We start from the raw sequence: 202,768 nt of genomic DNA on the forward strand, positions 1-202,768 counted from the left end.
AGAGCGTCCCCATGGTGAGGGCCAGCTCCAGGTCGGTGCAGAAGGAGCAGAGCTCCTGCATGCATGTTGTGAGCAGTGGTGTCAGTCATGGAGCTGCTGATCTGGGATGGGCGAGGACCAGAAAGTGCTCTCCATGCTGCTGTCTGCGGCTTCAGTTTTTGTCAGAAGTATTTTAACTTGAAATGATGAAACTGAAATATTTTTTGAGAGTTTCTGTTCTGTCATTGCATCAACCTCCTTTGATTTAATTCAGTGTGTTCACACTGAAGACAGCGCTGCCCATGCTCTCACACTCTCTCTTCTCATTGATCTCAGCCAGCACCTCTCTGTGTCACCAGCTCGCTTGCTGATGCTGCTGTCAGGCTGTTAGCACCGGGGGGGCTGAGAGGCCCGGGAAAGGTCCCAAACAGTGGCTCTGGTTTCAGGGACACTGGGTTCAAACCCAGACTCTGCCAGAGATTTATTCTACTTCCTTGGGTAGATATGTCACATAACTCCAGTGCCCTTCCTGAAGAGTGGGGATAATGGTGTTTCTTCACAACTGCAGGCCCCGCAGAGGCAGCTGTTTCCTCATGTGTGCACAATGCTCTGGTTTCAGTGTAGCCAGTAGGTGTTTGTGTTAATGCTGCAATAATAATTATGATTTTAAACAGGGGAGGAGGGATGAAAGGTTCAGGCCAGCTCAGGTTTTTAAGCCTGGGAGCCCAAGTGGTGGATGGATGAAGCAGCTGTGCATGGGCTGTCCTGTGTCATAGCCGGTGGCACAGCTCCCTGGTGGTGTGTGAACCCAGATGCCGGTGCAGTCCAGCCGACGGGCTTGCACCCACATCCCTGCCCGGGCCTGCACCCAGAGGCGTGGTGGTTACAGTGCCTGCAGGAGGTCTGCCCTCGCCTGCTCTTGCAAAGGACTAGTTTGAAGGGCAGGTGGAGTGGGCGGTTGCTCACCCAGCAAAAAGTTCAGAGCAGAGTGTGAGAAAGGGAAAAAAACCCCACCAAAACCATGGTGAGAATCCTCCAGAGTATGAGTGTATGAAATGCAAAGGAATTGCAGCAAGGGCTGCCTCCTGTTCAGGCTGGGGAATCACTGGTGGGGGGGGAGGGAGCACTGGGTTGCTTGGGTTTTTTTTGGTTTTAAACATTGTAACAGCAGATAAAGGTTTTAGCCCTAAAGATGATGCTGTAAGTCCCCATTTACCCCAGGAAAAGGAAGCTGAAGTAAGGGCTGCAGTTGTGGCTGCGAAAGGTCTGGCACCTGTGGCGGTGCACGGTAGGGTTTGACGGAAGGACGCCTGCAGAAGCGTGAGGCCAGGAGAAGGCTGCGCCTGCAGCCGAAGCCCCCGCGAGCATGTGCGAATCCCTGTGTGTTCCCACGGGCGGTGCACGCAGCGGTGCACCCGTGCCCGCTGCACGCAGGGCGACCTCTTCTATCGCTGAACCACGCGCGGCGTGTGCGCGGCGTCCCCAGGGAGGCCGTGCAGCTGCAAGCGCCGGGCGGACGGGAAGCGCAGTCCCCGCCTGCGGGGCCTGGGGGTCTCGGGCAGCGGCGGGGGCAGCCCAGCGGGCCCCCCGGCGGGGTCGGGGACATAGGCGCGGCGGGGCAGCCCGGGGACGGGCGGCGCCAGCTCTCCGCCTCCTCTCCGCCCAGGAAGCCGCCCCGGACGCCGGCGGCGGGGAGGGGGCTGGGGGCCGGCCGGGAAGTTTCGGCCCCCGCCGGCCCCATCCATCCTCTCCCATCCCCTCCCCATCCCGCCTGGCCGCGCCCGCTGCCCGCGCCGCGCAGGGGCGGTGGGTCGGCCGGCCGGCGCGCAGGCGGCGGGGGGCGGGCAGGGGCGGCGCTGCGGCGCCCCGGCTGGGCTCGGCGCGGCTCGGCTCGGCTCGGAGGAGCGGAGCGGCCGCGATGGGCGCCTCGGTGGTGGAGCGGCGGCGGCGGAGGCGGCGGGGGGAGCTGCTGCGGGGGCAGCTGGGCGCCCTGGCCGCCCTGGCCCTGCTCCTGGCCGGCTGCGCGGCCGGTCGCGGCGGTGAGTCTGCGCCGGGGGCCGCTCTGAGGGGCGGCGGGCAGGGCGCGGGGCCGCGACGGCGGATAGGCGCACCTGTGCAGAGGTGATCCCTCCCCGGGCGCTGGGGAAGGGGAGGCGAAGCCCGCGGGGGCTGGGGCGAGCCGAGGCTCCGCTGCCCCGGGGCCCTGTGCCGGGGCCGGAGCCCTCCCCGGGCCGGGGCGGTGTGAGCTGGGGGGTGGCGGTGGCCCCCGGGAGAGGAGAGAAACTTTGCGGGAGCGAGCTGCCGCGGGGCCGGGGCCATCGCCTGCGTGCGGCCGCAGCTGGGCAGCGCCGGCGGAGCGGGGCTCGGCGGAGCGGAGCGGGTACCTCTTGGCTCCCGCGGCCGGGGTCCCCGCGGCGCTCGGGTGGCGGCCGGGGGACGGGGCGCGCTTGTCTCCCGCGGTGGAGCCGCCCGCCGGTTTCTGCCCGCGGCCGTGGGCTGTCGATACCTGTGGGGCAGGGGGCAGCCGCGCTCCCCCTGGGGAGTGTTTTGGGGCAGTTTGAATGGGATCCCATGTGCCATTTTGAGAGGAAAAGATTTTTGGAAGAGTGACGCTCGATCTTGGGTGTTGAGCGGCCGTCTCCTGCTTCGTTTTGCAACTAGCTGTACAAAGAGGGTGATAGCAGGCAAATTATATTTTGCATTGCAAATATGTGAGAGTAAGCAGAATTTACGCAAGGCTTATTTTCCTTTAAGTGAAGGAGAGAGTACCCCTCCGTGACTTGAATTTGCTTTTTAAATAAACAGACGTGTCTTAAGGGTTTCACGGTGTCCAGCATGGTGTAAGGAATGCTCTGATGTTTAGGAAAGAGCACAAACACCAGCTAAGACTTGAACATAGTTTTTCTTATGGAATATAATAACGCTTGGGTGGGTTGTTAAGATTTGGGATTTTAATGCCCTTAAATTAATCAGATTTTCTTTTTTTATACATGTATTCTAAAAGTTACGCTTGTTTTTCATGAATATGCTGATTCTGAGAAGTAAGGCCAGGAAAGACAGACGCAAGCGTTGTTGTGAGTAAACGGGGGTGCGTGCATGTACTTAAGTATATTTAAGTCTACCCACACAGTATATGTGGACGTGTGACACTAATACCCGTCCTTCTTTTACATAAACTCCAAAGACTGCCGGTGAGAAGGTGCTTCCTCTGGTGTACTCTGCCTCTCGTGCCAGTGGAGCCAGACCTGTACTCTCTTCCCGCTTTCTGTTGGTGGGAAACGGAGCCATCTCCAGCCTGTTCTCCAGCAGAGCAGACTGCCTGCTTGCCTTTGCCACACAATAGATTGTAGATTATGTGGCAAAGGCAAATTTCAGACCTATTTTAAATGGGGCACAGAGTGCACTCTTCTCTCTGAAGGGTAGTGTGGGTTCCCATCCCGTATTTTGCTCTCCTCGAACACTGTTTTCCTGCTGATGCAGAAGGGAGCTCCATCCGCTGAGTAAAGGTGGCACAGGCTGTAAAGGTCTGTGCCACAGGTGAATTTGTCTGCACTTTGCTTGAATTGCCCAAAGTGTTCTGCAGCTGGCACTGCTAACTTTCATCAGGGCTCTCACCATTTTGCTTCAGCTTGGTAGAGTATCTCACATTGTGATCAGAGTTAGCTTAAAATTAATCCGAGAGATGAGAAATAGCATTTGGCGCAATAGACACGGCACCCTGTGCGTCCGCTGCTGCGCAGAGCCGGGAGCAACAATGAGAAGAATCGTTTCACAGGTGGAAATTTTCCACAGCGCCCACTGCATCTGCCGCCTCTTCATGGGACCTAAGTGACCAGGCTCTCTTGGGAACCTCACTTACAGCCAACAGCCCGATGCTCTCTGGAGTTTGTGTCGTGATTAGATAGGAGGTGGAAAGATGCATTTCGATTTAGTGATTTAAATATTTTTCCCATGTAAAAATGTGTGGTTTAAGATCAAACGCAAACTTTTGGCTAGACTGCAGTGCTTTTATATCAAATGGCATCTCCCTTCCCACTCCCCTGGTAGGAGGCGGCAGCCTTACCCTGTGCTCCCAGGGTAGCTTTCTCTAGCGAGGGGGTGTGGTATTCGGAGTATAGGCAGTGTTCGCGGCTGACGTGCAGCTCACCCGCATCCTTGATGCCAGAGAGACTGACGGTGTAAAGCTGGGCATAGATTTCATTGGGGTGCAGTGGAGATGCTGGAGTGATTACTGCTCCTGTAGAACCTTCGCATCGAGGTGCGATCCAGCCCAGCAACCCTAGGCTTGAATCACCTTTTTAGATGATAACGTTCTCACTTTTAATGCTGCTATTTTTCTTAGTCGGTCCCCTTCCCCTCAGCCACCGTCTCTGCCACAGCCTGGATCCAGAGGACCATGGCTGTGACCTCTGTTTGCAGAGGCATGCGAGGTGCCAAAGCCTCATTCAGTAAGTGTACTTACTTGTATCTACCCGCAAGAAATAAGCTAGAGCTCTTCCTGAAGAGGCAGGTAACCGCAGCGTTTTACTTGATAAACCGTCTGTAGTGGGCGACTCTAGAGGATAGGGCACAAGATCTGGGCGTCTGTTCTGGTGGCTCCCACTGCTTTTCTCGATGACTTAATCTCTCCATGTCTTACTTGGCTAGATCTCTAAAACGAGGCCTCCTTTTCAAGTCACTTTGAGATCTCCTGATGTTAAGTGATGTGTAATAACAAAGTGTTACAACATTATAATGTTTATGTGAAGGTCATTCCAAAGATTATTATATTCCACAAGGCTCAGGCTTTCAAAAATAGATACAGTGCAAATTAAGAAGAAATCCAAGTTTACAAAGTTGATCCGGGTGGTGAACGTACAGCTGGGGTGCCTCTTTGTCTCTTCCAGGTAGTGTAAGTCCATGGTTATGCTCTGACATCAAGGAAGTCACACTGATAAATAAGAGGTATAACCGAGATCAAACACAGCCCTGCAGACCCAAAATACAGCTTCCAACATCTGGACTGCCATATGCTTTTTGGTCTGCTGAAGGGGACTGGAGGTAAAGGAAAATTAGAGAAACATCTCATTAACTTGAACAGTATGAGTCGCTTCCAAAAGTCTACCTGACTCTGCCATCCTTGCAGAAAGAGCCAAACAAAGCATGATGTTTTCTTTTTTTTTTTTTAATTTCTCTCCCTGCCCCGCCCCCCCATCAGTCTGACTCAAATTCTCTCTTGTAAAGAGAGGAAGGAGTGGAGAGGAGGGATTCCTGCATTATATGAGACCTGATTATATGAATCTTCCAAACTGTGATGATTCAGGTTTTTCAAGGGAGGCTTCTGAATCAGACCTTTTACCAGTTTACTGTCATGGACAGCAAAAATAGCAGGGGCATCGGTCAGTGGGATTTTTCTTTTCTTCTTTCTGTGTGCCTGTGTTTTTGGCAGGATGGTAAGGAAAAGCTGGGTCTGATTCTGCAGCCCTTACTCATGGGGATGGGCACATCCAAGCAAATGGAGTTGCCTGCGTGATTCAAGCATGGAAGATTTGGGTTGCTTTTAAGTCTTGTTCTGACTTGACGGGAGTGAAGTATTCAGAATGGTGGAGCAAGGCCTGCCAGGTGCATTTTGACTAGCCCTGAGACTTACTCCAGATCCAAAGCTCAGGGTGTTTTTACAGGACTGATAGGTGCCCGGTCCTTCTTGTGGGCTGTGGGGGGGTTGAGAGCATCTGCGTCACAGTAACGCACTTACAGAAGGCCTCTAAGCGATCCTGGGTGGCATGATGGGAGATGGGGAGCAAAGATCCCAGCGTGTCCACCTTCCACCCTATTCTTGTTGGAGGAGCTCACGAGACTGGAATGAACCATGTAGGCTATTTCCTCCTGACAGCTTTGTCACGGGCCCTGCCTCAAAGGGCTTTTCCTTACAGATCTCCTTACTGCCAAAATAGCATTGAAGAACCTTGGTGTGACAGATCCTGGTCCTCTAGCTGAGAATTAAGCGAAAACTCCCTGATTTCATTTGAATGTTTTGGTTTGCGCAAACCAAGAAACCCAAACCGAACTTTAGAGGTCATGCAATGAAAGCACAAAAGCAGTTGTTTTCCTCACCTCTTCAGTGAAGCGTAATCCTAGCTTCAGTGAGAGTAATCCTAGCCCAGATGTAATGCTGTAATTGTTGGACCCCTGGATATGGGAATTTACCCTCATAAACTAGGGAGAGGCATCAGGCCAGAGCATGGTATGTGACCTCTTTGGCAGGGACCTTGTTTGGCCTTGCAGGAAATGACTTGTTCATTTATTTAGTACTTGTTCAAGGTCCCGCACCAACAGCTGACAGTGAAGTCTTCTATTGAGCAGCTTACAGCTCGGGGAGCGGCAGGGATGAGGCATGTGGCCGTGCTTGGAAGGAACATGGGGAAATGTGCTTAACTTTCAGCATCTGCTTATGGTAGTGACAGAGGAGGGCTTGTACACCTGGCTGTGAATTTGTGCTTGCTTCAGGGTCTCCTTGAAGAACTGCCTTAAAAATGTCCAAATGTCAGTACCTGCCAGTGTTTGGAGTCCGCTTAATTAAAATGTTCTGGAAGTGCCGGGATGTGTGCCAGGCTGGTCAACTTGCCAAAGTTGGGTGCCTGAGGTAAACTCAAGCACGCCACCTAAAATCACAGGATCTTGGTCCTCAGGATGTGGATGCAGGATCCTTGGGAGTTCCGGCTTCGGCAGGGCATGAAGGCAAAAGGTTGCCGGCCTCCCCAGCTGTTCATAAACAGAGCAAACGCAAGGCTGTGAGGCGGTGAATAGCAGAAAACCTCAACAGCTGTTATTTCTTTGGTGCCCATTAAGGGGAAGGTGGGCTTATGGCTCCATGTCTGTTTATGCTGATCTAACTGTAAATGCTCAGTCCTGCCCTGTCTGCTGCTTGTGGCTGCTCCTTCCCTCTTTGCTTCCTTTTGCATGGGCTCTGGCATTTTGGTGGACCTTAGCTGAGTCTTTTCAGAAAGCTAACCCAGCAGAAAACTACCCCAGCATAAATAAAGGAAGTTTTCTACCAAATTAGCACACTAAAATGACTTGGTGAAGGGTCTTAACAAGCCATGGCTGAGCAGAGAGCCCTTGGTGGTGGCCATGGTCAGAATGGCAGAGCTTATGGTAAGGTGGGCATGGTTTCTTGGTTTTGTCTAAGCCCTTTTTTAGTAGTTCCTTCCTCCTGCTAATCTTAAATGGTTCTTAAAGTTGAGAAAGCTGGCTGGTCATGCTGTCCGTTTTTGGTCAAAGATTCTCAAAAGGAAAGGCTCAGTTGGACCTGTCACAAATTCATATGGCAGGTAGTCATGTTCGTAGCCTCCTGGGAGTGAGACTATGAAAAAAAATCTGCCCCACGATGGGAGAGGGTCATTCAGGAGATCAGCAGCCAGTCCTGCAACTGGAAAACACCCCTCACCCCTGGAGCTGACCCTGCTTCTAAGTGTTAGGGCATTTTTCTCTGTTTTGTCTCTGTCCCTCTCTCTTTAAATTGATGGCAACTCTATGGTAGCTAGAAAATTTTTTTTTTTTTCCTTCTGGTTTCTGTGCCTTTGGAGTGGTTTAAGTTACCCTTTCTAGCTTTCCTATCCGCAAGGAAGCATGGAAAATTTAGTTTTCATAGAGCCTTCCCTAAGATAAGACTTGAAGAAAAGACCCAGGTCTCGTGAAACCTGTCACTGAAAACTTTGGAGTTTTGGTTTTTTGAATGAAAATCACATGGGGTTCATGGAGCATAGAGCCTGAGGGATGCATCTTGTTACTGCCATTACTTAGAAGCCAGTGCAACTTCTTCAGGCAATTTCTGCAAAAATGCAGGTTTCTTCCACAGGCACAGTGATCATCTGCTGCGCTGTCGTGGGAGCTGCATCTTGCTGTCACAGGGCTGTGCTTTGCCACCTGTTCTGAGGCACACCGCTTTTTACAGCCAGCAGCCAGGCAGTTGAGTTGCAGTGGTGCATTTTTGCAAAAAAAAGGGTGTTTGCTTTTTCCAGCCTTGTCTTCCATGCCCTTCTCTAGACCAGTCTTTAAGCATCAGATTTTAGAAAGCACTGGGGATTTTCAAAAGCTTTGTTCTGCTCTAGGTTTTACCTTTAATATCACCACGAGTCAAGTCAGACCAATGCCAGGAGCCGTTGGTAACCCCATCCTAATTTTTTTCCGCTGCTGTGGCTTTATGGGAAGAAGCAGTGGGCATGCCCAGGTATGGGCAGGATGTTTATAGTCCTGTCACTTTAATCGTCATGTCCTGTAGACATGCTCTCAGAAGAGTAAGGTTACACAGTGAGTAAATCTTTGTGGCTGGTCTGCAGCAAAGCTGCATTACTCACAGCATCAAAGGGAAATACTGTGAAAATGAAAGCAGAAAATGTGTGTAATTTGCAGCTCATGAATGGATTCTTGCCTGACCCTAAAGGGATGAAGGTGTTTTACATCTGCCTCTCCATGGAATTGTTGCTGGACTGTCAGACTCTCCTCCAGCTCTGAACAGCCTGTCTTTGCATTATTTACTGCCAAGGGCATCCTGATTTGGGATTTTGCAGTTAGCTACTTGAAACCCCTAAGGGGCAGTTCCATCTCCCTTTGTCTTGTTGCCCAGCAAAGTTTACGTTATCTTTTCTTGCATTGTCTTCCACAGAAGGTCAAGTCTCCACAGCAGTTGGAAAAGTGCCTGTTCAGGCGAGACTTAGATCTGATTCTGTCAGCTTGGAAATTGATAGCAATGGAGCTGCCTTGATATGGAGATGGACGTGGGATGAGCCCACTATACCTGGGGATTTTGGAGGGTGTTGAGGCCTCCATCGCTTCGGCAATGGAGCCAACTACATCAAAGGAGCATCTGTACCTCTGTAAGACGTTAAATTCATGCAGTCAATGTGTTCGTACCATAGCATGGCTGTATTTCAGCTTAACGCTCAGATTTAAAAATAAAACAGATACTATCTCTAGATGCTAAGCTTTTCTTTAGGAGTGGGCTGAGAAAACTCTGGAAATGAGGGGATTTCTCTGTGTGTTTGATTGTTGGGGGTTAAGGAAGGACAAGGAGGGAAGGGGAGCAGGACGGGATGTTGCATCCAGCAACAAGGGCTGATCAATAGAAGCCCACAGTAACTGGAGACAACCCCAGGCTGGATTAAAAGCTGAAGCTTGATGTGGACTGAAGATGTTTAAGCTGAATTTTTTTCGGTGGTATCCCTGAGACTAGGAGCACTGCACAAGGGCTCCAGGGAGAAGTCCTGGGTCTTGTTCTTCTGAAAAAAGGGAGGCATTGAAGAGGAGTCCAGATGTGGTATCCAGGGAGAAGGCTGTGTGGGACAGTACTTGCTGGGACTTTATTTGCCTTTTATGGACTTTTTTGGCTAACAGGAACTGGTGAAGAGGTGGGATTGAATGTCATCTGCCTGTAAGCCTTGCCTGTGGGAAGCGGATAGTCCCCGAGTCCTGTCTGGGACCTGGAAACTGCCTGCAGGCCCAGGGGGGAGCAGGAGCATGTCTTCTGTCATACCTTCTGTTCCATGCCGTCCTCTCGCTCAGCTCTGCAGGCTGCCTTTGGCAGGGCAGGTCGTGGATGCTGTGTCGGTGGATGTGAGCGTGTGCGTGGAGAAGGGGGTATACCTTTCACAAAGGAAGAACGCTCTTGTGCACAAGGGAGCGTGAAAACTCGTTTGGAGGCACAGATTTTGTTGTTTTGAAACATTCCTTTGCTGAGCTGTGAGCCGAGCAGCTGTGCTAAGTGGCTGAGATTCACAATCTGGTCTGACCTTTCTATACCTCCAGTAGTGTGTACAGTACTTTGGCTGACAGCCATGTTTGTGTGTCCATAGGCAGTTAGGCCATGATCCAAGGGGCAAGTGCTTGACTTGCAGCGTGTGAAGTAATGCGATTGACTTCAAGTGGGCTCGTGCGTGTACAAGGTTAACCAGATCCTTCCTCACTCAAGCCGTTCCTCAGTCCGCAGCCTTTTCAGAGGAAATGAGACAAGTAAGCAAGTCCTCAAATTATAAAGTAGGGAAACTGAGATATGAGAGGAGTTTGCGGGACTTTCCCAGCACAGGAATGACAGAGCCCCAGGTGGAGTGCAGATCTGCAGATGGGTTTATGCATCAGTCCACAGTGTACTGACATGTCCTGACAGATCAACCCCGGGAAGTCTCTTGTGGCCCCACGGTGGCTGAGGGGTAAAAAGCGCACAGCCAGGGTGTTCTCTGTAAGCGCAGTATATCTCATCTGTTGCAGTGGTGGAAGAGGAAAAGGAGAAAGATGTGTTTGGATGGTGCTGAGCGTGCTCTTCTAAAGAAAACTTTGGTATGCCAAGGCTCGTCCTCAGTGTTGGCTCCTACAGCAGGTATCACCTATCAAATGAGAACTGCAAACAAATTTTAATAGCTCAATTAGGAAAGAGCCTGCTAAAGTCTAGGAAAAGAATCCTTTTGATATGCAAGCCAAAAACATGCTAACTGAACTACAAACAACTGAAGGGTCTGCTATTAAAATAATTCTCATTCAGAGATAGTCAGCTGTTTTTTTTCCCTAAGATGGCCAGAACATCCTGTAAAGTAAAGCAGGAGGAGAAACGAGCCTTACATGGACATTCCTTTCTCCTCTGAGAAGATCTGCCCTCCAATTCTCAGTGCACCTCTTCGCGATAGTTAATTTGTATTTTGTTGCTAGCTCACAGGGAGAATGGGACAGAAAGAAACTCTCTTAAATGAACATTGCACGCGCTGAGACAGCGCAACAGTTCATTTTAGGGGAAACAACATAAGCCATGTCAATTGACGTTACAGACAGTGACATGTACTAAAAGGCTCATAGCATTTGATTTCTGTTGTTAAAAAAGAGTAGGTATGTATGATGTGCAACTCCACAGGGTGGTGGCAAGTAGAAAAGAGTTAAAAGTGTTAAATTTCTTGGTTTTGTGCTCAGTAAGTGCCATGCAATACAGGAGCTGGTGGGGATTCTGGCCACGATCCTAGTTGATATACACGTTCTGCTCCCTTCTTTGCAGAAGGGTGCTGTGCTGCTGCTGCAGGGCTCGGGACAGAGGATGCTGTAAAGCCCTGTGGACAACAGCCTTAACCAAACTGCACAGCGAGAAGAGATCTCATTGATGGGGTGGCATAAAGTCCTCCCGAGGATGTAGGCTGCTGGGCAGCTTGGTGGACCGGTCCCTTGGTGTAACCAACGTACGGTACCATGGTTAAGATCTTTTGACTGAGCACAGGTTTTGCGTCTCGGGTCCACGTGAGCAGAGACCATCCTGCCACAATATTGAGTGTACTGGCTAGTGCTGGGGTTCTCGCAAGCCCTGTTGTGAAAACTGAGCTAAAAAGACCCTTGTCCCAACGAGCTTCCTTCCAACCCAGTGAACTGTCATATATAGCTTGCTTGTTCATGATACACTTGTTCAACAGGTTACATCAGTTGTGCTCACGGCAAGGTGTTGCTTGCTGTGGACTCCTCCTCAGAAAGCAGTATCGTTGGAGGAGAGGGAGAAGGAGAAGAGGTAATACTTAAAAAAAAAAAACAAAACCCTTAAGTTAATTTTACTGCTGACTGCTGACAAAGTAAAATAAATTATGAGTTTCATGTTCTTTGGATTTATTCCTGCACTAAATCAGAAGAGGCAACAAATCAAGCTTGTTCAGAAGTGGAGGAGTTTTCCAAGAACATAACTGAGTAATGTAAAAGCCTCTTGAGTAAAAAATGATCCAAAGAGAGGTTGCAGGAGTGCTGTCTTGGTGTTGCTTGCTGCTGGGAGGCAGTCAGTATGTTTCAGGGGGAAGGCCTGTGGACCTGGGAGACCTCAGGAGCCATTGCCGCATGGGCTATAGCTGGTGTTGTACCTCCTGCTGGAGTTAAGCCTGCAGAGACAGAGCTGATGCTGCGTCCAGGGTGAGGGAGACCTGTAAGAGGACTTACTCGAGAGGTACTTTCCTAAAGATTTATCCTGGGAATGAGTGGCCGTGTGCCTGACGGGTGACATGCCTGAGTGCTGCCTTCCAGGGTGTCCGTGCCACACACCGGAACCGAGTTGTGGGCAGCCTATGGCCTGGTGGTGTCCCCTGAAGCGACACGACCTCCTGGTATCCCTTCCTCTCCCAAATTTCCTGGCTGTCAGGTGTTTGGTCAGATAAAATACATTCCTCGTGGGTCACAGCACCCTGGGCTGCTTGGTGTCAAATGAGACCAAGGAGGAGCTGCAGGTGCCACTGCACCCGAAGAGATGGGAGCCACATGTGGCTACGTGGCTGGCAGGGCAGGCCTCGCCAGCCCGGGCCCTGCCCCACCGTACAAGCAGGGGCCCAGGTCGTGGTGGGGAGGACAGCTGGAGGTCAGGCTGGGCCGCAGGCACAGATCGGGACCTGGTGTGGTGAGGGTGGGCAGGGCCAGGGACAGCCCAGCAGTGGTGCAGCAGGTCTGAGGGTCACACTGGTGTATGTTACCCATGGACATAAATCAACCTTAATGTGGGAAACTTTCCCCTGCTTCTGCTACAGAAGAAAGTCTTTCACAGACAGAGTAGTTTCTTGCTAGGATGGATCTTGATGAAGGAATTGGTCTTTTTTCGTCTTTATTTAGATCCTGTCTAGAGTTTCCCAGTCTTGGGAGCTTCCTGTGATGAAAAGCACACGATCTGGTGACTCCCAGGCCCCTCCTGAAATCCAGCCTTCCTGCAGGAGGGTGTCAGGTGTTCATCTTCTTGGTGTGATGAAGAAGCACTCCAACATGCCACTGGTGATGAAAGCAAGTTGAGAGAGAAATTCAAGAAGATTTTGGAAAGATAATGAAACTTAAAAGGAGAAGAATGAAAAGAAGTATCAGTCACCACCCGTTACTGTGTGCTAAAGTTAAAATCCCTAGGGATTTTGCATCAGCTAATGCATAACAGACTGTAAAATGAAACGACAGCATTGGTGGTTTTGTTTTTAAAGCCTTGATCATAAGGCTATTTCTTAAAAAATACCAAAGGCTTTTCATTTCATTTTAGTGAAAAACATGTCTTTTCCAAGGGAAGCACAAGTTTTGTTAGTCCCACTACTTGTCACTTACATGCACATTTCCAAAGCATCTCACGAGCAGGACTATGTGCCGGTTGGCAGTGCTGTTTGGATAAGGAGGCTGAGGACCGGAGGACTGTAGGACTGGCGTCTCAAATTGTTTAAATTGACTTTGGTGGCATGGTGCCAGCTGACACCAGCTGAGAATCTGGACAGAACAACTTATCCAAGGTCACCTCACAGGCTAATAGCAGAGCAGTGAATTAAACCCGGGTCTGCAGAGTCTCACTTCAGGGTAAATAAAGAATGCATACCGCTTCTTGGAGGGTCCTGCCGTTCTTAAAGCCTTATAAAGAAAGGACAGCATCAAGCACTTGATTCTGGTATGATGTGGAGTACTACCCTTTTGTGCCAGGAGCTCTGGTTAAAAATAGAAACATTTTTTTTCCTATAGTATTATTTATTTCCTTAAAATACTTGGGAAAGTTCCAGTTTGGGATTTTACTAGAAAGATGCCCTTCCTCTGTGTGAGTGAGGGACTGAGTTGAGCTGGGCCAGGCTCATTTCTCGGAGGAGAAGGGCTGAGGTGCTGCTGCGCTGCTCATGACTGGTACCTGTTTGGGCTTGTGTCTGCCTTTGTGTCTGTCTTTTTCAGCAGGTAGGGAAACATTCCCCAGGTGAAAAGATTAAGAGCGTAGTGAGCAGTTTGGACGGGGAGTGCATTCACATCATCTGCCTGTAGGGACAGTCTGCCTTTTCAGTGATCTGCAAAGGAGTCTCTACAAACTTCAGTCAAGGCTTATTACAGAACCCCCCCTTCGAAATGTTTCAGAAGGTTGATATGCTAATGTTACCCTGACAGTACATTTAAGGGCCAGTCTAAAATCCATTGAAGCCAATGATAGTTTTCTCTATTGATTTCAAGGGTGACAAAGATCCTATTCTTTGAGTCCTTGCTTGGTTTTGGAATAGGGAATTAAATTCTGTTCAAGGATGGGCATGACATGTTTCTTCTTCTCTGCTTTCCATGTCTTGAATACTGAGATGGCATCATAGACCACTATCTTCCTTGTGCTGTTTTCTCTGGGGGGGGAAAGGGGAAGATCAGAAAAGACAGGGCTGTTCTAGCTTTGGCCATCTGGAGTTATTCCTTAAGGTCTGTTTGGTCAGGCTTGCATCAGTGGTTTGCAGCACTCTTCTACACCATCGCACCATTTCCCTCTCCCTCCCTTGCTCAGAGGCTCCCTATGTGAAGCAGATGTTTACAGGTCCATGCTGGACTTGTACCACTCTCAGATCCCTTACAGCATCTGACTTGGGATGCCCGCTGTGCCCCTGAGGCAGAGCAGAAGGAGCCTGTTCCCAGCTCAGGCACTGCACCCCTGGGGAATTAGGAAAGTGGTCTACTGAGTTGTGTGCCTTGGTTCAAGAGCTGACCCATGTGCTCAGCATCAGAGAACTTGTGATCGCTGTGTTTGACCAGAAGACAAACTCTGAAGTGTGAGATTTCCCAGTGTGGATGCTAAACATACAAGTTAGTTCTGGAAAGCTAGTGAAGTTGCGCAAAGTATGAGTATTAATGATGATTTTGGGTTTTTTCCTGTACATTACCAGGGCTCTTCAGAAGAGAGCCGAAACTAGTGTTTCCAAAATTACGGAGCATGTTTCCTACACGAGCTGAAATGTGGGAATTTATGAGGTGCTTCCTCATTGTGTCTAGAGATTCTTTTCTTTATCTCTGCCCTCCCCCCCCCCCCAGCTTTTTTCCCCCCCTCTTTCCCCCCAACCCTTGAAAAGTTTTTTCAATAACCATCATGATGGTATGGATGTGGGAGAGAGAATAGGAGGACTGCATTAAAATGCAGGGTCTGCCTGCAGAGATGCACAAGGCTGAACGGCCTGGTTCTTGCTGGAGGGAGTCCCGCAGCTCATTTCCTCATGTGGGACTGTGAAAAGTGACCCTAATGGTACAAAGCAGAATCAAACAAGCAGGACACTAGCTGTGTTCTCCCTGCCCTGATACATGGCTGTTACAGTGCACGCATCCTCCCCAGGAGCAGCTGGGAGCTGGCACGCAGTGCTAAGATGAGCTTGGGCTTTACAGCCAAATTTGTTTGCAGGACTGAAGGACTAGCTCTCAGCTGGAGGAGGAGGAAAGGACAAGGTACAACCTGAGATAGCTCAGTGGTGACACCTGTTGACTGGGAAAATGGCTGTGCCGGTGATCTGAGGTTAGGAGGACCGTGGGAGGCAGGAAAAACAAAGGTATTTTAGTGTGATAAGCCTTGGGTTGTATCATCAGTGTGAAAGAGAATAGAGGAGGCAGCGTCTAGTGGTGCAGTTTTAGTAGAAGAACCTGTCGTGGGAGAGAAGCTGCAGCAGGACACGTCTTACTTTTTCCAGACAGACAAAGCTGGCAATTTTACTGTGGCTGATTAAAATGCACCTGTCTCCAGTTCTGTGATTCCCACGGCTGGTGGGCTTTGTCCCTCTCTTTCCTGATTACCAGATTTATTTCTAGATATGTTTACTTACTTCTAATAAATATAAGAAAGAGATGTCCTGGGGCTTCTATATATATTTGTCTGTAATTAAGGTAGGATTAATTGCTTAAAATTGTTTTTAAGGGCCTGTTATGAGATCAGCAGATAGGAGCATGGGATAAAATGCATAATGAATACATTATGTTATAAATAATGGACACAGCCAGTGCACAGGCATCCCTGAAAGGTAATAGCTCTTTCAATATTTAATTAAGTGGGTACCATAGGGAAAACACTCTATGTCACTAAGGTAATTTTCAGCCTGGGTTAGTGACACATAGATCAGTCTGAATGAGGGCAGAAACCTGCATGCGGCTGGGACCCTTGGTAGGCACAGTTCATGGTAATTGTAGGGAAATGTTTGTTGGCTGGAGAACTGGTGAGAAGGGATAATGTTGAGCATTGATAGAGAGGAAGTGCTGATGGTACCTGGAAGATCTGTTGGAACTAGTGCTTTGCTCATTTTCTTAAGAAAGAGTTGCTAATCTAGCAGCATAGGAAGCCTTGTTCTTCTGTCCACTTTGTAGAAGAACCGGGCTTTCCAAGAGGACACGTGATGGATGTTCTCTCCTGCTCTTGGAGCCCATTTGCCTGTGGCTAGCTTGTCGTGGCAGCTCCAGACCAGATCCACTTCCTGGCCAGTGGCAGAGAATAGAGTTGAGTGGTCCCATGAGCACCCTGAAACATCTAAAACGTTGTGTGTGGGGCGCAAGCCTTCACAGCCTTTCTTGAGCTCCTCGTCGTGGTTCCTTCTGTGGCTCTTGCTATCCGGTGTTAATTTTAGCCCCATGCACTGGGAACGAAAGAGATGCATTAGTGCAGGGAATTCAGTTTTGTAGGGAAGAAGGCACAGCATCAATTGTGAGGCCAGCGGCTGCCCTTCAGCATGTTCTTATCTGTGATAAAAGTTGAGTCTCATGCGTTTTCTGAACAGATACAGAAAAAGGGGAAGTATTGCCCATTTGCAAGGCCTGAATTCACACCTGTGCCCCAAATTGCTCATTTCACATGTCCCATCTCCTCCATGCTCTCATTTCATTATGTTTTATCCCCTGTTCTTACACTAGCTTCACTGCAATTTCACCTGTGCCAGTGTAGCAGGTAGTTAAATGAGATGCCTTAGCGCAAGGCCTGGGAGATTTGTAAGGGTTGCAAAAGTCCAGCCTGCCCTCCTATGTATCTCTCCAGGTCTCTCGGTGGGGTTTCCTGCTTTGTATTTCCTTGTCTGCCTATCGGTGAGTTTTCCTGAATTTCACAGCACGTAAAGAGTGCTTTTAGAGAGCAAATCCAGATACAGTATTGTACAGTAGAGTTAAATATCAGAGATGATGTATTCTCTGGGGCTGAGACCTGGTCTCCATGTTGCAAAGTGCCTAGCATGTTTTCAGCACTGTGGAAGCAGTAAGTAATAATGATTAAACAAATAACAGTTACAGATTTATGTAGTGTTGTTGCAGGGAAACACAAGGGGAAAAGAGTTGTAAGGCAAAGGGAAGGGAAAAACATGTTTTTAACTGGAAAAACATGTTTGTGTTGAAATCATAGAATCATTAAGGTTGGAAAAGACCTCTAAGATCATCGAGTCCAACTGTCAACCCAACACCACCATGCCCGCTAAACCATGTCCCTAAGCGCCTCATCTACACGTCTTTTATTCCTCCAGGGATGGGGACTCAACCACTTCCCTGGGCAGCCTGGTCCAATGTTTAACCACTCTTTCAGTAAAGACATTTTTCCTCACGTCCAATCTAAACCTCCCCGGCACAACTTGAGGCCATTTCCTCTCGTCCTATTGCTAGTTCCTTGGGAGAAGAGACCGACCCCCCACCTCGCTACAACCTCCTTTCAGGTGGTTGTAGAGAGCGATGAGGTCTCCCCTCAGCCTCCTTTTCTCCAGGCTAAACAACCCCAGTTCCCTCAGCCGCTCCTCATCAGACTTGTTCTCCAGACCCTTCACCAGCCTCGTTGCCCTTCTCTGGACATGCTCTAACACCTCGACGTCCTTCTTGTAGTGAGGGGCCCAAAACCGAACACAGTATTCGAGGTGCGGCCTCACCAGTGCCGAGTACAGGGGCACAATCACTTCCCTACTCCTGCTGGCCACACTATTGCTGATACAGGCCAGGATGCCATTGGCCTTCTTGGCCGCCTGGGCACACTGCCGGCTCATGTTCAGCCGGCTGTCGACCAGCACCCCCAGGTCCTTTTCTGACAGGCAGCTTTCCAGCCACTCTTCCCCAAGCCTGTAGCGCTGCATGGGGTTGTTGTGGCCGAAGTGCAGGACCCGGCACTTGGCCTTGTTGAACCTCATACAGTTGGCCTGGGCCCATCGATCCAGCCTGTCCAGGTCCCTCTGCAGAGCCTTCCTACCCTCGAGCAGATCAACACTCCCGCCCAAATCGGACACAAAAGCTCCCTTTTCCCTCTTGCTCGTTTATTTTTTGCAAGATCTATTTTTTTTTTCTTTATCTTTTGTGGAGAAAAGCATGAACCTCCCCCCCCCTCCCCTTCTGCTCTTTTGTGATGGCTCCCCTATCATCAGGGCATTCTGGTGTTCAGATACCAGACTGGGAGCCAGGGCTTATGACAGTCTTTTTTTTCTTTTTTTTTTTTTTTTCTTTCTTTCCTGAAAGGGGTGGCTTATTTTTAGTGCTTGCAACACCCAGCTCACCAGAGGAACACAGCAGGCCTGTTCCATCTATCATCCACAGGAGGGTCACGTTCACTGAGGGAACAGGATCTGCTCTTGCTCTTTGTGCGTTTCTCTGATCTGTTCCATTTCTGGCTGTTTGTTCCTTCTCTGCGGCCCCTGTGAGCCGAGGCAGCCCAAGGGCCGTTTCCTTCAGGGCAGCCAGCTCCAGGCTTCCAGCTTCTTCAGCTTTGCTGCTGTGGTGCAGAGGCTAAAGGAGTGACTCTGAGCTTGGCTGGGCGTGCGTGGCATAGGCTCTGGTGGGAGCTGGCACAGAGGTGTGAGAAAGCCATGGAGGAGTCGATTCTGCACAGATTCTGCCCTTCCTCATCTGAGGAATTCACCTTGCCATGCTGTGGGTGGATTTACACCCTTAAGACTTGTATCCTGAGCTGTTTGTTGTCTGTTCAGGTAGCAGCAATTGCCAGAGAAGCTCCTTGTTGCTTGGACGCGGCAGAGAGAGGGCACGTCTTTCTGGGGTGCAGGGCTGCCCAGCTGCTGCGTGCGCGGAGGCTGAGCCACCCCATCCATCTCCACAGGGAGCTCATCTCCAGAGCCTGGAGACCGGCACTGCCTGCGGCACCGACAGTGCTGGTTGGGGTTCGCGTGCGTTCGGCCACGGACCCTGCAGAGACTGCCGCCCTCCGGTACCTTCTCGGGAGATGCCACTTCTGGATGCAGGGTCCTTTCTGCAGGAGTTCCCCTCCAGCCTTGGCCCGCTGCCTGTCCCACTGATCTTTGGGTGGGCGAAGCAGGTGCAAACAGCAGGCCCTCGGCTTGCAGGGTAAATTCAATGCTGATTGTGCAGGCAAAGCTGCAAGGGTGACACTTTCAATATATTTTAGAATTTAACTGAGAAAAAGTCATGGTTTCTTTTTTTTCTTTTTTTTGGGGGGCACAGGGGAAGAGCTGCTATATTTCTTTTCCCAGCATGTCTTTATGATATTTTCAGACTAGATTTAATTCTGCGGATTTATATTTAGCTAGAAGTGTAAAAGAGGACAAACCAAACCAAAATAAAATGCTTTATTCCAGGTTGACTGAAACATTCCATCTGACCCAAAACTGTCTTTCCTCCCACCATGTCCACTCAGAATTAGAAGAGAAGTACATAAATATGGGGGAAGGAGCAGTGAATGTTCAGCTCCTAAACAAAACAAACCCAGTCAAACCCCAAATATTTGGCCCTGTCACATGGGTTTGGAATACAACTCATTTTTCACTGCTTTTTAAAAGGTGTCTCCTCCAGAGAATTACACTCTTACTGCAACACATTACCCAAGCCTTCCAAGAAACAAGGATCTGTTTGATAACAACGAGGATCTCAATTACTGCTTTTTCAGCCATGTAAGGTCTTGATTTCCAGGTTCAAGCAGCCACAGGATCTTGGAACTGTGTAAAAAGTAGCACTGTTACTGATGGAAAATAAATTTTAGGTTCTTTTTAATTCATTGTTGCTAATTTTTTCCTTGCTGTCTACCACAAAGAAAGAAAATCGTGATGCGTGAGTTTGATACGGTAGCCTGGGATGACCTGGGTGACTTGTGGTGCAACCACTTATAACACACTCTTAATGCTGCCCTTTGTTTCTTTGCTTCTGCTCTGAAGTCAGAGGGACCTTTTCTGTTGGTTTCACTGCTCCATCCAAAGCCCATGTTTTGGACAGTGGCATGGGGAGATTTTGAACAGCGCTTTTGGATTGCCAGGAGCTGGGAGGCTTGGTAAATTGAGTTGAGGATGTTGCTGACATAAGAAGGGAGCTCAGAGAGTCTTGGTGAAATGCAGAAAAAGGAAAGAGCAAGGAGTCTGAATGTACTTTAGGATTGCCTAGCGTCCCTTGCAGGGAGTGAGGCAAGGAGCATGGCTGAGAGGGGATGCTTGGGAAGGAGCTTGGATCAGGGAGAGGAGCTGCCCTGAGGACGTGTTAGGGAGGGGGGATTTATTGCCCATCTTCCTTTTATGCCTCTGAAAACTTCCTCTCTATTTATTAGGGGGGAAAAATGTGCTGGCATCTACAGCAGGTTAATGCAGAGCATGCTGTTTTATCTACCCCTGAAATTCACCTCTACATCAGCCACAGAAGCAGTGGGAGGCAAAAGCAGAGTTTGCTGGCCGGTATTGGGAGATTGTCCCATTTTTGGAACATCACAGGGCAGAAGAAACGAGCAACAGCTCTGTCAGGAAAGATGTACCTTGCCAGGGCGCAGTGGAAATCACGCCTGGCAGTCAGCAGCTGCCAAGCAGCAGAGATAATATCAACAGTGTCCAGACCTTCCATTTGTAACAGGTGAAATGTTAATGAAATGAGAGTGCCAGTGGAAGAGTTAAGATACCCCTGAGAAATGAAAGTAGAGATTCAGGCTAAAAATACTGAGTTCTATTGTATAGATCAGTGGGAAACTGTCACCTTGAGTATCGTGTGTGGTTTAAGCAGGGGCATAGAAGAACGTTCAAGGAAAAACTATGAAAATTATTAGAGGCATGAAAGGATTATCATAAGAAGAAAAACATTGTTTAGTTTAGAGAGGAGTTGAATCACAGGAGGCATGATAGGGAGATTTAAAAAGTGGTATTTTTTACCAGGTGCTAAACTGTTATGTGTAAAGCAAGAAGAAGGGAATGGTCAATTTAATGGTCAAGCTGATAGGAATAATAAAGAAAACATAAATTTCTGCACAGACTGGTAATGAACAATCAAGGAAGCCTGGAATAATCGCATATCCAATGACAATTTTTGGCACAAGACAGCGAACAGGAAATTTCATCTTCAGTTAACTAAGCCTGAAACCAACACTGTTCAGGATGGTGGAGAAGCGCATGCAGAAATCCATGGGTTCTCGTGGAGTCTGTGCACTACCTAAAAGATGATTTATACCTTATGGTTGGCCTGAGGCAGAGGTGTTTTGCTGACCTGGAGAACTAGTAGACCTAAAAAGAGCTAGCTTTTTAATGGTTAGGTTTTTTTAAAAAACCCTCCTGTTTATTTGTGAATAAAAACCTGTATCAAAATGCCTGTTTTACAAGAATATAAAATGTCACAGAGCTCATAAATTTAGAGAAAAAACAATCTTCTTCCATACTTTCTTGTTAATGAAAGAGACTTTTTCAGCTAATTTCTCCTCTGCTTTCCTTGAGGAAAAAATGCTATTGCTTTTGGCTTTATCTATAACTTTTGGAGAAGTGAAAAGACGGGTAAAATGGGAACACATGCAGTCTGTATAAATAGTTACTTAAAATCAGTTTTGGGGAGACTTCTCAATTTTTGAAGCAAGCGAAAAAGGAGAAGTGTGCTCAAGGTTAAAGCATCCTCTCTGTGACTAGCGGAGCTGCTGATACTCCAGTACCTTTGGTAATTGGGGCGCATGATTACCACGGCGGGGGCTCCAGGGCTGACACAGTAACTAACACACTGCCAGCACGTCACTCCTTCACCTCTGACGGACCTTCTTGTGCAGTGAGCCCCGGTCCTCGCCACTTCTACAGCAGTGACGCGGGGTGCTCTGCTTAGGGGGAAGAAAAAGGAAACTGCTTTATTGCCATTTAACTGGTGAGCATGAGAGAACGCTTGAGTCCTTAACAGTAAAACTCTTAGTTTGCATCACGCAGCATCTAGATTTCAGTCTGTCCTCCCGATACGGCAATGCCTTCCTAAGCTGTGCTGCATATGCTGTGATGCATTTAGGTATTGCATCTGCCTCGTGCTAAGAGTTGTACGAATGTGTAGGGAGAAACAGGCCTTGTGCAGAGCTGAAGCAGGCAGAGGATGAAATTGGTGACAGAGCGAGTGTTTGGTTAAGGTCACAGCAAGTTTGTGGCAGAGTGGGAATTAAAACTTCAGTCTCTTAAATCATTGCCTCACGCTCTGGCTACAGGCTCCAGTTTGTGTGTGGTTTACCTTTGCTTTGCCCAGCCCAGGAGGGGAGTTTTGATGGTATTTCTCTTTAAATGCTGCAGCGAGCAGTAGAAGATTTCATCGCTTGCAAAGATATTTTTCTGTCCTCTGAGCTTTGCTGCGTAAAGCGCTGCAGGTAACATCAGAGCTACAGGTGCTGCCCAGCACCCCCACCCACTGGATGCTCCGGGCGGAGGGCATTTGCACGTTGCTCCTCGTTCCCAGGTGCCTCTGCAGACGTCAGTGTGGTGACCCCAGCCTCTGGCTGGGCAGGACCACCACCTGAAGTGACTGAAAGCTTGATGAGCGATCACTGCCGTAAGTGGGTTTCTACAAAGCACAGCCTGACCTTAAAGTTTTCTTTGTCTTCAGGGTGTGAGCAGAGGAAGACTCAAGCAGAATGCATGTGGAAATTTCACTTTCAGATGGTAGGTAGCTTTTCAGAGTTAAAATAAGCCCAAAGTAATGTTTTTTACTGTTCTTCCATGTTGTGCTGTGACCTTCAGAGCGTGCTCTGCCTTCCCAACCAGCAGCTGGGTTGTGTTTGGAGCTTTGCTCCCAGCTGTTGCTCGTGAGTGCCTGTGTTGGCTGGGAGGGGCAGAAGCTTCTTGGGGCCCTTGGTGGGGTCGTCTGCTCTTTGCTGGGAGAGGGCTGGTGAGCCTCTGCCTGGAGGTGTGCAGGAGTCTGGCTCTGTGGGGAGGGCCGGGAGCCAAGATGGTAGGTGCACAGGAGTGCGGAGGCTGTGTTGTTCTCAGGTGGGTACCTGGTCTTCTGCCTCGCTTCTCTGAGGGTGCACATGAGGGAAGATGGGTACAGAGGCAGTATTTTGTGATACCGCATGGTGTGTTTGAGGTTGGGACAGGTTTCTGGGCTCGGAGAGTCAGCCTCTCTGATGGCTCTGAAGGGGTCTTCAAACTGTCAGAGAGGAGGATCGGTTTGGACAAAGACTATCTGTGTGGTCACTGCTGGTGGGAGAACAGAACTTGTACTTCATCCCTCCAGGCCTGTGATCCTCCTCTAAGACCAGGCTGGATCTTTAATCGAGGTTGCATTTACTTCTGTAGCAGAGAGCGAGAAGCATTTGGGATATAATTGTGTCTGGGGGTTTTGTGCAGGCTGCTTTTTTTTTTTTTTCTACTGGTGGTCACATAGAAAAATTGTAATAAATGGGGCAGAAAGATACTGGGGAGGGGCGTGTGGTGAGAATTTAGACCTTGTTTCTGGCCCTTTTTGGCTGTGCAGGAGCTTAGATTCAGGCGTTGCTGCCTTGCCTGTTAGCAGAAAGGTGAAGTCATGGGAGGTGGTGGTGGTGTCTCCCCTGGAGCTCCTCAGCCCTGCCTCAACAAATAATGAAGGCAGAGAAAGCCGGGGGGCGACTTCACGGGGAAGTGATGGATACTTTGCCTCTGCTCTGGTTAAAACCTCATGACCTCTCCCAGAGGAGCAACTTCCATGGGAAAATCTTCCCTGGCGGGTGGAGCCCATCTTGGGCAATGGGGAGAGCTGCAGCAGTGTTCTTGCCCCACCTTACCTGGGGAGGGGTTGAACCTGCCTCTCCCCTGTCCCTGCCACATCTTCTGGTTGTGGGGCCACGTGGCATCAGTGCTACTCTCTTCTTGTTGTTGTGGGGTTTTTTGGTGGTTTTTTTGTGGCTGGCACTTGAGTCACTGCGTAGTGATAAAACTGAAAAATCAGAAGTGCTTCATTTGACCAAAATTGTTTTTTCTGCCCCACCTTTACAGAATTTCCATGGAAGTGGGAGAAAGCTCAGGGACAGAGGTACAAGACTGCAGAAGGCTGTTGGTGGCAGATGGGAGTTTGTATGGAGGAGCTGGTAGGAAAGCAGGCTGTGGGAGGGGTGTGAAGGGGAGGAGGCGGCAGCAGCTCGGCTGGGAAGGTCTGGGAGCTGTGCTGTGCACCAGTACCGGCTGGGCAGTAAGGTAAGAAGTGCTGGTAGGCTGCAGAGTCAGTCCCCTGGAGAAGGCGTGAGGCATCTAGGGTGAATATTGTCGCAAAGGTCTGGCTGAGCTTAATGGCTGTTGGCTGGAGAGCGAGTCTTGAGAAATGAATTACAAGAGCTGGGATAGAAGAAATCCTGCAACTCTTCATCTGCCACTTTTTCCATGGGGATTTGCAAAAGTGGCAAGGAGAGGAGGCTGTGGGCATGGGGCTAGGTGCTGCTCAGTGGCAGGGAATTGATCTGGGTTTTCCATCCAGCTGTGTCTCCTGTTGTGTGTTCTGCCTCACCTGGCTGACATCCTGGGGCAGGTCCCCTCCCAGTATCGCTGGCTTGTGTCTCTCACCTTGGTATCTTCCATCGGGGGGTGAAAATGGGCAAGTCCTCATTCCTGTGCTGCACCAGCTTAATACCGGTCTTGCCAAGGGTCTGAAAATACTTCTGTAAGTGACCTCTGCAGACACTTTCCCCTGCCTTCTCCTGGTGCTGGTAGGTGCCTGGTTTGTGAGCAGGCTGTACTTTTGCCCCAACACGTGGACTCATTTGCTCCGTGACCCCTCACAGTGTTCAGGGCTGCACCTCGCCAGGGTGTGCGTATGTCTGTTGGATCCTAATGCGGTAGGACTCCTGTTGTAGACTTAAGTGTCATTTCACACCTTTTCCAACAAGCTGAGGGTTTCCTAAAGCATTGATTGGCTTATGGAGCGTGCTTGTGTTCCCAAATCAGTTGGGTGCTCTGACGAGTCATGCTCACCATTAAAATACTTCTGTAGTGCCTGATTGCTCCAGGACCTTCAGGTCACCTCTCTCATTACTGTTTGCAGGTCTGCAGGGTCTCTTCCTTAGCTGCTGCCTTGATCTTGATGGCAGATCTCAGGGCTGGGCAGCATGTGGAGGCAGAGGCTGGGCATTGTGGGAGTGGAGAGCTGCTGGTACCTGGTTCTGCCACTCCTCCCACAGTGCTGCTCGCTGGCCTGCCTGCTGTCTTCCTCAAGCAAGCTGCTCCTCCGCTCTGCACCTGCGTCATCTTGTGCCCTGCCATCTAATTAGGTTTGGAGGCCTTTGGTGCAGGGACCCTCTCCTGTTTATTAAGTGCCTGTAACTTTGCTCTGGCCTCTGTGCCCTACTTGTGTTAAACAAGTATGAACAACGGTGGTGGCTTGGCCAACACATTTCCCTACCCTTCTGCCCCTTTTCATCTAGATCGGTGCATCTGGAAATACAGCTTTGGAATCAGATGTAAGGAACAGGCTGCTCTTCAAAGCCAGATGTAGGCTTTTGTTTTTTCCCCCCTGAGGTTGCTCTATTTATGGTCTTTGCTGCTGATGATTCTGAAAGGACAGCATCTCCCAAATCAGCCTACAAAGAAAGATAATCCATTTATGAAATGCTTATTCAATCCTGAGCTCAGATTACGCTGTGACAATCTGCGGCAGATCTGATTGCGCTAGGAGAAACCTGTGTACGGGGGCTGACCAGATGCTTACCTGCAGGTCTGGGGGCCGGCAGCCGTGGGGGCAGCCGGACAGAGATGGGGAAGGGCAGCTCTGGAGCAATGCTACAGTTATTTTAGCTGAGTCTTGCTCTGCTGAGAGGATTTGCCTGGTCTGTCTTGTAACCACACCACTGCTCCCCACTTCTGCTGCTAGCTTAACGTGGGAGCTTGTGCTTGGTTGTTCCAGCTTTTTTCTTCCCCAGAAATATTTTCCTGTTTTATTCACTGTAGGAAAATTACAGGGAGAGGGAGATAATTCAGCTAGTTGGAAGGGGTGTGTGTGAAACCAACCCTCCAAAACCCGAAACCGCCACCATCAAAACAATAGATAAAAGGGACAGACAAGGGAGGAGGGAGGGCAAGCATATTTCAGAAAAGCTGTGCTGTTTTTGGCTTCGGCCAGCAGGATCTAGCAGTTTGCATAGAAAGTAGTTTATTGTCAGCAAGAGCCGAGGATACCTGCCAGCTCTGTGAAGCCGTTAGCAGCAATGCATTATGCTTGTGAAAGGCCATGGTGACAGATCCGTCGCCTTGGCTGGGCCAGCCTCTGGCCTGTCAGCTCTTCGCTGCTCCAGCTTGCTGCTCGCGAGCACCTTTCATCTTCATTGCGTTTCTGTGCTTCAGCGGTATTGGGCCAAGTCCTCCACTGCTGTAAATCAGCTTCTGCACTGAAGTTCAAGGAGTTATTCCAGTTTCCCCCAGCTGAACATCATGCCTGGACGTTTTTTAATCCTCCCGTATTAATTTGAAGTTGTCTTGTCCACTGACTCAACCACAGTTTGGATGAGAAGGGCTGCGATACACTTGTGTTGAGTTACCGCCGTACACCAGGAGAGCTTTCCATGACCTTTCCTTAGCAAACCTCAAGACCCTGATTTATCCACTCATCTTCCTCTTAACCTTTTTTTGTCATTTTCCAATAATTAGAGGTGGTTTTGGAGGCTTGGCTGAAATGACCTTGTCACTTCATGGCCAGGTTCATGAAATGACCTTCTGATCTCAGTGATATGGACGTGGGGGGTGTTTCTTTTTTAATCAGCTGCCTGGAGAGAAAGATGCTAATAAGTCTCTCCCTCATGTGGTGGCATACACTTAGAGGAGAGGCTGTATGTATGCATTAAATACTTGGCCTCATGGTTAGTGTGAGCTTGCTGTATTTGCTAGTCGTGCACTTGGACAGTGCAGCATGTCGGGCAGGGGCTGCCTGCGTACGGTGCCGTGCAGAGTGGTGTCCCCTCCCGTCTAAAGCCACTCAGTGCTACTGGACCAGAAATAATGAACAATCCTAATGAAGGGGGCAATTGCGCTCATTTTTATCACAATAAAAAGATTAAAAAGGGTTTTCTTCATCTGTGTAGGTGTGTTAAGTAAACCTGTGTGGAAATAGTCTTTGCTGGGGAGCCACATGCCTGAGCGTAAGACAGGTAACGTCACATCAGTGTAAAATCGTTGTCTCCCCTGACCTGTATCCCTCCTTCCAGAGGTGATTTTGGGTGTTCTTGTCTCATTCAGTTGTCGAAGGTGTGTTGGCTAGCCACGCGAAGGCCCCCCGGCACTGTCTGTCCCACAGGAGCACAGGTGGACCCCAAGCTCCACACCGGGTTGCTTTGTCCCCACTACAGATTTGACGTCTGCTCTGAGGTCCTGCCGCATTTCTGGCTTGTTGGGGTTCCTTTGCCTTGATGCTGAAAATAAATGCAGTCCTCTGAGATCAGTGTGCAATTGGGGAACATTGGGATGTCATATGGCATTATAAAGTAGTATTCTTCATGCTGAAAAGTGCAGATCAGGATGTGTTTAGCTGTGTTTCTGCAGTGCTGTAAGTTGCAAACTCCAGCCAGAGCCATCTGGAATAGCGTAAGGAGCTCTTGAGTTCCCACGTGGAGATCTGGGTCACAAACACAGCGTTTTCAGAAGTTCTAAGCAATTTGATCAGTTCTTCTTTCCACTCTATTTCATTTTCCTGATCATAAGTAGAACGGATCATCAATCTTGCTAGAGAGCCTGTTCTCACCAGACTGCTGCCCCAACTTGGCAGGGACGGGAGCTCACAGCAAACACACACTGATGTGCTCCCTGTCTTATTTGAAGAGACGTGGCCAGTGGAAATGCATCATCTGCATTGTCTTACTTGTATTATGAAATGCAGTACAGGCACAAAGACAGGGAAAAATGACTCGTATACTTACTGTCCATGGGAATATATCTGGGAGGAAGCACAAAGCTCTCCAGAACCTGGGTTCTGAGTCTGTAATGTAAAACTGGTGCTGGGTAATTGAAGTTGTGGAAAATACCTTGTGGTGACATTCAGTGCTTAGAAAAACAATTCACCCACTTTGGAATATGCTATAGTACAGAACTTCGGAAAAACTCTTTATTGTAGCAAAGTTTTTTAAAGATGTCACAGTATTATTTTATTATAAAGCCAGCAGCTAAAACATTAATAAGAAAAATGTCTAAATCTATATACTGGCCTGAACAAAATGACAATGTAGCTAATGCAAGATGTTTAGTAGTCTTTACCTCTGCTGAGGGGGGAAAAAAAAAAGGCTTTGACATAAAGGCTTTGACATGTTTCCCATTAAAAATCATCCAATTCTCAGTAACTGCACTTTCAGAAAGAAAACTGTTAACTTTCTTTCTATAACCTTTCCTACTTTTCCTTGAAAGAAGAGTTTTGCTTACTCCTTGCTGTTCTCATAGTCCCTCTGCGGAATCAGATTTTTGTTCTACATTTTGCTGGCTGTGATTTAGTGTATATTGAAATCAAAGGATGAGGCCCTTGTTTAGTGACATAAGGGCTCAGGCCCCTCAGCCTTTGCTAGCTGATGTGAAGCTTCAAGTCAGCCTAAGTTTTGCCTTAGAACAGGTGAATAAAGGATAGCAAGATACAGTCTGAAATCAGAAGCCAAAAGTGCATATTGCAAAAGATTTGTTCTCAAAGAGAATTTGTGATTGTTGCATCTGCCTTTTTGAAACTGTCCTGGGGATGTGATTGTATAATATTTATAGATAGAAAATACTTGTGCCTTTCCCACAGGCGAGCCTGAGGTGCTGATGCTCCCGCTGCGGGTATTGTGGCAACCCAAGGTGGGACCTCACTGGTGCAGATGGGAAGGGGCCATGGAAGCCAGAGCGGGTCCATCCACTTGGCCGTGGTGGTGGTGGCGGCATGCTGTTCATGCAGCCCTGTCATGGTGGGATGCTACGGCCGAGGTGATGTCCCTGGTGCGGGGTGCTGCAGCGCTTCTTGGTGGTGGTGGTGGTTCTGCCTCGTGCCAGCACCTGAAGCAGGGAGAGATGCTGCCAGGCCAAGATGGTGGTGCCCCTTGCATCCAATGGGATGGGTGAGGTCCCTGTTTTATAGGCAGCCACGTGTGAAGGGTTGAACTGCAGCTGGCAGTCGGTTTGTCTTTCTTTGAATCTGCCGAAACACGAATCCAAGTTTCTGAGTTATTTTCTGCGAGGGCTGATAGGAGTGCAGCCTGTGCCCATAGGACAGGCGTTGAGCTACCTCTGGCCATGCCGCAGGGAGGCTGGTGCCGGCAAGCAGGGAAACGTGGACCCCATTTAATTGTCATAAAATGTCCTTGTTAGCAAGGTTAAAATCTTGGTGTGTCCCTGTTTTCACAGGAAAATCCTTGGAAGGCCAAACCTTGGAAGAAAGCATCTCCTTTCATGTATAACTTCTATTTTCTATTGCTCTGTTGAGCCAAATGTGTTTTGGAGTGGAGATACCCGAGATATGATTTTTGGGGTCAGTGAGTTGCGAGTCCTGCTGTGGGACATCTGAGCCCGCTTAAACCTGGAGGTGCCAGAGGAGAGCTTTTACTGGTGTAAGTCACAGCCATCCCATCAAGTTTGGCTGTGGACAAGTTCTGCTGCTATTTACGCTGATTTGTGTGAATGCTGAATGTAGCCTTTATAAACACTTTTATTGCCAAATTAAGCTTTTCCCCTTCCAAAGTCACCTCAGATGACTTTCTTCTTCTCTACCCCTTGCTTGGAAAAGTTTGCAATCTGAGCGAGAAAGGCGTTGTGGGTGGGGAGGGAGCAGGAGAGGTTTCTGCAGGAACTTCTGGGCCGTTGCAGTCCTTGCGGGTTCTCCCTCGTGCCTTTTCTCCATGCAGCGACACACAACGAAGCATTGACTGCTTGGAGAAGAGCCTCTCTGCTTTGAAAACAGCTCGTATGTGGAACTGAAACTGCTTAGCTCAGATTACCAGAGTATGTTTATTGTTATGGGAGATGCCTGATGCTGCATTATTGCATGTGCTCATTCTGAGAAACACAGTCCACTTCTATCAGTGATGTTTGTATACGTTTAACTCACAGCTTAAGCTCTTACCCATGCTCACAGACTAAACAAACAGCAAACAGCGTTCTCTAAAGTTTGTAAAGCATAGCAAGTACAAAGTGCTTGAAGCTTCAAATGATGATATTTAGTTTACTGAGTTAAACACTTTTTGCTTAGAAAACAGAGGTGCCGTGGTTGTTCCCCCAAACATGCACACAGGCAGACTCCTGTGTGTCTTGGGAGCATTTGTCACAGTCACTGCCGTTGGCCTGGGATGCAAATTTCCAGACAGCCCCTTCCCAAGCATTGCCTCCCTGCTGGTAGCGTGACATGGGAGCTGCCCTGAGCAGACTGTGATGTGGGCAAGACAGAGAAGTCTCAGGTTGACCACCTCTTTCTCAATGGGATGAGTCAGAAAACCGAACAAAAGGGTTGGGACCTGCAGAGAACCTTTTACTGTATCCTTACGCACCCTCTGAGACATTGCCCCAAGATTTGAATCTCTGTTCCACTGCTCTTTGCTTGTGATCTTTCTCCAAAGTGCTGGACAAAACTGGGAATAGTTCAGATTTAAAGGTGGTTTTGAAGTATCAGGCATTGGATGCAGACTTCTGCTTCTGCACAGACCCCCAGCACTGTGAATTCCTTGTGTGGAGTAAAGCCTGTCTTTTCCTGGTGGCCTCAAAACACCCTAGAAGTTTGACAGACACTGCATATTCTTCCCAGTGGGCAGGACAGCCAGGCCTTGCTGCAACCTGAGCGCATGCAGGAGAAAGGCCACGGACGGTATCGGTGATATGCACTTGAGTAACTTGAGTAGCAAAGTCCTTGTGAGAGAGCCTGTGTTCTGCTTGGTGGAAAAAAGATGGATGGATGGGTGGGTGGAAATCTCTCTCAAATGCTGTTTGTTATTAGATGGGCTCAAGGTCTCTGTTGCAAGATAGCTGATTTGGTGTGTGTGCCTGCTTAAAGTGGATGCCTTGGCGGCTTAAAAAAATAAGTTTTTTTTCTTCCTCCCTTGAATCTAAAACTACATAGGATGCGTGGAACTGACACATGAGCATGTGCTTTCAGCTAATTAGACATGACATGTCCAAGGCTGACCAGCATTGTGCCAAGAATAACATGGAAATCAGCCAGCTGTTTTTGTTGACATTGCTAAAACAGTTTCACGTAGCAGCATGAAGGCAAAGCTGAAGGGGAGAGTAAAGCAAGGAGAGTCAGAAGTAATGAGACAAAGTAAGGTGGTACTTTGTAGGGTTACTTGCTGCATACTTGTACCTGAAACCACCCTGTGCCTTGCAAGTGTGCAGCTGGAACCAGTCCGTCAGCCTGGGTCACGAGGCAGCTATAGAACAATTACAGTTTGATGTGCTGTGCTGCTGATGGGAGCCGGGAGTTGGTATAATGTGTCTTCACATTTATTAAACGCAAACTGGTTTTGGTACCCAGTGAGTTGACTTTTTGGTGTGTTTCTTGCCCAGCTATCACTGCCTGCACTTGCTTCTCAATATTCACTTTTCAGTTCCTTGTGGCTTCTCCGTGGCAAAGTCCTGGTGCTGGCTACTTGTCATCCTTTGCTAGAGTTGAAGATGTGCCACTTCAGTCTCCTTATCTTATTATTCTTTGCTACTTCCTTGCCTTCCAGATGGTGATTCTTGTTTCACTGGGTTGCAGTGCCTAGGAATAGAGTTTTGGGGGTTTTCTTGGTATTCTCAACAGCAATTGTGTAGCACTGAAACTTTGAGAGTGTGCAGCTGTTTTGCAATCAGGTCTGTGTCTTGCTGGTAAAGAAACTGGTGAGCAAAAGCAATATGGCTGGTATTGGAAAATAAGAAGTCAGTAAAAGTGCACGCGCTTTGTCTTAGGAGGACAGGGCATGGTAAAGAGTACACTCAGACCCCTGGGTCTAAAATGGTTAGCTCCTGCTGGACCGGGGTTTATCCCTTTTTTCAGTTTTATATGAAGTACGTGCCCCTGATGTTTATAGACGTTTCTTAATGATTAGAAGTAGAGAGGGCTACTGAAGTGTCTTGGAGGCATGCTCTGGCTTTGGTGAGATTGTGTTGGGTGGGAATAACAGTGCAGTTGGGCTTAATAAGAACCATTTTGAGAATGAATATAGCTACACTCTCATAAAGATGTTTTCATCAGTTGTTTTGTGCTCTGTGAGCAGAACCTGAAGGAATGTAGATTTCATGTTTATAAATGAATGCTTCCTAATGCATTGAAGAGCTGCTGCCTGGCCTGCAGTGAATGTGTTCAGGAGCCTTTCCACTGATGTCATTAGACTTGGGCACAAGATATTGAAATGGATCCCTATTGACCACTTTGAAAATAACTGTTCAGATGTTTATTACAAAATGTAATTTGAAAATGGCGATTGCTCCTCTGCCTCAGTCCCCCCTCCGATGCAGTCTCCCTGCTTGTGTTTCCTGACTCAGTGTGGGTTGCTGAGCTCTGCCCTTGCAGTCCCGAGGAACCTCACGCTCCATTGGGGCAGAGCTTTCCTAACACCTGCGTAGTGTTCTATTGATTCACAAAGAAGCCTACCTAACTTTTGTGTCAAACACTGTGTTTCCAAGGCCTCATTCAGCAGCAAATTGGATTGTAATCCTAAGCAGAAATGGCGTAAATGCTGTATAAGCATGTGCAAAATTCAGCAGAGTTTTGCTGATACTTAACAGCAGTGAAATGCCTACAAAAGTAGGGGGTTTTTTTGTTGTGTGGTGGTTTGTAGGGCTTTTGTTGTTTGTTTTGGTTTTTTTAAGGCAAAACAGTGGATGGTAGTCCAATTTTAAACTGATTGAAGCTTACAACTTCTTGTGAAACCATAGATGCTCTTCTAGTATGAACCTTTGAAGTTGTGGAGGAATGAACCTGACTCCTGATGTTTTTGGGACTAACTGGGATGTGGAGTTAATGGCAGTGTACCTTTCCAGTGGGATTAGAAACACTGCTGTTTCTAACCCAAGGGATGCTGGTTTTGGCTGCTCCAAGCATTCAGGAACAGAATCAGGAGTTGCCTTTCCTGTGCAGTCTCATGTATCTGCTGCTCTTTTCCTTTAGGTTATGATGCCCTGAGTTATTCTGAGGAAAGTAATGACAAATGGAGCGGGAGACAGCTACTGCAAGCAAATGAGGAGAACACGACTGATGTCCCAGAGGATGGGGGGCAGCCATATGTCAGAAATTGCACTGAACCAGGTAGGAATGAAAGTTGCTTCCAGCTCCTTGGTCTTACAGTTGGCTTTCTTACCTCCAGATATCTGTATTGGTATCACCTTTACTGCCAAAAAACTTGTACTTACTAAATTTTAAGTCAATAAACATGCTTGTTGTTTTCCTTGTATGTGTGCACCATATAGGTATTGCAAACTCCCTCAGCAACTAGGGTTAAGAGGAGGACCTGCTGTCAGCTAGACTACAAGACAATGTTTAATATATGCTAATAGCCAAGTGCTGAGATCATAAGAAGCATGTCTTCTGTGGTTCTTGCATAAACATTGCGTGCGATTCTAGCGGTGGAATGTACATAGTGATGATGTGCTAGTAGGATTATTATCTGAGAAATTAGTAGGTAGTCATATATTTAGTACAATACTTCCACCAGCAGTGGACCCAAAGAAACCTAGTCTTCTGTCCTCCCTTGGGGAAGGACCTTAGCAGGGTCCTCCTCATCTCCTTGACTCCTGTTTTTATGAAGCTCATAGGAACTTAATGTCATTGAAACTCTGCTACTCTTATATTTTGTGGAAGTCGGTTGATGTATTCAGAAGCTTTTAGGGGAGGAGGGCACAAACACGTTGGCTGTGTTCGTATGCTTCACGTCCTCCGGGATCCACCTGCAGCCAGAATTAAGGCAGGTTGGGTAGGGGGGGTATTTAACTGTAGGAGATGAGCTGATGTGCTTTTTGAACTTGCCTTCCCTGAGCTGTTTGTGGCTTTTTGTCAATTTCTTGTACTTGTTCTGAAAGAGCCCCCCTGTATTTAGATGGGCAGTTTCCTGTCCCATAGTTAAAAGGGCGAATCACTTGCAACCCTGTACAAAAAAACTTTTCATGGATGATAGAAAAAGGAACAAGATGGGGAGTCTTCAATTTGCATCCAATCGATTGCATTGTTTTTATTTCTATCTAAACAGAAGTCGTCATAATACATCACTATTAAAAGAGAAGGCTTTATAAGTTGTTCAGTCCTTTATTTTTTTTTCTTTTCACAGCAGAGCTTGGATGTAATTTCCTCAAAGTTCAAGGGAGGGGTGGGAAAAGGTGTTTCTCCATTCTTCAGGACTTATGTAGGTTACGTGCCCCAAGAGAAATTCTGACAAATACAGTTCTTGCTGCACTTCCCTGCCTATAATTTTTCCTCCACTGTAATCCTTAATAACATTTCTGGACAGGTGGATGATTATAGTCTTTTTTAGACAGCAAAAACTAGTACAGAAATTCTTCTTATTCAATTTTTTACTTGTTTGCATATCTCCCATATAGTGCAGATCCAGTCTTAGGGCCTCACATCAGCATCTATAGTAATCTTTCCCCCACCACTCTGTGTACGTCGGCACCTGCTATCTCACAATCCTCGGCTGTTTCTGCTGCCTTGACCAAATAAAGTGGCCTATAGGAAATGTGTGGGATTTTATTTGTGGTGTGTGTGTTTTCTCCCCCTTTTCCAGAAGATAAAACAATAATTACTGAGTACATTGTATAGTGCTCAGGAGAAAGAGAAATACCTAGGTGAATTACTGGGTTTTTTTCTCTGAATTATCATGACATTACAACAGAATACATTCTGTAATAGCAAACTGATTAAAAGTACTGTAGAAAAGAAAGTAAAAGGAACAAAGTTTAGGTCCTGTGTGGTGTTTCGTGGATTTCATTTGGACCATTATCATAGTGCAAATGTAAATCGTTAATGCTAGGCTGGATGGCAGTCATAAGTGTTTGAATTGTCTTGGTTTGAATGGGAGCGGGACTCTATTGAAAAGTCTGTGGAAGTAATCTGTTGACTTCAGTGGACTGTAGGCTATGTGCAGAATACTTCAGTTCTGCTTTTCAGCAAATTAAGTGAGTAAAAGAAGAGCTGGTAGAAGTGATGCTGTAAATAGCATTGATACGTTGTCTTGTTCTGAATGATTTTTGTGCCGTATATGATAACACGACATGAGAAAGCAAAGTGTTGTTAGTTGTGCTTTGGGAAGAATTTCAGAATTTTCCATTTTCCCTGCAGCTCAGAATGATGCCAGGTTTCTGAATCCAGCACAAAATGGGCCACCAGTCATAAGTCCATACAACTTCATCCTGCTGCTCTCTTTGCTAATGCCAAGAGCGAAACAGCCATTCAGGAGATTGAAATGGGACCTGATGATGGAACTGGGCTGCTGAGGTCAATCTAGTCTAATGCAAGCTTAACCATCGTCCCAGCAGATTAGGATGTCAGGAACTTCAGCGCAGTTCGTAATGACAGCTTTTGTGTTTAGAAGTGTAGGTAGGAATAGGGCGGTTCAAATCAATGTACATCTCTGACACTAATAATTGATATTATTAAACAAAGCTGATCAAAGGCTTGATTCAACACCTTTTCAGGGCAGCACAGTCCTCCTTCTGCTGGCTGTGTTAGTGCTGGATCAGGTGCCTGAATAGTGTCTAGCTCCGAAGTGACAATAGAGACCTGAAGTAGTGCAGTAGTCAAGAAGCACGAGAGTTCACCGGGTGTGTCTGTCTTTGCCTTCTCTAAGTGCTTGCCTATACAGTGCTGCTCAAGGAAATTGAGGCAATTTGGCTAAAATTTTGATGTTGCTGAGCATAATTCACACGCGGCGCATAACCTAACCCTCGTGCATCTGCTGTTACTTGGGAATCAGCAGAGCTTAAACCTCCTTAGCATCCCCACAAGATATGCGCTTATATGCATTTGGCCTTCAGGTGCTTCTCCTTCCCTTTGGTGAGTATTGGTAGGAAAATGCTGCCTGAAAATACAATTTTTTTTTTTTCCTGCCTACTTCCAAAAATTAAATTGTATAAACACCCACAGCTAGGCAAAAGTGAGCATTTAAAAAAGCAGTTTCACCTCGTCTGTTGGGGGAGGGAAATAAAATGCCTCATTTTGAAGTGTTTTGTGTTTTTTTGCAACACTTGGCTTTTGAGGTCTGTTGGCAGTAAACACGTTTTTACATGCTAAAGGAAAGATCTTTTTTCTTTAACTGCATGTGTATTTTCAGGCTCATTTGAAAGCCTGGCATGACATTTGCAACCGCTATTTTTATTTTCTAATGGTTTACCCAGTGGGCTATCTGGTAGCATTTTATCATCAGAACTGCTCCAAATAGTGGGGGTTTTGCTCACTTTTCCTTTGAAACATACACTGTAGAAATATTAAAGGTGTGAAATGGACAGAATCCAGCCTAAAGACCTTTTTTGTAGGTTTTTTTTGTCCTTTTGTAATTTTTCACTCTGAAGCTGTTGCAATTGGAGTGATAGCATGGTCTTTTTGAGCAGTTACCTTTAAAACACACTGTTTGTTCTGTACTACGTAGCCCTGATTCACTGAACCCATGGGGATTTTTGAGCCGTATAGTACTTGGGAATAGATCTTGCAAGGCTCGATCTGGAGGATGGCTGCTTCTGTATCAGGGTAGCGAATAAGAGGCTATCTTTCTTTTTGAAAATCTGTTGAACGTAGCTGATGCAATGATGACATGGTAATCTTTCTTCTAGCTCCCTTGCCCTGTCAGTGTGGACAGAGTTAGTTAGTAGTTGCACGTATGACTTGGTTAGGGTTCAGCTCTTTGAGTGACTGGCTCTAGAAGCAGCTGCAAGCTGGTTCTCAGCTATGGATGATGTGGGCAACAAAGTGTGCTCCCCAAAAAAGGCAGGGAAAGTAGCAAGCCATGGCAAATGGATGAGATGAAATGCTAGCCTCAAAAGGGGACACCTATCTTCGCAAGGCTACTAGATTATTTCAGCTACTTGTTGCTGTGGGATCCAAGTACCTGCTGGTATGTTTTAAAATGTCAATTTAAGCCTTATTGCTATGAGTGCTGTTAATAGAAGGAAGCTGAGAAATATTTATCATTTTCTCTGCCTTGATACTGTTGTTGTATTTGATTGTGTTGAGTGCTTCTGGAGGCAGAACAACAAAACCCACTTTTTTTTTCTAAAGAGCCTCTGGTCTTGTTTCCTGTTCCCTAATTTTCCAGTCCTATAATCCTATGTGCTTAACTCATCCCTCTTGGATCCCTGGTGGCTCTTCATGGGAGTATCTGACTGTGCTGTCATGCAGCAGATGTTCTTCTGGCCTCCTCTACCATCCTCTTGTCCTTGTATCCACATGAAGGATGTGTGGAACTGGAGATGGAAAAAAATTGGACAGAGTTTATTCACAAAAAAGGGATATTGTTTAACTATAAAACACTTGTTGATTTTGGGCTAGGTTTGGTAAACAGTTTTAGCTTATACAAAAGTTGATGAGGAAAGAATGAGAAATACTTGTGTTACTTCAGACAAAGTATTGTTTAACCACCTAGTCCTGTTTAGAAATACGAGTCACCCACTGGAAGCCAACAGAAAGGCTTAAGCTGATCTAATGTTGAGCTTTGGGTCAGGTCCATGTGCTACCAAATTCAGAGCTAGGTTTGCACTAGAGAAATTCAGAGGAAACTACTTGTTAATTCAGACTTGGTTTATCAACTGTCAAGAAGGTGACAAGCTCATAGGCTGCGTTAGGATGGGACGTAATGTATGTTAGAGGCTGCTTGGTTGTGGCACGCCGAGGTCCCGGTACCACCCCTTGTTAACTCCTCACTAAACTGACATATGTTTCCGCTGACAAGCTGTCATCGTGTTCCTCCCCCGGTGTTACCGCTTCCCACGTGCTCAGTCGCTGCTCCCGCCTCGGAAAGGCTGCAAATAAAATAACAGCCCTGCTTAAGTGTGCCATTCTAAAGTCATTATCAGTAATGATAATTATCAGTAATAGCAGGAAATACGTGATTACTGCAGAAATGAAAAGACCTCCATATATTCATTTGGACCCTCAGGCACAAAAGTGTTTAATTTAAACAGCCAAAGAAGTTTTTATGCAATTATTTCTTACACTTCCTCCTGTTATTTCAAAAGCAACTTTCTCTTTTATCTGTTTTTCTCCAGTGAGTCATAGATTATGATAATGTAATTTGTAGTGCTTGGCTATGAAGTAGGTAACTCTGCCAGACTGCTTGCTTACGCTTGTTACTGTTTCTTTAGAGCCCTTTTTGCGTTGAACCGCAAACCTTAACCCAAAAAACCCAAACCACCTCATGTGAATTTGTGCTGTCTGATCTTTCCTGTTAAACATTTGCTCCCCTCTGTTTTGCGTACCCAGGCAGTGAGATTACCACAACCACTGCGGGTTTCTTGGTGAACAGCTTGGTGGGAGAGGAGTCTTGCGCTCATGCTTTGGTGCTTGTGCAGGCAGGCTGGCGTTAGCAGTGAGTGCTCTCCTGGTTGATACATCATCTCCAAAGTGGTGTTTCCTCTGTGTTAAAACAGAGCAGTGCAGTCCTCTTTCCTTGAACTCACCCTGGGGTGTGGATGTGCTGAAGCACAGCCCAAGCAGGCAGTTTTCAGCCAGAACAGTAGCAGCTGTCTCTGTGCTGAAAAGGAAACCATCTCTTCACCCTCGTGCACGCAAAGACTTATGCACGTGGTCAGCTTTAGGTGGTCTGAGTTGTCCTGGCTTGTCATGCCCAGAATGACGTCCAGAGAACACACTCAGTGCACGAGACCTGTATCTTTACCTATAAACACGTTGCTTGTGCTAGAAGAAGAGCTATAGCAGAAGAGTCCCTACCCTAAAGGCCTTCAGCCTTCCCATAGGGATGGGAATGCTGGAGAAGTTAGTGCATTTATGCAGCTGTAAAAGTCACTGAAGCAGGATGAAATTCAGGGCTTCTAATGGTCCTTGGTTTTCTCTGGGTTGTGCGTCATCTGCTTTTGGTGGATTGTCGGCATTGTATAGATAAAACTGCACAGGAGATCACGGCAGTGGCAGAAGTGCCTAGCAGATCCCAAAATTGTAGTGCAGTCTAAGATGGGCTTGTGTGCTAGAAACAAGGTATATTAAATGAAATACTCAAGCATTGAAGTATTTTAATGAGTGGAGTTGTCCTGAGATTCTAGCTCATGTTCATGCTTCCACGTGTACAACAGCACTGTCCATCAGCGCTTGGGGATATGTGTATCTGGGCGGCAGAGTCCGAGTTGTGGGACTGATACACATTCACATCGAGGCTGGGGAAGACACAGAAATTAAATGTGGATAAGATGTGCTCATCCTTTTAGTGGAGCCTTGATATTTGGGTGTGGAGGGTGATGGTGACTCCTTCATCTCCATAGGTAACATGGACTTCTCACCTCTTGGTCTTTGTACTTGGAGATACGGTGCCAGGCTTGGACTCTTTCCTTTCTGAGCATCCTTCTGCTTTTTGTATCTGTAAGATGCAGGGAGTGGTATCTTTACAAGCCTGGGTTTTGCTTTTGTGGGGTGGGCTTGTGGATGGGAAATGGGAAGACATAGAAACCAAAATTCCTCTGGAAAGGTGCTGGAAGTAGCTGCTGACAGAATGAGCAAGACTGCTCTTACTCCACCGCCACCAAGCTCAGGAAGGCCTTCTTCACAAACAGATATAACATGCTATGTGAAGAGTGATTCCCCCCCCCCCCGTCTGAACCAGAATGCAATTTAAAAAAAAAGTTGCTTTCCCTCAAGCAAAATTAATTTTTACCTAGCAAAACGGAAAGTAAAAATGTTTCTGCCTAGCAAGTTGCAAAACCTTGCTTTCACTTGTGGAAACATTATAAAAATAAATTGCTGTAAGTTTAGTAACAAAATGTCCTTGAGGAATATAAAAAAGACATTCTTCCCTCCCTCAGCCATAACAGTTTTGTGAATTTGACAGAAATTTGCTCGAACTTCTGCTCCCACACTCTGCTTCTGTCTGTTGATTGCTCTCTTCCACCCTCCCTCACAAAAAGAGAAGACTTGACAGAAGTCAGGACTGTGATTCCTGACTGTGAGTGAAGGCTGAGAGGGAAGAGGAGTGAGTAGTGCTCACCAGGCACCGGCATCTCCTGCCTGATGGGAGCGGATTGCTTATGCTCTGGTAAGGGTCATCCGTCTGCTAAGGCAGATGTCAGCAGGTACCGTAAGGCTGGGACTCGGGAGCTGGGGCTGCTCTGTGCCATGGATGCACCATTGCAGCCAGGTGTCACCTGTGTGCGCTCTGCAGGCAGACGTGGCTGTGTCCCATTCTTTCTGCCTGCCGCCCCCACCCCCACCCCCCCGCCTGCCTCTCATCTAGGTTGAAATGGTTTTGGTGCCCAGTATCGCAATGATCCAAGGAATTCCAGTTCCAAGGACTCCAGTGTACTGTCATTGACTTTTATTTTTCCGCCTTGGTGCTTTGCAAACGAGGGTTGTCATTTGTCCCACCCTGATACGGGAGTCCTGTTCCTGGGGCTTGGGGTCTGCAGTGCTAAAACAAAAGTCTCCCCACAGCAGTGTTTTCTCCTGTAGTAACAGTGCAGACCATCAGGTCTCGTGCTTTGGGAGCAGGGTGTCACAAGTGGTGCACCATCGCCTTGGAAAGCTGCTCTGTCACTCCTCATGCCAAGCAGTGCAGAAATGCTTCGTCAGCTCCAAACCTAAAGTATCAGCAAACCGTGATGTTGGGTTTAAAACCTCAGAAATAAAAATAAAAACCATGCTTGTTTCTTCCAGGTTTGTGTGCTGGAATGGAGTTGGGTTATCTTTTCCTACAGTCAGGAAGGAGAGATGTTCTCTTGATGGGAACAAGAGCTGAAGTTGTGGTGCTGTCACCTGGCCCCAAGAGCTGAGGCTTGAAGAGACAAACACCAATGCCAGCAAAGCTCTGCATCTGACACCTGCTTTTTAACTAAACATCATTTTTGACTAGGCTGCATGCCCCTACAGCCTATAATTCTGGCTGAGTGGAAAATGTGATGCAACCAGTGGGTTTGGAAGAGTTCTTCCTTGCTGAGCCTGCCTGGTTTGTTAGAAATATTGCAAATGTTTTTCCTTTTCACCTGTTTGCCATGGGCCATGCACAAATGCATTAAGTGCAGGCTGTTAGTGTTGATCTGAAAATGGGTATGCCCAGCTTGCTCACCTGTAATTATCTTTTTTTTTTTGGTTGGGATTCTTATTTGGCAGCTGGAGTGTGTTTCTGGAGCCAATTTCAGATTCAGGTGAAATTGGGTCAGCAGAGACATGTGCACACCATGTCTCTGCTACTTACAAGCCTCCCATCCTATGTTTCAGGTAGGACAGGCCTTGTTGGACACAGGGGAGAGCATGACTTGATTTTGATCACAGATGTTCTCATTAGCCTATGTCAGAGAAGTTGACCTATGAAAGTTGTAAAAAGCTGCAAGGGATGCTTAAAGATAATTTGCAGATGGTGGAAAGTATTCTGCTGCTTGGTTATTCATGCAGCTGTTTTTTTGGAGGATATTTTCCACCTATCAGGTCCTTGGAATGATTTCTCAGGCTCCAGAAGTTTTCTGCAAAGTTTTGAATAATGTCTTTCTCTTCTCTCAGTGGAGTTAGATTTATTTTTTTTGTCTTGCAATGAACTACAATGAGAATTTATTTTTCTGACTGGGAAAATGTGTAATCTTCCTGGTGAAGGTTCCAATGTCAGTGTGCCACCAAATGGGTAGCATTGGGGGGAACTTCTAGGGACCGGCAGACCCTTGAACCTGGCAGGGAAAGGTTATGCCAAGAAATGTCTTTAACAGGGAGGAGCCATTTACCATTGCAGGAGCTGGCCAAGGGAGTGGAAAATACAGCATCTCTTTTCCCCTTCGGAAGAAGGAGGGTGTCTTTCTCAATAATACTTTCCTGTCACATGGAGGACACCAGCCATGAGATGGTTGTTGGCGAGCTGCACGCAGGAGCCTTGGGAAGCCTGGTGTTCTTGTGTGTTGTGCCGATGTATTGCACGTGAATAGGCTGAGAGCTGGAGCAGTGTCCTTCCTACCCCTTCAGCGGGCAGCGCGGGGCTGAATGCTCCAGCATAACAGTGGGAACGCTTGCACTGCAGGGAGGGCACTGGCAGCCTGGCAGTGCCACTTGCATCTGGGCTGGCCGTGCACACATGTGCTACTATGGTGCTTGTTTGCTGCAGCGTCAGAACAATTATCCTCAGGCTGGGATTTGGCACTGTGAAGCTCCTAGCTCTGGAGTTGCTTTGTGACTTGGTTTTGCTGCTTTATTTATAAACATGTTCAGCTGCTCTGGAGTTGAAGCTGAGTGAAGCGTGTATTTGAATCAGCCTTGGCTGTGGCTGTGCTGTGGACTCACTGTGGGGTTTGCTTTCTGGGCTGTATTTTGCAGGGCCTTGATCTGTGGGACTGTTGGATTGTAGGATCTCTTTGAGATAAGAGGTGGTCACAAGTACTTTCTATAGGACTTTTCAGTCATCTAACGGGGCAACAGCCCAAGTGTCGCTGAGTTATGTTGGCATATAGGTGAGCAGATTCTTTAGCACCAGCCACTCCGAGGCAGGACCTGTTGTATGCTTACAACACAACTCTACCTGGACCACATGCCAACGGGGAAGCTCAGAACAATTGTTTTTTGCTGGCTACTTAAAAACTCTGAACTGATCTCCAAAATCATGTCGTTTCCTGGAAAATAGGGCCCTCTGTGCACACACAAGAGGCCAGTAGCATGCTTTTTGCTGAAATTTTGCCAGTATTCCCATGTGATTATATGCGCGACTCCAGGAGCTGAAGCTTTGGGGAGAAAAAGAATACAAGTTCTGTGATTAAAATCAAGAGGTGCCAGTGCTATTCCCAGTTTATCCTCAGTGTGTTCTCTTGCATGGATGAAACAAAAGAATTAGAAAAGGAAGGGGAGCTAAGTGGCAAAACAACAAAGTAAAACCCAAATCCCAAAACCAGCATCACCTCTATGGTTTGTAGGTAGAGGAAAGGTAGTGAACTCCAGTGAGCCCATAGTGCCCTCATGAGAAAGCTGCAGTTTATTTTTGCAGAATACATCATTGCATATGTATCAAACAGTTGTAATTAAACCACTACTTGTTCTAATAGAAAAGAATCTCATTAGACCCATTGGCTCCTGGCTTACGAGTACTCAGCCTCCAGCCTTCTGCATCGCAACGTGGCCGAGATGCACACCCGGTAGTCTGCAAAATCTCACCTACTGGGACTCATTTGCTTAATTGGTGATACTTGTGATTAGCATGTTCCTGTTGTAATTGTTGTTTCCAGTGGAAATTACTGTATTGTCATATGCTAGCTATGCAATAAGGGCCTTGCAGAGTGTCTATGAAAGGTTTGTATGTCATGCTGGGTGTTGACTGAAGAATGCCAAAGGATAATTGACTGTCGCTACCCAAGAAACATGTTAATGAGTCTTGAGAAATGATGACAAGGAAAGAAAGAAAAGGAATAGTCCTGTAGGGAACAAGGAGCAGATCTTAACCTGTACATCTGCTGCTGTCAAAGACACAGGAGGACATCACTTGAGAGCCAGTCAGAAGCGTAACCCAATTTGCATGGTAGCTCTTCCTAGTATCCCATTTATCAAGTTGGTGTTTTGCTTTAGGCTGCCAATGAGCTTTACTGACAAAACCTGAAATGGGGAATGCTGGACATGGAATTGCTGGCCGTGGCAATTTAGTAGTAATAGTGGTAGGGAGCGCACAGCTGCAGTACCCCCATAAGGTCCGCATCTGATACCTTGAAGAGGTGGTTTGGTGCAGATCAGTCCTTACTGCTTCAACCCCTTGTTACCCTTTTCATCCCTGTCCCTCCAGGTGCATGGAAGCACCCACAGCCAAGTAGACTTGCCAAAATCCAAACCTTAACCTCTTGTATTTCATAGTGTTTTGCTAACAATAGACTGCTTAGTTACTTAGTTTTTGAAGTACTGTGCAAGGGCTTAGGCTAGAGATATACGCAGCTAAAAACTATGGACCATGTAAGATAGGCTACAGCTTCTGGTCTCTTTTCTCTTTCTAGTCTTCATTTGGAGTGTAATGAAATGACCTTCCTGCAACCTGCTAGTCACCATTTAATTAAACTTGTTCCCTAGGGATTGCTAATCCGGCAGCCTTTGGCTGGTGCTAAATATTGTTTAGATGTGAAATACTGACCCTGATGCTACCAATCATGGTGAGAAAGCTTTGCTTCATACATGCTTTTACTAAAGATCCTTTCAGGCCCGTGACTCAAGCATGGCCAGTGCAGGCATTGGGATGCATCCCTGCTGGGAGGGGAGGGCTGTGCAACCACGGAGGGAGGCTTCTGGCATGTCCACGTAAACCTGGAGGAGGAAATGCGTTGCTGAACATGCGTGGGGGCTTCTGCGTGGGAGAGCGAAGGCAGGAGGGCGCTGTGTTGGCAAGCTGGTTTCTCTGCTGAAGGGATGTGGAGCCTAGATGGCCTGTGCTTGCAGGAGCAGAATCTTCTCATCTCTGTCAGAGACCAAAAATGCCCTCGTGGTCATCCCTGGACTCAAGCCTCTGGTGCCTGAGGACCTGCACACTGAAATGCTCTGCCTGCAGGTATCCTGGTCGCGGTCTGCTCTGGAGTACGCTAAGAGTTTGAAACTTGTTTTGGTGTTTATGTAGACTTGCCAAACAAATAAAAAAATAGATGTGCAGAGTGCTTATCCAACATAAAGCTGATCTTTTATCCCTGTCTTAAGTTCTTGCTTCCTTTTCAAAGACAGTGATCAGTCTGGATAAAACACAGCTTTCAAACTACGAGCTTGTGGGATTCCAGTCTTATTTGATGGAGCGGGCCGCAGTAAAAATAAATGTATTTTTAAGAAGAAAGGAAATATGAGGTGGAGCACAGCTGTTTTGCAATGGAACTCAAATATTCCTTGGAAGATCTGATGGATTGCGTTTGCACACATAACTTTGTGGGGGCCAAACACATTTTTTCAGTTACATCATCTCTAAAGGAGCTGCCTGCTTTATCTCTGGGAAAAAATGCAGGTAGCAAATACCAACATTCTTCAGCACAGAGAGGGGGAAAATATTTTCCTAAGTACATCATCAACCAGTTACTACAGTTATATAGCAAGAACCCATGTTTAGAGTAACAGCAATGGAGGGGGGGAACCCTGTGTCTCTTTTCATGATTCCCCCCCCCTCCAAAATGACTTTAAAATGCCCAGAAATTTTCTCAGTTTTGTTTTTGGGGCTTTTTTTGTTCTCTATATCTAGAGGAATGAGACTTGCTTCCTTGAACTTTTAGCAAGTTTGGGTTACTCCTTTGGTTACTGTGTGTTGTGGAAAAGGCAGCAGAGAGGTTTAAAATACTGAAGAGGGACCATTGCTTCCAAATCTTCACATTTAAAAGGTGTTAAGGAGCAAAGCAGGACTTCAGACATGAATAAATATCACATCGTACCTTTCTGAACTGGGTTTTACTTCTCCGATGCCCGAGGATGCCAGGCTGCTGTAGTGCATCGCTCTAATAATCTGAGAAGTCTTCTGTGAAGCCTGAGACCTGAATTTTGAAGAAGGAGGTGAAAAAAACCAACACCTGTTGAGTCAAACTTACTCCTTTCTCTTGGAAGAAAATGTACTTGGATTTTTATATGCTGAGCATGGAAAGCAGGACTATTGTAGGTTTTTGTGTTGGTAGCTGGGAAGAACCATTGTGGTCCTCTTGTTTGGTGATGCTGGTCAATGCCAGTGGTGGCCTCTTGTCCTGCCGGTGTGCTGCAGGCTCCCTGGGGGAAGGTGGACAGCCTTCTCACTCCCAGCCCCGCTGCCGGAGGGGGTTTGTGGAAGGGAGCAGCGGACCGAGGTGCTAGAAAGGTGTTTTCTCTTCCTGGCTCTGGCGTGGGTCTGCTGGGAGATGTGGGTCGGGTCCTTTCTGTGCCTCGGGGGCAAGACGGCACAGCTAATGCTGACTGGCAGCGTAGGGCACGGTTCGACTGCACTGATGAAAAGCACGCTGTGAGGAGTTATTACCAATTCAAAATCTGTAAACTGCAAGTGATTGTGTTCACGATACTTTTTTGGACTATCTTTCTGATCAAATCAGTGACTGATGCTTACTTAGCAGATGCAAGCTGCTTGACGCAGCGTGGCCTCAGGGCATTACTGAAGTACAAATAACGGCTTGCAGCTGTAATAAAAGTAAATGTGTACCAGATGTAGATGTTCTAGATTGGCCAGATACCAAAATAGTTTACTTTTTTTTTTACATACCTGAATTATTCTTCTGTCACGGTAAACGCAAATTGTCCACTTAAGCATTTAAAAATACATTGCTGCATTTTTGTAAAATGTTATAGTTCTCCCCAGCATCCCATTTCCACCAAGCTCCTATTTTGTGAACATACTTCCCGCAACATTTTATTATGCTGCTGGTTTCTCCCAGAGTGGGTGACAGCTGGCTTTTTAAACCATTTCAGAGCTCAGAACAGACGCAAGTTCTCACAGGGCTGCAGAAGTCTGCAAGCCATGTCTGTGCTGTAGCACAAACACAGATTTTTGAGAGGAGGACTTCTGAATAATTTAAATTATGTTTCCTGTCTCTTGACAGTAGAGATTGTTGTCCAGCTGTGGGCAAACTCTGGGCAGATCCTTAGGTGATGTAAGTCCAACAGACTCTGCTGAACTCTGCTGGCTTACATCAAGTGATGGTTTAGCCGTTGATGACACAATGTTTTCAGCATTCATTTGTGCAGGTAGGGCAGATCCAGGTCCCTTGTGCAAAACTGGAGCAAGGAGGGTTCTCTGTAGGACCACAACACGTATTCTGGGCTGCCGCATCATTTCCCCCTTCCTAAAGCAGGGGAGGGACATGGCAGCAGCATCTGCAGCTCTGGCACGTGGTGATGTCTCTGGGCTTTGCTGGCGCGGGGGTTTTGTGCGTAAGCAGCCCATCCTCTTGCTCCGTCTGTCATGAACCCAGAGCACCGAGCGGCGAGTGACTGAGGTTCAGTGCTCTTTGGCATCTCATAGATGTATTGAGCTCCTGGTTGGGCTTTTGGTGGTCTGCTCACCCCGTGTGTCTTCCAGCAGCTCCTCCAGTTTGCGGTCCCCGTGACGGTAAGGGATGGTGTGTGATTTGCAGAAATCTGTGTACTGGTCACACTTTCACACTTGTCAAAACAAACGAATACTCATAGTTGTGCACTACCATAAAACCAGCCCGTATATCAAGGCAGAGGTAGAAATTGCCAGTTTGACATTTGAGGCTTAAACAGTAAGATTAGCCTTTAATAATTAACTAATTTCATTGAAGTCCACATTGGTATGGGCCATACTGGTACTGCCTTTAGTGAACCAAATAACAGATTGTTGTTTTTTTAAAAAAGAAAATTACGTTACTGTAAATTTTTGGTGGTTAAAAGTTTTGGACTTGCGATACCAAGGAATTGGGGAATTAAGGCATTTGTCTTTGTGACCGTTGACCCCAAGCCTTGTAAAATCCACTGTCCCTGGGACAGGCTGTGTTTCCTCTTCTCATTAAAAATATTACGCATGGTTATGTATATTGAATGATAATCCTCAAGTTTGACTTTCTTTGCAGATGATATTGGTACGTCAAAGGCTTAAACCCCTCAAATTCTGGCTCAGGTTACACGGGGTTAGATATTCCAGCTCCAGCAAGACCTACAAGAGAGCATGCTTTGCCATTTCTTGTTCCAGTGACTTGTTTTTGTTCAGACAGAGTATGAAGTTTCTGATCAAAGCACATGGAGGACAGTATCCTTCCTAACCCAAATAATGGGTAGAGGTATTTTGCTCAGACTCCAGAGGAGGAAGGAAATTGACAGTGAGCGGGGTGAAGCAGGGCTGTGGGAAATGTCAGCTCTGGAGAAGTGTTTGATGGTTATAAGCCATTGAAAAGGGAGGCCTGGGATGGAAATGGAAATTCAGTCCTAGCTGTAGGAGGTTCTCTAGCTCGGGTGATTTTGTGTGAGTTTATGCTATTTTAAAGGGCAACTTCAGAGGGCATGCACTGAAATATAAAATGTTTTAAAGGATTGTCAGGTTTTGTGAGGTTCTGCATAGCTCGGAGAATTACTCCATTGGATTTGGGAAGGGTGCTGGGGGTGGGAGGCATTGCCTTTTATTTGTATGTTAAATTCAGGAACAGAAAACCTCGGTGGTCTATGATGGCAGGCTGAAATTTTGTGTCAATGTAGTTCCTATCTCATAGGCCAGGCTCTGAATTTACTTCTGCTGTGGCTCTTCCCCCATATACGTAGTGCCCCTGTGTTACTCCTGCGTGCGAATGGACGGCTTTCCATCTTTTTCAGAGGCTGTGCTGCACCTTAACTCCAAGCAACCTTCTAGCAGAGACAGAGACTTGCAGCTTTCTGACCTGGCCTGGAGGCCGGTCAAAGCTTCAAGTGCCCACTAATATTTAACCTCTAGTGAAAGACAGGGGAGTGCTTATGGAAGGAGGTGTGAGGCCCACATGAGCACCGAATGCACTCGTTGCCTCCGGTGCGCACCGAAGGGATAGAGACTCAGTGGGGATGGATGGCTGTGTGCGCTCCAGTCAGATCAGACCCCCAGTCTTCTACAAGCGTGGTTTTTATGGCCAAGGAAAGGCGTCTCGGTGTGGCAAGGTGTAGCTCTGCCAGTGTAGCTGTTTCGGCAGCAGGCGCTTCCCTGGAGAGGGGCTGTGAGCCATCCCCCGCTGGCCTGGGGAGCTGGTGCTGGCACAGCCCTGGGACCCGGCACCTGCTCTGCCGGCAGAGGTATCTCTGGGAGCGCTCCCAGATACACCTGAAAAACATTGCCGCTGCGAGATTAAAGGCTTGTCTGTGCTGAGTGGCCTTTTGTTTAACATGCGACTGCTGCCAAAGTGTGGGAAGTAGTGTTGGCGGGATTGCTTGTTTGCAAAATGTCACCAGGGATGGAAGCGCCAGTAGGTTGGAAAGGAGGCGATGGAGAGAGCTAGATCTGAGCTGAGGAGTGGGCTGTGCTTGGGCAGAGGCCTCTGGAGAGCGGCCTGGGCCAGAGCTGGCGGCCAGAGCTGCTTAAACAAGGTGTAATGCAGGAGAGAGCTGAGCACAGGGACCAGCAGCCTTGGGGGCCATTGTCCTCTGTCCGGACCAGCTCTGCTGGCGGAGGGAAGGGCCACCATCGCCATCTTGCCGGCTCTGCCCAGGGGGAGGCGTGACCACCTTAGCTGGGTTTCTGTTGAAGGGAGCCCACCAGCAAGCTTCCCACCTGCTGCTGGGCCAGGGCTGGGTGGTGGTCAGGAGCAGCTCTCCTGCCAAGACCCCTTCTGCAACTTTAGGCCTGTGAGGAGCCTTCCACAGTATAAATATATAAATTTTATCCTATTTTAAAGTCTCTTTGTGCTGCCAGAAGGGTAGAGGGAGTAAGCTTGATAATGAAGAAAGTCAGGGCAAATGGTTATAAGCACATGCTTTAAATTTTGGTGTGTCTGTGGTATTTTGCAGATTAAACATGAATGTGTAAACGAGGGCCTCAAGCCTTAATTTAAATTTCAGTGCCTTCAGGGGTGAAGGCTGATCTAACTCCAAGATCTGTCCCAGGACAAGTCTTTATTAGAGTTTCTGTTTTAAATTTGTTATTTTTGAGCTATTAATGTAAAAGAAGAAAAATAACATCTGGCCCCATGTTACAAACTGGATTTTTGTTGCTTGTTTTTAAATTCTTGCCAGTAGTAAGTATTTAAAAATCAAAGGTCCAGATTTTCCACTGATGTAAATTATTACTAGCTCCATTGACTTCATTGAGTTTACACTAGTTTTAAATGACCGAGGATCTAATACAACATCCCAAGTCAAGATTTAATACAGTCAGGATGGAGTCTTTATCATCTGTCATTTGCATTTTAAGCAGTGCATAATTGTGTAGTCTTTATACACAGACACGTGCATAAACTCACTTATGCATGCACAGAATAATGTTTTTATATATTAATGCTGAAGCAGTTTAATTTAGTGCACAGCAGTGGGTAAAATACAAGTATTTAATTAAAATGGATTTTTTTTTTTTCATGGACTGCATAAAGAATTTTCCAGATTAGATATTGGTTACCCATATGTGCAAGTTCTTCGTTATTTCCTTGCTGTCCCTGTTAGGAAACGAAGAGATGAGTTATTTTTCTTTCTTGAAGCTCAGGCAGAAGGGTGAGTGGCTCCCTTGCTGCCTGGTGCTGAGTGAGCGGGTGGTCAGGAAGAGAGCTCCCACTTTGGTCTGGGCTCTCCAGAAGGATTTGCACTCATGATGGGATCCAAGTCTTTCATGCTAGGTGTGATAAAACCACACAGAAAGAGAAATCTTCTGGGCTGCTCTTACAGCCTGAGTAGATGAGGTTTAGGGTAGGAGGTAACAGGTAAAGCAACCGATGCCCCAGGCTGGTTGAATAGCCAGGGAGAGCGGCCCTGTTGTGTTCCCTAAATCAGCACTGTTCTGCCCCAAAGCCTTGGCCGTGGCAGAGGTGATAGCTGTGATCCTTGCTAAGCGTGTTTGCAGCAGCCTGCCTACTCTGCCGCTGAAATCTTATGTGCCAAGTGCTGAAGCTCAGGTAGCCCAGCACCTCTTGTATGCTTGATGAGTTAACGTTACAAATACAGAACTAACTGTAAAAGTGGGGCATACTCTGGGCAAAAATAATAATAAAAAAGGGTGCCAGCTGCTTTGACCTTTCAAACCAGGTAAACGTCCGTGCATCCCATAGTCACCTGCTTTATTGGGGTTTTGGCTGCAGTTTGCAGCATGGAAAGCCTCTCTGCGTTTCATGTTTGCTCATCCAAAGTTAATGGGAGGTTTTCAGATTTGTTTTTATTTCCATTCCAAATTGCAGAATTTTAGGATATTGTCAAATATCCTTTAAAGGCCAAACAGTACTGGTGCTTCTCAGGAAAAAGTAGCGGTTCTGGGGGAACCGTTACCCCAGAGTGCTTCACCAGATGTCTGTCTGCTTCTCTATCGTGTCGAGCCTTGTCCTGCCCTGTGCAGGTCCTCCAGACTGATCTTGTCACTGCACTGGTGGCCAAAGTTAGCAGCCAGGCAGTGCTGCAGCTTTCTGTCCCCACCAGCAGTCTTGGGAGCAGAAGGTGTCCCGCACCTGCAGGTGTGAGGCTGGATGAGGAATCTTCCGGGAGCTTCAGAGGTTACTTGCACAGCAGTGGTTGTGCATCTCTGCTGGAGGGGTGAAATGGTTTGGAACATACCCTTTTCTTGATTTTATGTGTATATACATATGCATACATAAAGAGAGATGGGATAAAAAACAAAAACAAACGAGCAGTCATGACCAGTATATTTGTAACCAAAGACAATCCTGAGTCCGCAGCCTGATGAATACACAAGCGGTGTTAACCCAGGCTTCTGGTGATGGACAGGTGGGTGCTGATGGGCTGAATGACCACTTCTAATTAGCACTCATTAATAGTCTCAGAAGAAACTGACTGGAGAGTTAGTTTCTGTGCTGATGACTGACGTCCAGGTGACCTGAGCACTGTGATGCTCTGTCCTTCTGCAGCTTGGCAAGCTATCTGTGCCCTGGCTGAGTGACATTACCTGCTGAAGCACCCTGGTAATTACCCATCACACCAGCTTCATCTACTGAAGGGCTGTTATTAGTCATGAGTGAGAGATGCTGTCTTCCCATCACTTAACTGATGGAAGAAGAAAAGGAAAGGAGGAGGTGATAATTGTTTTGTGTTAAAACAGGGATAATTACTGCTATAGAATTCCACTAGAAAACAAAGCAGCAATTAATTTATCATCGTCACAACTTAAATGTGGATCGGCAGAGTCATGGTTCCCGCCTTCCTTTGGGCTGGGTTACGGGAGGGCAGTTGAGGAGTGAGCCTTCACCTCTGGTCGCTGGGAGCCCTGTGCTTTGCTGCCCAGTTGCATGGATGGTTCCCTTAGAAGGATGCTGTTTTGGGGTCTGTTGGGGCAGCTGCCAGCAGAACCTAAATCTGTTGCTTCATAAAACCTGGCTGCAAGTCGAGTGCCTTAGGGGACTCCTGCCTGTGTTCATGGTAAGATGAGGCCTTATCTGTGTGACACAACTGGGTCAGTATGTCTGAAGAAGGGCCCTGTCATAGGAAGAAGGGGGATGGTCAGGTTAAAGGTCCGTCTTCTGGCTACATCTGTGTCCAGTGCCACATTCCCAGGGGAAAAATGCAAGAAAAATGTGAGATGTTTTTGCCACTGGGATTTGGGCTGATGGACTGAGTGATGCTTCCCTGGTGTACTCTTGCATGTCCCAGTAATTTGCAGTGTAAGGAGTCAGTGACTGGTTTCTCTGTATGAAATAGCTCTTCATACTTTATTTTTTCTGAGAATGTGAGTGCTTTCTGAGCCCTGTGTGAGCCTTTGGCATCTGCAACCCTGTATGGCTACAGCTTCGCTGCTGAACTGTGCCTGTTGTGAGGATGTCTCTCTGACAGAGGAAAAGGGAAGGAATAAACACAGATTTGCTGTGTGGGGGCATCAGCTAGCAGAGATGGTCTCACACAGCGAGCAGGACCGCTCTCTAGAGGACGTCCTCTAGGGCAGTTGGTCGCTGCAAGGACCCTCGGTGAGGCCAGGTGCTGGATGCAGGGATGCAGCAGCATCCCTGTAGCCATAGCAACCATTAGGGACGTGGTGGTAACTGCTGGCATCCGTGGACTGATAAGCATGGAAGAGAGGTGGAAATGAGTGTGGTTTCAAGGCCAGGCAATGAACTAACCCATAGTAATCCAGGTGAACCCGGCAGACACAAGTAAGACACCATAGTGCCTGGTGGGAGTGCCCAGATGGCTGTGTTGCCAGGGTCATTTCTGGCACGCCTTGGCATGCCTCCGCCCTGGGCACTTGGGGCCAGATTGATGGACGCCCAGGACCGGGATTCTCTGACTGGGAGGAGTCCTCTCTTGTTGCTTCTTTCACAGATTTATTGAACTCCTCCTGGAAACTGCCCATGTGTGGTTCAGAAGTCCCTGTTGTGCAGGCAAGGCTGTTGGTGCTCATCTTCCCCGGTTCAGATGGGATGATGGGGGTCGGGTTTGCCTCCACTCCTCCCTGAGTGGGTAGCACACTGAAGTAAGGTCTGGAAGGCAGCGCTGGTGTCTGCAAACACTCTGGCAGCCCCCTCAAAACTGGGGGGTGGGCAAGGGATCAGCAAGGAAAGCTCAGAAGAGCAGTGGACAAGGGAGTACAAACAAATACCACCACATAAACTATGTCTTAAAGCGAGATCATTGAATACCTACTGAGCCTGAGGCTCCTGTGGGTAATGCTAAGCCTCCCCCTTTCCCCCTTCCCCGGTAACCAGGATTACAGATTTAATTAGGATCCAGGAGCTGACAAATACTTGGACTGGGCGATGGAAAGTTCCACTGAGCCACCACCACTCATGTGCTGGGGGGAAGCCGGCAATTGAGAAATCAAGCTGTTCGTGCAGCCTCCATGCTTGAACTAATTTTATGCTCCGCTTGCACTCGGGTTCCTCCTTTTGACATGTCTTTCCCCACTCCCTTTTTCTTTTTCTTTTAAAAAAAAAAAAAATCCAAACGAAGCTTTTGTTAAAAGCCAGCACATCTCCTGCTCTACAGCCACGGCATCTGTGCTGAATGCATTTGGATTGAATCACTGTCTCCTGGGAAAGACTTGCAGGGATATTTAACTTATCTTCAGTATAGAATTAATAAACAGGTTAGCATGCAGGAACATGAGAGAGGACCCAGCAATCCATAGCTGAGTTATGTGTCTGTCGTTACTAATAATCTGCCCCGCCAAGTTTCCTTGAAACTGTTCGGTGGTGTTTGGGGATTACTGGAGGAGACCTTGGTGCGCAGGCATGCACACATCCATGTTCCCAAGCACACGTGCACGCAGTATGAGTGTGTAAGTCTTGTTTCCTCTGAAGAGCAAATTGAACTGCTTTGCCCAGTAAGTGACAGTGCCAGTAAAGATGGGATTGACATTTCCCTGGCACATTTTTCCATGTAGGAAATTCCATGCTGTTTAGAGTCTATAAATCAGGATCAGATGGCCTTTTAAGGGAGTGTGCTGTCATTCGGTGTTTCCCATCCTATTTTGATTTTGCAGATCCTTGACATATTCCCAGTGGAGGTACAGACTTGCCTGCAGCAAATTCAACTAGAAAAAGACTCGCTTTGCTTTCGCTCCTTTTCCCAGCCCTATTAAAGCAGGCTGTGGTCCCACAGAGCCCTCCCCAGCCAGCAGATTACAAACCGCTGGTTGCTCAACCACTAATCGCTGAAGCACTGGTCCAACCACTGGCCCAGGACTGCCAGGTGAAGCCTGGGCATCCGTTTTGTGAGAGGTCCCCTCTGGGCACCCTGCCTATGAACTCAGTGCAAATAGGATGCTGCAAATCCCCGCTGAAACTCAGTCAAACAGAGGGGTGGTAGGGTTAAAGCAAAGTCTGTTGCCTAATTTCAGAGAGATATTTGCCAGCAGATCAGACTTAATTTACTGTCTTAATTTTCTACTCCCACAAGACTAGTGGAAGAAACACGTCCTCTGTACTTTGTCTGTAAAACTGAGAAATATGTGAACTGTTAAATGATGTTGCTGTGAGCAATTAGATGTATGGAAAACTGAAATAAATAAGAGGTTTGTGCTTGGCGCTTTGAAGGTAGTAGGCTGTATTCCTCATTAAGTTTGTTACTCTGTTGGTTACTAAGTAGGTGCTGTAAATTGCAGAAGAGGGAGGTTATATAGCATACAGTACTGTGGCATATGTATCTTCTTGGAAAGGATGGGCTGTGGGAGGCTCAGGAACAGTTCAGGTTCATGTTGCCCGTCTGACAAGCTTTACTGCATGGTAGCAAAGTCTGGGGTGCTCTGGTCTGTAAAAATGAGGTCGACTGAGATTCAGGGTAAACAGAAACTGACTGGAAGGTAGAGCTTGCTTCCTGCATGCCGATTGACTTACAGAACCTCAGATGTGATTGTCAGTGCAAATTCATCTTTATTTTTTGATATGCTTAACGGCAGGCACAGTATTACAGCCCTTGTTGTCTAAATCAGAATGCTGACACAGGCAAACAGACACATATCAGGATATTGTGTAAATGTCTGTAAACTGTTTCTGTAGGAGCAAAAATAGTTACAGAAAAGTCAAAATATCTCCCTCTGCCTTTATCTTTTTCCTTTTTTTTTTTTTTGAAAACATTTCATTGCTCTTTTGTGTAATACCATTTTGTTATCAAATTTACTTGAATTTTAAACAAAATAGATTTGCCTACTTTTTAATTTTTGGATAAAAATACTTGAAATCCTTAAAGGTTCCAGCCTTGTAGAATTTGATTTTTAATTTTTTTTTTTACCTTTGGATCATTGAAAACTGTCATTTGGCTTTTAGTCTAAGTACACTTTTCCAGTATTTGGGAATTTCAGCGAAGCAATGGGGGATATTACAACACGGCCAGTGATGCGCTGCTTGGACAGGATCCCCAGGTCCCCCAGCTCTGCCCTGTTTGCAGGTGGGGTTGCTCCAGCAGAAGACATACTAGGCTAAACGATGCTGCAGCATGTGGCACCACACACCTCGTGCACAAGGACTCTGTGTGCCTTCCCACAGGGCAGCACTGGGTGGAGGGGTCCAGTGCGGAGCATGGGCTCTGTCCATAGCAGGCACCTGCACACAAGTGAGGACTTTGTAACAGCAGTGCTAATGAAATGAGGCCAGGTGCTCCTTGCACCGTGGCGGCCGTGAACTCGAGTGCCTGCTGCGAGCGAGCTGTGCCTGCAGCTCAGTGCCAGCTTGCGGGCTCTCCCTGCCAGATGCTGCACATCCGCTCGATGGCTTCGTGTGCTGTTCTGCTTTGGGTGGAGAGCCTGCAGACCTGCGGTTTGGGGCTCTGGGCAGTTATTTAGCTGAAAGGACATGCTGTAGGCAAGCACTCACCGCCATCCTCATCTTGGTGCCGAGCAAAGGGGCTCGGAGAGGGTGCTTTGCCCAGAGCCTTGTCTGCAGAGTGCCGTTTTGCACACTGCAGCTCTTCTGCTTGCGTGTTGCGATGTAAAGGTGTCTCTGTGCAGGTGTGATCGTTCCAGGTACGCCGCAGCCTCTTCCTCAGCCTGGAAGCTGGAGTGTCCACTCGGGAGGCAGGGGAGTGAGGCCCGGGCTTTCAAAGCAGTTCACCAGCTGCAGACTCCCATCTGCAGGTTGAGGATGGCTGCAGAGAAAGCTGTGTCGTTTAAACTCTCTTCTAGGGGCTGCTGAAGCGCAGTCGCTGGGCAGGCAGTGAGTTTCTAAAGCGGGAGATGAGGATAGCTCCATCACAGTTTTTGGACAGAAATATTTTGCTTCCAACATTGGCTGCAGCTAACAACTTTGGAGAAGCATTAAATCCTGAAGCAATTAAATGTATCAGCAAAGCGGGATTTTTTTTTTTCTTTTGTGAGATACTTTGCCAGCTGTTGTTTATGGGGAAAAAAAATCTAAATCCTTTTTCTGAGAACTGTTTTTAGGTTTCTTTGTGTTTGGGGCTGATTTATACATTATGCATTAGCACGGGAAGGCAAAATATTTATTTACCAGTATGAATATTTAGAGGAAGAATAATCAGGAATCAGTGAAAAGTGTATATGGATAGTTTAGCCAGAGATCCAGAAGAATGTTACCAGTATTAGAAATGGTACAAAAATTAAATTATAAGGGAACAATAAGAGAATAAAATGGCTTTAAAAATCACTTCAGTTAAGAGTATATTTAAACCAAGTAGGTATCCCTGTGCAACAGCTGACACCTGAAGAAGACAACCTGCTTCAGTGACATACCAAAACAGCTCCGGGAAGTCAGGCTTTGTGTGGGGCACGGGTTACTCTGGTTATTCCCTCTGTGCTGCCAGCTCTGTGGTGGTAGGAGAAGTGTCGCTGCTGGAGCCAGAGTGACTCATCTCCTCCCAGTCCCCATGCGCTGGGCAGGACCACCGATTCTGGCCTGTGTTGCACCCCATTGTAGGCGGTTTTTAGCTGTGGGAGTGTGCAGAGATTGCTCTGAAGCTGTTTTTCCTGGAAGGGATATGGATGGAGCAGAAAAGTCATGGTGAGATCAGTGTTCACCTTCTCTTGCCTACGTCTGGGTCACCCCTCTGCATGCATGGCCTTGTGCTCCTCGCTGGGCTCCATGGGCAAGTGCACGAAGACATCAAAAGTCCCATCTCTTTCCTGGATTATCAGGACTAACAGCAGTTCAGTAATTCCTCTGTTGCTGGAGGAGCTGGTTTCATGGAGCCCAAAGAAAGAAGGGAAGTGTTGACTGTTTCATAACTGGGTTGACTGTAGAAGAAACTGAGCAGGAGTGACTTTTCTTTGCTTGAGTTTGCTGAATGATATTTTCTGAGATACTTCTTTTACAAAGCGCTGTTCTGAGAAATACATGGTTCTTTAGCCATTCACTTTTCTTTTTGCTTGCAGTGAAAGAATTTTGATTAGAGCTCTTGGTAAGCAGCATGTCATTGTTTTGTACGAGGCATGCCATAGGAATAATGCTGCTATAGAAGGAGGCCCCAGACTTGGAGAAGTTAATTGTATTGCTTGCTGACTGCAAAAAATTACCACCAAATGATAGTTTGAGAGCTGGGCTATCTTAGGAACAAATGGTGTGAGTGGGTTGGAGCATTGCAGAAAATAAACAATGCAGGGGAAAATAAGTCCTTATGGTTCAGAACATCAGCTTTGAAACAATGGTTGTTGAGAAGTGACTTTTCACTGGGAGCAGGTCTGTTGCTGCTCTGGCAAGCAGCTGGTATCAGCTGGCAGAGCAGGCAGCTGGATGCCTGCAGCCAGCCCCACGGTGCTGCAGTGAGGGGCTGGGGCCACATTTGCAGCAGGTGCTGGAGCAGGCAGCTTTGCTGAGCTTGCAAGGAACGAGGGCTCAACCCATGCACAGAGGCTGTTGTTTCCCAGTGAGATGAGTCATGCATGGCTAGTTATGGGAGCTCACCAGACGCTGTCATCTAAACAGCCTTGGCAACTTGGTTTTTTGTTCCTGGCCCTTAAAATACCGAGAGATACGCAGCACTGCAGTGAAACTGTAATCTACAGAGTTCCTGGTTGTTTTGCCCTGGATTTCAGAGGAGATAATATTTCACCTGAAACCACCGGTGGTTGTTTGCAAAGTTCACGTTAGCATTGGGAAAGCACTTGCAGGGAGGAGCAAGCATGGGAATTCCTCCTCCTTGCTAGGGAGGAGTGTGCACCCTGGCTTAGGAGCCTTGCCACACATTGGGAGGTAGAGGCATGCCTTCTTGAGCTGAAGCTGACTGGGAAAAGGTGATTTAGGGAGAAAATCCCAAAACACTAGCTACTGTTAAAATGGAGCTGAATAAATTTGAGGGTCACTTGCAATAGCAGGCAACAGGCTCAACTCAAGAGTTCCTGGGTACCTTGTGCTCCAAAGGCCACATGTTTTCATCACAGGCTGAAGTTTACAAAGTTTCATTGTTTAAAAAAAAAAACAATGGTGTTTCTCCACAGATGCCCAGGAAAAAAACAAACAAAACCAAAACCTCAGGACTTGGCTGGAAATCATAACATGAATTTGAATGAAATACAACTACCAGCAAGCAAACCAAGCTATGAAACCTGTAAGCAATCTTTTAATATGATGTATATTAAATAAATAAGTTGCAAACCTTCCTAAACAGAATTGCTATGGAATTGAGGGCTGACCTTTAGCAGTTGCAGAATAACACAACGTCCCCTTCCCTGGAGATGCTGCAGGAACACACGCACTAAACAGCGATAAATAAAGGATTACAGAAATTGAGATTTTTCAAGGTTTTGCAGCTCTGCTGGAGCACTGGCACCAAAAAGGCGTGGGCGCTCTGGGGGGTCAGGTTGGTGTATTTATGGAGGGGAGGAGGTGAAAGCAAAGGAGCTGTGTGTGCCCCTTTGGCAGAGCAGTTGCGTGGGGCAGACTCTCACAGGCTACCGGGTGTACGCGAGGTGGCTGCTGAAGATGTCCCTGTTGTGTTTGGTGGTGCTTGGCCGTTTCAGTTCATTTCCAGGCAGGTTGCATGAGGCAGCTGCTGTTGGCCATTTTGTCTCTGACTGTGGCTTTGCTTGTCCTGTTCTCACACTGAATGATGATAAAAATACCTGCAGAGCTGCACTTGGTCTAGCAGAGAACATGGGGGAGAAAACTAAGCAAAACCACCGTGGGCTTTTTGCCCCAGTGGAAAATAGAGAGTGTTTTTCAGTTCTTTGAGGAGGACTCAAGTGAACCATGTCTGGTCAGCAGGAAGCATACAGTCAAAAGTGGCAAGTCCAGAATCCAGAAGGGTTCGTGATTGTGCCTCTAGAAAGTGTTACTTGACCCACAGCATGTCCTGAAATAGTGATGTTTTGATAATGTTTTGGGGGTAACTAAGCTGGAACATGTGTATAACTATTGAAATAGTGAATGCCAAAAAAGGGAATCCATGCTAAGCTCAAAAATATGGATTCATCATTTAATTTGAATAAATGTTACCATTGTAATTTGGTTTTGTTGCATTGTGCTATAGGCTTTTTGGCAGGGATTTCATGGGAGGTGAGAAAACAGCAGTCTGTTTAGTAAGATGGTTCCCTCAAGCCTGTTTGAGACTATTCTCTTAGTTTTGCCAAAGTGTATGTGATGCATTCCTCAAAAATCCATTTTGGGCTCTCCATCCTCCCAGTGGAAACTGCTCTGGAGGGTAAACGCAACGTGGGACAAACCAGATCTGCACATCTCCCTGCGAAGGGTGATTAACTGTTCGTCAAGCTGCTCTGGGACAGTCTCTGCCCCCAACGCTGTTGTTTCATGCCAGGATGTTGCTCTCGCAGCTGAGCCCAGGCTCTGGCAGGAGAGGACAACAGCCAAGCCAGGCAGGTGTTGCTAGGGTGTTCCTGTTGGTGCTTGCACGTTGTCCCTGGTCAGCCCACCCGGGTCCTTTTGTTTGTGTCCCTTGACAGTCGGCGATGGAGAAGAAATGTCTCTGGGATGCTGGGGCTGATGTGGGTGTCAGCGTGGCAGTAGGGGCCGCTCGCCCTGGCCGGTAGTGTCCTCAAGCTGGAACACCCCGATCTGGCCCTGCGTGTGCAGCATTGTCCCCTGGTCCTGTCCCGCTCCCTCACTGAAGGGTCCTCAGTCGCCCCCTCTTCTGTCTGATTTTTCCTGTGCTGGTGTCATAGGACCCATTCTCACCCCTGGAAGGGGAGCGTTCGCAGTTAGCAGTCAAACAACAGTTTGCGGTTAATTGCAAAGTAATTAGTACATTGGGGCAACAGTGGGTGTCACTTTACCCGGGTGCTGAGAAGAGCAAGGCTCAGATGTCCCTGGTCCCTGTCTGTTCACCAGGGCTGCAGCAGGGAGTTGTCCCAGGGTGCTGGAGATTTGCCTCTGAAAACCAGGGTGACGAGCTACAAGTTAAATCCAGCAAGAAAGGATTTGCCCCGTCTACTTAGCTAGTCCTTGCAGTTCAAGGAGAAAAAAGTTCTGGTTATTTGTGTTTCAGTGGACATAATTTGTATGATCTACAGTAAAGTCATAATTAGATGGGGTGGTCTTTGAAATTAGGGCTGAGCTAAACACTCCCAGCGTTTTCTTACTTTTACACATGGATACCAAACCCAGACAAAATCATTTCCCATCTCTGAGCACACAAAATCGGTTTATAACCCTTACGTAAGGGTGTGTCATAAATGCTCTGGATGGAGAGGATGATTAAAAATGCAGAACCCTTAATAGGGGGAATTTCTCAATTTCTTTGAGGGAAATAAAACCACAAGGGCATTCCCTTTGCTTGGATTTTAAATTAACCCAAAGTTAAATTTGTTGCATTCATTTTAGTTCATCAGCTAGGTGAGGGTGAACTTGGGTGGAAATATGTCAGAAAATTAAGCTTTAGCCCTTAGAAAAAAAATGTAAAGCCTTACAGCTGCTGTTATGCAGGAATTAAAAGGTTGGTTAAGAGGAGGGGAAAAAAAGATTTTTAAAGCGAGTAGATTTGTTCTTTTTATTTGCTTTCAGGTTTGGGAAACATTTTCAAGCTCTTTTCTGCAACCATGAGGACTCAGGAATGTTTTTTGCTTGTTTGATTGTTTTTGTGGTTTTGGTTTTTTAACTTCTTGTGATGAAAACGGCTACAATCCTCCAGTTCTGTGAGGTGGCACAGCGCGAAGACTGCCAGGCGGTCCCGTAGGACAGGCTGGCACATGGCTCCTGCTGCTGCCTGGGATGAGAGGTGGGGATGAGGATGTGCCTCGGCACTTGGCTGAAGGGAGCGAGGACCACATGTCCCCTGAAGAGCCACACCAAGCTGTTTAAAAGCTGTTGGAGGTTAGCACCCAGTTGGTTTCGGGGCCGGCTGTCTGTGGGATTTCTGTTTGGCGTGGGAAGTCTCTTAGGTGCTGACAGCTTTTATTCTGCAGAGGCAAAGGAGCTGTGTTAGAGGCTCAACTGTCGCACCTGTAGGGCAAGATGAGGAGTGCAGGGAGCTGAAGGATGCCTAGGTGTCCTTAGCCATTTTCTCCCAGTTCACCCAAATTTCAGTGTTGGGGGTACTGTGCACTCGGCAGAGGATGCTGGGCAGTGGTAGGAGCAGTTTCCATGGTAACCTTTCAGCAGCATGACATCACCAGCACTGTCACATTTAAGCTTTTCAAGGCTTTTTGGATTTCAGGGATTACATAACTTTGGAGGGGTTAGGCTGGGGCTTGAATCTAATTAGTATTCAGGGTCTTAGTTGAATTAAATTTAAAAAAAAAAAAAAAAAAACAAAAAACAAAACCAAACTCAATCCAAAAGCGGCTGGGTTTGGCTGCAGCGGTGGTTGCAGTGTGGGGGTAGCTCTTTGGCCGGGCAGGGACCAAGCAATGGGAGAGACATGCCCTTCGAGGGAATAGCTGGGGTGGCCCCTGCGGTGGCCACCCTCCCTGGTGTGGATCCATGAGGCTGCAGTGCTTGGCCGGCACGGGGACAGTGGTGATGGGGGCTTTGCTCCGCTCCTCTCCCTGGCAAGCCTGTGCCTGGCCAGTTGTCACCCTCCTGCGGCCAGGTACAGCTTTGGCTGCTGCTGAGTCTCGGGGGACACAGGGAAGGAGCGGGGGTTGCCCGTGGGAGTTGAGGCAAGGGAGCACATTCGTTTGGAGAAAAGGGGTTGGACAAACTTCGTGCTGTTCCTGAGGTGGTGAAGATTTCTTATGGAGATCCTTTTAGGGTCAAGACACCAGATTAGCCCTAATTCAGCCATGCTGGGGGTCAGGAAGTAATTTGGATTTATGCGTATGCTTGTGTAGGTGTGTACATAGGCATTGCTGTGGTCCACTCCTCCAAAGTGATGTGTTAGCACTTCCAAGCAGCGTGTGTGCTCTTACTGCAGCCAGAAACAGCGGCAAACTGAGTCTCTAAAACATTCCTGTTGGGGCTGGGTACGTCCTATTTTGACCATAGTGTAGATGTGTAATGAACCTGGTCAGGTCCTGCTTGCTTGAAGTGCAAGCTTCAAGGCTTTCCTGGTCAACTTGGACAGGATCTGCAAGTACTTGAGCCTTACGCAAGCTGGAGCCGTGCTGGGCTGCGGGCAGCTGTGCCGGGAGCAGAGGGAGCTGCTGACACCGCGTGGGCTGTGCTGTGCTCTGGGAGCTGCGTCAGTCAGCCAGCCAGTCACACAAATTGCAGTAACAGGAGCACTTTAAATAGGTCTCTTGAAAACAATTCCATGAATTCATCCTGCTGCCTGTAGGCGCTTTGCGCAGTTTTGTGCATGGCTTTTGATTTAAGCCTTCTGACAGAAGGAAATGTTACAATAAGAAGAAAAAGCATGAAGTTTGATGTAGTCCCTTTTTCTTCTGGTCAGCATCTGTGCCAGCATCCCTAAAACAGGTACCCAGATGGCTGGTACCCAGCTGTGTCTCCTAATGATTTTTGTAACAGGGTGTTCCCATACGATTGACTCCAATTTTTACATTTATCCTGCTGGAAAATGCTGTGCATTCAGTATTTCCCAGCTGCCAGTTTATTCCTAAATCTGTTTTGGGAGTCAGTTAAGTGAAAGATATGAGTTAAAAAGGTATTAGCAACAATGTCAGTGTTTTCATCTTGTTAAGAAGTTTTTCTTACCTAGTTTGTGCTTCTGATCAAAGTGATGAGTCTACAGAAAACACCCACCTTTATAAATAATTGTGTAGCCGGAGCAAGGATCCGGCTGTCCGAGGCTATTCTGGGAGTGGTGGCGTGGCTGATGTGTGCAGCGGTTTGGGGAAAAGCAGGAAGAACCGGCACATTCTCTTTCTTGCATCTCACCAAAAACCTGGCTTAGGAGAACGCTTAAACGTTTAGAATTTTAACAGGGCTTCAGGGCATGCTTAAGTAATTGCCAAGGCTGGAGATGCTTTGAAGTGCCGAAAGTCAGGGTGAGAATTTAATGCTTTTGAGGGGAAAAGCTGGTGCATTTGCCTCCTTGCTTTTCAACCCTTGTGTTGCCTTCAGTTAATGATCTGAATACTTTAAGAACCCTTTCTAGTGTGGTTGTCAGGGGAAGAGGAGCTGATCATCCTTGCCTCTGCCTTCTGGTATAGATGATGTGCCTTACTCAGTGTGTGCGACTGGCGTGTTTCCAGCGCCTGACCCCTCCTGCTCCCCAGCCCCTCTTCTCTAGTATGTACTTGATATTTACTTTTTCACCCAGTTCGTGCATGAGCAGTTCCACGGTTCATGTCGTCTCAGGGTCTTCTCCAGCACTGACATGGATTTGCGAAAGCAAGACCTTAAATTTCAGCATCTAAAGTGCCAGATAGGCATGAAAAACAAACGGGCCAATTTTCAGATACACTGGGCACTCGGTCAGCTCCTGGGTGCTCAGCGCCCAGAGGACTGTGGTGCCTAACGAGGGTTTTAGAAACCTAATGTTATTTACCATTTTTTCACTGTTCATGCTAAGCTATGGGCAGTCAAAACTTGCACCCCCAGATACTCGGCACCACAGGTGAAAAGGAGATTTCTTTTTACCATCTGTGTAGAGCAATGGAAATGTGTCCAGGCCTGTAGTGGTGGTGATTTTGCTGTCCCGAGAGGTACCAGGTGAAGGCAAGGCAGTGATTTTCACATGTGGTTGTGGGGGTCTCGGTGGTGGAGTACTCACTTCTTTCAGAATAAGGGGGTTTGTTCTTTCTATGTTACTTCTCCTGCTAGGCTTTCCTGTCCGCCTGTGCCTCTGTGATTCCCTCTGTCCCGACAGTGGCTGGGAGGGCGCTAAGAGCGCTGTTGAAGGACTCAGTTCATCTTGTTCTGTAATTTCCAAATTGGATGACAGCTGGCTGCTGAGCCAAGGTGGTTTTTGCTTGGAGCAAAAGAAAAATCTTCATCTTGTTTCTAGCTTTCTGTAATACTTTCTTAGTAGTTGTTCGTATTCACCATTCTGCCAAATAATTTTTCTTATATGTGTACTTAAGGAAAATGCACTGTGGTTCTCTGTTAAATGCAACTTAATTTTTCCGAGATGTTTTGCAGGAGATTTTGGAATAATGCAATAACATCTAGTGAGGCGATAAACCCTAAAGATAATGCAGAGAAAGTCTTGGAAAGATGCTGAATTTGTTTTTAAACACAGTATAAGTGCTCCAAACTTGGGGTTCATGATTCAGCATTCTTCATGTTAATGATTTACAGCAATGAATGGCAAGTTAGTACTAGGTTTCTCTGGAACAAAAGATTGCCTTGGTCTGAAATGAGTGACTTATCTTGAAATCTGACTGAGTAGAGGTACAGCATGGAAATGAGGGGAAAAACTGAAGTCCAGTGTAAACCAGTATGTCAAATCCTTTGCAGGGGCTGGAAGGTTTTCTTGGGGAGTAATACACAGCTGACGGTCCTCAGCTGGCATGGCTAAATGCTTCTTGGGGGAAAGGCAGCAAAATCCAGCTGCAGCCATGGAAAAGTGATGCGGTGATCCACTTTTTGTGTGGTGCGGGATGTGCTTCAGCACATGAGGTCTGTGTGCGGGGCTGCACGAGGCTCGACCACTGCGAAGCCCCACGGTCTGAAGGAAACCTCCCCTGCCTTCTGCAGAAGGGCACTTGGCTGTCCAGGCTGTGTGTGTTTGCTCCGGAGTCACCTGCTTGCCAGGTGTGTTTGAGAGGGCTGTCTCAAGGGGACACCCCTGCCCTGCTGCCCTGGCACAGCAGGGTTTCCCCAGGCACCAGGGCATCCAGTCCCAGACTCTGCCATGGGAGCTGGGCACCTAACCCCACCTGATTCTGGAGGCTTTCACTGCATCGCTGCGTAAGACTGCTTGAAAGAGGTGTTCAGGAGCTCTCTGCTAATTTATGCTTCTCTTTATGCCACACCTAAGCAGTTTCTGACTGTCTCTGCTAGCATTTGATGGCTGCCCATCTCCCAAGAGCAGGCATAGCTGTTGCCAGCAGAAAGCAAACAGCTCGTGTCAATCTTCCTTGCAGTCTGTGGATACATGTTTGCTCGTACTTTTGCAGCCACACTCTGGAATAATACCATGGTGACTGGGACAGTTCTGTGATTTCCTGACGATGCTCAGGGAGAAGTGTGCCTACCCCACATGGTTGCTTTCTGCCCAAACCCTGCTTCTGATTTCACTCTTCTGTGTTTTTGGTGGAAAGTATTTGCTAAGATCGCCTACATCTCAGCATCTCTGCAGCAGGTGCATGACAGTCTCTTGGTATCAGTGTGCAACACTGAGACCATAAGGAACTGCTTGCTTGGCTGGAGACAGTAGGATACTAAAGACCTCTCTTGATGTAGTTTCTCCCAGCTGGATCCGTAAGCTTTTCCGCCTGCACCTGAGCTGGGCAGGTGTATCGGGGCCAGCTCTGCCTCCGAGCTGCAGAAGTGGGGCCAGTGCCTGCCAGGGCTTCTGGCAGCTGGAACAGTTGTTTCTTCTGCCCTACGGATTTTGGGTTTTTTCAACAGGAACCAGCACAGAAAGCCCTAGCAAAGCAAGCCGCTTTGTTTATACGCTTTTACGTTCACAAGCTGTTCAGCTGCATGGAGGTATGTGGCTGTGGTCTGAGCACTGGATTGTGGCTGTCCAGCAAAACCCGTCAATAAATGGGAAACCCAGCAGGGATCTCCCTTTTCCTGTAGTGGGAGTTTGGCCAAGCTTCTTGCCTTGCAGACAGGTCCTGGGACTAAACAAAATATTGGTATTCACTTAACTGGAGCATTTTCATCCATGAAAAATGGGTTGGATACCTACTTTGCATTTCCCCACGGATGTGAGTCAGAAGTGAGCTGAGGGGGATGGGCCCTGATGGTTGCTTCTCCCATCAGCATCCGCTGTGCCATGTCCTCCCACTGACTCGATGTGATGGACAGGCTTTCAGCATACCTTGGCTTCCCCCGCTGCCCTCTTCACCAGGGGAGGGAAAGGCCTCAGGGTGTGAGGCTGTTTATCTCGGCATGTGTCATGCTTCGCGCTCCTCCTCCCTACCATTGTAAAACCTTTGCGGAGACGTTGCTGAGCGCTCTTCAGATGCCGATCCTACTCATGTCAGCTCCCCGCTGTGCCCCCACCCCAGATTGCTGTCATCTTTCAGTCACTTTCTCAGAGCCCTCGTGCTTTGCTGCAGGTCTCTTGCTCCTGGCAGTGCCCATCTCTGAATGGGTCCTTCTCTTGCCTCCAGCCGTGGCCTTTGACATGGTGGGGTGTATCCGATCTCTCTTGCATTGCCATGCTGGTGTCCTTGCAGGCCTGGGAAAACCTGTTCAGAGAGGCTGTTATTGAGCCTGGTCCCTCTGTTTCCCGGACTGTTGTGTTTGTTGATGCTTTAATTAAGATTTATTATAGTGTTAGCTTTTGAAGCATGTGTCATAAACAGCTTGGTTTAAAGAGAGTTGTTACCAAAATGATTGTTGTAATAAGTACAAAAGCATTTGTCCCTTGTCAAAGAGCAATGAAGGGTAGCGTTGTAGCTTTGGGGGTTTATGGAGTGTTAACCTGAGAGAAGGTGGCTTTTAAGCTTTTTTTTTTTTTAGCAAAGCACATTTATTTGTGTACATCAAAAGACGTATCATCTGGAAGAAGAGTGTCGTACCTAGAATGATTCATAAACCAGATGGCATGTTTGTCTTTTACCTGTAATTGCGTATGAAAGACAACTGTTATTTTAAGGAAAAATTATTAACACCCCCGCCTTTTTTACTTAACTAATATCATTAGAGTCCACATATAAAATTTTGATTTGCTAAACAAGAAATTCCCACAACTGCCTCTGGGACACCCCTGTCTAGAAAGGTTGTCCATGCAGGTAACAAAAAGGCTGCAACCTTTTTTTTTCCAATAAAAGATTATGGTTACGGAAGATCAGGCTGAAAAACTTCTGCTTTTTTAAGGAGTGAAAAATGTTGCAATTGAATAATTGCATCCGCCTTGGTTTGAACATAAGGACAGGTATGTTCACCAACATAGGTGTCAGTTTTCGCCTTTCAAGGCCACCCCTTTAGGAGCCACCCTGTTGTTTAGTGCCAGCATCCTCCCATGGACCAGAGAGCTGCCAGTATTGGGGGCAGGTCTTGGCAGGGCTGGAGGCTCTGTGTGCCGGCTTGTATGTCCTCTGCTTTGTAGCACTACAGACCATGGTAAAACCAGAGCACTTGAATCAGTCTGGGTTTGTCCTGTCCGGCCTTTTCCTACTGACGGAGCTGTAGTGCAAGATGTAGTCAGGGTCTTTTTTGTTGTTGTTGTTTGGTTTCAGGGGCTGTTGGGGGTGTTAGTTGAAAATAGTTTCTTCTCTTGCAAAGAAGCTGGAGCAGAAGATGAACAGGAGCCACGTTAGCAGACCCTAAGCCTGAAGCGAGGGACCTCTTTGCGAGAGACTGATGGCAAATACTTGCTCGTCCTGCCAGGACAGGGTGGACTGGTCCTGTAGTGTCGTATGGTGCTTCTCTCTCAAACTGCCCTGAACTTCAGTGGGTGGGTGATGCCAGAAATCAGTGCTTCAGTATGGTTCACTTACAGTTTTTATCTGATCTTCTGTTTTGTTCGTATAGTCTGTCTGCTTGCCTTTACTGACATAGCAACAGTTTTTCACTCCTGACAGGAACATAAGAAGGAGTAACTTGGGAAAGAGCCAGGTGGATTTTATTATGGCCTGGACATCCTCAACAATATTGTCTGGTCTCTGGTGATTTCCCAATCCTCACAATTTTGTTAGTGATGGAGCAGAGAGAAGACAGCTTGACTTTGAGACACATGGTCTGAGCTAGTCCTTCTGGCATGCAGACATCAGTCTTGATTTTACATGTAAGCTGAACATGTTGGATAGCCAAAAGGAATAAATGTCCAATCCACAGTGTTGGCTTTTGGGCCAGCGTCCATGTCACCAAGCTTTGGGTGGTTCTGGAGGATGATTCAGCTCACCTGTTCTCTTTCCACTGAATGGCGAGCAGGGTCACCGTGCAGTGCCTTCGTGAAGTGGATGTTGTTGGATAAAATGCAGCTTGAGGTCTTAAGGACATACGAAGTAGGTGGCTTTTTACAGGAGTGGGAAAGGATGAGAGAGCAAAGGCAAAGAAATCACAGTTGAGCAGCCGTGGGATTAGGTCTTGGTGCCGTTGTCTCAGAGCTAGCATTCATCCGTGGATGCAAGCAACACGTGTGGTCAGAGTGGCTCCAGCTGGACAGTGAGGCTGAGTGTCTTGCTTTGTTGTCCAGAAAGCACGGTGAGGTCTGGAAGGCAGCTCCTCAAAATGCACCGTGTACTACTGCTATGCTTTTCTCAGAGCTGGGACTAGGACTGTCCCCACCACAATGCTTGTATCACGGTTAGCAGGTGAGGGGAGCGTACCCTAGCCAGATTGTCTGTGTGCTGCTAGCATACCAGTCATCCAAAGGTTTGTGGACATAAGGTGATTTTATGCCGTTCCTAAGCTTTGCGGTAAAGAGCAGAAAGGGAGTAGATGAATCCCACTGGTAGGATCTGCACTGCCTAACTGTGTGGCCCTAAAATTTTAGCCTCCTGCAGAAGCAGGTAGGCTGGAAACAATTTACTAGAGGAGTTCATCAAGTTTTGGGCCTTGGGAATGGTCTTTTTTCATGCATTTGTTAGTGGCTGTTGTACAGAAGTCCGAAGGCACGCAGTTGGGAGGTGTCATGAACTCGGAGGAAGACTGTGCTATTGTAAGGATGAGCCCAACAGCCTTAGCTCTGAGATGAGAGTCAAAGCACAGCTTCGGCACGGAGGGAAGCAAGTTCTAGAGCTATGTCACATGAAGCATTTCCAGCAGAGATCAGAAAGTATTTGTGCTCCAGCCCACAACTCTAGTGAGACCTTGTTAAGACTACTCTGTGCAATGGTGTCATCACACTAGAAAGAGTAATTCAGACTGGAGCAGGTAAATGGGAAAATACTGGGATCATCAGGGGACTGTGAAGGCTCAAAACAAGAAAACACCACCTTGGTCTTGTTTAGTTCAGCCTAGTAAAATAAGTGCTATTTTTAGTAGGGGTAAACACTGGTGGACAGGGTTGGCACAAAAACCAGTGGCTATAAATTGGCAATGAATAAATACAAGGTGGAAACCAGAAATTTCTAGCCCTGAGATAGGCATTCTGGAAGAGCCTCCCAGAAAGAGTTGTGAGGGAAAACCAGACTAGTCCCAAACTAGGACCGGTGAGGTCACAGCTCAAATCCAGTGATGTGCAGGGAGGCTCTGCGGGACTGGCCTCACACAGTATTGAAGACTGATGTTTGTATAGGTACCTAGAGACTAGAGCCCTGGTGTGTAGCAGCCTGTACGGACGCATTGCTAGAAGAGTCTCTGCCTCGCAAGCTGAGGGGTCTCAATGACTGTATGGATTTGCTGTCACGTTTCGTATCTGAGTTGTATGACATTCCAGGGGCAGCAGGAGAGAGCGCTGGGATCTTGGTACTTGGGTGGGAATGCATTTCTCTTCTGTTTACTGAAGTACCATAAGGCAACAAAGATGACTGCAGCTTCGAGAAACCCCCATCACTGTGTACATTGGTCACTTCCTATGCTACTTATGCTTAATCTTCAAGAAAAAACATTCTTTTCGCTTGCAGTTCAGGGTCCCGTGTGCTCACCCATGTGTTGAGTAACAGCTTGCAAATCATTATCTGATTGGCATCTAGCCATTAAACTTCCAGTGACCTGCCTGCTGATATTATTTTGTGCGCTGTGTTCTCCTGACATATCTCTGTTGAGCACTTTGTATTGTTTTCGGAATAAATATGAGGGTAAACAATAAAAACTGAAAACAACTGCCAAGGATGGAGGTGAAACATAAACTTTGTGACTGGTGTTGGAAATAGGATCTTTGGTCTGGCTGCCCTCTCTGGAAAGGGGCAGGTGCGTTTGAGCAGTGCCAAAACAAAGCACACTTGACCTTTGCCATCCCTTGATGCCAACTTAAAAGGCATTGTGTGCAGAATCCAGCTATTTTTGGTTCCTGCCCCACAGAGTGCATGCTGCAGGTGAGCATCGCAGGCTGTAAAACCATAGGTCTCCTCCAGCTCTTCGCACTGCATGGTCTTCTCCCATACTGTCCCACTGACTCGTGAACACAGATGTCTGGCATTTCCTTCAGGATTAAGGCATGAGTCACAGAAACAGAGTTTACTATGAAGTCTGTGCCATATTCATAATTAGTATATTTAGGAGGTATAGAGAGCTTCTGCAGTGGGCCAGACCGAAGATTTATTTTACCTGCTGTCCCAGCTCCAGCATAACCAATAGTTCTTCAGCAGTTGCATCCAGATTGTGGTGTTTAATAGGCACTGACAGGACCTGTCTTCCATGAATTAGTCTAATCCGCTTTTTAAATGAATTTAAACTTTTTGGTCTCCACAGTCCACTGAAGTTAAATTACAACATAATCAGTGTTAACAATCTATAAAATGCTGAATAGCAGGGAGCTCGGATGGCTTTGTGTGTCACATAGGGCATGTTAGCTATAAGACTAGCAGCTGAAATCAATGAGCAGAGGGTGAATTTTGTGGCTTATCATCCCAGCTCTGCCACCAGCCAGCTGGGTAAAACTGGGAGAACCCTTTTGCACAACTATTTTGCTCACTAAGAAAATACAAGTTGATCTTGCTGTCTGTGCAGGACCCAATGCAGTGAGGTCCAGATCTTGGGTGAAGCCTCTTGATTCTTTCCTGAGGAATGAGTATGTTGACCATGCAGCTTTTCTGTCCTCGTGGAGCATCATGGCCTGTCCTGGATGCGGGAAGGTCTACCCTTTAAAATGCAAAGCCTTAAGCGAGCAGATGTGGCTAGCTCCGAGGGAATCAAGGGTTGTTAGCAAATAACTGTAGTGTCTGGGAATTGAAAGAAAAAGGCAGATTGGTATCGCTAACTGTTTATGTGCTCCCATGGCAGATGAGGGTGGGCACAACATTACGATATAAAACTGTAAATTGCACAGTAGGCAGGAAATGACCAGAAACAGAGGTGTGATTTGTGAGTGCTTTTATATTACTGGTGTTTTTCTGGTTTTTAAGAGCTGCTGCTTTTTTGCTTTGGGTGACAGGACCTCAGCGAAGAGTTTGGGGATTCCCTCCATGGCCTGGTGTCAGGGAGTTCATTGAATGTCAGCTCATGTATTGCCTCATTAGACAGCCACAAACATTGAAATACTACTTAAATGCAAATTTTGATGTCAGGGAGTTTGGCTAGTTTTTTTTCTCCCGTTTTAAACAGATCTGTTGTTAGAGAAGTTTTAGCCAGATCTGCTCACCGAAGTCCCTGAAATGAGAATGGCTAAAACTTCATGGATCCCTTGAAAGTGTTTCCAGTCCCAGTTTAAATGAACTCATTATGTTTCAGCTTGGCAGCAATAAGAGGAACAATGGGGAAGAGGGAAAAATCTCAGAGTTAAAAGAGATTTCAAAAACACCTTAGGAAATGTTCCCAAACAACCACAGACCCTCCCTGGGGATCCTATTCGCATATTAGAGAGCTCCAACTGCATATATCAAACAGTTCAAAAAGGAAAACTTGGCCACTGCAGCTCTCGGATGGAGAGCAAGCAGGCTGCGATGGAGTGCCAGAAAGTCTCATCCAGCGCAGGAAAAGCCACCGCTGTGCTGAGCTGACCCAGTCATGAGTCAGGGAGCCTTTCAGGAAACTAATAGGAAAATGCATTAGGTGGGGATAATAATACGTTCCCCGTGTATCTTGCAAGGATATTCTGCTTTACAGATTAATGCTTTCTCTGTGGCTGTTTCAAGAATATTCTGCTTTACTGATCAATCCAGCCTTGCTATGGGAAAATAGTGTTTTCATGGCCTGTGACACAGTGTCGTAATGTACTTTGGAAAGAACATTTGCTGTGGTGTGCAATCCATGCTAGTGCAAGTTGGCATTGCTCCATCGCAGCCACCTAGAGAAACCTGCAGTGGGCCAGGAGAAAAAAATCTGGTACAATAAGGGAAAAGAGAAAACGCGTTACCTTGCACAAGTGGTGGGGGAATTGCCTGGTGGCAACTGAAACAGAAAGTGGAGGGATGGACATTTTGAAGGAAGAGCCTGTGCTTTGTATCATGCTTGACAGTATTGAGTTTTATCTCTGAAGGAGAAATGGGTTAGGATATGATTAAAGCAGCCATGGCTGTCTCGACGGACAAAACACTGACAGCTACTTTGGTGTAACCGTAGAGCACCCTTAAAGAGCAAGAACTTTTCTCCAGAAAGCTTGTGAGGAGACTTGAGTTAAAGACAGTCTGTGAAGTCAGTAATATTTTGAAACACGTGCGTTCTTGACTTCTAAAGTGGGCTGGCCTTTAATTCTGTACATTTGCAGTTTGGCATCTGTGATAGTGCTGCAGCTTGCCTTCCCTCCAGCATGTGCAAGAGCTCCAGTTAAGATTAAATCCTTGCACTGGGATATGTTCTTGCTGTGGTTTGGTTAAAAATATGGCAGGGATCTTTTTTTCAATCCAGTCAAAGCATACAAATTGGGCTGACTTTCAGTAGTTAGAGGGGGCCAAATCTTGCTCTCGGTCTCGACACCAAATTACAGTATTGACAGCAAGCCAAGGTATCGGTCCCAGATTTCTATCAAAGTAACTAAGAACTGGAATGGGGGTGTATCCTCCCTCCTTTAACTGCGTGACTTGGATTCCTTGTCCCAGGTCATCTCAAAAGGGTATGGAGCTCTGAAGCTGTGATGTTCCTAGCTTGTGTGGTCACCCTAGAGACCAGTCTTGTTTTGTCGTGTCTGACAACATCCTTACTGCTGTGGCTGCATTTGGTCCAAAGGGAGGGAACACCATTCCCAGCTACTCATTCCCCTATTCATGCCCTCCAGCAGCTGTCTGGCATAAATTACTTTTTTGCTAGATTTTTTTCAAAAACAGGTCATCTGATGAGGAGACACTCTCTGATGTCGGTACGCTGGTGGTCACCTCTTCCAGGGAGTGGTAACCTGGTCATGAGTGGCTGCAGCAAGATGTGTATTTGGGACTTCAGGCATATTAAATCCTCCCTGTTCACAGGGAGCTATTTTTGCAAGTTTCCCTGCTGGAAGCCCCAGCCCTTGTAAGACTTCAGGTTTTCTCCTTTCCCCCCGCCCTTCCACGGGCTGCATGTCTGATGAGGGTTCCTTGGGTTCCCGGTGCATCCCAGCTGCAGCTGCCAGATGGCCCGAGTGACCGCTGTAGCAGAGGTGGTGATGGAGGGCAGCCAGGACGAGCTGGTGCAAACCTGCTCCCAGCTCTGAGCGAGCAGAGAGCAAACACCTGAAGTTTGTGCAGGGCCTGCTCCAAACCCCACTGTGCAGCCAGTGGAAAAACTTCCCTTGGTTTCAGTCAGCTCTGGCCAAGCTGAATTACGTGAGGGAAATTCAAAGGCAGAGAGATGAATAAATTCAAGGCTTGGGGGGGAGGGGGGAGGCATTTAACAAAATAATTTACTTTTCCATAAAAGCAGTGTGGTTTGAGTCCCATAACATCAGGTTTTGAGGGTTTTTATTGGGGTTTGGAAGGGGTGGGGTGGTTTCTGGTATGACGCTGAGCCTGGTGGAAACATGAGAAGATACTTCGGTCTGTGAGTCTGAAATGCAAGCCTTGCCCCCTGCCCTGCCTGTGGTGCTGCCAGCTGTCTGCCCTGCCAGCAGCTGCCCGGGGTTCGCCGGCTGTGCCGTGCCTTCCCCGCTGGTACTAAGAGGTGAGGGGGCAGGATCCTGGCGACATGTGGCAACCGATGGGAATTGGGCTGTTTTGGGGGAAAGAGTGAAGTTATTTGGGACGCGCTGCCTGCCATCGCCTGCCTGCCTGCAGGCTCATAAAGGCTTGGCAGCTGGCATTGCTGCCAAGGCAAACCTGTGTGATCGCAGCCCTCCCGCTCCATCCCGGTTTGCGGGGACTCTTCTGACCTCGGCCTCCAGCCTTGAAGCTTTCAGCCTTGTGGTTTTGTCTGGTTTTGGTGTCACTGTGTGACAATAGCATGTTGGGTTGACCAGAGCTGAAAGGCAGGCTGCAGCCTGGTGCTGTGGTGCCAGCCTGCTCCCCAGGCTGATCCAGTGATGTTCGGCATGTGCGTGGGAACCCCCAAAATTAGCCATGCTGCTGGTGAGGCGGGCAGGAAGCACAGAGTGTGGAAAAGAGTGCACAGAGGGGAGGGCAAGAGGCTGCCGCTGGGAGGCACAGCCTTGCCTTTGTGCTTCAATGGCAAGAGATGCTATTGCTGGGGAAGCGAGGGAGCGTGAATTTGCTGAAAGGGCTGGACTGCCCCTGCGTTCTGCTGTGAAGTCAGCGTTTGTGGGCTCCTCGTATCAGCTCAGCAGCTTAAAAGGGTATTTGTTTAGTCTTCCCTCAGATGGCTAATAATTAGCAAATGTTAATTGGAAATTGCAGTCTAAGAAAGGAGTGTTTGTTTAAACATGGTGGTAAGAACAAGGGAACAGGAAATAAGTCTTCAAATTGTATTTCCAAGTCCGCTGTTCCTTGCTGTTGTGATGTCTGGCGAGTTGCTTAACCTCTCTGTATCTCCCTGTACTGCTCAGTAAAGTGAGAAGAATAATGCCTGTTTCATGAGGGTGCTGCATGGATTAGCCAATCCTTTGCAATACTTCTGGGAAATCTCAGTGGAAAGGAGCCTTAGAAGTGGAAGAAATTAGTATTTGTGATCCAAATACTTTGTACCTTCTTGGCCAATTCTGAATTCATGTCCTGCCTGCGATTGCTGTGTCACAGCAGTCATTTTGGAATTGGTTTTGTGAAAGAATCTGGAGGTGCACTAATCCTGGCTAACGCTGCAGCTTCAGGGGCTGCTTCCTCTCAAAATTACCCTCTCTAAAATACCACCCCCCAGGTGCAACCTTGTTTTGTGACCCCAGGTCTCCTTACTTTGCTGTATGTCCAAATTGTCGGTAGAGATGCGTTGTTCACTCTGGTCGCTGCTGTTGCATAGTGGTTTTCTATTTTGTTGTGTTAATTATATGACGTTTCTTCCCATGCTTAAATTCTTCCTCCAGCCCTGTGGTGGGGGTCAAGTCACGTACAGCAGTCGATGTTTGTTACCAAGACCATCAATGCAGTGGTCCTTTTGTCTTCTTTCCGTTATCCTGGCGTCACAGTGGGGTAACATCGTTACTGAGGGACATATTAAATATATTGAAAACCAGGTATGAAGGCAGAGCTCAAGTCTTGCTCCTTTGGCCCAGTATGGTTTCCTACACTAAGGATGGAGTTGCTGGAGCTTAAGAAGGCGACTTTCTTACTGCCAAGCATGTTTTTGAACTTTCTTCTTCTTTGCTTTAAATAGCAACATATATTGTCCTTCTGGGCACTGTTAATGGCCTGCCTTTGATCTCTGCCTAGTCACGGACCTTTCTTCAGGTGCAATAAAGTGTTGGTTTATATAGTCCCAGCCGGTAATGGCAGGACCTGGATCACGCCATTACTCGGGCAGACCTTGCTTGCGTGACGGGTGAGGGCAAATGGGACTTAGTGTGACCTGAAGGGGGCCCAGGGCTGAGAGAAACGGGGATGAACTACCCGGAGTGAGGGCAGGGAGTTGCATGGCTTACTCCAGCTGTGCTGTCTGTTGAAAGGAGATGTTTGGGTCTGTGACTGAGGAACCCTCTTGTTTTCCTGCTCAGGAGTTGCTGTACCTGCTTCCGGAGAGGACAGGAGGGTACAGTGGGATATGGCTGGGGACGGCACGGATGCAGGGCAGGACAGCAGAGCTGGCCAGCTCCTCTTCCAACGACTGCTTTTCTCTCCTGTTTTCTACTCATAACTAAAAATGCCAATAAATAAAGCAGATCTATATCTGGCCATATTTATCTTGTTCCGCAAAATAGCCAGGAGGATTTTCCTGGGTGAAGAGCTGTAGCTTTTGGTCTCATTAATATTCAGCTGCTCTTTGGTGATATTTTGCTTTGTTGAGACCTGCCTTAGAAATGTTGCTGATTCTTCTAGCAGGGTCCATAGCAGAAATACTGTAAATCTCTAGTATTAGCTGACTGACAATATCTGTGCAATATTTTACTTTTCAACCAGGCCATAAAAAACACTTTCACTTTTGCTGATTATTAGATGTTGATTGGGCATGCACCTGATTATGGGCTGTGTCACCCTGAAGAACAAAGTTCATGCCTATAATGAATCTCTCCTTTTACAGCGTTCATGGTTTCAGCTGGCACAAACCAAAGGGATTGCCAGTGATAGTAAGCAGGGCAATTGCAAGGGGCTGTGTCTGTTTCAAGGGCCTTGCTATATTTTCATTGTCATTAGGCTGTGTTTGTTTCAACAGCCTTGTTATATTTTTGTTGTTGATGTTTGTGTGCTGGTAAGGGTGTTGCTGCTCTGAAGATGGTATTCCTGATTTTGCAGTGTTTGCTTTCTTTCTCCAAAAGCTGTTACTGAAGGAATCTAGAGAGAAGATGCGAGAGCCTCCATGTGCATTGAAAAACGTAGTCTTGCATCACTAGAGAAAAGCTTTCCTGCAGATTTTGTCCCCAGTTCATTTCAATAATCATTTCTTTAACAGTCCTCTCTGTAAGTAGTTCTACGTTCATCTTGGATTATAGCAGCATGGATCCAATTCAGTCTCCTTGCTGAGGTTTCCATATTGTGTTTGCCATAAAGCATGTCTCCTTGAAGTAATGTGGTTGCTGGCAGCCGGAGACTCAGAGATGCCAATTTTAATCAAAGCCTTTCATTGCAAATGCAATTCTTAGTTTATTTGGGATGATGAGAGTTTCTCACCATGTGAACTTTCCAAAGGCAGCCCTGAGCAAAGGGGGATAGAGGTCAGGGAGTCGTGGTTGCTCCAGCTGTCCTGCATGCTGTGCGTACCCCATGGGCGGCCGGCGAGGGGCCGGTGAGTGCACGGACTGGCACCGGCTGTTTGTGCATGTCAGTGAGGCGAGTTAATCTTGGGAAAAAGGTCTTCATCTGTGCGAAGTGCTGCTTGTCTGGCCATTACCCCCATCTAGACTGAGCAGGGGCCAATTTCCGCACTGCATGCCTCTTCGGGTTGCCTGTTTTTTGGTTGGCTGGTTTGTTTGTTTTTTTCTCCTTCTCAATCTGCTGTAATGTGGGCGGCGGTGGCTGTGCAGCTGGTGGGGGGCAGCCACTGGGCAGGAGGGAGGTGGAGGGGGATGCTCACCTTTCCCAGGCCATCAGCAGAGGGAACTGGGTAGAGGGAACCGGTGTCCTGGAGCTGGGAGAACGAGGAAAGAAAGTGGCAGGACGCAAGAAGGAAATAAGAGATTATTTTTTACAATTTTATTTCCTGCCTGGATTGCAGGAAGGGCAAGGCCTGCGATGCACAGAGGGCAGCAGGGTTATGGTGTACAAAAAAGACCTGACTGCCGTCCCAGCGTGTGGGATTACACAGACTGACCTAACTTGAACATACCTCCCCCCTCACAGATGCAATGAGCTGTCTGCAGAAATGCAGGACCAAACTGTGCTGCTAGTTCATGCAGAGCATGATTTGATTAGATTAGTTTGCTAGACCCCTTCTCAGCAACTCTGATTTTGACCTTATTACCCTGTAATAATTTTTTCCTCCTGACTGATGTGAAATGATAACCAGGGGAAGGAGATCAGTTGCATTTTGAATGTCTCGTGCGTCCAGGTTTTGTGCCTTCAGCTGTAAAGGAAAGGGATGTCTAACTTTTGACCTAGGAGGGATCTGACAGAATTAGAAATGGCTCAGAGCTTGCAGGAGGAGGCATGAGAAGATGTTAATGCATGCACTAATCTCAGCCAGGCCCGATTTGTGTACTGGCACCTCAGTCTGCTTACGAAAGGGAAGAGCTGCCTCGCCGCTCACGATTCACTGCCTCTTCCTCCTGTTTGCATCCACTCTGCTCCCCTGCGAGCCGAACGGCTGATTGGACATACAGTGTTTGTTAGCTTGCTGGCTTTTTAAGCCTCTAAAAATTCCGGCTGTGTTTCTGATACATGGCAGGAGACTGCCAAGCAATGTGGTGTCATCTTCTTGTTTCCTCTTAAATGTCCCTGCGGCTCACCTATGCCACAGTGAACTCTCTTGCTGCCCCATTGTGCTTTAGGAAATTCAATTTAGCCCCAGGGATGCCGACAGCAGCACTGTATATAAAATGTTGTAGATCATTTTTTCCTTCCTTCATCAACAAAATCTGTGTGAGTCGGGACCTGTTCAGTTACTATCTTGTTCTCATCTTTGATAACATAGCTGTGCTTGGTGTATTTTGTCCTCTCCTTTCTTTGGCAGGGGTGAGAGGGGTGTAAGGTTAAAGGAAGAACCTTGGATCTGAAGCTAACCGTTATGATTACAAAGCTTACTGCTATGAAGAGTTATCTGAGCTACTTGTGACTAAGAAGGGTATGGCAGTGCTGCTAATGTATGTGTCAATATGCATGCTGTAGGTGTTCAGAAGTATGCTGCTGAAGTCGATTCAAGTCTCACCGTTGACTCCAGCGAGAGCAGAGCTGGTCCAGGAGCTGAGCATCTCACCTACCTGTAGGCACCCTTGTGTTGCACACCCTGTCTGGACCAGTCTTGCTGGCTGCCTCTGCAGGCATTGCTTCTGGGGTAGCCTGGCTGATGAGCAGAGGCTGGCTTTCAGCTACCTGCAGTTCAGTGAGATGAATCTGCTCCAAGCTCCCGAGAAACTCTCTTGCCGTTCAGTATTGCTTTTCCTTTGAAGGCATCCGGGCATTTTGGAGGATCCTGCCATAAAGCGGGTTGTTAGCATGCACAGGAGTGCCTTGCCTGGCTGTAAGCAATCCTCTTTTCCAAGACAGCTTCAGCCACAGTATTCTTCACTGTTTCATGCCCATTTCCTAGAGATCTCGGTGACAGCTGAGTGCTCAGCAACCTTGTGCCATGAAGCTTCCCAGTGTTTAGTGTTGCGTTATGCCCTCTGTCTTTTACAAACACCCAGAGTTTCCATTGCCAGCAGGACTTCCAGTTACTGCGCACACACGTCTCTGTAAGTCCTCCCCTCATAAATGACAGCCTGCAGGGAAGGCTGCCTTACACGCCTTATTCCCTGAGGGGAGATGGTCACTGGTAACAAGCATGAGGCATGCACTGGGAGACAGGCTCCTAATCCCCTCAGGCTCCCTGCCTTGGTTTTGACTTGCAACCCAGCAGAAGTAGATGCTGTGCTTGGGCTTCTGCATTGCTAAAATGACGTCTGGAAACACGCTGTCGGAGACTGCTTTGGGGTGCACGGTGTTTCTTAGCGGGTGCACCTGTGAAGTGGGAATGTTTGTGCAGGAGAGGGTGAGAGGGCCTTTGTAAGGCTGTTTGCAGATTATTCACTGCAGAAAAGTGTAACAGTTATGCAAAGGTTATGCCGCCGAGGGGTACGTGGTATTTAGCTGTGTGATTGCCACTGAAATCCGTTGCCCTTCTAGCTAAACCTCCCTGAAGCGTTTTGGAAGTGCCTAGCATTTGTTCCTCAAGCGTGACACAGAGGCATGTAGGTCAGAAGAGGAAATTAGCCTGTGCAGTCACCTCTTCGGTGCCTGTATTATTTTAGGGCTGAGGGAAGCCTCTTTCTCACACGCTGAATCACCAGAAACGACTCAAAGCATGGCTTGTTTGCTGCAGCTGTTTACGGTGTATTACCTTTAAATACCCACTCGCATCCCAAGGCCTGTTTATGTCCTCCTTCACTGGACCGCCTCAGCCGTTTCTCCTCCCTGTGCCTTTGTGAGCCAGCGTGTTGCAAGGCCTCTGGCCCCCCAGCATCCTTAGTGACACAGTGCTTCGTCTCTAGCTTGATAAAATGGAGGTAGATCCTTAGCATCCTTCTTGGCTTTGCTTTAAATGTGTTTTATCTCCTTATAGCCATTAAAACTAAAAGCCACATGTTGTGCAAGTGGATTTTCCCTGTGTTAATGCTTTCAGGAGCCCTAGTCCGCTTCTTATTACAGCATGTGCATATGTTATAAAGAAATGGAGTCGCACTTGTGGGATTCAGTGAATTTGCAATATGAAATGCTTGAAGTTCAAACACTTGCATTTTTACCATGGATCAGGAAGGTCCCAAACATAGTTTAGGAAGAGTTATTTAGGTTGCAGATTTCCAGAACGGATCGTAGGAATCAGCACTGTCCTCCACAGGGGCCTGTACAGCAGGCAACAAGGTAATGTTTTTGAAGTGCCCTCTTGTGTTTGCAAATGCTTAAGATGGAATGGATGGATTTCATGTAAATCGGGACGCAGACAACAGCCGTGGAGTTTTCGGTTTGTACATAGCCAATATTTGGGCGCAGCAGCTGAAGGTAGTTGAGACCCCTGCATGGGAGTCTTTCCTGAACCCAGCAGGGTGCAGGTGGAGGAGGTGGGCCTGTCATCCCAGAAGAGCATGCACAGCCTCCAGTGCAGGATGTGAGCTAATGGCCCTTGTTGCTGGTCTGCACAGTGTGCTTCTTGCAGTCTCTGGCACTTGCTTAATGAAAAGCAATGCGTAATGGAGATTCTTGTCGATTCACGCATCCCTTCACCAGCTCCAGCCCTGCTGAACAGCAGGCAGGCTCTGTACAAAATGTATATTTCATGTCTTGTTTCTTCGGGGATACAGCCCTTCAAACAAAGAAACTTTCCTTGAGGATGGGAATGCTGCTTTTTTGTTTTTCCATTTTGGAAGGCAGGACAGCAGAAGGGGAATAGGATGGTGAGGTGTGTGATGTTTGACATAAAAGCGGAAGGTATTAAATAAGGCTTTGATAGGAAAACATCTCTGTGATGCTGTTCTTCTATCTCCAGCTGTAGCTGTAACTCATAAGTAATGCAAGCACCACCCTGACAAGCGGACCTTTTGATGACGTAGGATTTTTCTGTAGAAAACAGAGCTGGGAGGATTGCAAGAGGAGAAATAGTTTAAAACCCCCTTACAGATTTCTGTACTGTGCCAAGGTCCCCTTCCTGCCAGCTGGCTTTTCCTTCCTCAGCTGTGTGTCTGTCTGGTGGTACCTCTGAAACAGAGGCATGTCTGGCACGTCTAAGCAGCTCTATTTCGCTCTGTACAACTTCTCCCTCTCTTTCGGGGAAATGCTGGGGATAATTGTTGAAGGGCCAGTATCACTAGTGTCGTTAAAACTGGCGGTGGACAAAGCTCTGGAGGAGCACCAGAGTGCCTTTCTGCACATGCTCGGGGAAGGAGAAGCTGGAGGAGAAAGCTTTCTTTGAACTCGTCTGCCATCATGTGAATGCTTCTCTTTTGTTGCTCCATAAACGTGGCCTCTTCGAGAGTAATGAAGTTGTAAGCATATCCTCTGAAATTGATTGAAAGCCTAGTTGGCTGTTGTAAGATATAATCCCACTTTAAAGACTCTCTCATTTAAAAACATAATCTTATTTTAAGACTCTTGGTATTACCACAGCAATGCTTCCATTTAGGGAGGAGGGGGAGGAAAAGAATATAATTGGGATAAAAAAAAAAGAGCCTAGTATCTTCATAAAACAGATGGTCCTTTCTCTAGCCACATGTAAAATAGAGTCCTGCCCATGTGGGGATTTACATGTAATTACAGCTGCCCTTGTAGTTTCCTCTTTTTTCCTTTCCTTTTTAATTTTCTCTAAAGAAGGAGGAAGCAAATTGTGTGTGTGCTGTTGTCCCTCTCAGGCATTAAAGGTCTGAAGGCCTCACAGTGTATAGAGTGCCATGACGGCATGTGTTCGTCTCCCAGGATTTCTTGTGCTCTGACTGACATTCAGACAGGAAAATGCGCTGAGTAGGAAAAACCCTGCCTGGATGTGCACAGCAGCACCTGGCCGGAACTCCACTGTGGGCTTGGAGCCTGGTGCCCAGATGTCACCGTGTCCCTGTAATGTCACCAAACTGAGCAAAAAGCCCCTTTGGTTAGGCTGTAGCCTGGGCTACAGCTGTGCTGGGAACCACTGGAGAACCACGTGTGGGAGCTCATTTACGTGGCAATCTGAAGCTGGGTCCCAGGGACCGCTTCGAAATGACCCATGTTTAGTGACTCTCACCACCTCTCCGGCCAGTCTGTCCAAGGGGCTGGTGGAGGGTCCAGGGTCGCAGGTCCCTGGTGGGGAGCTGGATGCCTCAGTGCCCCAGGACCGTGACTCCCACGTGCCCTGACGTCTGACTGAGGTTGCCACTTCCTTCTCAAGTAGTGAGCCACTGAAACGGCTATGTCCTTAGCCGTGAAGGTGCGCTGTTGAGAGGGCCAAGGAGATCTTTGGCCTCGAGCTTGGGATGGTGTTACATCAGAGGAGACTGCTAGGAGATCGGATAAGTGGGAGACCATCCTAGCATGCCAGCTTAGGATGGAGGGCTTCCAATGGGATGTACTGGAAGGACACTTTTAGGAGAAAAGGAGTACTGGCAGTTCACTGGTAGCATCGTTTGTTAAAGATGATTTTAGGTAAGTTGGATGTATTCTATCCAACAGATGTGATGAAATTCACTTTGAAACACTTAATGTACTAGTCAGTTTTATCTCTAAACGTGTCTGCAGTTATTGCGGAGAATTTGTAGAGGACAAACCATCTCTTGGGACTGGAGGAAGGCAAACACGATGGGGAGAATGAGGGTTAAGGGAGTTAAGCAGCCAGACAGCCTAACTCGTATCACTGAGGAGCTATTAGAACAAATTATTAAACAATCAATTTGTAAGATCTTAGAGGATAATAAAAACAACCAATGTAGACTTACCAAGCACACATTGTATTGTAGCAGTCTGATGTCCTTTTGGACAGGATTACTGGCCTCATGTGGATGAGGAGGGAAGAAGCAGCGCATGTGTGTCTGGATTTCCCCGCCACATGACACTCACGTAAGTGGTTTAGGGAAATACTGGAGTGGGTGCATGGCTGATTGAGAGCCAGCAGCGGAAGAGTAGTTCTCAGTGGTGTCCTGTAAACTGAAAGGCATTTCAGGGGATACCTATCCCAGGCTGCCTTGGGTTTGGTTGGGTTCAGCATTTCTCATCATCCAAGCTTTTGAATGCAGACAGTGCTTGCAAAGTTTCCAAATCATACCAAAGTTCAAAGAGCTGGACGATATCTGAGGGCAAGGTTTGGACTCAGTGACTTTGATAAACTGGGTAACTTATTTGAACATAATGAAAAACAAAAATGCAGTTACCGATAAATGAATGTGTGTGAAGGATTGTACCGAAACATCGCAGGCACAAATGCAGAATAGGAAAGAAAGCGGATGGTACCTGATTAAACAGCAGAGTAAGATCCCTACATTGTGGTGGACCACAAGCTGACCAGGGCAGCTGGTGGATGGGTGCTCCTCATAGGAGGTAAGGCGTCGGAGGCTGTGCTGATGGCTGGCGATGCCTCAGCTGGGACGTGCTGTGCAGTTTGAGCATCCCCTTGCACAGGGGGGTAGGCAGGCTGGGGGCAGCCCTGAGTGCACCGCTAGAATGAGGTGAAGGTTAGAAAACCGTAATACATAACCTAATGTTGTGGGTTTGTTCAGGCTGGAAAAAGAAAGGGACAAAGAAGAGGGGGGAGAGCAAGGAGCATGTGGGTAGGAACCACAGCAAAAGTTTCCCTGTATAAAAAGGTTCAGATGCCGATGATTTATTCTCTGTGCAGGTAGGCAAGAAAAAGCCCATTTAATTTGCAGTGGGGAGGACTGATGTTGAATGTTAGGTAAAGTGTAATGAGTGGTCCATCTGTACTGTCTGCCTTCCTCAGCCCAGTGCCTGTACAAAGCACTGCCCTTCCTTCACGTTTCCAGGAGTTAATGTCGGTGCCTGTTTGTAAGCTAAACCTTGTACAAGCCTAGGAGAGGAATTAACCGTATCCCGTGCATCCTCTAAAGCCTTGGTTTAGAAACACCTTTCATTATATGCTTAGTCCTTAAGCCTGTGAATAGTCCCAGGGTATTTATGTCCTTGAAGGTAATTACACATGTACCCCAGCACATTGCTGAATGGGGTTTAAATGTTTTCCCCTTTCTTTAATTTTTACATCCTTTGCAGCTCACGCCTTTAATAACACAATGCACATATAGCTTGTAACAAGCTCAGATAATTACACGTGTCTTGGTTCGGAGAACTTTCCAGCTCAACTGACGCATTTAGTGGCGCTCATAAGTGACGCATGTTCACTGCACCATTATTTCTTTCAGCTGCTCCCCTTTCCCTCCTGAATTTCCTAGTGTTTGGACACAAAAAAGCAGCGGTGGAAAACCCCAGCCTGTGCTGTATGCTGCACCAGCCATCTCAATGCAAACGCTTGGAACACAGGGCTTTGCAAGCTGAGTTGCTCTTGCAGTGTCAGCCTGGCACTTGTGCAGTTTTCTTTCCCTCCTTCTCTTGCTGACTGTAAATCACGGTTTACGTTGTCCTTCACTGCTAAGATGTGCAGCCTTTTGGCAGATGTGTGGCTTGCAGGACAGGTGAGTTGATGGAGCAACCTTTCAAATCCCTAACTCTGATTTCACAATCTTGCTTAGGGTTTCATTGCTGGAGTCCTACATTTTAGTCAAAGATTAATTACATGGGGGGGGGGCACACATCTAATGGGCCAGGACTTTTCTGCCCAGCCTCCTTAAGTCTGTGCCAAGGGACTCATTTATACCAGCTGAGATTCTGCCCTGTGGCTGTATCTTGTTTAGAAAGGAGGTAGGTGCCTGGAGGGAATAATACCAAAAATAAAATATTTCTATGAATGAGTATGCTGTTGCTGTCACCAGTCCTGAAAAGCTTTTCCTTGGATGCTTCAAAAATAGAAGGGAAAAGGATAAAACATTTTAAATAATGTCTCTCAAATGACAGCCATAGCTGCCAGAACGTAAAGCTACTTAGTAATGTTGTTACAATATTGTTTTGGAATGACTAAAGGTTGAACTGCAAAGGATGTAAAAATTGAAGAAAGGGGAAAACGGTGTTGAGGGAATGATTTTATTCATGAACAAGAAAGGAGTTTTTCTCTGTTTCTTTTTCAAACTTAGAAACAAGCAGGGAATCATGTCTGGCTTTCCCCAGTTTGCTAGGATGGACTTTAGAAGACTGAAGACTGTTCTTCTGACGTAATATCAATCTTTGGCAAAGTGCTTCTGTTGGTATTTTTCAGGGAGGTTGTGGAGTCTCCATCCTTGGAGAGATCCAAAACCTGAGTGGACCCAGCCCTGGGCAGCCTGCTCTGGGTGACCCTACTCGAGCAGGGGTTGGACCAGACCATCTCCCGAGGACCCTGCCAACCTCAACCCTTGTGTGGCTTTGTCGTCTTACTGAGCTGTGCACAGGCACTAAATGTAGTTTCTGAGCTACAGCTGTTTCCCACGTGTTTCTGCCGGGAGATCAATAGCAATCCTATAACGCAGTTGTTGCCCAAGTCCTTCTCACAGTCTTGACATAGTAATACCTTCTCAGGACAGTGGCTTTGGAGTAGCAGCTGGTGCCAAACCATTCTTCCCCTTACGATTTCTTCTTTTGCTACAACAGGGCAATCATGAGTTTTCCTGAATTCCGCAGATTTCCACGACTTTAAGGCCAGGCTGGCCCCGGGGGAGTGTTATCCTACATCAGTTTAGTCAAAGCTTCCTGACTTTTGTCCAAAACACTCAGTGACAGATATAGGCACACGTACACTTGCAGGGTGACAGCTGTTGATCATGTTACCTCAAAAACCCCTTTGGGAAGAACAAATTCTCAGGAATCCACTGAAATCAAACCACCTAATTTTTGTGTCCAGTTTTCTCTTGAGGTGTGAGGGAGGTGAAGGGGTTACTCCTTCCTTTCTTCTTCTTTCTGCCGTCCCAGCAGACAGCAGTGAATGCTTCTTCCATGTCAACATAGAAGGTGTATAAAAGTTTGTGTATATAAAAGATGTAAAAAATCTAAACCATCACAGAGAGGAACAGTTCTTTCACTTCTTCTATATGAAGGTAAGGCTGTATTCTGATTAAACCTTTAAGGTCAAGTCATTGCAGTAGGAGGTTGCAAGTGGGGGGTAAAAGGAGCCGCCTTTGATAAAGAAGGCAGCATCCCAATCAGCATCGTCATCTGCCACGGGACTGTAGCAGCACTCGTGATGCAATCATTACCTGCTGATTTGTCACCGTGCAGTTAGCGGGGTGATGCTGCATATTTGCAGTGGCTTCTGCCACTGAGAAGCTGGGACTTTGCAGCAGTCTTTGCCATTCTGCAACATGGCTTTGCTCTGGGGAGAGCACTCAGTAGTTGAGTAATTGGAGGAAGGTGTATTGTAAGTATGGTCTGGGACACGGTTAGTCAAGAGGAGCACCAAAGCACCGCCCCATCTCCAGGAAGCAGCACCCGGACCTTCTTAGCAGCCTTGCGTGGACACGCTCCACAAAGCTGGCATCAGCATCATCATTTGTGAACTAATAAGCGTGAGGCGTCCAGATGGCAGAAATAATGTGTGTATTATAGCAAAGCCTAATGCTAACTCCTAGTGATAATGCAATGTTCCTTGGGTATCGGTAGCAATGTTCTGTTCTAAAATGGTAATAAAGTGCGCATTTGCTTATTAGTAATGAACGTCAAGCCATTCACCATCATGGAAATATCCTATTTCCATGACTTTGATAAATAGCTACTGAAGCTCATGAATTTTTAATAGTAGTCCTATATTTAGCGGCTTTCAGTTTCTGAGAGAGATAAAAGGCTCTTCAGAGATGGAGTTCTGGAAGCGCCTTGTCTTCTGCAACTGCTGGTGCCTATTTAAAGCCAGTGTGGTCTTTCTGATGTATGAATATTATGCTGATATTGATTGATATGATTTTTATGCTGCAGATTAGGCTCTAAGCCTGCCTGTCACCATAAAGGAAAACGTGTAACTGCGGAGGAACCTGCCGTGTACTTTGCTTCATCTGCATGTGACGCTTGTTCACTTTCCCCCAGTAATCATAGTATAAAACCAAATGCACTGATTCCCCTTTATCATGAGGCTCCCCTACTTCAGACAAATAGATATCGGTCGTATTGTATGTGTATGCATGGGGGATGTATGTACCTATGTGTGCATATAGGTAAGTACATGCCTGTACATACATATATGTGTGTGTAGCCTCTGTAAGACCTTTATATAGGCACATAAATGAAACTCGTGTCAGTTTGTATTTCGGTGCCAGCCAGGAAAGCGATATGCACGCACACAGACAGAGCGAGTGCGTGCGAGATGAACACGCTCACCACAACATGACTGTCTTCTCTCCTGCCAGCTAGCGGGATTGCAGGGTCTGTGGTGCGCCTCCAGCTCAGTGTTAGCTGATCAGGGAATAAACATAGTTAACCAGTGGTAAAACCACTGGTCCTTAAGTATCTTTTTTGCGTAGAAACCAGCTAGAAAAAAAATGGAAAAGCAAAACTGAAATCTGTAACTGAAAGTCCAGAGGAAAGGGCAGCCCACTGTGACCCAGCTCTGCTGAATGTTGGAGGATAGCCCTCAGCCCTTTATCCTGCCAGGGCTACCGGGTGCTCCAAGAAAAGCTTGTGCATGGATTTTCCAAGGATCTGGACCCTGACAGCTCTCGCTTTCTGGCTCAATCCCCTAAACAGCACTGAGCTCCTCCATCAAGGATGGTCTTCTGGAAAAAATGAGAGAAAGACAGAGGAATGGCACTATATAGGTAATTAAAAAAAGAGAAAAATCTCTTCAGCTTCTCCCTGTGAAATTCAGAAGTTGAGATGTGGGGACCAAAAGCGTGCACTCTGTCTGGGCTGTGCAGGAGAGTGGGAAATTTCAGTTTCACTCATCTCAGCCCTCAGCATTCAATTTCAAAGAGGCATTGTGACAGACTTTCTGCTGGAGTCAGTTTGTAGCAGACCACTGAAGTCAATGGGAGATCCTTGGTTAGTGCTAATTGCTGGAGCGCCCTTGGTTTAGACAGGGCCGTGTTGGTTTCCATCAGTGGAGGCTCTAGCTTGCTGCATGCAGTTCTTTCTATGGTCGTCTCCAGTTTTCAGCTGGCTCAGAGTATGGTTTGCAATTGCTGGAGACCATCTGAATGTTTTCATGCTGTAACCAGCGACAACAAGCAAGCTATAAATGGTGTTCATGTGGTGAGCCCCCAGGTTTGATGGCCTGCCCCTCCCTTGGATCAGAAGGTGCTAGGGGGACTGTGGACGCGATGTCCACGTGGCTGGGCAGAGGCAGTGCTTTGTATTGTGCGGTCAGGGGCCAAAAGCGAAATGCCAGTGCTTGGCCCTGAAACAAGTCTGGTTTCATCTGCTCACCAGAAGCAAAGTAAAAGCGATGTTAAGGGCTCAGCTGGGAGGCTCTGCACATTTACTTCATCTCTATAAATGGGAGCCCTGACTGTTTTTAGAAAGTAAGTGACACATCGAGCTTCTTGGGACAGCGTGTGTATCAGTCTTCGCTGAAACGGTCATTGGCAAGCGCATGATTAATGCATATAACACTAAGTAAAATGGTGAAATCTCAGCCTGAAGTAAGGGAAGAGCTAGTGACAGGGTAATTAGCTAGATGAGAAGCCTCCCAATTGAGCCTGGACATGATGAACTTCATGGTGCAGTAGCTGAAGAATTGGATTAAATAATCTCCAAACCATTAGCACATAACACTGAGGACCTGTTGGGTGTGCAGATAATGTGAAGCATTGAAGGTCCCAGGGTACATTTGGAGGAGCAGACTGGTATTCAAAAATCCTGATAAACTGAAAAAGGGTCTGGAGAAGACACGATGACGTTTGAAGGGCACGAGTAAGCGCACTGTGCTGTGGGATAACCAGCCAGGCAGAGAGCTGACTGCGGCGCTCTCCCAGAGGGAGCTGGGGTTGTGGCTGATCACATGCTGAGTTCAAGCCAGCAACGTTGTGATGCCTTGGAAAAGGCAAACTATCATCCTGAGAAAGGAGGGATATAGCTTAGGAGAGCAGCAAAAACAATTCTCTTTTTACCATAGGTAGGGTTTATATTTTGCATAGGCAGTTTGCTCTGTCTTGAGGTGACGTCAGTCCGCTGTAGCACTGTTTTCTGTGTTACTCTCATTTGCAAAGGATCTTGCTTATTCCTGCAGGTACCCGTAAAAAAACTACCCTCAGGTGTACAAGCACAGCAAGAACATGGGGGAGCTGCACTGGTTTGTCACCTGAAAATCCCTCCCAATGTGTTTTTTCATTGAAGGCAAAGGCCACAAACTCTTATGCAGCATGCGCAGATGAGATTTTTCTCTTGGGTGCACACATGAGAATGGCTATCCGGATGAAAAGAGAATGCTTGTTCATATGTTAGTGAATGTGTTTGTGGGAATCTGGTCCTCTTCAGATAGGTTTTCGTTGGCTGATTTCAGTGGTGGTTTATTTCAGCAGTATTAGCCAATACTGGGCATGGGTTGCAAGATTGATTGTAGCAATCATCTTTTTCATTTGAGTGAATGGTACTTGTTTACATCCCCAAGAATCTCCTTTTAATGTACATTCATTAATCTATCAAAGTAAGGGATTACTCTAATTTCCCTCTTACAGATGCATTAGTTATGTATATGATTTTCACTCTGCAATCTTGGAATGGAAATTTTTTGTGTCAGTTTTATATGCAAAGAACAAAAAGATGGATGTCTGAAGTACGTAACTCAGTCTGATTTGCTAAATATATTTACTTAAAATATAAGTGCCTAAGCACTTTAAGCACCTTGCCGATTATAGTGTTGGGATGGAAAAGTGAAAGGATAGCTTTGCTTCTGTTTTGACTGGGAGGGGAAGGGAGCAGATCCTTTGTGTGTTGGGAATGTAAGCGTAAAGGAAAAATCTTAACAGGCTTTGGGGTCCTATACTTGGAAAAACAAATAATCATTCATCCCTTGCGTATTGTGTGTTGCAAGAAAGTAGCTGAAACAGAAAGAAGCAGCAGCTTTGAAAGGTGGTTGCATAAGGTGGTCTTGTACTTGGACTTTGCAAGCATGTCCTCTACAGAGGAATGGGCTCAAATGCTGGCAGAGTAGACCTGAGGCACGAGCACCGGCACATCCCAGCAGGATGGTGCCGCAGGATGGTGCCACGGGCCATGCCGAGAGACGCCTTGCCCATCTCCAGCATGGTGCTGCAGCACTAGGGGCTGCTCACACCAAGTGCTGCCTGCTGTGTCTGGCTGCGGGGACTGCCCTGCACCCAGCTGATGGTGGAGGGGGGTGGTTGTGCTTGGTGTGCTCCACAGGGCGGCAGGGATGGTGGCTCTGACAAAGTCGGGCAGCCCAGGATCCTCTTTTCTAGGCCGGTCTGCTGGTAGAAAAGACAGGCCATGTGGCCTCATTGTCCAGAATTAATCTCCAAATAATGTAAAACACTGATTACATCAAAGTAAGAAAATAGTTAATGGGATGCCTAATGTAAAATAACAAAGAGATTGTAATAGCTTTAAGCATTTAGAAACTTGAGGGAGCTTAAAGAGTATTAGAGTTGCTACACAGATGAGCCTGGACGGTTTAAACGTTGAAATTCATTTGTGGGCAACAAATCCCCGTGGTGATGGCATGTGAGTGGCAGAGCATGCGGCAGCTGTGTGGCTCAGCTCTGCTCCCCGGGGGCTGGGAGGGCAGAGGGAGCCCAGAGCAGAGCCTGGTCCCGGGGTCAGGGCGGTGGGGCTGGCCCCTCCAGAGCAGAGCCTGCTCCCAGGGCCCAGGTGATGAGGCTGGCCCCTCTGGAGCTCCCTGTAGTTGCAGCAACTCCTAGCACCGTGCTTTGTCCCGGCTCCCAGCTGAAATAAAACCACCCCCCTTGGCCTGGACAAGCACTTTGGCCAGGCTTCGCTTGGCATCCTCCCCTTGTGGGATCTCGCCATCCCCTTATGAACTCCTCCGACCTCCGGTGCTGGCCCTGCGCCACCCTTCCAGGTACAGGCACTCTCTGTCCTCTCGCTTGCAGTAGCGTTGCCATACTTTTTACCTGGCAGTACTGGCTTTGACTGACCCGAGTTGAAGCTGCCTCCTTGGAAGAGGAGAGTGTAAACAAGCGATAAGATGGAAAGAAACATTTTAAAGTTGTCCAGAGGCATTTTTGGCTGTAGGCTGTTGCTGACCCTGTCCCCTACTCGGATGCAGAAGAGGAAGGACAAGGCTGAGACTTGAGCACTCAGGGGTTTTTCTAAAGATGTCTGAACCCGTAGCAAGGAAAGAGTTGAGAGTGGTTTAATTTCTTCCTTGCTTTCTGCCTTTCCTGCTTAAACAGGAGACTGTCAGCTTTTGGTGAAGGGTGCAAGAATAAATAGGCAAAGCTGAAGCCTTCATTCCTGGGAGGTTAAATGCCAAATATCATGGCTGCTTGTTCGGTGAAGAGCTTAGAGACTAAAGTCTGAACACCTTTGAATGTTACATTGCTGCTCTGAAGTGGTGCAGATCACTTGCACCCATCTTGGGGTGAATTCTCAGGGAGTCTCTAAAAATGAGAAAATAGAGCCTCTCTAAAAATGCCATTCCTCATCTTTGAGGATGGGGCTACAAGACTGTATCTGTGGTCTTGTACTCAGCAGGCAAGCGAGACAGCTCTTCAGTTAGTCGCTTCTGCTGTTGACTTGAAGCTGATGACTTCTTGAAAGAGGGGTTAGAAACGAAGCCCAGATGAGGACCCCTGCAGGGGCAAGGTTCATCACTGATTCGAGGTGCTTTATGCAGGAGACATGGACAATTCTGTCAGGAGCCGAACAGAGCTAGTGAGTGAGGTTTTGGCTGTGTCACACTGTAAAATAAATTGGCTTAAACTGGACATTTTTCCATCATGCAACCTGTTATTAAACTTCATTATGCCCACTAGCGCAACAAACTGGAAGCGCCAAGTGTTCTGGAATTGCTCGTGCCTATGCAGACTAGTTGTGCACAAACTGGAATCGTTTTATTTAAAGCACTGCAAGCCCCTGTGTGAGCTCTTCGAAACTTCTTCAAAAATGCTACTGAGAGTTGATCCTTTTGTAAAAGTAACTAAACTGCTAGCATTTTAAAAATCAGTTTGGGACTGCACTGGGATTTGTACTACAGCTAAACCAGTGAGGGATTACAGAATTACTTTATATCAGAAGCAAAATCAGGGTGGTTGTTATTAGAAAGGACACATTGTCTTCCGTGCATCTCAAAATGTAAAATTGAAGTTGTTTCTCTTAGGTGAAGGAGAGGTCGGGGGGGGGGGGGGGGGGGGGCTGGGGCAGATGAAGCATCCTGCTTGGGGTTGTGGGAATGTCTGTCAATCACAATTGCATGCTTGAAATGTGGAGCAAGGAAATGATAACTAGGGAGTCCTGAAGGCAGGATCAATAGCAAAATGAGGAGTGTTGCTTTTGATGCCAGCTTAGGTCCCTTTGGCTTTCTCTGTGATTGCTGTCTGTGAAAAGAATAGGCTATTTGAGGCTAGTTCTAATAAAAAGTTATTTTTCCTGTTTCACAAGACACATCAGAGCGGGCATTGTCAGCTGCTGCCCTCCCCTCGATAAGGGCTCCTCTGTTGGCCATCAGTCCCGTCTGTCCCTCGAACTGGTGTCAGGGTGCGGAGCAGACCTCTGCGAAGCGGTAACAGTGGTATGAGTCTTTATGTAGGGATCCTGCTCCACAAGTTGCCATGGCTGTGGGAGAGCCAGAAGGCTGCAGGCAGCGAGTGGCTGGTTTTGGGCTAAGAAGAGTTGAACAGAGGTGCGTGTCTTGCCCCTTGCTGCCAGGGCATAGGCAAGTCCCCTAAAAGGGCCCATGAGTCCCCTGGCAGATTTCAGAGGTGATGTCTTGAGATGTACTGCCCGTTTTCTGTGCATCCGAGTCCTAGGAGCTGGCTAGTGCTGGGTGTTTGAAAGTCACCAGGAGCTGGTTTTGAGCCTAGCAAATCAGGTAGGCGCGTACTCGTCCCGCAGGAGGGGAAAGCTGCAGCCGCCCACGGTGGTGGCGGTACATTCCTTGCTTGTTTGGCAAAAAGTTGGCTCCATCTGTCTCATGTTTCAGCTATGTGCCCAAGCTTCTGCTTGTTGTGTATCCAACAACTTGTGTGCAGATTTGTGGTCGGGCAGAATGGGCTTCGTGGCACTGGGCACAGCGGTGGGTACGCTGGTGCGGGCTAACGCATATCCCATCTGTCCTGCAAGCACCATCACGTTGCTGATCCTTAGCAGGCGGATTGATTTTTCAAAATAAGTAAATAAAGGGAGGCGACAGCCCTGGTGTCTAATGACGTGAACAGATATGTCTGCAGGTAGCCTGAGCTCAATATGACCACTACATGACCAGCATCCTGTGCCTGGCAAAGCTGATGTCTGGGCTGGAAGGAGCATCTCCAGCAGAAAACATTCCCAGACCACGTGTTTAAGCTACAACTTTGACATGTTTTGGGTAAAGTCCCAAAACGTTGTTTGTTTGCAGGAGGTTTTTTGGTTTGTGCTAATCCAGGTTCCCAGCCACCCCTATAATGGGGATATGGCGGAAGCATACTGGGGGGAATTTGCTCCTCCCCTCCTTTAAACTCATGACATCCCTGCATCCAGCGCTTAGGATCTTGAGAGATGAAAAAGTCCCTCCCTTTTCTCCCCAGAATAAGAAAAGATGTGACAGCAGCATCTGTTCCTTTCCAGGTGGCTTTATGAAAGTGCTTCTTGCAAAAAATTGCCTTTTTTGGTTAGCCTACCCATCAATATGAACATAATGTAAATATTTGTTCCCCAAAATAAAGCTAATGAAAGACGGACTGTATTCTGTTCCCAATCAAAAGAAGTCCAGGAAGTCCAGAATACCTGTAATTAAGCCAGTAAGTTATTAGGAATTTCTGGCAGTTCATGTGAGGACAGGAGCTAGCCAGAGATTTGTTCTTTTCTTGCTGTGGTTTTGCGAAGAACCTTCCTCATGCCAGTTATTTCTGACCAGAGTGTGTGGCTGATAATGGATAACTTTGCACAAGTATTGCATTTGTCAAGGAAAACATCTTGATCCAAGGCCAGCTGTGCTTAGATCTGTTAAAGTTACAACTGTGGGCAATTCTGCTAATGCCTTCATGCATTTCCTTCTAGAAGCAGTAATTGCTGCTAGTGATGGGGGACAGTGTGGGGACGCAAACAAAGCAAAACAAAAACTGCAGCATGTTCAAATGAAACACAGAAATACAAAAGCTAAGGGATTGTGGAAAACAGTTGCCAGAATCTTGCTGTGACAGAAATAAGTCTTCTACTGAACAAAAGAAAATATAACCTTCTCTTTAAAGGTCACTTGCTGTTGTTATTTGACTTAAACTCTCTCTGAACCATATGCTGTTGCATATTATTTATTTCTGATTTCTTCCCCATTTTGTGTTTAGATATATTTGCTTGTTGTCCTCAGATCTCAGATGCGCCTCTGACCTTGCAAGCTATTCATTTGCATTGAGGCCAAGGCAGAACCTTTTTGACTTCACAAGCGCTCTGCTTATATATAGAGGTTTGTTCCTTCAAGGCTTTACTTTCTGTGTCTGGGGAAAGCATATGTTTCAGGGAAACCTCTTCTGGATCTGACTCGTTTTGTGTGTGTACACTTGGCGTAATGGAACAGCCACGTGATGGAGCAGGATTCAAGCCTGGAGGCACACTGCAATACAACACGCAACCAAGAGAGTCTAAAGAAAGGGGGAATGACAGAATATGGGGTGCCCAGGGTTGAGCACTTCACACGTGCCTCATTTCAAAGGAAATTCACTTAGCAATTTCTGTACAACTCTGAACATCTTAAATGTTGAACATGTGAAAATCAGATGTGCATGGAATTACAAGCAGCTAAGCCATTAGATACACTAACAAAGCCATGCATGTTTTATACGTGTGCATGTTTTACACATAGATAAAACATCACTGCAGTCTAAAATCACAAGCCTGGCCAGAGCTTCCCTTCCTAGAATTGATGCTACAAGGCAGAAATGGGGCTTCCCAGGAGATTTAATGAAGGGTGTTTGCATAGGTGGGTAGATGGGGAAGCTTGCTATGCCTGGTGTTTTCAATCAGTGATTTCTCATGAGTGTTTCCTCCAGAACAGGAAGGAGTGATGTTTGTTCTCACTTCCCATGCAAATGAGCTGCTAGCTCTGAATTTCCCATGGTGCATGTTGTTCATCATCTCATATTCCCATTCCTCCGTCTTCTCTCTCCTTCCTTTCCTCCAGCCCATACATAACTTACCATACTAAAAAAAAAAATGCAGACCTCTCCCATTTTATTCATACCATGTCTGTTTTGTCTGGCTCATCCTGCCAAGAGGCACCTGTAAACAGGTACTTGGCAAGGCTCAGCAGCTTCAGTTGTGATGTTCCCATCACTTTGCCTCTTGCCGCGATCTCTGACAGAGGAGCTGATAAGATAACAGCTATCTGTAATTGAAACGTGCATTTTGACTGGGCTGTTAGACTGTCCCGTTAGACTGTCCCATTGGTAAGGGAAGCTAATGATCAGTGACGGGAAAAGTACCTCTGGCATGGTGTAAGATGATAACCCTAACTTCATTTAACCTGCAGGTGCTGTCACCCAAAGCCCCCAAGCCCACAGGCATCTCCGCATGGCTTTGCCTGTCCATTTCTGCACGGCCAGGCTTTGCATCTCATCCGGCCGATGAGCTGTGGCCTCTGGAGGATCTGCTCTTGGTGGAGCAGAAGCAGACCCCTGCGGGCGGGGGTTGAGAAGGGAAGGGGGTTTGGGAGGCTGGTTGGGCAGAGTTGTCTTGTGTTCCTGTTGATTAAAGTACACAAATCCTTAAATGAACGCTTAAATTTATGCAGGTATTAAGGAGGGCAATTTTAGACTGATTTGATCATTGGAGAGGCGTGGGTTGTTATGGAGAGCAGAAAAAAAGCAATGACTGACAGGGCTGAGGATACTGGGGTCCTGTGGGCTTGCTTGGCTTGCAGAGGGGCTGGGGGGGGGTCTCTCCAGGGAAGGGGAGGCCAAAAAAAGACACTTGACTTTGATGGCAAGGCTCCTGATCGGTGGTGTGTGTCTGGCCCGGAGGCAGGTCTGTTTTCCATTAGGAAGCTGTGTGTTTTAAGCTGGTGAAATGACCAAAGGCTTGCAGATGTGTCATGGAAAATACCGGGGTCTTTCCCTTGTCTCTGGTTTTTGGATCTGTGATATGAAACTTTTTGTCACAATAGGCACGAGCTGGGGAGTACTGCATGCTGGATCCTGTTCAAGGCCGGTTTGGGTGCAGAGGAGAGGCGACCTTCAGTGTGTTTGAGCAGGCAGGAACGTGTTACTTCCTTGCAGTGCTGCGGCGGGCTGGCAGGGTGGATGGAAACCTCTGGTCACACTTGGCTCCCTCCCCGCTCTGGTGCTGCACGGGGCACTGGGCCAGCCAGGCTCCACGGGAGTGCGGGGAGAAAAAGTCATCGGCTCAGTGGAAGGCATGCAGCCGCTATATTTTTGTTTCAGAAAACAGCCCAGCACACTGCCCGTTCTGTGCGTATCATACATGCCAACTTAGAGAGGAAGATCAGGGAGCCACAGGGTGCCGCAGGGCAGCCGTGTGCAGTTTCGGGGTCTCTCAGATATGCACGGCTGTCTCAGCTCTGTATCGCTGCTCCCGAGCGGGCGTGAGCTCCCTGGGGCCCTGACTGCACGCTCGCACAGCTGCTGGTGGAGCCGTTCACTGGCCCAGCAGCAGTTTCCAAAAGGGGGAACAGTGGGCCGTGAACCCCCTGCAAAGGGGGACACACAACATCTCATAGCCTGGGGGCATTTCTGACCTACCAGCAAGATTTGGCAGTGTCCTCTGCTGCTTCACCCCCAGCGCTGACACCGATAAGCCCCACCGCTACCCTGTCTGCCAGCCAGGCGCTTCAGCATCCTTTGGCGGTGCTGCCGTCTGGCCTCAGTGGCATGCTGCAGCCAGGATGGATGTCTTCCAGTAAGAGCTTTTGACACAGCTGTATCTGGTCAATATCTAAAAAAAGCCCCCAGACTGAATAAATGGACCTGTGTGACAAAGAGGGTGAAGTTACGATGGGATTTATATCCTGGCAGGATCCCGCAGCACTCCCCTCTTGCCATATTTAGCTAAAGGGCTGCTTTCTGATAAGAGAACATACAACAAATCAACCAAAATGCTTTCAGAGAAGTTGTTCATGGGATGAGCAATTTGTAATGGGATGTTTCTCTGTGATTGACATCTGGTTTGAATTCCTTAGGTGGGACTCGGGGTCCTTCTGCAGCTCCTCAGCACTGCTACCAGTGTAACATGCCCCCTCATCTGCAAGGGCTGCACCTTCCCGGAGAGCTCCCAGAAAGTTAAGGTGAAAATGTTTGCTGATTGTATGCAGACCAAAGCCCTCTGCTCATGTATTCACATCTTTGTCTAAGGCTGCTCTGCTTCATGTTACATCTGCTCCAGCAGCTCTTCTTTTGTTCCATAAAGCCTAGTTTCCAAAGGCCGCTGGTAATAAAGGGGGACGTCAGGGTGGGCACACAGGGCCAGTGTCCAAGGACTGTCCTCTGAGACAGGACCGCTGCTAAGACCCATGGGGCCATGTGCTGCGGCCGGAGTCGGGGGAGCTCCTTCCCACTCCTGCAAGTCTTCACCGCAGGTATCCCCTCATCTGGCCACACGAAGCAGCGTCATTTCACCCTGCTTCCCCTCCTCCAGGAAACCCTGGGTGGCCCCACGCCTCTCTCTGCATACTCTCTCCCTTTAAAAAGTGACCCAGCACCCACCCAGCTGTGCTGTAGGGAAGATTTTGGCTGTCATCAGAGCTGGTCTGTAATAGACTTGCTGATGTTGACTTGTTGTCCTGTCGTGACAGTAATGCTCTGGGTGCATTGTTGACAACTGCTGAAAAGCCAGCCTGGAAAAATGTAAAAATGCTTTTGTTCAGTGTGTTTGCCATCAGCATCCTTTGTGCTGGGCGTAAGCACAGTGTGCAGTAACTCAAGGAAGTGGAAGTGTGCATAAGCTCATCGCTGCCTGAACATCCACCATAAATGTTTAATTTTTAGAAATTAGAAATTAATTACTGCAAAGGTACAGAGAATGCTATCTGAAGATCTATTGCTTGGTAAGAGCCGACCCTTGTAAAGCTGTCGCAAGGTATGGGACAGTGCCATTGGCTGTGGGGGGGATGCTGCATGATTTATAATGGTGTGCTGTACCCCCACGCTGTTTCAGCTGCTTGTTTTCAGCAGTTAAGTGGTGACACGAGTAAAACATTAGCAAAATGATATATCAGCATAGTTTGGCTCTCTTGAATTTTCGATCATGCCACTGTAATACAAACACCGTTTTTACTTGGCAGAAAGTAAAACAATTATATATAAAAAAAAAAAAGGTACTCCGCCCTCCCCTCAGAGAGAATTTGACTGATTGCTTTTAAAGACAACTAAAGATTTTCACAGTCCCTTGCTCTCCTGTACTGTGTGACTTAAAGCTGTTCTCATGGGGTTTGGCTGCAGGGACTGGTGTGCTGTGGAGTGCGGAGCGATCCACATCCGAGCCAGTCTCCAAGTGGTGGTAGTTGTGAAGCTGAACATATTCAGCAGTTCCTGAGCTCCCTTGCCTCCCCACATCTGCAAGCTCCCCCCGGCGGGTCGCTGGTCCGTGTGAGGGACAGACTTCAGGCATGCAGCAGTTACTCTCCTGCATATTTGGTAGGGCCTGCAGCACACTCAGAGTTGATACACTTCAGGGAATGCTGTTGGAGGTCAGGGAATTGGGCTAAGACAGCGTGCAGGCAGGTGGTGAATGTAATGTTATTGCTAACCCTGAAGCAGTCAAAAATCTCAAGCTTGAGTTTAAAATCATGAATTTGAGGATGGGGGGAAAAAGGTAACTAAGTGTTTTAAAGTATATTTTTATTTCCCTGTGTAAAAAGCTGTTGGCATTGATTTAAAAAATGTTGTCTCGGGTCACATCACAAGGTCTACTCCGCTAATATCTTTCCCTCATAGAAGACAATAGTAGAAGTCAAAGAAACCTATTGAGCAAACATGCGGGGACACTTCCTGATGCACTTTCTCTGGCTGCGCCTGTTTGCTGTATGGGGACTTCCTGAGCCACAGGAACAATCTTTGTTACTGGTCTTTGATGGACTTCTTTTCTTCCGTTGGCTTGTCAGTTTGCCTTGTGAAGCCATGGAAAATTCAGATTTTCAGCACCCTGTGATGACAAGCTGACCTGCCTGTGTGTGCTGTGGGAAGGGCTGCTGTGGCTGTGGACCTGCTTCTTGCTGGCCCCTCTCATTTATGCACCGGGAGAGCTGGTGAGCAGTTGGTCCCTTTTCTCCCTCTCCTTGCCACTCAATTTCAGAAACCCTTGCTCCACTCCGCCTTTTTCAGGTTGAAGAGGTTATCTCTATTCCAGCGTTTCATGCTCGGCAGCTTGTCCGTACTCCTGGCTGATCCTGTTGCTGCTCTCTGAGCCGTTTGCAGCTGCACTGCATCCTTCCTAAGATGGGAAGACCAGCATGACAGGCGCTGCATAAGATACAGCACCACATGTGTTTATGCAGTGGCATAATGATGTTCCCTCGAGTTCTCTGTTCCCGTTGTGGTTGTTGCTAATGATGTATTTGCTTTCCTGTTGTGAGCTGGCATGCTCTGAGCACCTCGAGCTGGGCACAGGAGCAAACGATCTGTCATCTGGGCTTAGACAAGAGCTTGCACCCAGCTGCTTGGCACAGCTACATGTCTCTGTGTTTTTCCAGCTGCAGAAGTATAGTTGTCTCTGGGACCTTTAATGACAGCTGAAGTAGCGTTGATATTGTGAGTACCAACGGTCCCTAAACGTTGGAGTTGCATATCTAAATCCTGGTTTCTGATCTAGCCCACTCATCTAATTTTTTCAGGTCATGCCTTTCTGTAGCCTTATCTTCTATCCCATGATGGGATAGAAGAATAGAAGATAGAAGAATGGGATAGAAGAATTGCAGCCCAATTCTGAAGAACTCTTTGGAAAGAAGCAGCCAAAGAGGGGCCACTGGGCAGAGTAATTATCCTGGAAAACTGTATACAAATACAGGCTGGGTCTCGCCCCACTAGGTATTCGGATGCTTTGGGATTGCAGTGCCTAGCACTGATGTGACTTACCTCTGGCCATGAAAGAATTGTGGGGACAGCGTGAGAAAATTAAGAGTTTTTAAATCTCTGACAGCTTTCTTTGCTGATAATTTATTGCCTAGGCCGAGCATCCTCAGTTCTTCCTTCTTTGAAAACTATGGCAGATTTCCCAAGGGTTTTCTTATCCCTAGAGTAGGTACGCTGGCTAGCAATATAACGACTTTTTTTTAAAAATAAGTATATGTTGCAGTTTTGAGAACTCTTGATCCAGTACAGTGTTGGGTCTTTTTTTTTAAAAAAGAATCCTTTTGGAAAGGTGGAAACATTAAATAGGAGAGGGAAAGGAGTGGCAGGGAAAAGGGTTTTGAAAGGGTAACGCTCCCTGCTGCTGTCTAGAAGAATGGTACAACAGGATCTTCTCTGCGTATCTGTCCTTGGCACAGCGTGCAAATTGCCTGGAGTAGCTTGACTGTGCAGAACAGGCAAATTTGTATTGCGCCGGCAAATCCTCTGAACAGGGTGGTAATGCGGATCATTTTGTAAGTCCGCTAAAGCCAAGGCTGAACAGGGTTCCAATTTTAATGAATCGCACACTGATTGAGAATAAAAGGACAAGAATTTATTCCAACTCATTGTATTATGACTAAAATAACTTTTCCCTGTCAAGCATGGATACAAAATTTTCCTCTAAATCTGGCAAGGGGAGCATGTACTGCGATACCCTTGTGAATGCGCTCTCGTGTGAGTGAGCAGCAGCAGGTCCGCTGCTGCTTTGTACTTGCTGGGGTTGTGCCATGGGATGCGGTAGATGCCGTACGCCCCGCTCTCGAAAGGTGTGGGCTCCCCATTCTGCACAGCAGCTGCTACCTGTCTAAACATCTGAAGTCTTGCTGTCAGGTCCTCAGCTAATGCAAAAGAGCACAACTTTTTACACCTACTGCTGATCTGCTGTTATTATTTAGCCTCCTTTACAAAGCTAATCCATACCTTGCTAATAGTCATCTAGTTCCAATTACTTCCAAATTCTAATAATCCTAATATTTACTAGTAATTTTACAAGTTGCCAGTACAAGATTGAACTGCACCCTAAAAAAAGCATTGTGTTGAGCTGCATGCTCCTGCGCTTTGTTTTCTGAGAATGTACCTCTCATTAATTGAAAACTAAAACTGAGTTGCATGTATCTGAAGGCTGGAATTCACATGTCTGCAGTAGAAATGCTGTCAGCGCTGGATGCTGCAGTGCTGCTGCAAGGGTACGGGCCTGGTCTTGGCAACTAGCATTGTACCTAATGCCCACGCAGAAAATGTCCGTGGAGGTGCTGAGTTCGTGTGAAGATCTTGCCCTCCTGCAGTTTGCAGGCCCAATACCTAAAAAGTCTGCAGGATGAGAGTGGATCAATTAGGCAGAAATCTTTAATTCATTGAGTTTAGGTTCACTGACAGGGTGGTTGTGTTTTTCCTGGTGCAGTCAAAATAAGCCTGGCAAAATCTGCCCCTCTTTTCTGTACAAAAGCTGAGGACCCTTTTAAGCAAAATAACAAACTGTATAAGCTTTTACACTAGGTAAATAGGGCAGCTGTTGTTGGAGTGGTGTTCCAGCAACACCCTTTATTTCTTCTTAGAAAGGAGCTCCTGTGTTTTGCAAAGCTCTCCTCTTATCTGTACTCATCTGCACCTGATGCATCTAATAAAAATGCAGCAGATTTCAAATTTGCATACATTATTTTATAATTGCATACATTCTGTTGTAAGCCACTAAAAGCATTTGTGTTCAGATGATGTCGTAGAGAATGCAATGATGGACACCTTAGATTTTCTCAGATAAGAAGGTGCATTTCATTACAGCACGGGGGTGGGAACCTGAACCTGAGGAAGGATTAGATGTTTCTGCTGTGCACAGAAAGGATGGCTAGGATTCCCCACCTCTGCCAGTAGTGACAAGCTTATTCTATTTTAATACTGGTTTTTTTCTGTATGCTTTTACCTTAGGTGCACCTTGGTCTCTTTGAACCTCCTAGAGACTCTTGACAAAGGGATTGGACTTTCATCGTCTCTGTCTGTTACAAATTGTCATGGTAAAATCTCCTAGGCAGCTGCAGGAGGGAGTGCAGGAGGGAGAGGGAAGCGTATGTGCGTGTGTGTGTGTTAGCAAACCATTTTGCATATTGCTAAAAACACACCTCCCCATGTTTCCTTTGCAATGTCTTACGGTCTGGTGAATGGTCAGGAACATTTCCTAAACAAAACTGTGATGCAAACATTTGGTTTTCACATTATGATATTTTGCTGAGGAAAGATGAGTCCTTTCCAGCTATTTTAACTTCATTGTCTTGCATCTTCCATAGTGTTTTGTGTTGGTTTGTTTTGATTTTTTTTTAAGACTCCTGTCTTTGTGCTGGTACCTGTCTGACTAGTTTCTTTAGGTTGCACGCATAAATGTGTTTTTGGCAGCTCTGTGCATTGTGTACTGGCACAGTACACGTGTTGGGGGTGGGAGAGTGAATGGCCTCCTGGCAGTACTAGCTCTGCTTCGGAAGAAAATAGTTACAACTCATGGCAGGTGAATCCTGATTTGTTATAAAAAGTCACAGGTATTTCTAGTTCTCATAAAAGGCCAAAACCTTCTGCTGCCTGTGCAGTTTGGGCTGGCCCCCATGCTTGGCATTTCTCTTGGGAGGTGCCGGCAGCCTCTGCTCAGCCTGCCCTCTCCAGACTTCCACGTACCCTGAGCCCCCGGGGACCGGGGCTTCCCCAGCCCGCCCCGAGGTTAGGCATGGGCAGGTCCCAGTCCCTTGGTGTGCGTGGTCCCATGTGAGCGATGTAAACCGTGAGCCGATGGTGGGTTACCACACCAGGCTTCTTGGCAAGCTGTGGTGCACAGCCCTCTGATCTGGTGCGATGCGGTGTTTCCATGGCCATATCTGTGTTTGCGACGTTGTTTCTCACATGTTCAAGGGTATTGCTGGTGTTATTTCGTTATAAGATGAATTTTAAAGGTGCCGTCTGTACTGCTCCAGTAGCTCTTACTAGTTTGTTAGGACTCGTTATAACATTTACCAATGCATAGGAATACAATTAACAGTATTAACCTGAGTCTTTGGTCAAAAGACCACTTACGTAAAAAAGAATGTTTTCCTCCTCAGATACAGTGCCTGGGTAGATCCCTTGCTTGCATTAGTAACAAAATTAAGATGTAGCTACCTTTTGCTCAGTTATTGCTTCACAGGCAGAAAAGCTATGAGACTGAGCTGTATTGTTTTTCCATTTAATCATCTATGGAATTGCTGATTAAATTCCAATTGCTGGAGCTTTATTAATGGTAATGATGTGACAGCCAGGAAAAATGCAGCTTGATTTATGTATTTATTTCCCTCCCCCAACTCAAGGCTGAATGTGTGGAACTGGCCATTAGAAGAAAGCCATTATTTTAGTTATTATTGAGCAATTCAAATCTGGAATTACTGAGAAGCACTTGGAATGCCAGAAGATCATCTTCACACTTGCTTTTCAGTTTATAACCAAAAGCCATTCCTGCAACCTAATTGGCAGACTGTCTTTAAGTGCTTTATAATCCAATTAGCATCCAGAACAGTAATAAAGCATTTGAGTAAACGGAAGTAATTTGTCTTTAAATGACTTGTAACACCGTATTTGCAACAAAGGTTATCTGACTGTATTGCATGCTCTTTTCAACTGTTATACTGATTACTTGACTTTGGAAAGAGAACTGCTAATCTAACGATAATATATTGCTCTTAATGAAGGCACATTGAACAAACTAAATTGCTGAGCTGTTTTCTGGGTTGGTATAGCGGGCCATCATCTGTCCCAGATGCTTGTTAGTGTGCCATTTCTAAGACTTTATGACTCTGTTGGACTTAAATTGGGTGATAAAGCCAAGGTGAAGTGCAAACCTCCTCTAGGTATAAGCTCATTACTTTGGAGCTGGTGCTTTTCTCTGCTGTGTAAGGAGGAAGGAAGCAAAAGCATGAATGCTTGAGCAACCAGGAGGTCATGGCTCTTCTTCCATCACCTCTCACTGCAGATTTCAAAATGTCCCTTTCTTCTCTCCTGAATGTTTAGAAAACTGCCCAAGTTAGGAAGTTGACATAATGGCCACCTAGCCCAGCATCCTGCTTCTGGAAGTAGCTGGTAGGGGATGCTTAGGGAGAAGTGTAAGCAACAGAGCATGTAAAGATCAGTAGTTCTGCCCATACGTACCCTTGCTGACTGCTCAAGACAGGGTTTACAGTGAGTGGAGTTTGCATTTAGATTACCATACTTAATATCACTGCCAGACAATCCATGGAGGATCTCCTTTTGGGCCTTTCCTACTTTGTTGCTTGTCACAGTGTCCCTGGGGAATGAAATCCACCATTTTATAACATGCTGTGTGGTAAAAGTACTTCTGCCTGTTTGCAAAATGTGCCACCTTGTAATTTCAGAAGGTGGAAGGAATTGGAGGGGGGTTACGGTCTTTAGCATGTCACCTTCTGACTATGTAGAATGCCTTCTTTTTTTCCTTTGCGTGAGCTGGGCTACAGCAAGGTGGTGTAGAGCACTGGGAGATCATGGTCATGAGAAGATCAGTGAGGTCAGAAGCGGGATCCACTTACCCTGCCAGTGGGCTGTTTTACTGAGAGAAACAGCATCTGATTTGGGCTGCTGGTTTTTTTGCCCTGCTCTACCATATCATTATTTGAAATAGTTATGTTTATGCATGAAGTTTCCTCATGGTTCAGTTCTACCAACATGCTCTTCCTGAAGCTGATTAGACCATGGACTCTGCCTGAGTCCTACAGTCTTACTGCAGAGTAAAGGTGTTTATCCTTCATTCGGAGCAATAATGGCTTTGCCTTTGAGTCTGTTGCAGGTAAAAAGCTGCTGTTGGGAACATGTACAGGCCATGCTGAGGGAGTCCTCGAATGCCATCCTTGTGTTTGTGGGCAATAGCTGTTGCCTTGCCGTGGATCCGTGGCTGAAGCCTGGCCCCCAGGCTTGGCCATTTTACACAGACTACCTGACAGCCTTTGGCTGGGCAGAGCACGAGCATGTGGGGAAGGTGGGAACTCTCACCCGTTCTCATGGCACAGGGCATGTCATGGCACCTTCACAGAAAACTTGCTTCCACCATTTCAGACACGCATCGCCCTGTTGAACCCTTGTCTTTGGGAGGACTCCAGTTTGCCTTTGCACATGGGGTTACAGCTCAGGGGCTTTGCAGTAATGCGAAGCCTTCCTGATGGAAATCTTTGCAACTCCAAAGAGTTGCACCCTTTTTTCCCCAAAATATTTGATATGTCTTTTTAAAAACCTTCTTTGCATCACTAGCACCATACATCAAATATCTTGTTCGTGTTGAGGACGTCTCTGAGGAGGCAGAGTGAAGTCTGGAGGTGGAGAAAGGATTCATTTCGATCTGAAATTTCCAAATCTGCCTCTGTCCTGCGCTGCATCCCCTTTTGGCCACTGGCTATGTAACACAGCAGGTTATCCTTGGAGCGTTTGCTGTACAGGGAAGTCTGGTATCTTGACACTGTTACTAGCTCAGTGAGGGCAGTGAGAGACACCAGGGCAGCGTAAAGAATGAAAACAGCTGAGAGGAGGTTTGCTACAAGGCCTCCACTGTGCCTGCTGTTGGGAATGACACTCAAGGGAAGTCGTTGCCCGTCTGGAGAGCGTTAGGTCCTGCCGGAGATGAGTACATGTTACCTGTGCCCTTACTGATGGGGAGGTGGTGCTGGGGGCTTGGGGGGAGGCTTTTACCCATCCATTTCAGGTACAAAACCGTAAGTCAGAAATGCTTGGTGAGAGTGACCCATCACCACCTAATCTGTACAATGCTGTTTCCCTTGAACGTTTTCAGGAGAGTGCGGTGCTGTTGCTCTCGGGATTTATCTGCCCTCCCCAAGGTATCTTTGGGTACACAACATTGTGGTTGCCACAGAAGCAAATTACACAGTAAACATTTGGGGAAAGGCTATAATTGCCAGAGGACAAGTTAAGCTAAATTAACAGGGAGGTGAAACAAAGAGCCTCTGGCATGGTAGTCATAGGACTACTGCCTGGTAGAAGGGCTCGGGCAACTTTTCGTTATGTTACTTAACAGCACACGTGGTGGTTTTGAGTAGCCGATTAAACATCTGAGCTTTCTTCCCCCCCCCCCCTTTTTTGCAGCTCTCCATGAATTCCCCAATGACATCTTCACGAACGAGAACAGGAGACATGGAGCTGTGGTCCTGCATGTCCTTTGTGTAAGTTTTGTGACTTTGCATTTCTTCTCTTATCAGTGTGGACAGGGCTCAGTGCGCTCACCACGGGCTGATGCCACCTCCTGCCCATAGGGGCTTCTGCTCTCAGTTGTGGTTGAGAGTGAGTTTCAGTAACTACACCGAGTATAACATACTTCAGTTTTACGTAAACCCCTTTTAAAAGCCCTGGTGCAGCCCGTGAGCGCAGGCGCACGCTGTCGTGAATAAACTCCTGTGAGTTACTTTACTCCAGCCAGACCAGCTTTGCTGGGGCCGTCAGGCAGCTGTGGTCCCCTGCCCTCCGTCCCCAAGCACAAGGATGCTGCAGGGTTGGCAGGTCAAGGGAGGACATTCATGTAATTGCCTTCAAAAAGAAGTGAAGTCTTATTCCTAGAAAGTTCCCCCAGAAATCCTTGTGGCACCCCTTATGACATAGCTGTAGGAAAAAGAAATTAGACAGGGTTTTCTATTTAAAAATATTATCAACTGGTTTAATTTAAAAAAAAAAAAAAAGTTTGGGTCTCCAGAATTCCCCTGAGTAGTTAAGTTTCTAATGTGAGTTTTTCTTCCTGTATATATTAAAGAAAAGATTGTAACTTCTCATTCATCAGCTGCAGGGTGTCTTGGATCCTCTTGGGAATTCTGGAGGACATCGGGCGGGCGAGGGATTTGCCTTGAAGTTTAGAAATGTGCCAAGAAGACTTTAATAGATGCTATTTTAAAGACCTTGCTAATATCAGAAATCTGTGCAATTTTGGGCTTGGAGTTTTGTGATCTCTGCCCCAAACAAGTCAGTGTAAGTGGTGTGCATGGGTAAGGCCAAAATTAAAGATACTCAAGATAAATTTATTTAAATAATCCTGGTCTGTTAGTCCACTAGACACTTAGCTAGTGTTAGAAGACCTTGCGTTCAGCAGCTGCAGTACTCTCACAGAGGGAAGCACTGTCCCTCCAAATCCGTTCCTCGACTTTTGTTAGGTAGATGAAGACAATTCTTTTCTTTTTTAATGTCGTCTTCATTTAAGAAGAACTGCCAAGTTGGTACTACTTGGGGGGAAGAGACATTCTTAAGCAGCCAAGAAAATACCTGCTCCTAATGAATGTTTAAAAGCATTTAATAATTTTTAGTCAGCTTAAATGAGCAGTCACCGTTAGCTATGTGCAATGATTCATGATTTCTTTTTAAGTATAAATTAGATTGTATTACATGTTGTAATGCAAGTGCTCTGTGTTACAATTTTATTTCGGCTAAATGGCTGCAAAAATTTGTTGAGTAACATCACTATTGACTTTGGCAAGCTCAAGGCTTCCAAGTTTCCATGGGAACACTGAGCTTTGAGATGTTTTGGAAAGCAAGCACTGGACCCGAGCTGAATTTTTAGCACCCACAAGAATACTCCCAAAAATTCATATAAACCCTCTCTCAAAGTAGTGTCATGCAGCAGCTAGTCACCCAGAGTCTCTGCAGTTGGTGGAGAGAGAGACCTTCAGAGGATCTTCAGCTCTTCTACTGTAGATACGGGGTGAACCTGCAGGTTGGGTTTCACCTGCCTGGCTCTGGTCAAATCTGCAGGTTCCCCCCATGGACTGTGAGCCACTTCTGCCCGGCGGTGGAGCAGGATTGTCTGAAGCTGCTGCAGTCCCTGTGTGCTGCACCACGGGGGTCAGTGCCGTACGTGATGGCTGTTGCGCATCCCATGGTGGTTAGCGCGGTGCTCTCTTCTGAATGCCCAAAGGCGGGGCTCGGGCTGGGCTTGAAAGAGGCGCCGGGGACGGTGCTGGTGGAACTGAGAAGTGGTCCCAAGGAATGCCGTCCTGGAGATCTGTCCGTGCATCCCAAGCAGCCTTTGGTCTGCTCTTTCCTGACTTTTGGACGCTGGATTTCATGACTTCGGGGTCCATTTCACAGCCACAGTCAGCGTGTCGTGTAGCGCCATCTGTGGGGTTTCACACCTACCTTGACATGCATCTCGGCCAGTGTGTGTTTGCATCCCAAGTGCTGATTATTTGTTTTCCTGGCAGTCAGTCCTCTGCGCCTCCAACAGTTTCTGTGTTTTGACAGGAAAAGGTCACTGATCATCTGTTAATTCAAGGAGCTATATTAACTGCTCTTAATCCATACAGAAAACGCGTAAACATCGTAACGTAGTCTTGAAAAATACTGGTAGGCTGTTGGCACCCTTGTAACTATACTGTGGGTAATACAAAAAAGTGTTATGAGAGTTGTTTAAGAAAGGGATTAACTATATGCAGTTAAATTACTCTCTACTTGAAAAACAAATAGCAGACTCCTGTGCAGCCACTCTAGGCAAAAGGTTATGATTATAGCAGCACGTTGCTACCTTGTAACCTCACATTTCTTAGATTTTAACACAAAAATTATTTTTTAAAAATCTCTTGAGTTACAGAAGTAAGTTTATAGAGACCATTAAAAATACGAGTTGCTAAAATCATTCTTAATCTCTGTCCGATTCATACCTCTGTGTTTTTCCAGGCTATTTAGAAGAGACAAGACCTGGACCGTATTTTTTCATTATTAGTAACAATGAAATCATACGGTATTCTCATACAGTTGACTACATAAACTATGAGTTGGGTTATTTTCCAGTCTACTTTAAATTAGATTTGGGTTTTGTAATTGCTCTCAAGATAGTTTATTTTTGTACAGGCTTTTTTGTCTGTTCTGAATAAGCTGAACATACTTTTAACATGTATCAAAATGGCGTTTGGAGGACTGAAATTTCAAGATGAACTGCCTACTTCAGAATAAAAAGAAAAATCTGTTTTTAATGAGAACTAGATGTAAGCATCTGCTGTCCCAACAGAAACATATCCAGTTTCTTCCCCTCTCGTAAGCAGCAAGACAGGTATCTCGGTCCATCGGTGCTCCATCATTCTCCATAGCGGTTTTATTGACCAAGAAAATTTATTGACCACGCTCCAGCTCGTGCATCCGCAAGGTGCAGGACCCAGTTGGATTCACCCTTTCTAGCACTGTGGTACTTGAGGGCGACCCCTCGGCTATCGAAGGCTGTCACAAGGTGTATGGGTCCAAGACAGCGGGCATCAGCTGAGAAGTTTCCTAGTGTCTTTCTACCCCAAGCTGCCAGTTCTGTGCTCCCCCAAGCCTCACTGTCTGTGGCTCTGGTCCAGCCCCTTGGGTGGAGTGGGAAGCAGAAGCAGCAAGGACAAATGCTTTGCCTTCTCCTATAGCAGAGTAACTGTTTGTAACCTATTGTCAAAGAGAAAACTGATACTTACAGAAAATAGGCAACTGTCAGCATTTAGCAACCTGCTGCTTTAGTCTGGGTTGAAAGGGGTTGTCATCGTATTGGGGTGAAACCAATTAGAGGTGAAACCTCTAATTCTGTTTTTTACCTTCCAGGAATACAGTTACCAAACGTGTGATCAAATTGGAGCACGCGCAGAAATGCACTTTGTGGGTAAAAAAAGATATAGACACATTGCTTCCATTGAAATTTCTTTGCCGGTTTAAGGAAACCGGACTGTAAAAGGGGCTTTGTAATGGTAGGGAGAACAATGGAGAGATGATTAGCAGGTCATCATCATGCTTCTCATGTTTATTGACCTCCCCTTAAACTGTTTTTATTCATTTCAGTAAAAACTTGTTCTTTCTCCTCTCCCCCTTTGCCCATACTTTCATGTTTATTTCTGAAAGACATCGAGGTAAAGCTGGTTTAACAGAAGCCAGAGAACCAGGGGGCAAATGCTATAAACTGGGGTCCTGGGGGAATGCAGTAGATGGCCTGTCCGGGGATTCCCAAGGCATCTTCTCCGTATTGCTTAATAAAAGTGAAAACACAAAGACCCCAGCAGATCCCACAGTGGGGCTGTGCAGAAGTACTAAACATAATATGACGCTTCATGAAGATGAAAGGAAGTCCCTAAACACTTCAAAAATCTAGGAAAAACTGGGCAGGAACAGTTTAGCAATAGTTTTAGGTCTGAGCTGAAAATACTTCAGTTCAAAGGAAAAGTGGGCCACTAAACATATTTCAGGTTTAGAGCCATAGTGTTTAATTTCCCCCTAGATACTTCTTCGGAGCTCATCAACTGAATGCTTCACTGCTATTAATTATTTTCATGTCCTCTCTGAGAAGAGGGCATGCTGCTATGGACAGTAACACCCCCACTAAGTCGCTGGTTTGGGATGTTCAGTTTGGAAGGAGCCACCAGGGTCTGGATTTTGAGAGTCTGGTGATGTTCACTGCTAAAGGATCAAGCGTACAGCCTGCAATCTGGGAGCTCCCCAGCACTTGAGCGCTTCATTTTGCAATCTTAATGTTGTTCCTGACGGTGTGCAGGTGTCTAGGCGTTCTTGTAGCATTTTACTGGTTTTTAGTTTGTTCCAGCAGATGCATACTGATGCCCGTGCAGACCCCCAGCCCTCCTGCACTCGTGGACACTGGGCGATAGGCACCCATTGCCTCTATGAGACAGGGGAGGGAAATTGCTTTGCCAAGTAATTTGTGAGGTTGTTGCTGACAGCAGAGGAAGGAGGGTATGGGTATCGCTGTGGGTTTCCTTGGAAAAGCCCAATGGGATGGGCACTGTCTTTCCTCCCTGCCCCATCGCTGCTCAGCCTTTGTCTGTCCAGCTGCAGGCTCTGCCCTGATCCCTGTGTTATGCCAGTCTTCTTGACAGTACATCGTTGGTTCCCCTTTCCCCAGCTTTCTCCAGGCAAATCTGGAATGTAGTGCCAGGACACGTTGCACTGGCGGTGTGAAGAGTCTGCGCATGTGTGTGGTCAAGGTCGAGCTCCTCCCGAGGCAGAGCTAGGGCACTGCATGCTGAGCAGGGGTGAAGGAGTGGTGTCTGCGCTTAGCAGTCCCTCGTGCTTCTCGTTTGCCATCATTCAGCGTAGCCATGGGAACGGGTTGCACCAACAGGGCACCTGCCTCCCTTGTGCAAGCCGTTCAGAAAATGTAGGTCACTCTGGATGTATCCTGTCTTTATCTATTTCTGCACCGAGTCAAAAACCAGCCGCATCTCATTTCTACAGCACAGAGCTGTCTCGTTAGGGTGATGATTTTCCAGTGCCCTGGACGTGCTTGCTTTAGCGATGCTGCACGATACAGACAGCTTGCTGCTGAGCACATCATGATACCACAGGCTGCTGCTCCAAGTAAACTTTTGGACTCTATGGGTTCCTTGTTTGGTTGGTTTGTTTTTTTAATTTCTCTTCAATAATGGAGTCTTAGATAGTTTTGTAATGCAGGTGGAATTGAGGAAAGCCTCATGCTTGGTTACAGTTGTTTCAGTGATGGCCCTTGGCTGTGCCCACTTGCCCAGGGCAGGAGGTCTGCGCGGGGAGCAGCCGGGGACAGTCACCTCTTCCTTTCCCGGCTCTCTTGGGAAGAAGGCAGGGCTGTGGGAATTGCTGGCTCCTACAGCATTTAAGCTTTCTTATGAAAAGCTTTTTGCTTTAGCTCAGTAAAGCAAGTTTTAATCCGAGTATGAAGACTGGCACAGGAAACCCAAAGGACCACTGGACAAACATGAAAAATTATCATTTATGTACTGTGCAATGGACATGTATTTCAAGTAAGATATTTAATCTGCTTTGATGCAGAGATAGCAATTACTTCTGTGATGCTTGTTTGTTAGAATCATCATTTTAAAATCAATCCTAATGTAATACTTAATCTGGTATTTATAATCCTTTTATGCAGGGCCATTATATTTTTGTAATTTTTTTTAATGTCCTTCTGGGGAGGAAGAGTGTCTTTTAAGTAGGTTGCCTGTTTATAGACTTCCATGTCTTCACTTGGAGCTGAACACAACTAAATGATGCTGGGGCTGAGACTTACTTTTTGTGTTCTGTCTATCACATTGTCCCCTGTTGCCCTTACACGTCTCACTCCAGCTCTGCCCCTAGCGCACCCACATTCCCCCAACTGCCTTTATCCCCAATGGCTGTGTTCAGGTGGAACAGGCTTCAGCAAGTGCTGCCCTGCTGCTTCCTTACCTGTGCTAAACCTGCTGCCCCCATGGTGCCTGCGAGGACAAACTTGCGTATGTTGAAGGAAGAAGCAATGGGGCTCTGTTGAATTCTCAAGTTAACTTAGATAGAAGCTGATACCACCTCATCAGCTGCAAAATGTTAAAGCCATGCTGTTTGCATTCCCCACATTTGACATACAGAACAGACTTGCTTGCCCTGATGCTGGCTGTCTTCCTTCTTTCCACATAAAATAGCCTGGACTAGTGTCTGGGTTCCATCTTTACGAGTCTGACGATGTAAAATTAAATTTTTTGGTTGTGTTCCTGCTTGCCCAAACACTAAACCTTATTTTGTGGTGTTTGTTTAAAAAACAAAAAAAAGAAAAAAAAAACCCCACCAAAAAAACCGCAAGCAACTTTGAAGGAAGTAACAGTTATTGTCCTCATGTTCACTTACCAAAGGTAGTTGCCAGTGTTTAGTTTGTGAAGGAAGCTGTTTTCTAGGCAGATACTTAAGATTTTGACACTCTATACTGTCTTGCACTCAAGCCAGTTAAATAAAATTAGAGAAGACTCCCAGCCAAAACCAGAATTGTGACAACAATGAGATCATTAAAAATAAATGCTAAAGCATATAAGTCAGTGTGGGTTCAGCATGATCTGTTCTATCAGCCTTGTGTTAAAATTTGCTGAAATCACCCAAAATAATCTTACTGACTCCAGCAGGCTTTGGCTCAGTGTTTTCAGCAGACACAGCAGCACGGTGTTGCCCGCTACCTCCAAGAGGATTAGAGAAAGTATGATGGCAGTTTTTTCACATTCACTTTTTCTACTCCTTACTCATTTCAGTCCCCCTTTTGCCTTTTCTCTTGTATCTGATCCTACAAATGCGTAAGCATGGGTGGACAAAAGAAAATTCCCTTGTCACCTTTTTGGGTTGTGGTTGCGCCCTCTAAAAATCAGAACGCAATGAAATGTAGCTTTTTGTACCTGCCTGTGGTTACCAGGACATGGATATGCCTTGCCATTCTTGTTTGCACTGGAGACAGTGCAGACCTCGCATCATTTGAATGCTCATTTAAAAACTCTCAGAAGGATTTTCCTAAACTTAAGCTGATGAACATCTTGTACCTGATGTCCATCCAGACTGATCATATTTCTGGTGAGCACCGCATACAATACAGTAACTTCACATGATCTAAAAATGGTGAGAACATACAGGAGGCAATACATGCACACGTGCGTGTGTGCCACGTGTGGAGACAGATGCTGAAGTGACCTAGTTTGGCTTTTGAGCGTGTGCTTTTTTGGTTTGTTGTCTTCTCTCTGTCCCCGTTACCTTGCCCTGCTTTGGGAGAACTTGGCTACCAAAACAGCAGCAGATTGCAGGAAGCCCAAGCAACCATATGATGCCCTGCACTCTGTGACTATAGATTATGTCAAATATAGAGGATGCGCTCAATTTATAGGGATGATGATGTGCAGATTAGTGTTCTTGAAAGGCATTACTGTGTATTTGGGAAGGGAAATGATGGCATGAACCACTGCAGGTTAATATGATTAGCAGATCAAAAAATCCGGGCTGAAGTTGGGCACCTGCTATCCATTGTATTTCAATGGGATTTGGCCACGTAACTCTCTGGGGCTTTTTCTGATCTTTCTTCCTATGATGCACAATGTCTGTGAGCCATTTGCTTCCTTTATCTCTGTTCATACAGTTATCTGTTAGTATCATGTCAGCAGCTAGTGCTCCCTCCTACAAGATCAAGGTCTCTGCTGCACCCAGCAGAGTTGTAGGCCTGGAATTTTGCTTATGTTCGTGGTCCTCTGGGCCATTTTGCAGTGTAAGAGTTTCATACAGTGTAAGTTACATTTATTCATGTTTATGAGTAGTGACAGAGGAGCACAGAAACTGTCCTAAGTGACAAATCTAGCACTGAATCTTCAAAATGGTGTCAAAATTATCCATTATGATTAAATTCCTATCTCTAATCCTGGAAAATATATACTTGAATTATTTTTGAGCTTAAAAAGTTTTCAAGGCTGAGATTTTCACAGAAACTACTGGCTTTTTGCAGCAAAGTTGTAATTAAATTCTGGCAAGTTAGAATCTGGGGTTTTGGGGGGCTGGGGGGGATTTAAACCTGTTCCTGGAAAATTAAAACAAGAACAGAAACTCAGAGGCCATTTTTATTGCTGCTTTCCCTCCAGAAAAAAATACTCTGGTCTCCTCCCATCACCCGAGCTTCAACAGTAAACTTCAAAGACAAGCAAAGCAGGAGGATCTGTTGGTGATGATAACTCTGTGCTTCGATAGGATTAAGACGCTGTTTTTCTACAAATATTGGCCACTTCTCTCAGCTCTAGTTATTCACTGGAACTACACTACTTGTAAAAATAATTCTGTAATGGTCCATGGCAGGTGTTACAAAAAGATGGAGCCATCTTTGAACTTTAAAGTAGTTTTGTCTCACTTTGGGAGTGGAAAGATGAATAATGTTGTAATGCCTGTGAGTGATACTGTGAAAAAGAAAGGGGTTTGATGCGTGCTCACCTGCTTTATTCGACCAGATGCCAAAATTACTTCTTTCTTGGGCTGTTTGCTTTCAGGCGCAGTACAGGTAGCTCTCCAGGTGAGAAGCTCTATCTTTAAAAAAAAGAAAAAAAACAACCAACTACACGCACTGAAAACCTAGCAAAATATTACGGAGATATACGTTTCCAGCGTGAGGGGGATTTACATGATCAAGTCAGACAAGGGGTGTAAACTCGTGGCAGGACGGGAATACAGATGCTACTGTGGAACTGTGATGCTTGTAAGCCAGCCCTCGGGCTGTGCTGTGCATCATGCAAACCTGGCGGTGATGCTCAGTTTGCTGTTGTGGTTAACGATACGCACTGCTCCGGAGCAGCACGTGTGTGTCCGTCTGCGGTGACCTCATGCTGCACGGTGATGTGGGGGGACATAATTTCCTCTGACGTGCAGGAGCGGTGAGCCTGCTGGCCTGAGCACAGGGTGCAGCCCCTCGCAGGGTCCTACCTTTGCCAGAGGTGGCCAGCAAACTCCCAGAGGGGGAATTGGAGAGGGAGAGCTCAGGTGTTCATCTGTCCTGCTTCACTGTGTGTAGTCTTTCATGTCCTCTCTTTTTGGACACAGCTGGTTTGGACACAGCTGCTGCAGTTCATTTTGTTCCAGGCTTATGCCCGGAGCCTCACCTCTCTTTACATGCCCAAAATTTAAGGATCTCTCTTGTGCATGCGTGCTTTCACAAGTACACAGCAATAAATAAACCTTTGCCGATACTGCAGTCTGCTGGGAACGAGATCCAAGATGGTAACAGACTCCCTCTGTGGCAGGTTTTTGGTAGCACTTGCAGACAGATTGTTTTCTAGTTCTTACGGGAATGCCAGCTGTAATAGATATGCTGCGTACCTGACACCGAGGAGTGCTGCGAGGGGTGAGTGCTGACCTGTCTTGCAGGTCTTCAGAAGTGCAGTTGTCCTCTCTTCTCTCCCACTTACCCCCACTGCATAGGACACTTGGCTTTAAAACTTTGCTACAGCACTCCAGGGGCAGCTCTCCTCTTTACAGCATGTCCTCTGGGCAACGCAGGCAGGGCTACCCTGTTTGGGTGATGCCCTTATTCCTCTGGCTCTCCGTATTTCTGGCTCTGTTCCTTTACCACATGCCTAAGTTTGTGTAAGGTGGTACAAGAGTAGCCTGGGTAGCCTCGGATATGTCTATGCCAGTAAACTAGAGCGGGCCAGGACACAGGCGCAAGCCTGGCTGTGACGGTGTGCTCTGTTAGGTAGCTGGCATGCTTTTCACCTGGTTTTCCCCTATGCCAACGAGCATTTTCCTATCCAGTGCCAGGACGTGAGTCGAGGCAGGGGATAGAGATCCTTCCCTCTGGGCAATATGAACCAGGTTACCCTCCCTGAGGAGGATGGGAGCTTAGCTGCATGGATGTAAGCCCCGCTGTGCCATTTACCTGTCGGGGCAGAGATCAGGCCCTAGCATGTTCTGTTTAATAATACAGAAATACAGATTAAATGCTTGTTGTATGAAATTGAAGAGTTGATTTGCTAGGCGTCCTTTCAAGTCTCGTGTTGGATTTCAGTCATTAGAAAGTTGTTCCTATGTGGAGTTTAGCAAGAATTATCACTGGGATCCCAGATCACGTGGCAGGGCACTTCAGTCACAGAAAACAAGCTCCTTTCCCCTTTTTCAAAACACTAGCATTTCAAAAATTACTCCTGTAGGATTTAGATTTTCACAGAATGCAATCATAAAAAAGCGTTGCGCTGTGCAACAGGGGGAAAAAAAAGGAAGGCAAAAATATTTAAGTGTGGCTTAGCAATATCCAGAGAATTAAAAAAAAAAAAAAGTAGTATGATGATGATAAAATGTTGGCAGCTTTTGATAGCTTGTAAGAACTTTTGGATAAATACTTAATGATCTTTCTATTAAATCCCACAGAGCCCCATGAATTCTTCTTGCAAGAGCTTTTTTTTTTTTTTTTTTTTTTTTTTTTTTTTTTTTAAAGCATATACCAAAACAAACCCAAGATTAGTTGGGAAGCTGCGGTTTGTTTCTGCTTTGACAATCCCCAGACTCAACATTTTCTCTTTTCTTTTGCAGGCTGTGTATATGTTTTATGCTTTGGCAATTGTCTGCGATGATTTCTTTGTCCCTTCATTGGAAAAGATTTGCGAAGTAAGTATTAGAAGATGTTAGTTAAGCTTGTGTGCTGCTTTAACAGCAGTTCTCCTTGCGTGCCTCAGAACACGATGATAGTGTATTTACTGTCTTAGAGCGTTCCCCATGCTTCTTGTTTAGTTGTTCAACACTGTGTGTGTGAGCTGACTCAGCTTTGTGTTCTCACTTGCAGGAGATGGGCTGGGAGTCTGCTCGTGGGTAAACTTGGCTGATGCTCCCTCTTAAAGCTAGCAGTCACCTCTCAGATAACAATTCCTATATACGCATCATACCACTTCTTAAAAATGGAGGCAATTTATAACACAGTGAAAAACATGTTCTCTAGATCAGTGATTCCCAAACTCAGCTCCATGCTGCAGGCTCCTTGGTGGTGCTAGCTGCAGCGCAGGTTTCCGGGTAATAAGCCCAGCAGAGCTTGTTAGCTTGTCCTGTACTCTGCTGCTCACTGCTGACGTGCTCCTGCCTCTCTGGCTGAGAAACCCTGCCCTTGAGGTAGGATCCAGCCATCGGAGACTGCAAGGGTTGGGACATTGTTCATTGTCCATGTAGGGAGCAGCGCTTTCGTTCAGTTATGGCTTCGGGCATGTCACTCAGTTCTCCTGGGATGATAACCTTTTATTTCTTGACTTTTGCATGGAAATACTGATCCATGGGGTGTTTCGGAGTTTCATATACCATAACTTAAAACTTAGAAACCTCCCAAGCATCAGGCAGGGAAAGAAAAAATGCACAAGAGTGTTTAGATGTGTTGGTATTTTAAAAACAAAACCAAAAAAACACCCAGGGGAGGGAGAGATGCCAAGCTCTCAACCGGCTGCCTGAGAGGTAGGTCCTGCCCCTGCTTGTGGTCCTGGCCCCATGGGACCCGGGGTGCTGTACCTCCCTCCTGCTCCTGCTGCCTGGCTGGTAAAGGACCTGCATGCTGCTGGTGCATTCACGTTAGGGCTTGCCGGCTCCCGGTGCAGCCAATGACAGGGAGTGCTGCCTAGCCAGAGCAGGACTGCCCTGAGCAGACCCATGCCAGAGCTGGGTTTGGTCGCTTGGACTTTGGTTAGAATTGAAGTCTTGGTTTAGGTTCAGGACGCTGCAGATGTGCACTGCGCTTGCTTCCCGGGGCTTTTCGGCTTTGCTTGTGCCCAGCGCAAGAGTTCACAGGCTGATGGCTCTCCAGGTGCTCCAGCCGTTCATGCTGTGATAGCTCCTGTTGCTTTGTGTTTGTGTGTCTTTGCAGATGTCTCTTGAAAAACACTAGGCCCTCCCCTTAGCTGATGTAAATTAACACCTCTGGTGATTTACCCCAGTAGAAATCGTGGATCTTGTACCTTGCCTTCAAAGTCATGAGTTTCATACCTTGCATTGTGTTTGTATAAGTTGTAAAGCAGTAGGGGCAGCTAGGTCAGCTGTAAAGAAGCTCTTGAACACTTCCAGCAATTGCAAGGGACTCTGTCCCTCTTTTGCTAAGGTTGGCATGCTGAAATTTTAGAAGACAAGAAGTACATTTTAGCCTAAATCAGCTCAGACAGCTACAGGGTGAACACAGACCATGTGCCCAAAGTGGCTGAGAGCTCTCTCCAGTGTCAATCTCGGGCAATGAAATCTTTGCATATAGAAAATACAGTTTGGACTTGCCAGTTAGACATCTCTCTCAGCTGGAGGAGATGCCTGGCAGTAAGTGTTGCTCATCAGGGAACGGGCTGTGCCTGTGCCGGGTGCTGGGAGGAGGTGTGGGAGACGGCAGGAGAAATCATTTGACAGCTCTGATGGAAGTTATCTCTAAACTAACTTGATATTTGTAGTTCAGTACCCTGCCAAACAAGCTTTTTTTGCATCATCATCATCAAAAAAAAAAAGTCCCCAGGAAATGCCACTATTTTGGTGCATAAGTATTAAGGTAACTGAAGGGCAACAACAAAAGGCAGGAGCTTCTGTCCTGCAAAGTTGCTGCGCTCTCTAGGGCTGAATCTAGGGAAGGCCACTGCAAGGTTCAGGATGGGGGGAAACAGAGACATTGATGTGGAAGTAGGGATGGGAGATGCTGGAGATGTAGACATGCTGAGTTATTTAACCTCCCCTCTCCCGAGCAAGGGAACTCTGCTGGGAAACATGGGTCTACAAGGCCAGCTCAGGTCACTGTAGATGAACAAAACCTGAGCTGAGTAAGCAGTGTCCAGGACAGGCTTGTATTTTGCGGTGACATGGATATGCCCATGGGCAGGCCTGCCACCCAGAGGGACACAGGTGGAGCCAGGAGATTGAGAGAGATTGTTATTTCTCTTGACTGAGCACTCATTAAATCTCATCTATGAGTGTATTTTGATTAGTGGCCTTGCTTATGGCACAGAGGTCTGATCTGGGTCTGTGGAGCGCTAGCTCCTGTTACAGCTCTGCTATGGACTCCCTGAGTGACCTTGGACAAGCTCCATTGCTTCTCTGCACCTCTGTTTCCTGCACTGGTCAGTAGAAATGCTGGTCCTTGACTGTACTTACAAATCATGGTAGGAAACACCGTGCCGGTGTTAATGGTTTCTAACTTTACCGGTGGCAAACTTAGTTATCATAAACGAGAGGCTCACAGGCTGCAGAAGTCTCTCTCCTTTTACTGTCATTAGCTTTCTATAGGTGCAGGATCTGTGCATCTCTCCACCTGCCCCAGAAGCTTGGTTATAGAGGTACAAGTGTCAGAATTATGGTGCCATTTGTTCTTCTGACAAATTCTCAGATGTGTTGGGGTTTGTGCAGACATCTGATGTCTAAAAAGCAAACACCCTCCCCCTGTGACTTTAACATAGTATTTACAAGCCCCTGGGTCCTAGAAGGCTACTTTCACTTGACCAGATCTTTACTTTTTGGTTATTTGTTGTCTTCTCAATGGTACATAACAACAACTCATGTGCTTTAATGCTTCTAAACCATTGTGTTACCCAACACCACCAATAAAATAAGATGATAATAACAACAAGTTTTATTCAATTGTGTGAAAGAGAAAACTTAGCGATAGAACACTAGATCTAGCATACTTGTATTAAGCAGTTACTGTCCAGAAGAAAGATACTGTCATTAGCTATTATCAAAATGGGCCATATAAATGGATCAGAATTTTACTATTCCTATTGCTCCTAATTGATTCTCTCCCAGAAAAGTTTTTTCTCACCCCATAGGTGACCTTTGGGGGCATTCAAGTCCTTTTATTTATGTATTTTATGCATAATTAAGCAATTCTGTAATTACATGATAGCAAAGGAGATACACATTCCTGTTTCCTGATCCAACTACTTTTGATTTTATCAGTCCAGAATGGCTTGTCTTCAAAACATCCAGCTTTTCGTGGTTTGTCCTTGATGTTAGCACTCAAGAATGCGTGGGAAAAGGCTCGGGTCACTTCGCAAAGGCCTCTGCAGCCTTTGGTAGTATCCACTCTTGCCTATTTTTCTAGGAAAGGGAAGGTTTTATCGCTGCCCGATGACAGGAGGTGCTACAACCATTGCTCACACCAACCAATACTCTCCCCACATAAAGACCCCGTGAAATGAGTAGACTGACTTGGAGACCCAGGGCTGCTTTGTGAGGGAGAAGACCACCTGCTGAGTCTTCCTCCATCACCTGATGAGAAAGGGTGTTCACTTGTTTGTGAATACACAAAAAATAATAGGGAAGAGAGAGGGAGGGGGGAGAGAGCCCCTTGCAGGAACTCACATCTAAGAGGTTGTACTGGGTATGGCAGTACATGTAATGCGCTTAGCATGCAAACAACCGTAAATGGTAATGACTTGCTGCTGACTTAAGATCTACCATCAGTAATCTGACTACCGCCTACTGTTGTATCCAGCACAAAAGAATTCAAACCTCCTGCCTGAAGGCTTTTTTGGTCTTGGAGATCAAACAATAGTTATTCTACAGTTGCTCACAGTTTAGATGCACTAATTCTAAAATAAATGCCCTTTTTCTGGCTTAGCTTCATCTAGTTTGGAAAGCGGTTGTTGAGTTAAACCAACAAGGCATTTGCACTCCCAAATGTGTGTGTTGAGATGAGAATTTGTTCCAGAACACTTGCTATGGTAGATGTTCACATTCTGTCTTAGTTCAGATGTGCTTAAAATAAAGCCCTAATTTTCATTTGTTTTCTAAAACAGCTTGTACTTGCGTTTGCCCAGCTACTCTCTGTTACTGGTGTTACAGAGTGTTTACATGACGCAACTAATGTCATATGTCAATTGCAAACATTTGTCTGCAAATAGCAGAGAATATATTTTTGCCTCCTACATAGGGTGCTGTATTTTCTGCTCTATTGTATTAACTTAATTGTCATATGCATTGCAATAAATTATCTAGGAACTGTCTTCGAGGGAACCTACTATAGCTTTAAATTAAACCATCCCCACAGAAAGTCTGGCACAGCTGGTTTCCTTGGCTGATGGTCTTTTCTTTCAAAAGACACCATCAAGTTGCAGACTGACTATTGTAGGATAACTGTGTCTGTATTTCCATAGAGAATCCTGCAGAAGAAACTGATCTTTGGGGATCTACTTCTGGTCCTATGAACTTCTTCTACAATAGTTTTCATCTTATTTAAAATCATTTTCCATAAAGCTGTGTTTCATCAGGTTCCACAAGCTTTTATAGCAGTGCAGCGATGCTGTGATCTCTTGCTTAAAAAGCATTCCCGGTGAGGGCACATCTTTTCCTTTTTCCTTGTCCCCGTAACATATGTACAAAATTTTGTTATATGTGTTTGGTCAGTGGATAGAGTTTACCTTCTCTTACGGGCCTAGGATATCCTTTGTGGGATCTTCAATCCAAATAAGGTTGGTGGGAGGATTTCTGCAATTCTTGTCTCTGTGCAAATGTACTTTGGTAACGATAAAGTTGCAGAGAAACCCTGCAGCGCTACAGAGGGAAGAGGGGAGAGGAAGGCCTCCTCCGTCCTGCCAGGCTGGGTGTGCTGCTTCAGCCAGTTCTGCTAGTGAAACGTCCCCACCGCCCTCAGCTGTCTTCCCCTTGCTCATACAGTGGCAGCCACTGACTCGCACGTGCATGAGCATGCCAGCTTTGCGTAGTAACAACTCAGCAGTTTATGGCCGTATGGCGGTGGGTGGCTTTTTTTAGCTACTCATTAAACCATGGAAGGTGCCAGCAAGGCATGTGGTCTTTAACAGCCTTGTCGCGTTTGCCGAACAGTGACTTGTGCAGATGGAGCAGTAGGAATGCAGAAAACATAAAGGAAGTAATTAGCCAAGTAAATCTTTGGAAACAGCATATGCCGATGAAGTTTTCATTAGAGTAGTGGGTCCTTTCCCTTGCATGAACCCCTGTTTTAGATAGTCCCTGGGCACTGCTAGGGGAAGGCTGTAGGAGGTAAGTATCTTTGATGGTGATCCAAGTGAAAAGGGGCAAGGAGAGGTTAAATGTCCAAGGCTGAAATGATACCAGGGAAGGCGGCTGGGGGTGAACCAAGCCTGAGCTCCAGCCCTGCCCTTTGCAGGCTAAAGTAGATGAGATAAGGTGTGTATTGTTGGGGTCATGGAAGAGACAAAGAGCTGTGACTGGTGAAACTGCCTCGCTGTTGTCCAGAGTACTGCTCTTTCCTCTGTAAAAGGTATCGCAGCCACAACCTGCCCTCTCTATAAGGAGAGGCTAACTTAAGTAGTCAATGCCTGTGATGACTTTTTCCCCTATGCTTAAACTTTATTAACATAAAACTTTATACGTATTGGCAGTTTCCCCCTTTTGGTGGACAGTTTAACGTTTCTAGATGAATTCCTTCAGCCTCTCGGTGTTGTAATCAATGACTCTGATGTGTTTTTCTGCAGCGCTTGCATCTTAGCGAAGATGTGGCTGGGGCAACTTTCATGGCAGCGGGAAGCTCTGCTCCTGAGTTGTTTACATCTGTCATAGGTAACTAACCTGCTGCTGCTTCTTGAAACCTCCGCGTTTCCCTGGCTATTTTTCAGAGTTTAAATGGGATTGCTAAGCACCTGTAACGTTCATTGTAATATCTGGCCCTTCCCTCGTGGGCACACATAGGACTAATTGTGGGGAACCCTCGCTAGATGAAGCATCTCTGAAAAAGTGCCATTGTCCCACAGCAGGGCTGCCTTGGAAGTGGTTTGATCTGACCCCATCAAACCAGGGCCAGTAGGCAGTTCACCTTAACTGTCCGTTAATCTACCTCGCTGTAGCACAGCCAAACTGCACAGCGCTGAGCTCTGCACGTGCAGCCTTCTCCCCTCCTATCTGCCCTCCTACGCTATCTGCCACGCTGTCTCTAGGATGTAGCGTGAAAGGATGCACCTCCAGCCTCCTGGGTTGGTACGCAGGCAAACTCTTTGTGTCCTCAGCTGCAGGTTCTCTGCTATGACCTCCACTCTGGTTAGTCTTCTAACACCACTTCCATCTGGGAAAGCCAGAGTGGGGAGGAGAAGAGGATTTGAAATGCTTTCTCACAGCAACAAGTTGGTCAGAGCATCACACTACCAAAGCAACTCTGATTATGGGAAGTGTGATCAAGGGATTCAGCAGTCCTTAAGCGTGTGAAACCCGGGAAACTCGTGTGGTCCTTCAACAGCCTTGAGCTAAGAGGGGACTGCAGTCAGCTGTTATAAAATGATGCTGTATGTATACTACCTGGCGCAAGGGGAAAGTGTTCTTGCGTTTCACTTATCCACGTCTCTGTTGGTAGGTGATCGTCAGAGCAGCGGTTGGGACGTTAAGGTGGGCTCTCCATCACTGAGGAGAATTATTCTCAGCTTAGATACTTTCTCTAGAAGATAATTCTATTTCGGTCACAGCTATCAGATGCAGAGCACAAATTAATTCATGCAAAGCTGCATACTCTGTAGAGAAGTCCGATTACACAAGTAAAGCCTCAAAATGTAGGAACTTAATTTGGACCAAGTTGGGGATGTACTCCAGTTAAGGATAGTGCAGTAGCAGGGTGAAAATAAAACCAGATTCAGGTAGCTTAGAGAAGCCCTAATGGTCAGATCATTATCTTGCCGTGGTGTAATCCACCAGATACTGAGTGTTACTTGGCGGGTGACTGCTTCTGTGTAACATGTTTCTGAGGAAAGGATAAAGTGGAAAAAAATATCTAAACTACGCTGGCCGGATAAATACGGTTGGAACGTTAAAAGCAAATGGTGAATTTAAACAGACTGACAGCTAGCAGGAGATGGAGTGTTATTTTTAGGCTGACTTCCTAAGGAAAGAATTTTGTGCAGTACCATGATGCATGTGTCTTGTCAGTTCGTCTCCCTCACCATTAACCTCATTGGCCAATTTTAACCAAATTTGACAGAAGAGCTCTGAAAGGAGCTTGTAACGTAGCCCCATAACTCATCCTGAGAGGCATCATTCAGTTTGCAAGTAGCTAGTGGCCAGGCAGCTCTGAATCAGCTCCAGCTCAAGCTTCTACTTGCCTGTTGAAGCCGGTAGGGATGGGGGATATGGGGAAGAGCAGAGTACTGGTGAGGGGATTTCTTATGGGAGAGTTTCCTGCAGATTTGTATCTGACCAGCTGCTCCCATGGAGCTTACTGTCTTTCATGATGTGTATTGCCATAATGTTGGATTGCAAGACCAGGAGGCTGGTGACTTAAACATGTCTAAGGTATTTGGTTTTCATTAGACAGACTATCCAGGTCCCCTCAGAAAGCAAGTTCTGCTACCTTTATTCACCCTAGTACCGTTCTCTGAAAGTTGTCCTATTAAATATAAGAAAAACTGGCAGAACTGATCCATGCCTTTAGATTCATTAATGGGGTGTGAGGTCTGCAATTTTTTGTGGAAAAATTCTGCTCTTTCCAATTTACACAGCTTGCCTTGAACTTGTTTTTCAGGTGTTTTTATCACAAAAGGAGACGTAGGCGTTGGAACCATCGTAGGCTCAGCTGTATTTAACATTCTCTGTATTATTGGCGTGTGTGGGCTTTTTGCAGGACAGGTAAGAGCATTTAATGATTCCTAACAGTTCTTGCTTCATCCTGTGCCTTGGCTATACTGTGAAATCAGCTGCCAGGTTCACAACCTTGCCACAAATTTCTCTGGCTTTGTTCTTTTTAATAGGGCCCTATGCTATTCCTCTTGTATTTTTGAAATGAAAAGCAGAACAGCGAATGTCAGCTCAGGCATTTTAAGGTGCCCAAGATATGTGGGTGGTCAAAGGAATAAAAGTTGGTTGAATTGAAAAATGCGTTGTGACGTTTGTATCTGGTTCTTAGACCAAAGGAGCCAGGAAATGTCTGTGCCTCTGGCTGATAAAAATGCACTTCGGTGAGCCGTGCAAGATGCCTCTGAAAGAATGATGACACTTCTGGAGCATCACAAAAGATGCTGCCTTTGTGCAAGATAGTTTCGGATACATGTGCTGAGCTGGCACAACGTTGTCGGTGACTGGCATGCCTTAGGAAGTTGTATAAGAAAGCTAACAGTCTTTGCTTGTAGTTTATCTCATTATTTATATCCGGAATCACAGAATGGTTTATGTGGGAAGGGACCTCTGGAGGTCTCTGATCCAAAGCCCTCACCACCCCAACCCCCCCAACTCAAAGCAGGGCTGATTTCAAAGTTGGATCAGGTTGCTCAGGACCTTGTCCAGTCAGGTTTTGAATACTTCCAAGGATGCCCCAACTTTTTTCCTCACTAACAGTAAGGCTATCCATTCCTGGTATAAGTTCTGACTGTTTTCCAGCGTGTCAAACTACTTATGACAACACAAGCTATTCATCTGAAATTAAAGTAATTAAGTTGTGAGATCTGAGCTGCTGTCTGAATTGCAGACATGATTGACTGTATAATTAAATATCTGAATCTGCATTCACCTTAGCACTTGCCAACATGCCCAGTATTTTTACGATCTCATAAAATGTTCTTTGGAATGTTACTGTGCAGATTTATTTGTAAAGAGAAGCAGGATAACATTACCAATACAGGGCAATAGGATAAATAGCTCTGGAAGAAGAACTTGCAAGAAGGGGCCTGTATAACTTGGTCAGTATGAGAAAGCATGCAGAGAGATTGGGCTTTCCTGGGAAAGTTTGTAATCCAATTCTATTTGCATTAGCAATGAACTTTTTCAGGATGAAGGTGAATGTTTTCTCTATGAGGAGGCTTCAGGAAAAGCCCACAGTGGTACTTTTTAGCCACCTAAGCTCCCATGATTTGCATGGGAACACGCAGCTGGAAGCTACACGTGCTCAATATGTTAGTGGTTCTACTGTAACTCTTGCTGTGAAAGCCCAATTGATTCAGGCCAATTTTTAAATGACCAAAGCTTTCCCAGGACATGAAGCTGTGTTCCTCAGAGGTGTTCTCCTGTAATCAGTAGGACTTTTTGCTCAGGTTGCTTTTTTCAAGCAAATGAAGATGATTAACTGTGTAGCACGATGGCAGAAGAGCTAATTCTTCTGATTTTTACTCTCCACGGTATTGATTGCATGCCTCAAACCTGCTAAAAAACTAGCTACAAATCACAGCTTTCAGTGGAAAAGGTTTGCTAGAGTTTGGGGGTTGATGGAGAATGTCAGTCTTCTTGAGAGATGTTGTGGTTTAACCTCAGCCGGCAACTAAGCACCACCCAGCTGCTCGCTCACTCCCCCCCACTGGGATGGGGGAGAGAATTGGAAGGGTAAAAGTGAGAAAACTTGTGGGTTGAGATAAAGACAGTTTAATAGGTAAAGCAAAAGCCGCGCACGCAAGCAAAGCAACACAAGGAATTCAATCACTACTTCCCATCGGCAGGCAGGTGTTCAGCCATCTCCAGGAAAGCAGGGCTCCGTCATGCGTAACGGTTACTTGGGAAGACAAACGCCATCACTCCAAACATCCCCCCCTTCCTCCTCCTTCCCCCAGCTTTACATGCTGAGCATGACGTCACATGGTGTGGGATATCCCTTTGGTCAGTTGGGGTCAGCTCTCCTGGCTGTGTCCCCTCCCAGCTTCTTGTGCACCCCCAGCCTTCTCAGTCAGTAGAGCATGGGGAGCTGAAAAGTCCTTGACTAGCGTAAGCACTACTTAACACAACAATGTTTTAGTTGTTGCTATCAACATTGTTCTCACCCTAAATCCAAAACACAGCACTGTACCAGCTACTAAGAAGGAAATTAACTCTATCCCTGCCAAAATCAGGACAAGAGACCATTTACAGGTGGGAGATGTTTGTTTCTGAAGGATATAACATAGCTGAAATGCTCTCGTAAATGCCTTCAGCCTTCCAGGTGTGGTAGCTTTCAGAAGTTCAGAGGGGGGATTGGCTGCTGTAAGTCATCCCAAGCATGGTCTGCGAGTCTCTTTCAAGCCAAGAATTGAGGGACAATCCAAAGTTGGACTGATGCGTCCCAACTTTGTTTTCCCTGACTCTGCTAGTGATTTGCGTGTGGTTTCATCAAGTCACTTAACTTCTGTTTGCTGCAGCTTAACCACAGAGGATGGGTGAGAACTGGAATGATGGACATCACTGCGTGGAATCATGATTTAAACAAGCAAATAGGAAACCTCAGTTTAAATAATTCCAATATTATAGATAAAACTTTCTTTCGGTTTGTGCTTTTCATTTTTTCCCACTCCCAACCTTTCACCAAAAAGTCATTCACTTTTACTGGTGTGATTCATCTTTTTGTTTTGTGTTAGTATTAATAGGAATTTGGTTTTATTATCAATAATTTCTCTGTAGATGCGCTAACATAGGTGCTAAATTTGGTTGGCCGTTGGATTTCAATTCTGCTGGGGACCTGGATCTCAGTTTTGAGTTGCCTTGTAATGGGCCAGGTGAGCCTTGGAGGCAGGCTGTCAGTCTAAGCTGCTTGCTGTGCTCCAGCTCAGTTTAGAGCAGGGTTTTCTCTTTTGAGCTCAGACCTGCAGAGTCAGCAGCTGGAGTCCTCTAATTTTCAGATGAGACCGGTGAGTCAATGGGCAGGGATTTACCAGCCGAACTTTGCTGTCTTGTGGGCCTCCCCCGAGGCTGCTCAGGACACAGGCCTGTTTTCTGGGACTCCTGCCCTGGAAAGCGTTGTTCGGGCATCTTGGTTCAAGGCTGGAAGGCTTACGGGTTTGTCAGGTGGGAAGAGAGAAGCAGAGAACTAAGCCTGTGCCTGTGGCAGTTTCAACCTGATGAGGCTCATGTGGCCTTCGTGTTCATGAAAACCTGTTGTTAAGTGCTCTGCGGTTGGGAGGTGGCTGCTGCAAATTGCCAGTGTGGACAAGAAGGGTTGATGCTCTGTTCCCCCTCGTGTCTGTTTTACATGTGGGATGCCTCCGGCAGGGGAGGGACAACTTCAGGATGATCACACCTCCAATTTTCACAAGGGGAATTGCGGAGGGGGTGGAGGTAATCTCACCCTGGCTTTCCTGTAACACCTGCCAGCAGTAGCAACGGTGTTCCAGCAGGAGCTTTTATGTGTTGATGAGAGCAATTTGCAGCTGCAGTTGTGGTAGCATGTTGGGATCCCGCTAGCTGGTCAGTACCCGGCAGCATGAGCTGCTGTTCGGATGCTGGGTTGCCTGGAGATGCCAGCAGTCCAGGAGGTGGATGGAGAGCAGCACAGGCAGCAGTGCTCAGTAAGCCGTAACTCTGTGGCAGGGCTGCTTCATCCCCTCCTGGGGTGCTCAGCTCGGAGCTGGGGGAGGAAATGCGTCTGTGCTGGAGATTATGGGGCAGCTGCCTCGTGGCAGAGAGCTTGGGAGTGCTGTATTGCCCACAGGTTGGGAAACCCAGAACTAAAACCTGCAGGGGACTTCTGCAGCATTTCCATAAGCACTGTTTATTTTTTCAGAACTGTTTGGTATCATGAGAAAGTCTTTTTGTTTGTGTGTTTGTTTTTTGACTGGTAAAAGGTTGGATTAAAAAATACTGACCAGCTCTTTCCAGGATATGTTTTATTTTTAAATTAGGTTGTAGTATGCATGTGCTATGTTGGATGTATTATTCTTTGGCTTAAGAAAATACTGGGTTTGGCTACATGCACCTTGTTTAAAAAAAGAAACAAGCCCACAGCCCCGAAAAGCTGGTATGCATTTACTTGAACACCAACTCTAATTATTTTTCTAAACCTTTAATGGCTGGTAAGTGCACACTTCTCAGAATAAATGAGAATAGACATCCCACTGCTGGAACTGGAGAAAGTATGATGCCCACACTTCTATATGACACTACACACCTAAAAACTGCATTAAAAGAGCATTGTTAAAGTTGAAAGTCAAACACTGAAAAGTTAGAAAATAGCAGTGTTAAGGTTCCTTGTGCAACCTTAATTTGCCCCCCTGGTGTGTATGCATTATTATACAGTCTTTAATTACAGGATCCCATGCTGGTTTCTCCACAGGGTCCCTGCCTCCCTCAGTGCGCAGAATGGACTTTGCTCACTTAATGAGCAGCTATTCATTATTTTGTTTTCTCTTCATTGTTCAGTGTGTGCCCTTCTGCCTTATTTACCAGGCTCTATTCAAGCCCTGTTCCAGAGGCAGAATTATTAATTTCTTCTTGAACTTCTGCCGATCTCATCGCTATTGTGTCTGAGCAGTTGATGAACAATTAATTAATTTTCCCCAAACCTCTGTGAGATGAAGGGATGTTTTAAAGATGGGGAAACAAAGCACAGAGAGATTAAATACAAAAGAATAACTTGTCATTTTAGGGGCCAATTAGAGCTGACACAGGCCCATTTTTTCCCCTGAATGTATAGCATCCTGTAGCATGTTCTTTGTTCAGAGGGCAGCTCCCGATGTCTCCAGATGCTGCTCGCGCTGCTCCTGCTGCTCCACCTTAACATTGCACAAGGGTTTCATTGCTGGGCTGACCTTGGTTTAAGCGGTCATCTCAATGTCCATACACCCCAGCTCTCCTTGGGAGCATTCGGCTGCTTTAGCCATATGAGTCCGTTTTCTTCTCCTAGGTCCCAGCTCATGTTCCACCTTCTGCAAGGGACACACAAAACGCCTCTGTCGTCATGAGCCCTGGCTTCATCCCTAGACCATTCTTGACCTGAATTAAGCAGGTGACTTAACTACCTCATCTCCTAACATTTAGTGCTTGCTTTTGCTAGCGTGATGATGTTCCTTCTAAGCACCCAGACGCTCCAGGTTTCTTTCCATTCAATCTGTCTCCCAGCCCTCACCTCAGCATTTCTTGAAGCTTGAGAGAAAAGCTTTCTCCAGACAGATTTTTTTTCCCCCCTGGATCATGGATCCACCCCATAGCTGTCTCTAAAGTGTCCAGCTTTCCCCCAGACCCACAGTGGTCTAGATCCTTCCCCTCTCCTCACGGGCAGTTCATGCTGGAGCGCTTGCGACACTCTGCCCTTACTCTGCCCGTGGCTAGAGGACCCCACAGTCCCTGGTTTGTAATCCCAGCAGAGTCACAGCCACCATGAGAGGCTTCCTTCTGGACGCATCTCTGAAGTCATTAAAAGGCCTATAACAAGGTTCCCTTACCCAGCACGGCAAGTCTAAAATGGGAAGCCCCCCCATGCCCGTGCACTCCCCTTGCTCCAAACACCCAGCAGGTCTCAGGCTACGCTGCATCTCGATTCGACACACTCCTACGGTGCTGGTCACCTCTGCCTTTGGAGTATGAGGCTTGGAGTGTGCTGGAAATCGGTGTTAAGAGCCATGGAGATCTTGGCCACCCTGCCTGCAGGCACCCACTCAGGTTTCCCTGGTCTGCAGCTGAGCCCTGCCTGTCTCTTGCCCTGGCTCACGTGGGAAGATGCTGCTGGGAGCTGGTGCTGTGTGAAGGGGAAAAGTGCTTAATGTTTAGCAGTCAGTCTGAAGTAGCTTGGGAGCAGGCTGCCAGAAGCCCTCAAGCAAGGCAGTAATTAGAAAAGCTTCCACTTCGTTTATTTATGTATTTAATTTTGAAATTTTAAGGAATTTATCACCTTGGTAGCTAGAGCCCAAGTCTGCAAGCAATTGCAGCCAAACTCATTTCTGCAGACTGAGCTGCTTGCAGCATGGATGTCTTAAGAGCCACACAACTTGTTTCTACCGTCTGCTATTACGCCTCACTTCAGGGTTTTCAAATAACTGTGGTAGTGTTGTAATGCTCCTGAAGAGCTGCTCTCATGCTAAAAACCAATTCATGTAGATGAAAATCAGCTTTAATGTATCGTTGTGCTCCTTTTTTCTTTGTGGCCCAGCCAGAAAAGACGAAGTTGGGCTGGAAAATGGGTTGGTTTGAATAACGTCAACAGATTGGGGAGATTAACCATGTGGCTGTTGTGCACCAGCCCAGAGCTGAAGTTGTGTGTGTTACAAACTCTAGGGAAGGATTAACAAATGCAAGCAAGCAAAATTGCTTTAAACAACCATAAAGACATTTCTGTTAGTGTTAAGTATTATAAACCCCTTGTCTCCCCTGTTTGTTTTTAAACAGTGCTGAAAATTTGAAAAACTAAGTCAGAGACACCTTTACCCATCAGACCCTTAAGAGTTGGTGGGCTTCTTACTAATTTCAAAACCAAGGTGCTTCTAGATTATATAAAAAAATATTTGTGCCATGGTTTGTTACTGAAAAGTAGAAACGTGTGTTTCAGTAGCCTGAAAGTGACTTGATTTGCTCTTCCAATTAGTGTTGATGACACTTTGTGGATCACCAGTGAGGATTCTGGACTGGAGCGATTTTTTTTTTTTTTTTTTTTTAATTTATGTCTCTTCTCACCAATATGAGCAATGAAAGCTCCTGAGGTCTTTATCCTTGGCACAGGAGGACCAGTTTTCAAAAAGTGACAATCAATGCAGGCTGCCTGTGTTTTTGATGACCAAACCAAAAGCGCCTATAAAGGCTGGATTTTCTAAACTAGCATCCACAGTCTGAAAATCAGATCTCTTTCTAAAATGTCTTAAACTGGGCCTCTGGAAGCTGAAGAAATCAACCTCTGATGTGTTTTGAAATCTCTGACCAAGGCATATTTAGAGAGGTAGATAAAGTTTACCCTTGTGGGTGGCTGAGTGCAGCCCACTTGGCTGTGGCAGTGAGTCTTAGAAGCTTTTCCTTCTTTCTTCTTGCATCTGTTGCAATATTCTGCTGATGTTTTACATGCACACACGCACCGAGGAAGGTTTGCCTTACTTCATCTAGGCAGTAGGTGCAATTTTTAAGCTGTAGATGGTTTTAGTATATGGAAATATGTTAACTGTCCTCATTCCCCAAATGCTGATGTAGTGCGGGTTGGATGTGTCTGTAGCTGTTTCCTCAGTTGTCTGTACACCTGTGACACTAATGCATATTCTTTCAATTGTACAGCTAAGTCACATAACTCAAACATTGTTTTTTTTAGCTGCTGTCTGTTTTGCTTTCTACTGGCAAAGAGAGGGTATGAGAAAGTAAGAGAATGCTGCAAGAGACGAAATGGTAGCAGATGCAGCCCTTCAAACATAAGTTCCGCAACATTTCACAGGGATGCATGCTAGATAGCAGAGAAGAAATACAGGCATGGAGTCTGCCGTCTGCGTTGTGATGTATTAGGCTTTTTCCATGATGGCAAAAAAAACCCAACTGTGTATGGGGAGATTGACCTTAGCCCAGGGTCCCCTCCAAGCCTCAGTCTCTCTGTCCTGTCTTCTCTCACTCTCATGTTTGTGCTTCACAAATTCTCCCCTCCTTCCACTGCCTTCTCGTCATCCTTGGTGGCAAGGATGTGGGATTCTCAGAAGCAGTCAATGCTTGCTTAATTCGGCTCTCATTCAAACCAGCACAAGCAGAGTTTGTTCAGTTTTGAAAATTCCCCCGTCCGGATTCTTCTCTTTTTTGCAGCTCTGCTGCTCTGTCCTGCATGTCATCCAGTCCTCCTCTGTCCTCATCCAGCACTAAACTGCAGCCTTTTGCGGTGTTGCAGAAGAGGATGAAGGATGAGAAGAGGTTAGTGAAAAGTGCTTAAGTGAAAGCAGTATAACCATGAGTTGCAAGTCACTCCAGCATTAAACAGTAATTTTCAATCTGCATAGCTTGATTTGTTAATCATCGTTTAACTGCTGTGTTTTTCGTTTGAGTTCTAGCTTCTCTATTTCACCTTTCCCCAGAACAAGACAGGCTGCTCTGGGTGGAGCAGGGGACCATGAATGCTGGATTGTCACGTCAGAGACGTTCTTGGTTTTTTAGGGGCTCTTCCAGTTATTTCTTCTGTCAGGGGGTCTAGTTGGTGGCCAGGTGTCATTCCTCAATACACTGGAGTAAAAAAGGACTGCCTTGACCATCTGACCTGCCTCCTTCCGCTCCAGTGGTATTCTTTCACCTGAGGAAATAAACTAAATTCAGAAGGCTGTCCTCTGTCCAAGTCACAGTAAACCCTTGTGTAAGCTGGGGGTGCTTCTCAGAATCATCAGCTGACGTGCGCTCAGTTTTATCTCGGTGTGAAAATATACCTAAGAAATAGGTGTTACAAATAGTGAAGAGCTGAGATGAGGAAACTGAACAGAGATTTAATAACCGGGTAGAACATTGTTTTCTGAAGAGACTGGGACTTTTGTAATCTATTTTTAACCTAGCTCTGTCATACAGTTAGCTTGCATGCGTCTTAATCTTTTAAGCTTTAATTTCACTGACAAGTAATTCAGACAAGAGTCGTTACTGACCTTTGGCTTTGTGATTGCATTCATGAGCATTTTTTTTTTTTTTCCTCCTGGATTGTGGAGGAGTTTTGGGAGGGGAGAGTTGGAATGTTGGTCTTTTTTGGGGGGGGGTTTTTTCTTCTTCGCTGGTCTGTGACCATCGGTGGAAAACATGTAAAACTGTGGAGAAGTAGTTTAAGGAGAACTTAATGACAACTGTTGAGACTGTATGCTGCTCTTGTAGTCCAGGGCACAATGGTTTTTTTGCTGGCAACATTTTCTGGTGATTGTGGGCCTGCTCTTTCACTGATAGAAGTGTGGTGCAGACTTGAAAGCAAGAGAGGGACAGAGTAATAAGCCAGACAAGGATCCAGCACTGAGACTTCCACGGAAGACAGAATTTGTCCCAGAAGTCAAGGCCATGGTCCTGAGAGGAACATAGAGCTGCTGGCATGGCCATGTGTACGTGAAACCCCATGTAGCATAAGAGCAGAAGGAGGATGCTGGAGGTGTCGTTCTTGCTGTCCTACAGAAAGTCAGGCAAACAGTAAGCAGCTTAGACTGCAGACAGGGCAGAAAGATGTCGATGGAGTTTCCAGACAGAGAGGCATCAGTAAATATAGAGATGCTGTCTAAGGGTCCTCAGAGTTGAGGGGCTGCAGCCTTTCTGTAAGCCCTAGTAAAGTCCTTGCACGCCCCCAGAATAAAGAGCGTGCTCCCAGCCGCAGGGCCAGCAGCAGAAGTTACCTGCTGCCTCGGCTCCCTTCCCTGCTGCTGTCCGGGCAGGCAGCTGAACAGGCTCCTCTGCCTCTTGCATCTTTCTTTGTGTTTTATCAGAGCAATCGAGGAGGATGTTCACCCAGTGTAAAAGCAGCAGAGTGCTCCTTTTCCCTGGAGTTTTCCTGCTGCGATGTTTCACACTGGCAGACAACAGAGCGACTCTGATAAAGCAAATTACATTCCTTTACAGCTCCCCCTTTAACACAAGTGGTGTTATCTTGGGAATCGGGGACTTGTGGATTTATAGCAAATTTGTAGCCGTTGTGTGAGCAAACATGGTTTGTGTTAACCACTCAGTCTGGTCGTTAACCAGAAAACACTGAAGGTGACTTTGTCGTGTTCTCTGTGAGTGTCACGCCTTGTCTCCACAATACTGCTACATAGCATCAACCTGTGCGTGGTGAATAAGCTCTGTCAGAGGTACCTGTTACACCATTACCCTTTTCGTCTCCTTTTGGAGAGGTCTGACAAGCTCTACAAGCATTTTGTCGTTGCTGAAGTAACTTTTGTTTCCCAGAACTAGGCCAGCAGCATGCATGAAATCAGTATTCCGGCACTGGGTGCCAGTTTAGCAAAGTGGCTAATAAATGCTTAGCTTGAAGCAGGGCTGCTTGCATCATTTCTGTCCAGTGAGGCATGCAAGCCTAGACTTTGTGGTGTCAGGGGCCTGGCATCTGCATCTAAGTCAGAATCAGAAACCGCACAGTGAGGTCAGTGAGATTGAACCTACTGATTATTTTTTTTTTTTCCCCTCATAAGGTCCTTGTTGCTGTTGTGATAGCACCTAGCAGTCTCAGTCATGGATTAAAAGTCCACAGTACTGTGCGTTATGCAAATACAGAGCCAGAACATACCTCTTGAGCCTGAAAGCTGGTGATCAGAGTGTATGACAGGAGACAACAGGAGGGACCGAGTGGGCAGACGGGAAAGCACAAGGAAACTGTGACGGAGCAGCAATGTGGATGCAGCAAGCCAGCTGCTTAACACATAATGAGTGATTTACGGACTGTGGGCACAGGAAGGGTTTGGCATTGGTGAGGTGTTTATAGGAGGCTCCTCTCAGGCCCACGGACAACATGATGGTTCTGATAGAAGACTGTCTTTTGCTTCAGGAAGATGTGATGGGGACTGGTGTAATGGGCAGATTGGATGCTAGGATTGCTGTCTGGATAGTGAATGATCCAGGACTGCTCTGGCCATCATAGAAGTTACTGTGATTTTTTTATATTAGCATTTCAGAACCTTCTTCACAGAGTTACATTCAATAGTAGGATACAAATAGGGGAGGCAATCAGAAGAGTTGAAAATGGGTTTCTGTCAGCATCAAAACAAGTCTAGTTCTTAATTGCCACTAAATACCGTCACCTTTTGAGGTCAAGTTTTCTCTGTCAAAATTCACACACAGATCAATACTGTGGACTTACCATTGGTAAGATCTTTTCTTAAATCATTTGTAGTGTAAAAGCAAGGGAAATGACAAAATCTGTTTTTATGTCTGACAAGGGCTGGCCAGTCTGAGGATCCTGGGAAATGTTTACTCTGTACACGTCTTCCTGTACCATGTCTACAGCTGTCAAATTCTGCTGCGAATCCTGCACAGAATCGCCTGCGGTCCAGGAGATGTCTGCAAATGCAGGTCTTCGGGGTCCTGCTGCCTTGGCTCTGTGGGAATCTGAGCTAAAAAGACACACTGATCTGAATAACTCATGGACGATTACGAGTACCAATTGAGCAGGGAAATATTTTTGGCTTTGTCCTGAGGTTTGGAGAGTGTCCACTGTTTCCATTCTGAGAATGTCACAGAGACGGGTTGCTGCCGCAGTAATGAAAATATCAAGAGCTGCTTAAAAAAGCAAATATTCTTGAGGAAATAATGAGAATAAACTGAGTTGGTCCGCAATGTACGAACCAGGAGCCGGAGTGACTGTTGAACTCTGCAGAGAATGGCTAACCAGTGGTAAAATTAGGGGCCTGGTAATTGGCAGGAAGCTTTCCTCCCAGTGAGTCCATTAGATTAGAGCTGCTTGGCAATTACTGGCTTAAAGAGACCTGTATTTTAAGGCCTGGATTTTTCTTGGCCTGACCCATGCTCATATTTTATGTTTCACTTAAGTTCTGTTGGGAGGGGTGTTTAGTATTGGTCAAAGCCCCGAGCAAGCCTGAATGCTATATTGCGGGACTCTGGTGTCTTTGCCGGGAGGTACTCAGTAAAGAGTGTGGTCAGGGGACCGAGCTGGATACTCGTAGTGTCCTGGGATGGTGGGACAGCTGTGACCCCAGCATGTCAACAGCAGGGAGACATCACCGTGGGGTATAGAAGGGAGCGTCTCCATCTGCTCCCTAGCGTGCAGTCCAGGACATCCTACTGTGCTGTTGGTCACAGTGCAGGAACCTTCAGCTGATGTTGACTGCCTGCCGGCTTTCCAGGAAGGCTGCACAGGCAGCAGTGGCTTTCTGTGCAGGAATCTGTCTAAAATTTCAGCTGTTGCAGAGTGGTTCAGCATGCTAGGAGGGGATGTAGGATCAGGAACTCCTGCTGTACTGTCATGAAATAGTCCCTCGTGCATTTGCCTGGTGGTTTGGCAGCCAGCCTTGCCTATCCTTCACCTGTGCAATGGGACTGTCCCAGCTGGAGCATGAGGCTGCTCCAGCCAGCATGGAGAGCTTTCCCTTTGCTGCAGTTTCTCATGCCTCTGCAGCTCTCTGACCCCAGCTCCTCATGAAACATCCAGAGATGTTTGGACCTTGCTCTCACCAATGTTTCTGTTCCCTCCGGGGACTGTAAAGTGGGAATAAGCGTGATTGACTCACAGGTTCACATCTGAGTCTGGTAGATGATCGCTGAGGGAGCAGCAAGGGGGAAAAGTATACCCTGTGATCTCTGCTGTATTTGATTTGCAGCTAATGATTATTAGCTTCTGATTGACTGATTTGCTCATTGCAGGTAGGATGTAATAGTGCCTAAAACAAGGGAAGTTTTGTGAAAATTAACTTAGAGGTCCTGATGGTCAGGCAGTTCCTCTCTTTGTAAACACTGCTAGAAGATGGCAGTAATTATCTTAAGAAATTACTTCCTGCCTTATGTCTTCATTACAATTGCTATAGGACCGATACACTTAACACCAAGAGAGAGAGAGAAAGTGGGTGCAGAATATTAAACACGCAGTTGCTATTTCCCACCTTCTGTTTGGTCATGACCTTTCAAACAGCACAGTCTGCAGCCTCTGAATCACAGACATGGCCTTTAGAGCTCCCTTTGCTGGTTTTCCTGGTGGCCAAACACTGCCAGGTGCTGCGGGCTGCCTCGCAACAGGGAGTACCTGCCTGCATCCTCGAGGGGCTGCCTCTGGAGCCGGCAGAAACAATGCCATCCTTTCTGGCAGGATTTGTCGTCTTCAGTGACAGGAAGGATTCTGTGCCAGGTTTGTGGGACATTTTACTAAGCAGGTGAAGGAGGTTTGGTTGAGATGAAATGACCTCAGAGAAGGTGTGAAATGCATTGGAAGAGTATCCCCAAAAGGCCAGTAGTGTGGAAGGATGTGGCCAGAAGTCACATGGCAGACTTCAGCCAGGAAGATGCAATTGAGACGCCAGGAAAAACGTCCCACTGACGTGAGGGCTGGGAGCCTCTGATGTTTGAGGACCGACGGGCATCCTCTGAGATCCTGCTTGGCTGATTCCGTGTCTGAATTACGGAGTGGGTCAAAGTGCCGCCAGGAGCTCACCACCCTCTAAACCGTACCAAGTCCTGGATATATGGGATTTCTAGCCCATGCCCCTTAGCTCAGGCAGAACCCCATGTTCTGTGGGAATGATGCTGGTGAAAATGAGGCCTCCAAGTACTGCTGGGCAGGCTAATGAATGGTTTGCAGCAGCAAACAAAACGGGTGGATGCTGGTAAGCTGATTAACACTAGGGCAAAAAGAAGAGCTAAACAGAGAGAAAATCTGTCAAAACAGAATTGCATGTGAACAAGGTAGGTATGAGTGAGAAATGAACACGGTGCAACAGCTCAGTAAGTGTTGCATCTATGACATTTCTGGGTCCCCCATTTCCAAAGGATTTCAGCCCTGTGCAGTCCCACATGCATTTATTCTCCGGTGCTGCTGCTGGGTAAAAAAAATCTTTTATCTCCTGTACAAGGAAGGGAGAGTGCTTAATTAACTCACCCAAGCTTAGGCCATAGGGCTGGGGGCAGAACAAGGACTGCACTGCTTCAGTGCCAGATGAACACCTCACCCTCCAGGCTAGCTCTCTTCTTTAGTATAACGTATGTGGATATGTCTCCCAGGAAACGTGCAGAGGCTCTGCAGTGGCTTCTTGCTGAAAGTCATAGGTGGATCTACAGCCTGATTTAATATAGAGATGAATACACATAAGGCAGCATCACTCTCTCGCATTAATATATGATGCTTCATTGATATCACGACTAGCGAGGATGAACAGGCAGGTGGCAGGATCCTTGTAATTACCTGAGCTGAGCAAGGGGTTCTTAAAATAATAAATGGCAAAATTAAAAGGCAGAGCCTATGCCTTGTCAAGGGAAATTGAGAAGCCCTGAGGGATCAGTCCCTGTCAGGACTGTCCCGGAGAGTGAGGGCCTTGACAGATTCACTGAAGGCAGTCAGGGATATTCGGCTTCTCAGAAGTCAGGATTTCCCAGGCTGCTGTCAAGACAGGCAGAAAGAATTTGGCTTTTCTTGCTTTTCTATACAGATTGACAGATGCTGGAGCAGCACAAAATCTGAGGGGTCTTTTTAACTTCTCTGGTTTGAGCTGCTGTCTTATGAGGGATGTTTCAGCTCGGTGCATTGGTCATGGGACAGGAGAGGGTCCTTCAAGGTGTGGACTGTCCGGAGCAGTCTGCTGTGGCCACCAGCCCAGTGATTCATCTGGCTCGCAGCCTGCTTGCAAGTTGTCCCTGGAAGCATGAGCTGACCCCTGAGGTCAACCACCGACTCTAGTCCTGGACCAGATTCCAAAGGCTCAGAGACTTGGCCTGCCATCACCCGACATGTGGGAGCAACGAATCAACTGCACATTTATCCACACACAGATGCATGCAGGGCCTAAGGAGTGGGACCAGGAGTGAGCCATGGCGTATCATGGTCCTCTGCGTGCACTGGAGGAAGCTTTGTGGCTTATCTGGTGAGGGAGATTGGGCGCTGTCAGTGTTCACTGCCTGTGAGATGTACGTGCCCAGGAAGATGCCAGAGCTCTGTTGCAGGAGAGCTGTCTGTGTGAGAGAGAGACCATCTCTGTGGCGGACAGCAGCCCTGGCTAGCTGGTGCTAGTCTTTGTAAGGATGTAAGGGCTTCAAGGAACTGCCGCAGAGGTTTGTTCTTATTCCAAAAAAGCTCCATGATTTTTAAGTGCCACCATTTATAGGAACTGTAAGAATCCCTTTATTTCTGTCTCGTTCACATACATATCTCCTTAACTGCTATGACTTTTCAGGTTTGAATGAACCTTAGACTATATTTAACCAAATAAAAGGCAGTGGAATCTATTAAATTTTACCTGAGCATAGTGAGGTAGATTTTCTTCTTATTTCTACCCAGCACTGACACAGATGACAAACTGCTCATAACTTTAATTTTGTAAATGAAGCACAGTTCTATCTTTAACATAAATGTCTGGCATACAAGGATCCGTCCTTGTAGGCACATTTTGCTGTGTCCAGTCAAGTCATTTCCCTCTCTCCCAAGTACCTGGTGGAGAAAGTGTCTCAGTCGTTTCATGGAAGATACTTTAATTTTCTGCTTGGCTTGGCTGAGCGGCTGTGACTTCAGGATGATTGGCTGGATTTGCATAAGGTCATTAAGATCCAATAACGATGTTTATTGCTAAGACATCTGCCATTTATATTCATGCAGAGCAAGTAAAATTAAACCTCAACTAATATCACTGTTATTACCAATGCAGTTAATGACAATGAAACCCATCAATAAGTGAAGATTTCACAGTGGACTGTAGGTAATTCTCTTCCTGAAACTCTTGACCCACTGGAGTGATGGTAGGGCTGTGTAAGCACAGCAGGCTCTCTTTAAATGAATGCTGATTTGGTTGTTACTGGGGTCGTGTTTGGACAGAGGGAGACTGGGATCCACACAATACTAAGCGGTATCACTACCGCATTGTGGAACTATGCATGTGTTGCATCTGGATGGGTGAACAGCAACATATGTATGCACCCTGAAGCTTCTCCCTTCCTAGTTCTCTTTAGCTGTGGCTCAGATACTTCAGCTGATGGTGTGACCTGTCTCTCTTCAGTGGGTTGCAGCAGTGCTTGGGTTTGGTTGCTGCGAGGTAAAAAACAGGGCTTTGCTGGGGACTGAATTCTGCAAACCACAAGGAAGTAAAATGCTGCTGGATTTCATCTTTCCATCGTCTTCAGGATGAGAGCTGGTACCTGAGATAGAGCCCTTTTTATTTTTGTATCATTCCAAATGCATAAGACGTATTAACTACAAACTGCTGCCAGTCTGATTTCCCTGAAAATCTGTCCCTGATCTCCACCTGAGTTCGCTACTTACTGCAACACTGGCCAACAGTTAGTCATTTATCTTACTTTGACATGAGATCCTATTACATTATCGCAGGAGTGATTTGGGGTTTTGTCAAGGATTTGCTGAATGGTAGTGCCTGGAAAACACCTTCTGGAGGGGACCCCACCAGGCTTTAAGAGCCACCCCTTGGCTCCGAGGGTAGCTCCTGCAAACCAGGAGTAGCGTGTGAGGAAGTTCCCACTGAGTGTCTTGCTGCAGCTGGTTGAAGAGGCTGACACAACACGCTGCTGGCTGGTTGTGATGTTTTAGGGTGCCTGCAAGGTATCACAGTGAGCAAGAGTTTTGTCAGTCAGCACAGACGAGCATTCAAAAACCAGATCCAAGCCTCTTTTAGGGTGGTGTAAGAGCTTCCCTAATTGCTTCTGTGCAGTCCACATCAAAGAGGGGCAGCATGAAGCCTGACCCAGATTCTCTGTTTCTAGATGCCTTTTGAGAAGCCCTTAATGAGAATTTTAAATGTATTGAATGAAAACTTGAGGGAGCAGCATCTGCTGTGAAACTACCCAGTTGCCTGCCTGCTCCTCTTATCCCCAGCCTAGCAGAGCCTGGCAGCGGTACATACTCCCTTGGCTTCCTGTCTCTGAGGAGTGGGAAAGACAGCAGCAGGGAAAAGGGGCTTGTTTTTGCTGCCTGTTTTCTTAACCTGTCTTGCAGCATTGCCAGGTAAGGCTGTCTCAGTTTACAGTCATCTTTCAGGCTGTAGCTGACCATTAAAAGGAGAAGCTGTTTCTCCAGAAAAGAGCTTTGTGGTTCTCAGTACAGCCTCATTAAAATTTTGCAGAGTAAAATTCCAGACCAGTGATTCATTTAGAAGCACCCTTGGACCCCAGAGTTGCATGGAAGGCCTACCCAAAATAGTGACCATCATCAGTCACTAAGGAACATTTGTTTGTGGTGCAGTGCTGCAAGAGATATGTTTGTATTAAAACTATGTCTAATGAATTGGAGACGTTCTACCGCTTCCCTTTAAAACTCATGAGAAACATTCATCTTTGCCCAAAAATGCATTCTGCTGAACGGCAATCTCTGTCAAGATGTAACATCAATGAACCAAACTACCCACAAGGAGTCAACAACACCGTGTGCGTGTCAGCCGCAAAGGAGATGCTTCCAGGCACTGAGCGGTGGATTCACTATCGGCGCATCTCTGTTGATCTCTGTACACTCTTAAGGCTAATGGCTGTGGTGATTGTCTTTAATCTTTTGACACCCTCACCCAAGCATTCCTGCCTCTCCACATTAACAAATTAAGTTATTAGCTCGTAATACCTGAAAATGTAGGCCTCCTGTGCCAGAGGGTAGCAGAGAAACAAGATTAGGAAGATTGCTTCCAAAGCCTAGTGTTTCCAGGCAGTGTTTGTAGCTGATCATTCAGCCCAAGAATGTCAAGCAAAGAATGGGCCATGAGAGGAGAAAAAGCCGTGGAACAATTCAGGGTGAAAAAGATCACTGAAGAATGCAGATGTGCTTAGATAACGTGCTTTCCTGGAAAGTTGAGCAGAGAAAATATTCAGCAGCGCATACCCTTCTGGACTGCCTTGCGCCTTTGTTGGCAGCAGCAGCACAAACATCCTTACTGAGGTAGCAGCAGCCATGTTCTGTGTCACATGCTTCATCTTGGGCCCATCACTGTAATGGGGAGAGCAGGTGAGGAGCAGGCTTTAAAACAGCCAGGTGGATGGCCTCTGTCACGAGGTCTCTTCTGGATGGGAGAAGAGCTTCTGCACTGCTAAGAGGAGAGAAATAATTTGGAAGAGCGTAAGAGAGAAGGGTCAACTTTATAGAGGGTAAATAGTGAAGCCCTAGGATGGGGCATGGAGTATATTGTCACCGAGGCCCTGGGTGCCCTGAGCTAACTTAGGTGCCGAGAGCAGCAGGTGCCATGGTCTGATTCTCAGTGATTTTTCTCCCTGCTGGTGGCTTATCTCCATGTGGGCGCTAGATGGAGGAAATTGTGTGCTGCATGGGGCCGCTGCTTCAGGAGTTAAGAACCGCAGAAATCAAACTGGAACTGATAAAATCTTGATTTTTCTGTTCTCCAGCCCTTCAAAAAGGGAAATAAGCATTCTGAGTAGTAAATGGTATACATAAGAATCATAGAATCATTAAGGTTGGAAAAGACCTCTAAGATCATCGAGCCCAACTGTCAACCCAACACCACCATGCCCACTAAACCATGTCCCTAAGCGCCTCATCTACACGTCTTTTAAATACCTCCAGGGATGGGGACTCAACCACTTCCCTGGGCAGCCTGGTCCAATGTTTAACCACTCTTTCAGTAAAGACATTTTTCCTCATGTCCAATCTAAACCTCCCCTGGCGCAACTTGAAGCCATTTTCTCTCGTCCTATTGCTAGTTCCTTGGGAGAAGAGACCGACTCCCCCCTTGCTACAACCTCCTTTCAGGTGGTTGTAGAGAGCGATGAGGTCTCCCCTCAGCCTCCTTTTCTCCAGGCTAAACAATCCCGGTTCCCTCAGCCGCTCCTCATCAGACTTGTTCTCCAGACCCTTCACCAGCCTCGTTGCCCTTCTCTGGACACGCTCCAGCACCTCGACGTCCTTCTTGTAGTGAGGGGCCCAAAACTGAACACAGTATTCGAGGTGCGGCCTCACCAGGGCCGAGTACAGGGGCACGATCACTTCCCTGCTCCTGCTGGCCACACTATTTCTGATACAGGCCAGGATGCCATTGGCCTTCTTGGCCGCCTGGGCACACTGCCGGCTCATGTTCAGCCGGCTGTCGACCAACAGCCCCAGGTCCTTTTCCGACAGGCAGCCTTCCAGCCACTCTTCCCCAAGCCTGTAGCGCTGCGTGGGGTTGTTGTGCAGGACCCGGCACTTGTCCTTGTTGAACCTCATACAGTTGGCTTTGGCCCATCGATCCAGCCTGTCCAGGTCCCTCTGCAGAGCCTTCCTACCCTCGAGCAGATCAACACTCCCGCCCAACTTGGTGTTGTCTGCAACCTCACTGAGGGTGCTCTCGATCCCCTTGTCCAGATCGTTGATAAAGATATTAAACAGAACTGGCCCCAAAACTGAGCCCCAGGGAACACCGCTCATGACCGGCCGCCAGCTGGATTGAACTCCATTCACCACAACTCTCTGGGCCCGGCCGTCCAGCCAGTTTTTTACCCAGCGCAGAGTACACCTGTCTAAGCCGTGAGCCGCCAGCTTCTCTAGGAGAATGCTGTGGGAGACGGTGTCAAAGGCCTTACTGAAGTCCAGGTAGACACATCCACAGCCTTTCCCTCGTCCACTAAGCGGGTCACCTGGTCGTAGAAGGAGATCAGGTTGGTCAAGCAGGACCTGCCTCTCATGAACCTGTGCTGGCTGGGCCTGATCTCCCGGTTGTCCCGCACATGCCTTGTGAGCGCCCTCAAGATGAACTGCTCCAAAGAATTTGCAGGGCGAAAGTTTACCAATGAGAAACCAAATATCTAGTATGGGTCATTTTACCCATAGGAATAATGCTGTGGCATGCAGGTGAACATGCAGTATGGGTCCTTATCTGTGTCGGACTCATCGGGGGTTGCTCTCATTTAAGCCTAGACTAAAGAGCTCTTCCTTTCAGCTCTGGGGGTGCCAAATTCAGTCCCCAGTGTAGTAGTCAAGAGAAGGCTAATGATCCCTTGTTTGGGGTTTGAATTCTGGGTACTTCCTTCGAACGGAGGAAACGTGTAACCTGACAATATGTGGTTTTACAGTTGCCTCCTTATGCTTGGCTCCCAAAGGACCAGCTCTCTGCTGGGTTACAGTATTGCTGATTTAAAACTCAGATTTGATCATGTTTTTACCCAAGCTGATTGCTTCCCTGATTTCCTTTCTGCCTTAGTCTGCTAAACTGTAATTTAAGTGGTTTCCAGCGCGTTAAGATTTATGCGAAGTCCTTGGCTGCTGCAAGACTATATGGCACAACTTAGGTATTCAAAGTCTTGACAGTTATAACTAGACTGCACGATTCTTGTCAGCAGGCTGAAAGTACTGCCATTTCCCTCAATGCTAATTAGCTCCTTTTACCCTCGGCACACGGTTACCTTATGTGCGTGGCTTTTCTGTATCAGATTGTTCTTTCCAGTGATCAAATGGTTCAATGACTTCAGTTAAATGACTCACGCCCTAAGGATAGCTGAGATTTAATTGCCCCGTAGTTACTGCATCAGGGAGACCTACTAGGATGTCTGTGAAATGTGAGCAGCCTGTACAAGTCCCAGGCATGAGCATGTTCCCTTCAATCCAACCTGAAATCAACGCAAGAGTCCTTGCGATTCCCCCAGTATCTTGGTCTATGACTTCTGTGCACTAGGTCCCTGCTAGATAGCCGCATTTAAGCATCTGGGTCTTAATGTGCTCATTCAGGTGTCTGAGGAAAATTCCCTGGAAAAATACTGTAGACTACCTTCAAGATTATTGTAGAATATCAAAGAACAGGAGAGATACTAGCTTGACTCATAGTAACTGGGACATCTTGCTTTCATGGGTATGCTGTGCTGTATGGTGACACCCCTTATACCCAGGAGAGAGTTCATTAGATAGAATAGCGACGGTTGCCAGCAAGCCTGTTCATATGAGGTTTGTAATTTGTTTTAGAAATGTTGTAACTTTTATTACGCAGAGCTTAAGTTTACAGCTATAAAATGCCCACCAGCATCCATGCTGAGAAAAGTGCATAGGACCTTAAGCAGCATCATAAAAGCTGAGTGGAATAATGTCAAATCATTTTATAAACTCTCTTACAAAAATTGCTCAATCAAAATGAAGGGGCCCACTATCTATAAGATGTGGGATTTAATTAAGGATCTCTGAATAGAATGGTGAACCCAACTCCAGGTTTCTACATTCGGAAATTTCCATCATAAAGCATCTCCATTCATCTATCCCTACATGCATTAAAATGTATTGTCAGCTGGTATAAATCTAATCTGACTCAAGGACTTTAGAGGCCTGCTTTTTTACTTTAGATAGGAGTTTCTTACATGTCGGTGGTTGCATAAAGAGACTTTACACTGGGCATAAATTACATCCGCTTTAAAAAGCCATAGTATTAAGAGGCTGCAGAGATTTTTAAGTGTAATGGTCAGTATCTTTTTACAGCATTTGTTTTGCTAGCAGTTCTGGAAAATTCCAATATTGTAAGAGTTAATATTCCGAGAAATCTGGGAAACTATTTTTGCTAGCATTCTGAAATAGGACCTTTTTTTTAGGTATCATAGAAATGAAAATGAAGTTACTGTTTGTTAGACTGAATTCATGCACAAGCATGACTGGAGGATGTGGTCAGAAAATTAATTTACACATTCAGGGGCCAGATCCAAATCAGTGTAAATCAGCCATTTCCCATCTGCCTCCTTGTGGTTTACACCTGTGAAGAATGTGACCCACAGTGTTTGAAATGCTACTCCAGAAATGGGAAATAAAGATTTGAGGAGAAACTTTTACTGAGGGGACTTCCTAGGGCTGCAAAAAAATATAATCATAATGAAGATGTTACCACCACATGACTGCTTTTAATCTGCCCTTTTGAATACTGTTAATGAAGTTAAAGGGTAACTTACTCAGCGGTATTTTTTTCATCTAAGATCTGAATTGCAGGCTCGTTCAGCCTACAATGACAATTCCTCCGCATTTCTGTGGCTTTGGAAGGTGTCAAGTGAAATGAACTGCACAGCAATCCCATTTTATCCTCTGTTGCACATAAATTCCTGGGTTTTGTTCTTAACGCTTTGCTGGAGTGTTAACTTAAGTATTTGTCCCAAAACCTGTGCACATGCACACGGAGCTGTAGCAATACCTGTCAGTGTGGTGGGTGAAGCTGTGGCTCTGCTGAAGTTCAGGCTAGCAGCATGCTGGGTATCTGGCTGCTCTGTGCTGTCAGACTCTTGTTTTGCAGTGCAACTTCTGTTGCCCAAGTTATCCTCCCCTGAATGAGTCTGCATGGGTCAAGCTGACATTTTTAGCAAGGACAAGCCCATCATCCAGCAGTCTAAAATTCCTGGAAACCCAGTGTATGAGATGCCAGCAGCTGGATTCGCGGTGGATGTAGGCACATGGTGGTAGGACAAGGATGGGGAGGACCCACATTGCTAGCCAGCAGCTAGGGACTGTGTCTGGTGGTGCTCCCCTGTCTACTGGACCATTGCATACCTTGCGCTCTTGCTCAACGTTTCAGGCTGGTTTCCTCTCTCAAGGAAGGCAGGAGTCCTGGGTTGGGGAAAATTAATACAAGAAACAGATGCAAACCGTGGGGTGGGTGGAAGGAGTGGTCACATCCTGTCCCAGACACTCAACAGGGCTGTTCATCTCCTGTGACCATTCTCCATTGAGACACTTGTTGCTGAGCGCCAGCAGTGGCACAGAAGGGTCCTGCTGGTAAAGCTGAGCCCCTTCACGCTGCCCTGTCAGCAGCAGCACTCACAGCCTCCTCCGTGCCAGGCCACCCTGTGCCTGCCTGTGGTTCAGCTGTTTCCAGCTGCAGCACACAGCCAGACATGGGGGACAGCTCAGCCTGCAGGGACTGCTACTGCAGGCTCTGTGGTGTGTGTACAGGAGGGATTTCAGCGGGAAAAGGATATCAGATAGCCTGCTGAGCTTGTGGGAAACTTCTCTGTCATCCATAAATGCTTGGGACTTGATTCCCTTTTCCATGGCTTTGACAACACTGGTGTGATTCAGCATGTCTGTGACTTTGCATGGAAGTCATCTGCTGCCCGTGACCTTATACCTTTTACTCTTCAGATTTGGCCATCCCCCCATCTCCCTAGTGGCTGTTCCTCGAGCAGCCGCAGAAAGCCAGTGTGTTTCCTGGCTTGGGCCTCCTCTTCGTGTTGTAGTATGCATGGGGACAGCTTACACAGAATGACGGGCTTAACTGGCACACACTGTTAGAGTGGCAGTCGTGCTGGTGAGAGCCTGGCTGACATCCTCTCTTTGCCTGTTTTCCCAGGTCGTTGCACTGTCGTCATGGAGTCTCTTGAGAGATTCAATCTACTATACACTGTCTGTTGTTGCACTCATTGTGGTAAGTTTTTGAAGGTTATTCTTCTGTGGGAGCCCACGTGTCCACTGCCACCTGTAAAGGGAACATGCTAAGAAATCATAGTCTTGTAGCTAAGATCCTAGCTCCAGGAATCACGTGGTTTTGTGGAAGAATGTGCTTGTGTTCTCCCTGGTTCTGTAGAAAAGCTTGGCCCAAGGGTAGGAGATTGAGGAGTGTCCAGAGAGCCCAGAGCGATAGCTGGGGAGAAGTGCGGTGTCCCAGCACAGCCGCAGGGTGCAGAGCTGAAACCCCGTGCTGCAGCCCCACCGCCAGCTCTGGAGCGGATGCGTTGGTCAATCCTGTCCTGTCCTGACAGCTTCCTAAAAAAAGCCTAACTGACCTGTAAGGAGGCAGCATTTGTGCCCAGAGGAAAGAGATCCTCAACAACTACAAAACATTAAAGTTAGTTTTTCCACACATAATTGTGGCAAGTCTTGTTCAGTGCACTCTAGCAGCAAATCCTCTAATGAAGGCTACAGTTTCAGTAATTCTTAGTGCTGCTCCTATTCCAGCTTTCATCAAGCTCAGTAAGTTCTCAGAATCGGGCTATACAGTGAAAAAATGTTGTCACGAGTGTTCAGATAAAGATACTGCCATCAGTTTAGCGTTATCTTTGCAACCAATACCAAACAAAGTCAGGAAATGTAAAAATTGAGTTTCCTGGTAACAGTTGCTACTTTGCTTTTTTTTTTTTTGCTTTTTTTTTTCCCCAGCCTAGTCTAGGACCCTAGATTCCCTAAGAAAGGAAGAGTGATTTTGTGAGGTTAACTTCCATATGTAAGCAAGAAGGGAACTTTAGAGTCAGAAGATGAACACTTGCATTTCTGAAGTTTGTGCTACTTTTATTAGTCGCAGTTTCAACAGTGTGTTTTGTTTTGCCTTCATTCTGCACATGCCTGTATACTTTACATATTCTGTAGGTGCAAAGGCCTATATCTGTCTAATCTCATACAGAGGGTTTGCCTCAACCTGTTTGTACTTTTATTCCCCACACTGCAAGGTCAGCCTTTTTGCACCTGATGAAAAATAACTTTTCTACATAATTATTAGCAATGAGCTGCAAAACAAAAAACTTTTTTTTTTGCTTTGACAGCAACCTCATACCAAAAAGTGTTCCGAAACAACAAACTTGGCCACACCCACTAATTGTAATAAATTACATTGCATGAGCTTAATGACTTCTAGCAGACATTCTCTTAGTTTACTCCACGGGAAGCACAGATGTGGGCAGCTGCCTGGCATTTAGCCTCCTGTTGTTTGGATTGGGTGTACGCTTATTGCACGGTGGCAAGTTAAAAATCCGTTGAATCTGTCATCAGGTTTTAAATTCTTAAAGGAAGGCAGTTTTTTTTCATGGCTGGTTCATCCTTGTGGTTGTCAGCTGCTTCAGGATGTTCAGAACCATTCTCTACTGTATTGTGTCCAGTGCACCCCTGAAACTCCTAGCTACGTATCCTATATAATGAGAAAGTTGTATGGCTCATTGAACAGACATCTCTGTTATCCTTAAGACTTTTCTCCTATACTTTGTTTCTGTATAAGTTGTTCTTCATAATTACAGAACTACAGAAGTACTTTTCTTTTGGGAGTGTACTCTATAGTATCAGGATACTGTTATTTTTTTCCTAAGCCTCAGGTTAGCTTCTCTCCAGATGCGTGCTCGCTCTTCTGCTCATCTTATCAGCTGTGAGCTTCAAGGTCCTTTACGCAGCCAGGGCAGCAGGACTGTGCAACTCCAGGCATTAGTGGAGGCTTGAAGGCATTGCCAGAACTCTTATTCCCGCATTACAGCACTACATGGCTAATTGTGGCTTGGGAGATGTGGAGCGCGTACCACTTCTCTTCAGCATTACTCCACAGCAATCATTGCAAATGCCTTTTAAACACCTGTTAGAGAAAAACAGAGAAAGATGGGAAGAAGGGAAAACGTTTTAAATGGTTAAAGATTTAGCTCCCAGCTGATTTACCAACCCTTTTATATGCAATATTGCTCCCCAGTTGATGGCAAATGAGGATTTTTCCTTTCAGAGTCAAACACTGCTTCAGTTTAAGAAGTTTCTCCTCCGCGTGACTCACTCAGGGACCCCTGGCTTCACAGTGGCTCAGATCTTTCCTATCCTTTTAAGGCAGAATCAAATTTAGGTGGCAGCACATTGTTATTCAAATACTGAGTCTCCAGTCCCCGATGTCTCTGCTGGGAGACAAGCCACAGGCTCCACACAGAGCGTAGCGCGACCTGCGTGCCATTTCCCCTTTGTTAGATTTCTGTGTGCCTTAAATTTTAGAAGGCACTTAAATGCTTTGCCATATAGGGATAATTTGCCATATCAGGGAATTGAGACTTCGCTGCAGCTGAAATATAATCATCTTTCTTGAGGGATGATATTGCTTGTAGAAGGTTGCTCTCATAGTATTTTAAACAGCAGCTTGTGGTGCTGTATTATAAGTTGCACTCCACTGGTGTCTTTACTAATCATAAATACACCTGAGGGGAAATAAATACATTCCTGCCAATGCTGAGATTCAGCAACTTTAAAAAGCTTGATATTCTGCCGGGTAAATCAATGTGACTTTGTCTCCTTCCATTTTCACTAGCAAAGGAATTGCAGTGCTGCAGTAATAAATAGCAAAGCAGTATAAACTCACCTGTTTGGTGCTCCAGGCCATTTGATAAGAATGAGTGAACTCTAAATCACAGAGATTAGAGGTGGATAAACTGCACTTACCATACTTACCTCACCTTGATTCAGCCCTGTGATTTTTTTTTTAATCTTAAAATAATATTACAAAGCTACCTTGTCTTGTAGAGCTTGGCAAAACTGTTATTCCTTATTTCCCTTGAAAGGAAAAAGATGCCTATGTATCTTAACTTGAAAGGACATGGTCAGAGTCATTAGTGACAAAAGTGGGATGGGTGCTATTTTTAATCACAAAGGTCAATGCACATGCTTTCATGTCCCATCACACCAACACATTGTAACCTAAAACAGGCCTTGTCAGATTAGATCATGGTGACTGGGAGCTGTAACTTAGAACGTGCATAGCATTTTGTGGTCACGTTTTCTTCCAGTAACCAGTGTGACTATTGTTTGGTGCTGGCTATCACACAGGAGTTGCTATTTACAGGCTATGTAGCCTAAGGGAAGTGTTTTCACTGTGCTTTCAGAGGCTCGTTCCCTTTCCCTCCCTTTTCTCCAGTGTGCTGCCATAGATGTGTTTCCCTAGTGCAAATACAGCATTTCTGCCTCTCCACACAGCATGGAGCTGAAAGCAGGTGAAGGTGCTTTGGAAGGACTGAATAGAAAGCACGCTCCTCACCGAGGCTGACAGGGCAGAGCAGCTGCCCAGGCTGCGGGGCTGCAGGTTGCTGTGTGCAACCCCAGCTCTGACCTCCCAGAGAGGCCCCATGCTGCCACGAAGGGCCAGCCCTCCCGGGCACCCTGCGCACAGGCCACGTGGCCTGGCTGGCCCTCTGGCCTTCCTGCTGCAGGACAGGCCTGGCTGGCCCTCCAGCCCTCCAGGGTACCCCGCATGCAGGCCAGGTGGCCTGGCTGGCCCTCTGGCCCTCCTGCTGCAGCAGCTGTGGCAGGTGTGTCATGGCACATGGATTGAGTCACGCTGAGCTCCCCCACTTTGAGTGACAGCCGAGACCGGCAGCGAGAGTAGCCCTCCATAGATGTCCGTCTGAGGTGGAAGGAGAAGCGGAGACACAGGGGTGTTGCCAGCAAGGGAAGGTGGCAGCCCCCTCTGCTCCCAGCACAGCTGCTGCTGGTGGTGGAGCGTGGACTGCGGAAGGGCCCAGCTGTGGAGCACTGCAGCCACCTGCCGGTCACCTCCCAACCTCTGCCTCTTCAGATCCTCCTGAAACCAGGCGTAGCAGGCACCCTTCACCTCTCTGGCATAGCGTTGTTTCTTCTCCAACACGCAGCATCTTACACATGCGGGAAGAGACACATTTCTTTCCCAAGAAGGTTTGCGCAGCATTGTTACGAAAGCTTCAGCATCCGTCTTCAGGGGTGCTAAAATGACTATCACAGTAGTTAAAGTCAGCTAGTGTGGTGATCACATAGATCTTAAGGAAATAATGCCTTGGGCCCAGTTTTTAGCCAGCAAAATTTCACAGCAGCTCTGGAGCTGGCTGTAAATCTGCATACTGATCGCCTGGTTGCCACCCAAGAACAGGTCAGGAAAGAGGCCGTGTCTCTGGTGAGACCAGCCATGCGGTTAAGAAGCAGGTATAGCCCCTTCTCTGACTCACTTCTCTTTTCCCTGTAACTGCTTCTGCTTCACTGCTGCAATAGCCCCAGTTATGCAAGGATCCTGTGGTATTTGGGAAGGAGTACCTGCCTGCCTTTACTAGGTGAGAGAAACTAAGGGTTGAGAAGTTCAAAGGCTGCACCGGAGGGCAGTGCCAAAACAGACCAGAGCTTAATCCCATTGCCCTGAGCCCTGGGTTGCTCTGCCTGCTCTGTCCCCTGCTCGGTGATGAGCTGTTTTCAGCTGTGATTTCCTGTGTAACATGCCTATTTGTAAACCTTTTCTCCACAGTTTATTTATGACGAAAAAGTTTCCTGGTAAGTGAATCCCTTTTCTTTTCATTTTTCCTGGTTATACCACAAAAGCTGCAATAAGTAGCGTTCATCAGGAGAGGAGGGGAAAGCTAAAAAGTTTTGCAGGGCGATTCAGGCAGCAGTTTCCTGCTGCGTGAGAAACCTCAGCACAAGATGGGCTAGAATAACTCATTTTCTGAGCCAGAGAAGAAAGCCTAGGAGAGCGTCACTCAGATTGTTTCCCAATACAGCAGTAGCAGTCAGTGCCCTCTGCCCACCCTGCAGCAGCCCGGGGATGGCGATGTGCTCAGCAGAGGCAGAGACTGCTGCTTGGGTGCCAGTGTGCCAGGGATGTCAGCCGCCTGGGAATGGAAAGGACCACCCAAACAGTCATGAATAAGTGTGTTCCAATATTTGGATTTTTAATAATTTAAAAAACAAAAGCTCCTAAGGCAATATTAAAGAACGAATGACCGGTTTAAAGAAAGAAAAAAAAAATATATATATATATGTGTTAATATCCCCCTGAATGTGCTTAAATGTACTGCAATAGGTACGGTAGGCTAGGAGGGCTTCAAACACTTTTAAAGGTGTACTTTCAGTTGTTCTGCTTTCATGGTTTTGTTTTCAGCACCTCTCAGGGCTTGTAGAGTGACAGTGGTAGCTTTGATTTCACTCAGTATTATTTAGATTACAAACACTAGGGGGAGTCAGGCTTTTTGGGTTGCATGTTTTCTTAAACTTGTTCTCACTGGGGGATTTACATTTAATTTCAGAGAAGGATTTCTGAAACACTGAGTTTTGCAATGGCTTGTTTTTCTTTGTTTTGTTTTGTTTGTTTGTTTTTAACTAAAATTGACTCGAGGCCCAATTGTATTTGGTTGTGCCTTTCAACTAAAACACATCAATGCAGAAGCTGAGTGTTGAAGTACCAGAAGCGGGGAATAAGATATTGATATGGTTAGTGCAATGTCTCAAAATCCTTAAAGAGAAAATGGCCCATGAGTTTTAGTATATAGCAGGTTGGTAATAGATGATTTCCACAAGGACTAGCAGTTTGCTGTAGAGAACTATGCAGAATACAGTATTTTGGTCAATGAAAAAGATTACCTAGAAACAAGTTCTAAAAGTCATATTCTATTTTGTTTTCATACAAATTGCGTTAATTTGACACAGAAACAGTGGAGAAAAAACCTGACAATCTAATGAGCGGTTTAAACTGCTGCCTGCTGCATTCTCAGTGGTTATGTAGCAGCAGTAGTAAAAGAGCAGCTGCCCCTCCTTCAGGTTGTCTCGGCATGATTGGTGTGCTTTAGCATGCTCAAAAAGCCCAACGACCTGCTTTACACCCATGCAGGCAGAGCAGGACGACTGCTCACCTCCCTCTGCCGCAGCCCCCACGGGTATTGTCCTTACAGAAGTGTCAGTGTTCCTTGGGTGCATGATTTGTTCACTGAACTTCTGGGTTCAGTCACTTGTTCTTAGCTGACGGGTTGATTTGGCCAAGTAAAACCAGAGCAGAAGTCAAGAAAACAAAGGAGACATCACGCATGGGTGTGTGAGCCATTTATTTAGGCATCCCCTTTTCTAGAGGTGCATTAAGACAGCCCAAGAGGGTCAAGCCTTTCCGCAAGTTTGTGACATGACAGATGGCAGAATGGCTGAACTCGGGCAGCTGACTGCCGTGCCCTGCTCTGATGTGTTTTCTGTGTCGCTCTTGTTTGCAGGTGGGAGTCCTTAGTCTTAGTGCTGATGTATGTCATCTACATCATTATCATGAAGTAAGTCAAATGCGCCCTCGGCTTGCTTAGATTGTAAGGCTCCCTGCTCCGGTGCTTTTCCAGAGGTTGCAAAGGTAATTAAAGAGAGCCGCAGGCTGTGGGCAGGGCTTCCATTGCATCACCCAGCTTGCACGCCAGCAGCACATCCAATAGCAGGGGTTAAAGCACCTTGCCCTGTCATGTACTTATCTGTAAGTTATCCTGATGAGGCAGGAAGGGGCTGCTTGTCCTCATAGTACAGATTCAAGGATCAGACATCTAAAGGTGGATGATGCTTTATGGATCTCACCCTGTGTGAACTGACCAAGGTTAATGCAGCAAGTCTGTGGCAGAGCAGAGAACCGAATCCGTCCCAAGTCCCACCAAAGCAGCCTCTTCTGACTTCACTTTAGCATCCCTAAAGTGTCAAAAATAAACACACGGGAGATTCCAGACTACTTTTTATGGGTGCAAAACTCCACAGCAATTTGTTCATTCTTGCTTGGAGACCCATGATAAAACTACAGCACAATCAACACTGATTTTCTGAGCATCTGACCTGTGTAACTTCTTTCACATAAGTTCATGCTAGCAAAGCTAGTCTGTTCTGCTGTTTGGTTCCCCTCCTCCTGCCTTGTTTTTGAAAGCCAGTGGAAAGGAAACCCAGATTTAAACTGGAACATTCAACAGAACCTACCAGCTGCCAAGCACACCAGTGGTCTTGTCTCAACAAGTAAGAGTAGAGATTTGTTTTGAAATGATGAATAGAGTAAATATTGTGAGAGCAATTCTCAGTGAGAACAGAAAAACACTCAGGCTGGGTTGAAGGGAACATGAGTCAGAATTCATCTCATTTATAATAATTAGAAACTTTTTCTTTAACATGGAGGGTAGCTTCACCCTTGCAACAATTAAGTGACCAGCAAAACAGACAATTGTAATGCCTGAATATAGAATGGATTTTTTTTCTGAAAGCAATGCTGTAGTGTGAACAGATGTTTCAGACCTGTTTGGATATAGCTGGGGAGGTTGTTGGCCTGGTTAGGGACCTCAGCCAGGTGTTCACAGTGGTCTACCCTTGCCTTTGAGTATTGTGGTGAGATCCTCAGCTCAGGTTTGTGTCAGCTCCTGGCTACTCTAAATAAAATAAGAAACAAAGATTATTGGCTTTTTCCCCCCAAAGTTGAGATGGAACTTAGCATACGGTCTTGCGTTTCTGTGGTAGGTCTTCACAGGTAAAACAACACTCGTGCTCAGGTGTGATTATGTGGTAAAAAATAAATTTGGATGATGACAAGTAATCATTATTTGCTATACAGAATATTAATTACAGATAATACATAAGCATACATGTCATTCAAGATTCATGTCTTGTATCTTTCATAGCCTTCTGGGTATGGAGAGATTACATTGTATACAATTTAGTTAGAGCTCTGGCATACTGTGGCTAGATTTCCTTAAAACCAGAGGGGTTTTCTTCCCTCCCTTAGCTGGATCGCGCAGGATATGAGTCTAGGAAAGGAAGAGTGTCAAGAAATCCACATAGAAGAAACAAAGGTACATCTAGAGTTTGTTTCATTTGTGCAGGTACAACTCAACCATACATCACTGCTTCGAAAGGAGGACAAAAAACTCTGCAAATATGGTGAACGGTTTAGCAAATAACACAGAAATGGATGATAACAGCAACTGCGATGCCACAGTCGTATTACTAAAGAAAGGTAACTGTTCCAGTAAGTCACCCTGCTTGCTTGCATCGTTCTGAATGTTTACAAGTTTGTCTGCTAGTCATGCGGTGTGGACTGCTTCTGTCTTATCAGCCATGAAATAGGCGGGGAGGTGGCCCTTTTGTAACCCCCCTGTCAGATGGCCATGGCTCCTGTGTCTGGGTGCGCGGCATGGTGACCCCAGCCACCACCTCCTTTGCCACTGGAGGCAGCTCAGGCCTCCTCTGGGTAGTTCTTGCTGCTGGACAAGTGCCTGGCTGAAAGGACTCCTCCAGCTTCAAGCCTGACTTGCCCAGAGGCTACTTATTTAGACCGTTACAGCCATGCCATTGTAAGTCCTCCTGTGGGCACTGTTATGCTGCACTGAAGATGCCCATTTACATTTAGTACCTCCAGTTAAATTTAACTCCATTCCAAAGCGGCATAAACTGAGCAGGGAAAAAGGCCCTACTTATACTAGCATACTCTTTCCCCCCAGTGAAGGGAGGGTGGGGACTCTGTGTTGGTCTAGGTAGCGTGCTCTTACTGCACATGCTGTCTTGAACATGCGCAACTTTTCCGTGTAAATGATCTTTAAGTGGATTTCACTTTGGCTGAAATATGCTTCCATTTGACTTTAGTCACGATCATGTATAAAAATGATTGTATTTCTTCAGCTTAAAAAAAATTCACCCGCTTCATAGCTCAGCAGCAGTAGCTTCATGTGTGCATTTGCAAGCATGTGCTAAATTGTATTTACAGAGGATAATTTTTTTTTATCTCTGCAACAGTCAACAAGCATGTGCAGTAACTGCTTGGGATTTATATGCACCTATCCTCAGGAATAACATCCCCTCCCTCCAGTCACTGGTTTAACTGGAGAAGGAGCTCTATCCTGGTCTCTTGACTACAGATGGGCTGCCCTTTTTGTTTCACTGGACTAAAAAAAAAATTAACAAAAATAGGTCTCTTTTCCTGCAAACAGTGATTGAAAGACATAGTCTGTATACAGTAAGTAGCTAAACATGAAATGTGGAGGGGTTTATTTGCTGACATCAGACCCTTTGAGTCTACCAGAGGCCAGCTATCATGTTACTACCCTATTGCTGAGGGAAGGCTTTTGTGCGTGCTGTGCACTCTGATTTGGGGAAGTTGCTTTTATGGGAACAGCTATCTGTAGCCTGGGGCTTTCAACAGCGAAACTGTGCTGACAAGATGACTACATTTTGTACCAATAAAGCTAGACTGGTAAAACTCAGTAAGCATAAACTCAGGCCTTAGTCATCTAGGTTTACCCGGTGGCCTCAGGGTTGTGCACAAATGAGTTCTGATTGTGGGATTTGGTTTAAATCTCTTCAGAATGTGTCTTTGCATGACACTGCTCAGCTGCTGGTAATTTTTTGTTTTGGACACTTGCCGTTACTCAAACTGGTTGAGGAAGGAAGACAAAAGGATTACTTCATTTTCTTGCAGATTGTGCCTGTATTTACTTGGCAGTGGGCCACCAGCGGCCCAGACAGGCAAGTGGCGCTGCTGTGCACACCAGCCAGTAGCATGGGGTTGCAAACAGCACCCATTGCAACAGGTTGCCTGAGGGTTTCAGATACTACTGTTTGTTTTCTGAGGCCTTTTCTGAATAGAAGACCAAAAAGAACCAAAAAGCAGAAAGATTTCTGTGTTTGGGGCAGTTTCCCCAAGGGCCATGCAGGAAATGCCAGCATGGAAAAAGTCACAAGAAAAAGCTGTCTGGCTGTTTTGAATTTTTTTTTTTTTTTTTTTAATATGGACGACCCCACTTATGTACACCAATCCATGGAAACTTTCTCGGTCAGAAAAAAAAGTGACGCTAAGGCCAAGGAGATACTCTTCTGTAAGACTAACAGTGATGGTAATAAATAGTAATGCCATGAAACATTTGCCAGTGTTCAGCACTGATTTTAATAAACCAAAGCAGAGATGTGTCGGGGAAGACCTCACGTTTCCCCGCTGCCAAGTCCCAGTCCTGGCCCAGAATTCACAGCGCAAGGTAGCATCCAGGCACAGAAAGAATGGACACTGGCACTGTGTCACCCCAGAGGTAATGGGCAGTGGCACGGTGTCCCAGTGGGACCGCGATTCAGGTACCTGCCCCTGTCTCCTTGTTCCTTTGCTCCCGCACTGTGGGTCGTACCCCATGGACTGGCACATGCACTTGCTGCCAGGTTTGATGGCACTTCCCAGCCATGAGCTGCGAGCCCAGGATGCAGGAGCCTGCTTTTCATTTGCATTGATACCCCGCAGGAACACAGTGACAATTTCCTCAGCCCCGTGTGTGGTTAATGGTGGGTGAGGCCAATGTCCTCACAGAAGTGCGGATTATAACTGTGGAATTAACACAGCTTTACCGCAGCATGGTGGAATAGCTGCTGTGGAAGCAGTGATCTGCCTAATGCAGGCCTATGATGAACTGCACGGGGCAGATTTAATTCTCTGTAATGAGCATGAGTGGAGATACCATGTTGGCAATTTATTTAAAGACAGAAATTAAGGACAGAGGAGGCATATTTTGAATGGTGGTAGCTGAAGGAATGGTTCTTACAAAGGACTTCTGGAACCCGCAGGTTCGTTCTTCTGAGAGCCACGTAGGGCAGAGAGAGAGAGACTGCTGGAAGAAGACCTCAATTTCTCTTTGTTCCTTGGCTGCAGGAAATTTCCACCGTAAAGCCTCAGTGATCATGGTGGATGAGCTGCTGTCTGCCTACCCCCACCAGCTTTCATTTTCTGAGGCTGGGCTCCGGATCATGATAACCAGCCACTTCCCTCCCAAAACACGTCTCTCCATGGCCAGCCGCATGTTAATCAATGAGGTATGTCTTTTATCTCCCCCCCCACCTCCCCTTCTTCTTCTGAATTGGCCTTTTCCTGTAGCAGTGTTTGAGTCAAAATGGAACTCTTGTGTTTTCTCTGGATCCCTGATAGCATTTTCCCAGATTTTATCCTTCTGACACTGACTTTACTAAATCATCCCTTGCTATCTGTCCCCATGGAGATTTTAGCAGAGAAAGTTTCAAGTCGTCATGTGGTTATGTTACCTGTAGCTGTTGCTCACAGGAGGTGCCCCTGGATTGATCTGACATTAATATTGCTTGCACTTATTTAATAATATGATACTCCACTGAGTCTGCACTTAGTCTGGCCCTGGTCTTGGAGTACTCCTGCAGTCAATTCTACAGCCACTGGCCCTTCTCTTATAAAAGTTGTATCTATGAGATTTATCTAGTCATCTGCAAGCAAGCGTCACGTTATACCTGATCAAAATTCATCCCTTTTGCTTTTAAAGCCACATTTTTAAAGAACTCTGCACATCTCTTTCTCTGTTCCTTCCTTTCTCTTTAAAAAATTAAATACAAAAATATCTGTCTTTGAGCAAGAATTTGTGCCTGTATTTACAGAGACAAAGGCTGATCAACAGCAGGACTTACACCAATGGTGAGTCAGAAGTAGCAATCAAAATACCTGTTAAGCATGTGGTTGAGAATGGAACAGGCCCCAGCAACTCTGCCGAGCGGGGCGTGAATGGCACACGGCGGGATGAAGACATGGCTGAGGCTGGGAACGAGACAGAGAACGAGAATGAGGATAATGAGAACAATGAAAACGATGAGGAAGAGGAAGAAGATGATGAGGATGATGACCACGGAGGGCCATACACACCTTTTGACCTACCCAGTAAGAAGCTCCTGGGTTTGTGTTGTTCCAGAAAGCAAAACTCAGTTTGGATATGCCAGAAAGCATCACAGATGCGTGTTGAGGTAGAAGTGTCTCTGAGAGCTCCCATCAGCCTGCACCTCCCAGTGTAGTTCCTGGTCACAGGTAAAAGATGAGAGGAACTGGGAAGCAGCAGGAACTTCTCAGGATGCAGACACCTGGGCTTGGACACACCTTTGCTGCAGCTCATGCGTTTGCCTGGCGCTGCTGCTGCAGTCAGAGGGAAGAGGCAGCAATGGGGTGGTTCCTATCCCCAAAACCTGGGTCACCCTCTGGAGAGGCCTGCCTCTCTCTGCTGACTGCGGAGGAAGCTGAGGATGGTGGTGCCGCTGGCAAGGTGCCTGAATGCAGGTCGGATGCGTCTGCGTCTGGGCCTTACCTTTGCAATGGTAAGGCAATGAGGTGCGCTCTTACCTCGGTGGTAAGGTGTAGTGCTAACAGAGACAAGGCAGTGGTGGTGCTGATGCGGAGCGGCGACAAAAGAAGGTCCTGGGTGCCTCTGCTTCCTGCTGTTAACTAGGCACAGCCACAGTGTCTTCTCACTCTTTCTGGAGGGCTTAGAAAGTCAGAACAGCTACGTGACTTGTGAAAAACCACGTGTGCCTCAGGTTGCTGAGCATTGCGCCTGCAGGATGGAGATCTCCTTTTTGCCAAGTCCCTCTTACCCCATCAGGGCTCTAGTCCCAGGATGATTATAACGTATCCCTGCCCTACCTTTGACTCACACTTGCCACAGCTGGCAAGATCTGCTGTGTTGCAGACAAGCCAGAATACTGTAGGGACTGGTCCTGCCCTTTACAGGTGAGATACATTTTTGGGAACTCCGGTTCAGATCTCCTCACTCAAACAGCATAGCTGTAGTTCGAGTAAGGAAAAAAACTGAGCCTGAAGAGAGTAATTTAGATGTCCTGTGGACCATGACACTAGATTCATAGTATCGGAAAGGTTGGCATGGACCTCTGGAGATCTCTGGTTCAAACCCCTGCTCAGGGCAGGTTACCCAAGGCTGCGTCCAGTTGAGTTTTAATTATCTATAAGGATGGAGATCCCGCAGTCTTTTTGCGTACCTGTTCCAGTGTTTGACCACCTTCATGGTAGGAAAAAAAAAAAAAGAAAATGCACAACTTAATGATAGCATCTACTCTGAATTTCCCTTATTGCAAGTTGAGTCCATTGGCTCTTAAAATTTCCTTGTGCATTTCTGTGAAGGGCCTGGCTCCATCTTTTCTGTACCCTCCCATTAGGTGGTTGAAAATGGATCAGATCTCCTTCTGGAACTTGCTTTTTATGTGGTACCTGTAAGAACTTGACCAAGGGAGGGTAGCAGGTGTGCTCTGACCCGATACTTAACCAACTCTGAGGGAGGCACTTCATGCTCCTTCGCTGTGCCCTTCTCTGCTCTCCCATTTCTGCCATCACACCATGATCTTCTGAACAAGGAATGTCTTGTAATTATCTATTTGAATAGCACTTAGGCTGAGGTGTCCCTGGCATCTTGCTTGTTAATATGAACAAAATGATAGCATTCTGGACTAAATCAGACTAGAATTATGACTGTTTCCTTTTTGTTTTACAGCTGGCAAGATAGAAATCTTGAAGTGGCTCTTCACGTGGCCATTGAGTTTTGTCCTGTACTTCACAGTGCCCAACTGTAACAAACCCAACTTGGAAAAATGGTTCATGGTTACCTTTGCTTCTTCTACCCTCTGGATTGCAGCTTTCTCCTACATGATGGTGTGGATGGTACGTACCAATTAAAGCAGAAACCACAGCCTGAGAGAGGCAACAGAAGTGGTTTTTGTCATCTTGGATAAATGTGTAGAAAGTTCTATGTACCTGAATTTTTAAATGAGAAATCTTAAGTCTGCTTCCATTTCTATTAAACCTGTCCACACTGAGAGAAGAAAATTAGGGGCCAGTAGCCATGGTCTTTGAACTTGATTCGGGGCTGGAATTTCATCCAGATTCTTTAACATGGAAAAAAATTATGCTTGCACCAGTTTAACACCTCCTTGTCCTGCAGGGCAGTGTAAAGAGGCCCTGATGCTATTAAGAATCTGGCCTCAATAGCTTTTCCTTTTCTTGGAGCAAGCAAGCTTGAGAGACAAAGTTGTTTTGAACTCAGCATGAAAAAAAGCACGGCATTCAGCCAAATTCTTGCACAACTACTTTAGTCAACAGGAACTTAATTCTACCTCATTATCCTAAAGGTAGAAGGGGATAAATAAAAATGAACACAAGGAAATCCAAGCATAGTTGGCCTGGGAGAAGTTTTGTGCACTGGTTGGATCATTGAGGCTGTTAGCTTGCTGCAGGCCTCATTACGTGATATGTGTACGTGAAAGGTGTAAGTTGTCCTCATTAGGATTACCGTAATACTGCAGCATGGATTGTGTTTCTTTTGGGGTGGTCTGTACTCTTTAAGCAGAATCAGACAGTGATGGGGCATTGGCATCAGGAGAGAATCTTAACAAGGGAGGCCTGGTTTTGGACTGCTGCACTTGCGATGGAGAGCACAATTCATGATCTGTCTCGGCATGGGAGCCGAAGAGCATGGAGATACCTTGCTAAAGCACTGGCCACTGTGTCCCTGCTGGGAAGGGGGAGGCAACAAAAAAATCTTCACTGCCTTCACAATTAATTCTTGTACTAAATGCAAAAATGAATGCCTGGCTTTTCCCTGCGAACTAACCAAAGCAGTTACAGAAGAGGGGTTATTTTTATTTTGTTTTGTTTTCAATAACCCATGTTATCCCAAACAGGAAATAGAAAGTTACTTGTTTTCTTCTGCTTTTCATCTGCAAGAATGAGGTGTTTTTCAAGAAAAAAGCTATCCCAACTTTCCATAGCTGAAATACCAGAGCCCACAGGGTCACTGTGCTTCTTTTAACATATGGTTCACATTTCTTGGAGTATGCTGCACAGAGTTCAGAAGAGCAATTAAATGTGGCTAATAGGAAATGGGCATCGTTAGACAAAGGCATCCAAAATTCAAAAATATTCATTAATTTGAAGAGCGCTAGTTTATCATAGACTGCATAGCAAAGAAAAGAGGAAATTAAAGGTATCTCCTCTCTGCCAATAGGAATTGTTTGCAGACACTTGGGGATATGTCCCTGCATATGGCATTTTCATAGTATAATGAACCATGGGGTTGTTTTAGTGTCTGCTTAGCTATTATTTGTATATAATAATGTCTGCAAACTTCAGCCAAGATCAGGAGACTGTTACGCAGGATAGTAGGCCACCGTGTAGTCTCTTTTCCAGGTTAGTGTCAGGAAAATTGCGGATCAAAGGTGTGAAGCAGCTAACCAAAGAGGGTACGTAGCAGGTCAGTGCAATCCTCTGCCAGGTGATGAATATACCAAAAAAGCCTGTCACTGCTTCTCTTTAAAGAAAGTGTGAGTTTGCACCAAGCAATAAACTCTGTCTCGCAGCATTTTGCAGAATTGGGCCAAGCTGGTCTCTGATTTTAATTCTTGTAAACAGTTTGACAGTTTATTTCCTCTCCTTAGGTGACAATCATTGGCTACACACTGGGAATTCCAGATGTGATCATGGGCATCACTTTCTTGGCAGCTGGAACCAGTGTGCCGGACTGCATGGCAAGCCTTATCGTAGCAAGGCAAGGTAGGTTCATCACAGAGATGTCATACCGCTATGGAAGTGTTTCCTTGTGTCCTGAATGTGAAAACATACAGAGCCCTTTTCCTGAGGCTGCAGTTTAAAACAAGAACAAAGAAGGAAATGAATCATGTTGCTATTGCAAAGCAGCTAACAGGTTCTTAATGACGGTGTGGAACAAGTTTTGGCACTATTGTCAACTTCAAGCCTTCCCCAAAAGTCACAACATTTTTATTAATTTAAATATTGGTGGTACAGAATTGTTTAGAACGTGGCATAAGGGTCTTTCAGGTCACTTTCTAGCTTTTCTCCACAGTTATAAGGACTGGAAGATACTACTGTTTTTAAGGAAAACTTTTTTTTTTCCCCCTTGTGACTCCAGCAACAGGTGTTTTAAGAGAAAAAGAAAGTTGTCAGTACTGCTTTGGGGAACAAAACCAGTGGCTCTTCATTGGTCTGAAACAACCGGCTACTTATTAGACTACACAAAGACCTAATCTAATCAGTCCAGTATAGAAACTCATGTGTCATGGTTACAGTAAAGCATCAAAAGCCCCACTGAGCATGGCACAAGAGTGCCAGCAGGTCACAGCCAGCACAGCCAGTGGCCGGGGTCCCCACAGCAGCGGAGGATTAGTTGAGGGAAGTTCTCAGATGATCCTAGAAGCCCCTTCAACTCTGCTAGCCTTGTGTGGTGGGGAGGGCAAAGGGGAAAGGGAAGGGATGGGGTGAGGTGGATCTCCCTTAACTCTGCCTTAATCCGTGGAAATTGGATTAGCTCAGATTAATGTATTTCTGTTTAAAAGTTGAAAGACTTTTCTGAGACATGTCTGATTGCACATGGTTTCCATTCCTGCAGGTATGGGGGATATGGCTGTGTCCAACTCCATCGGAAGCAATGTTTTTGATATTTTAATTGGCCTAGGCCTCCCGTGGGCTTTGCAGACCCTAGCGGTGAATTATGGATCATACGTAAGTCCTACATTTGTTCACATGATTCTTATTTATTTATTTATTTATTTTTATAAAACAGATCTATTTAAGAAAAAAAAATGAAGTCCAAAATTCTGTGGATTGGATTTGAAGAAAAAAATAGTTTTGCTCTGTTACAATTTGGGAGAAGTAGCATTTAATTGTCAGTGGACATTCCCCATCCTTTGGTGGACAAGTACTTCCATTTCTTCCTTAAAGGCAGCAGTCTGTGCTGAAATAAGCTAACTCACTGGAGTATACTGTATTTTCACACACTTGAATATATTCCAAATAAGGAGAATGATCCTGTTTTTAATAAGACGGGGGGATAAAGACATAGGTGGAAAGTAAAGGATAGAGCAGACCTGTAGGGCTTTTGGTAAGAAAAATTCTAGCATTACTAAACTGTTAACACACTGGAAGATGAAGGAAGCTGTTAAATAACTAGATATTTCAGAGCATGACCATCATCAGGAAACACTGCAGAGCCTTCCTGTTTGAGAAAACCTACCTAACACCAATGAAACCGTCCTTCCCAAATGATAAAAGACCCACCCCCCTGCCCCCAAAGTTGTTGCAAGCTCCCTTCTGACAAGGAAGAGCAGATGCTGCCATGAAGTCCCAGAGGGAAGTTGCTGTTGCTATTGCTGTTAGCTGGGCAACACTCAAGACAGCAGTGTAGGACAGAAGAAAGATTCTTGATTACAATCACTGAGTGAATGCAAAGTTAAAAAACGGGAGAATCGCAGAATTGTAGAGGCTGACAGGTACCTCTGGAGATCATCTAGTCCCTAACCCAATGCTCAAAGCAGGGTCAGCTAAAGGAGGATGCCTAGGACCATGTCCAGTTGGGTCTTGAATACCTCCAAGGATGGAGATTGCACAGCCGCTCTCAGCAGCCTGTTCCAGTGTTTGACCACTCCCACAGTAAAAAAGCGTTCTTATGTTTAAATGGAATTTCTGTACTTAAAATTGTGTTGCCTCTTGTCCTTTCAATGGACACCACTCAGAAGAGTCTGGCTACACCTTCTCTATCCTCTCCCATGAGGTATTTATGCACATCGATAAGATCCCCATGAATCTTCTCTTCTTCAGTCTGATCAGTCCCAGCTCTTTCAGCCTCTCTTTGTGTGTCAGATGCTGCAGTCCCTTAAATCATCCTTGTGGGCCTTCACTGGACTCACTTCAGTAAGTCCATATCTTCCTTGTATTGGGGAGCCCAGAACTGGACCAAGCACTACAGATATGTCTCACCGGTGCTGAGCAGAGAAGGATCATTTCCCTCTACCTGCTGGCAACGCTTCTCCTAATGCAGCCCAGGATGCTGTTGGTGCTCCATGCCACAAGGGTGCATTGTGGACTTCAGCTTGGTGTCCACCAGGATCAACAGGTCTTTCTCTGCCAAGCTGCTTTCCAGCTGGTCAGCCCCAGCATGTACTGATGCGTGGGGTTTTTCCTTCCCAGGTGCAGGACTTTTCATTTCTCTTTGTTGATGTTCATGAGTTTCCTGCCTGCGCATTTCTCCAGCCTGTCCAGGTCCCTCTGGACGGCAGCACAACCCTCTGGTGCATCAGCCACCCCTCCCAGTTCTGTATCAGCTGCGAACTTGCTGAGGGTGCCCTCTGCCGCATCATCCAGTTCGTTAATAAAGACGTTAAGCAGTATTGACCCCTGGGGTAAACAACTAGTGACTGGCCTCCGGCTGGACTTTGAGCGCAATGGTTCGGCCAGTTATCAGTCCACTCTGCTGTCCACTTATTTAGTCTCTTCTTCCTCTGTTTGTCTATGAGGACATTTGAGAGACAGTGTCGAAAGCCTTGCTAAAGTCAACATAAACAACATCTGTTGCTCTCCCCTCATCCAACAAGTCCACCTCATCATAGAAGGCTGTCGGGCTGGGTAAACATGATTTCCCCTTCATAAATCTATATGTCTACTCACAGTCACCTTCTTGTCCTTCATATGTTTAGAAGTGGTTCCCAGGATTATTTGCCTCCATCATCTTCCCAGGGATCAAGGTCAGGCTGACCAGCCTGTAGTTGCTTGGATCTTCCCTCCTCTTTGAATGTAGGAGTGACAAAAGGAAGCAATACTGTAGGAATAAAATCCCTTTCTTTAATGAGCAGCTTATCTGTAGCTCATCTATATTTTTGCGGAAAAGGACGAAAACAAGTGGCTGAACAGAAGCAGCCAGCTTTCATGGAGGCATAACAATGTCACTACTGTTTTGCACACCCGAAATGTTCATTGTACAGTGTGATCACATGGTTAGAAAAGGCAGTCTTGAAAACAGCCCCACAATTAGCAGAGAGAGTTTCCTTAGTTTTCACTTGCAGTTCCTGGACTTCTCTCCAAATCCTTGGATAATTGGACATTAAACCAAAACAAGCCCCCCCCCCCCCCCCCATCTCCCCCATTATTAGTAATTAATTATTTAACTATTACTAAGTTGCCAGAAAAGGCTAGAGTTAGCTGGGTCAGGTGTAGCCTGGTGACAGCATTAAGAGCTGCAAGGTGCTGTTTGTTATTCAGGGAGCCCCGCTGATGTGCCTGGCACTGAGGTCAGCAGGGGCAGAAGACGAGGAGCTCCTGCTCCCTGAGGTCTGTAGGGCTAAGCCTTGGGCTGCTTGCACAAGCAAGGCCTGCTCACTGGGTGGGGGTTCACAGGCTCAGGCCAACCTGCTTGTCCACTAAATGTGACTGTGAGTCAGAAGCACTGGGTAATTTCTGAGCTAATAGTCACGATTTAGTACTGCTCCTTTGGTGTTTGGCAGGACCCAAATTTGTCTTCGTAGCATCTCCTCCAAAAGAGAAATTCCTCAAAGCCATCGTGATGCCCCTGTCTTGTGTACAGAGGGAAGGAGAGATTTGTAAAAGAGAAAAAGAGCTTGCTTGATCATGATTACTTTTGCATAGTCATCCAAAACCATGATTGCCTCCTCAGAATGTTGAATATAAGAGGACTGTGGCAAAGTTAAGCTTTTGCTGAAAGTAGAGAGTAAATGCATTTTAATAAACAAGCTGTTAAGGTAGTAATAGCTTTTGTGGAAGCCAAAAAAAGTAGACTGTGTGATTTGAAAGTTAAGCTTTAATGCAGAAGAGCCTCCTAGAAGCCCCCTCCAGCCTTATTTTTCTGGAAGTCTAAGCAATCAGGGCTTGCTCCAGAGTATGGTATTTCTCTAATATCATACTCTGGAAAATCCCCAGGTATCTCTTGTTCCAGGCTGCCTGACTCAGAATCCCCTGTGGCCAAATTTTGCTCCCTGTTAATGCTGGTGTAAAGAGTTCCAGCATGTTACCATGCAGAAATGGAGAAGAGGATCTGCTCCTTTTTTTCCTTTTGTCTCCCTCTGTGCTGTGGTGTGCACATGCATGTGGCAGCATGGTGTTCTGTGATTATGCGCATTCTGAACTTTCTCAGCCACATGCGGTAAAGTGGCTTCACACACTAACCAGCCAAGCAGCTGCTCCCAACCAGAAGGAGATTTATGGGGTTTCATTCTGAATGTGAAGAGCAGTCTTACTGCTTAATGGCACTTTCAGCTGCTGTAGCACCCTTTGTAGGATGAGCTTGTGTTTGAGCTTTCCTTAAACTCCCTAAGGGCAAATGGGTGTTTCAGAGCCCATTTTACAGATGGTGCTTCTTGATTTGAGGTAAGCAGAGAGTTTTGGATGAGATGCAGCCTGCAAGCTTGTGGCTGGTTGTGAGGCATCGATATATTGAAAGCGTTGTCCCGCAAGGTCCTGGTTACTGCCTAGTTTTGTCTTATGCCTGGCAGCAAACACAAGAAGCCCCATGCAGAATCAGGACTTCTTGTTTAAACAAGCTCACTCTATGAGATAGTGCCTGAGGGGTAAAAATACAGCTTGTGATCAAATAGGCAAGACAGGAAAAGAGCAAGAGGAGACCTGTCAAAGAGAGTCTAATGGACTTGCTGGGCGTCACACAGTAGGTAAATGGCAGAACTGGAAATAGACTGTGAATCTCTTCAGACACATCCTGGTGCTGGGTTGCTAAATCGCACTCTCCCACTTCTGACTGCAGGTCCATTGTTGGTAGATGTTCAGCTTATTATTTATTTTATTCTTCCTTTCTTGTTACAAAAAAGGAATGGAAGACCATCTTTTGCTTCTCAGGCTGTGTCTTGGAAGCATCTGTCATCTCATCTGTTTTATAGAAGGACGTTCCCCTTCTTCTGTTTTCCTACTTTAAATGAAACATTTTCCTGTAGGATGTGGGTATACTGCAAGTGGAGACTGCAGGGCAGTCACAGCCCCAGCCTGAACAGGGGGGCTGCACCCAGATGATGTGATGTACGAAGCTGGCACACCAGGCAGCGCTTTGCAAAACCACTGTATGCTCCAGGGCACCGGTCTCCGATATCATTCACCCTGCCTCACCTGTGTGTATCTATTACCACGAACCAGGTCTGTCTCAGTGTGATCATCAATGTGCAATACTGGATTTTTATTCTCTTCCTTCCAGTGCTGACTGGAGTCAGTCCAAAGCCAAGCCAGAGAATGTTCCATCTCATGCTTCTCCAGGAGAATGTTAGCGTTGGTGCAGAGAAGAAAAGGTCCTCCTTTGCCCTCACCCTTTGCCTTCAACTCAGTTGTCAGTCCCACAGTTCTTGGTTTGGGCCAGGCCACTGATGTTTTTCCCATCAAAAGGCAGATCTAGTCCATATCAAACAGCTTCCACATCAGATCCCTTCTGTTTCCACAATGGCTAGTCTCTAACCCAACTATATGTTTATTATTTTAAGAGTCCTTGTTATTTCTGGACACCCATTAATGTCCAGCCACTAACTCTGCCTTCCTCTGTGCTTCCCACTGGAGCTTCCACCTCCACTACTCAGAGGTCACTTGGCCACCCTCCTGCTGGAGCTCTGGCCTTCTGTTATCAACCGTAGCTAATCTAGCATGCCAGCAGGACTTTCGGAGAAAAAGCAGCATCCCTCTGGACCTAGAGAGACCTTTGAAAGAGTTCACTTTCTCATCTCTTCCAGCTCTGAGTCCTGGACATGTTGCTGACTCTGTAATCCTGTAAGCATCCTTCCCCAGTGGCCCTGGCAAATCCAGAGTGGAAGGACATTTGCTCTGTGTCTTCCATCCAGTTGCTTCACTCTGGAATCTTTTTTTGGATGTGAAGCTGTAAACCAGACATCAGCCAGGAGTATTTTAGAGAACAGGAATTTTAGCCTAAGGATAAACAGCCAGGTTCATTTGTTCACATCAGCATTTGGAAGTATAATCATATGTCTATCCATCACTCATCTGCCTGATAACTTCAGCCAGTTTCAGCAAAATTTGACAGTAACTTTAGAAGTCTTAGAGACACTACATTCCTTTCATGCAAACAGGCAGCTAGAGAGAAGGAGTAACCCCAGCACAAGCCTTGTTAGACATCAGAGAATCTGGAGGGAAGCGGACACTCGAAAAACACACGTGGAGACGGCAAGCGTCACTGCTTTGCTACTCGCTGACCAGTTTGCTATTCACTGTTTTAATTCCAAGGCACTATGATGAATCTTATGACATTAGGACAAAGCTGGCCTTCATCTCCTCACAGCCAACATCTGTGTACCTGTTCCCTGCCCCATTCTAGCCCAGGTATCTGCATATAGACCACCTTAAATCCTCTGAGGGAAGAGGGAGGATAGGTTCAATGGATCTGTCAGTCATCGGGGCAAACATTAAGGTCCAGGATAGCAACAGGGTGGTGACTCTGAGTGTCTGCAGGGGTCCGTGCTTCCCACAGCATCTCCCTTCTCTTCTGTAGATGTTACTCCTCCTCCTGCTCTGGGATGCAGGAGTAACTCTTTCCAGCTGTCACATTAGCATCTGCAACATGATGTGCTGGTATCACTGCAGCAGCAGTATGCAGCTTGGCAGGTATTAATGGATTAATTTATTGGCTGATCCCAAAAACCTATGGATGGGCATAGCAGCGGGTGCACACTGAAGCTACTAACTAGTCCCTCCAGCTTCCTGGAATAGTTTGCATGTATCGAGTGCATTTGCTCCCTGGTTTCATGGCAGGGAGACTGGGATGATTATACTGTAGTAGAGCAAAAGTGTCTAGAGCAAAAGTGCCTGGTCCTTTCCAAAGCTCCTAACAATACAGGAATTCTCTCCAACCATAACCCCTGCATTTCTTGCTTAATACCTTGAGTGTCTATGTGCAGCACTCCATGTTGCATACTTCAGGGTGTGTACCCTCTGCAAAGTGAATCCTGTGATAGAGAGCAAACCAAGGATGCTTTCTTAGGAGTCTCAAAAAAGATCCAAGAAGGAAATTCCATTGAAACATGCAGGAATGCAGCACATGTCTGAACTTCCAGTTTGTTGATACCGCTGTCTAATGGCAAGACCTGGGGAATGCAGGATTTACACTGAATTTCCACTGCCAGGCAGGTACACTGCGGGAAAAGGGTCCCCAAACAGACAGAGGACCTGCAGCTTTTTCAGCCAAAGGACTGGAAACATAGCAGAGTCCTTCTAATATTCCCGAATGAGGTAATTTCTCTCATATTTGGACCCTGGAGCAAAACCAGTTTGGGTTTTGGCAATAGCTCCTTGGTTTTCCCTTCAGCAGCTGCCAGAAAAGAACTGAAGAATGGAATCACTTTTATTTCCATTGTTTTTCCTCTGCTGTTTAGCTTCAGCCTCGGTTACTTATTGCCTGCAGGAGCTGCACTGGGAATAGCTGGAGCTGGTGGCAGCATCTTTGTATTTGCTACACAAGAAGCAGGGAGATAGCCTCCGTTCAAATTCAGACAGAGTAGATTTTGAACTTGCAAACCTTTCGTGTGATCAGTTAAAACAGAGTGTTCTTCTGGCTTGCTTCAGCTGCTAGATACAAGCCAAACCTCAAAGGAGAGTTTGGGAATGTTGATTTTTCCTCCTTGCAGCATGAGGGAGTGCTTCATCTGCAGACAGCTCTCTCCTGGGGAAGAAGCATTTCCTATTCTTAAATGAACAGAGAACTGAGCTTTTCCTTCTATAATTAAGAAGACTCCAGCTGAGGCCCTTTTTCTGCTCTTTGCTAAAAACTGAAATTATCTCCTCCCTTACTGTGAATTTTGAATGTTTTGCTAGCCTTGTTTTCCCTGAACTTAGACATTGTCACATACCCTGAGAAAACCTATTCCATTGCCTCTTGCAGGAAACGCTACTTGTCTCATGAGAAGGCTGCTTGACTGATTTCTACCCTAATTTGACAGATCAAGGACACATTTTTCTTAAGCTTTTGTACCAAATTTCAGAATCTTCTGAGCTCCTGTGCCCACAGTTAGAAGTCACAATAAGAAATAGGGCAGGCTACAGTGATAATCGGAGAAGTGGGAATAGTTCGTCAGTTAAAACTGTATTTCCAGAGCTGTAAACTTACGGGAAATTTGTGAAACGGTGGCAGGTAGTCCAAAATCAAATACAGAAAAAGAAAGGATCCTTTAGGCAAGTGGAGAACTAAAATGAGAGAAACGAGAAATAAGTGAACAGTGGCTATTCAGCCTTGTTCGGATTTAACTATCTCAGAACCACTGAGCAGTACTGTATAAAACAATTCATGGTTCTGTATGATTACTTTTTGAAATAGATAGGTGGGCATTAGATTAGAAAATGTTGAAAGGCTACCAGAGCTGGAGAGAAGGTTAAAAAAAGCAACACGCCTACTTGTGTGGCTTTTGTGCTTCTAGCCATTGCTGTGGACAGAATGGCTGTAATGTAGACTGGGCCAAACGGGAGGGGATTGTAGGAAAACCTTTAGCATTAGCAGGTAGGATAAAACAGTAGGAAGCTGTTACATCTACCTTTTTGTTCTCATGAGCAACCCTGGCTCTGCACCAATTAGTGCAATACTGTGCAGAGTTGCAGCAGACTTAGAGCAAATCTGAACCTGTCTCCTTTGAAACCGTATGTTCTCTTTGTTGGTGATAGATAAGTAATAGCAGTGTTTGCTAGAATTAAATATTCTTGTTTTCATTAATATTTGGGGGGTTCCATTATATTTTCAGAGAAACATTTCTAGAGCTAGGCACAGGCTAGCCAAGAGTTTTGGCAGTGGTCCTCTGGTTACTCTTAATGCAAGAATTAAATACCTCAGTGCCCAGTAGTAGATTTGATAGAAGGGAATACGTGCTCATACGCCAAACAATGTGGGCTATTTGCTCAAGCCTACATTCCTCAGCTATGGTAAATGGGGAGTGCTCTAATGTGACCTCTGTGTCAGGGAAGTTGCTGCTGGCTGATCTGACACTGGAAACTCCTTATACCACCAGTGCAAAGTTTACTGGAGAACACCTCTCCAAATCCTCAGGCTGCAGCCCCCCCAAATGCTTGGCAGTGAGTTTCATCTAGCTCTGAGGAGACCTTTCTTTGTTGGAGTGAGAATATTTAGCAAAAAACACCCCTCAAAGACCAGACTACCATTGCATTTTGGACCTGAACAAACCCAGACAGCTTTCATTCTCTTCTCAAAGTGAGCTATAAAGTCTGCAAGAATCTCAAAGCACTGTATTAATCCAAGAAACCTTTACAGTAAGAGGTATCTGGGCAACAGGCTTAAACGGGAATTATATCTACAATGAGAGAGGTTTCTTACTGGTGTAAATCAGCTTGCTCCAGGGCTGTCTTAAATAACCCAGAGACTCTGGGCACGGTGCCTGAACATATGCCATTCTCCACATGTGTGAAAGTCTGTCGAGGTCAGACTTACTGCATGTGCCAGAAAAGCAATGCATCATACGCAGCTGGACTCCCTGCACGCACCATGCAGAGCTGCTCTGTGCATAAGCAGCAAGCCAAATTGATTGGACTATTTGTGTGCGCATAGAGTTAACTCCACAGCATGTATACTGCCAGTCCAGTGCATCTGGAACTACACCCAGCATCCATCTATGGAATCCATCTCTCAGCCGTACCAGGGCAAATCTGCTTTGGGGACAGGCTTACATCGACGTCGGTTTGTTCCAACTGTCTTTCTGTTGTTTTTCATTCGCTTCTCATTGTTTTATAGCCCTTCTCACCTGTCGTCTTTGTCGTCTTCTGTCCCTTTTCTGCCTGCTCCACGGCATGGCAGGGAGATGCCATGCATGCCTCACCTCCTGAGCCACAGTGAAAACATCTGGAATTCTGCACATCTTTTATAGTGCTTTTGAGCTCACCAGCAAGGCTTTTTACCCAAAGAGTTTCACTTTTTCTTCCAGAAAGTCCAGCTGTGATATGTATCCAGTTCAGCCAAATGAGCTTCCTGACAAAGTGCATTCCACAGCTAGCATTTGCTCGCCCAAGGAAATCACCCTTTGCTATGTACATGGAAGGGTTTTAATCCTGCTGTCCCGTGGCAGAGTGAGGTATTAGGTGATGACCCTAGTAAATGGTTCAATTTTTTGCAGAGCAAAAAGCACTGGAAAGTGAACACTGCATTAGAAAACACCCTTTCACCCCTCCCAGGAAATCCTTTCTTTCTATGGGAATAGTCAAGCTTTGTAAAGAAAAGTTATTTAGGTTAATTAATAGCTAATTGCTTTGCTCAGCTGTGGGAGCTGGGCTAGATCCCAGGCCAGAAGCGTTGCTAGTTAAGCCCAAGTTGAGAACTGTTAACCTGGAGTGAAACTCAAGTGTTTTAATGCAATACCACTGCAAGGGAAAACTGGCGCTCACACTGCTGAAGGGATCGCCACGTTTGCTTTGCCCGTGTGGGATCAGCATGATGTGTGTTACTGTTATGTTATTCATAAAGCTGTCATAAATAATTAGCATATGCTTTCTACTTTTGAATAATCCTTAATAGCAACTTTTATTCCCCTGAATGACCTCCAAAGAGGAGCCTTGCAGATAGTCCAAAGAAAGCAGCCCCAAACACCTCTCTTTGGAAGCACCGTCCTCAGCAAATTAGACACAGAGGCCTTTGGGAATGGTCGTCTTTCCAAATGTCTGCTGGTTTTATGGAGGCTAATGATGTAACTGAGAAGCAGTGTCTGCACTTTAGGTTGAATTCAGACATTTTCCATGCTAAAATAATTCCAGCTGCTTCATTTGCTTCCTTTTCCTGTAGATTCTTTTCCAATGGATGTATTTCATACTGACAGTTTTTACAGATATTGGCACTGGTCAAGCAGAATTCCTGACCAAAATCCAGACAGGAATTTATTGTAAAATAGTATCTGTCTTTCCTAGCCAGCTAGTGCTTATTGGGGGTAGCAGGGAAGGTGGCTTTAAATTTGTATTTTAATTACACAAAGTTAGTTTAGGGGGTTTTTTGCATTTTAGAATAACTAAAATGGAAAGCCAGGTTAGCTGTTGTGTATGGACCATTCAGATTAGTGGAAGCAGGAGAAGAGGTGTGGATGCATGGGAGTGAATGAAGCACAGTGGACCAGTCAGTCTCTACAGGGAGCAGTAATGTGTGCACAGAGCCCCCAAAGTAGCTTGTCCTGGCTCCTTAGCGTAACGGGAAATACGCTGTAGGGTATCAAAGAAAGGTCTTCTGGGTCGGAACCCGACATTGTCTCTCATCCCAAGAGCAGCTCTTGTTCCAGTAAAACTTTGAGGTTTGCTCGGGACTGTTAATAGAAGCTGCAGTGGCCTTAGAGACTTCTTCAAGCGCAAAAATACACTTTCTCCTGTCCACCACTTACAACCTGCAGTTTACATTAACGGTGGGATCGTTACATTTTTCACCTTCAGTTATGCAGACAGTCCCAAAATTGGCCTTCACACTCTGAAGCAATCCAAATCCTTCATTTCTTTGGACAGTCAGTCCAGTGAGAATATTGTCTTTTACATGTAATGGCCACAGGAATATAATGGTCCCGCTGTACATACATACACTTACAGCTTATGTCTTACAGAAATCCTGTAATAACTTTAAGAACAAATGATCATGGCTGTAGCCTTTTTTATGATGGCAAAAATCAGTAAAGAAGGAAAATGTGCCATTTGTGTAAGCCAGTATTTTAACATACATGAAGATAACCGCAAATCTCGGGCAGCAACAGAGCTCTGCAAATTGGTGGGATGCTTATGAGTACAAATGCTATAACAATTCCAGTATAGCTGGAAGTAGCTGTGCAAGACCTATTCGTGCTTGTAACGGTTTATTAGAAGTGCAGCAATGCATCATCATGCTGAATCTTGAGCATGTACAGGAGAAGAGAGAAATCCTTCCAGGACTGTCTTTTTGCAGCATGCTTGACCTTGTCTCCAGTATGGATTTGCATAGAGGATCCTGGGTGTATGGAGTTCATAGCAGGCTCAGGTTTGCAAAATGTCAGAACCAATAATTCTTTCCTTGACTCTGGAAGTCAGACTCTCCATCAGTTGTCTGTGGGGAATGAAGCTAAGTCATTACTCTGGATTTGGGAGCAATATTTGGGTAAGAAGTTTTTCCTGGCTGTGATGCAAAATGATACAAGTGCCTCAGCCATCTTGCATTCATGCAATTGTAGTGCTGCTTATTGTCAAATTAGCAATACCCACTTCTCTTGAAAATGGGCTTCTTTATAGACTAACTGGAATGATGCAAGCACTGAAAAGTGGCCAGAGATACACTATGTACCATTATTTTATGTGTTGACAGTTGAGAAAATAATATCGTAGCATAGAAGTTTAGTTGGAATTGTTCATTGGTCTAAATACAGTTTAAAAAACAAGAAATAAATCCAGCTGTTAGAAAAAAATGTGTTATTTGAGGTGGATGAACTTTCATTCTGAGAACTATTTTCTTGTCTGCAGATCATTTGCAGGAATGGACTAATGCTTTGGCTTTTCCTTGTATACAAATATAGAACAAGCTGAGCAATTAAGAATTGGATACCAGCCCATTTAAGGAAGATCACTGCATTTAGTTTTGCTGTTTGACCTCAGAAGCAGAGAGGTGTGACTGAAAATATACCTGTGCTGCACAAAATCAAAGTCTACTAGACAAACAATAGCAATGTCCTTTTCTAAAGCATCCTTGAAAAATACTTGTACGTAATTTCTTGCTAGATTGATCTCTGCCAGGAAACTTAAATAGTCGGTTACTACTTTAAATAGTAATCGGTTTTGGTGACTGTCAGTTGAAACTGAACTTCATGTAGGGTTTCACTGCACAGAAGGTGCAGGGAGGAATACAATGGGCTGTGTTACCTTATAGCGGCCTTAATAATCGATATTAGGCAGTCTAAAGATTTACAATTCAGTCACCCATGGCACCCACCCCGCAGCTTCCAGCTGCCCTGTTGCTTCCCTGGAGAAGCTGACCTTCCCTAGGAGGAAGTCTCCTTCCCACAGTAGCCCCTGCAGAAATGCCTTGAGAGACTCCACCTGAGTGCTCCCTTGACTGGTGATACTCCCATATCCTGCAGGTGATACTGTTTGAGAAGATCATATAAAAATGCCCAAAGGGACAATGATTAAGCTCCCCAATAGAAGAATGGGAAACTGAGGAGAAGCGTGATCCTAGCTGAGGAACAGGATTGGAGAGGTGGCTTTACTCCCTGTAGCCTCCCTATGTAGCTTTAGGTTTATGTCACATAAAATCATGTTTTTAAATGTATTTAGGGCTTAAAGATGCAGGTGAGTGCCTTTGGTTAGACTCCAAAGCCTCTAAAAATGGCAGTTAAATAGCTCCACAGCTTTGAGGACCTGTATTTCAGTTGTCCACTTGCACAGTGGAAGTAATTGTGGCTCTGCCGTGGAGATGGCTACATCAGTGTCTTTGATGTGCTTGGGTACCTTAGTGATGATATCTCTACACAGCTCTGCAGGCAATAAGTTGTCTCTTTGCCTTATTTGCCTCGGTGCTAAATAAGGTTCAGCCTGTGCTAGTGTGCCATAATGAATTTATATCGATGATTTTCAGCAGCTGAGGTTCAGGCTGTGAGATTACTGACTTGTTTCCTTCACTGAGATGAGTAAGAGTAGGGAAGAAATTATGTGTTTGTGTGTGTGTCCTTGTTTATTTTCCCCCACTGTGAAGCATTAACTGGTGACTGAATGCAAAATTTCCTTTCCCCCGTTTGTTCTTACAGGGCTCACATAGGAGTTAATTGCCAAAAAGAAAATTTCATGATATATAACAGTATAAGGGATGACAAAGCTCGTGTGGGGGTGGAACAGTTTGAAATGCTGTCAGGTCCTAAGGGTGCTACTCTAATAATACTCCTTCTTCTTTGGCAACAGGGAGTAGGCAAAATAATCTGTGATGTAATGGTCTGACTTGGCATTTACAGCTTGCAAGCCAGTGTTTAGCAACTCAGCAGTTTAGGATTACAGAATTATCAGCAGAGAGAAATATCGTTGCTTGAAATTGTGACGTGGTTTTATAAATTTCCTTCTTTTACAGATTCGGTTAAACAGCAGAGGACTTATCTATTCTGTTGGTCTCCTGCTGGCATCTGTTTTTGTCACAGTATGTATATAGTCTTTTGTTCTTCATTTCCAAAAGAGTGATTTTCATAGACATTTTCTTCACCTGTTCCTTTCTCACCTCCAGCTGTAATAGCGGTTGCAAAGTCTGTTGTTAAGGGATAGGAATGGTCACTCCTATTGTAAACTTCCCAAGACCTTAATCTGGCATTTCGCAGAAGCTGTCACAAGATGGCTCTCATATTTGTATATTTTTCATGGGAGGACCCCGGGAGACCCATTAGTAATCATCAGTTATTTTCATGCCAGGGTTGAAGCAGATCCCTTGATGTATGATGAGATCCATTCTTCTCTTGGACAGGTAGACAAAATGCTGTACAGTTTGCTTTGGCCCTCTGTAGGAACCTTCTGAAATACAACACAGACCAGAACAAATAGTGCCTGGACACGACAATGTTTCTATTGAAATCAGTGCCTTGCGTTCCCTGACCTGTCCAAGTCTAGCATAGCAGACTAGAAATGATAGAGAGAAGAGGATTTATGTGACATCTTCCAAATCTTGAGACGAGCTGCTATAGGGAATCCTCCTGTGCGTTGCACACCAACACAATTCCCGCATACACGAGACTTAAATCTTTTAAGAGGTTTGTGTGGGAGCAAACTACACAAAGTCAAGCACAGCATTAGACTGTGTGGCTCTAGATTGAGATGCAGAGGGGCACATGAAGCATTTTGAGTGAAGAAAAAGGAATCTGGCCTTTGAAAACGTTTCTGATTGAACTAAAGGGGATTGTTCTTGTCAAAATGAAATCTGTTGCAGAAACTTAAGGCCCTTGGGCCAGGACTTGAGGTGATGTAAGTCAGTGTGGCTTCAATGACTGCGAGGGGGCTACTCTGATTTACTTCAGCTGTGGTCTTCAGCTCGCTTGTTGCAGTACTTGCATTGTGATTGCTTCCAGGTGACCATGATCAGTAAGGGGACGGTCATCTTCGTACTCCTGTAATTGAGAAGGGGATTTACCACTTTATTTGAAATGTTCTTGCTGTGGTGGCTTACTCTGTGTTTATTGTAGGTTTTTGGCGTCCACATGAACAAATGGAAACTGGATAAGAAGCTAGGGTGTGTGTGCCTTTCCCTTTATGGCATCTTCCTGTGTTTCTCCATCATGACAGAATTCAATGTTTTCACTTTTGTGAACTTGCCAATGTGCAGAGATCACTAATGCAGGTGGCAGACTGTTGGGATGAACTTCCTTCTTACCTGTGCAATACAAACCACGGCTGGCATCTCCTGAACGCGGTGCACCTCCAAGTCGTGACGTATATCCTGTTCACTGTTCATAGGACCCATGGCCCCATCTAGGTCTGCCCTCTCCCTGACCCCCCACAACCTGGAAAAATCCTGCATCGATGTGAAGATTATTTTTTTCAACATTCATGTGATTTCCTAGCTCAGTTTTTGAACAGTGTGACTGGGACTCGATGAACTGGCTGCTAACTGGCGTCAAGCCAGGCAAAACTGGTCTGCTACAATTCCTTCTTTTTTTAAGTTATTTGATGGAAGACTAATCTAATTTATGACTTAAGACTATTGCTACAATGCAGAAGAGGGTACATCATACAGGGGCTGATTTTCAAGGAGACTCATGGGAATATTTTTGGTTGGTTTTTTGTTTGGTTTTGGGGTTTTTTTTGTTTTGTTGTTTTTTGTCGTTTGTTTGTTTGTTTTTTTTTTTAATTGCCAGAGATCAACGTCCTCTCTTGCAGCTTCTCCTTCTGAGCGCTGGGTCTCCTGTAATGATCCAAAGGTCACAGGGCAATGTAATATGGGAATACAATTCAAGGTACTCTGCATATGAATGGATTTACTGCGTATTAAAAGAAGATTGTCAAGGCAACAGATGATGACTTTTTACCATAAATAAGGAATCTTGTACAGGTGTGATGAGGAATGCAAGGTAAACATGGATTCAAAGGGTAAACAGTGCTACCATTTTACTACTTACGTTGGAGTTTTATTAGTATGGTGTTTATGGTATTTCCAAGCAATAGTTTGATCGCTAGCCCAGGAGGGCTACCAAGGAGGTGTCCTTGTTTTTAATGATCTGCACGTGGAAATGGAAGGTCAGAACTTTCTCTGCTTCATCAGATTTCTTGTTGGGGGGGGATTCAATAGTTATGTCTTATTCGTTCTGAGAAGGACATAAGTACATGTCGGAACTTTTCTAAATGAGTTACAGACACTGGTTTCTTTAAAAGGAAAGAGGCATATTTTGCACAGACATAGTTATTGAAGTCATAATTTGCCACTCTTTAAAGAATACACTGGACCTGGCCAGATATTTGTCGTCTTAAGCAGTTGAACTTATCTGATAACAGATCATGTGGATTCATCACCCTTCCTTTGGGAGGGAGGAAAACACAGAGAGAGATGGCACTTTTTAAAATGTGGAATATCTTCAATGCAGACTCGCTCACAGATCTTAAGTTATTGTGAAAGTTTAGCTATTCATTGTTCCAATATCCCTGCTAGATTTTGTATAATTCTGTATTAATATGCAGGCAGATTCTACCCCATGAGAAATACCATCACAGCTTCATTTGTATGTATTGATACTGTGGATTCTTGCCAGTGCTGGCTCTTGTAGTTACTTTAAGCACTGATCACTTCTGATTTATTTGGTATGTTTTTTCCTCTTTCTTGTATATGTTCTACTATGAAATGTATTAAGATACTACCAGCTAGGTGAATGTTTTTGTCTATGGTACAAACAGTGGCAAATATTGGTAGTAAAGGCACAGCAAACCCTATGTAAAAGAAAGAAAGGGAAAAAAAAAAAAACCACCAAACCCTAAACTACAGCAGGAAAAAAAAATTCCAACTAAAAAGAAAAAGAGCGCGCCCCATTCACAGACAGAAGGCCAATTTTTATTTCATTTGCACTTTTGGAAGTGATTTTTTCAGTTTAATTTTCTTTTGGCAAAATGTTGTAAATCAAAATATTTACATCCTGTGGTTTCCATTCAGCTCGGCACGTGATTTTGTTTGTTACACTAAATGTGTGGAGGCACTGGCAGCCGTTGCACTGTGCGTGTCGAGGAAGTCCAGTGGAAAAAGCCGTGCACCGCTGGCCTCGGTGAACAAAGTGTGCTTGTGGATCCCTGGCAAGAAGAAGGAAGGGTCCAGGGACAGGCAGTAGAGAGAGTCAATGACATGCCTGCGTCATCATTTTTCGTTCTGGAAAACAATTGTGTTGCTACTTGTTGAGCTATGCAGCCTGTTGTTTGAGCAGCCTTCTCCTAACTATGCTTACTGGAAGTCCTCTTGCGTCAGGAAGCCCACTGTACCTTCCTGTTGTTGTTTTTTTGTTGCTGTTGTTTCTTTTTTTGTTGTTGTTAATGAGATTAATAATAATAATTATAATCACTAAAATGCCTACAATACTTCCTTAGATCAAACAATGGTAGCAACAATGTGGCACATTTCACTAAAATCCACCCCACAAACACACAGCTATACTCTTGTAGCAAGATGCAGTTGCTCTTAAGCAGAGTGTTTCCTTGCTGACAGAAGGGACAGATTTGGGGAAGGAAAAAAAAAAAAGAGAAGTTACGTATCAGGGCCTATTATTACTTCTATTTTGAATATTTATACTGCTGCTCCAATGGAGCCAGTTGGATCTATTTCTACGAAATAGCCATTACCTATCCCATGGCACAAAAACTGCAGGAGTATTTTTTAGGAACTTTTCCTATTGGTGTGCATTAAATACTGTAGTATATTGTAGCTTTGCATTGTGTGTAAAAGCTGAAATACTTGTTTTGACACTTGTGCATTGTGCAAGAATGTTCTGCAAGTTGTTTGTTCTAAGCAGAAGCAAAAGGTACGTTGAACTGCCATTATCTGTGCCATATATTAATTGATAAGCGCTTCCTATATTGACAGTTTCAGTGAGATGTGCTTATGATTTGCAACCAAATCAACCAGTGCAGACCTGGTTTGGAACAGGATAGACCAACTGAATGTGTGCGTTCTTGGTTTTGTCTCCAAAAGAGAGAGCCTCTCAAGTTTGTTAGCATAATCAAAGCCTGTGGAAAAGTCCTCAAAGCAAAAAACGAGCAATTTTTAGCATCCTTCCTATACGACATCTCCAAAACTCACACAGACAGTTATATTCAAATGCAGTGCATATTAATAGCTCTACTTTATCAAGCCAAGCAGAGGACTGAGTCTGAGGGGTTGTCTCCTCCCCATGTTAGATTCTGGAAGCTGCTGGCTGTGCATGAGGGGACAGCCAGCCGCCCAGCTTTGGTTTCCTGATGAGAAGCTCTGCAGTGCCCATTGTGCCCAAGCCGTGTGGGCCATCGTTGGGATGCAGGGCCATGGGAGCCCATCGAGGGTGGCTGCCCCCTGCCCTGCATGGGTGGCTGGGCTGGCAGACCCCCTGGAGGTGTGGGGTGGGACGGGGCCGTGGCATGGTGGGGCTGGGGCTTGGCACCAGGGCAGTGGGGGGGTTGGCAGGTGGCTGGCTGAGGGGAAGGAGGGAGCTGAGGCACAAAGGGGCTGTGGAGAGGCCCAGGGTTTGGGGGGCTGGGGGAAACCAGTGGTAAAGCCAGGTTGGGTTGGGTTTTTTGAATATGACTGTGATTCATTTGTGGTTTTATTCTTCTGAAAGCAAGGGTCACCTTCACATCTGAGGCTGCTCTGGTCTTCGGACCAGTCGACTGTTTTTGTTTCCATTCCTAGCGGTTTCAGACGATTCTTAATGAGTATTTCAAAGGGAGATTAAAGAGCCTTTTCCTCAGTGGATAGCACTTCACTGCAGCTCTGACTTTGGCCTGATTTAAATATGTGATCCCTTGCTAGTTTCAACTCTGCTCTTCCTTTGACAGCAGTTCAAAGGCAGAATGATAGGATATGATATGAGGAGGTCTTAAGACATGCTGGAAAAACTGCTTTTGTCCCTACCAAAAGTGAATTTTATACTTGCTTTTTTTTTTTCTTTATTTTTTTCCTGTTTTTTGATGTACTGCACTTTTTGGTAGATTGTTTCTGCGATAGGAACACCAACCTGAAATGGGTGCATGGGAGGAGATTTTCACTGGTATAATTTGGGGTTTTTTTCGTGTGATGCCACTTGCCTGCTTTGTTTTCAGCTTTCTGTCCTCAGCTGTGTCATTGAAATCAGTTGACTAGCATGCTTTGGATTTGTGATATTAGTGCTTGTGAAAATGAATGCTCAGTCTTAACGTTCAGATAGATGCGTGACAGGCTTTTTTCTTGATGAAACAAATCAGGTAGAACAGCAATCTAGTTTTAGAAAAACAACGTTCAATGTAGGTGGAGCAACCTGAGGGTAACATTTAATATCCTGCTGTCAGAACAGGAATTTTTATATGCCTTTTCCAAATAACCATATTAATACTTGTGAGATAAAATGTAGACTGAATATTGTTGAATAACTTTTTAGAAAACCATAACTTTCTGCTGATTGACAAATGTTTCTTATATCAAGATTTTTGGAAGCCCTAATCCTGTCACATAAAGCTCACAGAGTTGCAATAGTGTAAGGTTTATCTATTTCAAAGTTGCACCACTGGAGCTTTAAACTTGTTTAAATGTGTACTTTAAAAATCAGACTCAGTGGACCACGCTTAGCTGGATTTAAATCTGCCCTGTATTCATGAAGTTTCACTTGATCAGTAACCACTCTAAGTTAGTCTAAAATAGACTTAAATCCAGGCAAGAACGTCCACATTAGGTTTGTACAACTTTAACTGAATCAGTTTAAAGCCATGCTTTTAAGGAAAGCGGTGGAAGTTTGAATATTTGGAAGACCTCGGCCATTTCACTTCAAATTTAAGGAACTGCAGAGTTTGAGTATGCTGAATGGGTGTACCAAGTATAATGCAAGGCTTAAAGTTAAAGGAAGAGAGTTTTCAGTATTCACTGACTTGAGTGAAAGTTGACCTCTATTGAAATCAACGGCAAAACCCCAATGATTGTTTTGTAGGGTCAGTGTACGTGTTTGCAGCAGCAAGTCCTGAAAAGGACTGTTGCACTTTGTTTTTTAAAGATGAATGAACTTTTTTATTTTCTTACCTCAATAGATAAATGGATAACTATTAATACAACTAGGGACCTTTAAGGGATTTTACCTGAATATTCTGTTAGTAATTAGTGGCCTCAAATCTGAAGCATATTTCATAAACGCATCTACTTCCCCCCCAACTGATCTGACTTCTTTGGCTGAATCTCCAGAATCGATCTCGGGTGTGGACAAATCCATACCTTTTGGAAAGGTTTTCTTTATTGACAGGAAAGCAATGAGGGAAGAAATGGCAGTTTGTTTCATTGCGCACCAGGGGATATAATTTGGCTGTGAAATCTATTGCTCACTGCCCTGAAACGGCCTGAGATCTAGGCCAAGTTATCCAAGTTTGGGCAGAAGCATTTAATTTCAGGAAAGCTTCTAAAAAAGCACAATTTGTTTAAAGCAACAGACTTCGTAATGTATTTATATAGTTAAAATGACTTTATTGTGGTATATTTTAGGTAGTCTTTTATTTTACTTTTTCTAACAGCCTTGCAGAACAAGTTTTAAACCTTCCACACCAAAACAACCTGGCAGAAATCTTGTCAATATAATCTTTGTCTGCCAGGTAGGATTTGAATGGTGCTAAAAATCAGCATGATAATTTTACAGCAACAATTTTAACATAATCTTTTTATTGCCAGTTGAGGGAAAACATAACATTGCATGCCTGAACCTATGAGGACAGTGGTAGTTGATTACAGATCTGCTAAAACGTTGAGCATTTGCCTCTGACGTTTTCCATTGGCATGCCTGGCAAGCAAAGCAAGGAGCTTCGATTCCCAGAGGAATAATCCCTGTTGCTGGTCATTTTGTCTATCTCATGCTGTAATGAAAGGAGGGGGCTACTGGTGCACGCCACCCCTTGGTTACTGGTTACTGCCTGCTAGCTTGGAATGATACTTGCTCCTTTTTCATAGTAGAAACAGATTTCCTTTAGGACCAAGTCTTACTTAATTCTGGTCAGTGTTGTCTCCTGGCCGATAGGTGCTGGAGAGGGTGAGGAAACAAGTGCTCCATTCACTTCGTGCATGTAGAGACAGACGTTTGGTTGCGGAAGGAGTTAACTGCAGAAATGTTTTGTGGAGAGAGAGAGAGGCCCGTAGTGTAAGCAAGTTTTAGTAATCGTAGGGATATGTAACTCTGCCATTAGGAATGAAAAATAAAGACCTCTGCACTTGTGCAGTGAGATCTACATACAACTGGTGGGGTCATTTCAGTAAAGCAGTCCCCCGGGTAGCAAACCACCACATCTCTGAAGGAGACCTGTTGTAGTAATTCCTGTCAAAAAGTGGTACCATCAGTGTACAGGCACATGGCTACTGTACAATCACTGTCATTTAGTGAGTGTTGGAGTTTCAGAGTTTTAAAAGGGAAATAGCCATGGGACAGCAGGAGCACTGACGTCCTTCATGTCCTCCGGGATGTGTCTCTGTTCTGGGCAGCCTCCAGTTCCTGTGGCTGGTGTGGTTCCTGAGAAAGCTGGGCCTCAGGCAGCTCTCGTCCCGGCCAGCGTAGCTGTACCCACTGGCTGGCAGCGTGTTGTGGGAGAGGCTGTCAGGGTAGCCACAGACCACGCTGCCCTCAGCCAGTGCTGTCCAGCTGGGGTGTACTTCTGAGCCCAGCTCTTGCAGGGTCTTGGGGCCACTCAAAGTGCTGCTCCCGAGGGAGGGTGGGGGGGAGCACACTGCCTGCCGTTCCTGCGTAATACCCACCCCAGTGCAAGGGGCTGGAGGCATTTGCACCTCTTCCCTGGCCTGATTACAAGTCGTGGCACGCTTGGGCAGGCTGTGCTCAGGCAGGCTCCTAAGTTGCAAGTCCAGAAAGTACCAGAGTCCTTGCTTAACTTGAAGCACATACCTTGTCGTGCAGAGGTCCGTGTATCAAAAGCTAAGCACATGCTTAAGTGTTTTGCTGAGAAATTTGGTTTAGTGAATGCAGCTCTTTGGCATCGGTAGGGCTTATTTAAGTGCCCAACAAAAGCAGCACGTGTAGTCTAAGAGGGGGGGCTCTCATAGGGAGCAACTGCAGCAAAATGTTCCTATTTGGCGGGGAGGGGCAGAATCCTGTGTGGTCAGTGAGCAGGTGACTCTGATGAGAGCCTGTAATGAACATGCCTTGGGTTAAAATAAGGGAAGTGACTTTTAGAAGACTTTTACAAAGTTTTATAAACTGTTCACTGGGAGTCAGCCACTGAGGTTTTTACTCCTGATGCTATTTAGGAACGTAGATTTTCCCTCATAGATTTTGCCTTGAGGTGGTCTGTTGCTTTCCTGTATGCCTCTCTAGAAGGCAGTAGCCTGTGTTAGTAGCTCTCCTGTGCAAATAGGACCTGATGCTGCACTTCCTGGAGTTAAAAGCAAGGTTTTTTAACTGAGCTAGAAGGGCTTTGGATCAAGCCCAAGCCCGGGGCAGTCTGCTGATGGGGTTGTGCAGGGTACTTTCTGCTGCACCCTGCAGGCAGATGTCCAACTGGTCCGTTAACAACGCACACCAGCGGCAGGGTGCCCCTCTTGCCTTGCTTTCTCAGCAGCTCCTGCTAGCAGAAAAAGGAGAGCTGCGCAGTTCCTCTGCCTGCCATATGCTAGTTAGTTCATTTGGTGTTCTCTTGCATTTCTGAAGTGTGCACAGGGCTTGGGTAGGGGTCTTTTGGACTTGAGGATCCAGTTTGCTTTTGGAGGAGATGGAAAAACAATTTTGCATTGCAAACTTTGGGCTAAGATACCGCAGCAGTAGTTCTCTCCCGTGTCCCAGCTTCGCGCAACTGCATCTGTAGGCATAAAGACAGTGAAGTATGAAGGGTCATATCCAGGACCCTCTGATGCTGTTGACTACACTTGAGCCAGCACTTGAAATTAAGTTGAAAGTCATGTTACAAAAACATGCTTTTACATGCTGACTTTGAGTTCTGGTGCAATTTGAGTGTCAGTAGGATTAATTACTTTTGGCAGGACTATGGTAATGAATGACAGTTTGCAGGACCTAGTCCTGTATTAGCATCCATGTCACTTCTTGACTTCACTTTGTTGAGGACGGCCTTTGTTGAGAAAGGGTTAATTTTCTATAGGATGGCTAAGTAGGATGCCACACTGTGGCTATAGAAATCAAAAGCAGTCCCTAGCAGAAGGCAAACCTCCTTCCTGGCTGTTACAGCCTTAGAATTACATCTTGTAATTTTCTTAGCAAATGCTAAAACTAAGCTGTTTGTTAAGGGAAGAAGGGAATGAGGCTGGGGGAAGACAAGGGAGAAGGTAAACCCTGCAATACTGTCGTTTGTGATCATTTGAATGAAGAGGGCTTGAGTTTTCCTCATGCTATCTACAAATACAGAGTGCACCCTCCCATCCCGCAATCAAGGGCACAAGTGTGTAGACAGATGTGCTCTGGCTGCAGCTGTGCCAGATGTAGCGACCCTTGTTCACCCTCTGCAGCAAACACCCCTATCTCTTTGCTGAAGCTTACCATCTGTCTGGCAGAGCTGCTTGTATGATTGCGTGCTGATCAATGTCAGAACAAGGGGAGTTTGTTTAAGCAGTTCACTGGACAGTTACTTCTAGGAGCACAGCTGTTTTGGGAGGGCATGTCTCTCTGGGACCTAAGATGCTGAGGACTTCTGATAGAGATCAGATACGCAGACCCTGTATAAATGTTGGGACGTGCCATGAAATCTTTTTCAAAAGCAGACATCTCTGTACACCCAACAGCCGCCTGCTTCTTTCCTTAAGATTTTATCTTGCTCCTTGTGTTGCAAGGATTCGGGATTTTGCTTCTACTTTCTATCTCATAAGCTGAATCCTTCTGGCTTTGAAGGCTGACCCACGTCCTTGTTAACACTGAATTCATGCACTGGGCTAGCAGAAATAGGATGTAGTTTTTGATCCAGTAAATTGATGGGAGAAAATGCAAGGCGATCTTTGCTTGGCACACCAATCTCAAACAACCTGACTCCAAAACAGTGTAAGCCTACTGTCTGCCTTTAAAATGTCCCAAACCATTGAAATAACCAGTCATTACATGGGAAGACTTTTCATAGGATGTCTTTTCAAAGACTCTTCAAAGGGAAATTTGCACATATAAGGATACTTTATATCTTAAGTGGCCTCAAAATGAATGAAATTGATGCAACCCTGCTCAGTTCCGGTTATGCAAAGACACTCATTATGCAATAAACATAATTGATCTGATTAAGTGATTATAGATCTGACCTGGGCCTTTTATGCTTTATGAAGCCAGACTATACTATACTAGTTTTACTGAGGGACTCAGTTATAAGTTCATATAATTCATTGGCAGATTTTTGGCTTTTTTTTTTTTAATGTATGAACGTAGGTTTATACTCAAGCAACATACATATATGTGTTACCTAGTATGTCCACTGTTGTTAAAATGAAGCCCCGCAGTACCCAGCTGCCATCTGCATGGGAATAAAGCCCTATCATGGCAACTGCTAAGATGATAAGTGTATCAGTATTTAAGGTAGTCTTACACACATCTATTTATAAATGCAAGAGATGGTTGCTAGCTTTTATTTGTTTCTACATTGTACTAGCAAGGTATTGTGAGTGGTGCATGGCAGTTGTGTATCTATAATATAGCAGGTCAAAACCTTAAACAGCTTATCTTTGTACATTCAGTAATATTTCTAATTGTAATTATTGTTAGTCATTTGAAATTCCAGATGCATTTTCTGACCATAAAGACAGCTTTGAAAAAGAAAAAAGAGCATGCACGAGACATTGAGGAGGTCAGGAAATTCTGCAGTGACGTATTTATACATTTTATTTATTTATTTATCGTACACTAAGAGCTGAGCCCCTGGTTCAAGAAAACATTTCCCCATGCTGGCAGAAGATTTAGGAACCTAATCTCAGTCCCCACCTAAAGCTAAGGCCAGGTTTTCCTGAATCAGGGACCAGGCAGACTAAGCCATTAAAAGCATCATACCATCCTTTTGAGTGGCCACAAAAAGTGGCAAGACTTTCTCAGATGCTTCTTGTAACTTATATTGGTAAAGAAGCTGAGGAATGCTGAGAGACCCAAAGATGCTTCTGCAGTGCTCACTTGAGCACTTATCTTGATCTATAAGAGTAGAAATAGATAAATAGCAAATGCTTAGTGCACTCTAATGTTTGTAATATCACTGTCACGAGGTACCATTTGCAATAATTAAAATTCACATTTCATAAGATACCAACAAGTAGGTTGTTTTTATTTTTTAGGGGGGTTGATTTTTTAGTAATCTTTTAGTAAGGAAGTAATCTTCCTTTGCCTAGTTTTCCCCAGCTCCCTTTAACAGTAAATGGCTCTGGTTAAATGCGAAGATCTCTCTTTAAAACAGATGTCATGCGCCAGCAAATGCTTGGGTGAAGCAGACATTTATTGTCCCAGCTTTATGACAGGGTAGTTGCCATTTACAGCAGGCAAGGATCTCCATCTTGAAATCTTGCAGTAAAAATGCACCACTCACAAATGCGATACTTCCCTATTTCCACTGCATTGTTTTGGTTTGAGGTAGGTCAGTAATCTCCATTGTAGAAGAATATCACGTCATTGCTGTGTGACGTGCTGATGTATCACCGTCATATCGGTATGAATTGCAGTAGGGCTTGTTGTTGGGAAATACAAGAGCAATGATGGAGTCATTTTACAGAAAATGTATTGGGCGGGGGGGGAGGGGAGGGGGACTGGAAGCCTGTATTTCATCAGCTTTTAAAGACTTGGGGATTTTTCAGATTAGAAAAGAAAAAATTGGAAGATAAAGACTGATTGCATAAAGTACTGCATCAATCTTTCATAAAGGTTTGTATAATGTTCAAGATTTGCATAAAGTGAGCTTCCACGTTCTGTCAAGCACAGAGCTCAGCTGAGTTGTTCGTCCTAGATTCTCGGAAACAATCCTTTTTTTCAGTAATTCTCACTGGTGAGTCAAAACCTCTTGAGTGTAACATACATTTCTGTATCTCAAAATTGTATTGTGAAATTGCACAATGCTTAGGTCAAATGAGCAAGCACCGAACTAGAACTACAAGTTCTTGAAAGAAGCCAAAGCAAGATGTTTGTGGAATAACTTTGTTCTTAAGGATTTTTTTTTAAATGGATGACAGAAGCAAAGGACATAAAGTATGATTCTGTAATTATTCAGCACCCATGGAGAGCAAGTGCAAATGAGAGTAGTATGGCATCACAAAAAGCTGGTTATTGTGTAATTAGGATACTGGCAAGTTTTACGCAGAGGTTTGCCTGAATACTATTTGATCTTTACAACTCTCGCTCTCCTGATGAAAGGTATTTCTTCCTGGTGAGAAACACTGCGTTCCTTTATCGGGGAGAGATATGCCAAAAACAATGTCTCCGACTCTGTTCTTATCCTAGTTTCACAAGTATGCGTTTTATCTGTTACGTAAATGGTTGTGTAAATATGCTAGTAGTAATCTGCATACCTGAGAGATGAGCTGGTATGCAGTGAACTTTACCATGTGTTGAAGATTTAGGGACAAATTTTATTTAATGTTCCCTTGAGGAATAGTTTGATTGACTTCACTGTCTGTCCTTGTAAAGCTGAGAATCGTTACTAGACCCTTAATGCAGGCAGTATTTTTAAGAGATGACTAAAGGAATGATAGATTATGTTCATACTCACATTGAATGGTTTTTTTCAAGACTGAAACCAAACTAGGAAGATGTTTGTTTGGGTTTAGGGGATTTTGGGGTTTCTTTTGCTGTCTGTCGAAGTCCTGTGCAATCTGAAATCCCTTGGTAAGTTTTGGCAATGGTTCAGGTGTTCCTGTTGCTAGTGCATCCATCAGAGCTTCAGCCAACGGGGACATGCAGGAGGGCAGGACTGGTGCTTCTTTTCAGTCCATGGTTCATCTGGTCACAGACATGGCTGTGTGGCGAGTCAACCCCACAGGGTGAAGTTCACTTCTGCCTACAACCTTGGCACAAGCGCGGCAATGGGAATATACTGGTAAATCAGGATTTCACTAGAACAAAAAGGTGAGCAGACAGACCTGTTAATCCTCAGGTATGTTGCACAAGTTTCAGGGGCCCCTGTCCTCCCCCGCACCACCTCCTCCTCCTCCCCTGGCTCATCTCACATTTTTTTTGGACGAGGCTTTCATTAGCTCAGCACTTTTGATAGCTCCCATTTATGCACTAAAAAACATGGCTGAGTTCTCAGAAACGTTGGGCCCCTGCTCGCCACTAAAGAGCAACGGGTGCTGTTGGGTGCAGACTCTCTTGAGAAACTTCCCTTTGTTTTCTTTTCCTTGCAAGAGCTTTGCCCACTGGTGCCCCTGCGGTTGAGGTGAGTTTGCAGGTATGTACCTGTAAAAGAGCGAGTCAGCTAGTGTAAGGACAGCCGGTTTCTTTGCACATGGGGGCCACTTTTAGCCCCTTCCAGCCTTTTTCAGAGCCAAGCCCAAACTGTCATATTTACATGGCACTGTCCCCGACCTACTAAGCCCTGTCAGAGCCAGCCTAGGTCTGCACCCTGTACTCAGCTTTGCACCACCAAGGCACGCAGGGAGAGCCCCAGTGCCAGCAACTGGGTGGGGAATGTGTGTTTAAATCATCTCACGGCCCAACAGTTAGCTATTCAAGATCTGATAATTTCGTGGAGCTATTACAGAGAACTTGTTTTTGTACCATTACTGAAGTCTTAGACCGCTGAATGCGATCCCTGCTATGGCTTGTTCTAAAACAGACTGTGATAAAACCATACAGATTTCTTTGAATTGTGTGCATGATGAGTTTTCTACTTTATGGTGCAGTCACTGCATCAAAGCTGCAGGAAGCACAGCAATAAAAGCGACTGATACGAGCACCTTTTGTTTGATTTGGGATCAAACAACACTGACTGGGTTCCTTTTTCACTGAGTGGGAAGATTCTGTGATGCTTCTAACCGTAAGGAAGAAAATGTAGGTGGAACTGAGTGCAAATGCACATATAATGTATGTTCATTTACAGCCAGCCAGAAAACAAAATAATCAGTGGTTTCTAGTAACACGATTCTACTCAAAAGAGCTTTTTATTAAGTCAGCTTAGAAGTGTTAAAATGGTGGAGCCACAGACAAAACATTTGTTACCTTTTGAAATGAGTTGTAATGGTTTTGTCATACTTGTACAAGTATTATACGGTCAGTCTTTCTGTATGTTTGTTTTACAACTTGTTGTAGAATAGTCTTCTATGCATAGCTGTTCCACTTGCCTGTGTAAGTTACAAATTTAACAGAAATGAAAGCATGCATTTTTCTCTGTTTGCTGGTAACCTATGAAATTAGAAACTTGTATTTCTGTGTTTTTAATGTGTTATACTATAAACAAAATTCACAGCACTATTGTCTATGGAATATCAAAAAGTTTCATTAGAATGAATTACTTTAAATGTTTTGTCATTTGATTTAATAATGTGTCAGACATCTACACTAAGACAATATAATGTTTATCAATAAAAATATCCTCTCTTTGTACTAACTTAACACTTCAGGGTGTGCTTGGACATAGGATTAGAGCACCCCTGTGAGTCACAATCCCGATGATTTATTCATTTTTGGCAGAATTCTGAGAGTACTTTGTACCACTCATTTGTCCTGAGCATTGAATTAGGGAGTGAAGGAAGAAGGAAAGAGAGGTTTTATACTTTGTATTTCCTCCCCCACTTAATGTGCATTTGCTGTAAAGGTGTGCGTACCACAGTAGTTCATGTAGAAGTCGGCTGGCTCGTGTGACCTGTACGTGTCGGAGTCCATACAGAAACAAACACTAAGGGAATTTTATTTGCTATTATATAATGGGTCAAATTCTGCTCTGTTAAAACAATACAGATCTGCAATTACTGTACTGGTTAGTTATTCTCTTCCAGACATAGGTTAGTGGGAGTTGATTGTCGCTCTCCCAGCTGGAAGGATTCTGTGCCTGTGACCGTTCAGCCATTGACAGCAGCGGTTATGAGATTCAGTCCTCCCTCTGAAGTTATTCCTGGAGTAATATTTTCAGTAATGCTTGGAATAATAATGAGGAGGAGGTGCTATTATAATAGTTCTGATGCAGCCGGTTTTCACTACAGAAAGCTGCAGAAAACCTGTGGAAAGGGCTTGTTAGAAGTCATACTTCTAGAGTAGTAAAATGCTTGTGCTGCTTTTATGCTCTGCACCAGCTGAGCAGAGACTGCGGTTTCCCTACTAAATCTGAGCCTGCCTTGGTGACAGGACTCTCCTTGCTTCTACCTCATGGCATGAGAAGGTTGGGACACTTCAGCTGACCTCCCCTCCCGTTATACTTACTCTGAAAGAAGGGCTTGAGATCCTTGAATGAAAAGGCATGTAATTGGGACTGGCTAGCTCACCTAAAATACCTTTGCTTAAGTCTTTGTAACAGCCACTGCCAAAATTACATCTTTCTTCTGAAGTACCCACCACGTCCACAAGAAGCAGTGGTATGTCTTAGGCAGAAGAGGTTAGTTATTTACACATCCGCAGCTATTTCCAGGTGCAGAAGAGTCATGCGGTGCAGAACAGGCACACATGCTGATCCCACGTCTCTGTCCATGAGTACAGAGATGAGGTGCAGCCTTTGATGTTAATGCAGAAAATGTCTTTCATCAGCGCAAGCCCAGCAGTCGTCTTGAAAATATTTTCCATTGGTTCGATTGTTTGCTTTCCAACTCTGTGTGCTGGCAACCCAAAAGGTATGTTGGAATCTACACAGATATGCGTCTCTGTAGAGACTTCCCCATGACTAGTTTTCTGGTTCAAAGATAATCTTGCTTTTCGTCACAATTTGGAGCTGTTCCAGTTTGCTGTCGGACTCTGAAGATACTCTCACTCCCTACCCCCTGCCAAGGTGATATGCCAAATACGCATCTTTTTTGATTCAGCCTTGCGATTACTTCACTTTAGAAAAAATTGTGTAACTTACAGCCTGGAAAGTTAGAAATTGGTTTTCAGAGGCCAGGGGAGAGTAATTGAATTTCTAGCCACTTTCATTAAAGTTAGGAAAATCGGAGTGTTAAGGCAAGTCATCATTGCTTTTGGTGGAGGAGTTATTGAAGAGTATGTCTTTCATATTCATGTGTTCACCTTTGCTTTTTTAGAAGCTGTTGCTGTGTCGTCTTTGCAGTTATTCTTCAGCCATCACAAACCCTGCCTAAGCAAAGATGTGAATTTTTAGTGCAGAACATAAAATGAAACATCACAGCAGAAGTACAAGATGGTGAAAAGAAAACTAACCTTCCTTTCCCACAAGGCCATCTTTATCCGTCATAAAGATGCAAAACTAGGGTACAAATCCTATTTATTTTCCCTTTGGAGGTCATTTCTAGCTTGCTTTACAGAGGCCCAACTTGTGTCTTTGCCACCCCAAAAGCTATTTTCTTTGAAATTCCACTTCCAGAGATGAGAGATCTTTTCTCTGTAAGTTGCAGATAACAATCTCCAGGCTTTGCCCAATTGATTTTGACCTGTTTATTACATCCTTTGCTGCTTGAACAAAACTGCATCTGCCCGTGCTCTCAGCATTATGTCCTCTGATTGATAACTCTGAAGTCTTCAGTCATCCCAAAATCATGTTTGCAAGAGGACTGATTAATGAATGTCTCTGCTGCTGAGGGAAATGTCTTTTCTTTGTTTTAATCTTTGGAATAACATCTTAAAAAAAAAAAAAAAAAATCTGAGATGCAGGTTTTGTGGTTGATCTTTCTTTCCCTTTATACCACAAGACAAATTATACTATATGTACATTCACAATACATACCCTAACCTGTACTGGAGCATCAGACTAATTTTCCTTCCAAAATGTCATTCTTAAAGCCAAGGAAAATCCGACACCACGCCCTGCTCCCTAAGCCTGCCTTTACCTGCCACAGTGCAGCTGATGGTCCCACTGCACAACTGCCCACATCAGCGCTGTGGACCGCGGCATCTGCAGAACCAGGACTTTTATCTCATGCCTGAGGAATTCAAGCACTTGCCTGCCGTTCTGTTAATCTAGTGAACGAGGGAGAGCTTGGAGACAAGCCTCCACCCAAAATGGTTTTTAGCTTCTTGGTGCTGCAGCCTCCCAGGACATAGGCAACAGAAAGAGCGTGTGCTTGCAGAGCAGGACATACTGCCACCACTGCTTGGCATCCCAAAAGAAATGCAATGTCCGTTCAGTTGTGAAGAGCCATGGACAGAGCCACCTCTTAAGAGAAGCGATGGGGTTATGCATCCCAGAAAGGCTGAGGCATTTTCATACAGCTCTCTCTCACAGCCCTGGGTGTTCGGCTGCAGGCATCTCCCAGCTCAGTGGTCTGGCTAGTGAGACTTCCCACCTGAGGCTTCTCCCCATCCTTGCATGGGGTGCCTAGACGTGTTAACCACACCCTGGACAAAGAATGCTTAATGGTTAGGACTTTCAGTGCCAAAATCCTTTAGGATTCAGTGCCAAAAGCCTTCAGGTTGCTGGTGGGCTGCACAGCTCCTTGAAACTGGAAATCCTAATCCTTGGCGCTGGGAGGTGGATGCATCACAGGTACTCCCAGCACATCATGCTTTCTAGAAAGCTCCTGAAGCAGAGGCAACGTATGGCCGTGCCTCTGAAAGGGAAGTATGCAGACACAGGAATTGGGACAAACTGCAGATACGTTGATTTTGTGTGTATTTTTCCTCCCTGCTGCAATGGTAATGAGCCCTCTTAGCGTAGCTGAGCATCTGCCCACTTCCCCTCCAGCTGCTTTAAGTAGGCTGCAGCTAGCATTCAGAGAGAAGGAGGCTCATCTTCAACCTCTGACTGTCAGGAACAAATGGCGCTCTGTAATTGGTGTGAGCCTTCTTCATAGTGCCAAGCAAATCGCTAGAGAAGAGTAGCACAGAATAAACAAAAACAATTAAATACCACAGCCTGGAGAGAGCAGGTGCAATGAAACCACTTCAGACCAGAGCAGTTGCTTACTGCAACTGCTCACACAAGAAGATTTTACAAGTGAGCCTTTAAAGAATGAATAAAAAAAAAAAACATTAATTATGCCATTTATCAGCTGCAGTGGAAATGTCTCAAACAAGTAACATTAAAAAGAGAACTTTGCCATTATCTTTGTGCGTGTGAACTTAAATCAACACCTGTCCTGCCTAAAATTTTTTGTGCTGACTGCAGTGAGAGCTTGGATTTTAGAGGTGTATTTTGTAATGTTGCAGAGCAATGCCATCTAGGGCATATAGACTTACAAATACCAACAGGAATGCTATCCATCCGTAGTGACAGAGCTTGCTGGATTGAATATTAATAACTGGTTTATCACATATGCATTATGTCTGTTGGGATTTGCTCATTTTCAGTATCTGCTTCCAGTTTTCCAGAGTATGCTCTGTGTCAGATATTAATGGATAGTTTTGTCTCAACTGGAAAATAATGAGTTTCTGTATATACTTTATTTCCTCTGTAAATCCACTTGATAGCTTCAATCTGTGCAGCACAGCAGGGATTATTGATGGTCTCTCTAATCATCAACTACTGAAGGACTCCACTGTGGCTGTGATTAGAGCAGTGATACACTTAGACAGCAGATTAAAATATGAAACCTAACAGGCCAGATCTTGGCATCCTTATTCAAAAAGCTACTTACTCTGTTACTGAGCTCCTGCTGCTCAAACTAAGCTGCCTGTAGAATATAGGTCTGCGTTAACTGAAAACGTCTCAAGAACCTGGCCCAGTTGCAGCTTTGTCCTCACTCCTGGCTGTTGCAGCTCTCTCCAGGCTGAAGATTAAACACCAAATATAAGTACGTAGCAATATGCTGGGTTCAGTGGAGGTCTATGGCAATAACTACTTATGAACCTGGACTCACAATTACTACATTTTGGGTACTATCTTGTCCTCTTGCTTCCTACCATTTGGCTTCATAATGCTTGGCCTTTCTAAGGCATGGTAACAATATTTAGTGGCACTTTAGACCAATATTGTTTATCTCTGTAATGGGTTTTCTTGATCTACATACACAAATTTGCTCCCCGCTGGAGAAAAGCAAGGGCTTTAACTCTCAAATCAATCTCAGAATATCCTTCAAACTCCAAGGCTACACAGCAGCTTCTGGACCAGCCAGCTTCTGCCCACTTCTGTAGGAGTTATGCTTAGAGCTGATAGTCCTCAGGTTATTGGCCTTGTATGACTTAGCTGTTTTTACAAGCAGCTCCAAACTGAAGGCAAAATACTTGACTATAACTTGGAAGCACATTTGGAAACGTTAATACTTCCACTAATAAAGACAAGAGCTTTTAACATAGCTACAGGCATTTTTTCCCTGCCCCTTGAATAATGGCAGTCTTGTTGCTATCCCAGCAAAGGGAGGGCCTGATTCTCCTCCAGGTTTGTAGTGGTCTGGTTTGGCTGCCAAGAGATAATAAAGTAAATGCCTGCTGCCGCCTTAGAATGGCATTGCCTATGGGCACAAAAATGCACGTACGTGCAGGCATAGTGAAGCAGTGGAAGTCTTGGGAAGCAATGGGCAGATGTTAGTGTTAATTAAGAAGCAAAAATTACATTAGTAATTACGTTTTTGTTGGGTCTAGTTAAACAGTGCACTGTTAAAACATCATGCTGAAGCGACAAATAATTAGTTGATCACAGTTCTCCCTAGTGATCTGTTTTCCCATAAATTGGTATGGTGTATGTCACTTATTGTAACTGGAGATTTGAAGCACAGTTGACTTTATTTAGCAAACAATTTTATGGCCAGGCTACAAACACTGTCTTTTTTTCCCATTTTTTCTTCTTCAGTAGTGTTGTAAAGATGAAAGGATGACTCACAATCATTATTTTCCTGCAAGTTAAGACAGTTGCGAGAGAAGGACTGGAAATGCCAGCCTGTGTTTTTCAGAAGATGATGAGAGCGTGTTCTCATTTGCCAGTACCACAACCACCATCATGAAGGCAGAGGCTAGTTTACTTGGTAGCTGGTACTTCTGAGCGCTTTAAAACTGATGTCCAAACTTGAATCAACTCAAGTCGCTGTGCTTCAGCGGTGGGTCTGAGACTGCATCAGTGATTCAGAATTCAGGTGGAGTGAGGAAGCGACTACCCAAATAAAAGGTCCTACCACCCCTTCCCTCTTCCCCACGCAGTGTCACATAAAAAAGACACGCGTTCAGCAGTAGGATCAGAATGTGGCTCTGATTCTTCCCAAGTTGCTGAGGATTACTCACAGCTAGTGTCTGGCAGTCATCGTCTCCCTGGACAGAGATCTCATCGCTACTCTCATGTCACTTTGGCTCAGGCTGTAGAGCAAGGAATAGCTTTTGGCACATATGCAGCTGGAATGAGCTTTCATTGGCAGCTGGAAGCTCGTTATTGCTCCTTCCCTTCTTGCTCCCTGATCTAATGAGGCTGCTGGTGAGGAGATGAGATAGATGCCATAGGGCTTGCATCTTCCTTACACAGTGCTCAGAGGGGGCAGGATGTGTGTGATGCCCCTGGGTTGCTCTTGGCCTGCACTCTGTAGGGGCTGTCTGAGAAACTTGGGGTTCTGGTCCACACGCTTTTTGAGAGCTGGGACTTCGAAGTGTTCCCACATCCCTGTATGGATATACATTTTATTTGAATACTGTTTTCAAAAACATACTTCAAATTAAAGAGAGGGAAGGTAAAAAGTAAGTGCTACTGAGCTGGAAATGCAGTTATGCAGCATTTCCACTTACTCATTTCCTGGCTGTCAGGAAGACGCATGAAGACTAGCCGCTGTTGGATCTCTCATCAGAACCCCACGATGGAAATCCATCTTGTTGTGGGGGAGTGTTGAAAAGCTGTTGGCCAGATCTCCCTTCATGGGACAAGGCTGAGAAAGTTGAACTTAAGAGCACAGCACCATGAAATAATAAGAGAGTAGTTTCTTCCCATGGATGTAGTGACTAACAATCATAAACAACTCGATTCCAGTCCTTTGCTATCAACCTTAAAGAAGAAAAAAAAAAAATTGAAGAAGCAAAAAGAGTGGCTCTGTGAAGCAAAGTGCAGTACTGGGGAACTACTGTGTTGCCTCAGAAGGGAGAACTGACAAGTAAGACCTAAGTCCCAAAAGAGTTACTTGTTCAGAATCATGCAGGCAGAGCTGGGAAGGGACCCGAAATCTCTTGAAAACCAGGTTAATCCACAAGACATCATCTCTTTCAAGAAACATTCTCCAATATCATTGTCAAGCTTTTCACTGAGAGCAAGGAGGTAGAAATCAAACATGATATAGGTGAATATGCTAGGCTCGTCTGAGTACTGAGGCAAGTTTTTACACAATAAGAACTTTGTCAAAATACGGTAATGAGGATGTAAGCAAAGTGCGGTACTGGGGAACTACTGTATTGCCTCAGAACGGAGAACTGACAAGTAAGACGTAAGTCCCAGTTTTGAAGCTATTTCTTTGCCTGACATCAGTGTCTGTGCTTGTGGAAATGGCAGGAGGCAGCCATCAGCCAGAAGTCAAAGGGTTCAACCTTCAGCCTTCTCAAAACCCACCCTCGGGGATTAAGTCACATTCTTTTGCCTGCTCCATTCATTCAAATGGTGGCTCTGTCCATTCGACAACTCAAACAGTGCCAGACAGCGTCAAGATTAACCATTTTCTCATTTGCAGGATGTCAGCATCTCGTCTCGCCAATTTCAGGCCCTAGCAAATTAATGATCAGCTCTATTTTATTCTCATATTGGCAGGATCGCTCAGCCCAGGCTATCTGAAAGGACCCGGTTCATTGTCCTATCCAGATGCAGGGAACACCCTCGCCTATTAGGTGTTTGCCTCATTCACACTGAGTAGTGTATCATGGCCAGGAGGTTGCTCTCCAAGGGGAAATTATTTTTTCAGGGGGAGAGGAGGCAAGATGGCTCTGCCACGTAACCAGGCAGGCACGGGTTAGCAGTAGAACAAGCGATGGTCACAGATAGCCAGCCTGAACAGCACCAGCAAGGCTATGTTGGAAAGGCTGCTTTTGGGGAATCCCCAGAGGTGGGAAGGAGCAAGCGTGGATTGCCCTGGCCTGGGATCCAGCTGCACAGCTTCACCAGCTCTGCCTCGCAGCCCTGGGGAGCTGGAGCTCCCAGCTGCCTGGGACTTCTCTTGGCTCTTTCCTTCCACTCAGCTTTTTGAGGTTCATGGTGTCTCTCTTGTGGCTTTTGACTGCATGAAGTTTTGGAGTATATGGCTTACAGGGTCAGGATAGCTGTCCACCTCGGCGCTAGTGAATCCTGAAGGAGGAAGTACTGTCTGTGATACCAAAATTTTGATGAAAATGGAGTATCCTCTGGATCTGGAAAATGAAGAGGTGGAACAAGGAGAGATTCTGCCTCACCGTACACGGCAGGTCATGCCTGAGCCCAGAACAACTCAGGATCCCAATACCAGCCTTGCTACAGCTGGCAGAAAAACTAGTTGGCTCAGTTCTATGGGTTTTGTTCACTTGTTGGTTTGTGGGTTTGTTGAGTGTTTTTTTTCTTTCCATGTGTGTAAGTATATATGTCCCCTCTGCTCACTGTACGAAAAAGTCATTAGGAAAACTAAACAAAACAACTAGGTCTGTTTTGCTCTTAAGCAGTTTTTGCTGGGCCTCTTTCATGCAGTTCGATTCTCATCTCCCTCCTCCTTTGTTATAAAACACAGCTGAGTGCCAATTTTATTTTGCAAATCAGAACAAGAAATCTGACTTACGGTCCGAAGTGTAATGTGCACAATACTGCCAAGGGGTAAGATTTTGAATGTACTGAGGCAATCGCTGTCACGTGCTGTAAACTGAAACACACATCGTGTTTTAAGGTGAGAAAAGATCACATTGAAGTCAACAGTGAACATGGCCAGGCTCTGGAGGGCTGGGGTGGATGTACCTCCACAACTGGGAGACCGCACAGGTCTTCCTGTGGTGCAGCAGCAATGTGTTCAGCACGCAGGAGATACATCCCAGTGACTCATCTGCCTTCACTGTAAAAAACTGCTGCAGTTTCTCTTCTCCCTCCTGCAGAGCTCACAGCGATGTGGCAGGCTTCTAGGATAGGAGCCAGTGGAAGAGGAGAGTCTCTTGCCGTAGGAATCTTGGCTACCACGAGAGAAGCTAGCTGAAGGAATTAATAGTTGCTGCTCCTTGCTGCAGTTGCCAGGGTGTGACAACAGATAAGCAAGTCTGTTTCCTATCCCCTGAGTATCTACTCAAGACACTGGAGAATCCCGGTAACGCTGTTTTCCTCTGTACTTGCAATGGAAATAAGAAACAGGTGTTTTGATTTTTAGAGCTAAAGTACATACTGCCCAGGCCCAGTCAAAACCAAATTACATGGGAAAGCCTCCCTTATCTCACCTCACAGGGGTGTGTAATACAGCAATGCAGCAGCTTGGGGAAGGCTAAGTGCCATTTTTTGTCCGGACTAGTCAAGTCCTCTAGGGCATCCCACCAATGCTTAAAGCCTTCTGCCTACACGTTGGTCACTGCCCCACACCCATATGATGACAAATGTAGCCCAGCGATTCAGGGCTTGGAAAAATCTGCTTTTCTGCAGGCTTACTGTATGTATAGAAAATCACGCCAAGCCCATGCTCACAGCTGGATTGAGGGGGGTCTCAATCAGGGATAAATAAGAAATGGAAGCCATGAAACGGAAGCCCAGTGTCTCGGGTACTTGAAAGGCTGTATGCAGCAAAGTCTTTTCCAGTAAATTTCTCCAGTCCTTAGAGCTCAGTTCTGCTCCAGTTTGTCAGGGCTGGCTGTGCCCTAACCTGCCTCTCATTTACTGCCTCTTGTTTGCTCTTGTTTTCCTCTGTGGCTGGCAGGCACCTTACTGAACTGCTCCCAAATGCTTTTGGGGAGCAACGGTGTCTCCCCCCTCTCTGTAAGGGTAGCCTTGGCTCTGACAGCTATGCCAAGCCAAGCACTGTCAAACTGGACTTTAGTACCATCTACTAGGCTGCCTGAATAAATGCCAGCAGCTTCCAGAGGTAGCAGGACTGAAAAGTCAATCACAGCATGCCTTGTGATAAATGCTTTTTGATGCCAAACTTCTGTGTGGTATGCATGGCAGGTGGAGCAGAAAGGTTTCAGTGGCCCTTGAGAGAGCTTGCAGAACTTGCCACTGCTTTCACAACCGGCAAGCAGGATTCCTTCAGCTGCCTCCCGCTCACGCCAGAAAAGTTTCACACCTCTCTGTCAAAAGACAGGTATAGATACACGAAAGCTGCAGCAACAGAAGCTGCTCAGATGCATTAAGCCGTCGCATCCATGAGCCAACCAGGTCTCTTATGCCTGAAGATTAATGGTCACTTTCACGGAAGCCATGGATTAATGTGAATGTCACCACCTTGTAAATAAGACAGCATTGCTTTGTTGTACTTCCTCAAAGCTAGGTAGGTATCCACCTTTTATTTTAATGGTCTGAATTTTGGAATTGCTATACCCCTTTTAAGTAGATTTTTCCACCGCTGTGCATCTTTGAATATGTTCCTAATCATGCTTGACATGTCAGCTGCTGTCTTCAGTGTGGTTGCTAGCATTTTTAATGGGTACTCTATTTACGGAGAAAGCAGCTGCCAGACTGGAAGGAAAATCTTGCTCTCATTGTTTTGTTATTGAAATAACTTGCACTGAAATAAATCTAATAAACTTGTGAAACACTGAGTGTTAGGATCCTGGAATGAACTGTGGAACGTGCACATCCTAGCGGCATCGATGCTGTAATTTATTTTCTCCAGTTCGTTAGCTGAAGTCAGTGAAAAGAGTACGTCGGACGAATACTACAGCTGGCAAAATGGAAAGGTATATGAGAAGAACACCCCTCTCCCCCAAGAGGGTAGCAGGGCATGACTAGACCGGGAGCTGGCGTAGTCTCCGCACGCTGCCAGTGCCAGCTGTTCGGGACGAAGACGGCGGGACTGC

At 46.0% G+C, this 202,768-nt stretch overlaps 1 protein-coding gene across 1 annotated transcript; it reads left to right on the top strand.

The window, feature by feature from the left end:
- Positions 1-1,960: 1,960 nt before the first annotated feature.
- SLC24A3 (solute carrier family 24 member 3) lies at positions 1,961-182,123 on the top strand. The gene is made up of 17 exons (XM_076335280.1): positions 1,961-2,018; positions 32,929-33,066; positions 106,411-106,487; positions 117,091-117,165; positions 122,976-123,060; positions 125,003-125,106; positions 147,993-148,067; positions 152,634-152,659; positions 154,363-154,416; positions 155,983-156,128; positions 158,787-158,947; positions 159,533-159,809; positions 161,425-161,591; positions 163,364-163,478; positions 164,332-164,444; positions 177,778-177,843; positions 178,874-182,123. Exons 4-17 carry the CDS (start codon positions 117,100-117,102, stop codon positions 179,021-179,023), a joined length of 1,605 nt encoding a protein of 534 aa, XP_076191395.1. The 5' UTR covers positions 1,961-2,018; positions 32,929-33,066; positions 106,411-106,487; positions 117,091-117,099; the 3' UTR covers positions 179,024-182,123.
- Positions 182,124-202,768: the final 20,645 nt, after the last annotated feature.

This window comes from Aptenodytes patagonicus, chromosome 3 (assembly GCF_965638725.1).
Source record: "Aptenodytes patagonicus chromosome 3, bAptPat1.pri.cur, whole genome shotgun sequence".
Classification (NCBI taxonomy): Eukaryota; Metazoa; Chordata; class Aves; order Sphenisciformes; family Spheniscidae; genus Aptenodytes; species Aptenodytes patagonicus.

Coding starts and splice junctions, on each gene's coding strand:
- SLC24A3 (XM_076335280.1), top strand. CDS start 117,100: ATGTTTTATGCTTTGGCAATTGTCTGCGATGATTTCTTTGTCCCTTCA. Junction 123,061..125,002: donor GTTGTTTACATCTGTCATAG/GTAACTAACCTG, acceptor CTTGTTTTTCAG/GTGTTTTTATCACAAAAGGA. Junction 163,479..164,331: donor CCTTATCGTAGCAAGGCAAG/GTAGGTTCATCA, acceptor CCATTCCTGCAG/GTATGGGGGATATGGCTGTG.